The following is a 206,994-nucleotide window of genomic DNA, read 5'->3' on the forward strand; positions in this document are numbered from 1 at the left end:
GTTTAAGGATAATGTTATTTTTGGTGTAAAACACAATGTAAAGTATGGTTCGATGGGGGTGTAATCTCTTGCTGCATAGTTCTCAGCTAATAAGGGCCCCCATCATCTGATGTGGACTTTGCCTTTAGAGGCCCAAGAGGGTTTGCCTCAAAAACCCCTACCTTGGAAGTCAACTCTTCATAATTTTAGTTCTTTATGTTTTTATCTTGTAAGTTCATCTTTTGTTCTGGGTTTATTGTTCATGTTGAGGAGCAGGGAACACTTGTGCATTATTGTTTGTAACTATAAGACATGTGTTGCAGAAATATAAAGCTTATTACAGTAAATATTAATGGCTTGCACAATCCAGTAAAGAGGTGGAAAGCTCTGTCTAATCTTAAGAAAGATAAAGCAGATATAGCTTTTATGCAAGAGACCCACCTCACGGACGATGAACACTTAAAGTTGAAAAGAATGGGTTTCAAACATGTGTTTTGCTCTTCACATAGCTCGGGACGGCGGCGAGGCGTGGCGACCCTAATATCTGGGGTACTGAACTATGAGCACTTATTTGACTACAAAGACAAGGAGGGCAGATATGTTATGATAACTGGAAAAATTGAAGGTAATCTTACTACTTTACTTAATGTCTATATCCCTCCCGGGAGCGATTGGTCTCTTTACAGACATATTTTAGAGCTGATATCAACAAAAAGTCAAGGAACATTATTATGCGGTGGAGATTTTAACATTGTTTTAAATAATACACTTGACTCAACAAATAGTAAAGGGGATCGTAAGGGGATCCGAAAAAAGATGCTACATCTTATGGAAGAGTTAGGTATTATAGATGTGTGGAGAGAAAATAACCCCACAAAAAGAGAATATACCCACTATTCCCATCCACACAATGTTTACTCCAGATTAGACTATATTTTTATGTTCAAAAATGATCTAACGTTGGTAAAGAGTTGTGATATTCGACCCTGTGCTATTTCGGACCATAATCCGGTCATTGTCAATGTTAACCTTACTAGTAATAAAAGATCTACACTTTGGAGGATGAATAATACCATTTTAAATCACCCAAAAATTAAAGAGCAACTAAAAGATAACATTAAAGAATTTCTTATATTTAACGATAATAATGAAGTTTCTCCGGGGACCTTATGGGACACACTTAAAGCAGTTATGAGAGGTAAGATTATCAGCATATCCGCCTATCAGAAAAAAGAAAATCAACACAAGCTTGAAAGTTTAGAAGAAAAATTGCTAGAACTTCAAAAAGAGCACTCTAAGACCCTAAAAAAGGAATTAAAGTCCGACATACAAAAATTAAAAAAGGAAATAGACGATATTAATACATTGGCAATACAGAAAAAACTTATATTAACAAAACAGCGATACTACGAAGCTGATGGGAGATCTTTGAAGCTACTTTCATATAAACTGAGGAAACAGCAAGCAGAACGAACAATATATAAAATAAAAAATCCCTTAAATAATAAAATTGAAATCGAACATGAGAAAATAAAACAATGTTTTGAAAACTACTATACAAGCTTGTACTCTCAAACTCAGATGAATAATCACGAACAAATAGATTATTTTTTGGCACAGTTAGATTTACCAAAATTAAAGAATGAACAAAATGATAAGCTTTGTGCTACAATAACTGAAGAGGAAATTCTAGCAGCCATTAAGAGGTTAAAAACTGGCAAGATGGCGGGGGCTGATGGTTTTGGCCCTGAGTGGTACAGGGCTATGGGGACCACCCTGATTCCAACATTGCTCAAAACATTTAACTGGGTGAAGGAAAAGAAAATAACACCAAATTCATGGAATGAAGCAATAATATCCATAATTCCAAAAGAAGGGAAAGATAGATTAGAATGCAGTAATTACCGTCCAATAAGTGTTTTGAATATTGATTACAAATTATTTACATCTATTTTATCAAAACGATTAGAAACAATACTACCATCACTAATACACAATGATCAAACGGGTTTTATAAAACACAGACAAACGCAGGATAATATTAGGAGAGTCTTGAGAATAATACAACATGCCGTTCAACAGAAACAAGAAACCCTAATTATTAGTGTTGATGCGGAAAAGGCTTTTGACTCCGTGAGGTGGACCTTTTTGTACAAGGTACTTGACAAATTCAATTTTCATAAATCAGTAATTGAGATAATTTCTGGATTATACAACAAGCCATCTGCCAGAATAAAAATTAATGGAGACCTCACGGAGTCAATAACTTTACAGAGGGGAAACAGACAGGGATGCAATCTTTCCGCTCTTCTTTTTACTTTGTATATTGAACCGTTAGGCCAGTGGATAAGGCAAAGAAAAGATATCAAAGGTGTAACAGTTACTAATGAAGAGCAAAAACTTGCCTTGTTTGCCGATGATTTACTCTTGACCATAACCCAACCTACACAGACCCTACCCATAATAATAAAAACACTTGAAGAATACGGTACCTTTTCAGGCTATAAAATAAATGTAAATAAGACACAGGTACTAACTTTCAACTACAACCCACCCCAAAATATTAAAGATGAATACAAATGGAGCTGGGATGCAGAGGCGGTAAAGTATTTAGGTATCATACTACATAGAGACCTAACAAAAATGTATGAGGTTAATTATATACCTTTAAACAACAAGTTACAATTAGACTTGAAAAGATGGAACAATGTGCCGTTTCTGGATCTTAACTCTAGAATTGACTCAATAAGGATGACTCTTCTCCCTCAACTGCTGTATTTATTTCAAAGTCTGCCATTTTCAATACCGCAAAAACAATTTGTAGAGTGGGATAGAATGATATCAAGATACATTTGGAGAGGCAAAAAACCCAGAATACAATATAAAACATTACAACTAAAAAAAGACAGCGGGGGTAGAAACCTTCCATGTTTACGTGAATATTTCTATGCTGCCCAGCTGAGGCCACTTGTTTGCGCGTGCTCACCGACTTACACGGCAGGATGGAAAAGCTTAGAAGGGCAAACAATTAAGAATATTCCATTGAAAGCTTTATTATTCGACATTAAATTGCAGCAGAAAACTAACTTTCAAGATGACACAATATCCAACACGATGCTCATGTCATGGAACGAAGTTATTAAATTATGTAAGTTGGAGGGAGATACAAAAATATACAGATGGTGTGCTTATGACTCCGAGTTTACCCCCAATAAATATGACAATAGATTTAAATTTTGGATTTCAAAAGGATTAACAGACTACAACTCCTTTGTTCATAAAGGGGCACTACAATCATTTGAATGTTTAAAACAAAAACATGGACTGGACTCTGAAGATTTCTTCAGATATTTACAGATCAGACACTATTTTAACCAAAACATAAAAAATCAACAGGTTGAAGGATTTTTACAAACATTTATGTCAATAACAAAACCAATTTCCCCTACCAAAATCATATCTAAATTATATGACAGCATCCTGGTGGGTAAAGGAGGGAACACATATTACGTAAAGAAGAAATGGGAAACAGAAGGAAGAATTAATATTACGGAAGAGGAATGGACTTACATATGTCAGACTCAGTGGACCACGACTGGGTCGAATATTTGGCGTGAATTCGAATGGAAAAACACAATGAGATTTTTTGTTACACCAGCCCAGAAAAGGTACCAGGGAATAGGAGATACCTGCTGGAGATGCAACAAGAATACAGCCAACCACTTTCATATATTTTGGGAATGTGCGGTTATACAAGAATACTGGTTGGACATTCATCAGCACTTGCAAAATATATTTAATATTGTTTTTCTCCCATCTTTTACTACAATGTACCTGGGTAAAGTAGACCTTCAAACAATTGGCAAAAAGGACAGAAAACTCATCAATATTCTGTTGACGGCGAGCAAAAAAAATATTACAAGAAAGTGGCTCAAACCTGAAAGACCAACAATAGAGAGTTGGATTGATGTCGTGAAAGACATTTTTATTATGGAGAAGATTTCATCTACCCTCAAATTACAACTGGACAAATTTTACTCAATGTGGTCCAAATGGACAGAATATGTAAAGCCTGTAAGATCTGATTTTGCTTAACGTAAACACATATACCACTGTTTGTCATGATATGTCAATGAATGGGTTCCCTTGCTCCTCTATTTGGTAGTTATATATTATGTTCTTCTGTATAAAATGGAAAAGCAAAACTGCTGGAAACATATCCATTGTATCTTGAATGTAAACTATAAATGTGCTTTTCAATAAACTATAAATTTGAAAAAAAAAACTATGTAAATAAAGAAGGCACACATGAGAATTCAAAAACCAACATGAGTTATGCATTCGTACTTTAACTGATTTCATCAGATAAGACAGTTGACAGATCAGACCAGACTCAGCCAGATCACAGAATCTGACGGTTGGCTCATTTTATCTTGAAATGAGGCAACCATCTTGATCTACCATTGTCAAATAACTGATTCATGACACATTCACATCTTTAACTGCCTGTTTTGCAACTCTCTATTTCCAACTATAGTCAGAATATTCATTCTTCTTGGTGTTTTTTCTTGTTTTGCTGCATTGCAAGCTGGAATTAAAATTGATTTTTATTTGCTTTCAATGTAACAGACCTAACAAATTTGTTTAAATGCAATGAGAAAAAATATGTGGTTTCAAAAAACTGAAAAGTTGTGAGTGCATATGCATCAACTCCCTTTACTATGGAACCCCTAGACAACTTCTCAGAAGTATTATGTGACTTCAGAAGTCACATAATTCTTTGATTTAAATTCACCTGTGTGCAAAGTGTCACATGCTTTGCCACATGGCGTCAGTAAATATACCTGTTTGGCCCCTGTGCCTCAAGGAACCAAAAACAAAGCAATGTAAAGGACAAGAAGCTCAAGAGTCAAAGACAAAGCTGTGGTGAGTTGCAGATCAAGGCTGGCTTATAATAAATTATCCTAGACTTACAAAACTGACAAGACCACCCACCAGAACTCACAGTTCAGGTAATTAAGACACTCAACGGAGATTCAACTAACCAACACCAAAGACAACAATAAGGGGGCTACAAAGATCCACAGCAAACATGGTACTATCTGTCCCTAGAACCACTTTAAGCTGTACACTACGCAGAGTGACGCTTTATGGAAAAAAGCAAAAATGGAAGCATGTTTGCATTCGAATAGCATTACTTTGCAACTGACAACGAAGTAAAGAAAATATGTTGTTGTTGTTGTTTTTTACCTTCTGTCATGTTTCAGTCGCGTCTGCTGTCTTCCTCAGAGCGTCATCTGACCTGTGATGACGTACCGTTTTAATCAGGTGACCAGTCTCACAGCTTTGTCAGAATCTGTCTGGTCGGCCACGCCCCCCGCCGTCCGACGGTCTCTGGAGGATGGAGTCACAGGTGTGCGAGAGGTGTGTAGACCCCCTCGTCCTGGTTCATGGAATTGCTCGCCCGCTTCCTCCATGGCCTCCTTCACTCTCCTTAGGAGGCCATAGAGATTCAGGCCGGCCACGTGATAAAAACGATACGTCTTCATACTTCAGAAGACGCTCTGAGGAAGACTACAGACGCGGTTGAAACATGTCAGCAGGTAGAAACCATCTTTTCCTTCCTCAGTTGTCGGTTAAAAAGTAACAATAATCTAAATCAATTAACAATAAAAATGAACATAATTCATCTAAACATGTTTGGAGTTCACAAACACATCGAAGAAGGTTCTCCGGTCAGTTGAGACTAAAAATTTACTTTTTAACATCACGAGAAAAGCTAAGTGTGGCAAAAATAAATAAAATATAAAACAAAACACCTTGAGAACACCATTTCCACAGTAATGCACAATGGTGGCAGCATCATGCTTTTGAGAAGCTTTGATCAGGGATTGCAAAACTGTTCATGATTCCAGGAAAGATGGATGGAATGAAAAAATGCAATTCATAAGGGTAAACAAAATTGTTCCAGCCTGGCAGAGATGTTCAAACTCAGAAAGGGGACATTTTAAATGTCTTGGAATGGCCTAGTCAAAGCCCAGGCTTAATTCAGTTGAGAATATTTGTAGACATGTTGTGCAAATTATTGGTTCATCTCTCCCCAAAACATTCATTTTAATTCCAGGTTGCAATGCAACAAAACAGGAAGACACCAATACGTGTAACATTAAAATGAAATACTGGCAGCTCTGGTCACTAGTATTTTACTGTAGATGAGGGGCTGCACAGCGGCGTAGTGGTAAACACTTTCGCCTTGTAGTGACAAGATCCCAGTTTGAATCCTGTACATGCGTGGGTTTTCTCCGGCTTCCTCCCACAATCCAAAAATATGCTGAGGTTAATTGGTTACTCTAAATTGCCCCTAGGTGTGAATGTGAGTGTGCTTGTTTGTCTGTATATGTAGCCCTGCAACAGACTGGCGACCTGTCCAGGGTGTCCCCTGCTTGGATAGGCTCCAGCACCCCCCGAGTGAGGATAAAGCGGTGTATAGAGAATGGATGGATGGATGACTGTAGGACACGAGGATTACTGTTTATTACTGAACTTGATCCTCCAATAATATACTCCATTTATACTGTGTTATAATAATTGCAACTGTAATATCATGTTCGCGGTTTCTTCTTTAGAAATGCAAAAACACTGCTCTGAATAGCAGACATATACCAGAAATAACAATGTGTCTTTACTATTTACAATCCAGAATTAATATCCACAAGTTCAGTTTAACTTTAAAAATACATGTACCACTGAAGTACAAAACAACAGTGAATAAGAGAAGTTACATTTTCATGGGCTGGGAACATTAATTTGAAGGCAGCAATGCATAACTAATTGTAGTATATTAATTTTATTTTAAAGACCAGAAGAAAATATATGTTTTTTTAATTAAACCAAAAGTTGTAAAACAAACAAACAAACAAACAAACAAACAAAAAAGCCAATCACACAGCATCAGTGTAAAGTTAGAAATAATATTCGTAGCTTCCTAAATCAAGCCACTACTGTAAATTTTGCTTTGTGGCTGAAGTTTTTTTGTTCAATTCACAAGATCAATTTCTACAACAACCTTCTGTTAATGGTCAATGTTGTGTTTGGCTCCAAAAACAAAGAACAGTACATTTTGACATATTTACCGCATTTTATTACAGTGAAGCCCAACAGCTCAGCACCTGTGTCAACACCTGGGGATGGGTGGAGTTTTCCTGGGAAATATCCTCAGGTGTAATGGAAATAATGTGTTTTAGATTGTTCAGCAACCTCAGCAGCTGAACATGAAGTAAACACAAAAGTGTCAAAACTGGACTTCCTTGAATGTCCACTTAAGGTTAGCTCCAAAAATCAGTCCCTAAAATCCCCCAAACTAAAATATCCAAGTTTGCATCAGAGAACTGCACTCATTGCATTGGAATGTATTCATTTGATCAATCTATTATTTTGACATCAAATTTGGTGTTGAGAATTGGGAAGCTCAGTAGCATAGATAGCGACTACCAAATTTCTGGTGCAGTGACATCCTAAAGTGTGAAAGGGAAAAATGCAACAAAAGAAGAAGACATGTATGTCCAAGGCATGCAACATATTATGTGACCAACAGAAAAGAAGTTCCTACTTCTGACTTTGAATAACAATGAATGGATTCTATTGCGCTATGCAAAAGTAAATGAAGAGATTTGAAAAGGTTTGAAAAGATTAGCTATGAAGATGGGTCAAGAAATAGCTTCTGTCTAAAGTTGTAAGTATCACTGTTTGCTCTGTTCAGAATATGCAGGTTGGACTACATAAAAAAGGGAATCCTGCACTTCTCAGATGTTCTGCTCTTATGATTAAATTAATTTATTGCACAGAAAGAAGAAGCATATAATAATCTCTCCACACACTGAACATTCAACAATGAAACATTTTTAGTGAGCAAAGAAATCAAAGAAATAATGACATATAGTGACAGTGTGCATATATTGTTACATTGCATTTGTTATTGGCCTGTTCACACCATGAAGAAACCCTGCGAGTGCCTAGTATGATCACAGTGTAAAGGACAACCGAAGAGTCGAACATATCACACAGTTTTGCATGGATGCACTCCTACTTGTGCTATCAGTAGTATGCAAAAGAAGGAAATTTCAAATTACATCTCAGCATTTGCATGCAAATGGCCCACTTAGCTGTTTTTGTCATTGGGTGAAGTAGATGAACCACATGATCATGAGGCTGTGGGTTGGGATTGATGCAGATACGGAGTGTGCTCTGTTGAGGACAGCAAAGCACATCCAGATGACTGCGACACAACACTGTTACACAATATAACCCTGTGAGACGCAAGCAGCACAGTTTACACAGGGCTGTAATCTAAAATAAGATGACTCTGTGCAGAGCTACAAATTAAATAAAGCCAAAATCTGGATTCCATTATCATGTCTCCCAATGCCTGCATTTCTGTAACGTTTAAATGGCAAAATAAATATGAACGTTGCCGTATCAAACAAGGCTCTAACCAGTATTTGTTTTTGTGGGAATGCTCTGAGAAATGAAAAGCTAACATGGTAAACACAGTCTTCTCTGCCTAAAATTTGTGAGTGGCACCAAATGTTTCTGGGTGTAGTAATTGCTGGCAGATTTGTAGATGTGTGTTTTAATTAGCCTCGACAGGCTGCTGATGGCATTACAGAAGTTGTTCCCGTCAAACAGGCCCCAGAAATGGAAAACCTACAGAAATCAACCATGTGGACACGCTGTAGGAACTCGGAATAAGCCACAAGGTAATGCTAATACCCAGAGACTATAGACGAATGACCGCACACCGGAGCAGCTGTTATTAATGAGCTCATTCTTAAATGTTATGCTTGAAACTACGTGTAGTTCTTACGGATAAAAACAATAAAAGTTTATTTGAAAGAAAAAGTTCTCAAATGTTTTTCTTAAGTTACAAGATAAAATGCTCAACCTTTCTTTATGAGAAGTGACTTGGAACTTTCTTCTGCTCCTGAAACGAGCACACATCATCCCCACGTTGCCTTTGAAATTATAGATCATAATAGACCTCTGCTATCTGAACACAAATCTCCAGAGCTGCTTGCCTTGCGCACACACACACATTCAACATTAGAGTTATCACTCCCTATAATCCACAAGCACTTTTTAGACCTTGTATCCTCCCACTGACTCCCCTTGCACCTCATCTACCCAGTGCTAACACAAACCTCCTCTTATGTGGCTTCCCCTTTCCCCCGGCACAAGATCCACATCACTGAGCCTGCAGCCGACATGGAGGGCCTTATTCCCCCTATGCAGCCACGTTCGGCCAAGATTTATTAGACTCTTCAACCAAAATGTAATTTTCACCATGTTGGTTTTTTCGAGTGAGGAGAGTGGGGAAGGGTTTTTTGGGGCTTTGAGAGTCATGTCTACTCAGCTGGGTTGGTAGGACAGCGCGCTCCAACACCAATACCCCAAACCCGCAGAGACAGCTAAGTGATTTATTGGCCTCTTTTTATTGAGAGGGTGAGAGAGAGAATGAGAGAGAGCATATAAGTAAGAATAACAGTGTAATTGAGCCCGTATGCAATGTTGCACAGAGCAAAGGTAACACAGGTGGGGGCATTTAAACGGGTTTAGGTTTTATGGAGAATTTTGGGAAAGAACGTTTTGTTGTCTAACAGGATTTCCTGCTGCTTATCAAAACACGTCCTTTCATTTCTTTCGTAGAGTTATTTGCTTGGTTGTTATGCCTTCATTAAAGCACCTTTAAAACATGCAGAATTCATTGCAGGAGAGTATCAGTTCATGCTGGATCTCTGTGCAACTTTATACAACCAACATGCCGGACGCACTGCAGTTTGTCTCCTGGAAAAAGTAAACATGATAGTTTTGCATGATCTCGATATTATAATTCAACAAAACTCTGGGAAGATTTATTTCACTTTTGCATTAATCCAAGTTTCAAAACGTTAACCAGAGACAAACTTTGTAGCTCAATCTTGGCACATCCCCACACCAGATAATGGTTTCCATGAACAAGGCCGTGGTGTAAGAGACAGATACTCTGAACTCTGTAGAAAAGAACAGTCTTCACCATTGTAGGGTGAGTAAATGTACCTTATAAAACCCAGGAAATTACATGGAATAGAAGTGATGTACCATTCTGTGGTTGCACTCAGGAGACACACAGACTTCAAGGAGACAGCTCACAGAGATCACAGCCAGTGAATCATAACATTTCAAAGAAAGCCAGGATAGACAGATGGAGAAAGAAAGAAAGAAAGAAAGAAAGAAAGAAAGAAAGAAAGAAAGAAAGAAAGAAAGGTGGAAAGAGACACAACAGGACAGAGTGAAAGACAGACAGATAACGGAAAATTAGATCGACTGGAGAAAGGGGGTAAAGACAGAAGCAAAGGGAAGGTGAGAGGGCCAAGATAAAAATCACACACTGAATCCTGTTCCCTTTGCCAAGACAGATGTCTATAGTGAATAAATAATGATGGGTAACAGTTTCACAACATCATGTTAGATTGCCAGTTCTAAACCGGTGCTCTGACTGCTCCTGTCTGTTCTCTGGCTATGACTCAGGTTGCCCTCTGCCCCAGGGGAACCTTTTAGACCCGTAACTTCACGTCTCCGTGAAAATCAAGCCCAAAGGATTGGCCTGGCAAACACATGGAGATGTGTGACTCTTGGTGGCTGAGTTACGTGTGTCACACCTCTCTGAGAAGTTGTGTCCCTCCCTCATGACTGACCAGGCTAAATATACACATTTCAGCAAAGCACTTACACACTGTTTCCTCTCTTGGCGGGGATCAATGTTATGTTACTGGACTTGAAGTAATATTGAGGACTGTGTAGCTTAGCTTAGCATAGTTTAGGTCAGATTTGATTTCGTATGACCGTGTGTAGGAGGTGTAAGTGCTCCAGCTATTCAAAATGAGACCTGCAAAATATTTTGGCTGCTTTTCATTTAGGTATTTTAGTCATTGCTCATTGTGTCAAAGATCATGCCTTGCTTCATACTTGCATGTGTCAGTCATTTAACCCTTTACAGTATACCTTGCTGTATAAATGCTAAGTAGACCGTGGTGAAGGAAGTATTCACATATACAAGTCAAAGTCCTGCACTGAAAATAGTACTTATGTAAAGGAAAGTCAGTATAACCAAAAAAGGGTACTGAAAAGATTAACAGAAAGCATACACAATGCTGAGATTTCCCCTTAACTGTTACACTTTTATTTATCTTTATATCATTATATCATGGGATTTTGCTGTTATAGTTGGCTGAGGTTGAATTTAATTTCAACTAGTCTGTTGTACAGGGCAGCAACTAAAGATTATTTTCATTATGGATTAATCTGCGGATTATTTTCTGCTTTGATCAACTGATTATTTAGTTTGTACAAGCTTGTAATCTCTGTTGGTGCTGTTCAAAAGCTGTTCGCTACTTATATAAACTTATATAAAAACTTATATAAAAAACAACATTCATTAGAAATTCTTCAACGTGTTTTTGTGTTTACACATACTTCTTTATAATGTAACTGGGAATTTCAGTTGTCAGATAAGTGTAGTAGAATGGAGTTGTGTAGAAGTAAAGAGTGGCCTAAAAAGTAAAGCGCCTCATAACTGTATCTAACTGCAGTACTTGAGTAAATGTACTCAGTTACATTCCACTGCTGTCAGTAAATATTAAGCTGTGGCCAATAATCCAACAAGCGGTAATGTTCCATCATAGCAAATCAAGGTGGATGCAAAAGAATTTCTCATATTTTTTACCACGTATGAAATCGCAGCCAAGTCCTGATCCAGAGAGGAATGGAGTAGAAAAGTTTTGGCCTAACATTCAACTTCTGCTGTCAACGCCACTTCACAAAAATTCAGCAAGTGTTGTTGTAAATGGGAGCATTTAAGAAAGTGGAAGTGCACTATACGTCCCGTTAAAATCAGCGGAATGACTCAGAAACTTGCTCCTGTTCAGCAGACCCCTAAGAAATGGTAAAGTGACTTGAAAGCTTACACGCATGCATACACACACACGCTCATAAATACAGTAACATTTAAAACACACAACCCCTTAAACATACATATACAATCCTGCAGACTGTTCTCTGTCTTCCTAGTTGTGCAAACTCAATCAAATGATTTTCTGAATAGCAATAAAGCAGTCTTTATTTTGCTTGGCTGGGCGTCCAATCCCACACCCCCGTATGCCCCCCCCCTCCCCCTCCACGCTCGCAGCCCTCCAACCGCACCACAGCAGGATCAGTTTTCCCCCAGAATCCCACTGAAGCGCTGCCATGTCGGCTGGAGACAATCAGCTGAAATGCTCCTTAGATATTCCTGCTCCTTTTCAAAAGCCCCAAATTCAATTTATGGACACATTTATTACCATGTCTGTCAGTGACTAAAAGGGAGTTTCATAATCAGGAGCACACATCTGATCTGGTCACAGCAGGCTGCCTCGCTTGGCCAATATGCACTCTATTACACGGTCAGAGCCAGTCGATCCACAGAGGAAAAGGAAAACATGAGCAAACAAAAGACTAGGTAGTTAGACATGGGATAGAGGCCCTTAGATGTAGCATTTAAAAAAAAGGCTGATCTGATTTAGGAGCGGGGCCGTGGGGAGAAAATCCGTTAACTCAGTACTGGAGCAGGGGCCTTGACCATGTGATGAGGGATCACATAGCACCCTCCCAAAACTGCACAGTATTCCCATAGCACACTTCCTCTCTCTGATGTTATTGAAAACATAAATGGGATGTTTTTGTTGTCTAATGATGTTTCTGTCAGTCTCTAAGTAGCAGAGGGCTTGAAAAACTAAAGGGCGTCTTTGAAACATTGAACAAGTTTTCATCGTGTTGTGGTCTTGTCTCTTACAGCAATAGTTTCCATTGTTTGTCATATTTTTTCAAAGTTGCCAAAAGCTACATGAAATCCACTTTTTAACTCCAATAAAGTAGACAGAGAGTGGCTTGTTAGGGCCAGCTATAACAACATTGAGGCCTGAACGATTTACTATCCCGGCTCTGCTTGTGAAACGTAGATTCTAATGAGAGCTCTGCAGGCAGCGCGTCACTCAACTTTGGAACACGGGGGCATGGACTGGACCGAGACCCAGTGATTGAGGGCTTTCGTCTGCTGTGGTGTGTGTGTGAGACTCACACACCACAGACCGCAGACTCCAATCAGTGGTTCTTGGTCCAGTGGTTGGACAGAGTGTCAGTGATGTCTGAGAGCCACTGTTCACACAAGCTTCTGTCCGGGCAGGCTGATTACCCCTGGAGAGATGCACACCTCAAGCCTGGGCCATAAATCAATACTTACTTACAAAGGTTCACCTAAACTCTTGCCAGTGCCCACTGCAGTAAAAACAAGAAAAAAAGTGGGCTAAGCTCCCCCTAGAGGCCGAAGCTAGAGGGTGATTCAGTTAAGGAAACGAAGCGTGTCCTTCATTAGCCGAAAGATCACATTTTACCACAGGAGCAACACATTTACTGGTGCAGAGGGTTCTGTGAAATCCCGACGAAAAAGATTCTCTGTTTGCCTTCCAGGGTAATTAGGGAGGCTATCACCTGACACTCACACAGGTAATGTCCTGGACGGGAGCCAGAACCAAGTTTCATCATGGTCAGCCCGACTGCAGCACCCTTGGAAAATATGTGCAGAAACTGAAAACCGCATTTCCAAAATTGCCTGCTTGTCCCCTGTGTTGGTTTTGGATGAGGACTCTGGACTGGAGCTTAGGGGTTCCTGAAGCCTGTGCCAGGATCCTTAAAAACTAGAAACTGATATCTCCTTTTTTCCCCCCGCACGGCCTGAAATGTTCTGTTATTAAAATTGGAGCAAATCCCACCGGAATGTTTTACACGTTTACTAGGTGTACGTCAAGGTGAGAGACAACACTAGTGAATTATGGGTTAGATTTGGACCTGGGGAATTGGGGTGAGGGGTAGACTGAGAGAAAGAGAAACGGGGAGGTATTACTGCGGGTGACAGTTCTGACTGCCAGCATATAAATCCCCCCCACCCCACCCCCAGCATGTTGCACAGAAACCACAGTGCCCCCTACAGTTAAAACCCACACATGTCAAACTTTATTGGCCTTAATAGTAAATGCCAGAATGATAAATAAAACAGTATCAAGAGTCCTGCTGTGGGGAGTTTAGTATGAAAGATCAATGAGTGGCTGTCTACAGGGAGTAGGCTAAAAGCATCCGTGCCATCTGCGGAAGCAGTGGGTTGACATGGCACACTAATCTCTTCTGGTTTGTGTGTTTGGGGTCCAGGATGTCCAACAGGCACAGTGACAGCTGCACATAGAAGCAAATCTGAACCATGCTTGCAAACAGAGCAACTGCAAACTGATGACAAACGCTTTGTTTGGGGGAAAGATTTTTTTCTTCTCTTGCCTGTTTTAGTGGGATCACAAGTCTGGATGTACTAATGGGAGAAAAAGAGCACCAATTAGGGATGTAGACCACGCTGGCCTCAGTTATTTCCAAACCACTTAAAATGTGTAATAAATGATCAAATGAGACAACTCCTTTTTAAGCTCACAGTCGGATTTTGTTTTCCTCAAAAGCGCATTGGCTCTAATAACAGAGCAGGCCTTTGATTTAGCTTTCAGTAACAGGCAAGTGGGCTGCAGACACAAAACTTTATTCTGCTTGCGGTGGTTAATCAGAGAGTCGGAGGCGTGTGGGAGGATCCCCGTCTTTGCCTTGAGGCTGCTGGTTGGTGTGAGGTGGGTAGAAACTGGGAGACACATCACCTTGATCCCTGAAACTGCTCACTTTTATGGTTTGTGTCCTAAACTGGTCAGAACAGTTTGTTCCACTTGTGATTGTTAGACATAAAGTAGAGATCACTGAACTGATGATATGACAAAGTTACTCATTCATCACTGCAGTGGGTATATACACATGTGGTTGAAACAGATTTCCAGAATCCACTACAGCAACTGCAGAAAGGTCCAGAGAGTTATGTCAAGGCTGAAGAAAAATCTCAGTGTCTTGTGTATTTCTTTGCAAAAAATTGGTACTTTGATTCCAGTCAAACATAGAAGTCGGACCACTTTGATTATCCATTGGCAGTATGATGAAAAACAAGATCCTTCCTGGTTAAGCCTGCAGCATCTAGCATCAAGAAATCCCCATCAGTTCCACTCCTGGCTTTCAAATGCTATGACCGAGCCCTACTATTACTACAGCATCAGATGCATTTTGAATGGCTGAGAAATGATCCCTCATAGAAGGAAAGCTAAGCTCTGTAAAACCTCAACTGAATGTAGATTTTACACAAAGGTTTTCTGCTGAAGTCCAACATGAAGCTCAAGAGCCAGGTTATACCTACAAGCCTCTGCATTCATGCAATTGCGAATGTGTTTGAATGATATTTGTTGTATTATGTTGTAAGCATTGATACATGTTCCAAAGTGTCTGCGCTGCTCTGCAATTATACTGTGAAATGTTAGTTAGCATTGGTGTTTCTATACCACCGCTCTTTCTTCATGCTTCAAACAATGGCTGCTGAAGCAAAGCAGATCATGTTGGAGTTGGAACTAATAAATGCCGAACAACAGTTATTTTTACCAAAATTGCTGGAAACAGAAAAGAGAGAAGCCACTGGAAACCAAAGAGTGGTGGAGCTTTGAAAACAAGAAAAGAGCATATGGTGATATTGGCACAAGACTGGCACTTGTGTTTACATTATGAGCAGCCAATAACAGCCTTTTACATGTTGCATTTTGTGTCACAGAAACAATATTTTTGCACAAATTAATATGTCGATTTTACCAAGTAGAACAATTGCGGTTCAATTCAGTTCAATTCAATTTTATTTATGTAGTGTCAATTACAGTCAAACTGTCTCAAGACGTTTTACAGAACCCATATGCCTGACCCCCAGAGCAAGCCCAAAGGCGACAGTGGCAAGGAAAACACCCTTTTAACAGGGAAAAAACCTCGAGCAGAACCCGGCTCTATATAGGGGGGACCCATTTGCCTGCTGGCCGGGCGGGTTGAGAAGGACAGAGGAGGGCAAGGGGGATGGATGGGAGTAGAGAGAGGGGTGGGAAAGCAAGGAAAGTACAACACACATTTGGATACATGTATGACAAGATATGTGACACAAAGTATAAGTTGACATTGAAAACTGACTCATAATTTACTCTTATGATGTATGGCTCTGACATTAAACATACTCCATATATAGCTAGCAGTAAAATTCAAACAGTATGTAAGTTAGCATAACAAATATAGTGAGGGCGATGCAGAGTTGACTGGTGGAAAAGGGGAGCTGGAAGCGGAGGGCTGGAAGAAGGTCAGCAGCAGCATCCCACAGTGGACATGGTGGAGACTGGACCAGCTGGTGGAACATCGACCGCAGATCTGAAGCATCCAGCTCTGGGACCAGGGACACTCGGAGAAATAACATAGAGGGAAACAGAGTGAATGTACTGCAATAATGGTATACATATTAAATGTAAAGGTAGATAGAGAAGGGCTCAGTGCATCAAGAGAAGTCCCCCAGCAGCCTATAGGCCTATAGCAGCATAACTAGAGGCAGAACGAAGGGACGTCCAAGAGGGAATCAGCTGTGGAAATGAAGACACAGACCGAACCCCTCTGGGTCACCCAGTCAGCCCTAACTATAAGATTTGTCAAAAAGGAACGTTTTTGACAACGGTTGTTGTGATGTGCGTCACCGCGATATGCAGCTACATTTCTGGAGAGGTACACATTACCCTGCAGCATAGGGTGTGCTGGTATGCTTACTTATGGCATAAATTCAAAGCAGAAGAATAAATCAAGCTTTAGTGTGCAGAAAAGTGACATTTGAAATAGCGGAGAGTCTGGTTGTTCCAAAAGCACACAGATTCTGCCTACAGGGATCAATGCAATTTTCCATTTCTGATTGATTCTGATGATTGGCTTGTGCTTTGTGTGACTAGGTGTTGTAATTATTGAAATCATGTAATTAAATCTGGCAGATGTACAGAAGAGTGTTCCTTTGAGCGGGGTAAAACGTTCTGCCTTGTTTAAATTACACCAGATGAAAGGTGTCATATAAAGGAATTTATGTTTTTAATCAGTTTTAGGTAGCTTCCTGGTTTGCTTGCTGTAAATTAGCTCAATGTGAAAATGTCAAAGGGCAATGCTAACTCGCACATATGAAAGCAAGAATATGCATTCAGCGGTTGCAAACAGTGCACACATGTTCGCAGAGGAGGTGCTGTGTGGGTTAGCTCAAAGACCATGCTGAGTCCTGACGATGTCCTGCAGTCAAGCCTGGTACTAATATAGGAGGGTAGGGACCTCCATTCCAACCAGGGGAAGAAAAAAAATAACTCGCTAATGATGCTTTGAGGTTTTTTTTTTTAATGATAGCATTCATGAAAAGATGTGGGGGGGTTTTTTCAGAATAACTTCATGACTTTCCACTGAAATTCCACATCTCACAGCCCTGTCAGCCCCCCAGCTCCTCGGTCGAGACGGGATCCATCCTGAGGACAAGCACATGGTTCTGCTTTCTCCCATCCAGATCAGCTAATTCATGTGTTTCCAAACAGGAGACGTCACCACGGCAGATCACTTTACAATGATCACAGGGACATCTGTTAGGAAAATGGAATAACAAAACTGAACCAGGTTTTTACATGTTCGCTGGAATTCAATTAAAATGTGATTAGTGGGAGTATTAGGGGGACAGCTTGGTCCACCACTGCACGTTTGGTTGCCACTATCCCCTGGCCTGGTCAGGTTACTGCGGAGATTACCCCGAACAGGACGACCTCTGACCTCTAGACAGGTGTCTGTGGGAAGGATGGGGGAGTGTTCGTGTCACCATACCAAGTGGGATTCAGAGGCCTAATGGCTGAGAGGGGTTCCCCATGCCATTCCAGAGGACGTTCCCACTTTGTAATCACACATCCAAGCATGTGCATACTCCAAATACTCAACAATTATGGATTGCATGCACTGGGATCATAATAACCAGCTCAGAAGTATCAGCTATTCAAATTCAATATAAAATTGGATCAAATCCATCACAGTTTTCGGATATACAAAAATAAAAAAATTTACCTCCAAAACATGTATTTCAGAATAAGAATTTATTGAACTAAAGCATGCTAACGAAAAGTGTTTATGACTGCTACACATGCCATCACTAATGTGGACCAGGTTACGATTTGTAAACATCTTTTCCAACCAGACTTCTAGGGCACATGTGCAAACAACACACCAGTGTCTTAATGCCGTGAAAAAGAAATTTTACTGATCCATAACATGTTGGAGTCATAATGTTTGCATACTATCTGTAGCCATTTACATAATAGCATTCATGCATTCAACAGAGTTTACACGTGGTAAAGATCACACTAAAACTCAGACGTTGTAAACCGTGGTGGACACAAACCAGTGTGCATGGAGAGAAAAAGATGCTTTGATTTTAATATTCTCCATCACCAGAAAAAGAAGAGTCTGATCTGTGCATACCTTGTTCATCACTAAAATCCATTATATAACCAAAGTGATGGTGTAGAAACAGGAGCATTTAAGTGAAAAAAAGAAGAAGAAAGAAAAACCATGAAAACAAAAATCCCCAGCTGCTTCCATTCTGTGCTGTTTACCATGGTTTCCCCCACCAGACTAAATAGGCCTGTGTTTGTCTTCACCATGCGCTACATCGCCGCTCCAACCCCAAGACCTCTACTTAGGCAGCGTGTGGAATAAACAGCTTTCCTCTGAGGGCCTGAGAGTTGAACCGGTGGTGGTTTCCTGAGGAGATGGGAGAGGTGAGTGGAGGTCTTATTGGATGAGCTGTTATCACAGTCCAACACAGCACAGATGCTGGAACACTTTGTGTTTTTATTTATTTATATGTTTTTATGTTTTCTGTTGCTATGTTATTGGATAATCAGAGTGGTCTACTTTCCATGCCTGGCTGGGCTCACATTACAAAATTATGTAAAGACATAGGGAAAGAAGTAGACACTGTTTTGATCCTAATACACAAGATTTGGTTCAAGCCTTGAGGTAGGACATACGAGGAAGCGTTTCCAAACAGCATCAGCACCACCGGCTCTTAGCTGAGGCCATTCGCTGTGGAGCGTGCACGGAATCTCTGGAAACACACGGCGGGAGCTGATGAAATGTAGAAAAACAAAGTCAATCTGTACTTTCCAGCAGTGTGGAAATGCTTCCGAAGGACGGCAAATGCAGCGCGGCAAACACACTGGAGTGAAATTCCCTCATTTAGGGATCATGACCTGTTCTCACAAGTGCATTATCTCTGGAAGAAAGCCCCTGTGCTGCAGAATCAATTAAAAAACGAGACAGAATGGAAGGATTAAAAAACAACTGCAAGTGCACAGCTGATAAGAGTGTTTGAAATCCTCATTTATCAGATAAAATGATTATCCTCCAAAGTAGTTGATGTGGCCATTAAAAACAATGCAGACAGATTATGAGTGTCTTTTAAAGTTTACAGTTAAATGCCAAACCTCATCGATTGCCACAGCTGAAGTCTTCTTATTCTTTATGCGAATGAAAACTAACTGAAAAGTGCATTTATGCTGGATGGAATGCACTTTTTGTTGCCTAACGAACTTAACATTTGTGTGTATATGTGCCTGTTGTTGTTCCTTTTGTCCCATGCATTTGTGGCTCAAAGCTGTGCATCATCAAGGACAATTGTAGAAGATTATTTGAATGAGTGAAAAAAAACTGTAAAGCAATCATCCATTGCTCCCTTCAAGGAAGTGAAATATCCATATAATAAGAGGCAGATTATGTTTTAGTCTTTATCAACACAAACAGACACACTCGGGCTCAGCAGAAAATCTATATTCTCTGTACAGTACACAGTTTGATATCCCAGCCATCATGTCCTTTTGAATCCATTAATCACTTACTGACAAGGCAGCGAATGTAACTCCACTCTGAAAGAGGCATCACAGATAAAGTCTCATCAGTCAGACTTTTGCTGTGCGACAGCAGATCACAGCTGAAAAGCATCACACTTACAAAGTCTCGACGCACGAGCAGCCTCTGTAATGTGTTGTGGAGATCAACGTGGCACATTATGCTTTCATTTTGGCAAAGAATTGTATCATCGCTCTTCAGGGAGAGAATAAAGTCGCACTGGATCATTCTCCTCAGCCATGCAGCTTCACAGTGACCCTCAGCTCGCACTAGAGGATAACAGGCTGACTAATGAGAGTGTGTTTTCCAGAAAACATGAGGGTTAGCGGGTAGTTAGTAAATGTGTTTTAGATCTTGTGCTTTCAGTCCATCCTGGTGAAGCTCTGACCAAAGGGAGATATATAATTGTACTTTGTGCTGAGCAGAAGAATCACATTAAACTAAGGATATTATCCTTGAGTGTTATTGCTCAAATGCCACCACAACTAAAGGCGAATAATAACATTTAAGGCCTGAAAAACACTTCTCTCCTTCCTCCCCACAATGAAGACTGATGGGGCCTTGTTCTGGTACAGACATTATCATCTGACTTCATAGTGTAAATGTATAACTTTAAATTCCCTTGGTAAATTACTGAGTATCCCCCTCACAGTAGCCACAGATAGAAAAGCAGCGATGGCACAGAAACACAAGTGGAAAGTTCAAAGTTTTCTAAAATGTTGTGGTATCACTTTGTACAAACTTCAATCCTATGTGCTATTTTTTTTAGAAATCTATGATTAAAACATCTGCTACCATCCCAGCAAACTGAAAAACTGACAGTGACAATGTCCTTGTCATTTAAAGGGGAACTTCGTTTTTTTTCAACCTGGGGTCTGTTTTCATATGTCATTTCATACATGTGAGTGATGGAGAAATGAATTTTCGACATAGCTCCAGTATTTAGCCAGGCAGGCAGCTTAGCAGCTCAGCTAGCAGCTCAGCTAGCAAAAAGTATGGGGCAACTTGCCCCCCCGCGTCAAAGTCCGCCCTAACATGCTTTTATCCCCACACTGACCAGCTCGGATAGTCTCAACGAGTGTCCCACAGCATACTAGAGATGAGAAGTGAACGAAAACCTCCACATTACCTGGCGATCGCTCTTTGTTGTGGTCTGTATCCAAATCTCAGGACGCTAGAAAGCAAATCTCATTCCGAAATCGCGCGATAGCTCGCGCCAAAACACCGGTTTTGGCACGAGATTTTCTGTAAACTGGTATTGTGATTTTAGTGCATGTCTGACCTAGCCCAGACAACCAGTGGCAACGAATTTAATTCTCTGCCAGGGTGGGTCTAGTTACCCTCCATAAGGCTCGAGGCTGGATTCTCCTAAAACTGGCCGGACCAATCACCATGAAGTGTAGAGTCAGAAGGCGGGCGTAACGAAGTGACGACAGAGGCGTGACAATTCTGACAGAAACAACCAACGCACAATAAACAGTTATCTTTCGACTCAGCTTTGGCCACAGCCCTTAAAGATTTGAAGCTAAAATTCAACTTGAAAGATAAACAAAGGACGGCACTTAAGTGTTTCATTGAGAAGAAAGACGTATTTGGACTTATGCCGACGGGATATGGCAAATCCTTAATATACCAGTTGGCTCCGCGGCTCCGCTGGTTGGGAAGCTAATGGGACTTAGCCACAATCCGCCGATGCTCTCGGAACTGCGTCAGCCTATTCATTGCGCTGATTGGTTGTATACCTACCCAATTGCTGCAGAGGGATTTGATAGACAACCTTTTAGCCCGCCTCCCTCCCTGTCGAGCAGCCCTAGACCCTTGTGCCGTCAGAAACATGGGTGTAGCATGGCTAGGCTATGTCTGACCAGGATCACTGCTTCTCTACACTCTACACAACATATTCCAGTGGCCTAAAAGAACTTCACACTTCAGCTATATCCATCTTGTGTTTTACCCTCAGGAAAAGATGCCTACAAAGTGTCTCTTTAACATCTATCAGCAATATATGCAATTTAAACGTTGTTGGCACATACAAGCAGCATCAACACCTGTCTTCTAAAGTTGATACCGTTGGACAGCTCCCAAAAACTTGCGTGGGCTTGCAGCATCAAGCTGTCGTTCAAACATGCACACGAAGAAAGAAATAGATTTAGTGATAGAAACATCAAGGGAGCAGATCTTAGTTTTTGTTACAATACAGCTGATTGGTGCCAGTGCCAAGTCAGAAATTGCTGTAAACACGCTTCTCCATTTGATTTAATTTGATGCCACCCACTGTTTGTTATTGTTCCACAAAAATAAGGTTAAATACAGCCATAAACACACCTTTTTTATATAGATAAAAGATCTTTTTTTTTTTTGCTTATTTTTTATATTTTTGTACTTCTGAGAATACAACAGTATGTTTTCTGATTTATTTACTGGTCAGTAATTGGCAGCAACATTTTTCTGAAATGTATATACAACCCCTTGGAACCAAACCCCTTGCTCAACTACATTAAATTTTTAATGGTGGATGTTGGCATTGTGATCATTTCTCAACGTTCATCTTAGTTTGTCCACCTTTTGATTTACCATTGCATCACTGGCCGTCAGGAAGCTGCTGTGGGCCAGAGAGGTGAGGAGCTGCTTTGTTCTGAGGCAAGGCTGACAGTCTCTTTATCTTTTCCTGTCAGACAGAATACTGTTTGATCTGCAGCTTCTCCACTTCTTCTGTCTCTGGTCAAATGACCTCAGCCCACTCGAAGTATCTGCCTTAACAGTCCCACCACTACCAGGGAGTGTGATGGTAGTCAGGAGAAAACGTCTTGGCTTAGAGTATGTTCCAACACACACACAGGCACATACACAGATGGGATTTTTTTGCCTTTACATTGTATTCACACACACATACACACACACAGGAACACATCACACCTAAGCGTTATAAGGTGTGAGGCATGTGCTGCACATGTGCATGCTACACATATGATGCTATAAACACACATAATGCAAACTCACACTGCGCTTGAAGTCTGGCCTTTGCCTTTGCTATACAACCAGCCAGCCCTGAAGTGAATATGTTTCATTTCCTCTCTCTGTCTCCATCTCCTGCTCTTTTACAGGACGGGTGTCTTTTAGCAGCTCACATCACAGAACCCTACAAACGGCAATTAAAACGGATGTGCAACACTGGCTCTGTATAGGGAGAGAGAGCGGGGAGAGAGAAAGAAAAGAGAAATGAGAGGGGACATGAGCGAGGGAGACCGAAAGAAAGGAAGAAAGAAAGAAAGAGAGAAAGTATGCGAGGGAAAATGTACAGCACCACCTCTCCTTCAAAACCAGGACTGATACTGTGTCTATTGATCTTTATAACAATAGCAGCAAGCTGTAAAATGTTTGATGGTTTTGTACAGATCTTAGTCCCCCTCATTCATAATTACTGCTACACATGTAGAACCAAGGGCAACTTCAGAAGGGGCGCTGTTTGAAAAGCTGCTGCCAGACTGTAGGGATGATGGGAAATCTCAGCGGGGCCTCACGGTAGCTCCAAGCCCTAAGGCTATCATTCCTCCTGCCGAACACCTGCAGCAACTTAAGTTTTACAAAGATCAAATTATGGAGCTGATTTTAAATAAGAAATGAGACCAACCTCGTCCCTTTACTCACAAAGTTACTGTGCCTTATTTTGATTTCTGACTTTGATGCTGTGAGTTTCTGAGAAAAGTCAGCAGCGCTCATTTCACAGAAATCCAACATCTTGTATTTTGCGCAAAGTGACCTAAACTCTTTCAAGTTCAAGTTAGGCATGAGCATTAAATGTTGACAAAAGCAGGTCTCAGTTTGTTTGCATGTAGTTTAAATGCAAATGCAGATGTGTTCTCTCATTTTCACTTTTTTGCTTTGTCAATGTGTTGCATGCTTTCACACCCACCTTGAGAATTAGCATTGTTATAGCAATAACTACAGAATGTTCTCTGCCTGGAGAAGCAGTGACACTCTAGCCTAAACAAACAAGCAGTCCAGAGTCTTCGCAACTGATCCGTCCATGCTCTGTTTTCTGGGGACAAAAGTGTGCAGCAGTACACCGGGACCCTGAGGCAGGCCCTGGTACTTTGTGTTCCTGCTCTGCTCAGTCAGTGGGAACTGAGACAACAGACAGTGACAGTTCACATCAACAAGATACAAAAGAGACAGGGCTAAATTATAGGAAAATAGTCAGAGTTTAAGGAGATGAAGAAAAGAAAAACGAAAGTTGTGCGTAGGTGGAGTGAGAGAGAGACGTCAACGAACAGCAGGGAATGAGAAGGTGGCTCAGGTCGGCATCAGTGCAAACACAAGTGCACTGTGACAACTTCAGCAAAGATTTTTTAAAAACATTTTAATCAGCTGTGTGATCGAGTATCAAGCAAAAAGCACCAAAGACAGAGATATAATCTTGTATGCCCTGTATGAGACGGAGAGATGAAAAGAAGTGATTCCACAAGGCATCTGGATGATAAACTTGAGAGATGAAAAATGACCATGATGAAACAGTTGCTCAAAGAAGCAGAGGCAGACAGAAAGGGGAAGAGGACAGAGAGCTACAGACAGAGAACAGTGTCCTAGTGCGATGATTGTTGCTTCCAGCAGTCAGGAACAGGAAGAACAGTCTTTAGCCCGGCACGCCCTGAATAATGCATCACCCTCTCTGTAGCTGGGCAGATATATGGGTGAGGGGAGCACTGATTTTTGCCCCCTGGCATTGTTGGAGATATGAATAATGGATAGGTTAAATGCTTGTGTTAAGAATGAATTAGTATAGGGTCTTCTCCCTGGCTGCATTTATGTAATTATTTGGTTTGGACTCTACAAAGGGAGCAAAGACAATGTTATATTCAGATGCATTTAAACTCTGCTCTCACTGTGGTCCACGTACATCGACGGCAGCCCGGTATTACCCCGGGCGAGATGTGGCTGAACTGCAGTACCTTCCCCATACCAGAAAAAAAGAAGCTGGAACCTCTTGTGTCACTGCTGACTGCCATTGATTAACATTTAACAACCAGGGAATACTTTGTCCCTGAAAAGAAAAAGCAAACTTTGAGCTCTTGAAAGAAACACTAGAGAGAAAGAGAGTGTGAAAGAAGGAAGCAGGGGGTTAAAGAAGAAAAAAAGAAATGATAAAAAAAAAAAGGCGAGAAGCATGATACACACAGTACACAGGAAGCATTTTCACATAGCTCGTCATGTATAACTCATGAAGCCCTGACAGAGCAGCACACACATTCCCATTGGCTGTCTCCGACTGGCAGACTGCACAAGGCAGGATGAACAAGTTGTTCCGGCCTTTCTTTCTGTCCTTCTTTCTCTTTCCTGCTTTCTCCCTCTCCAGGCTCTGGCACTGTTCCCCTGAGCTGGAGGCTACGAGGATGGAGAGGAGGCTACGAGAAAGAGAGGCGTCTTGGGCTACGGTCACAGCCGGAGCTGGAGCGGAGCTGGGTCGCCCTGCTGGTTGTGCTGGTGAAGCTGGCTGTCTGCTCTGTGCCCACTGCTCCAGAGCAGCGCAATACAGTCGGCCCTGTGTTTAGACAGTCTGACAGATCTCAACCTGCACACCCCGAGAACCCGGGGAATCAGCACTCCACGCATACATCACCCCCAGCCAACATCTACATCCTCTCTCTCTACTTGTCTGTTTTGTGAAGCTATCTTGGTTTGTGTCTCTTCATCTTTCCCCGCTTGGAATCTCTTTCCTCGACTTTCCCCTCTGTTTTACTCCCTCTCTCGCCTCCCTTTTTCTCCCCCGGTCCCCCTTCAACTCTGCTCTCTCTTATTCTCTCATGTTTCTCTCTCTGTCTCTCCCTCCCTCTCCTTTTGAGATTCAATAAGAGCCCTGGAGGCAGGAGAGAGAAAACAGGGGGGTGTAAAAACATCTATGGCTTTATTTACAAAGGGCCCAGGTATTGCCCGGCGTTAAATCCGGGGGAAATGATTTATTTTCCGCCCATGTGTGGCACTGATCCCCGAGGCGTAACTCAACGGTGGACCGGCTTCGTGCTCGCAATTTACGGTGGCTGCAGAGGCTCATAAAGGAAGAATGGATTAATCTGGAACACGACATAAACAATATGACTCTGACAGCCCTATTAAAACCTGTGCTACTCAGCATCAATTCTCTTTCGTGCTCTCTCTCTATCTGTCTCTCTCTGGGACTCTGCAGCCTGTTGGTGGGAGGCCGAATGGTAGCTCCGGAAAACTGACCAGAGCTCACAGCCTTGTTATTGTGATTCCCAGAGTATCGGATTCAGAGCAGGGGGGGTGTTGCGCATCTACATATAGCAACCGGACCTTTTAACTGTTTAGCCTTTGGACATCATCGGGGATATCGGATGTACTGGGTCCAGAGTGGAGGCTCCCACAGTGCTCATTAGGGCCGGGCCGAGAAGGCTTCCTGTCCCAGCACCGGTGGCCTCTCATTTTCCACGAGCGGGGCTTCTTTTGGGAATGTGCTGCGTTCACTTCTGTTGGCATGGAACTCCGTCTCTGGATGCGTGCACAAATTTGTAGGGAAAACATGTTGTGCATGTGATACATGATATGGATTAGTAGTTGACGCACATGTACTCACAGACACACACAGGCATACACAAACAGTTGTCAGCTGCTCCCTGACCCCCTTGGGAAGAGGTCACTCAGCATCTTCAGTGACCCCCAATAACCGATGGCACACACACACACAGACACACGCATATATGCACAAACACATTTGCAGTCACACACACACACACACACACACAGCTTGTCATTTTCCTCGCTCCATCTCTGTCAGGGACAGGTGTGTGTTAAGCCACACAGAAAACACCCACACAGAGACAGCATCCATCTAACCACAGAAGCTTTTAACACATTTAAAAACAGCATTTCCAAGATAGCAACCTGTCTCAGGGAGACAGACCGAGCAAGCGAAAGAGATGAGCAAAAAAGTCCCAGAACAAGAGACTGAGTTACTAATTTATGTCCAGCAATGGATGAAAGCTTCAGAAACATCAGGCAGGGAGAGAACAGCCCTGAAATTGAAATCAATAAGTTCATTAGACTGCAGAGCCTGTTCGTGCTGCACCCTCCACTTCCCCTGCAGACAAACACAACAACACATGAAAAAAACAGGGGCGAAACAAGGCTTGACCTATGTCCACTAGCCAAGCATTCCATTTATTTAGCCCTTATCGCAGGCCTGATCTGAAGAGGCAGCTACACACTGATAACGCCCCAGGATAATAGCAAGACCAGACAGGGTCTGACCAAAGAATGACAGCCAAAAGAAAAGAGAAAGTGAAATAAAGAAAAATGCATTTGGGATCTTCTTGACATTCATTCTCTTTTTTCTTTGTGTACACACACACAATGCTGAAATATGAGGGGCTCTTAGGAAACTTTTACAAGGGTTGTTTTTTGCTGCCGCCTCTCTTGTTTGAGCCTGTAATTTAGTGGATCCCCATCAATAAGTGAGAGAATAGCTTTGTGGATGCTTGGCCTGACAGCTAACAAGACCCAGGCCCTATCTGCAACAAACAGACAGAATAACAAATGCTGTTGTCTGCGTGCGCACATTGAACAAACCGTGAATACAGCTCATCATTCATGCAGCGGTACAGTACTGTCGAGGCTTCTGCCGAACATACTGTACAGAAGAGAGAGTGTGTGTGGCATAGGCGTGCGGAGGAAAAACTTTTTACCATCTGAGTGACCTGAATAGTGTTTCTTCTTGTACAGTAGTAATCTCCAGAGCCCTGCAGGGTAGTAAAGATCAGTGCAGCTGATGTCTTCCTCCACCTTAAACAGGACCCATTATAACTCCAGTCCATATCAGCAAGGCCCTGCAGCCTGTGTCACACCACTTCCTATTGCTGATTTATGGCTACAAGGCTCATGGGTGTTAGCATACTGCATATTCTCACAGGGACATATGCACACACACACACACACATACACAGACTTAGGCACACACAAAATCAATGAGGCACAAATTGTTCATGACCTGAGCTCAACTTGCTGCACTAGAGGCCAAACCTGTCTTCAAGGGCGTCTTTATCACACTCAAAGACCCCTTTTCACCTGCAGATTAAGGCGCAATCCTAAATGGCCTGGCTAGACCTAGACCATATCTCCATTCACACAAATGAAATACAAATGGAATTATATATATCTACAAAAGAAAATCTTTATTTCAATCCCTCTTATCCTAATACCTATGCAACTTTGTAAAACATTTCTTTCACATATATATATTTTTTTCCATCAAAGAGAGAAACTGTTCGCCCTTTTCATCCGGAAGCTCGGGGAGTCACCATCCCAGGGGGTTTCTGGGAACGCAAAAACACTGCGGCAGTTGGCAAGCTGCTGTTCGCTAAAGAGTTCAACAGAAGCCAAAACATTTGCTACGGACTCATTTCATTTCCTGGTAGAAACGTCCAACACTGCAAGGCAAATGTGAGAACACGCGTTTACATAGGAAAGCTCAAAGGAAACCAAGCGTCAAGCTTTTCCCTGAACAGAAACAGGAGCAGTTTGGGAGCTTTTGCAGAGAAGTGAGGGTAGGTTTAAAAAACATGAAGAGAATGGTAAATATTCAGCGAAAAACATTGGAAGGCAAAGGAAAGCAACAGTGGCCAGACCGTGTCTCCTGTGACAAAATTTGATTCACTTAATGCGTCAGTGTGTCCATCAGCGACAGTTTTCGTTGTGGAAATGACAGAAGTTAAACTCAAAATCTCTGTCTGCTGGCTCCGGATGCAAGCATATAATGTGAATGTAAAGCATATTTAAACTAATATTCCTCGTTGTACACTCACCTTTCAACTAACAGCCTTGCTTTTCCCTGGACGGCGTAAAGATTTTACATTTTCTATTCCAAGTCTCTTGCCGTGTGTACAGCTGAGCTTTATTCAGCATTATACTGACTACATAGGAGTGTGTCCAGAGGCGTTTCACAGCTTATCCATATTTAAGGCCTGGAACTCACTGGCAGGGCTTTGCCCCGGGCGCACGAACAACTCAGCCATATATATACAGGAGACAGGGCAGTCGAAGAGGCCACTGCTGACCATTTATTTATGAAGTCAAAGCTCTGTGGCAACAAGCTATCCACTCTGAAACAACTTAAAGCGCTTATATCCAAGCTGAATATTTCATCTCTGGATCGCTACTCCTTTTGAGTCTTTTTTAAGGCAAGAAGTGAGGAGAATGACACAGGGCAGGCGAGAGAAGAGAAGGAGAGGACACTGCAGGTGATGCAAGACCCCGCTCTAACCCAGTCAAAGTAAACAGGTGGGGCTGGAAAAGCAAGAGGAGGAGAAAGCGAAGGGAGGGAGAGTGGCTTCTGCTTACAGGCCTCCTCAAGGTCAGAAGAAGGAGAAGCTTAGTATTCTCTCTCTCTGTCTTGTCTTGACTGTGCACCAGCTCAGGCTTTTGTCTCTTGCTCTTTCTCTACCCCCCCTTCCTTTCCCAGCACAACCATCTCAGAAACTAAACCAGAACCTTTTATGTGTAGAGTAAAAAAAAAAAAGTGCTTAGGGCGAGAAATAGGACCTCAGAAAACAAAACGGTGTTGGGCATAGATTTGACAACATCCAGGGAATCTTTCCATCTTTTGAAAGGACTCAGTCTGTTATGAAGCCGGGATACAGAGCAGAGAGCCTCAGCTCACTGAAAATGTAAATGCACACAAGGCAGGAGAAAGCGAGCAGGCTCCTTTCTCCCTTTCCCCTCATTCCACCTCCTCCACCGCCATCACTTTACTTTCTTTCATTTTGATCTGTCTATCCATGGTCTGTGTGTGAGACGAGAGGCAGCTGGCAGGTGGCTGTGTGCGAAGGTATTGAGGCCTATGAAATATTTACCAAAGCAATAATGACTCCCTGGACAGAGCGAGTGGTGGAAGAAGGCAAGGAGAGGAGAGGAGGAAAATAGCAGGAAGAGAGAAATAAGGGAGTGAAGAGTGCCTGTCTTCTTTTTTTTTTGTCAAAAGCAAGGATGAACAAAGATGAAGGAAGCCAACATGAGACTTTCAAACTTTAGTTGCTTTGCTAAATGAAGGACAAAGATTAGTGTGTCACATTATTGTGCTTAAAATATTAAAGTGAGGAAAGAAGTTTTTGGTTTTTTTTAAATGGTCACATTTGTTCAATTTTAATGACATTGGACAACAAGTTAAATAAATAAATAACACAAAATCCTGCAGTAATATTCTTTCAAAATGATGTATAGCTTTTGGTAGATTCTCACAAAATGAAGAAGTCCAAGTGACCACTAGTTTTCAGTATAAGTTTGATAAACAGTCATTTCTGTGATGCTTTTGCTCCATTCTTACCAAAGAATATTTGCAAATGAAACCATTTGTGATGTCCATTGTTGTCAGGTCAAGGTATCAGAGGATTTATTCTAGAAAACATCTACCCAGCATGCATTGTAGTGAGGTGAAGTGTTTCTGCGGCTTGACTGACGAGCACAGATGATGAGGAGCAAATTGGTCCATTACGTTAAATATATTTTCAAAAAATCTCTTTTGTTAAAGGAAATTGAAAGATATCTGCAAAGACACTCAGGCAAAACACACACACTAACTCTCCCTGTAACATTACCCTCTCCAAGGCTGTTGAAAAGTAAAACTTCTAGGATGGGTGCCCCCGTGGTGAGTCTTTAATGCACGGGCCTCCTCTTGTTTGTAGAGAGGACTCGGCACCACACTGTGGGCCAGTTTGATCCGGACAGCCAGCAGAGCCTGCTTCAGATGAGACAGGGGAAGGAAACTCTACTGCGGCGCTGCTGTTTTCCCTTCATAGCACTACCAGGATGCTGGGGTGGCTCAGAACAACAGTGAGCTCTCTAACCCAAGACTCTGGGTTAAGGATGGAAGGAAGGACTGCCTCAGTGCTGCAGAGGTAGGGGGCCCGTTTGGATGTGTCTACAATGGGATTGAGCTGCAGATAGAGAGCAAGGGTTGGGACAAACAAACATGAACCTTTGCACTGTTTGACTCTGTATGGTACCGCCACAGGTGGGAGGAAAAGTATCGGAATACTTTAAGTGGAAAAGCTTTAAAGTTTAAGTAAAGGAAAAACAAAATAGATTAAATAAAATTGAATTGAGCAAAAAAAAAAAAAAGTAAAATGTGAACTTCTATTTTTATGTTGCAATAATTGGCTACAAATATGCTTAAGTCCACAAAACTTACCAGATAAACCGTGCTCAGTTAACGTGGATATTTGATTTAGTGCAGGTTTTAGCAAGTTTTTGTTACTGTGAAAAGTACATGTCCACCCTAAAATGTATATTTGATTAGTTTAATTAAAAGCATAGACAAGACATATTTTCAATTGTCTTAGTGGCAATGAAAACACTTATGATTACAGTAGTGATGATTGTGATCTACCTCTGACACCAATCAGCAGAACTAGTCCAGTAATCAGCTCTTATACATTTACTTTGAGCAGTATGCATACTAAGATACAAACATTTCCTCTCGCTTTCCTGCAGCTCACTGACTTAGGAGGGAGCTCCACTTCATGTAAGCATGGAAGATTTATGTCAGAGTGTGAGTATGTGTCCAAAACATGACACTCCCTGTGTACTCCCTGAAGCGAGAGGCTACACTTCCTGATCAGCAAGCCTGACACACTGGACAGCTGACCTTTGACCCCTCATTTCACCTGAGTCGCTGAGTGACCCCGCAGCCCATTCTCCGGCTCCTGCAGGGTCGCTGGGGTCACAGTTGACACAGCAGTACTGTGTTATGCTGAGCTATGAGAGCCTCGACACATCAGCACCACCCCTTCACTCAGGAAATCAGTGTCAAACCAAATGGACTCTAAGGCTGCATGTGTAAATGTCTATGTGTGGACTTCTTTTCTTCTTCTTCTTCTTCTTACAACAATAACTACAATTATTATTACAGCAAAGTTCCATGTTTCAGTGTGTGAAGCTGTATCGCACTGACATGAGGAATTTCCTTCCTTCCAAATATTGATTTTTTTCCCCCCCTCCTTCACATAACACATTTATTGATACAAACATAAATTTTTCCCTATGTAGATATTACAAAAATGAGAAGAATGAGAGAGAGGCGGTGGGTAGAAAAGATTGAGCACCTTTTAGAACAAATACGTCATGAGGGCCACTCCAAATGAGCCCATCAGCATGATCTGCAATTGATCAGTGTGACAGAGTGCGGTGCAGCAGCGCTCACAGGCCACATCTGACAAACGACTAGACACGACCTTAAGAGCCGACCTACACACTGCTAGGAGAGTGAAACAAAAAAAACGAGAATGAACATACAAGCAAGCCTAGGAGAAAAATCTATGCAGCTGAAGTGAAACCGCATTCTGTCTGATGAGCGATGTTAAACAACAACTGGACCGGCGGGCAATTACCATGATTGGAGTGCTGTGCCTTGTGAGAGCCATCGAGACGGAGTTGGTGGAGAGGTGGAGTATCCCCACCTTCTCCCTCCTCCGTTGGCCGCAGAGGCCCAGCGCTCATTAGCATGCATGCTTTTACAGGCCTGGCCAAACCAGTCAATGCTCTCCACTTTATTTATTAGTAAATACAGACAGATGGCGATGAGGAGGTGGTATTGACTACCCATAGCCTTTTAAACAGGAATCAATTGCAGGGGTGGAGTGCCGAGATGAGGGGCATTAACTCGCTAATATAGCCTTATGAAATGAGCCAAGGCTGGCAGTCTGCAAAGCCCACATGCGGTACAGTAAGGAGAGTCTATTGTTTGTCATGGCAGCGCAGAAAGATGACTTTACTGGAGACGTACAGGACCTGACAGCTGTCAACATATTTATAAGCGGATGAAATGCACCATTGATCCCATTGATTAGCTGAGCAGGCATGTAGCAGGTTTTATTTTCGTGACAGAAAAGCATTAGAACATAGGAAGGCTTGGTTGAGCGGGTATCCTGGATCTCGGAACAACGTGGACATGTGTTGGGGTTGTAGTGACAAGATGGGAGGGTCACGAAGCCTTCAGACTGAGTGCTGCACGTAGTGTACACACACACGAGTAGAGTTTATCCAGATATGGGGGAATAAGAAGAGCAGACGGGCACTTTGGATGTTCACATTTACATTGATAGTGGGTATTGATTGTTGAGGTGGGGATGGGGTCAGTGCATGTTCAGCAAATGTATCCATGTTTTAGATAGATAGATAGATAGATAGATAGATAGATAGATAGATAGATAGATAGATAGATAGATAGATAGATAGATAGATAGATAGATAGATAGATAGATAGATAGATAGATAGATAGATAGATAGATAGATAGATAGATAGATAGATAGATCATCTCCAACATGCAGCAGAGGCTTGTTGTACAGCTGCAGTCAGAGGTCATCTCCATCATCTATATTAATAAGTCTTTATCATCACCCAGCACTGTCTGCCGCCACGTGCCAGCCACAATTGAACATAGAACAACTCACCCCTCCCCAATAACCCTGCAGAACCCTGCACAGGGACCGTCTGCACTGTAGTGAGCCAGCGCCTTAAACCACCCACTGCCGAGGCAATTAAGAGTTTAACCTGGATGCAGCCCGGGGAATCCAGCGAGAGACTCCCTTCAAATAGAGCAAGGCTCTGCAGAAAGAAAGACAGGCAGGCAGGAGGGAGGGAGGGAGGGGTGTGTGAGAAGAGAAGAGAAGAGAAGAGAAGAGAAGAGAAGAGAAGAGAAGAGAAGAGAAGAGAAGAGAAGAGAAGAGAAGAGAAGAGAAGAGAAGAGAAGAGAAGAGAAGAGAAGAGAAGAGAAGAGAAGAGAAAAAATAAAAGTGATGGAGAGCAGGAAGAAAGAGGGAAGGAAACATGTCTGAGTACACAGATAGACTGAACAATCGCGGAGGCTGGTGGAGGCAGAGAGAGTGAATCTCAGCACAGTGTACACAGCCCTCTCCTCCATGAGAAGAAGGTCACTGGCTCTCTCTGAGGACTCCTTTAAATAAAGTCCCCTATCCTGCACTTTTCTGGGCAAACAACCTCCTCTGCTCTTTATTAACTAAATATGAGGGGACTTTGACCGGGGGACAAAAATTCAATATTTTTCCCCCACCAAATATTTAAACCAAGCAAATAAACAGACAAATAAATAGATCTCCTCTGCCAGGGGAGAGGGGGCCAGCCGGTCCCCTGGATGTAATTTGACGGCCCACTTACTTGGAGGGCCAGAGCCCAGTGCTACTCAGACACTCATTTGAAGAGCTGTCAATCAAGGGGCAGCAGCGTTGGGGATGTGTGAGTGTGTTCATGTGTGTGTTTGCGTGTGTGCTAAGCGGGGCTGGCCGGCAATTCATCTTCAAGGTTGGAGCAGATAAGGTGAGCATCTCGCCTGATGAATACATCACACTCTCCTGCTCCCCACACTACCTTTTAAAACCATCCCGACTCCCTACTTATATCCATCCTTTACCACTTGGATGCTGCCTATCAAATCATCTTGAGAATGACCTAATATTCACAATTTTGTCACTTCTGTCTCCTGGAGATATGTTCAGCTTGATGGCAGGGCGGAAATTGAGAGATGAAGTTGATTGTCTCCGCAATCCTATGCAGCTAATAACCAAGACTTAGACTGCAGCTCTGTTCATACCACTGCTATTGCCTTCTAGCTCTAATTGTTACACCCCAACTACTCACTTTACCTTTGTTTTCTTGACATTTTCTTTTTTCCTTGTTCAACAAGATCATTCTTTGATCTCCAGCTTTGTCTCCATTTTTTGAAATCAATGAAATCTAAGGATTAGTCTCTGTCTTTCTGTTTGTTACATCCAATATCTCAGAGGCAATTTGACAAAAACTGGAAAAAAAATGCATCTCAGCAGCACACTCTGGTATTTGAAATAAAACTGATTGGCGTCAAAGTTAAAAGCAGACAATTTGACATATTTGTCCTCAGTTGCCTCAAGGTAGAATGCATCACTTGTGAGGTGTTTACTGTCATGTTGATCTCCTTTTTTGTCATTTTTGCACTGTCAAGTTGAAAAAAAAAACCCAAAACAAAACAAAGAAAGGTCCTCTTCAGAAATACGGCAGCAAACTGGTCGTTTGAACAAACACCTTAAAAAAAACAGTGTTAATGGTAGGGGGTAAAATCAGGAAATATTGTGTTGTTCTTTGCAGTGCAAAAAGTGCTGGCATCTTTGGGGCTGAGAAATGAAGTCAGTGCAAAAGTGTACTTCCTCAAATGGCCACTTGAGACTGGCTCCAAAAGCAAGTAATTCCCCATAAACCCCCATGTTTAAATGAGCACCTTCACAGCAGAATTAAACATGTTTACAGCCTGGTACAAAAAAAAGTTTGGTCTTTGGAGCTAATTTATCAATTTATTATAACTGTATGATGTATAATTCAGGCATGGATGCTTTGAGTGACAAATTGGTCCCATCATAAGACAGTCCAAGGCCTGACTCAGCTTCATTCATAGTCCACCTCGTTGCTTGTTTTGGATTAGCCAGAAGTTAGGAGGAGTCTGGCACAGCCAAGAAAGTGACAGCTGGAGCCACCACACTGATCTTCAAAATTGCTCTCAGGAAATCCATCACATTGTGGAGGGTTCATCCATCCATCCATCCATCCATTCTCTATACACCGCTTTATCCTCACTAGGGTCGCGAGGGGTGCTGGACCCTCTCTCAGCTGACTCGGGCGAAGGCAGGGGATACCCTGGACAGGTCGCCAGTCTGTCGCAGGGCTACATATACAGACAAACAATCACACTCACATTCACACCTACGGGCAATTTAGAATAACCAATTAACCTCAGCATATTTTTGGACTGTGGGAGGAAACCAGAGTAAACGGAAAACCCACGCATGCACAGGGAGAACATGCAAACTCCATGCAGAAAGATCCCAGGCCATATTTATATACACTTTGTGGCCACACCCTGAAACAAGTACCTTTACTTGCCTAAGCTAAAGTACATACGCTGATTTTATTTTACTTTTTGGTCCATCAAATCCTCTTTGGCATGAGGTGTTGTCATTCTTGAAGTAATGATTAAGAGCTGATGGCCTCCTTGCTCTCCATTTGTTCGACCTAAGTCTTTTCTGTCTGCTGTTGGGTATTTGGTGTGTGTGTGTGTGTGTGTTGAGGGTGTGGGGGGTGGAGTACTGGCGATATCAAAAAGTCCTTTCATCCATTTTAGATGAGATGCAGATGACTCAATTATGCTTGGCCTGACATCAAGACCACTTGGCGGAGAAGCTGCTAACGCTGGAAAACGATCCATTTAATCCCACTGATATGAATGGCAGGGCGCTAACAGGGCTCGCAATGCTAAGAGACCGAGACAGGTATGAGTAGAGATGCTTCGCACTGCTCTGGAGTGTATGTGAGAGGTGGGGAAGTGATGAGGAGGAGGAGGATGTGGGAGAGATTAGAGAAAAGAAGGACAGAGGAGGAATTAAGTGCAGCATTTTGCAGTGTGTCGGATTCACTAGTCACAGTTTTTGTCACCTTTTGTTTCGACTAAATTTAGCTAAAGTGAAGCTGAAATGATGCTGGAATAAAGGAGACAGAGTTCGCTAACAAGCAAAACTGGCGTTGTGTTTGGTGCCCTAAAGCAATTCAGGTGATTTCTGTTATCAGATCAAATGATACAATGGAACAGACAGTTTCGCCTATAAAAGCTTCCAGTCTTTGACCTGTTTTGTTTACAGTAGCCATGGTATTTAAATTGATGTGGAAATGATACAAAGATGACCTTTCAGGAGAGATCCTGTAGTTTGGAATGTAACTGAAGATGGGGTGGAAAATTGCAGCCGAAGTGTACAGGAAGGCTCAGATTAAGACGAGGAGTGAATGGGAGAAATGGGTCAGCCACTTCAGACTGGAAACGAGAGAGGCAGAGATAAAGAGACGGAGGTCCTGCAGGACACACGATTTTGGGGCTGCTGGTCACCAGAGTCGGGGCCACAGCAACGACCCACAAACATGCTCTACATTTGATCAGACTGCTGTTTGATCTGCAAGGCCTCGCTCCCCCAAGACCCCCCTCTGCACTCTTCAGCCACACACACACACACACACTCATCATGCCACAGCCTCTCTTCATCAGAGCTGCTCAGCTGCCAGGATCATGACAGCATCAACACCGGCATCAAGACTTCACCATCAGTTCACTCTCACTCTAATACAAAGTGAACCGGGGGCTGGGAAACATGTCGGTTGTGATAAACCTACTAAAAGAGAGGACAGTTGGTCTACAGGATGAGATGGTTTAGATTTTAGCAGCTCCAGTGAAAATCGGTTTGGTCTGGTCCTGGATAAGATAGCAAATTAAGACAGTCAGAGTTTTTGCACTTTTTCTATATAAACATTTGTTTGATTATCTGGCACAACAGCAGAAGTGCAGATCCAGGTAAAAATTACTGGCAACTCTTATTTCATCTTGATCCTGTCAAATGACTTTTATTTAACATTTAACATAAACATTTCGTCATTGATAAATGTAAATGAGACATGGATAAAATCTCCATCAGCAAAGTAAAACAGGGTGATATAGTTAGTTCAGATCCGTAACTTTTTGTGTAATTCTCACTGACAGACTGCTGCTCTTGCTTTATGTGCAGCCTTGTATTTATGCTGACGAGAAACTTCTTCTGTCTGCCTTTTTTATGACCTTTAGTGCAATTAACAGTTGCAAAACATTAGGGCTTGTGTTGCTTCACATGTAGTCAATCAAGTCAATGTTTTGTCGGTGCTGAGTGGTGTTTGTCTGTGTTGGTGACAAATGAGTGCGGCCCGTCCCACTGCTGACAGCCGCCCCAGAGCTGCGATGCTATCTTCAGCTCCTCTGCCTGCTTCTACAATTACTACTGCCTCTGTGGCCCCGGGGCCTCCAACGCCAGCCTGCACACAGGAATCTTGGATACACACAATCACACACAGATACATTACACACCTCTATTCATTTGTACAAACTCATGTTGAAGACGTTTCACACGTTTTCGTTCTTCTACATAGCGAACATGCGTTTTTACAGTGTACTGTACATGCACTGATAACCAAGCTGAATTGTACAGTCGCCACTCTAAATATGTCATGGTTAAGGTCAGATTCCTCTGTTCAATACACAAAATACAGCTGTCCTTCACTGGCATTGACAGAATTATGAATCAACCAAAATAATACCATAAATCTTCAGAATTACTTCACAAAGTGGATATAAAAACACTTTAAAATCCGTTTTGAGGATTCATTTACCTACACTGCAATCAGCGCCAGCCTTCTTGCCACACACTGAAACATTTGACTGGGATATGACCCCAAACCGATACCTTTCCCCACCACACACCTGGTTATTTTATCTCCCCCTGCACCTATTGTTGGCCTAATTGAGGGTGGCTCGGCTGGTTGGCTGGCGGCTGACCCCGGTCAGAACAATGCATACCTGTGGCTCTCACCAGCGCTGTGTAATTGTCTCTTCAAGTGGGGGCCCTTTTTTCAGTCGGCCCCCGAGGGGAGAGCGCTCCGCACTCATCCATCACTCAGTCACTCAGCCACTACAGGAAGTAGTTAACATTAGCGACCTCTGGGATGGCGGCTGGCGAAGGGTGTGGAGCTGAGGTTTTGGAGAGATACGCAGAATATTAGCCAGCACTTCATTACAGGGAGTGACATCACTCACTCAATCAACCTGTCAATCAAGCTGTCGTAGGAGATGTTTGCTCTGCTAATCCAGCCGGCTCCTTTGAAGTTTAGAGCAAGAAGCAGCTGGGCATAAAACAAAGTAAAAAACTAAGACAGATAATTAGATCTACGTACTTAAGTATTACACAAAGACTTAAGTCGGCAGGGTTCTTTGGAAATTATATTTACATGCATGAGGAAATGCTTTACTGTGCATGTTCCTGCCAGTGAGCTACACCAACAAATAAGGGATGTTTGCCTGTCTTTGTTTATAGAGGAAACCTCAGAGGCTATTTCAGAGCACAATACTCACCTTCAACACAGTGGGATGGTAAAGAGACGCATGACTGCTTTGGTTGGCGGGGTCAAAGGTCAAGTCAAAAATATTAGGAGAAATACAGTCAATCAATATGTAAACTGACACAAACACATGTGTATGAATAAACTTCTGTACCTGTTATATGTGTGTTATACATAAGGATTTTATAAAAAATGAGAAGGATGCAGGTCATTGGATAAAACACTGTTTTTTTTTTAATTTACTGCCATTCCTATTGCTTCAGACAGACAAGCTGTGGCGCAGGGAGCACAGAGTGATTCAAACAAGTCAACGCTACTGCCGATCTACAAACAAATCTCTCTGACAACAACAAACAACAAAGGCGCAGCAAAAGAAGAAGCAAGAAGAACAGCGTTTGGCAACCATTAACATCTTGGAAAAAACTTCAGAAGTAAAAAAAGGAGTGCATTCTGCATTTTTAATAGTAAACAGCATCTCTACTTCATCATGAACTAGATAGAAAGAAATCAAACGAGGAGGGCTGCTACACTGCTTTGACGTCGGCCCCCTTTTCCACCCTTTTTAGCTTTTTTGAAAGTGGATTTTGTCAGAAGCGCCGGATCTTTCTCTCGCTCTCTCGGATGGCCTGCAGCATTACAGGGGAATGTGGTGCTCTACACACTTTAAGAGTAATTAAAAGCGATTGAACAGCTGTAATTATGAGAAACGGCGGTTGTGTTCCGGGTCATTCTATCAGCGCTGCCTTTCATCAGAGCAGAAGCAGAGGGGCCCCGCTGCTAGTCTCTGTTTTCTCCATATGCACATCTTCGAGAACAAACAACTGGCAGGCAGCCTACAGGCTCACACACACTATCACATTCACACACGCGCGCCTTCGCATTGACATGTGGGAGGGCGAACGTGCACAAACACACAGGCCGGCAATTGATCGCATGTATATTCAAATGGCTAAATGCACACACATACACACTGTCAGGCATATATGGCACAAGCACACCACTGCACCATAAACACTTAACAACACATTCTTCATGTTCTCCACTGGGTGACATTCATAACTTTCTTATCCTAATCTTTCTTTGGTCTCTTCAGGCTTTTTTCCACTTCTGAACACAATAAAGGGGTTACACTATACACAAGTGAAGAATGCAATACCATGTGAGCAGTGAGTTTTCTTACCATTCTATACTGTATTATAACACTGTGTGACAAGTAAAAAGCATATATGTATGTACTGTACTGTGACTACTGAGAATGAGTCAATCCATTGATAAAAGCATGTCTGGGTTACATGAGATTAAGTAACAGAGTACACTGAAATAATAAATAGTTACACAATGTATGCTAACACTGAAATGCAGGTTCCACATATGTTTCGTTAGACTGTTGTGACACTAGTAGCTTGTTGCTAAGCTTTGCGTTGTTAGCATGTTACTGAAGCACTATTCTGAATCTACTGTGGTGGTCTGGTTTCCTTCCAGCCAAATCCAAGTTGGGGTGTGGCTGCGATGCCGGGGTCAGCTGGGGTAGTGGAGGGTGGAGTAGGGGGGTAGATGTAGATGCCCCAATCAAAAGGAAATCAATCTTGGTGGGATCACGACAGAGGTATCACCAGTGGTCTGTCCCCTCAGCTAATGTGGGGACCATTCAGAAAAGCTGGTGGGTTTTTTTTTTTCATATATTTCCCTCTCATATCCTCTCTCCATCCCTCACATCCTGTTGGAGAAGAAAAAAGAAATGCATAATGGTCAAAATGTGCCTTTTTTGTTTTATTTTCATCACATGCTATGACTGAGCGGGAGACCTTTTGTGAAGGGAACTTGAGGTTTAGATATAATTTTAAGCCTAATTTGGAAGTAAAAGATGGTTTGAGTTTGTATACTGATCAGTCACAGCCTTTTTGTGTCACAACAAAAGGCTGAAATGCCTTCAAAGAAGCCCAGAGGGGCCCATGATTCACACTGCGATTATGTTTGACTAATAGGAACACAATGTCCAACTTCATGTATTGGCCACTACAAAGACCAAGTCCACTGAATGATTATACACCAATCAGCCACAACATTAAAACCACCTGCCTAATATTGTGCAGATCCCCCTCATGCTGCCAAAACAGCTCTGACCAATTGCCAGGACCTCTGAGGATGTCCTATGGTGTCCTGCATTGGGACGCGAGGAGCAGATCCTTTGGGTCCTCTGGGCTGCAGGGTGGGACCTCCATGGACTGGGCACATTGTAGGGCATCTTTTGGATGCTCAATCTGATTGGAATCTAGGGATTTGCAGGCCAAGTCAATGCCTTCGGAACTTTTTCACGTTCCCCCGAGTCATTCCTGTGCAGGTTTTGCATTGGGGTGGGGCTCATTCTGCTACTCCAGTGCCATGGGGTAGTCTGCTTGGACTGTACCAATATTTAAGCATGTCGTACATGAAAAGTCCACATGAATGCCAGGACTCGAGGATTCTCAGCAGACCCTTGCATTGTAACAAGGTGATCAGTGTTACAAATGTCACCGGTCAGTGGTTTCTGTGTTGTGGCTGATCACTGTATATGACTCACTAGAGTTTATGATAAGACTGGGTGAGCAGTTTCAGTGTTTAAATAACGCACCATATGTGTAAAGACAGATGTGAGCGTGTGGTTTGTGCATCTGTGAATGAAGTGGCAAGGCCAGGCCAAACATTTTTTTGGAGCCATGAGCAGATTTTGAGCAGCCTCCAAAGCTGAAAAACTGATACTGGATTGAATAAGCAGTTGTCAAAGTAATTTCAAGTTATTTATTTATTTTTCATGTTTCCTTTATGGGCCCCAAGTAGCCATTTAGTTTGCTTATGCCTTCGGCCAGCTTTTCCGCATTTGTCACTTGGTGTGCGAAGCATGCAAGATTGTGTTTACATTTCTTATTTGACTGTTCACGCATTGGTCTGTAAATAATTACTTCAGTATTTATGTGCCTGTGTGTATTTATGTAAGACATTATTAAGAAATGATCATTTGTCCAATAAACCATAGGGAAATAATGATAAGACAAGTTAGTCACCTGTGAATGGATGCATGCTGCATGGGCTATACACATATATAGAGATATATGTACGCAATGTGTACTTAAGCACATGTCCACACTTCAGCATCTCGGGCCCACCTCCAGAGCAGTGACTCCACTCTGTTGATGATGTCAGCCAGATCAAAGGGCAGAGGCATGCTGGGGTCATCCACACCCCAGAAGGGCCGGTCCACTGGGGCCTCCTCAGGGGGTAATGTCTGGGCCAGACTCGAGTGGCACCTGAGGCGACAGGACACAGGAAACAAACAAACCCATTAACTCCTCCCTCTCAACAAAACCAACTGGTGGACCCTCACCAACATTAGGGCACACTTCTCAGCTCACTCACAAAACTTTCCACTAGTGTTTCTTACCTTGCTACAGCTGTGGCAGAGACATTTTCACAACACGTGTGATTTGAAATTGACCAACATTCATTTCCTGGAGAACTACCTTGTATGTATCCATACCCACTACTTGCAAAATCTCACCTAAACCAAAAGATTCCCATCTTCACATCATTAGTACTAATAGTACATACAGTATAACTAGTGCTAGTGAATACAGTGTGACTATAGTTTGTGAACATAAACACTCATCTTTTAATCTGGTCTTTCCGTAGTGACTAATAAAGAATCTAAAGGGGTCAATCCTAGAAATATCAAGTTGTTTAGTCAATAATATGTGTGAAGGTGTGCTAACCCTGCTCTAAACGCACAGTCTGTATTGTGTGTTTGACTAGAAGTTAAGAAAAGTAGAAGGCTTGTGTGTTCTTTTGATGACTCCCAATAACAGTGTATCAGACTATGACCTCCTTGATAGAAAAAAGTAAGTTTGTCAGCATAATCTCTAAAAGACGAAATCATTTGAAATTCTTGGTAAAAATGCTCCATGTAGTTTTTCACCCCCAAGACATATCATTAAGGACATTTAAATAATTTATCTTCATACAACTTCTCCATAATTAGGCAATGCAGAAATACTTTTAAGCCAGTAAAGCTCATTGACCTGAATGGAGCTGAGAGAAAAGGGGAAAGTCCCGTGTCAGGGAAGTGTTTCTAAAGCCATAAATGACAGCAACAGTAACATGGTGATGAGAAAACATGATATCATGTATCATGATTAATGCCCCATTCATCTTACGCACACACAGGCACACACAGCAGGATGCTTTCACGAGAACATCACTCTCTGTTGTTGCAATCATGACAGAGCAGTGAGAAATCCAGCCTCTTCATGTCACTGCATGATTTTTATATGATTAATAATCCGGGGTAAGTTGTAATTTTTACAGTGTTTGAAGCCCCCACAGACCTCGGCCACATCTTTTGTCAGACCTGTGTAAATATTTACTGCTGTGACTCTGTGTTGCTCTCTGCTGTCAGTGTAAATCTGCCCTCCCTCTGCCTCTTGACAGATGAGAGTGACCCCTGACCTGGAGGTGCAAAAGGGAGATGTGGAGGATGGCATTTTGTATGTTGTGTGTGTAGTGCGCGCATGTGTGCTTGTGAGTAGTGACCCAAGAATCTCCGTCTACAGCCACAAGGCCAGTTATATTCCCCACTCAGTCATTATGCCAGGGTCTGTCCTGTCATATCTCTTTACCTTATCCACACCCCAAAAAACCTCAAACAAGCCCCTCACATACACCCACACACGACCACCACCACCTTGTGGCCAGCGACTGACGGAAGGGATGGAGAGGGCACAGAGAGCCGAAGAGAAGAATATGGGGGTCAGTTATGGATGAGATGAGGGGATGTTAAAGTTGTCAGGGGACAGCCGGGGGCTGCCACAATTTGTGGTTATATATTTTCACTGGAGCCACTTAATGTTCGACTGGCTCTCGGCCTAAGTGCTGCATTTTGGTGCGGTTAGCCCTTTAAAGAGCTGCTGCATTATGGTGGTGAGGAGCAGCATTAACATCCACTGTCCAATATATCTTCAGCGCTCTGGATCAGGGCCTGATAATAGCATCTGTTAACATGCACTAAGTACCATTATGTAGCACATCACTTCATAAATAATACGATTAGGCGACCTTGGGGCTTTGCGACGAGCCGTGTGTTTAAATGTTCTCATCATTTATTTAGGGTGCGAATTAAAGGAAGCACCACTTCAGAGGAGGAGGAGGAGGAGGACATGGCTGGCATACATATCTACAGGGTGTGTGAGTGCAAACTGACCCAGACAGCACACACACACACACACACACACACACACTGTGTGGTTCTGCTGACATCAGCTTCAGGACACCATAGGCCAAGGGAACCCGGGCTTTTGATTTGGTCCGATTAAGTATTCATGCAGTAGAGCTATGAGAGAAAACACTTGCCTCTTTTCTGCTGCCCTGACTTATAATGAAAGGCTACATACCGTAAAAGCCCAACTAGCTGCCTTCAACAGAGCTGCTGCATTTATTTGACAAGGGATCTTGCAACATTAGCTTGCAAATAGAAGGCTCCTGGTTTACCAGAGATATAAAAGATATCAAGACTGGAAGACTATCAAAGATAATATAGTGAAGGTAATTCAGCACACACTTTTACACAGTCTACCACTGTTCGCAGAGTTCCGTCCCTTGACTGCTAAAATGGAACCAAACAAAAAGTCAATATGAAGCGAGGTGCCTTAAGCTCTCCAGGGCTCTTGCTAGAAATTCTGTGTAAGCCAAGGTGGCGTACAAACAAGGCTCACCAAAAGACTTTCCCATGGCAGAGCAGTCCACCTTAAAGTTAAGGTCAAAGACAAAGAGGTGTGCATGTGTGTGTGTGTGGGTGGGGCAGGGGGCGTCAAAGAGGGAGAGAATGTGTTTGTGAGTCCAGGCTGTTCCAATGGATTAACCCCAGACAGATATGGGCCTAACTATCCCATCTGGCGCTCGGTCAAGAGAGATTGGCAATACAATCACTCATTTCAATTTGCCCTGAAACCTTATAGCCTGGCAGGCCCCCGCTCAAATGGTATGCTAATGTGAAAGGTATCTAGGCTTCTATCGCCTCTATTCCACAGAGGCCTTTCCCTCCATGCAGCACAGTGCACTTGAACTGCGGCTGGGGCGGGAGCTCCACGGCCCTTGCTGCAATAAGGGCCGGAGCCCCCTTTGCGCTCAAACTAACCACTTTAGCTAAAGTGAGTGTTAATTATGGACAGGCAAAGCAGTCAATAAAAGGTTAATGTAAAAGTCAAAGGATAAATTCCTTTAAGCATTGCATCATTCCACCATCTCCGCGACCAACACACTGCTCGCAGGTCTCCTAATCAATACGTTTTACTGTAATGCGCTCCCCATCGATTTCCTCCCCCCTGCTCCATGGTCCGGGCTCCATCACTTGGTTAAAGAAAGGAAAGGGAGAGAGAGGTAGGGTGAAGAGAGGGAGAGAAAAACGAGTAAATAAAATGATTAACCTCGGTTTCACTTTGTTGTTTCACTCGTAGACTCTCTCTGAAAGGCTTGTTAGAAGGGTGCAGGGTGGTCCAATATCATCACTGCCATCACCTCCATCCCAACCATTCCAATCATCAGCATCATCAGTCCACTCAATCTCTGGCCAGTGTGTAATTGTGTAGCAGTACTCTCAAGCAGGGCCATACATTAAAAGGCCCTCTGCTCTTAACAGGATGGAAATCCGCCTAATAGACAACATCAGTGCTTCCGACTCATGCAATTACACTGATAAATGCACAATTGTGTCAGGCCAAGTGAAAAAGAACCCAGAGAACGTAGAGAGGAGACAACGCTTATTGCATTATTGCTATACGAGGTCATTTGTAACCACATGGGACTGGACAGCTTGGGCTGCTTGACTCAGGACATCATCTTAGGACATACCAGCTATCTTTTCTGAACTTGTCAGCTGTTCTATGTGAAAGTCATGCAAATGACCAATATGTTTCTCTGAATGCATGAAACAACCAATGACACCTTTAAAAAAAGATATTATTTATCAATCCCACTCCATTTACACAAGTCCCCTAAATTCACCTTGCAAATTTTCCTTATACACTGTTTATAGTTTAGAAGCTCAAAAAAGTGATGAGTTTCATGACATTCAAAAATAGGCTAGTATTGATGACTTTTCAAATCTGTGATTACAACTACCTGAACAATATGAGCGTTGGTAGTGCTCCGAGAATCATCTCCAAAGTATGTGCCATGCCCTACACAGTATCTAAACTGGACTAAAAAATGAAGCTTGCATAAAGGTACAATGAACATCAATCAATCATCGGTGTCAGTTTTGATCTGTATTATACGTTTGTGCTGATCAAGGGAAGCAAAATACCTCAGATCACCTGCTTCCTCGTGCTCTGACTGTGCTTCATCTGAGTCTCTAGAAATTTTGTGCAGGTGTGAATTTTTATGGTTTTGGCAGCCTGAGTGCCCGATAGCTGAGAATGCAATCAAACAAGTCATGAAAAAACAGGCATGTGTCTCATAAATCAGCCTGCCCCTGAAGGTAAGGCATGCAATCACGTCCCAAGGAGAGAGAAGAAAGAAAGAAGTACATTATCCATGTACATTCTGTATATGCAATACTGTGTACTAAATGAGTGATTGAGCACATCTGTCTTTGTATGCTATGCAGTTATATAAAAGGTGAAAAAGATAGACAGATAGCATTTATCTACATACTAATCTTTCCGCTGTGCTGTGCAAGATATTAGAGATGTTGTGGAAAGGGCAGTATAACAGGCAGTCATTCAGAACAAGGCCCAACCTGTGAAGTTTGGATCTCAACTTACACCACACGGGACTCCAAGGGTCCTGTGAACTCTGAGGGCTGTCCTCGTTAGAGCCTGAACGGTGCCTCAGATCCCCAACCACCATCTCCAGCTCCTATTATCCCAATCACTGCCACATTCAGCGTTAAATGTAAAGTGGTGCAGAATGTGAGCCAGCCAGCCAGAAAGAAGAAAGCGTGGGCAGGGCCGCGTCTTGAGCGTTTCCTCAGGATCAATCAAATGCTATTGTGTCTGCAGACAGCTGCTGACTGTACACTTTGTGAGTGTGTGAGGTGGGCAATTGTGGAGAAAGAAACAGAGAGGGAGGGGGCATCATCAAATGCATGACATATGTTCCTTTCATTTTGATTCCCTCTAAGGAGCCTGGGCTAATAAAACTAACATCTGATGCACTCTTTTCCCCTTTAATTAATGGTTGTGGAAACCACGCAAAAATGCATTAGCAAGAGAGGGGGTTAGGAGACGAGGCGGTTGCCGCGTGGTGCTTTCAACACCCCCAACCCACCCACCCACGTGCCACCATGGCTCTGCTGCTGCTGCTACTGGGAACAATGATTCTGCCAGGGAGCATGGGTACCTTTGGGTGGGGCTGCCCCTTCCTTAGACTCTGTGAGGTCTCCCTCTTGCCAGCTGCAGTCTGGACTGCTCATTAAACCACATGAAACAAATAAGGCTCATTATTGGCATCTCTAGCCAGCTGGAAACACAGGACCGTGAGCTTGCATTAGGTCCATGTGTTGTAAATAGAGTTAGCTGGAATCTTACAACAGGAACAGAGAAGTTTCGTTGTACCTGCACAGTCTCTGCCTGCTTCACACCCTGCGCTTGATGTGGTCTGGCTGGCTGCCCCGTCTAGAGCAGGGTGAACCAGATGTAACAGAAAAACACACACAAAGCAAGGTAGCCTCTAAACAGCCTTCATAATTGCAAGCAATAAAACACTATTGCAGTCTGGAAGTGCAAAGGAGGCAAGCCCCTCATCTACAGCTACTGCTCTCAAAAACCAGGTGGACGTCCATTAGGTGCTTAACAGTGTAACAAATTACCGAACACCCTGGCCCGCTCCTTCTCCTCCTCAGGCTACGGGATGGAATGTGGCCTAATGTCAACACAGGCGCAAAATTTACGAGCAGACAACTATTGTTCAAATGCAATCAGGTTCTAATAAAAAAAAAGGCAGGAAAAGGACAAACAGATAGGGCCCTCCTGGCCGTTTACTCTTCCGACAAGGGGTGGAGAGACAGATCACCCCCCGAGGCTCTGGGTCTGTGTGTGTTCATGAGTCTACGCCTGAGAGAGAGAGAGAAAGAGTCAAAGTGAGATTATGTGTCTGTGCATTTCAGACAGAAAAAGAGTTTGTGCGTGTGTGCTCCAGGCTGACTTTGGAGGCATGAAAGGGGCTGTGGCTTTTCGCCTACTAGCCACCTGTGCCAGGCTACAGGATTGTTCAACAGGAGCAGCTGACTTAAAGGAACAATGAAAAACAAACAACAGAAAGTTTACTCGGAGCCTTGTCAGTAACACCGCAAAGATAACGCCAAACAGGGACGGCCGCCTAGCTCAATTCAGCATCCCAAACGAGACACATGTGGCCAAATACCAGAGTGAGACATTTTTATCTATACAGGCAAAACTAATTAGAGCGGGTTCTGAAGAGACACAGAAGTTTTTCCTGATGACGCTATTTATTTATAAAGCCCAGGAGAGAAAATGGAGCAATAAGAGGACTTGATGGCGGGGGTAAAGAGGTTACGAGCCTGCGAGTGATTGCACTTTTTCACAGCTCGGCATTGCGAGGCTGTAAATCTGCTGTTAGGAAATCAGGAAGATGGTTAATGTGGCGTTGGGAGCACTAACTCTTAGTTTTTCAGGGCAATGGCATACCGTTGCTGTGAAAACTTGTTGTGCTGAGAGTGATCTTGTAAAACGATCATTTTTAACCCTTATTCCTCCCCCTCATCGCAGGCTCCCTCCCTTCTGGCCAAGCGTTAGTGCCCTGTGGGCATCATCTGAATGGTGCAATAAAGCTGATGATGGATGAGGCTTGCCTCAACAGCAGTGCAGCCGAACCACTGGGCGACACCTGACCCCAGTCACATGATAAGGTCGATCCAATGCAGGCACAATTCCCACCTGTCTTCAGGTGACAATGGCGGGGTCAAGCTGGCCCAGCTAATTATAGTCTATTGTAACTTAAATTGCCCAGTTACAAGTCATCCTTCCAGCTCCAGGGGATGTGGTGTTAAGTTCTGAAGCCTTTGTGTAAAGCAAAACTGTGAGATAGAAGCTTTAAACTGTTGCACAACAGTTATAGGGTTTCAGAATTGTGTATATTAAACTGCTTTACAAGAAGAAGAAAAAAGAGACAGTGAATTAGCTGTTCCTTTTAAACAAAGCATGGGAACAAACAAGCAAGTCTTTGAGAGCAGGAAACGTCTTTGAATAAATATGACATTTTGCTCAAACTGCATACAAAAAGTCACCTCATTGTTGACTCTGCTTGTCACGATGAGATCACATAATAGGCTCAGCAAACCAGTGATAGTAAACACACTCTGCTGAGGCAGTCATAAATCTTAAACCCAATAAATTGGACAGGGTCAGGTGTAGGCTACATGGCAATCAACAGGACATTCTTGTTAAACAAACAGCAAAAGATGAGCGCTTGATTTACACGGTTATAATGAACACTTTAAGCATTTAGCATGACAAACAAAGGAGTGACACACAGTAGGAGATGATGTTCCCACATGGTCAACAGCGCAGCAAAAAAGTCAACAAAAACTCACTGTTTACAGGACAGGATGTACTAATTCTGAAAATGTCAGGCAGGGTATACAGTAAGTTATGAGCTGCATTTTCCCAGTTGCCTTTCCCCCCCCCAGGAAACCATCTTTACAGAAAGTCCAAACTCAGTCAACTTCTTATCCAAGCATGAACAAAGCCTGTAGTATTTGTAACACAGTGTGTGAGTGTGTGTGCATTCATGCGTACACATGTGTATGCTGTGCATCCGTGCCAGAGGAGCGCTTTCTGCCAGGTGTTTGAACTTCTGCATCACCTGGTACTCCTGCTGCGTGAACACGAGTTTTGTTTCACCCTATTAAGTAAATAGTGTAATTAAAGGGCCTCAGCATTTAAAACGTTGTGAACAGCCAGCAATTTGTTTGGAAGAGCAGCCAGGCTAGGCCCTGAGGCACTGCACTAAACAGGATGCAAAGGGTTCACACAGCGAGCCAGGGAATGCAGTAAAATGGTGTGTGTGGGTGTGAGTATGCAAGTACCTGCCTATGCAGATGAGTTGGGGCAAAAGTTTTAGGTGGAGATGTTCATCACTCAATGAAACATGATCTCGGTGGTAAAAGGGGCTCTTTGTGGTCTAACAGTTACTTAATAGTGTAATATTTGTAGTGACAATGTCAGGACTTGATGCAGTAATTGCAAGACCTAAATAACTGAGAGCTGCGTTTGCTAGAGCCCAACCCTTTTGTCACAACAATACTAAGTAAAGAGTTGTGTTCACTGTTAAGTTAAATAAAAAGTCCAACTTGAAGGTGACACAGGCTTAGCTTGTTTGCCACAAAGACAACAATGAGACAAAGGCCAAAAGCAGAGCTCAGCATAATAAAAACGGAGGGATTACATCTGAAGCGGTAACAAAGATCAGCTCTCATATTAGTTTCCTCTCTTAATGATTTTTTCACTTCACAGACATCCACACTATGCACTACCTATCCCAGCGAGGATGCCTCTTACTAAATTCTCTGCCGTTACAGATGATCCAGGGTCAGCTGTGGGGAGTAAGAGAGGGATAACCTCTTTCTGAGCTCCACAGAAGCCCAGATGGCGGTGCGGAAGCTCTGATCCAAAAACTAGCTTACAACTCAATCACTGTGGCCGCATCTCCAAGTCCACAGTTTAACCCCCTCTGATGTCAGCCAAGGTCACAGATGCACACTTGAGAGGCAAAAAGAGCCAGGAGTGAAGTGCTGCCAGAGTCGAAGGAATTAGATCCGGGCTGAGTGGCCCTCATCTGGCTAAGCCTGGTAAGTAGCAAGACTAACAGGCTGAGGCACGGTGGTTTGGGTTCGCAGACGCGCATACACACACACACACCCATGCTTCTAAGCCTGCGCGCAAATGGACACAAACATAAATAAGGAGGTAAACACACACTAACATAGTCACACAACCAGACACACACCCCTCCCACACACACACGGAAGGACTCAGAGGGCTACAGATGGTGTGCCCTGGGCCTGGTGACTGGGGCTCTGATTGAGCTAGTTTTAGATCCAGTGTTGAAGCTGCCACCGTGCACAGGGCTCAGGGGTTGGGGAGGAAGACAAAGAAAAGCGGAAGGAGTGCATGAGGGGAAGAGAAGACAGGGTGGGGTTTAATTCCTTTCCCTGCATGGGGTCTCGTAACATTTTCAGTATGGCATTGACATCTCTCTGTCCATTTGTCCCTTTGCCCTATTGCCCAAGTGCAACCCCCTGTGTCTCCACCTAATACTTACCAGTGCAAGCATACACACAACAAACACACAGAGCATTAATACACACACACTCACACACAGTGGGAGCCAGCGGCCACTTCAGCCGTAATTCCGCCTGACTTCCGCTGTCTGACTGGCAGGAGACAGGGAGGGTGAGGACAACAAGCTGTGAATACGGGAAGAGACAGAAAATCATTGAGAACCTTGCCTTTATGAATCTTTGATGAGAGAGAGTGGGGGTTGGCGGGGGCTTTGCCTCTGGTTAAATCAGAGCATAGCGTGTGTGGTGTGTGTATGACTGCCAACAGAGGTTGAGATAAACAGGGTCTGGACCAGGCCCAGACAACTGCAAACCCCGCAGTCGGGAACATTTGTCCCTGCAATTAGTTGCTGTCCTCCCCATTCATGTTGCAGGTAAGTGGTACTGGTTGCTAGCAAAAGAGCTACAGCTATGAGAGCCCAGGCACGGGGTGGGAGGTTGAAATGTTGCAGGAGCACTTTGTTGCCAAGTCAAAGGCATCTTCCATATTTAATTATGCAGCTGGCAGCACCTCCACAGGTTTACCACCGATTAATCTATCAATCAATCTCTGTACAGGTGGCAGATACAATGACAAACAGTTTTGAAAACAATGTCACGCAAGGTTGCATGTGATGTAAACGTACTGGTTGGTATTCCTTTGCTATATAAATGTCGTTATTGACATGTTTATGTTGTGTTTGATGTTGTGCTTTGACACACTACTTGTTTTGCTGTTGTTAAGATATGCACCTGAGCTCACATGAAAAATGCTGCAAATTAGGATTTAACCTGGTACGAACCCTCGCTTTAAGATTTGAGGTGTTTTTTCATGAAACATTTCAATTTGACACTGATGAGTTAAAATGAATGGAAATGAGAGGTCTGTGAAAATGTCAATTTTTTCAGGATTTTAATGGTCCTTTGATGTGTATTCATTTGGTTAAAAGTATTCTCTCCTGTGATGACATTTGACTGCTTTGGGGTAACCCTTGAAAACAATGCTGTTAAATATATATGCAGTACAACTGTAAGATACATTAGAAACTCTGTTCTAAAGTTAAAAACTATAATGCTCATTTCACTAAACCTGGAGCTTAAAACACAACCATTCAAAATTATTCATTGAAGATGCCTGTTCCATTCATTTACAGTTTGCAGGCAGCCCTCAGCTTGGTAAGCGTTTTGCTTCTTATAGCTGACATCGCTGGTAATAGCCTCCATTTCTCATCCAAGAGAGAACCAGTTTAACACACACTAAAAGGTCTGGCTCTCTGCCATGACAAATGACATGCAACTTGGTGCAAGAAGAACAACAAACAATATGACGAGCTGGTATTATGCTGTCGTACACTGCCTTTTTCTGATTAACAATGATAAAGCATGTCGCAATGTCTTGTAAATACACACTAGCTTGCAATTAAAGCGTGGGAAGTTACATTACATCCACACCCATGCGGTGTTCCTTTTCTTCACTGTTCATTGTCTTACGCGCACACCTGTTCTGACTTCGGACACATGAAAAGCTGATGATGACTCAGAGGAGGTTGTTTTAATTAAAAATACAAGACGTGTTACAACAACCCTCTCTCACATCTCAGAAACTGCTTTTTAATTGATGTCAAGCAGGTGCCAATTTTCTTCTCAACATGAGTTAGGTTATGTTACGAAACAAGCAGAGCAGCATAGTAGCTTTATCTCATCTGCCACCTGTGACAGCTCAGAATTCAGAGTCCTCCAGGAAGCTCGGCTCATGTTGTGTCACCGATGAAGCCTTTTGAAGACTCGATTCATCCATCTGTCAGTGAGCACTGAGGTACTGCTGACTGACTTCCGATCACATAAGAGCTTGGCAATGAGATGAACTGTCTTAAGCTGATCAAGAGTTGCCTTGGCTTCCATCTACATCTGTCAGGTTCAAACTTTACACTTCGCTGCACATGTTGATTACATATAGCAAAGTACAGGCACAATTTCAAGCTGCTGTTTGGACTAATCTACTTTAGGCTTGAATTAACACAGAAATTCTACTTTCTAGGATCCTCAGATGAAGGTGGAGGATTGATTGACAACTAAAGTGCCTTTTCTCACAGCTTCTAGACCTGCCACAGCTGCGAACTTATATCCTACAGCCTCAGAAGAAGACAATGGAGAAGTATGCCAGGTTTGGGTTGGGTCACAAGAGCGAGTCTCACAGTGCCCCCTGATGGTTTGTACATGCTTTATGCCAGGAAGGGAAGAAGGAAGCGAAATGTGTGGTGTGACTGGAAAAAGTAATGCCAAGAAAACAACGTCACCTGACATCAAATGAAACCAGTGTCCAGTCTTTGTTGGCAGGCAAAAGGAGGTGAAAAGAGCAGTACTTAGCAGAGCAGCTAACCTGTGGTCTTATCTGCTGGACAAATCAATAGTCATGTCTGAGAGCAGAGCAGAGTATGCTGGGAGGGAGCTAGAGGGGCATCCCCTGGCCTGCTGCCCCCCAGGCCCCTCCTGGGGGGTACCTGCCTGTCTCGTCGCCCTCCATCTCTTCTGCTTCGGTGCTCCCATCCAACGACTACTTGCTCACACACACAGAGATCTATGGAACAAGGCCACATACACTCTGAAACAAGCATCCTGTGACATCTTGTTGCACCATCTATACTACGAAGTGCAACCGGGAATCCACATTGTTTAAATGTTACAATGCAAGTGCAGACTTGTGTAAGGTATTTAAGGGAGGACACAAGCCAATTCAAATGTGTGCAAGGGCATGCACACTGAGACACAAATGCACACATTGTTTTCCCCCGATACTTCACAGTACATGGACCCAATATGGACAACCTACAAATGGCCTCCCATTGCACTGGTTTTTCACACAACAGGGGAGAGGAAGTATTTCCTAATGCACAACTGAACATCGTCCTCACCTCACCAAAGAGCCTTGGAGAGCAGCTCAACTTGAAGCAAAATTAAAGCAGCACTGCTCCAAACTGCAAGTATACAGTTGTAAAATGTAGAGACCTTTCTCTTCGTCCCTCCTCCACTTGCTGCTGCCTACTTACTTTCAATCACAGTTAACATCACAGAGCAAGAAGTGGAGGGATGGGAGGAGGCGAAACACAAGCCTGCTGCACAATGCACTTGTCTGGCAGCTGCTTGGTCTGACATTTGAGGCCATAGGGACCTTGTTGAAAGAGCAGATGCTCACTGATGTACAGGCACAGGAACATGGCAAGTACACAAGTGGCTGAAGTCAGAAAAAAAATCTGCACAAACATATGACAGAAAAGAACAAGGGGAAAAGCTGGAGATGGCAGGCTCATGCAGAGATGTGTCTGAATGTAGAAACATGACCGTAAATACACAGCGGAGTGGACGCGACACATTGACATACACATAGATGGAAGACGACACCATGCAAACAGTGAAAAGATGTGAAATAGTAACTACCCTCATAAAAAACGTCAAATAAATATTTTCACACCCATATAGAAAATACATCTGTTGTAAATTTGAACAAAGGGACGCACAAATACACACACCGTCCTACTGTCCCAATGGACAGGTAGAGTAGACTGTTCAAGCATCTACAAGGGCTCAACTAATGGTTATTTTCATTGTTGATTAATAGTTTCAATATTTTCTTGATCAACTCATTTGCTGTTTAATCTATAAGATAAAAGAAAATTGTTAAAAAAAACCCAAAAACAATCAGTTTTTCCCAAAGGCCAATATGACATCCTCAGATGACACAAAGATATTCAGTTTGTCAAAGAGGAGGAAAGAAATCAAAAAATATTTGCATTAAAGAAGCTGGATTTAGAGGATTTAGACTGTTAATTCTGTTAGCTTTTACTTAAGATAATTAATCAATTATCGAAATAGTTGTCAATTCATTTAATATTTGGCAACTAATGGATTAACTGATGAATTGTTGCAGGTGTATCCACTTCGCATTAAAACATAAAAACTCATACTGCAACTCAAACTATATTCAACTTCTATATTGACCTATACTGGTCATATAATCACTCCTTTGAGTCAGCTGGAAAGGACAGTTTAGTGGTTAAGGCTGCAACAAGAAAAGATGAGTTTAGTGGGAGCTGGAGAAAAAGAGACGACAAATAAGGAATGATGGAAAGATAAGATGGGAAGAAAACAGATGGAAACAAAAGTGAGAAACACAAGACACAGAATGCAAAGTGAGAGAGGCACAGAGCAGGCAGCATCATGGCGCATCTCCGGCACAGAGAAATTAGTTTCCGCAGAGGACCGCAGGCAGCGTTATGGAAATGGGTGGCTGGCAGCTTCTTTGGCTGACTGTAAACAGGATCTTGGTAAGGCATATAGCCTCTGGTGAGGCCCACGGAGCCTGGCATCATCATGCTGCTGTGCTGAGCTGCAATACTCCCACGGTCCCTCCTTCTATCTATCTGGTTCCTCTGCTCCAACCTGCCCAAACTCCACTCGTGAGTAATTTATGAAGTGCGGTGGGGGTGGTTGCGGAAGCGATACACGCACATCCTGACACCAAATACATGACATGTTCCACATGTCTTCCCACAAAACTACAAAGAGCCCTTTTGTCTCTACAAAGAAAAAGAAACATTAAGAAGTAGTTCGGGATGCTTACATCACTTTCTGAAGTGCTGTGAACCAGATAGTTAGCGGCAACCCAGGTTAAGAGGCTAAACCAGAATTAAAGTAACTCTCTGTGCTAATGGTTAGCTTAAGCCCCAATTAAGCTGTTCATTCAAGGAATATGACATTATCTGGCAGCATTGTCTTGGTTATCTGGCAGCACTGTCTTCTGGTTATGCCAGGGTACAAATGTGATACACTGCCAAGTGACTAGAAGAAATGCCTTCCAAAAGACTAGCCAGGAGTTAAGGGACCTTGGTCATAAAGGAGCAAAATCAGTACAATCAGAAATATTTTTCCAATTAATGTGGCACATATCTGCAAATTACTTCCATAGTTTTCAAACAGGACATTCAAGAAAATCCAGTTGCACATTTTCCCACCACAGTTTTTGTCTGGATGTGTGTCAGTCCAGAGAAAGTGTGTCTACTTGTCTGGCTGTTCACAGTAGCTGGCGCAGGCCTCTCTCCTTCCTCTTCCTAACAGCTGTAGTTGGCACAATTAGGCCTGCATTATCTTTGCAATGCTGCAAAACAAAGTGCAGTGGCGTAATGCGAGGTCTTACACAAAAGTAAACAACTTCATCTTGTGTCTGAAATATGTGTCACTGTGATTGTGCAAAGCTGCCCATCGACACAGCCGTGTCGGGTTGAAGGAGCGTCTCCTAATTAATGAGGGAGAGACTGAGAGAGAGAGTCAAAGAGAGAGAAACTCTCTCTTCCACAGTTCTCCTTCAAACAAACACTTCCTACGGGACCCCATTGTTTGGACTGAGGCATCATGGGTAGCCTTATTTACAGATTTTAATTGCTCTGGTGATCTGTGGGTAAAACACCCTGTTGTAATCACCCCACAATAGAATTGTTACTCTTTCTGACAATTGTAAAAAAATGCTCTACAGCGTCCGGGGGAAAACAAGGAGGAAGGAAACAGAGAAGGGCAGAGAAAAAGAGACACAAGAAGGCACACGACGTAAAGAAAAGAAAACTGGAAATACAGTGAAAAAATAAATTAGGGGAAAATATTTTGGATGCAAATTTTCTCAGCGAGAGGAACTAATCCGAGCAGGCGGGAAGCAGGGATGAGGATGGGACTGTTGTCCAAGGAAATGATTGCTCTCCCACCTCAAAGTGACAACCATGAGAAGCTCACCGTTCCTGGACCTCCGAAGCGGAACCGCAGAGGAGACAACCGCTGCAACCATCTCACAACACACACACACACCTACACACAGAGACAGATTGGGAATGAGGAGGTAGGTCACCTACAGGAAAAGATTAGTGTCACCAGGCAGAGGCATGAACATGGGACTGTCAACTGCAGCTGTCCCTGATCTGGGAGAAGCTGGCACAACTAGCTCTCATGTGCTATCATACTGCTTTCAAAAAACAGGTAAAATACAGTGTTTGCTGGAGCTGAGAGTTCAGGATTCATTCGCAAATTAGAAATTAAACAAAATGTGAACAGACGAAATAATTTCACTATTGACACCACCGGTCACCAGGAAAATTGTATACATGTATTATCTAATGCAACAGAATGCAGCAGCCCAATAAATGAACAGTACCTGAGCTGACATGTTCTAATTTTGAGTTTGTGTTTTCACAGCAGCATAATACTACACTATAGTGCTACAGTTTGAGACATTATTTTATGCATGACATGCACTGAAAGTGTCTAAAATTGTATCTCATTCAAATATAGACTTAAAAAATACACATTTAAAATGTAATAAATTCCAATCTAATAACACAAACTGCATCATTGAAACCTATATACACACGACATACTATCAGAAATTGAAAATTGTAAGTATGTATTTTCTCAGGTTTCCAAAAGTTTGCTTAATTACAAGATTTTTTGTTATCACTTAAATTGAAAAATATGGTAAAATAATTTGCATTCATTACAATGTGTCATATGTCCAGTCTGTCTGTGGCACTTACATTCAGAAATGTTGATCATTAATTATAATTTGGTTTTTGCACAGACTAATGTTTCCACCCAGTGTGCAGTGCTTTGTACAGTACTGAAAAGATACTGACACCCCATTGTGTTCACTTTTGCTGAGAGGAAGAGCAGCAGCTCTGCTACTCTGTGAAAAAGCCTGTTTTACTTAAGTGAGTCAAACTCTATCCTATTATTATGCCTGCTGATAAAGGTAATACAAACACCCTGTGCATCAAAGGTCCATGAAAAATTAAACAGCCAATCAGCTGGCAATTATTCTCTTTAATCTCCTGGAGGCAGCCAATAGCGATGTGCCTCCGGTGGTGGCGGCCTGGAAGGGATTCGTGCCTTCAGTTCTGCACATTTCTCAATCCTAACACTTACTTTGCATTATGCTCAGCTCAGGCTAAAATAAAGTACAGGCAAACTTTCTGAAGTGTTTTACTTTTTCTTGTTTGTGAAAATACACTATTTTGAGTATTGATAGTATTAAAGCCAGATAAATCAATTCCCCTTTCGTTCCTCCTGGACTATAGATCGCTCAAAGACATCTCAACTGGACATGAAGACACTGTTTATGTTCCAAAGGAACTGATCAATTGCTCATTTAAAGCAACAAGATGAGGCACCATGGTGTTTAGAGAAGGTAATGCTTATTGTATTATCATCACATCTTATGACTGTTAAATATGTGCCATTGATCTTCACTTGTCAATGCTCCATAGCAGCTACAAAAATCACTTATTACATGCAGCTGCAACCTGGAAAAGGGAAACTGATGATCTTAACACCCTGGTGCTGCCAGAAGTGATGCTGTAATTAGAAGGTCACAGGTTCTGTATTTAAAAACTAAATGCTACTCTCTCTGCTTCTTTGGCAATTCACCTGTTCCACAAAAAAGCTGTGTGCCAAACTGCACCTGAGGTGACCTAAAAAAACGCGACACTGGAACCATCTAACTTGGTCTGGTGTCTCTGTGGCTGCAGCTATAAGCACCACTTTAATTCCTGTCACTTGCATCCACGCTGTCCTCACAGACACCGACTCCTTCCCCCTCCCAATCGATGGGCGTGCGGAGCCGTTCAATGCCAATGATTCTCCCCTGTTCTTAATTAGAGAAACACATCAGATACAAACGACATCTCAAGTCAATCGACAAGTACAGGGTGAGGGGACTGGGGTCATACGCAGAGACAACTTTTGGTCTCTTCTTCCACGACAAGAACTTGAAAATCTAAGTACTAAAGTTGAACTAAACAGCTCTGAGGCCCCATATGAAATGAAAGCCGCCCCATGCCAAGGTTCTCTCTGGATTGAAACTTGCACAACATAATTACCAAACTGAGTTCCCTAAATGTGCTGATGAAATATAGATGGGGAAAGATTCTGTTCAGTCCCTCTCCGACTCCTCCACCCTATGTTCTTAGCTTGATTCTTCATCTCCATTTTCCACTCCATCTCTTTCCAACCCTGTGATAGCAGATGGATGGATGGTGGCGTGAAGGCAGAAACAGGCTGACAGGCTCCTTAGCTGCATGGCTGAGTGTATAACTAGCAACATTAGTGAACACCTACACCCAGAGAGCCCATCAAAGACAAAGGTATTTAGTGCGGTGTCTCGGGAAACACACATGTACGCACATAGAAAAAGACACACCTGTGTGCCAAACGCAAGTACAAGCATGTTGATTTTATTGGGACAAAAGTGCACATTGACACTGATGTGCACAAATATGTAAACATATATGTGATGTGTTGCAAAGGCACATACACACGCACACGCACACGCACACGCACACACACACACACACACACACACACACACACACACACACACACACACACACACACACACACACACACACACACACTCTCTACAGGAGTCAATAGTGCTGATTTTCCTTGTCAGCTCCTCAGCAGGCACTGGTTTAAAGAGACATCAATCTGTGATGTCAGCACTTACCTAATGAACCCTCTCAGATCGATGGAAGCACTGGTCTGTTACACAGTCTGCCTTCACTGCCTGGCTTGTTTTTATGTATACTCTGACTCTTTTGGGATCCAGTGCTGGACTAGGCCTCAACATATCCAGGTGTGTGTGTGTTCATGTGTACATGCAGCTGTACAGACCTAGAAAAGAGTCTGCTGATAGACCCATTTATTCTATAAGTGCATGTGCATTTACAAATGTGTCAGCTCGATCAATGAGGCTTGTATATGTGTTTTAATGCAACTGCAGACATACGCAATAGCTTGATCACTCGTATGTTTACTGTGTACTTCCTGTTCGCAATTCTGTCATACTTGTCTTGTTGTTTGCTGAGGCATGTTCAAGTGTGTTTCTGCAATGTGAATATCTAGAGAGCCTAAATATTGTGAGTCAAAGTGCTTTTTTGCTCATGCAGCATACCTATGGTAAGCAAAATAATGTTGTACTGCTTCTATGTTTATATGTGCTGAAGAGACATACAGATCTGAATGGACCTTTGAACACCTAAGAAAGTGTTTAAGTCCAAAAATCAATAAAGTGGGTTGATTTGTTCTTATACATACATGTCGGCCTAACAGAGAAGCACCTGGCCCTCTCTGTACCTATAAACCTGTACTGTCATCCCCTCTTTTCTCCTAAAATGTATCACTTCATATGCTGACTGGCGATGGCAATGACCGTGGAGGTGGCAGCAGCATGAGATGCTGTACAATTAGATTAGTTCCATTTCCTTTGATCGCCCTCGCCCCGTCCCATCTTGCATGTGACACTTCAAATGCAGGAGCCTTCCTGCGCCACTTAATTGACCAGAATAAACATATTATATTGTGATAAGTGTCGCGATTGTAACAAATTGTGCGGCGTGACTGACACAAATCACGGCATTAGCCTTGCCTCTCTTATCGGCGGCCTCCTCGTGCCTTTTCAATAAACAATCTAGTCAGGGGAAAAAAAGAGCAAAAGGCAGAGCGAGGCAGAGAGGAAAGGAGAGAGGGAGGGATTGATGGTGGGTGAGGCGAATGGGAGCGCTGCGGCCATGATCTAACGTTTACCCACTTAACCATTCAAAAAGTCATCTTCCTCCATCAGCGCCTCACTCGGCGCTGCATGAGAAACATTATCTTTCCACAGGAGCTATCATTCACAGATGGCTTCCCCCTTCTCAGCAGCCTGCCACCATGCATTTCCAACACTGAATATTGTCAATGTGTGCGTTGGTGTGTCTTTTCGTGCATATCTGTCTGTTGGCATGGGCATGTGAATGGTGTTGCAAATTCAGAGGAGAAGAAGAGGAAGCAAGAGGAAGACGATATGTGTGTAAAAGATATTTTGAATGTATTTATGTGGGTTTGAAGGTAGAGAAGGAAGAGACGAAGAGAACTGTTGGAGGCATGGGGGAGAGGATGGGAGGAAGGCTGACGTGTTAATCAGTGAATCAGCGTCCATCCACTAATGTCTGCCAGTGTAAATAAGGCCCTCATCTCCTGCCGTCACATACGCTGGCTTTCCAGACCATTAGGCCCGAGCTGGCTGGCTGAGGCGGCCCACCGCTCGCTGGAGACTCATTTACGTGTCTATAGGCATCTGTGGCTGGTGATAGGGAGCCCACGTGAAATTAATGGGACTATGGGTGCTGCCAGCCAGCTCTCCTGCGCCCACACACACACACACACACACACACACACACACACACACACACACACACACACACACACACACACACACACACACACACACACACACACACTCTTTACACACACACACTCTTTACACACACCAATCACCAGCATATACGCTTGAATGCATGAGCTTGCACACCTACATGTGCACGTACACACACACACACAGACACACACACACACAAAGGCACAGACCCACACACATGCAGTGGTTTTTATGCATGCTGGGTAAACTAACCTTTGCAGTAAAGATTTAGCAGCTTTATTAGTTTAGGAAATGGCTGTAATTAAGGATAATTCATAATGGCTGCTTCTCCCCTCTCTGCGGTATTAAAAGGGGGCCGGCCTAATTTAGCCGGCTTGCATTTGTGCACCAAGGCAGTAAAATGGGTGGAGTGAGGCAATACATAGGCACAGGAAGCGAAGAGGAGGCCTCTGCATGGCTCTGATGTAGTATACGGTCAACAGGCCAGATGAGGGTTATTGCCTCATGGTCTTTACACATCCTGTATAAAATTGTACATTTTGCACAGCGCCATTTCCAAAATCCTCATCATTCATAGGGAAATTGCCATGAAACTGATAGAATAGCAGGACAAGGCAGGGCAAGACATTTCACCATCGTCAAACTGTAAACCTCTCAAAGGTTAAAAGCTGTGTCATTTCTGAGGGACAGTTATCCGTAGGGTTGTGGACTTTAACCCACAGAACACTGTGTAATACACTACAAAAAAGAAAAACATTGAATCCCTTGGAATTTCTCAATTAACAGCAGCAAGAGAGGGCAGATGTTTGGTGATCACAGATGGCAGACAGGACAGACAGTTCAGTCAATCTCTAAGCCATAACAAGACAAACTGTCCACTCCAAAACAATGAGACACTTATACTTGTGTGGCACTTACTTACAGTGCCAGAAAGGAGGAACACGGGGCTGGCTCCAGAGAGGAGGTGTGAATGTGGCCTTAGCACACCTCCTTTTCTCCTCCCCCATGGGAGGTGAGGCACGAAACCAGAGGATAAGATCAATAAGTCCACAGATCCTGCCAGCTCTTCTCCATCACTACCACGGATAAATAATGGAGGACAGTCTAAACTTCCTGAAGATTATTGCCATCTCAGAACGTGACAATAGAAAGAAACTTCCATAAAATGAAACATTGAAAGAGGCTAGGCTAATGCAGAAATGCGATAGAAGTCTGATTCAGTTCAGTCTCAGCTGTCAAGTGCATTTAATCAAGGACTTCCTACAGGTCAAGGGACAACAACTGGTAAATAGAAGAAGCTGTATATAACAGGGGAGACATAAGATGTTGGAGCATTTTGTTCAACATGACCTGACCCAAACAGGCCACGACAAAGCAAATCAGTCTCACTGCTCTCTCAAAATAAAGAAAAATCAGAGAAAGTGAAAACAATGGTCAAGTTCTATAAGGCAGAAAATTACACTCTGACGGCTCCTCACTTTGGACTTAACATCATATTCTACAGCACACCTTTCACCTTTTGCCATTGTAGTGCTCAAGGTATGAGCAGTACTGAGGCACTGACCATCATCCTTTAGGTTTAAAAAAAAAAAAGGAGAGTAGCCGCTTAAAGCTACACCCGATCAATTATGGAGTAGCAACCTGTCCAAAATGTGATTTCCACACTGTCCGCCGCATCTTTCACACATTATCGATTACCTTCGCTTGTAACATTTTCTGTTAATTCTGTTCACCCACACAAAATCTATATGTGTGCATTTCAAAGCAGGCATCTGAGCCGAGCAGAGGCTGCCTCAGCTCTGCAGGCCAGACAATCACTGTCAATCTACCTAATGACCAAGTGTCTGCTGATGCATGCTAGTGAAGTGGGGAGAGTCCCCGGGTGCAACATGAAGCAGAATGGAGAGCATCCCCTGCTTCTCAAAGTGTTGAAAGGGCATGTAAACCCCCCTGCTGGAGCTTTCCCAATGCTTCTCACTTTCCTCTGTAACTTTAGTTAGATCAAAGAGAATGGGGCCTTTAAATAGAAGTAGTACAGATCAACTAGGGTTGGGGTAAGTCACATAAGGATGCAGAGGGAAAGTTGAATGCTAGAGTATTCTGTCAGAGTGCGATTCCTTGGCTAACGAAAGTGTGTTTTAACAATGAATGGTGCAAGAAAATCTTCCCCGAAGGTTCAGGTTATTGAGGAAAGAGCAAAGGATGAGCAGGGAGCAGAAAGTTGCAAGACACGAGGGCCTGATGTTCAGGCTGTAAAACCCTGCCCCCGCTTCATTCCTGCGAGCACTATCGCAGACAGTGGAGGCTCTGTCCGGTACATCAGCCTGAGGATGTAGGAGATTGAATCAGACCTGCCGGTTCGCTGGCCGTTTCAGCAGCAAAATAAATGACAAGGCAAGTGCTGGTGAAGAGAGAGCGAGGGCAGCCCAAAGGTGTGACCCCACTGATGAGATGAGAGGCAGTCCAGACCTGCCAGACACACTATTAGAATCTGAGACAGAGATGGGAGATGGAGAGAGAGGAAGAGATAGCGGGAGCCCGGTGTCACTTTATCAAATTCCTCCTTGGCACATGGTAACAGAGGTCAGGGGAAGAAAAGCATGGGGGCAGAGTGTAAAGCTGAGTGAAAACACAGCGCTGCTCTAATACCTTTCATAAAGAGAAAAGCCTCCTCATCCGCCAGCCATGATTAAATATAACCCGAGTGCTGAAAAACTAACCCCGACTACCCTGCCCAGGCCTAAGTTTGTGTGTGTATGTGTGTGTTCATTGTGTACACTCATGGGGGTGAGGAGGGTAAAAGCAATTTGTGGAGAACTTGTTGGGTGAGTGGAGTGTATGTTTTTGTGGCATCCAGGGGGATAGTGGAGGGAGGAGTGGATGCTTGATATGCACATCCTGGCCTGCAGCTCTCTGACACCAGCCGGGCAACGGTTAATGTGTTAGACTTCCTGGTTGTCTGAAATTAATGCTGGCATCAGCAGCTACAGTTAAAGTGAGACGATGTAACTTTAGCTGAGTAGTGGCCACATGTGGCTATTACAGAGTAATGGCATTCACAATTCTATTGATTGTGTTGCTTTAAAGACATCACTGGTAGACATGAGGCATCTCTGACCACTTTTAGAACATGCAAGTAACATGAGGTTATATCCTGTACTAGTAATTCTGGTGAATTTTGTGAATCAAAACAAAGTCTTTATACCACTCATGAATGAGCATGTAAGAGCCTGGCACAAATGTATATGCAATTTGTGAGCCACAAACTCTTGTAAAATGAAACACTGGCACATTGGCAGTGCTCGCAAATCATTTTCGTAAAAAGGCCTGGAGCTGGAATACTGATTAAATTATTGAGTTGTTCAACTATCACAAGCGAAAACATGTCAGACTGACTCTGGCTTAGGTTTCCTAGCACTGGCTAGTATTAGTCACCATGAGCTCAGACCAAGTAAGACTGTAGCAGCAAAACCCCTGAGTGTATAAATATAGCAGTGGTGCACATATTTGCTCATGAATTTAATTACAGTGAATTCATTAGAATGGGATGATTGTATTATTTCTTCTTTTAAAAGTTGCAATACCCTGGTTATAAAGACTCGGCATAAGATGAACTCAATGTGGAGCCAGATGGCTTAGAGGATTGCCAAAAAAATTCAAATATCACACAGTCATCATTGGCAAAGTCAATGTGTACCTCTATTCAAACCTTACATCCCCCTAAATGCCCCCTAACATCTAACCCACCACTAAAATACATGTTTGTCTCAAACAATACTTTGTGTTCTCTTCTATGTGCCAAAAGAAGGGCTTGGAAATTCAAATCCAGAAAGACAACAATGTTGCCACTCAGATGTGATGAGCCAATATATTCTATAACCTTATTTTATATATGCCTATGTGGTCCTCAGAGATACAGAAAAATTGGGCCATCAGTGTCAGTCAGAGCCGCAGTGTGGAGCCTTGTTTTCTTGATCTAATAGAAGGTAATGATCCAGAGAGCAGGGCTAGGCTTCCTCTACCACGGAGCAGGCCTCCGGGGGCTACTCCACCCCTGACAGTGGCAGTGGTCGTGGCAGTGCAATAAGAATAAGCACATGCAGGCAGGGAGTCTATTTGGCTGAGAGTGATGGCTAGCTTGTTGCTTATCCCAGCCCAATAAATCTCCATACAGGGCCGCAAGATGAGCGCCGCTTATCTCATCAGCCTCGCGACTGATGCCTCCGACCGAGTGCCGCCGCTCACACCCCTGATTTATCATGAACAGGGGAGGGGAGAAGTTCCTCACCGCAGTAAAGCTAAAATAGAGGGAAAGAGAGCGGGAGAGGGATACAGCGAGAGGGTGGGAGAAAATGAAATAAAAAGGGGGAGAAAAAAAAGACATATTGAAAAGCAGAGGGCACAGGCAAATAATGCAGAAATATAGAGAGCAAACAGAAAGGTTTTCAAGGGAAAACATGGAGGCTTTGGCGTGAGGCAACGCAATAAACTAAAAATAAAAACTCCCAAACCTGAGGAGGAGGAGAGGGAAGCGTGGGGGTAAATGTCACCATCTCCATGTCAGAGAGTGGCGGTGGGGGGAATTGCACTTGACGGCTAGATTCTTTGGGATTCAGCAGATTTTTCAAAGCAGAGAAAAAGTACAGAGAGGGACACCGGGATGTTATATTTGAAGGGAACCAAATGTGCTGTCTTATAGCAAAACATGCCCTTTTCTTGACTGACACTGGTAGAACACATACAGTGTTGTGCTCTCAAGGGCCGCTCATTGTGAAAAAGACTTGTGAAAAGTGAAGCTGGTGGTTAAAAGTACGTGTTTAACTTACACAAATATATACATGAAATCTACTGCAAGAAGCAAAGTTTAGTTTTGGTGTGTGGGAGATGAGATGATTGATGCCATGTTAGAATATCTCTCCCACAGATGGGAGTATTAGAATTGCAGCCTTTCCAGTATCTTCCCTCAGCCTCCACAAACATGAGTTTCAGTATGACAAAACTTCAGCACTAGGAATGACTCTGTGCCCCCATCTGCCCACCAGCTGCCCAATGTGATGAATTGTTTGGCCCAGTAACACCAGCAGACTAACCCAATATGAAGTTTTTAGCAGCGTGAGAGCCCGGGGACAGAGGTTGAAGAGAGGGCTTGTGTCGATAGCAGGAGTTGGCAGTGGTGGCAGGGGTGTTGGTTTAGGGTGGGAGGGACAATAAAGTGCAGCAAGATGACCAGGAGAATTATGTCAGCGTGACTGTCAATCATGGACGGCGGACAGACAGCGAAAGTCAAAGACGGCAAACCAAAGGGGCAGCCAGCATCGTGCTCTATCTCTCATTTTACCCCGCTCAATCCCTCTCTCTCCATCTTGTGGCCATACGAATTAGTGTGGTGAGAGGAGAGAATGAAGAAGGTGGGAGGGGAGGATGGGGAGTGACGGGAAACAGACGGGTATAATATTCTCATCACTCTTCACTCTGCAGTCGTTGGTGAGGAGCGTGGCCCAGGGCACTCAGCGGCCCAGCCAGCCGCCTCGCAGACCCTGCAAATATTCCTAAACCTCAATTTTTCATATTTCCCTGTATGCATAAGGAGATGAAAAATCATCCGATCATTTGTATTGTCTGACTGAGGTTATACACAAATATTAGTTTATCTACCGCACCTAAGATTGCCTCCCTAAGCAAGACGGATTGGTCTTTTGGAGAGGGCAATATTCCCCGGGAACATATTCAGTCCATCTTTTATGCGCTGCAATTCACAGAGCAGCAGGTATGAGTTCCATCTCCAGACAGGCTCGATAAAGCTAAACACCCGATAGAGACACTGCTTATTACACACAATACGCTTTAATTGCCAGACAATTTTCGGCTGGGTAAAATTTATAGTTTTCAAAACTGATCTCATGCAAAGAGGTTTGATGCCTAATATTCATATTCTCCGCACATTTACTCAACACTTGGCTAAAATGAATATTAAAGCAAAACAAGCAAAGGAATCAATTTGATGTGAGAGGAGGGGGGAAAGAGAGAGAGAAAAAACTCTTTAAATCACAATCTCAATTGATTTCCGTTACCTCTTCTGTGAACTACCAAGTGTCTGGTCCTCTTCTCCAAGTGAGTGAGAAAGAGAGAAAGTGAGAAAAATGAGGGGAGGAGGGGGTGTGAAGAGGAGTTCTGGGTCAGAAATCACTGGGTGATTATTCACCACTCAGCCATGTGTAAAACTCATTAGACAATGCGTAATGCCTTTAATCAAATCAATGGCACAAGCAACTTCAAACTGATAGCTCCCATCTAAACTTACATAAAGCATGGCAAATTTCTCATTTACTGATAAAAATAAGTGAAGACTGAGGAATTATCCCCAAAATGGACCTAATTGTTCTCCGTCTTCAGATCAATACTGTGGCGGGAAATAAATAAATAAAAAGACAAATAAGAAAAGTAAAGTGTAAGAACAATGTGCAAACAGGACTAAGAGAGCGAGAACGAGCGAGTGAACGAGTGTCTCCTTCGATGTGAAACGACAGTAACATTTTAGCTAAAAATAACTGAACTGCTGCGGAAAAAACCAGTACAAAAAAATGTTCACATAGAAAAGTGTAACACTGCCAAACACTGTGAACAACTGTCTCTGAAGCAGCAAAAATTAAACTGGGGGTGGGAGAGAAAAACAAAACACTGTACTGTGCAAATACACCGAGAGGACCAGCGCTTCTCATCTTCTCCTTTTCCTTCGTCTCTCCAGCGGGCTTTGAGTCGGTGACAGACTAGGAAGCGGTTGGGCAGGGGTGCTGTGGGTAATTAGGCGGGTGGAGGTACAGATGTTGAGCTGTGGAGGACCCTTACTGGGACACTGAGAAGCACTGGAGCACAAATAACCCTGCATCTGCCTCTCTCTGCCAGCTCTAAGTACCTTTCTTTGTTAGGGTATGGGTCTTCATTTTTTACTGTTGACAGGCAATGTTATTTCAGTTATTTGGTGGCATCTGGTTAGGCTGGGTGTGAGAGAAAGGGAGTGAGGAAAAAAAAACCTGCTAACACACACACACATAGGACGCACTTTAATTAATTGCGGGGAGATTACATGGTCTTCCAACCGTGTAGTTTGTCATCAGAGCCCATTACACACTTCTATTAGATGTTTCTTCACAGTGTCAAGTGTAATTTGAAGGAGAGTCTTGGTGGAGGATCTCTAAGTACAGTGAGAGGCCTAATCGGGACGACTTAGGTTCATTTCAAGTGAGGCAAAAATAAACTCCGCAAAACCTCAATTAGCAGAAAGCAATGTGTAAACAAATACGTCTTATTGGAGCGGGGCCTATTTCATGGTGTGCCACTCACTCATGCTGGTGACATGGGGCTGTGGTTGTCTCTAGGCCTGGCGCTGGTCTGCCTCAGTTGCCCTAGTGCCATTGCTCTTCATTTCAGCGGGAGAAGCTTTATTTTCATTGCCAAGCAATGAAGTGTCTTTGTATGACTGCCGAGCACACCACAATCAATCTTACACCAGCGGAGTTAACAGGACAGAAACCAATGCAGCCGTTACTCGGCACAGAACATTACCAGTGTATGGACTCATTATTCATCAGAGGCTCCATTAGACACCGCTCACTGTGCTGCCACACTGGATATGAGACAGACAGACAGCAAGTCAATGCTGCGTCACACACAACGCTGCCCATAGAGGAACAACACAGCAGAGAAATCACGCATATCATATCATATCATACGCTGCAGCTACAAAACTCCCAAAAACTCCCAATGCATGCATTTGTTTCTCTTGTTAAACTGCAGGTATATGCAATCCTGAGCTAATTTCATAGCTCCACAGCTACTACAAACCATCCAATAATGTGCCTTTTTAAAATGCAAGAGCTAAACAGTAAAACTGATGTTCTTGCTATTTTCTTTTAATTAGATGGCAGTCATATAATGTGGTTTCCTGGCTTTTCTAACATTCCCCAGAATATTGTCACCATTTTGCAGGCACATTCCAGTATCTGCATGCCATGCACCCACAGAGAAATGACAGACTGTGTGCCTTCCTGGGCCGCCACCACAGTTGGTAAAGTAACTAATGACACAGCAGTTAATGGTCAACATTAGGGAAGAAGGAATAATAGACTATAATCCATACATCAGCCTCATAACCCCAGCTCTAATTGGCCACACATACTGTGTAAACTGGGAGAAATGCACATGAATTCAGTCGCAGCGTCACATTGGAGATTTTACAACATCAGACAGCAGTTAAAAGTGGTGAGGAGACAGACAGGGAGCGCTGGCTGCTGAGTAGTACCAAGGTGGCAGCACAGAACACATGAGGAGTCCCCCATAAGCCTGTCTGCTTTTTCCTCCTCGTTGCTGTCACCGCTGTAGCCGTAACCATCCCCTGCCATCACTGCCAATGGGGCCTGGGACAGCTGCTCACCAGAACAACCCCAACACACACACACACACACACACACACACACACACACACACACACACACACACACACACACACACACACACACACACACACACACACACACACAGCCCAACTACAACTGCAACCAGGCACTGGGACCCCTGGTAATTGGGCTTTCTCACTCCAGCAGCCAACAACAAGCAATGGCACATTCCTGTCTTGCCACAATGGCAGTTAAAAAATGGCATAATAAAAGACAGCACAAACAAACATCCCAGAGGACCTCAGCTGCAACATTCAGATGGTTGCAAACCAGGCGATAAACACCAGCGCGGGAACAGACGACCAGAACATGGTCAGGAAAACAGGAAGCACTCCCGCAAACAGGAAGTGACACGGGCCTTCATCTGGATCCTCTTGCTCAGTAACGTGTGGGGGAGAAATAAAAAGAAAAGCTAATGAGAACAGCAAAGACATAGGTATGGATGTTTACAAGTGTCTGACTTCAATTTGAGAGGGAACTGAAATGGAAATTGAGGACAAACAATCAATGCCTCATTATAATCTCACAACATGTACACAAGCTTGTTTTTATACCCCTGTCAGTTTATTGTGGGAGACTAATTTTGGCTTGTGTTTGTTATGCTACCGCTATTACAGGCTGAAGTGTCCTCATTCTTAATTTCTGTCCTAGTTACCTTTTTTTTTTCGCTTTCTTGTTTATCTTCTGCTCAAATGTCTCCCGTCGCACTTTGAATCTGCACAGCATCTTCATCATGATCCACGTGAATCCCCCAACAGTGAAACAGTTAAGTGGATGACAGACCCCTCTCACACTTTATCTGCAACATTATCTTTTTATTCTCGTTCTCTTCCCAAGGCAGGGGGAGTGTTGATGTCTGCTAACTCAACTCCTACTCTCAGTCAAACCTGCAATTACTGCCATGTCTATCTCTACCTTAAACATTGCTTAACAAGAAAAGTATGCCAATAAGCCACAAACGCTTTCATTTGGGCTCCGAAATTAAACAAGCAGCTTGCAGCCATGTTGTAAATTACCCTGAGGAATGTGCAACTGGGTGCAGACACAAAGAGCACATCACTTAGACTCCCTCAATCACAGAACACTTATAATTTGTAACATTTTAGAGATATTCATTATTTTTCAGCCTGTTCTTTTGTCCCATTGGCCTCCTCTGGCCTCAGGGTTGAGCTCTTATCTGATTAGCGTGTCATGTCAGAGATTTGTCACAAAACCATAACATGCACTTTGTCTTTCCATAGAATAGCAACTTCCTTGGCATGTGAAGACATGGTCACATATAGAAACTAATATGCAGAGGAATTCAACTGGTGGGACTGTATAATAACCTATCATTAATAATAGCCTGCATGTGAATGTGTGTTTTCGTTTAGTTTTTTTTCTAGGTTTAGAATTTGTATAGGATAGGCAAAATAAGCTTTGGCTTCTGCCTATTCCTCTTTCGGTTACAGAACGTGTAAAAATTCTTATTGTATATACATGTATGTGTGTATGTGTGTATGTATATATGTATATGTATATATATATATATATATATATATGTATATATTTTTTTTTTTTCTGAAGGTTTGGGATTTTTTGCTTGTTTCTTTTCTTTTTTCGTCTTTTTTAGAGAGGAGTAGAGGATGAGGAAAGAGTAAGAGAAGAAAAGGCGGGAAGGGGAAGGAAGAAAAAAATTGTTTGCTGTAATCTTTGTAACCGAAAATAAATAAATAAATAAAATAAAATAAAATTTATTGGCTAAGCTTTATTAACTGTAACACAAGGTTTCATAACAAATATAAAACACAAAATGTGTAAATACAACATATCTATTAACAATTGTTAACGAATGTAAAAGGCTAACCTGAAAAACCCTCAGTATTTTCTTGTGTCACAGAGTGCGTAACTGATATGAGTAATAGATGGAGAAGATCTTTGGCTGACAAAACAAAATACTGTCTGATTATGCTGAAACAACACAGTGAGCGAATATCCAATATGTGCAAAGCCATAAATTTTTCTTTGAAAGGCACATCCCCTGGCAGCATTTGTGTACCTTGTTTCCAACATCTCTAATGCACTTAGTGAACATGCATCAGTGTAAAACAACAAGTGTGGTCACACACGGCTTAAGCACATGACCTGGCACTTTGCGCGGGACATTGCAGGATATTGTAATTGGATTCAGTTTGGCTGGTAACTCAACAACACCACACTACTAACTCAGCAGTTCATTTTCAGTCCTGTGCACTCATGACCAGTAGCACCTGAGGGCAGGACAGGGTCCTAAACAGACCTTAATATCTGGCTCAGTGTCCTGCCCGAGGCCACTGTCAGGGTATGACGGATCAGACACACCTGATGGCTCTATCTCTAACAAGGATCTCTGAATCCTCATCAGAACACTTACTGAATTGTGATTAATTCCCTCCAACACTGCTGACAGACAAGGTGCTTCATCTGTCGCTGTTCACTTGCCTGGCTGGGCCTCGAGCAATAACAGACAGGCGGAGATGGAGCATTACAGACAGAGAGAGAAAAAGAAGGTGTAACGCAGTTTAGCTGCTGGTAAAACAAACAATATTGAGAGCGGTGTACTGTAAAGGAGGAAGAACAAAGAGTGTGAGTGATCTATTGGCATACCTTTCATTTAACAAAGGGAGTACTGTGAGACCAGCAGACGAGTGAGAGATGTAGCGCAAGAAAGAAGGAATGATGGAGCAGTAAAGAAGAATGACAAAACAGAGTATAAGAGGCCAAATAAGGAAAATGGCTGGAAAACAACAAAGGGATTACTGGAGAGACATGACGAGACGGGGAGATGTATGTTTTACAGTAAACAAGGCAGACAAAGACAATCGTCTTTTGACATTTTTACACTTTAATTGACGAAATAAGAAATTAGTGCTGGCTCTTTGTGTTCTGTCTTGACGAAGATGGGGCAGACAATGAACAGCCACGGGCAAAATCACAGACACATGATTTGACGTCAAAGCAGAAAACTGTATCTCAAGCCTTACGTGCCATATTATCATCAGAGTATAACCTTCACCTTGTCAAATCCATGATTCTCCTAAAGTTTATTATCATGTGAACAAGAAGACAATGCCAAAAAAAACATATTTTTTACGGCCCCTAATATAGCACTAAAGACTGCTGTAAATATCAGTCAGCCCTTACGGTTAGTTTGCATATTAGTGGTCATACGGGGTCAGTGCTTACTAATCATTTCCAGGTAGTGACGTGCCTGCTGTGCTCGATTAGAAGTAGGGAGGTTGGGAGTATCCGGTGCTTTGGTGGTTGGTCTCCAAGGCTGAAATGGAGTAAAGCCAAATCAATGCTAGCTGCTCTACCCCTGTCATCACTGATATCATAAGAAAGTGCTAATTAACTTACTGCAACCTCTGGAACAGCTCTGACCAGAGGGCTAATGTAGCCTAATCGCGTGTGGGGCCCTGCGCTTACTTCCCCAGGACTTTCTCCCTTCCCAGTCAGAGTTAATCGATTGTAAACTGCAGCTGAGGTCACGGCAGCCCGCAACTTCCCCTGCTGACCCCTCCACACCCCCGGGCAGGACCTTAATGGAGCCATGCTCCACAGAAATCAATACTCAAACTGGGCATGGATCACAATATGAGACCCCTCCTGATAGGATCTGACAAGAAGGCTGAGCTTTGAATGTCTAAATACAAGAAGCAGCTACTACGATTTATAAGCTGCAACATTAAATTTTTCCCCCTCCTTAAATGATTCTGGAAAGCCATTTGAGAAAAATGGATAAATGGATATGCAGCAAACATGAACGGCTAAAAAATGAAATGGTAAATTTTCTCCTCTGATTTGATTTGCTTTGTTTCTGAATCTAGGAGCTTCCTTCAACTCACGTCTTGATATGGCGCATGCAGAAGAACACATGTCTGCTACAGGGCAATCTGGTCTATCGAGACTTCTAAGCCAACGTGGTGAGTGGGGAACGACCTAAAAGACAACAGAAGCAATAACCAATAAGGCAACCACATTAATTCCTCCTCACCTTGGGAGGACCTGTTTGAGTGGCTGTGTCCCGTTAAGATTAATTCCCGCCTAATACTAATTGGTCCTTCGGCTGGGAGGGCCCTGGGGGAACGGTTCCCTTTGGTCCACTCTCGCTGGGGCTTGCCACCATTGGAGGGGTGCTGATGAGCTGGCGTTTTTATCAGCCACAGCATTCCGCCAGAGCTCCCCCAGGGCTCTGCACAAGCTATAATTAAGTCTCACACAATCCATAATTGCTGTGTTTACAATTACTGTAGAAGAAGAACACAGAGACATACGAAGACGAAGCGAAGGAAGCATGCACAAGGAAGCGGAATAAAGGAGGGAAAAAAGGATGAAACGGAGAGAAGAACTAGCTTGGCCCGACATTAAAAGGTGAAAAATTCATATTAAAATCTCTTTTTCTACTGCCCCATCTCCATTCACTTTGCCTTAATAAGCTCTCAGGGCTGTTTGGCAGGGGTAAAGCCCATCACTTATTTATTTTTCCCAGATAGTCCTATTAATTTTCCCCAGGCCTGGAGTGCTCCGGCAGACAGTGATGTGGACTGGATCTGCCGTCCCTTGGGTGCTCCTCGAGGAAGAGCCGTAAATGACCCAAATAAAGGGTACTTTTGAAGGCTGCGGAGAGGCGCCGGCACCATTAAAACTAAATGAAGTGTTTATTAGCCATGCCGACAGCACTCTAAACACTGCCAGATCAAGGGCAGTTACAGTTAATGTGTCTCTCCAAAGCATTCGCTGTTTGTTTAGCCTCGCCAATGGGCCTGAAAGAACCAAAGGACAGACTTTTTCATGCTATTTTTCATGCATTTCTCTCTCGCCAGTCTCCCCCATTCTCACACCTGGTCTTCCCTCTTCTGGTTTTTCTACCGCTTATTTTTGTCCCATCACCCACCACGCAGACTCCTCACCACCAAGCTCCCTTTCTTGTCTCTGCAGCAGGAGAAAGTCTGTATATTGTGGTTTCCTCTTGGATCTGGAAGCCACACAGTGAGGTTAATATAAGGGAGGTGTGACAGCAGCAAAGCGCACTCACAGAAGGTAGAATAAAAACAGTAAGACGCTGTGTGTTTCTGTGGAAATGGGGCCCATTATACTCTGTGTACTGACACTGTCTGTGGCTGGGCAGGAGGCTCTGATGGGGGGGACCAAAAGCAGCTTTTAAGGCTCTGATTGCTCGGCATTTTGAAATTCCCCCTTAAAAGTTTTCCTTCCCTCTAATTACGTTCTTCGTTTCATTTCGGCTTTTAGACAAACTGCCAGAGAAGCTTTTGGACAAGACAAAAAAAAAAAAAAAGGAGAGAAGCTGGGCTCAATTTCATTTAGTTTTTTTTATAAGGTTTGAGTTTGTAATGAAGAAAAAAAAGCGCTAAAATTGGATAAAATGGGGAATAAACTGTCCATTTATCTTCTTTATATTTTCCCTCTAATAGGCTGAGTTATTACACAGATGACATAAAACAGACATTTGCGTTTACAAAAACACATTTCAAAGTAAATTCTGCACCTGAAACGGCTCTGTGGCAGTTTTGATGGTGCCTTAAAATCTGCTCCTGACTGTTATTTTCTTATTAACTCATATTTAACATTTTAATGTGTTATTTTTCCCTCCAAGTTCTCGTTTATTTTCCTCCACAATAATGCCGTGTGTGAGTGAGAATAATGACACTCATTTAGAGCGGAATTAAAAGTTCAAACAATGAAAGCTGTGAAAACTTTCATATACCTCAAAATACATTTTTTCTTCCACACAGATCTCTAATTATTTTTCATAACCTCAAGCAGTGTACAGTAATATCATGGCTCCTTGTTCTGACTTGCCCGTCTATGGCTGACACCATTTAAAGCAATCTCCACCCTTTCTGCCCCCACTTCTCCTTAACACTTCACTTCTCTTCTTGAAAATGAGTTGGAGGCTCAACAACAGTCGCAAATGAAGTTCTTCACCAAATTGCGGGGTTTCGTATGAAGATTGATGTTGGACACAGTACACTTCTGAAGTCAGAGGCTGCAATTACAATCCAGAGCGATTATCCTTGCCCATTAATAGCAGCAGATAGCATGTCACAATCAGGGATGTGCATAATTAATCAGTGGTTACTCTTTGCACCCCCTCCTCTCTCTCCTCTTACCCCTTTTCCTCTGGGCTATTTTCAATGTAAAACAGGGTTACGGACAATTCCCAGCAGTGCAACTAAATGCACCGCCCAAAGCTTACAAGACGATGTGAGTCCTGCCATTGACAAAACATCACTGGCTAGTAATGAACACAGTGAGGGCTCTAACTAATTCTTGATTCCTTCATTTATCATCCCCACACATTATCACAAACACACACCTTCACTAAGGTCAGTTAACATTAGAAAAAGCACACTCACTTCTTCCCGAGTGCAGTTTCCAAGAAGGCATTATTTATGCTCTTTCCTTCCATTGATGTTAGTGTACTCTTTTTAATGAGAACAGCCTGATTTTGTAATCCAGCATTATTTTTCTCGCTTTCTTTTTGATGTCAAAATAAAGCCCTTCAGGCAAGGCAAAGACAGGGAAGAAATTCACACAAATTCAGCTCCTTTTTATATTTTTTCACCTGTCCTGGTCTAACACACTGTTTGTAGATCACTATCAAAGCTTTCCTCTCTCTTTATTTGACCTTCCTCCCCAGAAGAAAACCTCAGGTTGATTCCCTTCACAACAAAACAACACTGTCAAACCTAAAGCCCGCTGACTTTCAAACTTTCCCTCGCCGTACGCAAGACTTTCTGCTCACCAGTCCTCGGGAGAACCAGGCCTTCCATCAATGCCAAGTCCAAACCGAGGAGCTCCGGCTCAGTCACTGTGATTTATATAAGTTATTATAGCCCATTACAGAACAAAAACAGGACAAAAACCCACTTCACAACAGAAGCCGGGCCAAACAATGGGACCACAGTGGTGAGCGCTGGCATACGGGTGGGTGAAGTCCAGCACATGCCTGAGCCGCCACTCACCACACATTGTCTTTAATCTAATTCTACACATGGTTTCGTTTCAATCCGAATCAAAAGCTCTCATGTTAACAAACCATAACAGATCTCCCTTAATCCGCCCGGCAACAAAAGATGGATGCAAGAGACACTCCGCCTCTCCGTCCCTGAAATCGCACCTAATTTGCATACAAAACACTTGCTGGAGGTAAGGGCATATATTAAAGCCATTATTTTGCGTTGTTCTCACGGAAAAAAAAAAAAGTTTGCATAATTGTGTTTAGCATTATGTGTGATGGAGACTCGGCTATCCAAGAGCAACTTAGCAAATCCTTCCTGTTGCTGCTGGCCATCCATACTTCTGCATTCTCTTGATAATGCAGCAGCTGACAAATAGGGACATGTCTCTCTCGCAGTAACCAATTTGGAGACACCACTGCTTCAAAGGCTTGCACACTGCCATGTTGCTATTCATGACCTTCTTAAGAGTGTGTCCTCCATAAAATCAGAATAACAGCTGCATAGAAAGCCTGCATGAAAGCCATGATTGATGAAGCAAAACAACATGATTTATTGCGACATGAACATCAACCGAAAGTGAAGCTTCTCAATAAATATACAAATAACCATCAAATATGAGTCTACACAGTCCGAATTACAACTGAAACATGTCTATTAACTTTTAACAAAATAATCTGTCTGTTTCCTGCTATGCATAAATGACACCATTCAGAGATATTTTCCCAAAGTACAAACAAATAAGAACAGCAGAATAAACATAGGGCCCACTTCTTCCCCGATGCCAACCGTGAATGCCACTCTGGTGATTGATGGATTGGTGAGTGCGTGTGCCCAAAGATGCCTCTCAAGAAAACGACGTGGGGAGGAAGGGGAGGATTCAAAGACTCAGCTCTCACAATCACAGTGTGACAGCAGGCCTCTGGAACGTGTGCTGTTTCCAAACCCACAGTTAAGGGAATTAGTCAGTGCTAATGTGGCCACTTTGCTAGATCAAACGATAGAGAGGTTATTCACTGGCAACAAGACTGTGTAATAAGCATTCAGCGGCATGTCGGTGCAGGAGGTCTGATTTGCACAATCTTCAGACTTAAATGTGAACAATAATGATGAGAACCTGACTTGTACATCTGTTCATGACAGCCACCTCAGGCAAAATATGCAAGGGCTGAATCAAAACATAATTCATTACGTTGATGTGATGCTTCTTTTTATTTTTACAACCCCTCCACCTTCTACACACCCACACACACACAAACGGTTCTTCTTTCAGGTGATATGAGGTTTGTGTTGATCTTCCCTGTATCTAGGATGTGCAGTAACTCACCCAGCCTGACTTGCTGAGCCCTGTTCTGTCCCGGGTGCCTCCAGGGTTTTTACCGCACACCTGTGTGTTGAACAGAACTTGAGCTGTCCTGAGCGGCAGTTTTCGGCGTTGTCCCTGCCTCCTGGTGACTTGGAGCAGCAGCACTGAACATGAAAAAACATAAGCCCTAGCTCTCTTCAAACGCATACATAAAGGCCTCGGTGGATGCTTTTATCATGCTGCACATTAGCCCTGCCCCATGCATACATGTGAGTGCATTCCCTCAAAGGTGTGCTCATATCATATGTGCGCAGCCCTGTCATCTGCATAGAAACGTGCACACACACACAGACACACAGACACACACTCACACAAAAAAACACATACACATTAGCATGTTGTCATGGGTGTGTGAGCGGCAGCTGGGTGTAAATTGCACACGGGTCTGGCGTAATGAGGACTGATGGCTTATGCCTGCTGTATATTCCAGGAGGGTGTCTTCTGACAGCTTTGGGAGCCGATAAAGTAATAACTAATAATGTGCAGATAGCGGCACCACTGTGTGACAACTGTGCGGAGAGAGTGCGAGGTAGTGTGTGAGTGAGAGAGAGGGAGAGAAAGAAAGAGAGAGTGAGCGAGGATGGGGGGATGAGAGAGAGGGAGGGGGCCTGTGCTATGGGGGCTTCCTTTCAAGTTTCAAACACAACCTCCGGTGATGGTTTCAAACCTAATTCACTACCTCCAATAAACACACAGGCAGAAAGAGAATACATAAACTGTTTAACAATCACTCACTTTGAAAAAAAGGGAAAAGAACAGAAGGGGAAAAAAGAGAAGGTATCCATCCGGCATTGCTTTTTTATAATCCGTCAAAACTATAAACAGAAATTGAAATAAGAAGAACTAAGATAGGTGTGTAAGAGAAGCACCAGGGACAGAGGAGAGTGCTCTCTCCCCCTCTCTCTTCCTGCAGAAGCGAGTGATCCTGCTCAGGTTCTTACAACATGGAGACTCCTCCATAAATCATAGTCCCCACTGCAAGAAGACTGAAGAGTGTCAGAGTGACAGAAGACTCTCTGTGCATACTGCTCTCTGTCTCTTTCTCTTCCTCTTCTCCATCCTCTCTTCCACTACAGCTTTACAGGACTCAAAGCCACTGCCTCACTGACAGGGTCTTGTGACTCAGTAGTGCAGAACAGACAACCAGTGCTCCTCAGAGCAAATACGGTAGAGTTCTGTGTACACTAGAGGAAGAGTTGTGGAGAGCCATAGGGTCAGCAGAAGCGACCACAGTCGCTATATTGCAGCAAGTAGCTTCCATACACTTGCACAAAATGCATTCACAACCCAAATCATTTTGGTTAGTTGTACACGTTTCTCATTACATGCAGTGAGTTGACACCCACATTGCAGACAGTTACCCTAAAGATGCACTCACACTGACAGCCAAGTGAATGGTACAACAGCAAACTAAGCAGGTTATGTTAATTGATGTATACCTCCATTCAAATTAAGAAACTTTGCTTATTTGTAAAATTGAAATTTACAGCGAGAGAGATTTGGAGTCTGGTGGAAAATGAGAAGAAAAAAAGGGCTCCCGATAACTTCTGAAATCCGAGTCAAGACTGCATCACATCCTCTTCACACAGCCTCACTGAACAATAGCACAAATGAGTCAGTGCATACGGCAACCACAGCTGAAGTTCATTTTGTCATTATTCATATTAAAATGTTTACACCATGGGACAGATGAAGACAGAATAAGTAAATCACTTCAAACTATGTTGTTGTCAGGCCTGATGACAAGAGTAGGAAATGACATTTATACAAAGAGGGTAACATTGGAATAACTCTCCACTGACCTTCAAGGTAATTAGGAGTGGTCAGCGATGTGCTCTACATACAGTATACTTATTTACATGGCATTTCAGACCGTCACTGCTCTGACTCACAGTAGCTCTCTATGGCTGAAGAGAAAATCTTTCTGCCCATATGAGACGAAGCTTTCTAGCACCATGCATGTGATCCACGCAAGCTGTCAGCCAAGTTTTGCTCCTGGTGTTAATCTATTTATTTACAGATCTGTGCAGAACAGTGCAGCTGCACAATCAACTCTGATCAAGCTCGGTTGTAAAAGAGAAGAGTCATGACAGGAGGTGGAGGGAACGACAGAATGGAAGAAAAAAAAGGGGGGAAAAAGACAGAGCGAAGGAGTGTGGTTGTGTTTCAAGAGGTAAACCACAGGTTGGGTCTGGTGTAGCAGGGCTGATCCGTGTTTTCCCTCTGTGTGATTGGGTCTCTCATTAGGAGCCAGGCCCTGAAACCGGAGCCCAGACTAATGCCTTGCTGTGTTTAGAGAAGCACAGAAACCATTTGGCTATAATAGCAACCTTTTCAAAAACAAACCTCTGAAATGAAAGGCGGCCAGACTTGCAAAAACCGACAGCCGATTATTTTGAAAAGCAGGCAGAGGGGACATGACCATGAAAAATTGTAAACTGCAATTGAAAATAAAACCAGGCACGCTGAAGGCACCACCCACTCCCCTCCTGCCATCTTTTCCATTTCCCTCTACGCTTCTCCCCTTTCCACGGTTCTTCATCTGTGACTCTGTGTTTCACTCACCTTCAGCCTCACCATGAGATGTGTCAAAGGGTTAACTTACACACACCAGGCCTCCATTCCACACTGATGCTGTCACAAGATAAGCTGCTCTCTCTGTCACTTATCAGTTATTTACTGCTACTTATTTCTCCCCTTCTTTCTCTCTCTGTTTCACACAAAAATAAGCCTGTTTCGCCTGAAGCCATTCAAATGCTGTGAAAGACAAGCACGTATCCCCAACTCTCTGACACAACGCTTACTGACATCAACAAGCGTTACCGAGGAATTTTTCCATATGTATGAACAAAAAAAAAGACAAGTTGTCGAAACCCTCGACGTCTTCGTGCCCCTACTTGCCCCAATCACTGTAATGAGCATGAAGCCAAAAAGTCTGTGTTTTCACGTTAATCACCAAGGCTTGCTTATGCTGGACATGTCTGTTCCCATGACTAGGGTGAGAGCAAAAGTCAAGGGGTAAAGTGGGTTTGGGGGCAGGAGTGCTGGGTGCAGACCCATCCTAAGTTCAGAGCTCTTTGCTCCAGGGGACAGGCCATCAAAGAGAGAGGGCCACCCTGTTCAGAGCAGCAGCCTGGGCCTCAGGGGTCCCAGCAGTGACAGCTCCCATGTCACAGCCAGCCCTGTGGAACACAGGTAATGTACCCTGGGGGCCTGCTGAGAGATAAAAACGCACCAGGACACCTGCGTCTGAAGCTGTAATTTGTCTTCTCTCGTGTTCAAGGTGTTTTATGAGAGCAAAAGGACAAGGTGAAACAGCGAACAAAACAAGCAAGCCCACGTACGCCTTACGGAAGTCCTCCCTCCCTGTTTTGCAAGCTGCTCAGGGCTTATTACCAAGTGAGCTTCAGCACAAATAGAAAGTTGTCTGGCATGCTGTTCATCAAACTGAGTGAGGACTTAAATAATACGAAGAACTTCACTCTTCAGTACTTTGGGAGGGTAAAATAAGTCATTGCATCGTCTAGTCTGAATGACTTACAGATCCATCAACCAGCAGGCAACATAAGCAAAAGTCAAAAAGTTTGCTGAAAGTACTTTTCTGTTGTTGTCTAAGTAAGTGGGTGTGTGCATGTCTATGTGCATGTATGTGTGCTTGCATGGCTGGGGGTGACTGGTGATCCCTGCCTCTTCCTGTATATCTTATGCTGGGGTATTAGTGAGGGTCCCTCCCAGAGGCAGTGACTACACAGGCTCTTCTGAGAAGGCGCTCATCAACGCCCCTGCTTTCAAAGGCAGCTTTAGCCAGTGCCATTCAAAGCAATCAGCCCAGTCAGGGTCTGCCCATCCAGCCCAAATCCCTTCATGGCTATCAGAAGAACTCTGAGCTGGGCCTGCTGGGGGCAAGGCAGGGATGGGGGTGGGATTTGCTCATAAGGGATTGTGAAAAGGCCGTGACACACGCTTATTCATGCCCCAATAACCCCCAACAAAATATATATACTGTTCATGAAATAAATAATTAAAAAGATAGGAGTTAAGAGATACCCTGCCGGAGAAGTAATGGAGCCCATCTTCAGTACTGCACATATTTTAGTACACAGGCGTGTAGCTATCTACCGTGGTGGATGACTCAACCCTCTACATTATTCCGATGCCATAGGACATTGCTTTGGTGTTGGTGGGGCATGGCATGGCACAGGATAAGTGCCAAACAAGACACTACTGACAGGTCAGCAAAGCATATGTCTGAATCAAAGATGGGAATTAATCTGGCTGTTGATAAGCTTGTAGACATAACTGAAAGGTCAGGAGGAGCTTGTCTTAAAGGCTCTCCAAGGTGGGCTCATCACTCTCCAAATGAAGCTATTGATTAACCAAGCCTGATAACTTACATGTCTATCCTCTTAACCGACTGTATGTGGAACTGACCTGGATCAGTATTTACATTCTCAGACTACTTATGACTCTCAGTGGTTGGCAATTCACATTCGTAGGTAGGTCTAAACTGCAGTTGAGGCCATTTAACATGGCCATTGTGCAAACTGACTTATTTGCCACAACTGACATGTCATTGGCTGGATCATTTGCCTACTTTGATAAGAATGCACTTTTGACTACAGAGTCATAACCCAAGACAACAGACATCCATTAGCCAACTTGAAGTGCAAATACCATGTACACTCAGCAAATAATGTATGTTTATGTATAGTATCCCTGCAGAGTTATTCCATCATGAACAAATGTTATTGGCACATGTTGCAGTAGCTCTGCAGTCTCTACAGTAAAGCATTCTCTCTTTTCTGCAGCTCTTATCCACAGCATCAAAATGCTTTTGTCTTTTTTCCAAAATGAGAAGTAATGAAAACCAACAAAACCGTTGCTTCGTTCAATAGTTTAAAAAAACAGCACTCACTATGGCCTGTTGTTTCAAGCTCTTGTCTTAAATTGCAATTGAAAGCACAGATCTAAATATGGCCCCAGCTGTGATCTTTTAACAGTATTTATTATACAGCATTTGATGTGTGTGAAAGAAATTGCAATGCTCTATATTTTGCAGCAGACTGGTTTTTGTTATGTGTGTGTATGTGGAGGGAGTTCACATGGAATAACACTGGGCAGAATTTACCCATGAGAAACAACAAAAGATGTCTCAGAAGTATGTCAGAGTGCCCTCATATCTCTGCGGTGAGGGCAGCGAGGGTACGGAGTGCTGGGAAGGGTCAGCCAGTTTTAGAGGGTGTCTTGTTTTCTATCTCCATCAAAATCCACTGGTTGTCTTAGGGCAGCTGCAGTGAAATACATAACAAAAGCTCTTCTTAGGAAACACTGAGCCAATCAAAGCAGGCATCAGCAGTAAATATGAGCCAGATATTTGAAGTTTGAGGTTTTCGCCCACCAAACAAACTCATTTACTTTTCAAGCTTCAAGGTTTATGACAATTTCCCGTAAAAGAGCAGAAAAATTGTTGCACAAAACAATTGTTTGGGTTTTGGATTTAGATCGTGATACGTTTCAAATATAAAACACAAACAGATGAACAAAGACTTAAACAGATACAGCACAGTTAAGCTTGAGCTATGTAAAAACAAAACCTGAGGGGATGACTGTCTGAGATGAGTTAATTGCTGTGAATACCAATACGGATGCATGAAATTAGGCATCAACATGCAATATTTTTGCCAATAGTCTATTGTGGATTTCTTTTCCATTGCCATTGCAAATTCCAAGTCTTGAATTCAGTGTTTGTCCTCAAGTGTATGCGGGTTTGAGCAGAAAAATGCTTGACAGAATGAGTCTTCATGTGGTGCTTCCATTGCAACTCTGAGACAAATCATCAGCTTTAAATGAGGGATCCAGTAGGAAAATGTATACTAAGTAGAGAAATAATTTGATAACAGACTGCTAGATTCAATATGCAGTATGCACATTATCCGCTTTTCATATCCAACTGTCTTCACAAGGATAAATAAATGTGATCAGTAATTTATTGTAAATTGTAATATAATTTACTTTTCATGCTTCTAAACAGTCAACACCACATAGGTAGCGATGATAACAGGGATTCTGATGGGGGCAGGCCGTGAACTTTGTCCTCAAGTAGCTGCAGCTTTGTAGGGCTGATGCACTAATGTAAAACTGAGGAACAAAATCATCCTGTGTCTGGCTACCCACTGTCCTCAGCATAATTAGCCTAGCAACTGTGTTCTTCCTGTGAGCCATGCTAGTCTGAGGCCATCAGCCCCACATGGTCACTGAAAGGGAGTAAAGGAGGAGAAGGAGGAGCAGTACTGTACCACGTACACTCTTGCTGCTATGAATCATAATGCACAAAGAGAGCAGAAGAACAGAGGACATCTTGACCTAAAACAGGATGAGGGACAAGGGAAAGTGCACAGACAGGAAGGAGGTTATTAGCCGAAACTTTGAAAACAACTATCAGCAGAGGAGTCTTTGGATTGAGGAGGCCTCAGAATTCACCTACTAAGAGTTTGAGAGCACTGGTGCTTTCAAGTCCAGGACAGTGAGTATATTAGGAAGGTACAAGGCCTATTGAGTGCCAAGTTATCTTGCCCTGGCACTTAATCAAAGGGATTAAAGCTTGGGAAGCCAAACCCACGGGTTATCCTCCAGGAAGCATACCAAGTAGTTATCAAAAACACCAAAGTTCAAAGCTGCTCAATTTTCCTATATTAGAAGTGTTTTGGTCAGAGCCCTCAGGCTTGTTTCTAGGTAAAAAACATTTTTAAAAAAGTGTGTTAGAAATGTTTTTGCATGCAGGCTTGAAAGGCAGTACGACTGGGCAGGTACTTCAGTCTTCCTGAAAGTCCATCAGGCTTTTTGCAAGTTGATTAGTCACACCAAACCCTGCTTCAGTCCACAAAAAATCTGATCCAACAATGTCTCACATTCACACAAGGGTCTCCCACAGACAGAACAAGGTGGTACAGTGTATTTGTTACAGCTAACCCAGAGACGTTGTAGGACAGCAGAGCACAGTTATTATCAGTTATATTACTCTATTTATTTTTGTGAAGCTTTATTAGCAGGCAGGATTTAGCAAGTACCAAAAACTTCTTTTTGTTCCTAGTGAAAGTAAGGAGACTGCTCTATAACAGCATACAAGGCTGTGGCTAAACTGTTTCTACACATGAACAATGCGTAAGGGATCAGTGTGATATGTTTTGTAAGATTTTCTTTGGCATTTATAATTGGACGAGCACAAGGTCAGTGGTTTGAAGCTTAATGTGAGGAGTTTGGAAGTGAAAGCATGTGACAAATCTCATGACGACTCAAAAGTTGCAGTGGTCTCTCTAAAGAACTGTGGCCTTTCCAGTGGCCCCATGCAGCTCAACCAGAATCAGGATTGAATGTCCCACAAACTAACTAACGCTGTCAGGTTTAGCGGTTTGGGGCTCGATTAGGAACGGGGCTTCTCATGTTGAAAACACGTGCCCTGCTAGCAGTCTGAGGTGTTACACTAAAAACATGCAAAACATATGAGCAAGGAAATAAATTGCTTTGATGAGGTAAAGCACCATGCCATTGCATATGCATGCATATCCAGCCTTCATCTCTTTGTGTCATCATCACAAACTGTCACTGTGCATTACCAGAAAATTTTCCTCCAGTCACATACAGATCTTGTTTAAGAAAAAAAAAACTGCTCCCATCTCATGAGACTTAAACATGGTATGAAAAAGACAAGTCCCAATTACTAGTGAAACCTACACCACTAGGGCGAAAATCTATAAACATAAATTCTGCAAGTCTTTTAGACTAATGCCAAGGCTAAAGTGCAACAGCTTAACTTAATGTAAAAGAATATTTACACATTCTAGCCCATGCAGGCCTTGCTTTGATGAAATCAGCCTGGACGCATATTTAGCATGTTCATTACTGAAGCCTCTGACCTGCCAGGATCCTGGTATAGCTTCAATAGACAGCCCCATCTGTCTGACGTTAGGACCATTGGAAACAGATGGACCTTTAATTGTATTTTTGTCCAAATTGCAAAATAGCTACTTGGGAACGAAGCTAAAATAACATACAAACAACAGCAACTATGATAACAACTGCGTCTGGAGTGAAATGAGTACAGTAAGAGATCAAAAACATAAGGCGTACAAATTCAACTCTGCCCTTTGAAAGGGGAGCCCCCCAACATTACTGGCCCAGTATTGATTTACTCTGCAATTTTGAGTTTCTCTCCCCACGCCAGCTCCACAATCTCTGTTGAGCAGGAGGTTCGGGCAAATAGCACTCATCAGGTTTTTCCAAAACATGAAAGATTGATACCTTGCTTCTTTTCAGACAAAGGAATAATTGGGAAAGGGTTGAAATTGGTATTTGGACAAAGAAGCACTGAAACCAAAAGTGGATACCGAGGCCCCAGAGTTAGTTTAATAAACCATAATGGGAAAATGTTGCAGAAAGGGCACTTGTGTGATGGAAAATGTAGACCTTGTAAAAAGGCTCAGTCTTATCTATTAGATCCTTCAAATATAAAGCTGCAGTCACGTGGATCACGTGGGTGACCCATCTGGTTTAAATGGTGAACAGCGATGACAAGAAAAATAGGTAAATAGCTACCAATATCATGAAAACTTTTTACAATAATACTTGTTGAATAATTTTCCACCAGCTTTAGACACTAAAACAAAAGATGAGATCTCTTTTCTTCTAACTACTGCCAGCAGTGCAGTGTATCTGAATAGCCTCCCTTTCCTAAACCCTGCAATTTTCAGCCATGGACGAAAGGGAAAGAACAGATAAACAGGCTTTTTTTTTATATATTTCAGTCCAAATCACATCAAGGTATAAACAGTGAGCCCAGAGCACATCTCCTATTCTTTTTCAAAGTAAGTCCTGCTGTTCCATTTCAAATACCTTGGGGTTATGGGTCATAATGCTGCTTTCCAGCTTCTGAACACGTTTATTCAGGCATCCTACTGTAAATAGGGGGAGATTCAACATCAAATATCTCTATTCCCCATGCTGGCCCTTTCGTCTGTTCTGACTGGATGTGTGCTTTTGGCTAACAAAGTAATGATTTCTCCTCTTCTCTTACCAGACTCTGAATACCAAGTGGCAATATAATTGAGGAAAGTGTTGAATATAGTTTTCTTTGGTGTCACAATGTATCTAGCAAGACCCAAAATAGGACTAGGAATAAAATCAATCAAGTTGGCAAAATAACCAAAACCTGAAGATAACATAGTCAATATATGTCAGGAAATTAAATTAGTGTTAGGTTATGTTATGGCTCAAAGCTCCTAGGCCATTAAAGCAGTAATAAATGTGTTATAAAGCCCTTACAAGCCCCTAAGGCCATTAAGGGCTGAGCTGCAGAGCTGTTTATGAGATTGTTTATTACAGGCTAGGCTTATCATCATTTACCACGCAGAGGTGGCTAAAATGAACTCTATAAATAGCTGATTCACTGGTACTAAGCCAAGCTAAACAAGTCTTCTATAACAGGAATATGGCTGCTATAATATGAAAGGCGTATGAATTGTCACAAATGCATCCAAGGTAAGGCAAGGTGAGGCAAAGAAGAAGGAGTAGAAGGGAGGAGGAGGGCTAAGCTGAGCGGAAAGGAGAGAAGAGGGCAGGGTGACTAGCAGGTGGTTTCATATTGTCTTTATCCACCACATATGTCCCGTCCACTGCTGAGCTGACAGGTAGGGACACAATGTGTTGACCTGAGGGCCTGTTAGAGACCTGCAAGTGGATAAATATAGAGCAGTGGGAGAGCATAGGTGTCTTAAATGACACATCTAATGATGCTCATCCTCTGCAGGCTATTCCCCCAGTCGTGAAAAGGCTCATGAGAACACAACTGCTGTGTGCTGCCAAAGCCATAGCTCTACCTGCTGATTCTTTAAAGGAAACATTGATAGCAGCAGAACTGTGGCCTTTATTGTACCTTTCAAGTGTTTCGACCAACACCCTCCATCCTCTTCCAGTAGTCGCACGCACAACATAAACATAAACAGTCCTATGCCGATTTGGATTTACAGTGAATGGGAGAGATTCATATTAAGCCTTTGCAGCTGTGTGTGTTCCATTTGCATATGAGAAAACAGTTTCAAAAGGCTTGTCTATAATGCATAAGACCCTTTTAGGCTGTGTTTACTGCAACACTCTATTCCTCCCACTGACAATCCATGCAAGGGTTTGCATCATTTTGTGAGACATGCCAGTTTTGAATTATTCAGTCACTCATCTCTGCCACAGCACCGCATTTAACAAACACGTATGCACATTCATATAAAAAAGACAGAATGGTCTACAAGGATACTACAACAGCACCTCAGTCAGTCCCTTTGGAGTGGTGGGAATCCTATTACCGAGCCGTCAGAACCTGTCGGACGCCTTTCCTTACGCCAGGGCCCCCTTTGTCAGACGGGGAATACGATGTACACCAGCAGCCCATTTACAGGCTGCCTGCTCTGAGTACTTTAATGGGCCCTGGGCCTTGAGTGTCATGAGCACAAGAAAACACAGTTCAATTTCCCTTCACAAGTGCATAAAACAAGCACCTCCACTGTACCAGCCCCATGCATAATTCACTGCCGGTGATGTGTGTCTTAAACGCTACTGAAATATACATGGCGGCATATGCAAATTTGGCAGTGCTCTCACATGCTGTACTAGCTAAACAGACAACAAGAGAATAACATGCCACGCAGACAACCCCTTCTGGACACAAACAGTACGTAGTACAGTATGTAGCTGCATGTGCACCTGCTGAGCGAGTGTTAGCAGCACATATTACTGTAGGTTTTGAACGTGCAGAGAAATGTGACAATGCTCACTGTACCCTTAACTGTCCTCTCACGCTGCAGAACTATTTAAATGATGTACACACACTGACATGGAACATACCTGCAGGAGTAACTGCGAAGCTACACCTCAGTTTCTCAAGGATATTAAGGAGAAGGGCTCCAGTGTAGCTTTATCACTTTACCGGCACAAGGTCACAGTGTGGTCAAAGAAGGCCTTGGCTGAGAACAGATGAAACTAACATGCATTACAATATATTCTTGCTTGAAAGTGCTTTGTCTCTTTATTGAAATAATGAATTCTGAAATCACTTCCACATTGGAGATTAATACCATAAATTCTTGAAAGATTTGTGCATGTATCGACTGCATTTTGAGGGAGAAATTGAGACACTTCTGTGAGGTCATATTCTGAGAAAGCATCTTGTGGTCTTTGAAGGAACTGCAGCTACACTGCAGCACAGAGTTCCTCTGTATTTACAAGAGCATATGTGTGTCTGTGGTCTTTGTGAACAATGTTGATGAGGTAGGAGGAATGGGCAGACTGGTGGTGTCAAATTTTATAAATGAGGGAGGAAACATCTTCATCCCAGGTTTGGACACCCCCACCACTTTTCTTACCAATCTCCCCCCTGCCCGGTGTGTGTGTTGATGTGTGTGTGCGTGGTTTGGACCAGGCACTGGCTCAGTCCGATTCCCAGCAGTGTACCTTTAACAGGGCCTTCCCGCCGGGCTGCCAGCCTGTTCCCCCCTGACGGGACAACAGCCCAGCTGACGCCCCCACAGCTCTGCCAACACAACCCACGCCTTCGACCCACAATCTGCTCCCCTGATCCTGATGGAGGCAGGGTGGGGAGTGATTAAAAAAGGGGGAGCGCAAAGACAATAAAGAAGAAAAAGAAAGAAAGGAAAGGTTACCGACACTCAGGTGTGCTACATAAAGCAAGTAAAGTGCATTCAAAGTGTGAGGGTGTGATGCTTAGCACATAAATTTTGGTAGCATTTCCTTAAGGGATGAATGCACAAATGATGGGTATATATAATATGATATAAATTAATAGAATATGATAAAAAGGGCTTTACTACACATTCCAGCAGACTATGTATGTACAAAGAGGATTGCAGCTTGACATTCACTGAGCCGTGCTAATGTCCTGTGGATCTACTTTCATTTGACATTTATATTACGGCTTAAGTTTATATAAGCAATATTTCTCTTGTTTTAATGTGAAGATATCTTTTTCTTTTTTATGAGTTCAATTGGTGACTTCTACTTCAGTTTTTCAATAAATGAAAACAGTTATAAAGACAGCACATTTCATATATTTACTGAAATCCCAAATTTCTCTAAAATGCAGTAGGAGGCGTCACACATACAGTGCTCTGGCGCACTGAAATCAAATGTCATGCTTGTAATAGGCACAAATAAAGTGAAAGGTGTGGCGCATATTTTTGTTTGTGCCATCACATATGTACAGTAAACCTGGCCCTCGGCACAAATGTGCAGCTGCCAAAGCTGTGGTGTCACTGGTGTTCACTGGTGTTAAACAGTGTGTTAACAGGATGTGTAATGCAGTGTGCTGGTCCTGTGCTGCAGCCAGGGCTGGGTGGCAGCAGCACTGTAGGCTACAGTAGGGTGGTTATCATGAAGCAGTTATGTAGCTGCTCTGCTGGGCCAGTCTAATTACAGGAGAACAGCGTGCACCAGTCTGGGCCTCCAAATGTTTTCCCAGACTAACCGGCTGAATAAATGCCATTTAACCATTCAGGATGCACTGCGCTCTGTGTCTGGGAATCAGTCACTCACACTCATATAAAACCATTCACACCCCCCAAACAACCTACCACCCACCTCCACCATATAAAACTCAGCTGTCGGTGATTTACCCTGCTCACACCGCCATGTATGCTCGCACAGCTTCCTGTCCAGTTTAACCATTTACGAATCCTATTGAAAAGTTTGTCTGTGTCTCTTGAACGCACACAGACTTGCATAATGATGCTGTTAATTGTGCTGTGACCAGTTCAGTCAACTAAAGAAGTTTGTTAATCAGAAACAGTGTTTCTAAAAAAAAAACAGCAACAGTTTCAGGGTGTTGTCAGGTCCATCCGTCTTTTCTTTAGTGCCATGTAGTGAACAATCCATGCAGTGAACAGTAACTGGACGGGGTCATCGCTGGGAAGAAATGAGAGAGTAGAAATATGTTTCATCTCTCTTTTGTCCTGTTTTTTTAATTGTAAGACTTTTTAAGCAGATATTTAAAGGGATACATGGATAGTTGTTTCATCTACTGACCGGGCACTGCTGGTAGGTGCTCAAATGCTACTGACATGATTTGTGGTCAGCCAGAGCAAATACTGTACATTAGAAAAAAAATATTCAGCCAGTGGTTCTCATTTTTATACCCTTCTAACATGAAGCAATAGAAATTTATAGGGAACAGTATAAAAAAGGAGTGTTTTATTTCCGTAACTCTGAATAGCCCAAGAGGAAACCTATTATTTTTTTCAGGGGAAAAAAAGAAAAAAAATCACAATTCATGTCATATTTTTTTCTTCTTTTGTATCTTTTTAATCACTTAACATCTCTATGACAAGTCAAGAAACTGACTTATCATTGGGCAATAATACCATTTTTAATAAGGCTGCTAGAAAGCTTTTGGTGCAGCTTTTTGTTCATTTGGCTTTGATTTTAACACGGAGCATCTCCCCACCAACACTCACTGGCAAAACTGCAGTCACAGTGTCACTGATAACAAGAACATAATTCTTTGTGGGTGCGAAAAGCTGACAACATTTGTATCGTGACCTCTTTTTTTGGGAAAGCTCCCTGTATCATCACAAGATAGACCTATCACACATCATCAGTTTGTTAATGAGAACAGCCTAGACAGAGGCGCTCACAGATGCCTATCGAGGGCAGAAAACAAAAAAGAGAATGTAAGTAAATATGGACTGTAATTAGTATGACAAGGTTGAAAAAACAGATAACACACCGCAGCAGCCCAAAGGCCTACACTTTCACACATGCACATACACATGTACGCTCACACATGCACAGGACACACACAGGCGCTTCACTGTACACTCACACACACACTGAGAACAAATCAAATGTTTTAATCAGCTTGCTACAGCACATAATGAGGATCCACTAAGCCCCCGCTATCAGCTGCCATCGGCCACTTAGTTGTGCCTTCAAAGAGCTGATTTTTCACTTCTTCTACAACAAGCTTAACGCAGTAGCTATCGAGAGTGAACACAGTCTGAGCAAGTGCAATAAAACCTGAATAGCGTAAGCGATGTTTCAGCAAGTGATATATACGCAGCAGAGCAAAGAAGCAATTATGTGCAAGTGGACAAGACAGTGCAGCCTCTGGGGGAAATGTGTGGGAGCTGAATGCACCCTGTTTGTCACCACTGTGATTTACAGCATGGAAATATTAGAGCATAGTTCTGTGGTCTGGGTTGGAGATTACATCAAAGTGTATGATATGCCACGCCACAGCCCATAAATCTGACAATACATGCAATGACCCCAAATACCATGCATAACACACCTCACTATGCTACACTAAAAGGCACTGTATCAGGTTTACCTCTCACCTTGAGAGCACATACACACCTTATGACGCAGCGCAATGCGCACCTGGCCGAGCCACACCTGCTGCATAGCACAAGGCTATGACATGAATCAGTCAAGTCGGTTGCAGGCAGAATAGTTTCCACAGAACTGCAGGTATGTCTGAATTCTTCCTCAACTATCCAGGTGTGTGTCTGTGTGAGGGTGGTGTACGTGGGGAGATGCACAGAATGTGTGCAGGTGGGCCTCCTGTTGCAGTTTCTGGCCTCTTGGCATCGTTCTGACCTCTGCGAGGAGAACTCACAGCTCCAGCCCTCCAGCTGGAGTAGCGATGACCTGAGAACTGAGCAAACTGAGAGACTCGTCCTCCTGTCCTTGTCTCCTTCCTGCCTGCCTGCTGTAATGTGTCCTGATAGGGGGACATGCAAAGCTGGGTCAACCTACCTGAAGATATCAGGTTGGTTGAAAATACCACTGATGCGTTTTTATCTATATGTGTAAGCATTGCATCTTTCCACGAATATTATTATCTTCACTATCAATAATATTGACATACAGTGGGGTGGTTTGACAGCCAAGCTTATTTCCTTTGTCATTTTACAATATAAAAACATAATGTGTCCTTTTGAAATTATTCTCAATAAATGTTACAACTTTACGAAGCAGTAGTTTTGCACTGCACAACTGTGTAATATATGACAACGATATACCCCCAAGCAAAACATGGTCATGCAGAGCGTGGCTCAAACAAACAGAGAGAAGCTGTCCCATCTGCACCTGAGGTTGCCATACATGTCAAACCTAAAGCAAGCTAACTCAAGCCTCTGTTATAACATCCGGTGCAGCCTGCTGTAAAATAAATGATGCTGTTAGCTGCAGTCTCGCAGGTGAAATGTGCTGCTGCTACAATTATTCTAATGCCAGCATGCCAGAATGCCACTGCTACCAAATGCTGCTGTCAACCCAGGGGTTTAATTAGTTTGGCACGTGTGCCACTTATAATCACCTGCCATTACCAGTTCTGGCTGCATCTGCTTACACGTCTGTCAGTGCTGGGCAGGCTGTGCATGTGTGCATAGGTTGGTAGAGGTGTCGAATGGTGGGTTCATGAGTGTACATTTTGGCAACAGAATGCAGGCCTCAACCAACCTGCAGCCGAGACACAGGGTTCACTGGCACCAGTTTTCTATAATACCAACACATTTAAATACATGCATTTTTGGAGGGAGACAGAAAAGAATCAAATGGAGGTTTCCCTTACTTTTATATGTATGTTAAACAGACATGTAAAAAAAATCTGTCGACAATAGGGACAATTGTATTAGTGGTACAGACTTGTCAGCGGTCCATCCATACGGATGCGTTGTGAAAACAGAAGGGAGCAGGGCTTCGTAGTGTCAAACTGCATTGTGAATAGAGCTACACCTCAGGCTGAATACATCACATTGTGATTTCATGAGAGCTGCAAGAGGAGGAAGGAGAAAAAAACTCCAGGGCGGCTAGTGAATCTCGACCCAAAACAGGAGAAATGGAAGTTAAAAGTGAATCGTTCACTCCCCCTGGCGTAGCAGTGGCTACCTCTAGGGTTGGAGGAGGAGGAGGAGGAACAGGAGGAGAAGAAGAGCCCCTTGGCTCTCACAGTCATGTGGCCACAGAGCACAATATCTGAAGGATGGACCTCAGGCTGTGTATTTAGCAGTTCATGACTGAGTGTGTATGTGTCCATGTGGCTCCATATGTCTATGTGGAGTGTATGTGTTTGTGCAGCACTTTCCCACTGACTGGGTTTTTCACATTCACCTATGTCTGCCGCAATACAATAGCTCTAACTATCCCTATTATTTCTCGAAAGTTCCCATTTAGCACTAAACCACGGCTTCAATATTGTGCCGTCTCAAAAACATCTGTTGGGGACTTGTGTGGCTACACTAATTACAAATATCTGCAGTAATCCAGCGCCGATAAGAGAGTCATTACTCCACCAGACATTTATCACTATGGGATTGATGACCCATTTCAGAAGCAGCCTTTGTACGGGGAAGTGAAATCGCTGATATCCCTTTTATCCTACATCATTGCTGAAGCCATCCATTCGTCAGGAGGCAAGCTAGTTAGAATTGTAATTAACAGCTATGGACTTTGGCCCTAATAGAATTTTTGCAGGAAACTGCAGATTGACATAGGAGGAGATGAGGAGGGGGTTTCACTGTGTTTTTCTATTCTTTTACTAAGTGCCACTTTGAGTGGACGTCGGTGGAGAGGAGGTGCTCTACGCTGTGTCAAGAAAGTGCCACAACAGCACTCCACCTTCTTCCAAATGCAGAATTTCTGTACATTTGTAAATTTGTAAGCAAAGGCATTTAGAGATGTGCATGCATAGGCACAATGCTTCAATGACATAATCTGTCACAAGCACAAATTCATAGGTCAGTCATAAAATATGCACTTCTCTGCTCGAATACATAAGTTATGGGTTCCCTCTGACTTTTTTTTTCATTCCCGAGCACACTTGCACACCCACTCACCTACACACGCAAAGAGTGGAGCAGCAGATGATCACAGTAGGTAAGGACTAAAGGTCTGGCCACCTGCCGGCCACGTCCCGTCTCTGTAGCAGTAATGAACAGAGACAGCTTGGGGACCGCCCTGCGAGCTTGTCCCCCCTCCTAGTCTCCCAGCTTCAGGGCAGAGCTGGGGGCCCTGGGGTGACAGGGACGCCAGAGATGTTCCACACACTGACAGGCGGGTCTTACCTGGCCAACCTGCTGTACACATTGGCCTAGCAAATACACACACACAAGAACACAGGGATACACAAAGACATGCATGCGTTAGTGCTGTAAATCCGTGCGCACTGTAACTGCTCACGTGTTCACGTATCTATGCATATGCACAAACTGGAGAACACACACACACACACACACACACACACACACACACACACACACGCGCACGCTGACCCTGTGTAATTTCCCCAGCACACGGCTAGTGACAGGAGCAGCTGCGGCCGCTACGGCAGACAGATGAAATTTTCATAACTATCTCCTCCAACTTCCATCCTCACCTTCAGGATAATTTATGACCTGCCTGCCAGCCTTGAAGAGACAATATGCTTGCTATGAAATGAAGTGTTCCAGCAGTGTAGGTTATAATTAACAGAGAAGGAGAGAAAGATGTGTGTATATGGAGTAGGAGGGGTGGAGGTGTGCGGAGTGGGCTGCCCAGGTGGGGCAGTTATGGTAGATGGGGTGGGGAAAAGGGAGAGGGTGCAGAATGTGTGCATGCATGTATAACGTAGGTTGGTGTGTATTTATAAGTGATATATATTGCTGCAGTTAGTTATGTGATATCAACATTAAATATATTTTTAAAAACTAAACTAAAAAGCATTACTGCCTGTCATGGTTACACTTGTCCTCATTGGTTCTCGCACCACCACAGCAACTTATATATAGTAGAATTTCTAAAATGGTACAATCATCTATTAAACCACGAACAAACAGGATTTAAATGAGACAAACTCTCAGGACATTGTTTTTATCCCATGATGCTATATCCGCACTGTTCGTTTCACATGCCTGCCACACATCCTTCCCCAATCATGCTCTATCAGCTCCCTGGGATGTTTGGTTTGACCAGAAAGAATGTCCTGGTTTTCCTGATTACCAGTAAAAAAAAAAAAAAAAAAAAAAAAAGGTCCAAACCACTCTCCCCCAACACCACCACCCCTTACCACATTGTCTTTTCCAAACACAAATCTTGTTTCCATATTAAAAAAGGCAGCATTTAATGAGTAACTGTCTCTGCAACAAGTGTGTTTAAATGTCTGTGGGAGTTTAATGACATTTACAACTCTCTCTTTCTCCCTTTCTGTGCCACATATCATTGGCAAGCTCTTACTGTGAAATGCATAATTGCGAAATGGCTGTTTCCATTAAAAACCCGTAAATAATTGAATGCACTTTTGACTCAAGCCATTAAAAGCAGAGAAATTTAACAAAGACAGAGTGTGACTGTGATACTGATTCCTGCCAGTTGCAAGCCTTCCATTCCCACACCTAACCACAGAACGAGAGAAAGCATGTACCTCAACGGTTAATTACGGACTTGTTTGAGAACCAGGCATGATAGAGGTAAGTGCATATTTACATGGGTAGAACTTGTTTGTACAGTAAGTAGAAGGTAAAGAAATAGAATCATCAGTCATCTTGTTCAAAGCACATTCCTGGAAGAATAAGACATACTCTTATGTACTTTCCAGCCTGGGAGCGAACCAGGATGGGAGGACGATTGCTACGGCAACAGCAGCTGTGAGCTTCTGCTGAGGTCAGGACATGTCATGCATAACTGACTGATTGCTTAACAGGGGTGGGTGCATGAGAGAAGAATTCATAATTTACAATCACGCACACACAAACACACACCTCACAAACACCCGGGCCACAGACAATCTCTCTCCACGAATGTAGCTGGTCTAAGGGACCACACAGACATGTTTTAGATAAAGACAGACAAATTAGACGACAGCGTCTTAGGCTAACCACTGCGCTTGCGCTAATTACAGGCTGGCCGGGGATGAAAGAGGTAGATGACATGTCCTTATTTGTTTTCTCCTTCAGTGCCCTGAACCAAGTAAACACAGCGATGTAGACGACGGCAAAAGTAGGTGGTACAAAGAAAAAGACACCGAGACAACAGCGATAGAGAACATGGTTGTGGGCTGAGAGTTCCACCCACCACACACAGGTGTTTGACCCACCACTGCAGCAAACAAACCCTTGAGGTAAAGAGAAATAAGGGCGCAGCCAGCAAAACTTTTGGCTCCTAACTCGTGCCAAGGATAACAGACTGAGCTAGCCCTGTCTGTTCCGCTTGCAAAACAGGACTGCTGTTGTGGGGGGTGATGAAGAGACAAATGTAACGCTGCTGTCTGGGAGATCTGATTAACCTGTCACCTCAAGTTGCAACTGACATCACACAGGTGTGGTTGACAGCATGCCCGGACCGCTTTCCCCCCAACCAGACTGTTGGTTTAGATGCCAGTCCAAACACCACCATTGCTGACTAAACATACTTATGAACACTTTGATGCAGCTTTTCTTCACTGTAACCCACAAACCCTGTTTCCCAAACCTATATACTTGATAGCCAGTCAGATTCCTCATAATGAAAGAAAGTTATGGCTTCACATACAGACCACATTTTCTTTTGAGATGTATGAACTTGTGTCCAATAGGTAAAGTGATTGAGTTGTCTACAGCATCTTAGCAATCCCATTCAGTATGGTGACTCCATTTCTAAAGCTTAAAGTAGGCCATTGTCTACATTAGACATGGCTGTGATCTGTCCACCTTTATTATGGACAATGCTGACGATCACTCCAACTCCCATCTGGGCCCACTCCTCTCTCTCTGTTCCAGTGCAGGAATGAGGGTGGGGTCTGTCAGGGACAACACAAAAGAAATGTCACCACTCCTGGAATGAAGTGCCAGCCGACGAAGGTCTCTCTCTCTCTCCCTATTTTACTGTGTCTCTATGCATCTCCGCAGGGGTGCAACTGGTAGCTGACAGCACTGGTCGGGTCATCCCCGGCTGGTCACAGCTTCAACCTCAGCTCTCTAGCCCCTGCTGGCCCCCGGTGACCCTTGGTTTTGATGACAGACTGGACCTTTTGTGTAGCAGCAGCCTGTCCAGGTGAGGACAAGGGAGGATGACAATGGCAGGAAACATAAAGCCGATGGAGGCTGGGAGACAGCCCCACGGGGTCACGGGTCACGCTGGACAGCTGAGTGATGAGTGCAGCTGTGGACACGTGGACCTCCTTCTCTGTCCTTTGGCTCTGCTTGCCATGTCAGCTGATGTTTCCTTTATCTTGGATAAAGACCTCACTAACTCCCGACTAGTTGGATAAAAGTAATAAACACAGGCAACAGATGTAGTACGCCACAGATTCTGAGTGTACATGGTGTTAAAGTGACACCCTAACCTTATCAGTGTAGTAAGCTGCCAATAATTTAAAAAATACCTGAAATGGTTGCCATGATAAATTAAACATTTATGTTAAAAATAATAAAAGCTGGTAAACGTAAATGAAACATTTTCAGTTCAAAAATAAATCTAAAGAAATGTTAATGCTATAGACACACATATAAGCAACTAGATGTTCACTGATTGAAATAAATGAATAGAAAAAATTCTAATATTTAATTTTTTAAAAGCCGTGATCATTGTAAAGAGACAGAAAAACACATTTATTTGTGCAGTACAACATCATATACACTGCCTAAGTGGGATATGGTGTGTATCCATCCTTGTCTGCCACTGCTGCAGAATTTTCTGGTTTTCCCCGTCACAAACCAAAAATGCTGCTAATTTGCCAAAGTTTTAACATTTTCATTAACAAACTTGTTGTACTTGCTAGCTTTGCTTTTTCCCTGAACTAATCTGCGGGGGGACAAGGTCTGTGGCACAAATAAAAAGGACAGTTTCAAATCTTGTAATGTATTACCACCCCAGCGCCTCAAAACTACAGCGATTCACACATCCTGAGCTGTCCAACTGTTTCCGATGCCAAAGGTCAACGGCTGCCTACTCTCCTACCGGCCCACACTGAGAGATGGGAGGACAGGGTTTGCCAAGTCAGGCACAAACCCTGCTTTGGGTCATAAACACCTCCGCCTGTCCCCCCTCCTCTTTTCTCCTCCACAGAGGTGAGTTGGGTTTGCACTCTGTTAATCTTTCACTACAGGCCCGCTCGCTTTTTACACTGGCCCACTGGAGAACAGAAGAGGAGAATGAAAGAGGGGTAGTAAAGGACAAGAGTGGATAAAAGAGCAGGAAGAAAAAGCCATAGAGAGGGCCAGATGGGCACCTTCACAGTCCATTTATCAAACCCAATGTGGCCCTCCCCTCCCCTCCCTGCTGCTCTCATGTCCTAAACCCCCATGTAATTCTGTAATGATTTTCATTATCATATAATGACCTTACAAAGCCTACAGCAGTTTGCATGGTCAGTACAAAACTCGCAGCTGTTCGCTTCCATGTTTGCTCGCCGGCTGTGACAAAGCTTTTTTTGTTTTTTGTTTTTTTTTCTTTTGGCCAGAGCAGTGACCTCTAGGCTTTAGAAGGTCAGCATAAGGTTACGTCATCCAAGAGGTTCAAAGCATACATGCTGTCAACATACAGACTGAAGACACCATCTAACCCTTGTTCCATTTCTCTCACACAGAACTGGAGAAGACTGGTGGATTTTCTGTGTACATACTTCCACTGTGACTCCTTCCTCACCTGTAATTGCACAGATGTGAAACATGATCGATGAATTTTTAGAAGTTAAATCTCCATGGTGCCACTGGGATGTGTCATTTCCTACTCTAATAGGCCTGTTCCCTGGAGGTTGTGTCTTGCTCTTCAATCGGCACTTCCTGTGTGGCATACAGAACCGCTCTGCTGCGGTACAGTCACCCACCCACATAATAATCCATCTATTTCCAGGGTACTCATGGGGCATTTACCGAAGGGACGTGGAGGGCAGCATCTATCAAAGAATTCACCATGTGCATCGGGAAAACCCAGTTACCAGAAAAGCTCATAAGAATAAAAAAGCTCTCATAACTTCGTTGGCTCAGAGTGAATGAATGGACTGCTTCCGCTAGCACGGTGAGCTGAGGCATCACTCACTCTGAGTGCCTATAAGTCACCTGAGAAGAACCACTGGTCACCGGGTCCAATTCCTCTTTCTTTTTCTTCTTGCTTGTGCTAAAAATGCCCCGGAGGCAGAAAATGGCATCGAGCAGGCCCAAGTTCCAGCACAGACCACAGAACACTGCTTTAACTGGTGTTTAAGAAACAAAAGTCAGCGAGGAACTTAATCAATCAGTGCTGGTTGTTTATGTTTATAGGCCCCTAGCAAGAGTCATCAATCATGCTTTTTTGTCCTTTTTCCTTTTGCACATATTACGAGCTGAATGGAAACCATGGAAACAAAAGGCAGTATTATGATAAAAGCTTGCCTGTTGAATATTGTGTGGAAACCTAATTATGCCGCTAAATATAAAAAAGCAGCAAAATGAATCAGCAAATTAATTTTAGAAGTCCTATTTTGGTGAGTGCTTTTATGAAAATAAATGACGATTTGAACGCATCTGACTGAAGGGAACTAAATCCTCTCACTGTGTGTCTTATTCTGTAATTTACTGCATCTTTAATTTGAAATAATGACTTTGCCTCTTAGTAGAAAATAATTTTTTCTTGCTCTATAAAGATCCAGCAAGGCAATCATTGACCCTCATGAGCTGCAAATCTTCTAATCAGTACCAGTACGTCCCACTTAACATTGCACATAGCCATGTGTTTAGCTTTGCGCAAATGCTATCTGTTGACAGCCACTTGACAGAATGACCCCTGGCTTTTTTGTAAGTGGGGCCGGTCGAGGTTAGGGACAGACATTAAATGTGTGTAAAAGGAAGAGGAGGTATCAGGAGCAGCTGGAGTTCAAACATATTGTGTGGGATGCTTGCCCTCCACAAAAACCACCCTAATCAGTCTTTCACTGCTGATAGAGTAAACGTCCGTCTGCCTGCCGACAAGGACTGAGCATTCCCTGTCCTGGTCTGTGATGCTGCTTGTCAGCTTTAAGGTGGGCTGAGCATACAGAGCATATAGTAGCTGGTACCATTGCATTGTGGGTGGTGGGGGAACTGTGATGGTGGGGGACAGTGCTGATGTTCGGCTTGGGGTGGGGGTGATGAAATGGTTTCGAGCTTTCAGCACATGCAGCTGGAATGCACTATCAGGGGCAGGCCCGACATCAGAGTTGTGAGGAACTGGGCGTCGACACGGTAAAGCAAGGTGTGTGGAAACAGCCTGTTTACAAGGCTCATCTGGATGGGACACGGCTAAGGGTCAACTAGAGGGGACAACTCAAAACAGAGGGGCGCCTTGGAAAGATGAGGGCACCGTCGCAGCAGGAAGTTAACATACATTTTGTCAAAGGAAAAGGTGTTGCTTTCAGGAATTTGCAGTCTGTATATTCTGCCCCTGGCACTTCTTCCTTCTCTAGGCTCTGGATAATGTCTGGTCCAAAGTGTGTGTGTTTGTCTGTGTGTGACACCGAGGTCAGATCTGTTGATAGAGACAATAAGCAGTGAAACATATGTGAATTCAGCGCTAGTGTATACATGCATGCCAGTGTTTGTGTGTGTCCCTGCTCACGCTGAGGGGGAGAGCGACGGAGAAAATGAACAGCTAAAATAACACAGTGTAGCATGTGTGAGGCCTGTCTTTATCTGAATGAATGGCCAGTGTTCTAATCCCTGAGCTCTCTGCCCTTATCTGGAAGGAAGGAAGTGAATGGGCTTATCCAAGACACACGTGTTGCTGTGATAGCTGTGATAGCTGCCAGGCCCAAGAACCACAAACAAACGCCAACCGCACCACCGCATGTCTGTGGAATTCACATTATCCCTTCGGAGGAAATCATCAATGCACACCGAATCAGCGTGGGACTAATGCGATGGTTTACGATTATTCTGCTTGATGATGTGAGGATTGCGTATGAACAAATTGGTGTTACCTTATCGTTCGACATACCAATATCTCTGGTTTTTACCAGGCGTGAACTAACCGTGACGTCACCCGTTGGTTTCAGCGGCGAGAAAATGAAGCCCGGATTTTGCTACTTCCTAGTCGCCGTTTTGGATTTTTTGGAGCCAGTGACGTAAAAAGCGTCATCAAACAGACTGGACCGGAGAGCAACTAGGGGCAGGATTGGCTGAGAACTCTCTTATCCCGCCCACGTTTTGCCGCAGAGGCTTCTGTTGCTGTCTATCAAGTGAAACCACGCCCCCTGGCTCCGCCAACTTTAACGATTTATTTAAAATTCAGTATTGATTTATTTTAAGATCGGCCACCTGATCTCTCATTTTGACCATGAAAACTAACGGGGAAAAAATCCTGAGCTGTAGAAAATCAGTCTATCAAATTTTATTTTTTCCAAAAATGAATTGGGGTCTATGGAGAAAAAGCTTTTTGGAGCCAACCCTAGCGGACGGCGGGATATTGCAAGTTTTTGACACTTCCGGGTTTGCTTCAATTCTGGAGCCAGATGCTACGTCCATTATATATACAGTCTATGGTTTTTACAAGTGAAATGATGCTTGGTTGTAAGCTCTTCTGTGCTTTAAAGTTTGGCTGTCTTCATCAGAGTCAAAAGGTTCACAACATATTTGCTTATGAAAACTATTCACAGTCTAGGCATTGACTAGATGAGAAAAAAACAAGGCTTGTGCAAAACATTTATGAGATAAACTTTTTGTAGCTAAAACAAAGACACAGGCTCCCATAATTTTTAGAGCAACCCTCAACAGCTGTGTTTCCAATGTAAATCTATGTGCATTATGAAGTATTGCACGACAGGGCATGAAACATGCCACGATGCTGGCTGACAAAGCATCATTATCACTGTCCATACTGAAAATATATTCCAAAGACTTCTGTGTATTTTTCTCTCATAGAGGGCCCAATTTTAGTTTCTCTGTTCTTCCATAGCTTAAACATGATGCAGTCCAGTTTATTCGCTTTAATTCAGTTAATGGAAACAAGTCTAATTCTCCTTTTCTTTTGTTACTTTCTCAGATGTAGTTTGCCTCAGATTTGCTTGACGATTACGTGGAAACACAACTACACACTACATTTTGTGTTGGTGCAATACATAGGACAATCTAATTCAAGATTTTAATATTACACTGCTTCCAAAATATGTCTTGAGTGAAACTTTTTATTATTTGTGTGTGAAGCGGTTCCCATTTTGACTTTGAGCAGGAGCTCATAGATCACAGAGTTTCTTTACCTGCCTCACACATCAGTCAGAGATTTATTTTTTCCAAGACCAATGGAAGGAACAAAGTTGGTGGTACATTGTGTTACCTGTCTCTCCATGTCTGTCTTTGCTGGTGTCTGTCTGTCAAGGCAGACAGCAGGGTTTCTGCCATCTCCCTCCTTCCCTCCCCTGCTTGGCCCTCCTCCTCCACTGTAGCCAGGAAGAGCATTGTCTGAAAAATAGAAGTAGAAGTGGGAAATAGGTGCATCAAGTAGAAGTTAATGGAAAAATGTGCAATCTTCAGTAGGATGTGGACCACTGGAAAACATCCTATTTGTTTCTATCTTCACTTCCTATAACTAGCATCTGCAATACAAAAGAAAATGGTCTTCTGAAAACAGTGGCTAAAATCTGACTCTAAATATTTAACAGCACAGAATTGAGTGGAAAAACTACCTGAAGCTATTCCTGCCATCCTTGAGCTTCTATCCTCAGTTTAGAAATTACACAGCTCTGAGCAAAGACTCAATTATAACATCCCTGGGACGGCAGCATACAGTAAGTCTAGTATAAAGTCAGTTTCACATCAGAGGATGGGCAAATTACACCCAATATTAGAGTGTGAGTCAATTAATCACGTCCTGCACAGCACAGTGTAATGTGTGAGTATCCCCCTGTTGAACATGAATTACAGGCCGGCTTAAAGTGTGACGTGGCACATCAGTGCTAATCGGAGACATCCTGGCAAACCTTCGCCTCCAAGTCCTCCGCAGCCTCTAAGCTGGTTGAGAGGGAGTCAAATGAAAAAGGATCTGGCAGCCCAAATTAAATGCAGTGCTGTCAGCCACACTCAAATCCCTCTTTCCCCTCACCGTCTCCCTCTTCTTCTCTACCCTTCACAGACTCTCTCCCTCTCTGAATATCCTTAAATGTCTCCCCCCTCCTCCTCCCAGCCTCTGAGAAGTGATGGATCTGTAACTCTGACTGACTCTGACGCCTTGTTAAGAACAGTCTCTTCCTGTCACATCCACCAGTCAAGCGCGTTCATTTCTTCCCATTAACAGTCACTCGTCTCCCCAGTCATCCAACCTCCTCTTCAAAATACCCACAATGTAAGGGAACCTTCATTTCTTCCCCTCTCCCTCTTTTTTAATCCCTTTCTGACAATCCACCTGTCTGTCTTAATTCATGTGAAGATAGGTTTGATTGTCTGTGTGTGTGTTTCCAAAGGAGAAGAGTAATATGCTTACTTCCTCTACAGCACACAGGACAGGTGTCAAAACATGTGGCGGTGTGTGACTGATTACACCTGACTCGGAGGAGACACCAAAGATTACGGTGACCAGGAGGAGGCAGGGCCGGCTGTACTCCCTATGGAAGCTGTGCCTTTCAGTTTGGATCAAACCCTGTCCCCCCTGGGATGAGTGACAGGCTAAGAAAGTGCCAGAAAGTGCATTCAGACTGTATCACCATCTCAGCTGGTAGACATCACATTGCCATGCTGGCCGTGTAACACAGTTTCAATGTTTCGAGCACAACGTCGAGGAGCAGGGGATTCGAGGTTGATCTGAAACCTGCTCCAGTCTGCTTCTGAGCTTGCTTCAACTCTTTCCAGAGCTGGACTGGGAAGTGAACGAATAACAAGACAGGTAAGGCAGCCCAGTCCAATGAGCTAACTCTGATAAAAAAATAAAAAAAAAACGTGACGGTAAAAGCCACATAAACTTGTAAATGATGTGGTATAGGGTGTAAACAAATGCATCAATTGTTTTTTTGTCCCAAATCTATGCGGATGACGCATTAAGAATATTGAATTCTGTTTACCTATTTGATTAAACACACCGGGGACAGCTTCTGCTTTGGGGGAGTGCACGCAGTTTGGTTGGTGTGAATGCGAAAGCTTCTTTTTGTTTGTTCTCTTCAAATTTTTGTGAGCATAGGTGTGCCTCTGATAATGTGAATGTGAGTTAGCAAGCCTTCTTCCCCATGAAAACGTGTGCATGTGTGTTTGTGTGCCAGAGTGTGTGCACGTATGATCTTGTGTTTAGAAGACCCAGTGCTGAGAGAGGCCTTCAGGTTTAGCCCCAGGCTGATCCCCAGGCCATTTTAGACACCCCACTGGTTGTTTACTGGTCAAGCCCAGCCTCAGTCAGCCTCAGCCAGACCACAGCCCTTTATCTCTGGGCCTGTGTTAGCACCAATCAGCCCCCTCTTTCCTTCTATTTACCCCTTGATGACAGTAGCTGTCCTCAGCCTCCACCTCTCTCAGCCTGATGCTGACCACAGATGTCCCCCTGACCCAGGCCACATCCCGAGGTGAATGAGAGGACAAGAAAGTCCTTGGTACCCCCCATCTCTGGTCCCCAGACCCCAAATTCAACCTTGTCTATTTTCTACAGATAGGCATAAACATTTCCGGCCCTGTGCAGAGGCAGAGTAGGTAAACAAACCTGCAGCCAGGCTGAGGTGATATTTTGGTTGGTGGAGAGCTGGAGTGATGATAGTGTTCCAAGCGAAGCCTGGCTGGAGGGCAGCCTGGGGCAGCTCACTAACACCTCGAGCCAGGACTGTATCTTAACACCAACAAGCATCTGTCTATTCTATCACATAACAGCATGTCACTCATTCAACACAGAATAATATAATGGGAAGATTGTTGCTGCACACGGCGAAGAATGATGTACAACCCTTAAAACTTCACAGGATAGCTGTCACTGCTCACATAATACCTAAGAAGCTCAAAGGCAGAAAGGTTAAAAAAAGATGCATGCAGAACTGAAAGTTTACACTCCATAAAACAGAGCTACAAGCTGACCACCAGAGTGTCAGAGAAACTGTTAACACCCAATGAAATGCCTTAGCAGACTTTAGACCAGGACTTTCAGGGGACCCAAAGTACTCTTAAGCTCACTGGCACTCTCTTATATAGGAAACCTTTTACGTCTGCAGGCCACAAACGCTTACAAATCCCAAAACTGACCTCCCTTATTAACTAGTTTAATAGTCAAGGGTGATTTCAGGACCAGAATAGACCTTCCCAATGATGAATGGTTACCTAAAAAGGAAGGAGGTAAACAAAATCACCAGTAACTCCAAACATTCCACAGTTTTGGCTGGGGCCTGGTGTTAATTTGCCTAAGTGCACCTCTGCCTGACAGACTGGCAACCTCCACGCCTGTTTGCCTGCCACTTGCATGTGTAACAGTCCAACACCAGGCCAGCAGACTCCCCTGTCTTTCCATGTGCCAACGTGTCTCTGTGCCAATATGGAGGCAGGCATTTCTAAACTAGTAATCCATCCTCTCTATGACTGTTGAGCCATCACTGGGGATTTTAAGTCATAGAGATGAAATGTAGCAAGAAAGGGTGTACAGGCTCAGGTAATAATTAATTCCTATCACGCCAATTGTGTCCTTTATTAAGTAATCTGGATGAGAATACCTCTTGTGACTTAAAAGACAGAATGTTTCTGTTTTATTAATGCTGTTAATTACCAGATAGTGGTTGAAATCTTCTGGGGCTTAAACTCTTGCGGTCATCAGGATAATGAATCAGAGTCAGGCTGGCTCTAAATGTTCAAATTTGTGGCTGAGAATAATAGCAGGTACATTAGTTGGACAACAGACTAATACTGCATCAAAGGAAAGGAACCACTTTTTAAGACCTCACCAGTGATATGAGATTTTGTAAATGAGCACCCATGCCAATTCTGCCATGTACTGACATTCCCTAACTTGACTCACTCTTGTCCACCTAAATAGCCAGCAATTCAGCAACATATCTCAAGTTTAACCCTTTTCTCCACATCTCTAGACACTCTATGGACTTTTGCCACAGTTTAAGCTCAGCTGCTCTGACACCAGATTTCATAGGGCTTCAGAGTGGGAGTTTGGCAGACTTAGATGTCTGCATCTCCCTCTCCCCTCTAATACAAGAAACCAATATCACTTTGACTGCTGGTGGAAAAAGGCATCAGGCACCTTGCTCTGGGTAATGGATAGCTTCTGCTCACTGATATAAACAACTTGGGAGCTGTGATCCTGCCAGGGCCAGTTCCAGTCGGGACAAGGGATCTGTGTGTGTTTGCTGCATGCCACCGCCGAGTTACTTTGCTCTTGGGGGGGGACTCTCCACCGGTGGAAAAATTATATTAGTCCAGGAAGAAATAAGCTCAGACCACATTCACTTTTCTGTGACATCACACTTAAAGTCATAAAAAGTGTGCGTGTGTGTGCTTTTTGTTCCCCTGCCGTCTGCCTGCTGTCACATGATTATAGATGGCTCAAAATTGAAGCATATCTGAAATTAAATTTACTCAGTTTCCATTACGTAAGATTGGCTGATAATGTGCGTGTCTGTGCATGCGTGTGTGTGTGTGTCTGCGTGTGTGTATGTGTTAAAAATGAAGAGTGTCACTGTTACTGGACAGTTTTCCAGACTTTGAAGCCCCAAAAACCTTTGATTTATCAAAGTGAATTAAATGAGTGAACCAAGTTCTCTCCAAGATGACTTTTCGTTCCATGTTTGTTTGTCTAATGAATTATTTGTGAAACTATGAGTACAGAGGCCTTTTAAAAATGTGAGTCCCAACTCTTCACTGTGATCCTTACAATGCTAAAATAGTAACCAAAAATATGCAAAAACTATTTCGCAAAATTTTGCGAAATTTGATGAAGAGGTAGAACAAGGGAAAAAGAAGAATCCATAAAACTTTGGTGCAGATCTTGATCACTTTCTTAGAAACTGCAAGATAGGACATTGGCCTTGTTTAAGATCTTAACTGTCCAAGAGCACTTCTGGTATATTCACATAAACATGACACTTCACTGTTGAGAGCTGGAATTCTATAAGATCTCTGGGAACATTTTATTGAAAGCCAAACTTTTGCCTGTTTGTTTGATGGAAACAACAATCTTCTAATTTCTTAGGACACCAAGAAGTCCCGATTTTTATTCTGTGAGTGTGTGTGGGTGTGTTGATGTGTTCTCGCAATCTCCGTGGTGACAGAAACCAAGGCCTTTCTGCCAGATTGACCTTTGCAAGGTCGTGGGCACCATCAATTATGTCAGCCAGTAAAATGGGCTTTGCTACACACAGCAGATTATATGGAGTGTAAAACATTAGAAAAATGTGTCTGAAACATCAGAGTAACATGTTTGAAGTGACAAAGGGTTGGGGGGAATAGAGACAGTCCCAAAAAGGGAAGACCCCTGACAAGTGATTTTGTTTGAAGGCATTGTAACACACTCAAGTGGGCAGGGAAGCTTTCTATGAGCCCTAAGGCAGTCCATCTTCTGGACAGAATACAAGCAGGATGGAAGGACATATGCTTTGCACAGGGTCAAATGAAGCAGAACTCACAGGCTTTTGTGTTTGCTCCCTTTTGGTGGAGAGAAGAAAAGGCAAATCTGTTGTCAAGTCGCACTTGAATGGCCCCACAAATATCGCATAAAAATTCACCGGCCTGTTTTTTACAGGGGTTTTGTCTCTGTCTCATGATAAGGAGTGTGGACCCGGTTGGCCTTAATGGCTAAACCACATAGTTCTTATTCTGAATGAGCTCTCCAGCACACTGGGACAGGGGCTACACACGCACTTGTGCAAACTCCGCAGCGGCCAAGCTAGAATGCGTGATCCATCCATCACAAGAACGCTTTGAGAGGCGCTTTGACTAATTCAGGACAATAAAGACAGAGCTGGACAGAGATGTTTGCGATGAGCGTGACACTCAAGCACCTTCTGCTCTGTTAAAACCCCCTTTCTCTCTCTCAGTATATGAAAGCTGAGTCTAGATTCTAGCTAGATAGCAGATTGTGATCAGCACCTCACTCTCCTGCCAGTAAAAAGCTTTTTGCTGACTGGGGCCAAAGCCAGCATTTCTAAGCCCTAGAGTTACAGTATTACACACACTGCACCATACTTCAGGTCTTCAAAAATGCTAAACCAATAAAAAGGGTTTCCATCCATCTAGACATGCTCACATAGAGGAATTTTGTTTTAGAGGGGGGGTTATGCCTGCAGGGGCTGAAATGCGCTACTAACGAAGTTTTGATTGACTACAAGAAGTCGGAGGAGTAGTGATTCTTCAATTTTTGCATCTGGCTGAAAACCATGGAGCTGCTGTAGTGAAACTAAACAGAGCTTCTTATATGTCAAGTCTGACATCAGATGTGAATAGAGGGAGAGAGAAAGAGAGTGATTGTATCTAAAGTACAACAGATTAAGATCTCCAAAATTACAGGTTTGCTGCCATAAGATACTCACTTATGAAAAACAAGCAGGTCTGTATAGGATCAGCCACAGACTAATGTCCGTTTTAAAGACAAACTATGTGTTGTATCGGAATGAAATGTATTTATGATAGTCTGCCATTCATTTTCTGCGATTTCCTTCTAGATTTTAATTATGGCAGCCACTTTTCTGAGTTATTTTAAAACTTCGCATGTTTAGGGATGATCAATACATTCTGTGTTGAATCATTTTATGTCAATTCCTAGCATTGCTAATTCAAAGCACCATGCAGTACACGTAGAAGAAAAAAAACAGGAGTGTGTTTGATCTGCTGCTTCCTTATACATAAGACTGGCAGCTCTGTTGCCTTAAACAATTCTCTCCACACCACACGGCTATGAAGTAATAGACAATGGCACACACCATGAAGCAGTTACATATAACTGGATTATGGACTCACATACTCTATAAGATGTTGTCTACTTCAATCTGACAAAGAAGTCACAGACACTAGTAGCTTTTACATTTAACAATGTTCAACAAGGCAGTATACACTCTTAAAAATTGCGCCATACACTGATATAATCTAATTAAGGAAAAGGGAATCAAACATGGATGCAGTACACTTTGGATTGAGTTACATCACGCATCTAATTATTGCAATGAATCAAAAGTCTATATTACATTGCATTTTGACATCAAAAACCAGTCAAGTTCTTTGTGTCTGCTTCGTGATTGTATTTTTTGGTTTCAGTGGCCAACTCTTACTGCAAGTGTTGAACCTTTTGATCAGAATTTGAAAACAGCCACTGAAGATTTTTCAAACAATCTGTTCTTTCCAATGGATTATCAAACAAAAAAAAGAGAGATCGAGAATTTCATCAATTGACTGCACTGAAAAGAACAAAAAAAAATAATACAGAATTGTTGTTTAATAGGTGCGTTTAAATCTAGGGAATTTACTTCAAAAATGCCACACTTCTAACATAGTGAGGTAGCGTTATTAGTGGCTGTAGAAAAAAGGGGTATGTTAAAGTCACTCAGGCGTTTCTAAACACACCTGGTTTTTCCACACATTTACACAGTCTACTTTGCCTCCCATTGTGTAATGTGTGTATGTGTATGTGTGATTGCTGCTCGCCCAGGGAGGCTGATGAGAGCGGCTAAAGGGTGTTTATGAGACTGTTAGCCAGGAGAGGATGCCGCCCTGCAGCTCTCGCCCAAATAAAAGAGCCATTTATTACATCCAACATGACCCTCTCATTACACACAAATAGGAATTAATGAGTGCTATATCGGGCGCTCCCAGCAGAGCGAGGCGGGGCCCACTAAAGGACTAGCGTTAATTACACTGTCCTACATCTCACCCATTTAACACCACCCATCAGATCGCTCTATCTGCAGGGGAAGGATAGCAGGGTGGAGGCACTGTGCTACCTGCAAGCATGGCAGCTCTGAGGAAAGATAGTTAAAGTGACAAAAAGAAACACAGGTTGTAAAAAAAGGGGGGGGGATTTTCTCTTCAGGTTTTTTACCAGAAAACACACATCTCAGGTTTGATCTCTGCTGGGTTATCCTCTTCACACTGTACATGCCCTTTTTTGAAAGGTGCACAGACAAAAACTTCCCACAATGCTCCCAGGACTTGTACTTCCTCCTGACTGTACTGACATCCCCTTGTTTACACCATCAGCTTTTCATTTCTTTCTGATTTACTTTAGCTCGCAAGCTCTGATTCCAACTTAAACCCGCACGGTTTTTATCTCTCTCTCTCTCTTCCCCAGACCTCTGAAAATGCCACAACCCCCTCCTCGCATTTTGTTTCGCAGTTCCACCTCCACAAACCTCCCCCACCTCACCTACCCCCCCAAAAATGATACAATTATCATCAACAATCTTTGCCCATATTTCCTCCCTTTCTTTGCGATTCTTCAAGCGAATCAGACAATTTTACACTGTCTTCCCATCAGAATCGCGCCATTCTCCCCAGTCATTGTTTTCAAAGCAGGCTTTACGTACTTAAAAGCGCTGATAGTTGCTCCAAACACGATCACTGCTCCAGTGATTCTGAAGAATTAGCGAGGTACCGAGATATTAAGTGGTTGCTATTTTGCTGTACTACTTGAAACATTCAGACAAAGCGACTGATCATGGATCAAAATTTCCCCACACTGGATACCTTCTGCGTAAGCCTGCCTCCGAGATGAAAGGATGAAAAGGATAATTTGCCCAATTTTTTATTTTACTATATCATATGTCGGTTTTATGATGTGTTTTTTTGACCTTGTGTGTGTGAAGGAATGCCAGAAAACTGATTTTGTCAGATCCCCAAAAAGGTATGTTCTATTTGTGCCCCTAATTAGGTTTTTAGTGGGATTTTTTTAATTGTTCACTTTGAGGATCCATAGCTGGGGTGGGCTGTTTTCATTTTCATTAATTGGTTTCATTTATTGTTTCACTATGTGTGGGCGATGCAAAGCCCTCGGAGACCGTGGCTGCGATTAGGGGCTGTACAAATAAATGTGAAATGAATTTGAGTTGACGTGCAGATAAACAATAATAAGGACATCAACGACAGGACCTGATGAGGATCTAGATTCAGATTTAAATGATTTTATTAAAAGTGCGTGCACAGCGTTCTGAGCACGGGGGGGCTCTACTTTTGCTCGGTCTTGCTTATAGAGCTCAGCACCAAATGGCATTATTGCTATTTCTGAACATGAGAAGTATTGAACAAGCTCTAGCCATATATTCAGCAGTCGATAAGAATTACACTACAGCTGGATTTTAGGTTATTTTCTTTGCTGTTAGTGACAAATCAATGTTTTCTTGTGTCTGTGGCAATATCTTTTACTAAACCAGTCTGACACGATTGCCTGCAAGAGTAAACAATTACACCTGTGATCAAAGTACTGGAATAATTATATGTCAAGCGCTGGTTAGCAGTAATGTCTCTAGTCAGCTATAAGAAGGGCGGGCTTTGCTATGAGATGCTCTGAAATCTCTCTTTCATCTTTTTATACTTTCTCCCCCATCAAGGCACTTTTCAACAAACACACTCTCCTTCCTTGCATCTCTCTCTCTCTCTCTCTCGCTCTCTCTGTTGGTATGACACAGGAAGAAGCTGGGCCCTGCAGCCAACCCCGCCGTCCGCACTGAATGCGATTAAGCTGAGCAGTGATTAATCTGGGCTGCCCCATAATTCCTCTTTACCACTTTAATGGATGTTATCTCCCCTCCTCTGAAGGTTTATCTTGCTGATCGGGGCCAAGGATGAAGGGAGGAAATGGGAGGGGCGCGGCTGTGGGTAGAGGGGGAGAAATCAACCCAAATCCATACAGAGGTAAGTAAATGAATAAGTGAGTAAAGAAGTAAATAAATAAATGCAGGGATTGAAGGAGCTGCTAAGCGGATAAGGCAGATCAGTCTCTGTAAAGTGCTCATTTGTTTTCTAAGAAGACGAGACAAGCCGCCTTCAAAGCCCACTGATACAGTAAAAACACTGTCAACATCACAATTCACAGACAAACAAAATAAATTATCCAAACGGCTGTCAATAAAACTCCCCACCCCCTCATTGTAAAGATGAGGTGTACACTACACTGCAGCTGACAGTCATGGGCACAAAGACAAAAAAAAAAAAGGCATCGTTTCATTTTTGGTTTCCGCATTGTGACATACAGTCAATGATGGCCAAGTTTATCTAATACATTCCAATTTGACTCACCCACAGCCCCGAGACAAGTTTGCTCAGGTCCGAGTCCATTGAATGAATGAAGAGGAAACAGCTCTTTCCACAGTTTCGGGATGCTGAGTGATATCATGTTATTGGGCAATAATTACACATCCTGTATACATAATGAATCATTTTAATCATTTTAAATGGAAGAGTATCTCAAGTATCTGTTCTCAAGAAGACAAGATGAGCCACTTTCAGGTTTGGTTCACTAACACACGGTGATGCACAGCGAAACATGTGAACAACAAGAGCAACTGAGATTGGCAGCCCTGAGTGAGCATCTATGTGTGTGTGTTTGCCCTATTATTCTACTATGTAATATTTAAAAATAATATACTACTGGATTAGTTCTATGCAATGAATGAATAATAAATAAATTACACTTTCCACAGCAGCAACAGTCTCGATCTCACTGTTCTTATGACACAAAAGTTGCTCCTAAACTTTCCTAAATGTACACCACATGCAGGTATGTGTGTCTATTAGTGTATCTGTCCCAGTGTCTTTGTCCCTCCATGCCTGTGTTCATGTATATAAATGCACGAGTGAGAGCCTAGCAAAAGACTGACAGGGTTAAACCTGTTCGAAGCTCTTTTTTTCCCCCCGCTTCGGCTTACAGCAATGTTGCAGTGAGATTCTGTCATAGACAAACCTCTGTGGGATTCCATTCAATACTAGTGTACATCTTTAGGTACAAAGCTGCGGGCTGCATTGGCTCCAGGTAACATAAACGCTCCCTTCAAGCCACCGCCGCGTATCTGCCCATGAAAATTCTCTAAAGGGGTTTAAGTATTTACGCAGAAACACTATCAGGCACTGCCGAAAATTCAGCTTACCCTGTTGAATAGGGACTTCAAAGAGAATTGCAAATACCTTTGCACCGCTACATTTTCTCCCCTCTCTCTCTCTCTCTCTCTCTCTCTCTCTCTCGCTCTGTTTCTCTTCCTGCTTCTTTTCATTTTATATTTCCAAACACAAGCTGCTGCATGATGTAAAATGTATTATCAGCCATATATTTCCTCTTTAAATGAATAATAACAATAATCTCTGAGTAATTTCTTTTTTATATAGCTCCGTCTAAATAGGGCAAAGCAAGCAAGCTAATATACAGCTGCGGGTAAACAAGGCCATGCAATAATGAACGTGTGGATTAGGCCTCTAGTCTATGTTGTGCGATAAGGAAAAACAGCTGCTACTATCCAGGTAACAGCACATATTGACTGTCAATGAAGGATAAACTACTGTGCAGCTGCACATTTACTTCCTCCATTCCCACTGTGGACACACTGTGCATGCACACACACACACACACACACACACACACTCAAAACACACGGACACAAACACAAACAAATCTACATCTATACACATAGACGCACACCTTTACACACATTATATATGTATGTAGGGCCGCAAACATTTGCAGTATAATATACGTTTAAGCCTATTTACGCAGTATAGAGCTTTAAATGCAAAACAATATGATGTATAAACACAGTGTGATTTAATGTAAGAGATAATAAATGGCTTCATAATGAGCAATAAAAACGGTCTTTAAACACTTTACTGCTTAGTTCACACTTATAATTAATCTGGGTTCCATGTGTGCATATAAAGTGGGTATAAAACTCTGTCCAACTGTGCAAATAAAACGGCAAGCGAAAGAAAGAAAAAGCCTCCTGGTAAACATCTGCAACATGATTCAGCTGTAGCCTCTAGCTTTCAGAACACGCTGCCTTTTTCTCTCACCTGGACCAGCACGGCGAGCCCTCCAAATAGTACGTTACAGAAAAACTGCTCCCTAAAATTATTTACAGCGAAACGCACAACAGAAACCATAACATTTATAATGTTTTACAAAGCCATCAAATAAGTGGAGAGGGGATTAATTGCCCCGGCCTGACCTTAAAATAATTATTTTGAGCGGTGCAACTCTAAACTCCAATGAAATTGATACACTTTGATAATTAGATTCTTGGCACTGACCCGCTGAAGTCAATAAAGGTTATTAAGGCCAATTGCTGTCTAAACGCATTACGGGCAGAGTAAACTGTCCGTCGGAGGCCCCTGCTACTCCAGCGCCAATATGATAATCCATTCTCCGTCCTGGGGGTTTCTTCCCTAGCGCCTGTGTCTCCACTCTGCCATACAAAACCAGATTGGATTCGCTTAACCTTTCCAGGACTTTGATCAAATGAGCTCACACTGCAATAACATTTACATTGACCCTCCACCCCCCCCAACGCACAACCTATCTCTCTCTCTCTCTCTCTCTTTTTCTGTCTCCCCTCCTCCGTTCTCTGTTTCTGACTCTACAGACTCTCCCTACAGCTCACTACCCCCCCCCCCCCCCCCCCCCCCCATCCCTACTCTTTGCTCAATAACCTAATCAGCTACTGATGGCGACCGGGCCAGGCTGTGTGTGATTGCGGCGCTACCCTCCTCAGCAGCCCCAGATTGTTTCCGAAGACTGTTATTACAGCGAGGGGAGAAGATGAAATGGTCACCGAGCGCATCTCTGCACACACACACACACACACGTGCACACAAAAGCCAAGCCTCCATTATAAATCAGAGGAAGCAAATTTTTGTCACACAGGGAGGAAAAAGAAAAAAGAGAGAGAGAGAGAGAGAGCGTGTATAAGTATATACGTACATGTGTGTGACCAAACCGTCGGAAAACAGGGACTGACAGGCTGGGTGAATGGAGTAGAGGAAGACGTGGCCCCGATACCACTTCCTGTTTTGTACATCTTGAAGTATACAAATGTATTCAACTGAGTGGATCCCATTTATTATGAAAGTAGATTAATTTCCTTGATATGTGTTGAAAAGATTGCCATCTACAAGGCTCGTTCTCCTGTCAAATGAGGGAGAAAGTGTGAGAAAGAGATGTGGCGAGATAGCGGGAGCGAGAGAGGGAGAGAACAAGAGAAAGAAAGAGCATAAAGAGAGAGAGAGAGGGAGAGAGAGTAGAAGATGGCGTGCATTGAAATCTCTTTGCATCCGGTGGCTTTTGAAGTTGTGAGATGAGCAGCCACAGAAGTCAGGAAAGTGACAAATTAGGGAAAAAGCTGTACTGTGCAAGCAGAGCTGCTAAATCAATTAAAGTCATGCCGAGTGCATACATTAACATCAATGGCTCACACATACACACAAAAACACACACACACACACACACAGGACAGGGGAGAGAAAAAAAAATAGAGGGAGATGTGCACATGGGCTCGCTGTCGCTGCTCCCCCACAGTGAAAAGAGGAAAGATAAAAAAATACCACACCGGTATTTAAAATATTCTGCATAAAGCCAAGACTCTCTGTCTATTGTCACTCAGGCGGAAGCTATTCATTGTTGCTAGTTTAAGGAAATGTCACTATTGTATGATAGCCATGATAGCAGAGTCCTGTGGGAACACAAGGCCGCGAGCCAAGCAGGTCTAAACGGACTTCAGCACCGTGGATCACAGGGGAATGTAAAACCTTTAAGTTAATGCTCTTCTTTCACCCCCCAGAAACAACCTTTACCTTACATACCCCCCTTCTGCGCACACACACACACACACACACACATTATAGTTTTGCTGTACATTCAGATACATATTGCCACACTTGAAGATTATTCAGGAGCCTGGCTGTTTGTTTTCTATCAAGGAATCACATGAATTCAGGGCCAAGAGGAGGCGAAGCACGCAAGTGGACTTGTTTTGTTTCGGCTCTTTATTTATTTATTTATTTATTTATGTATTTTATCAGAATGTCATTCAAATGGAAGGATGAGCATTTGCATGACAACAGGCTGAGGAGCAGAGAGGGAGCCCCAGGGAGAGACAGTATCCATAAACAGGAGCTAGTCCCCCCCCCATATTGCAATATTCTTCATACAGACTAACAAACGCATACATAGCGCAGCGCATCCCCACAACCCTGTGTGCTAAATATGACAATAAAGGGAGGAAGGCTGGCTGTTTGTATTGCTATTTTAGCTGGATAAAACAATAGTCTGCTTTATTGCTAGAGCACAGTGCATAAAACAACACAGAGTCATTTTATAAAACCTATTTAAAGAGACATATATTTGTTATTTTAAAATACCCGTGGTGATATCAAATTTGACAAAAAAATAATGCTGTATTAAAATATACTCTGCAGGCGAACCGAAAAATCTAAGTAAATAAATAGCAAACAGCGTCTGCACACAGTAGGTCACTTGTATTTCACTAAATTACAGCGCGCTGTCAATTGCCGGCTTCAAAATGTAAAATATATGCAATAAAGGAATGTGGGGAGGAAGCCACATAATTTAAATAACTCAAAGTAATTTAGAGAAATGTGTTTTAATCTAACTGCAGAAAAGCCACAGCTATGAAAACCTCCAAAAGGAAAATCTATAAGTCACATCTATAAAGTGCTTTTCATCAGCATATCAGAGGTCGATGCATGTATGTAAATATTGCTGGCAAGAGCAATAATGTTGTCTTTCATCACAATAGTGAATCATTGCCTTTGTGCGCTCACCACTGTATTATTTTTGCATAAGTTCGATATGCATTTCTGCAGAAGACATACGTGCTTTTGTGCGATTTGACATTATGATTAATTAAATTTTCTGCCAAAGAATTTAATCTGTGAAATTAATGTTCTAAAAAAACAACACATCAGTGTAATTTGTGAGGCAAAATTACAAAAATACTGCAAACAATTTTATTGTCGCATATATATTATATACAGATTATATATTGTTTCTTTTCTTTCTTTTTTTTTTTTTTTTGAAAAAAGCTCATATTTTATTTGCTGCTTGGATAAAGTCTGATGCTCCTAATGTTCTCACTGCATGACATACACACACAAAAAAAAAAAATTCCACATTTGGACACACACATAAGGATGTGCTGTGGACATGGTTTGCCTGCCCATTAGAGAGAGACGGAGACACAGCAACGCAGAGCGAGAAAGACCTCACATTTCACTGATGCCCTTTTCTAAATACAGGTCCAAATCACACACTTCATCTGGGCCCGGAGGTGGAGCTCGAGATGAGTTTAGCCCCTGTCTACTCACCTCCCTCACCCACCCACCCACCCTCTGCCAGGCTGTTCAACTGTGGGAGAGAGAGGTGTGGGGGGGGGGAGACTATGAGTGGAGCTGAGCAGCATCGGTAGCAGCGGCACTGTTCTCCTCCAGCCCCTGTCTTTATCCCCGCCTGAGCATTAGATGTGATTACTGCTCAGCGCTCGACACTGACAGAGACAGAGAGCTCCCAGAGACAGCAGAAGTGGGTGAGAGACATGCAGGAGACAGAGAGAGAGGGAGCGGAGAGGAAAAGAGGAGCACGGCTCTTTCGTTCCCTCTGCTGCTGCTACAGTGATACAAGAGTGCCCCCTGCTGCTTCTGGTGTCTGGTGTCAGACACACACAAACACACCGACACACACACACGGACACACACTCTTTGAAATCCAGCTATGCGAGAGGGACAGTGTAGAACCTGAGGGGGGAGAGAGAACGCGACACCACGCGTGTATCTGTGTGTGTTTGCATGCCGCACATCTACAATGAGTGTGTCTGCGGCACATGTGCACCAAACAGAGCTGTGACTAAGGTGACTTAATTATGAGTCTGACGTTACTAAGTGATTCCTTTACAGTGGTGTCTAACTAATAGCTGCGTGCCCACGTTTCTCTCCAATAAAACTTCAGTGAGGCTACGATTAAACACATGACACATGCTTAATAACGTAGCGTGGAGAGAACTTAGACAATCCATCATGTAATTTTAAACACGCCCTCCCTCGTGGAGAGCGTTATTGGACAGCAGATCACTGGTGTAGTTTGTGTAAGAAGCACAAGCGGAGGCATGTTGAGCACTTTGAAAGGTGAAAATCCTTATAATTACAAGACAGAGTCACCACAGCAGCCATGGAAGTCCTTTTATTTTTGGGAAATGGTGTGGTATTTATTATTGCTATTATTTTTTATTATTGCTATTATCAACTAGGTATTAGTGTTGTAATAATGATGCTGTGATATACATATTTTTCTACATTTTTTAATATTAATAAATATAAGTAAAAAATATTTATTTTTCTACATATATTCCCATATTTAAATGGGTTTTACGTGCTAATTAAAACTACGTCCAAATGTTTCTTATTTTCTAGAAAAGGAATTTCCACAGGCTTTAGACTGTGAAACTGAACCTCAGGAGAAAAAGGAAGGGCCTGAAAAATGAAAAGGAAATACATTTTATTTACCCGCTAAAGAATTAGTAAAGTCACGAGTGAGTCGCTACCATATCCAGTAAACTACACAGCCTGAGGAAGCAGACAGTGAGACTGTGTCTGAGCTGTCTTACCATGGTCTCCATGAGCCTCCAGTCCTTCTCCAGCTGCTCCATCGGTCTGGTCCACCAGCTGCAGAAGCGGGCGTAGCGCTGGCCCTGAAACCAGTACTGTCGCAGCCACTCGAACTCCACCTGCACACACACACACACAGAAGAAAGATCCAAGTTTATAGGGAGAATTCACCCAAAGTTTCATCCAATGTAAGAAAAGGAAAAAAGTAGAAAAAAAAACTCTTAGCAAAATGTTTTTATATATTGTGTAAATTATGGAATTATCATTCAAAACATGTACACAAGGAAAATTGTAGTCGTACATAATAATTAGAATAGCTTTTTGGCTTTAGTTTTATTCCAAAGTTGCCTCTCAGCTAAAAGTAAATAACTAGTAATACCAGTGTGTGTGTGTGTGTGTGTGTGTGTGTGTGTGTGTGTGTATACAATCGATATCTTCCTGTAAAAAATATCCTTTTTGTTGTTTTACTTGTCGTTTCAAAAGGTACATTTTTATGAAAGTGCATTTAAAGTACTTAAATATACAGTGTTTTCCTTTTTCTGTCCAAATACATTTCTATTTGTAGTAAAAATGGAAAATAAACGCCTGCAAAAAATACCTCAAAATGTCTCTGTTTCCTGTGAGAAATTAAATTGAGTATGATTTTGGGACAAAAAATAATACATTTTCCCCCACAAACATACATTTGCTTTGAATTGTTGCATACTTTGCATCTTATAAAATAATTTCAAAGTACACTGAGACATTTTTACGAGCATTCGGGAAAAAAAATCAAAGCAGTAAAGACACATTTTCATTACATGAATGAAAAATAGTCCCACCACAAATGGAAAACATCGGTCATCTCTGAAAGTACAAGCACACCCTTTAGAAACCACACTCACGCAAACAATACATTCACACACACACGAAAATGCATATGTCTGCTCACACACACACACACACACACACCTTCCAGTCAGCACACCTGAAAACTCCGCCTTCTTCCTTCTCTCCTCTTTCTCTTCCCTCCTTCCCCTCCTCTCCGGCTCCGTCTGGAGATGACAGTCTCGGCTGCCGAGCCGCTCCCCTCTCCTCCGCTGGGAGTGTTTTTGTTTCCTGCTCTTTTGAAGTGCTGATTTAATCCTCGCAAGGATGCTTCACGTAGCCAGGTGTAGCCTATCTATTTCTAAGTGTGTCTTTCTCCCTGCATGTTTGTGCGTTTGTACCTGTGCTGTATATGTGTCAGTGTGTTTGCGCCCCGGTGTGTATCTGTCTGCATAAGTGTGTGAGCAGCTTTGTTAATGTCGCCGCGCACAATTGCCAACGTGAGTGTGTGTGTGTGTGTGTCAAAGATTGCCCCAGTTGCCGCCAACGTAAACGTGGTACGCTGCGAGTTGCCCTCCCCCAAAACGTCCTACAAAGCATCATCCACCCAAAACAATGCACACTCCGTTTCATTTTGACGCAGACAACTGTACAACACAAAATGTAGCTGCATACAAAAGAGTCGCATATCAAATGGGACGGAGAGAGCTATTGTTCCTTTTCTCAAAACTATTTTGTTTATTGTTCTTCTAACAGAGCATTAGTCGACGTATACAGCAGAGCCCTTTCAGAGCCGTAAACTCACAAACAGTCGCAACAAGACTTGAGCACATTAATACTGTCTAAGAGGTCTTATGAAATGAAAAAGGTAATTTCTCTTTTATGTGAGTATTTCCTTTTTGTTTCACTGATGCATTTTGGACATATTAGTGCATTCAGAACAAGGGATTTGCGTGAGCCAGTCGTCCCCTTCAGTCACAACACTAAAACCATCTACCTGGTGCGTCAAAGGTCCTCCTTAGGCCTGGACACTGGGCCTTTGAAGGTGTCCCTTGTTTTTATTGAATGAATTGGCCTTGTTCTTGCATATAAATCAGCTCAGGATGTGAGGAGTTTGGAAGCAGAATCGATGCTTTGAGCTCGTTGTCGTGTTCCTCGAGCTCAAGGAAGCTGCGACTGAGAGATGCCTCTGCTATGAGTGGAGTCCTAGGTCTGTGATAATGTTCACTCACAAACAAATCACTTCTTGGATTGAGGTTTGTTAGCATGGCATCCGCCTTAACCTCCTCCAGAGAACTATGTTTTACAGTGAAAGAACATTAACAACCCTGTATGGGAACAAAAAATGGCCTCCAAATATGATCTTGTCATTAAGTTTGGCCTCAAAATATATTAGCCAGTGAAATTAAGTTGTTTATGTATGAAGGTAATTTGTAGAAGAAAGGTAGGCTCTTTGTTACTAAACCAGCAAGTCTACCTTCAAGCTTAAGAGGTCATTTTTCAGGTGGTCAGATAATTTGAGGACAGTCTTCTCCCCACACTTTTCTGATATTGGATTCATTAGGGTTGTGCCTGATCATGTCTATACCTTTCTGAAAACTAAAGTCTGACATTTACCCTCACTTCAAACTGTGACTGGCTAACTGTACAGAGGGCAGAAAGGATTTAGGGTTTGAACTTTCCTCTCAAGCTTCTTCTTTTGTTTAGCACAACTTTTTCTTAGATTTTTTTTTGTTGCCCTGCATCGGAGTGCAGCAAGAACACCAATAAACATTTTAGATATCCAACATGGTCGGACGATGCATTTTATGGGATACATCTGAAAGACACTAACTCAACTCTGAGGGAACCCATATTATTGCTAGTGGATGCAGCATTAACATACTGGTAGGCTGGAGGTGTGGAGGTTAGCGGGTGTAACATTGCAAAGATATTTTCCGAGTGGTTGCATTGGGGGTTTTTTAATACTGAAAACTAAAAATTTATGTAATTATAAACTTTAATCAAGTCCTGCTACAATGATGCTTTCTTTATAAATCAAACAAAATAAATCAAAACACTACGACTACAATGTTATGCTACAATTGTTGACATTTTCTTGAGGTCATTGCACTGTAATATGATTCAAATCACCCACCATCCAGCACCCCAAAAACAACAGAGAACAAGAATCATTTACACAAACAACTTGAGTGAGGTCTGTCTGGGGTAGAAGCTGTGCACAGAATCATCCTGCCATTTACTTCCAAAAGGCTCTGATCACAGCAGGGATGACATGCAAGGACTGGGGCATGTCAGGGAGAATACACAGCCAGTGGCACTGCTCAGCAGCCTCTCAGTCACTCCATACAACCCACCTTTCAAAGAAATGTCATCCTTTATGGTCCCTTCAACACACTCCAAATCCACTCCCCTTCGATCACTACAGCTCAAACACACAACAAAGCCACGACAGCCGATATCGGACATCCTTTTCTCTCAGTCTGTCCCTCCTTCTATCTCTCTGATTGTCTGCCTGTCCTTTAGTGAGAAGAAACCAACCTGTGTCTCCACTTTGAGCTGACATGGCTGCCTGCCCCCGCTGTGCAGGCCAGAGGCAGCCACAAAGCAGGCCATCTAAAGCGACTGAGGAGTGCCGGCTATGTGGCATTTGGAGTCTGGCCACCCAGCTGAGAGTTACCAAGCGGGGAACTCTGACTAAATGCCACCTATCCAGGCAGACAGATCGAAAGTATGTGCGAAAGAGAGACCGGTTGTTAGGCCTAGTTTTTCACTGAGATGACGTGGGGGAGCGAGAGGGGAGCTGGTGACTCCCCTGCGGCAGTCGCTGTCATCTCTCCAGGTGATGGACACACTAACTACACATTAGCCTCACATTAGTCGACTGGCCGCCCACCACGGCAACTCTGGAGTTAAAGCCAAGTAGCCCCCTTTTTTCCCATTTAATGAGGTGCATTTTTTTCTCCACACCTTCACGGTATTCCCTGAGCGGGTCCAATCAATTTCCGGGCCGGGGCCCCGAGGTGAGAGCTGATGAGAATGTGATCGATCCCCCTCTGCCGTCCTCTGTTTGCCTTTCCTGGCCTCCTCACACATCAGCCAGGATAACTGGGGCCCCAAGCTTTCTGTGAGTGACCAGGCATGGAATTCACACTCATCACACACTTGCCTGAGTGGTCATACACAAGCTAGGTTATAATGTACATGCACAGATTATTGTATACATTTCAATTTCTACCTACATCCACAAACCAGTAGCGTTTAAACCCTTCCCTTTTTTCTTCAGACCATAGATGTTGATAAAAGTGTTTATTCTGTCTCCGCTGCCCCTGGAGAAAAGCTTCTTAATGTTTTTGTAAATAACATCATTAAATAACAGTTGAATTAATTAATTAAATCTTCAAAAACACCTGCAGTAAATGCTAAAGGGTAAATCATAATTGTGCAGAATTCAGAACAGGTGAAACACACTCGCTTATGGAACATTATTGCTTTTTTTTAAAATTTGTATAGCATTTTCAAAACAAACGTACAAGGTGCCGAGAAATTAAAGAACTCCAAAAATAAACCTGCTGGATGAACAATAAAACTGCCTTGCATGAATTAAAAGCAGTGTTAAAGGGTAATAAAAGTGGTAAATACAGCAGGAATAAAAAAGAACAAACTACACGCTGCATCGCTCTACTAACAAAACTGTGTTTTGAGAAGTTATTTATAAGATTACAATGATGCTGCCACTGTAAGCCCCTCAGGAAAGGTGTTTCAAAGCCAGGCAAAGACCTGCGAGCCTGGGGAGACATTCTGGCCTGGAAAACAGGACATTGGAAGGTCACACACACCTGCTTCCACACAGTTTACTTTGTGCCAGAACATGTGGGAAAACCTCATCCCTCCCTTCAATATTTACTGTGGGGGGACTAGCATCATTAGAGGGGGTCCCTCAGGGCACTCTGTCACACACCCACCTGGGAAGTGACACAGTGGCTTTAAATGAGACAAGACATTTGCGTCTGGGATTAGCATTTCAAAGCCAAACATGCACACGGGGGCCGTGTGGCGATGCTATGTTAGACTACCCCCACCAACCCAAGACAGGAGGGAAGATTAAAAGGAGACAGAGAGTGGGACCCATGCTTAACAAACAGGTGGGAACTTCAGTTTTTCTGTCTCTGTGTCCCATCAATGCCTACTTCAACGCAACATCCCGCCCCATTCGCAAAACACTGACGCTCAGATGGCAGACGCTCTGCTTCATCCCCGTCAGACCCCGCCTACATTCTCTGATAAACGTCAGCCTCCATTCCCCCCCACCCACTGCACCACATTGTACAATATCCATGGAATGTCAGCCGGTGCTGGCTCACTGTTTAGCACTTTTTAAGGAAAGGCCCATAAGGCACTGCTCAGGTCAGGCTGCCTGCTTGTCTCAGGCTTGTTCACTCCTCGGTCGTCCATGTCAAACACGACCTGCGCAATATGCACCCACCAAGCGCCAAAGTGGGCCGCCATCATAAATAACTCCACCAACAATACATCATTTAAGTGGGTGTTCTGCTCTCGTGGGCAACTCCAAACAAATGGCCACATCGATCATTGCGAGTGCCAGGTAGGGTAGGCTTGAGCCCCCGAGAGCTACTCCCCTTCACTTAAACACTCACAAGTACATACACGCACACCTGCTCTTTTATAAATAGGCCCCTGTTTTCCTAAATAAACCTGCCTTGCCCTCCTGGTGGGGGCGTATGCTTGGTAATCCTGTGGCGCTATGCGGCAAACTAGCAGGTGTTGCTAGCTCAACTAGCGCAGCAGTTCTCCTGACACAGACAGCCCCATTGTTTGGCACTGCTGAATAATTAATATTGTCTACAACCTTTAAACAACCTTACGTCAGACTCATCTGTCATGGCGTCCTGCTGAGGGGCCTGGGTGCTAGCGTAGGCTAGGATGTGCACTTTGGGCCCAGGGGTGTAAAGGGGGAGAGGTGAAGAGCGATATTAACTGTTGGCCTGCGGCAAGCTAACACAAGAGGCTGGTGGCTCTGCAGACAGCCCCTCACTGTTCCTCTTTTTTGACCTCACTCCATCCCTCAATACCCCGAGCCAGCATCATTCATTGTTCAGTATGAAAAGGGGTTAGGAAGGGGAGAGGGGCATGACTCCATCTTTAGAAAACATATGGAGAGGCTATTGCCTTACGATCCATCACAGGGCAGGACAAATGAGAACAACCTGGATTTCATATTGTAGGCATTTCCCCAAGTAGAAACAACAAGGTAAGTAGAAGGTGGGAAGTTGGCAAGCTCCCATTCTGCCATTTACAGAGCTTTAACCTGCTATCAGAATATTCCCAGTCTGGTCTCGAATTCTCATGATGCAGAGGAAATGGAATCAAGCCAGGATTGACTCCATATAGCACATGCTTTTGCTCATCAGTTACCACAATTAGTCTATAAAGCAGACTTTCAATCACCAAAATTTTATCAATGTAATTGTGGGAATGCTGTATTGTTTGTAAATTTGATTATTTAAATCCTAAGTCATACTTCGGTTGTCGGTAGCATTACTTGGAAGGAGTATTATATCTTTGTTACACGACAGACCCACCAAAGAACACAAGGTCATCCAAGGGGCTAAATGCATGTGCACTGGACTTTGCAAGTATGTAAATCCATACAATGCAATAAGGACAAATGCATGCTTGCTGAGACATTCAATTCCTTAATTCGATATTTATCCATGGTATTCATACAGAATGTTCTCTTTGTATTCCACAACAGTTGCTGTGATGCTGTCCACATGAAATTGCATCATATTTGCAGATGGTTCTTAGTTCTTTTTAACCTCTTTGCAGTACCAGATGGGTGAGGATTACAGCATCAGGGCCATTCAGATAGTGTCAGGGAGGTTCATGACCACAGACTTAAAACTTTCTAAGACTGGCACGCTATTGCCAAAACTCTTTTGGTGCATATTCTGTGTGGCCATCCTCACTTATCTGATTCTCTGGGAAGGCTAAAAACAAACCTTTGCACATGCTGTTCGGACCAGTTTGATTCAGGTCTGGTGCATAACTGCATAAAATTTAAACATTAACATCTGAACCAGCTTCACTGAGCCATTGAAGCAAGTGTTATGCAAATGCACAAATAAAATCAGACAAAAGTAAAATATGCATGCCCACGTATGCATACATGAGCATTCACATGCATGTGTACACAAATCACCACGTCCCCACCTCATTGTGAATCTCCTCACAGTTCTGTAGCGTTGTCGGCAGCAGGGCCAGCAGGCTGTAGGAGCCCGTCTCGGGGTCAGTGTGCAGGTTGGACAGAGCCTCTTGGCACCGTGACTGGATGTAGGTCAGAGTACCACTGGAACACTGATAGAAATGAGACAGACCAACTGTTACATACACAGCCCAAAACACAAGTTTAATGTTTTTTATATGAAGCTACAAACATGTAAAAACTGTAACCAGACAGAAGAGGTCTTGATGACCAGCCCTCCTGATCCTGAAGGTAGCATCTCATTTGTTTTTTTCAAAATAAAACTGTACTCTGCATATTAACAATTTTAAGTATATTTATATAAGTACATTTTTATGCTAGTTTTTTATATATTTAAACTGCATGTTGTTTTAATGTAAATGATAAAAGCTTATATGCAAAGGCCATTCATTTTTCATGGTTATTTCTCAATAAATGATATCAATGGTTTGTAAGATGACAATACTGTCTTCTTGAACCTTTTTTACAGTCTGTCGATAAAACAGTATGGCAGCAATCCTGACTGGGCCCAAAGGAGACTGTTGGCACGCTATAAAGCATTCTCATAACAAATTCCAAACACAATATTTTCCCTTTTAGTCCCGCTGACTTCTCACCTCAGCCACTCTGTGTGTGGAGCTGAAGCGTGCAGCGTCTCCAGCTAGGACACAGTGCTGGTGGGTGCTGTTCAGGTCATCTGGTAAATACAGCGAAGAGCAAACTGTCAGAACATGCTAACGATGTCACCAAGAGTCATCAAAAGAGCAGCATATAAGAGTAAACAAGAGCTGAAATCAGCAAAGAAGAGATCTCATGTTTATTCTGTGGGTTTTATTAACTATAATAATGAATAGAAGAGACTATAAAATGAAAGGAAGAGATGACGACAGAAAAACAGATGAAAAGTACGGAGTGAAGGAACATGACAACTAAATCATCTTGTACTCTCAGACAGATTGGGCTTGGTCCAGCACCGAATCAAATAGAATGAGCAGCATTGTACCATAATTTTAATTACCAAACAAAACCAGATCGCGCTCAATCTGTCAAGATGGAAGAGCCATACCAACAAACATTTGTCCAATATCACACAAGCTTTACAAAGAGGCCTTACTGCTGTTTCCTGTGTATCCCTCCATGTGTTTCTTTGTGTGTATAGATGTTTCTCAGCCCTGCCATTATTTGCCTCATACCAATAATTAATTTAGCCATGACAGAGCTGTCATTCACAGCACATGTGCATATTTACACCCGCCTTGAGCAAGAGTACACCGGCTAATGCCTGTGATTTGAAAGTCAAACAGCCAAATGCTTTGGGAGGAAGATATTATTGTTTGGTGGGAGGAAAAAAAAGATGGTGACAAACAAAACAACTTGCCGGTGTTTTCTTCACCCTGATGAGATTGTGAAGGATTAGGTCTCTGGGCAGAATTACTCTGCGTCTTTAAAACTGTTTATATCCAATAACAAATTATCTCCATCAATCTGCTCTTTTCTTGGCGCGTCTGATGCGTCAGTGGGATCAGGAGGGAGTAGAGGCAAACTCGATAACTGTAATAAATATTTATCTTTCTTTCAACCCCTGTGCCTGCTGCCACTTGTCCTCCTTTTCCAGGAAGCAGGCTTTTAAATATATTGGGTCAACTCCTTTCTCCAGTCCCCCTGTGCATTGGGAGCTGGAAATCTGATTATTGAACAGGCCCGGTGTCAAGACTTGCATTGTTCTTTTTAACCACTGAAATTCCATTTGGGTGGAAATGATGGTGATTCAATTTGCCTCCAGCAGCTCAAGACATTAGCAGTTCAAAAGGGCTAGCCGCCGACAAATGGTGCTGAAAATACATTATGGTGTCTGTGGTTATACACCATTGTAGTTTCCTTTTAATACCACAAAACTACTTATCATACGGTGTATGTCACTAAAACACTGGTACAATATATTTTAACACTTGGTTTAGTGGTGGCTGCTGTCTCTGTGTACATGTGTGTACTTACGATGGAAAAGGGGGGCCATAGCTGCCCCTCAATAAACTGCATTCTTTGCTTGTGTGAGAATGTGTATTTTTGCGCATGCGAGTTCTGCAAATTTATAGGTGAGTGCATATGTTTGTGCTTTGTGCCAAGTATTTAATTCAGGTAGACCAACAAAGCGACAGACGGCCGAGGACTGTGTGAGCTGCTATCGTTGTGGAGCAGTTGGCCTCTCAAGGGCGTACTCACCAAGTGGAGCATAAATCCCCACTGATCCGCGACAGTCAAGTCCCATTAGAATGGTCTGCACAACAGCCCATCACTCTATTATCATGGCTGGCCTGAAACTGACTGTTCTATTGTAAATCTCATCCAGCTAAAGGAGGTCGGCTTCAAGCCCTGTCAAGCTGAATATTAGGTACAGACATTGCTGCTCTCAGATGAAAACATAGCATCTTCAAAGAGTCAACGTCAGGAATTCATTAAAACCTTCCTTTTCCTTATTGGTAGTGGTCTATTTGAAAGCTACTATAGCCACTCCAACATTATATATGCACAGTAGAGAGGTAATCTTATCAAAGTGTACAATGTCCGGTTATCTGTTAGATGATGAGTGGATGTTTTCAGCTTTTTGAAGCTGTTTAAATAAATTTAAATATTTAACTTCACATGATATACTTCTAAGTATATCAGCATGTCCACTGTCAGTGTGCAACCTAGTTTAAGATTTCTTTAACATGGAAACATCTGTACACATGCGATGATATTATACTTTTACCAACACTAAAATAAAAATATCTCTACATCTGTCACGGAGCTCAGGACTCAACCTGAGGATGGCTGCTTTGTAACAAATGATTTAACTGCAGCTGATAAGCTGTGACTATCAGTGACACCTTATGTGTCTGAAGTGAAAGAAAGTGCACAGTGTGATTTACTGTTAGAGCCTGCTCGATCCTGTCTCCATGTTGGGGTTAATTTACAGTATAATAGAAAGTAATCAATGCTATGTGAGTCATTCCATCTCATTTCAACAAATCTGAGGAAATTTTGTTGCATGACCTCCTCTGATCATCTCCAAACTTTTTTTTTAACTATCCCAACATAAGAATAGATTACTTGCAAAGTTTTAACATCATATGATTGCTATTTGCTAAGTTATAAAATATTTAAATCCCTATTTTTCCACTCGGAAATTGATATTTTAGGTAGAAAGGCTTGATTTAGGAAGATAATACTGGGAACTGACTGATGATATAGACTTACAAGTGATCTGAAGGGTTCAAACACCTTAACAATAGAGCAGGAAAAAAAATTTGGAATGAATATACCCATTTCTCTGTGGTACAGGGCAATTTAAAAATTTGGCGAAAATGGCATTTTTCAAGAATTTAGGCATTTTTTTCACAAATTTTAATAAGTAACAAGGTTCATATGTTATAAAAATCTCAAAGTACCTTAAAAGTTCTCTCTAACCTAAAAATATCCAAGAGCTAGCTAGTCTCCTTAGACCTCAAAACGATGCCTATTTATGAAACAGACTGAAAAACACCATACATATATTGGCACAGAAACCAATGTGGGACATGGAGTAGAAACATGAAACTTTGTCTGTATAACAATAAACATCCGAATAATTGATATCTGAAGTATCAACATTGTTTCTTGAATCCTTCATGGCCAATTTAACCAAGAAATGCACTATGTTTTATAGGCGTTTTTTTAGGAATTCTAACTAATATATTGCAGTTAAAATGAGTTATATTGCCTTAGGTCCCATGTAAAACATGTAATTTGTCCCCAACTTATCACACCACTATTTCTGTCCTTTGAACTGCTTGAATTTCTCTGAAATCAGGCCATCATCTGCACCAGATATGTGGTACTGTCCACCACGGCGTGTTGAAGGAGCAGTGATTGGACAGAGGATGTGGGCTGTAGGCACCCACACTACGTCATCCTTTCTAGGCCATGTGAACTTCTTGCTGGGACCTTTTGGGTGCATGAATTTCACTTGCAAATCTTCAAATTCAGCTGATAAGTCAAATACGATACCGAGGCTGTCCTGAGAATGCAGTCTGGGAGTGATGCCATTTCTTCTTATTCAGTTACTGTATGAAAGAAAAAACAATGTCTATATAATAATTAACTTCAGATATGCCCTTTGTAACTTATACTACGATGCTGATGCTTCAGATTCATCTTTCATCTTTAGTTGGTCATGTAAATGGTTCCTAAAAACAAAAACGAGGATCAAAATATATAGTAAATTGATTCAGCAGTTGCTCATCTTTGGCACAAGAAACAAATATGAAAGTAAGTTCACACATACTAGTTCCTCCAAAAAAAATTTGAACCGCGTACCATGTATCCCACATGCACTTTTTAATGCCTAAAGTTAGGCTATTTTGGGTCTACACCTGAGTTCAACAGCCTATAAATCAATAAATAAGCTTTATTTTAATGTTTTAAAACTTTTACCTTATGCAACTTTCATTAGTAAAGAAGAAAATTCATTCTTTCAATGTCTTTTCACAAGAATAAGTCCTAAAATAGAGGCATGAAAAACCCAAAATAAAGTCGCCCATGAAATAATAAGGATATTTTGGGAAATTCCACAGTCCAGTATTTTTTTATTTTCATTCATTTCTATACTTTTCTCACCAGAAGGGTAAAAGTTTTGGAAGGGGAAAAAATTCTGACCATGTAAAAGGAGTATAAATTGCTTTTTTTAGTAGTTTAAAACCCTAAAATCATAGGCGAGGATTAAGTTTGGACTGACTATGGGTATTAGATTAGATCATTACTGCTTATACTGTATGTTTATAACCATAATACTTTGCATTTGTTCATAAAATTACCCAAATAAAGCCCAAAAAATTTTTTGGGAGGATCTGAGAAAGTGGTGCAACAAGCATTTGTTGAATTGACATGGAATGACTCATGTTACTGCTTTGTAAATGTGCAAAATTCACTAATTTTGGAGTCACTTACATGGTTCTTTCTGCTGTTTGATGCTGCAGGTTTTCAATAAACTCAGAGGAAACACTCCCACAAACAGCTGAAAGTAACAAACGCAACACAAACAACTGATAAAATTCTGTCGGGGACATCTCAGTTTGTAATCGATGTGAAATTGTAGGGCGAAGTGAAGGAGGAAAGTGTTTTGTGATTGTTTTTGCATAGTGTCTTTTGCCCCCTGTGATGTTGTTGGACCAGTATTGGTGCAGAAATGTGGAGCCTTCCCCAGATCACTTTACACAATTCAAACTACACTGATTTTGTTGATTCATTAATGTGACTGTATGCTGACTAGATTTGTGGCATGTTGCAAGCGATAAAGAAGTATTAGTACGTCCGACCTATGACGACTGCCTTAACTTTTACAGAAAAAGACACCAGGGAATTTATTCAGACATTAAGTAGGCATATTTAGATGTCATCAGATTAACAGAAGGGAGTACAAGTCTGAAAGGGGCTGAAGATGATTAAAGCTTACAGAAGTAGATACACTGATCAACCTAAACATTCAAACCACCTGCCTAATACTGTGCAGGTTTTGCTGTCAAAACATGAACTCTGGGGATGTCTTGTATTGTTTGAGAGTTGCACATTGATAGTGGACCACTTGGATCCTGTGGGTGGTGGGGTGGGGCATCCGTGGATCAAGTTTGTTTCAGTGCATCCCGTCAATGTATGATGGGATTTTGTAGTCTTTGTCTGCGCCTTGGGCCCTTTCTTGTGTTCCTCAAGCTATTCTTAAGCAGTTTTTGAGGTGTGGTGAGATGAATTGTCCTGCTGTAGGAGGCCCCTCCAGTTAGCACAGAAGTGCCTATGAATTTCAAACACGTGTCTGGTCTGCAACGAAGTTTAGGTGGGCAGTACATGCCGAAAAATATCATGCATGTAATTGACGGGACCCAAGGTTTACCAGCAGAACACTGCATTGTAATGTGATGATCAATGCTATGCACTTCATCTGTCAGTGGTTTTTATTGTTGTGGCTGACTTTGTATGAATGAATGCATATAGTTTAAACTACTACTACTACCGTCCACAGAGTTGCGGAGAGGCTCAAGAATGGTGAAGATCTTTCAGGTCTTCACCAGAGTCTTTCAGGTCTTCACCATGGTGAAGACCTGAAAGACTCAGTGGACGGTCATCTGGCTGATGTTCAGCTGTTTGGCTATGTCAGACTTCTTGTGGCCAGCACGAAGGAGAGCAGATATCTCAACTCTTTTGACTTCCATCTTGATACAACTTCACCGGAGAACAAATTTGTATTAATGACACCTGCCTATGAGGTAGAACTTTCAGTTTGTTTAATGGAATTTTTCACTCCGACATGTAAACGTCTCTAAAGATCATGAAACCGAGTGTAACAGAACTTCTGCAAAGCCCGGTATTTGAAATTTACACATTTTTAGATAGCAAAAAATCTGAAATTCCTCATCTACTTCAGTCATGCCAAATAATCCAGAAAGCAGTCACTTTTGATTCAGGTTTTGCTTAACTCTAACAAACCACAAGCATATATTTACCAATTTAACCCAGAGAGAATCTGAATGAAGTTGCAAATGCCAACGCATGTCAGAATATACAGCTACAATGTTAAATACAAGGGTAATGCTGAATAGTGTACATTGGGAGTACCTATCAGCTAACCTTTCCTTCTGAGAAATTCACTTTGTTACTTTTTACAATGACTTAACTTATGATAGAGTAGAATGTGAAACACTGATTGAAGAAATACTGACAACAACAGAAAATATCACTGGTCCTCTGAAACCTATTTCATAGAGGCCTGTAGATCACATCAGTTATATTCCCACTGTCTCAAAAATTCCAAAAGCCAAAAGCTGCTGTAAATCTTTGCACTGTATGTAATACATCAGAATTGTATCTCTGATTTTGACATTTACTCAGTGCACAAGTACGGGGTTCAGCGTCTTCATAAAAAAAATAGTAAAGCCATATGTTACTGTATACCAGATGGATATTTGCCCTTGAGGGAATCAAAATGCTGTTTTTTTTAAATCACAAGAAAGCATGTCTTATCATTGAAATAAATACAGATACATTTTTATCACATACAAGTATGCCGGTAGCTAACAGATAGAATGGGACAATACAGAAAATGAGAAATGTGGAAATGTATTTGATATACTGATTTCTACACGAACACAGGAAACGTTTAGGCTGTTTGAAATGTAAGGCTGCCTTTTTGACACAAATGTAGAGGCAGCTTAAGTCAAAAAGGTAGCGAAAATCAGAAGAGGTGTGTCTCTCTCTGCATGTGCCATGGGTCTGGAGTTAGTAGTAACATTAGACAAACCATATTGTAGAAAAATGTAGAAAAGAAAGAAATACGCCTGTGCTGGTATGTAAACAGGGGCTAAATAAACAGTGATAAATGTATAAAGCTATGACATGTCTTTTATTTCTCAATAAGTATTTGTTTCTTCAAAGTCTATTTAGATCTACATCAGTAACATTATTTATTATGGCTAGCTTAAGTGACAAATTACATTTACACCGTGTAAGATTTTTAAAAAAAGCAGAGTAATTCATCAAACTGATGAAGACAGGACCAACACAAGATTGCACTTTATGTCTATCCTTATATACTTATGAAAGCAGAGTGCCTTTTAAAAATAATAAATCCCCCATCCATCCAACCAGGGGTCCTAACTTCTTGTACATCTGAACACAAGCTTCTGCTGTGATGTGGATAAATGTCCTTGCACTCAGAAAATATGAGAAAGCTTGGAAGGACCCATGGGACCGAAAAGAGGAGGGTGGAGGTGTCTGCTGCAGCCAAAAGCATTAAGCTATGATTTACACCCCTGTGGCTTGCTGTCTGTTCTCCCCATAGAGACATAGTCAGCAACGGGTCACAGGACTTCAAAAAATAACATTTGGTTTGCCTAACCTCTCTAATGCACACAATTTCATGGAACCTTAAAGCGCCGTGTTCAGGCCAAGTAACCTCTCTCTCGCACACACACATGACTCAGCTCTGTTTCTCCTGCAGAGAGAATTAGAGGAGGAGGACAGAGCATGAAAGTGAGAGTGAAGTGCATCCTGCTGGCATGGGTCATTTGGGACGAAGTACAAGACACACTAAAACACACGGCAATGAAAGTGTTCCTCCCTCCTCAGCCAGACACGGTGGTGAATGTGGCGAAGTTGTGTGAGCAACATGTTTACATGTGCATGTGTGTATTTCTGTGCGTGTGTTTATAGAGAAACTTTAGTACCTCTCATGTAATAGCAGTCTCCAGACTCCAGCGGCAGTGTCAGGCCAGGTGTGTGGATGTCCCAGGCTACTTTGAGCCCAATTCTCCAGCATGCCTTCTCAGCACTGCCTCCCTCACTGCTCTCACCTGTCAGTCATACACAGCCCAGCTCACTCAAACATTTGCATTTTACATATATACATTCATATTTACATTTTGGGCTTTGGGTAGACAGTGTGATTCAAACTGAGTGTGAAACTGCAACCTTGCTTAACCAGAAATGTCTCACATTGTTAAGGAAATTAATGTGTATTATGTTATAACAACGGCTTTGTAAAACAATGACAGTTTAGTTTTCTTTACATCTGTAAGCGTTTCCAGGTGATGCAGTAAAAACATTATAGCAATGACCATATACCACCAAAGATGGAGCCAGAAAAAAGATTCAAATGAAATTAAATATAGGATTAGCGAGTTAAAAGTAAGGAGTGCAATGATTAAATCAATATCAAGCAAACAGTGGATGTAAGATGTAAGCCTTTGTCTCCAGAAAGCAAGAATCACTTAGCAGTCGAGCAAAGATGATACGTGTTGCTGTGGTCATATTGGCTGTTAGCACAGGATCTTTAAGCTATAATTATGCTGTGCAAGAGGAAATAGTTGGATAAAAGCCCCTGATGTTGTTTAGTGAGTGTGTGAGAGTGTGTTATTGGACAGTATGTATCCTCTGATATTCCTGTTTCTGGACCCATTCACTGTAACCACCTCCCCTGTACTTCTCTCCCTTTCCATTCTTACATGGCATACTAAGAAAACAAGATTTGGCTTGGCTGGCCAACACCCTTCAGCAAAATCAATACTAAAGTCTTTCTGGGCCTCTCTGCCCCGCAGCTGCCTTTTCCTTTGCTCAGCACGGATAAATAGTAACTTAATTTTGAGCCATTGTGCTCTGAGAGCCAGCTAATGACAGCACTCCCCAAGGCCTCAGGAATGGTGGAAGATCATCCTCTGTGCCGGAAAACACTCGGTCGTGGCAGATTCCTTTGGATCAGTGCAGCTGGGAAAAACACAATTCTACACCTCTTTTGTTGAGCCAAAAAAAAAACAAGGTGAGGCTGCTGAAATAAAAAAAAAAACATCTCAAAGGAAGCAGGTGTCATGAAAAACATCTAGCCTCTGTACATCTAAACTATCTAACATGCTGTGTTTCTGTCTGCAGGCCTCAGCAACAGTCGTCAAAGTAAGAATTTTGTTAGCCTGGTTCTGGGAGTCCTCAGAGCTAACCACTGGAACATAGCTCTGTGGAGCGCTGATCAGACTTTCCTCTCTAAAGTCTGGAGCTGTGGGGTCACTCAGAACTAGAAAAGACATAGCTGCTAAGCACAGCAAGGTGTTATGCTGTAGTGTTTGAAGCCTGTGTTCACAGGGTCAGAGTTGAAATGACCTAGAACAAATCATTAAAGCAGACCTCTGCAGCAGGTGTTTCCAATGCAGAAAGCACAGCTGTAAAGTGTGTTGGGACGTCAGAGCAGTTGGCACTGCACCTGTGTGGTACAGTATCTTTGCTGAACCGCAGCTGCACCTTTAGCCCCGTCCACAATAGGAAATCATGCTTTGTTCTCATCTAAACCTTGGATTGTGCAGGGAATGGTGTATTGAGTGGCTGTACAAGGGAAACTAGATTTTACTTTGAAATTTACAATTTTAATTTGACAGAAAAGGGGTATATTATTAGTATTGCATTATTTATACAATAAAAAACTATTTTGCTTTGTATTGTGTGATATGCAATGTTTGAAATGGAAAACGAGAAGACATAAAAATTATATGGAACTTTGTAAGGCACGTACTAATATTTTAAATGTTAAAAATTGATGTCAGTACTATCCTTTATAGCTTGTTTTGCATATCTTCCAGAAACCTCACAGAGATTCTCCATCAACCCAATCAGCAAATACTATCAGCACTCGAAAGAGTGAGCATTCTGTAATTAGGGGACATCCTATTATCCATACAGTACAGTCTAGGAACACTTATCAAAGCAGGGCTCATTATTCCATATCAGATAATTGCACATCGATCATTTCTTGGGGAAATGATTTAGATGAGATGCGGTGTGTGTGATAAGGCCTGTTTGTTAAACTACGCCACTGAGCATGTTAAGAGCTCCGATCCAAATGTCTGTGATCTCCCAACGCACAGCCGGTGATAAGGCTGTCAGCAGCGAACTGGTGATGACATTTGATAATACTCTGACACTATCACATAGATGGATCTGATGGCTGCCTCACCAGAGGCCATGTCTACAGCTGCTACAGTGCTGCTGTAGGGCCACAATACACAAGGTTAGCTGCATCTGATCCACCATAAAGGGACTGAGATAAGTTGATGGGATGGATACTGAAGTGAAAGAGAAAAGGGAATCCTAATTTCAGAACCAAAATGGCAAAGATTAGCATGATATATTGGGATTAAAGTGATATGTGTTAAATAAAAAGCCTCTGAAGTGTTAAATCTGTCTTCAATAGTTCACTCCATTTAGCATAGTTTTGACCAGTATGCCATTTTAGCTTTGACCCTTACCTTTGTCATCATGACAGGTATAGCTGTAAACAGCCACTGGCGAATGAGTGATCAGATTCTCATCGTGATGCCAGCCTACTGCCATTTTCCCCATGCCATAGTATGGCTCTTCTTTGAGTTGGCTCATCGCTGCTGGGTCCATGTAGTTGAGTAAAGTGACATTGAACTTGACTGGACCAGTGCATGCCGGTGGAGGACTGGGCTGAGAACAGCCCTGCCCACCTGCGTATTCCTCCTTGTCCTGAATGTGGTGATCTGACAGGCTGTGCTTTAGTTGGGCCACAGGCTTCTCCTGGGCTCCTAGTCGCACAGGTTCAGTCTCTGAGCCACTGAGGGCTTTGGCTGCCCAGCTGGGACATTTTCCTTCACTGTGTTCTGAACCTGCTGCAACACTGGTTTCACTTGGTTTGACCTGGGAGGACTCTCCCTCCTCACTGCTGTGTCTGAACTCAGTCTCCCATTCCCCTTCTTGCTTGGACCCAGAGCAGCCTTCTTCGCTGTGTTTCGACTCAATGTCCCACTCCTCGCTGTGCTTAGACTCTGTGTCTCCCTCCTCACTTTGTCGGGACTCTGAGTCCCCTCCTTCACTATTCTTGGAGTCTTCACTGTGTTTAGACTCTGTGTCTCCCTCTTCACCTTGTTTGGCCTCTGCCTCTCCCTTCACACATTGTGTTAGCCTGTCTCCTTCCTTCAGCTGAGACACGTCAGAGCAGAAGAAGGTGTTAAGCTCCCATAACGCTTTGCAAGCCGCTCTCAAATCAGGGTCACAACAGTTTTGTCCTTTGACTTCAACATCCTCGCTGTGCCAGGGGATGGCAAAGAGCCGTGTGTCCAGATAGCGATAGGTGTGGCCCGGCTCACCCAGCAGGGCTCGTGACACGGCGGTGAACACATCTCGGTCACGGACGCGAACCAGATCCTTCAGGAGGCAGCCTTTCCTCCTGAGGGTGAGCAGAGCCGCTTGTACCCGTCCATGGAGCTCAGTAGGCAGTGAGCATGACCTCCTCAACACCAGGCCAGAGTAACTAGAGTCCCACTAGGAAACACAATTCATTCTTATCATGACATAATAACATAATATTGTCATAAAACATTCCTAAATTCAAATTCAAATTCATCTGATTTTTCAAACACATTTCCTTCTGAGCTAATTAAGGTGAAGAAGAGCAGATAACATCAGGCAAAACATGTTTGTAGGTGCTCTAAAGAAAACATCTAGAGATCACTGGCATTTCCTTTAAGTCGAGGTGACTGACCAGTTGCTGAAAGCCCCGATCTGAGGGTCCCAGAAAGGGGATCTTCTGGTCTCCCAACTCCTGCAGTAGCCTCCGCCTCTGTGAAACACAACACAAGAAAACAGACTGATAAGTAGATGCAGGAACACACAGCAAGCTGTGACCGTGTGCTTTTCATTTACTTTGATGTCTAACTTCAGAATAACCTGATCTGTTCTTCTCTAATCACTCAGCATAGAGCTTTTTGAGAAGGTTAGGAAGCGGTGGGGTTTTTGTTTGTTTGTTTGTTTTTAAATCTACATGACTCCAGTGAGGGAAAGTATTTAAGACCTCAAATTTTTAACAGTTCGAATTCATGATTGAAATTAGCCCCGGACCAATAAATTGGCCTGGGAGACTTATAACCTGATAAGAAACAACAAACAAGAATAAAACCCATCAAACTGAATCACCAGGTATTTGCAGGATATTCTAAAGAACAGGTTTTAACAAATGATGCTTTCAGAGCTGACTGAGGCATCACAGGAAACTGGCAAGCAAGTGATATTCATTGACGTCTCACGTTTTAATGATTTTGTGAAGGCCGCCGGTGGGTTCCTCACAACCTTATAAAAGATGCCCTGTGCCATACAGAGCTCCTCCAATAAAACCGTCAACCTGGTGGACGGATCAGAGTACCTTTCATTGGGCCACATTCCATTCTGACCTGTAAATCCAATGGCAACCGGCATAAAAACTATATGCACAAATAAATTTGCTTCTCCACCCGGCTTCTTCTTCGTCTCCTCCCTTATGTGCCTGTGTGAAGGTACGTGTGCATTGTATCTGTGTGCGTTTGTGCTCTTGATGCCTCATCATTCATTCTCCACAGGTGTGCGCACACACACAAACACACACACAGTCTCTGCACGGTGTCTCCAGAGCAGGAAGGTGAAATGTCACCGACATGCCACTGCCTTTTTACATCTTGAAAAGTTTTGGATGGATGGCATCAACAACCAAACAGTTGTAATAGTTTAAGACGAACCAGCCGTGTGTATATTTCCGAGACATTTACAGCAGGAGTCTCACATTTCTCCTGCACTAATAGCGCCAAAGACCTCATGTGGTCCACCACAGGGAATATGGGAACCGGTTGTCAAAATATGCCCTGACTTTTAGGGTGAAATAAAACGTCCTGTTCATAACATTAGCGTACAGGTATGAAAAGATGTGTGTCCTGACTTGAAAAGGCGGGGTGGATCAAAAAAAAAGACAAGCGGTGAAAGTGTGTGCATTAAAGACAGAAGGGAGGAAAACAGATCCCAATAACGGAGGTGGAAGAAATGGGAGGGCATCTGATCTGAGGCAGTTTGGCGAATTTACCTTCAGGGCTGAATCTTTACCTTAGGCTAAACAACACAACACCTGCTGAAAGTTTTCTTAAAGGATGCGTATGAGTGTACAGGCCTTCCAAGTTATTCTGGAACAAACAAAAACAGACTTGCAGACAGTTGGAATCTAAAAAACAAAACAACATGCACTATTCATGGCCAGACTGCATTCAAAGGCTGTTGGGAGAAATTGACAACCTGACACACATTCACTGGTGTCAAAATCTAACTCATGACAGAAGCTGAAGATATCAAGGTGAGGCTCTGGGCTAGTGTTGTATGTGTACGCATCTGTGTGTATCTCTGTGTGCTGCTGTGAGCCTGTACGGATCCATATTTTGGCATCCATCTATTTTATATGTGTGCACATAAGTAATAGCATTACAGTCTGCTTTATTCAAAGCGCACAAAGCTGTACAGTGTACACAAAAGTGGCTCCCATACACACACACAACCATGCCCTTGCTGGAAAAACGCGCAGCTGGGGTAGCGAGCATGATGCCTCAACCCCAATCGCACACAACCAGGGCTGTCACACACGTGTCAAATACATCAAGCTACTCAGAAATTCCACAGAAAAAACGAAAGACAAGAAGTTACCAGAGCCCTCTGAAGCAGATGGACTCTCGCAGTATCAGAGAACCGCTGTGTCTGTCTTCCTGTCTCTGTGTCTGCACCTGATTCCAGAAGGAAAATCACGAGGCGCAAAAAAAAAAAAAAAAAAAAAGGTCTGCGTTTTCACTCAGACCCAAGAAACGAGATTACCAATTCCATAATAACGCGGATGCTTCATGGTAGCCGTACCAGCCGTCTGTGCTGAGTGATATATCTGATGCTTTTTTTTTCTTTTTTAATCTCTCTCTTCCTTGATGGGATTATTCCTTCAGCCGGACTGTTTATCACAGAAAAACATATTAGGTAGAATAGAACTCAATTGGTTTGCTTTGATCTTGGCCTATACGAGATATCAAACTGTGTACCATATATTTATTAATTTAATTTATTTCCCATCTGTGACACTTCAACGGACACTTACTTCAAAGCAATCTTCACAGAGTAGATTAATGTCCAGCGCTTAGCATCAATAGCTCAAAATAGCCAGATAACTCTACTGCTGCGGGGATAAAAACACCTCCAGTCTGACTTGTGTCTGCCCCAGAGGGTCCACTGGAATGTACTGGATGTGCTACGACTGCTGATGGAGGACGCACGAGTTCCAGTGAACTTGTCTAGATTTGGCTGATGCATCATAAACTGCAGACAGAAGCGTCAGTGTTTACTAAGCTGTGTCAGAAAGTGTCACGTACGTAGAAGAAGTTCTTGTGTTTTCTGGTGCACACTTTCTGATTAGTCATCCTTGGCAAGACAGAAATTATTTTTGGCTTCTTTTGGGCCGTTTTTTGCCTCATGTACTCTTTATTACTGTGTGAGGCAAGAGGCATACCATATGTTCTCTGAGACCTCCAACCAAATGAGGGCAGCACCTTCATCGATGCAAGGGTTTTGGCCTGCAAACACATGGAAGACCTTGGATCTCCATCCTGCTTCAGCTCCATGGATGACGTGATGAGATATAGCTGTGTAATAGAGCGCTGTGTTTAAACAGCAAGTCCTTGGTACTTGTCAGACACCCATTTCAGAATTGGCCCCTTTCTGCAAAAGTATTGGTGAATCAACAGTTTTGACAAGTCGGCTGTAAAACGTCAGATTCAAACAGACAGGCTACCCGTGTACATCAAAGGTGCTTCCGCCCCGGTCCATTTGGCACCGGATTGAAGAATGTAGGGAGCTTGTGTGAAGCGACACAGGGTGTAGAGAAGGGCAGGGTGTGCCCACTGCACCAGAACATTAGCGTTTGCATGTGTGATGCATAGAAAGTCTGCAAAGTCAGCTTTGAAGTGACAAAAATGAAGGGAAAAACACACATAACAACCTCGGATAACACTTCAATGAAAAATCCAGGGGCCTTCAGCTAATAGTAGTGACATTTGTTCCACAACGGTCTAAATAGGTCGAGGTCTACCTCATCTTCAGGATATGATACTGACTAGAGCTTTGATAAAATAACACATCACCAAAGTGCCATCACACACAAGCAGGTCATTGACAAATAACACATTTCGAGGTGATTTACATACATCTACATGGCCACACAGGCACAAAGAGCATCCACAGCGCTTCTTGTTGCAGTTTCTTCTTTCAATTTACCACTTTTAAGATCTGTTTTTTGCAACACTGCATCTAAAAATATGTCCCTTGTTGCTTAATGGACAAACTGAAAAACAACAGCTCCAGAAGTAGTGACTGTTCAACGTCAGAAACAATGTGTTTTCACAGATTACGCTGCTTCATTTCATGCATGCCACACTAAAAAAAACATTCGGGGCAAAAGATTAACCATTTCTCACTTCTGACATTTTGTTTACAGCAACTTGTGGCAGTCATTTATTTTAAGAATAGCAGCTAGACATTTGGTGGCACAATGTGATGGCTAACTGGGCAGACTGGTAAATAGTTAACTGGAATGTGTGGGAGCTGACCTCAGACCACGGCAGTTCTGTAATGTGTAACCCCTTGTCTTCATATTGCTGCTCAAGACCCGACCTATGAATATGAATTGAGCTGTGAGGGGCAGAAGTCAGTCAGGGGGGTGCTGCCAAAAATACAGAAAAATCCGGCCTTCAGCTACCTTCTTGTTAATATGTAAATTTGGGATAATCTGTACTATCCCAAGATAGATTTACAGATTGTATTCAGCTTACGAATGGAGTCCACATTGTCAGATCGTGTTTTAAGCAAGGACATCTATTCAGTTTTGCAAACACAAATAACCAGATGTTTATGTCAGTGGTTACAAACACAGTGCAGATGCTGTAAAAGCTTTGGCTCATTTTGAATCCTCGAAATCTATTTTTGTTTAAAGAAAAAGAAAAAAAATGTGACCAGAAATAACTGAGGACAAACGGTACGCCATTAACCACTGCATATTTTTTCAAATCAGTGAACGCTGTGTATATATCGACAGTCATGTTGAGCATGTGTTCGGTGGGGGTGCACAGGTGGGGTAAGTGATGAAAAATGGCAGACAGGCCGGCTCTCACCCGTTAATTGTTGTTGGAGGCTGAAGGCCGCGTTGTTCATTTCACCTCGCGACAGGTCGGCGGGGGACGTGATCATTAATATTAGAACATTTCCATCCATCTACCTGAACAAGAGGCCAGTCATTTAAAAAGGCTGGCGCTGGGCAGACCTTTCACGCCCTGTTTATAACACTGATCTAAGCACATTACCGGAGCTGTGGGGGACCGCTGCCAGTCATTAATTAGATGCACGCACACACACACGCACAATGTGACCGCCTATATCGGTGCTCAGTCACATTTGACAAATGCCACACGTGCGAGATGAGGTACGCTAACACACATCCGGTGTAGCAATTCCACATCAAAAGCTCCTTCCTTTTCTCTCTTTGTGAGCCATGTGTCCACTTTCTCACACGCACACTTACTTAAAACTCCTCTTCCAGTTATCCCACGGTACATGTAATTCTGTCAGGTGGAGAGTGTGTGTGCATGTGTGTCAGAGAGAAAAGGGGGGGGGGAGTATCAGACCTCATCTGTTTTTTGAACTCTCCCACTCTCCATCTCTTTCACTGCACCTGACAGGCTTACAGAAAGACCCAGGTTTCCAGATCAATCATTCAAAAGTATTTACAAATGCACAAAGCCAGACTCAGACAGGTTGGCACATGGCCACTCTGTTTAAGTGCTTTTCAATGTGTCTGTGGTGTCAACATCTATTTCACACTTATCTACACCTCAAAGGGGGGAAAAAGATGTTTCTGTGACCTTTAGCAAGTGTCAAATCTGGAAAGGAGAAGAGAGGAAAAGAAAAGAAAGAGAGGAGGGGGATTTAAAAGATCTGTCGATGCATGCCTTACATAACCTTTTTATTTATCCAGGAGACTGACTGAGCATGCTCTTTATCAGAAACATACTAGCTGCTTCACACTTGCACAATTCCACAGCTGCTCTGTACATCTGCAGATTTCTGGTCGACAATAAAAGTTTCTCTGTTTCTTCCACTGGAGTAACTCAAGGTGAAAAGTCTTGTTCAAGGGTATCTTGGGTTTTACACCCTCTCCAGGATTCAAACTTGTAGCCTTTCTGTCACGAGAGGCACCGTCCCATGTCTATGAACTCTTGGCTTGCATCACTGATACGGAAGGGCCGTTTGCCATTTTGCCTTAATTGTTAGTTTGCAGCCGGGCCATAATGTTTCCATTAAGATTATGTCGATCGAGAAAAGCTTTTTAGTTTTCACCTTCAAATTACAACATGCTTTCATGAGGTCAGCTGTTTTCCATGTGGAACGGCCGGTTTTAATGCAGACACAGTCCCTTGGTATTCAGGCTGGGTCCAGTTCAGTCAGGGGAAAGTCAGGGGAAAGAGCGAGAAAATGAGGACGGGAGAGGGATGGAGGGAGGAGAGAGAGAGAGGAGAGGAAGGAGAGGGTTGATTGAAAGACTGTGATTAGCAGTTTTCAGTGGGGCACCAGGGCCACTGAGTTGTTCTAACAGGGCTGTCGCGTCTCGAGGTGCAGTCAAGGAGAAGTCAGTGCTTTAGAAAGCTCTCTCGATTTCCCCATTTCCCCCTCCCTCCCTCTTTTGCTCTCGCCATCCAGCCACACTTTTCCTGCCCCTCCAAAAAAATCAATATGGCTGTGCAAAGTGCAGCTTGGCCCGTGGGGAGGGCCAGCTAGCTTTAGGGGCTGGATGCAGGACTTGCAGCAAGGAGAAGAGGCATCCTCCAGGCCTGTCCCACAGGCAGTGTCAAGGACAGACCTGAGGACCAGAGGACCGAAGCCACCGGATTGCCCTTCCCCTCTGCATCTCGCCTCCTTTCTCTCTGTCTGTTTCTCTGCAGCTTGATCTCGGCTGGCTCAGCGAGGCAGAAGAGATCGATAATCAGGTGGAGCGTTTAAAATCCCCTGCTCTGGAGGCTGGCGCTACGCTCCTCAGAGCCCGGCGGACCAATGCATCGCTCAGGGCGGAGCAGCTGGATGGACGGATGAGTGGGTGCACAGTGGTCGCACCTGGTCATTGAAAGGTTTGTGATTTGTGACAGTAAACAATTCAATAGCACTTAGCGATACACAGTGTCTGAGGGGTGTAGAGCCAGACTCTTCACACACATTGCCATTGTCTCAACATGTCACAGATCAGTACGATGCGGGAGCTCTATAGACCAACATGCCTTGGTACTATATCTCACTCACCCGTTTTCCTGCAGCTATACACTGTTAGTTATAGAATAAGGCCACAAAATTGGCTTCAAAAAAAGAATCCCTAGCATTTACTATGATTGTCAACAGCAGTGTTCCTCATTTCCATACAGTAGGCTTGACGATGAAGCCTGTACATGATGTGGATGATGTGTGCAAGGAGGATTTCAGTCCTGCCGCGTGTCTCCGTGTGTGAGTGACTGATCACAGTAGAAGTGGCTTGTGTGTCTAATCCAGTACCACTGTTAGACAGTGCAAAGACCCAGCTCTGTGTACCGCAGCACGGGCTGATCAAGCCCATCCTGTGACAAGCAACCTCTTCAAATGACGATGATTTCCAAGCTCTGCGTCCTTTAGGCTCCATATTAGATCATCTTCTGACACTACCGAGTCTGGTACTTCATCTGGGATAAAGATGATGTGCAATGCGACCCGCGAGGCTGGGAGTCAAGGGTAAACGAGGGGCTAAGACAGGGGTACGGCGTCTGATTGGCTGACAGCTATGACAATTATCGTGTGGTATATTATAACCTTATGCTAAACATAAGATTTGATACAGCATGCTGCTTGACAAAACACTTCAAGAATATTTCACCATCAGCTCAGATGTATGTCACAATCACACCAGACATAAAATGAGCCAGTTTAGAGGAGAAATAAATCACACAACACATCACACAGATCATACAACGCATCAAAAATAGAAAGCATCCAGTCTGTTTCAAATTTTCCAAGGATGGGCCAAAGGTTGCCTATCCAGCAGCTTTTCAGCAATAACTGTATCGTGTTTTAATTACGGGGAACCTCTTGATCTATCTGTTGACCTATTTGTTCAAATGGATTTTAGCATAGGGTGTTATTAACAAGCTTGAGCAGTGGCATGAGTTTAAATCCTGACAATCACCTCAGCCACTAGAAAAATATACAGCTCAAAACAGATGTGCACTAAACATCCAGGACAGGTTTAACTCTATCTCATGTAGTCTTTGACCCAGATAAACTGGCATTATGATGTGACCTAAGATTAATATTGAATTATGGACTGAATATAATTTGCGGCTGTTTACACGACACTCAATCTGTCGTCCTGGAATCCTGAGGCAGATAAGTTTGCTATAATGGCATTATCCAAATCCTGAAGTATAGCAGACGGCACTTGTCTTGCTTGAGAAGCCACCTCATTTCTTTATTTATTTTCTTTCACTCATTCTGAACAAAGGAAAATATTCTACCAGGAATTGAATAGCTTAATCCTCTTTTCACTCTTCCCAGTAGCCTGAATGGTGACAGATTAACATCCTGAAGGTTTACAAACCCAGCCATTTGAAAATGTAATTGCTGATGCCACACCGCATGCATGTGTTTAAGTAAAGGGTTAATATTAAAGCTGAAAACACACACATGCACCTGAGTGAGGAGGGATGTGGGCAGGTTGGGCCAGACCCAAGTCACTGAAGCCCTGTCACGTTTGTATCAAGAAGTCGCAAGCTGTCCCAAACCCTCGCTAGGCGCCATAGTTACTGTTCACTTCTGCTAATTATTACAGCCAATCAGAGGGTTAACGGGGCGGAGCCTGGCCAGACCATGTTCCGGGCATTTAACAGCTGGCTGGAACGGAGGTGAATGCATTACACACTGCCCTCATCCAATAAAAATAAAACACCCTGACATCTGAGGTGTACTTAGCACAGAGGGGAGGGAGGATGTGAGGGAGGCAAGAAAGAGGGAGGAAGAAGAGGGTGGTGGAGGGAAGGGAGACACAGCATCTGATAGCATGATGTCCAAGTGCCACCTAGTGACAACTCTCCACCTCCTCTGATCTTTCAGGCTCCAGATCATAAAGGGTTGCGGGGTGCACAAATGAAGTAACAAAGCGCAGACGGATTCAATCTAAATGAGAAATTATTTGTTTTTTCCAGGACATCTCTGCAGCACCAGACCCTTTCAACCTCTCAAGTAAAATCTCAAGATGAAGTTAACTGTATACATATCGTGTAAGTATATTTCAACTACATCTTTTCACTTGCAAAACACTGTACCGGCCTTCCTCAGGTGACCCTACTGTCTGTACAGTTGGGGGAGCGGGCCTGTAACACTGCACTGGTAGGCCGGTGGCCCTGAGCTCCTAGGTCCCCTCCCCTCATTACCCCAGGTATAAATCACACTCTGCTGGTGCCCAGAGGTGAGAGGGATGAGAGTGGAGGTGAGCTTGAAATAATGCTTATGTCACGGCAGGTCAGCCCTCCATTATGGCCGTTTCAAAAACTATTAATCTTGCTTGTAGTCAGTGGCCTAGAAATAATTACTTCATCTAACCCATGTAATACAGCATGACCAGCAGTCGAGCCTGGTCAATTTGAGGCTGGGGAGGCAGGGTGGGGTGGTGGGGGAGTGTTTGGGAAGAGAGAGATCAAGACAGCAAGAGGAAGGGAGTGAAGAGAGAGAGAGAGTGGGGGCAGAGCCACAAATTACCAGGCCCTGTCTCCTGCTGCTGGGTGACTGATGTCCTGCTCACTTCAGCTGTGGCCTTTTACACTCTCAACACTGATTTAGATAGATACACACACACACACACACACACACACACACACACACACACACACACACACACACACACACACACACACACACACACACACACACACGCAGATCATGCACAAGGACACGTACAGTATGTATGCACATTAATGCATGATTAAACCACACATGTTGAGCAGGGATCACACGAGTCACGTTATTTTAACAAGAGGTGCAAACCCTTTCGCAAAATAAGCTCTCAAGAGATAACAGACAACGGAATTTGTTTTAATTAGCACACAGGACTGACTTTAATAAAACTCGACTTTCTGCTGCCAACTGCTAAACACTCCTTGAAGTGTTTCCATATTTCATCTAAATAGCATAAATCTGTTGTGACACCTGCTACCCTACCTTTGTGAAGCTTGCATTTAACTAAATCATTTTAGAAGAGAGCAACACTCAAGGAAAAGCTGAAAGAAACATCTGACATCGGGGTCAATCAACTGTCAGTCTTTCCAATTATCTGAACATTTTTCAAGTTTTCTGATGAAATAAATATATTTAAAATTGCGCTGCTTTGGTTCTAGCCTATTAACATTAAACAATAAATGTTGGTTTAAATTCTCTTTTAATTTAACATACATATACGGCATTTCAACAAGGTTTTGTGTTGGAGTTGGTGTTATTTGATATTTTGATACCAGGATCTTCATTTTCACTGTGAATGCATGTAGCACAAATACTGGTTATGAGTCTAGTTGATTTCTAATAACCAAAATCAGGATCAACTCTGGAAAAATAAAATAGATCCGTCGACTTTTAATCTGAAAATTATGTGAAGTATTAAAATTATGTTGACAAAATGCACAAGCAACAATTTGTTGTAATAAGTCAAAATTAATTTTAAAAGTCATAATATTACACACAGGAATTCACACCTTCGGACGCATTGGGATTTTGTGTGCTCATACATCGCAGCCCCCAATGCTATTCAGCAGTGGCTCCACCACAACCGCAGGTACGATCACCCGTCTTCGTGGTGGAGAACTAATCCACCTCCCAACATCACAGCAGATAGAAACACAATAAAGATTGCTATTGGAGAAACCCACACCGAGAGTAAACAGATGAGCTAGTGCAAACTCAGCCTCCATAAACGTCACAGGAAGTATGTATGGAGTGACATAAATAAATGCAGCCCTCCAGTGGCTGTCACAGCTGGCATTGCAGGTGCAAATTTAATTAGTCAAGGTGAAGTCTCCCTTGTTGTCTGAGAAGGGGGGGTCCTCACCATGCACGACTGTAAACATGCGCTATATCCTAATCAGGTGTCACCGCGGCGTTTGATCAGCCCGCGAAAACTTGTCACGAATCCCCAGCAGAGAGTGGGCCGACGGGGAGAACAAAGGAAAAGAGCTGTCATAAAAGAACAGGGAGGTGGTGATGATGGCAGTGGCGGTGGATGAAGAGAGTTTGCCCATTAGCAGTCTCTGTCGCCTATCTCTCTCCCACTTCCCTTAACGTCTCCCCTCCTCTCGCTTTCTTTCTTTCTCCATGTGGCTACCTCCAGCATACACCTTACTGCATCCCGCCGCAGCTCTGTGCCTGAAAATCTCAACCACAGCTGTCACGCTCATGCTTCACAACCGCCAACAAAGCTTCCGAAGAGAAAACCCCAAAGTAGTATGCTACTTTTGTTTACCTCCCAAAGAACCACACATGTACAGAGATACAAGCTGCGCTCGTTTTGTTTTTATCAAGCACCATTCTAAATAGTTGGGTCTTGGTGAAAAGCCTGAAGAACTCGAGGCAGACGTGCTGTTCTCCTCCCGCCCAGCGCCTCCAGGCTGCACTGAGGCAGTGCAGGAACACATGTGCCATTAGATACTGTTTACCTTTCAGTTTGGATGATATTGAATACATTAGCCGATTGAACCTCATAAGAAACACAGGCGAGTGACAAGGCCCAATCGTCTTTGCGACTACCATGGTAACTGAGATTACAGGCTAACAAAGAGCAGACAGGGGGAAAAAATATTTAAAACCCGAATAGTGATACATAAATTAATTAAAGGACAAAAAAACAAGTGGAGAATTAAAGTTGGAACATCTGTCAGCGACTTAGCTTCCCAACGTAATACCAGTGTTAGAACATTTATACCCTTGAAGTTAATGATCCCCTCTTTAATTGACAGTCAAGGAAAACTGGCTGCGGCAGCATCCTGCCGAGACACCGATAAGAGTCCCCCTTTCCCCCCGCCCAAAAATAAAAAAAAAAAAAAAAACAGTTTAAAGAACCTTGGCACTAATCCCTATTGTCATCCCAGCGCAGCAGAAGGACTTACAAACACAGATAACTCTGCTGAAGCTGTCTATTTCTCAGGAGTTATGGGGACAGCCGAGCCGCCGCGCGCCTCAAATCAGTCACTCAGATTAGCCCAATCCCTCTGTGCTGTCAGTCAGCCGAGACACTAGCTTGTCACCGCATTTACATGAGTCCATCTCATATTTGACAATGCCCCCTATATATGACAATGGCTGCGAGGAAGGGGTCCACTCGCTCACAGATAGCGGGGTGTGCGGTATGGCAGACGGGCTGTTGTTGGATTAAGCTCACGGCGTGCGCAGCGCTCATGTCTTCGCTGACACTCCAACAACAAGTTTAAGGAGTCTTAACCATTTACTTTTTTTTTCCATAGTGGAGAGAATGTGGGAGATGCATGTCAGATGAAACACGCACATACACCTACAACGACAAATACAGATACACGAGCACACACATACACACGCTAGGATAAACTTCAAAAAACTTGGAAGTACATGACTGCATGAGAACTAAAAGATTACCTAGTGTATGTCTTCCCCAAAGTTTACTTCCAGAATGACTAATCCACCTACTTCACTTAACACAATAAAGCTCAAAGAACAGAGCAGAAAACAACATAATACTAACTACGTGCTATAGAAAACATCGAAATCAGGCTCCATCTTGAATAAACACAGCAATGATGGAAGTACAAAGGCCAGCCCTGAAACAAATCTCTCCAAACCAAACCAGGTAAGACACAAACTCTGGGGCGTCAAACTAATAAGGGATTAATTCCTGCAGTGTATGAATTTGTACCTTTAAATGACTGTGCTGTGCGTGAAGGCACCTGAGAGCTCACAATGTGCTGACTACTTTTTATGCTTCTGTGGCTCACTCCACTTCAGACAGTCCTGAAACAAATGACAGTGGATGCCCTCTACATAACAGGGCCAGGGCAAGCATGACACAGGGGTTGACAACTGAACCCTCAAACTCCCTAACCCCTACCCCTGCCATGGCACACGCACACACACACACACACACACACACAAACAGCCCCGAAAACAGCCCTGACATGACCGCTCGGCAGCCCTTCCTTACCCCTCCTCGTGTTTTTTTCCCTCTCGATCTCACTGGAGACAACCCTCAATTCAGGACCGTTTTAGCCAGGCAAGTGGATGTGACCCGCTGCCCCCCAGTCAGGCTCATCTGAATAAACAGAGCTGAAGAAACAGGCAGAGGAGGGAAAATCTGCCTACATTATGATAGGAAGAGAGAGGATGGGACTCAGCCAAGGGGCTCCTTTCTTTATGCACGTTTGATCAAGTGCTTGACAGCACCGGTGGATGGAATTACGGACTGCTGAACAAAAAGTTGCAGCGTGTGTGGAAATGAGTGTGTGTTTGCGTAGTTCGGTCTGGACAGCTGGATTTCCGAGGCCTGACAGTGTTAGGCTTGTGACAAGCCTGCCGCACCACACCACCACCTCATACGAAGCGCGAGCCGCCTACTAGCCTTCGCAGTCCATCACTCAGGACGGCCGAGGGAAGCGCCGTGAGAAGAGGTCAGACGTGGAGGAAGAGAGGGAGGGAGGAGAGAGGAGGAGAGGATGAGGAAGCTGGAGGAGGGAGGGGGCGCTGGTCAGGGGTTAAGTGTAGAGAAGACAGCGATGAAAGGCAACTGTCATGCACCAGTGCTCGCCCAGGAGCACCTGTCTCGAGGAGAACATGCAAAGTGTGCCGGTCACGTCCTGACAATACCCCCACTTCTTCTTTCTTTTTTTTTCCCTGCACACACACTCACACATACAAGCTCTAAGGAAAGGGCTGATGCTCCACCGTTGGAAAGGCATCGCCTGTCTGACAGCATGCCAGTCAAGCTGTCGTTGGCTTCTTCGCATATGCAAGGAAAAGTTAGACTGATGAAGAAAAAACACACGGGGGTTCAGAGAAGGAATCACTGAGACATGAACAGACCACCTGAAGTGAGCAGACACTTCTCAAAGACTTGATGCAGAGTAAATGCTGGAACGAGCAATACAAAAAGCTCCATGAAAGCGAATCCGGGATAACCACGACGCCTGCTCCAGACTTGAAGTTGATGTGGTAAACGTCCTCAGGTGGAAGCGGTTACCCAAAGCACGCCACACGAACCCAAAATCACTTTTCAAAACTGTTTCAGTGTTTCTGCATTCCATTTGATAGGTTAAGAAAGACAGGGATGAGTTGCTTTTTTATGGGGTTTTTTTGCTTTTCCCAAGTTTTAAACAGAAGCCTTCCACCTGATATTAGTACTATCATACTCTTCCCATGAAGTAACACAGTAATAAACAACAGCACATTATGTTTGTTTTACAAGTATAAAACACCTGAGGTATTTTGTTAATGGTGGTTCATAGTGGAGTCCAAGTGCATTCCCAGCTGGCTAAGCTAATAGCAATGCTAAAATCTGGCTTGGGCTAAAGGAACCCCTTTCTATATTGAGCCTCTACAAAACAAAGAGCCAAATGCCAGGTATTTTAACACACTTTCATTGCTCACGTTTATGGAAAAGAACTTATGATGTACAAATTAACAGTTACTATTTACAGCGCCTCGTGAACCTGGTCTCCTGCAGCTTTTGTGAATGAAGGGTTTTGGACTTTCCATTGAAACCAGATGTGGTGCAACACCGTAGCAGTAGGCACTTATACTTTATTGGAAAGGTGAGTCATTACAAAGGGAAAATAAATTCACAAATAAACAGCACAAAAACTGCTCTGTCCTTTGCAGGTGGCTTTACATGGTGAAATCGGTTTTATTGGCGCATGCTAAAATTAGCAGCAACCACAGCGGCTAGGATGTGTTCTGGGTAGCATTGATTATTACTGACATCGTTTGTTTGGAGGCCAAGACTGAATAAGTCTGCTTGTTTAAGGTTTTTATCACTTTTTTATCTTAGCATTTATAACAACAGCAGCATCAGCACACATAAATGTCCTGTTTACTGAAAGGGAATGCGCATACAGACATACCACCTACACAAAACCCAACCTACAGTGCACTTTACCACAGACGCACACACATCACCACCAGAATGACAAACAAACAGAAATGGAAAATAACAGCTCGCTTGGATCATAGCCTTGAGTGGCTAATGAACCCCCAGGAGGCTCTAGCCTCTGTGTATGAGGTGAGAGGGTCATTCCCATGTTTATTCAGCACCAGTCCAATGAGCCACCACCATCTATTGATTGAACTGATTATTCTATGTCTCTCTTGTGACGGGACACATGCATGACAGATGAACCCTGCTTGGGCAGGTCACACTCGATGTAATCTCATTGAATCTGACGGCTGATCTGGTCGCCCGGTTTGCATGATCCACGTTGCGGCCTTGTTTGCGAATACGTTGACATCTGTGGCTAATGCCTCAACACTAATATGAGGTGCTTGGTAGGGGCTGTCAGACACATGAGCTGTCAAGGGCTCTTTGGACAATCGTAGTGACTGCTTCCATAAGAGAAACCCCTCTAGGTGATAAGCCAAACATAGCATAGCAAGCAAAGTGTTGTTACCTAAAGTGGTAACATTAAGGCTACCTGCATTATCCAAAAGAAATCTAAATCAGCATGACTGTATGGGGGTAAAACATGATTTATACTGCTCTGTATCTCATCTTGTCTTGTTTGATGCAATATACGGTAACAGCAACTATGACATCCAATCCTTAAGTTACACTAAACTGAATTTGTTACATCACAGTTACATTTAAATGTTTAGTAAGATCACAGCTACACACAGCAAGCCATCATAACTGTGTTCCTTGAGAAAATGTAGGCAGAGATGTAAAGGCCGACATCCTTCTCGGTGCAAACCAAATGTAGGCATCATGCACCTTTAAAATGTCATCTATTTAGCACAGATCGTTATTTAAAATGTGATAAAGGAACAATGTGCAAAATTTCTCACGCATGTCGAGACAGTACATAATCTACAGACAGCCACATCATGCACAATAAATAGCAGCTTGGTAGATAATTTTTAGGAAACTCTCACTTACACTTAACCATTCACGGGATGTATGAATATACACAATGGAATTAATAACTGCACTACATATGGGCTGCACTGTGGACTGGTGGTTAGCACTGCTGCCTTGCAGCTAGAAGCTCTCCGGTTCACATTCTGGCCCGGGCCTGGGATCTTTCTGCATGGAGTTTGCATTTTCTCCCTGTGCACGCGTGGTTTTTCTCAGGATACTCCGGCTGTCTCCCACAGTCCAAAACATTGTGAGGTTAATTAGGAATTCTAAATTGTCCATAAGTGTGAATGTGAGAGTGCTCGTTTGCCTCTATGTGACGACTATATGACGACCTGTCCAGAGTGTCTCTTTCCTTCACTCTGAGACGGGACTGAATGCACCTCCACCATTCCAACCCCACGACCAATGAGGATTAAGTGGCATATAGATAATGGATGGATGGAAACATACATGTATAGTATGTGGTAATCCAGTCACGACTACAACACTGGAGCCTATCATCCACCCCACTAAAACTATAATCTAATTCAAATCAAAGACTCTCCTAAACTATAAACTATTAAATAAGAAAAAATAAATAATAGAGGTTCCAGGACATGAACTGTATCTAATATCTGATGAGTTGAATTTACACATCCAAAGTTGCTGCATCGTTGCAACAGTTTTAGTGTGTTGGCTGAATTCTTTTCAAGAAGGTTTGACTCACCAAACTGATGTGTAAACATCTCAGTCCAAGCATATGAGCAAAGATCAAATAGGCAAGACGAGGTAAAGACATGTAGAAGAAAAGCTCAGCAGCAGACTAATCAGCCCCCTCCAACACTCACGCAGCAGATCAATGAAAGACCTGGGGCCTTGGGCCTGCGCTATATTACACACCAAAACTTCATATTCATTCATTGATTTACTTTTCAGAATAGTATATCACTGAGCTCCAATGGGAGCAAAAAATGGAGGCTGGGGCTGAGGTCAACTCTCACATGGACGTCTGGACAGATGTTTGCACAATATTGATGGTGCACGCAGAAAGAAATGACTAAATATCTGGATCAATAGCTCGTTTCCCTAGCTACGACAGGTTGTTCCTGATGGAAATATATAAATACATCTATATGGTTACTGAAGTAGTGCTAACGAACAGTGCTAAATGCCCCCCTTAAGGTAAACTCTTTGATTAGCCAAGGCCAAGGGTTACAGGCACGGTCGGCCGATGCTAGGATGCCACACTTACATTGGCCTGAGGATGCTAATGCACACTGGGGCCCAGTAAAACGAACAAGGATATGACAGGTCACAAGCCCTCGGCAAGTAGCCCTGACCCTCCTATCCATTTGTAATGATGATGGGCCCAGGCCAAACCATTCTCTGTCATGCTCAAATAATGCATCTGTGAATAATTTAGAAAATCTTTTTCAGTTTTCTGTAGTGATCAGAACCGGAACTGTGAAATTCCTGGGCTTAAAGAAATAAATCTGCATAAGGAGTTGTCAAAAAAAGTTTAAATGCATTCAACATTTTGTACTCAAACCAGGCCAATGCATCCTACTGCTGCAGTTGATGGCAGACGAGCTGCCTGTTCTTATTTACAACGCAACACAATTACTGAGAACAACACCCGACCTCACAGCTTCCCCAGCTCCACAGTGGCCAGTGGGGCCATAAAGACGGAGGAACCACATCATTGCCTGCTCCTTAATTAAATGAAAGCTGTTAGGTTCATTTGCCTCCTTTTTTTTACACATTCAACTAACCAGCCCACCGTTGAAGACCTCCCAGACGCCATCCCTGCTTGGCCCTAAATCATGATTGGGTGAACGGCCCAGTGAGTCCCTGCTGGACACGCAGCAGCCGCCCAGCGGCAAGGCCAGCGCAGGGCGTGCGGTGGATCGACACCTAGCCAGCGATAAGTAATTCTGTAGAGGATTAGCAGCATGATAGCCTGATCAATACTGTGTGCTCAGGCCATTAGGAATGCAGCGAGGAAATGACCCCCTCTGGTAATAAAGCAGGGCATCTGGGTTCTCCTTCATTTGCCAGCTCCATTAGTGTAATGGTATCATTATCTGCCACAGCCGTATTTTTCTGAGCCCTGGCTTTTCCACAGGCTGACCGGCGGGGGTCTGATGAAGCTGTGAGAGCCCCCATGCCGAGCGTTCCCCTTTCTACCATTCTACACTGAGTCTAGGTGTAAATCTAGCTCTGTTGGAGCCTATGTGCTACCCTGCCTTAGGTATCCATACCCATGTTTTATGTCAGCACCAAACACTATTTCTCCATTATTGGCTCATTAATAGAGCAAGCAGCATGTAGCTTGGGTTTAGAGGGAGAAAAAGATGGCCGGCAGGGCGCAAAGCTGCTGAATGTGCTGAATCTGACACCCCCCTCTTGCTAAAACACCAGGCTTGACATGACAGGACGTCGGCATTAGTTGCCATAAATCGTTTCCTTTACACTAATTCGCCAGCTAACATTTTGTGGGGGAGAATTGATTAACCATGTCTGGATGTGTGGCCACATAATCAGCTTTTACCTCGCTAGTTGTTAATTTAACAGAATCGCCAAGGGAAACACAAACCATTTTAATGAGTGTTTAGAAATTAAATACCCTAAACAGCTTGCACTAGGTGCCACTACCAGAGCAAACCAATGAGGCTGATCCAAGCAATGGGCTGGGCTGAGCTCAGGCCCTCACAACATCTGGTGACCCTGTGTGATCATTACTTAGCCTGCCGCTCACACACACACTTCCTGTTTCGACACAGCACTTTATACTTGTCATCACTCCCCAAATGGCGTGCTTGCATCAAAGACAGCATTAGAACATCGGGTTAGGGGACAGGGTCAGTGCTGCTTTCACACTTGCCAAGGCATGAGTGGAAATTCATCCTGTGATGACAAAACTGATAAAACATAATGAAATGTTTTAGATTCCTTAGGCGACAAGTGGAGTTGAGTGTTACTATGACAAGAACAATCTCAAAATGTTGCTACTTGAGAACCTCGGGAAATGAATAAATTCACAGAAAGTCCTTATTTTTTCTATTACAAACAACAAAGAAAAGTGAGTCGAATAATGTCTGATGGATCTCTCGTCTGGTCCAACTTAGTCTCATCTAAATAATTACGTTCCTCTTTGCTTAGATCATCCGAGCAATTAAAATTGTATAATTATTTAAATTCCAAACTGAAATAAATGTGAACTCATGTGACTAGGGTGTGGTTAATTTCCCAAATGCCCTCTTCCGTTCTACTTAAGCATAAATACAGTGAGACAGACTATGGCATCCCACCTGTCTATGACACTCTGACTTGCTATGGTGGGGTTTACCGAAAAGACTGTGTGTGTTCACTGTGCACTAATCTGTTGGGGCTTGCATTCCATAACTCAGAATGACAGTGCAGCCATCATAGTGCATCGCTCACTTTGTGCAGCATTGCAAACACACTCACTCACAGGGTAAGAGAACTATCATATCCAAGGTATTAGTTAACATAATAACTGTATCATTATACAACCACTGATATTATGAAAACTGGCCAAACTGCATGCAGCTCCTTCTTTGGCTGCTCTACAATCACACAGTCATTTTGCAATTACAGTTCCTCTTGCTCATCCTTTTATTTATCTAAAGAGAAGGGAAGCTAAGCCATTAGGTCTGTGCAGTGCTGCCTGACTGCCTGAGGGCCAGCTGGAATGAGTTCTCTCTCTGAGCCGCTCATCTGGCCGCCATGGCTGCTTTCATAAACAGGAGGAACCACGTCCTACATAGTTTCACTGCTGTCTAACATGATCCAAACACATGTGCCATGGCAGACGGCGTCCAAGACGGGAGATAAGAAGAGAAACAGACAGAGAGGCAGGCAGACAGACAGACAGACAGACACTAAGAGAGATGACTACAGCTCAGGATGCCTTGGGCTAAGCAGTACAGTCTCCTTTTCTTTCTTCAGTGTCTCCATGAATGATTAAGCCCAGGTAAGGAGAAAGCACAGCTCTACAGGTTATAAACACGCCGATCTCTGCTCACATCAGGTGAAAACCATGTCAGTCTTACACTTTATCAGCTGCAATATTAGCAGAGGGGAATATCTAAGAACAGCAACGACAACATTCACATAATAAGCTATCATTTGCACTGTATGTCAGAGCACAAGTTATTATCCAGTGTATCTGGAGTACAGCCTGAAGCAGCTGTTGACTGCTGGCCTGGCAGCTTGCCAAATCCCAGATACACTACACACTAACTTTACCATTTGTTTCCACTGTTGCACTGAGCTGCTTCGTTGGTGCTACACAAACAACAACTGATTCATTGTTTATTCTTCTACACCAGAGTACCACCCCATTTGAAGCTTCGACGCTGTCGTTTGTGTATTTTTTTTAAAATGAAATGTTAACAGCTAACCTATAAAATAGTTATTTTCTCACAAATATGTTGCCTGCTGTAATTCACATCGCATTTCCACTTGACATGGGATGTTGCCAAGACGTTATTCTGCGAGCTACAGCTTCATATCAGCAGGGTATCTACGTGATAAAACACCATTTTTAATGTAACTGTAATTCTTCATTGTGGTAGACTGGGGGGAAAAATGGAAAACACAATAAAGGAAACAGGCAAGGTGAGGTATGCACTGACATTCGCGGCTCTCTAGCCTTCAAAATGCAGCCAGCAGCATCACATACGGAGCATTAGATATTCAACGAGCGACAGGGCTTAGAAATTTGCCAGACCTAACGGAGAAAAACGCTATCAATACCTTTCTTCTCTTCTCCCCCTCACTGTCACCCGATCTTTTCATGTTCCTGGAGTTGTGTTTACACTGCCTCGCTTTCATTAGGGGCGACGTTGGATGTTGTAGTACACAAATAAACGGCATCTCGGGCTATTTTCGTGTAAGGAAGAGCACAGGTAAGTGCAGCCGCTTGTTTCGTTTCACAGAGAGCCCAACCGTCAAGGTTTTGTGTGTGAAATGTGTTTTTGTAGTGAGCCTCTTGAAGGAGACGGGAAAAGCGGAACGATACGAACTACAAATCCCAAAGCGAGAGTATGCTGGCGGCGGAAGTAGCTTCGGCACGTCCTAGATGTTGCACTGCGCAGGTGCGACGCAGGTACAGAGCTACACATTGCAGATAGGCTGGTCGGAATGGGTTTAAATCAGTGATTTAAGTTTTTCAGCCCTTAAAATGGCTGTGGCATAAAAAGGAAAGTTGTAAATGAGAAATTTAAAAGTAAGAGCAACTGTTACGCACTATTCTTCTCTTTCTTCACCCACTTCTTCTTCTTCTTCTTCTTCTTCTTCTCATTATAGTGATAGTATTAATTATAATGATTGTTATTTTTATCATTATTGCCAGTTCTTGTCACAGTACTAGCAATGGTAGTTTTAAGGAAGTTTCAAGGTTTTGTTTTTTCTTTTCTTTCAAATATAATATCCTCTTCCAAATATGCCAGTCCTCATCGTGAATATTCCACATGCTTCCCGTTTTTATAAATCAAAAGCAGCACCACTTTCATCTTAGACTATGTGTAAAAATAGCAATCATGCTTTGAACGTGCTCCAGTTCAAGTCCCGCCAACCTCCTTTCAACTCTCACATGCATCTCAAATCCAGGTGCCTGCTTCTCCGCCAGTGTGGGCTTCCACCACGTCAGCCCTTTTAAATTCACCACCGATCATGAAAGTGCACCGTAAAGCGTCTGTACGGCTGCCTTTGTGTATCACCCGCAGTTGCCCTCCAAGAGTCGAACCAGATTGCTCATAACATAGTTTGAATAGTGCTGAAATATGTTCTGTCCATTGTTCCTATCAAAGCACATGTGAAATACATGAGAGAGTTTCACGGATGGAGTGGCGTTGGCGGTGGGAGGGCGGGGCGGGACTGGATTGCAGGGGTCTGAGACACCTGCTACATATTACCATTACAGACTTTGATCAGTGTCTTCATTAGTTCCCTTTGTAATCTCTTTTCTTTTATGGTAGAGCTGACCCAAGCGAGCGGGGTACAGTGATTTAACACACATGTTTCTTTCACCTGTCTTGTAAAATGCTCAAAAGCTCTCCCACTTTCAAAGATGTCAGTGTCTCTGGCATCCCTTACTAATAAACTGTGGGGGTTCTTTTGATTCCTATTTATAACCTACATTTCCTCTCCTCTGTCCTGGTCTTCCAAGGGGTGAATATGTTTGAAAAATATCGTTGGAGTCATTTTGTGAAAACCAGATCCATGTGCATGCATGTATACAATTTTTCTCATGAGCATATGTCAGGCTATAGTGTCTTTTCAGAGCTACTATCATGGAAAAAATCTTATGATGCTGTAAGTAATTTCTTTTTTATATCTTACAGTGTCAAAATTTGCCTCCATCCACCCTGCATAACCCCTATCCATCATTACACTGTTCCTTTTATGCGCTGAACTATCATTCATATATTCCACTGTCAGTCATCTTTATTGTTAGCATTTTTAAAAACTCAGGGTTCCCCAACTGACATTTTCTGCTTAGTTTGTCAGACGTGGGGTTCTTTGAGTGAACATAATGTACAGGGCCTTTAATGGCAGACAGGCCCCTTAACTTGCCCAATAACTCCTGCAGAAGCTTGGGTTTTAATTCCATCGCTGGTGACGGAAGGGTGTCAAAGTCCTCACAACCCCCACAGCTGACAAATCATATGATCATATGTACACAGTGGGCCCTATTAAATTATTCACTATATATATATATAAAATATGGCATGCCATATATATATATATATATATATATATATATATATATACCATTAAATTCATGCAGTCAGGGCCTCAGTAGCAGAGGTTTGTGAAATATAATTTCAGGGTTAGCATAGAGGAAACTGCTTTGATTAAGCAGCCAGCAGCAGCAGGTTAGTTTGGTTTAGCATTATGGCTGAAAAAAAGTAACAGTTAGCCTGGGTATGTCTAAAAGTAACAAAATGTACATATTGAAGACTCTAAGAACACTCAGATTAATGTGTTACATCTCATTTGTACATCAAATGAAGTGTAAAAACAACAGGCTGCAGTTTTATGGGGGTTCTATGCCAGATTGCAGAATGATTACAGGAAGTCACTGCTTAAGTCTCTTTCAGACTTGCACTTTATTCTCATTTTATGGCATCTGGATGTGTTGGCTTCATGGCTGAATGAACACCTTCAGGAATTTTCTGTTTAAGTTGCAATACGAATTTTACTAGGTTTGAACTAACATTTAAATATAATTTTGAACAAGCACAAATCTGAACTTCATGGAGTCGTAGTAACACACAGGCACAGTTAAGCAATGTGCTTTCAGCTGTTTGAAGGAGTCTTTCCACAAAGTTAAAATACCTGTAAAACATAATATCAGCAGGAACTTCAATAATTACTTTAATTTATGCTATTCCTAACACTAGACAAGATCAGGATCAGTCAACATTTAACAACATTTTGCGCAATTTATCACTTCAGACAGGTGAGGCAAGTTTATAAGTTGCAGTCAAATCATTTGTTGCAGATTGTTTTGTTCATTAGTGCATTTTTGTGCATTTGTGTCATGTGACACAATTTGCCGTTAATATTGTCCATGTAATGTGACTTTTTCCATCACTGTCATTGGACTGTCTGAATGAAGCTATGAGGAACATTAACTTAAAAATGTCTGACAGAATGCGTTCACCTTAAAAGATGGATGAAAGCAGTAATATTTTGTATCCCATGTATGAAATTGGTTTAATCTACACTTTTGTTTTTTCAAAAATTAAACAAAAAGCAAATTGTAACGTGTTAATTAGTAAGGGTTAGAAATAGCAATAAGATGAGCCAGACTAGTAATTTCTTTTTTTTAGTCTTTGTATTCAGCTAAGCTAAACAGTTACAGTACTTATGGTACTTTCATATTTGCCAGACAGATATTATAGTGGCTTAAAGTTTATCTCTTTTTCACTCTCAGTAAGAAAGCACATAAACACATTTTCTAAAAAGCCTGCCTTTTAATTATTTTCAGATTACTGTCATAATTTGTCATAGCAGTTTAGACCACTGTCTTCAGAGTTATAAATGCTTTGTTTTTGTTCCGATTGTCAAAATCTTTTTTCTTCATCCACACTACTTCTCTCTGTGCATATCACTCCATCATTACAGTATGTTACTTCAGAAAAAAAAGTCCAACTATCATTCACATATTCTCACTGTCAGTCATCCTGATGGGGAACATGTCAAAGAGAGGAAAATTCTCTGGATCTTTTTTGTTTGATGGTCAGATTCGAGGATCTGTGAACAATCATATTGCACAGACTCTTTATATAGAGACAAGCCAATTACCTTCTTGAACAATGCCTGTCATTTGTCCTACAGTGAATCAGGCTTTAAAGCAGGCACCTCTCCTCTTATGTCTGACCTGTGGGGTTCGGCAGAAGGCAAGGTCAGCCCTGTACACGCTCTGATGTGGTATCATATGGGACGAAGGGAAAAAAAACATCACTTTGAACTTCTTCTATCATCATATAACCCTCTCTGCTGATCTGGCCAATGTGTTTGCGCTCACGATGGGGGTATGTTTTCTGTTATTGAGCACTGCATCAGCGCTGGATGACCCTTTGACAAGGCTCCCTTTTGGTGATATAATGAGCATCTAAAAAAGCCGAGGAAGAATAAAAGATGAGGAAAACACCGTGCCAGAATGTACTAAAGCGTTGTAAAAGAAGACAGAGACCATTGTGTTGTGTCTATATTAAAACCAGAGCCCACAGCCCTGCAATCATCTCTCCCCCATGCTTCAAACTATTGTGTCGCCTGAAAAATATGAAATACAATGGGCAGGCCTCTTTGTGAATAGTAATATCTTTCCGATGCACTTTTCTATTGGACCACCTAGATTTTATTATTGCGTTATCAAGTTGTGGTTTCTGTTTGAAAGAGAGGAAGCAAACTACTGGGGGAACTGGAAACAATACAGCCAAGCATTGTCCTGCACCACACAGGACCTCTGGTGAAGGTACTGTTAAGAATTGTAAACAGCATTTTTCACTCACCACAGCTTCGGCCAGGGACTATCTTCAGCATTGTTCTGCCCCCGTGAAGACAAGCTCGTTTTTTGATTTTTATTTATATTGAATGAGCATATGGAGCAAGTATGTGCCTTCTCAGCTCGCTAACCTTCAATTCTTAGCCTTAGGAAACTGTTATTTGTCAGTGCTATAAAGCAGATTGCTGGCCAGTGGTTTCAATTAACATCAAAGAGCTCTTCGCAGGCAGTAATAGTTATATCAAAATCTGAGATGTATTATTTAGGTTGTGTGCTGGGTCCTCCAAACGATTATGTCCTTGTTCAGAGGAGGGATTTCTTTTCTTGCTGACTTTTTCCATTCCACATACTCCACCGCCTTCATTTTGTTTCTTTGAAGCACCCCCACATCACTCCTGTGCAGACCCTTTGTAGCAACAGGGTACCTGTGTGGCTCACACCCGGTGGCCTATTAACTGCAGGACATAAAAAGTGTCTCCACAATAGTGACGAAGAAGATTAAAAGTCCTGTGTAGCAAAGTGGGGATACAGGTTGTCTAGAGTCTCTGATGTGTAGCTGTTCAAGTCCCAGTGGAGTCACCAGTTGGTTATGTGCTTATGGTGCTGGTACTTGCATTATATGAAAAAAAGACGTAAAATTTGAACTTTGTATGGTTGATAATGGACAGTTTCAAGTGTAAGATGATAGTTGCTTTTTACATCATGCACTGCCTGGCCAAATAAAAGTCACCACCTGGATTTAAGTCAGCAAATAGGTAAAAGCCTTCCATTGGGTAATTACTGCAGCGATGAAAACATTTCGGCTGCAACAACTTATTCAACCCTAGCTGATGCAGTGAGGAGCTTCTCATTTCTTAAACAACCACATCGGATGACATATTCTGTGGTCATGGAAAGGATGTTAATCTGTCTCAGAAGGGTCAAATTATTGGCCTGCATCAAGCAAAGAAACAACTAAGGAAACTACTAAAATTAGATTAAGAATCATCCTAACGCAGTATTAAAACCTGGAAGGATGTTGGTGAACCATATCCTTTGAGGAACAAATGTGGTCGGTCATGTGGTCTGATGAGTCCAGATTAACCCTGTTCCAAACTAATAGGCACATCAGGGTAAGAAGAGAGGCAGATGAAGTGGTGCACTCATCATGCCTACTGCCTACAAGCCTGTAGGGGTTAGGGTTATGATCTGGGGTTGATCAGGTTCAGCAAAATTGTGTTCCCAAAGAATGAGAACAGCTGACTACCTGAATATACCGAATGACCAGGTCTTTCCATCAGTGGAGTTTGTCTTCCTTGATGTTATGGACATGTTCCAAGATGATGATGCCATGATTCATGGGGTTCACATTGTGAATGAGTGGTTCAGGGAGCATGAGACATCACTTTCACACCTGGATTGGCCTCCACAGAGTCCAGATCTTAGCCCCATGAAGAATCTTTGGAATGTGCTGGAGAAGACTTTGCGCCGCGGTCCAACTCTCCCATCATCGGTATAAGACCTTGGTGAAAAATTAATGCACCTCTGGACAGAAATAAATGCTGTGGCATTGCAGAAGCTTATCAAAACGATGTCACAGCAGATGAGTGCCGTACTCAAAGCTAAAGGCAGCCCAACAAAATATGAGAGTGTGCGACTTTTTTTTTTTTTGCCGGGCAGTGCATAATGGATCTATCTTTCAGTGTCAGCAAAACTGGGCCCAAAGGGAAGATTAGTGAAAGAAATTCCTCATTAAATCTATTGAATTGGTACAATGAGCAGTATGTGTAGTTATTAAATGTAGTTGTCACAACTTTTATTTGTCTGTGTACTGATCAGGGGCAGACCTACAATACAATAAGTACATTAACTGTGTTGTTTCTTTTCTTTTTGTGTGTACATTTAATGTTTTTCTTTTTCTTTTGTGCATATTTGTGACAAGTGTGTTGCATGTTCTGGACAGAATAAACACCAGGATGACACGAGTATTGCTGTGCACCCTCCATACAATCCGTCATAGCAAATGACCTCAGACATCCATTTTACTGCTCAAGCCTTTGGATATAGACTCACATGGACTAAGTAGCACCTGCTGTCTGCCTAATATAACCACCTTTCTTCAATTCCCCCAAAAAATAGGTCAAAAAAAGGCTCTTTTAGCCACCATGCAAGCAGTAAAGGGACAGGAGCTTTTTTTTTTTTTTTGCCCGACTGGAATCGTTAAAACTCTTGCAACCCCGTGGCCGAGGCTTAAAGCGCACACAGGGGCTTTTAAAATGGTTCAAAAAGTACATAGACCATTCAATACATGTTGATTAAGCCTCAATAAATGATCGTATAGCACCACAGGAAAGAGCCCTTTGGTTAGCGAACAGAAAGAGCGTGCAGCCTTAGCCTAAGATGTGGTACACCTCCTTGGCTGGGATCACTTCCAGACACCGAAATGAGGAAGCGCTTTGCTATTGCTGTGATTTGAATACCATGATCACTGAGCAGTTTTATAAGAAACCCATTAAAAGTGAGGTTTTGACATACAAAAGAGCCCCTGTTTAAATCTCACGCACATTGTCAGGCTGAAAGACATCATAAAACTCTATACGGAAGCATACATCCTCTGTGTGTGTCCTTGCCTCGCGCGCCATCAGGAGGGAATATCTTTTGTAGGGGGAGCCATGACCTGTTCTCTGGAGAGGCCTGTGCCCTACAGCTCAGCACCGCGCTACAGATTAATCGCACATTTGTTCAGCGTGATACAATCGCCCACACCAGACTTCACTTCTAACAAAGACGTCTGCCTGAAATATGCTGATTTGTCAAAATGCGCGGCGATCTAAGAAAATAAGTCGCTCTGAATGGGACCAGCTGAGGTGGACACAATGGCCCAGTGTGACCCGTCGCTCCACCTGCTCTTGACAGTGTTTATAAAGTGCCAACTCCTCTCATTAGCACTCCTATTACCCCAGAGTCATAGCAGCCCCGCAGATCAAACACAGGCCGAGTGAACAATGGCTGAAATGGCATTAATATGATATGTAAGAGTTCAGCAAATATTGAGAGCGATCTCTTTGATGGGGACTGTTTTACATTAGAGGCTTTTTATTGGGTCTTTTCTGGTCTTTAATGTGCATGTTTTCCCCTTGAGTCAGTGTTACCAGGTTTAGGTCTCGTTGTGTGACCGGTCGCTGAATTCAGTAGAAGGCACATACGGCGCACATACGACGCCAATTGTAAGTACACACTCAGGACATATGTTAGTAGTACTTTGGGAAAACAACAGATCGAGGTCCTTTCATGTGCAAATCAAAATACTCCCTGGGTTAATAAAAAAAATCTATTGTATTGCACTTAAGTTTTCTGCCCATTTGTTACTAATAAATGCGGGACTGATGGATGTGAGACTGATTCAGGTTTGGCAAGGGATCAAGAATTCATCTGACAGCTCACACTGTACCAGTCTGACCACCGACATGAACACTGAAATGTGTTTATTTATCCGCGCACATTTCTTCTCATTTCCAAATTAGCTGACATCCTGGAGCGTGCTGATGGTGACAGGTACATTTAACACTGGCTGAAAGGTTTAAATCACACCCAGCGTCCTGTATACAGAGCTTCTTACATTCTATTTGAGGCCACCTTCATGTCTGATTACTGCACATCCAGCTGAATGGCAGGATGGTTTATAGTAGAACATTTTACACTCCACACTCCTCAACCCACCCGAAAAGGTTAAATAGAGAATTTGGTAGAAAGAGTTCATCGTCTTTTCTTTTGTCTTGCCTCGAGGGATGGAGGTGCAGTTCCAGACAGAGTGAGGTTCAAAAGAGTGCAAAAGACAGAACCATCACGGCTACAAAATAGATGAACTGTTTTTATTCAGCAGTAAAAACGGTCTAACTGTGGAACTCCTGGTTACATTTGGTCAAGCCATTTTTCAACGACTGTTTTCCATTCGGTCGACTGTCCTGACGGGGATGTTCATTGGTAGGTTTGTAGGTTTGGAAAGGGGGGAGGAAGACACAGATTAAATGTAATGTGGCTATAATTCTCGGAGCAGTACTGAAAATCTTCTGGACGCAGTGCCACATGTGTTTGCCTGTCTGTTTGGTTTGGCCAGAAACTGACAGCAGCTTCTGGTTATCCAGAACCCATTAGATGCTTTGATCCCAAATGGGCCTCGTTTTCATTTGCTGAAAGTAATGTTCTGTGTTTGCACTGCGGTACATGGATTGGATGTCTGTGATTTGTTTCTACGTGTTGCATATGATGTCTTTCAAGATCGGTTTAAGATGCACAGGATCGCCTTCATATTCATCATCTTTGTATATGTTCTCATTTTCGTCATTGCCACCACTGATGATTGATTCTGCTGCTGAAATCTGATAAATAATGATTTGCTGTTTTAGGCACATTAGTCTCTTTGAGAGTTTCTGACAGTTTTAGGATAATTTTGAGTGCCTGTCAACTGATCTCTCATTGTTTGTGTTCTCTCTGATGCTGATGTCTGAAAATCTGTGCAAGACACATTACAGGAGTAGAGGTAAAACTTTCCATGCACCTCTAACACAAAACCGGCCTCAAGTGTTCCCTTTTTTCAGTAAGATGTTTTTTTGTTGTACATGGTTAAGGCACATTAATAAAGAATGTAGATTGCCTTGCTCTAGGCTGAGGACAAGCAGCTGACAATGTCTAAAAAGTAAAAGAAAAAAGAACACAGCAGCTTTTTTACACATGCAGATCATACATGTCACAGAGCCAAATCCCCATTTCAACACCGTGTCAAAGGCGGCTCTGGACCGCATCCCAAGCTCTTTGCTTGTTTGTCTTTTGTAAAAAAGGACAACTACCCCGGCAGTGCCAAAGTACCCCAGGCTCTTTGATATGTGAAAGCCTAACAGTGGGACTGCTCCCTGCTCAGCTGGTACACAGATGTGTGTGTGTGTGCGAGTGTGTAGGGGGAGCCCGCTGTCTGAACCGAACACAGATTAGTGACTCCTTTTTTTTTTTATTCCTAATAAATAAACCCCAGTGCATGCTGGGTTATGTGTGAGGGGAAAATAACATGCCACTAGCCAATCAGAAGCAGGTGGTATAAGGCTTGGTGGCTACAGACCCTGCAGCTCTTATCATAAAACAACTGCACTTTTAACTTTAATTGTGGTTGTGGATAGATTTTGGGGTTTGGGTTTAGAAGTGTTTTATTACTTCGGACTGGAATCAAAGCAGCAGAAATATAATTATGTTAAAAGCAGGCAACAATTTTGTTGTAATGGATGGTGGCCAAGATTCAGGCTGAACTCGCTGATAAGGGTACTGTCACACAGGAAAAAATGGGTGAAACAGTGCATGGCTTACTGTATGGCTGACTGTGAGCAGCTAAAGTACAACTCTCAGGTTCTACATTTGACTTTATCTTTATGCTGCTTTCACTAATACTATCCTGCAGTGACAATTATTGTATTGTTACTCATTTTTTTTACCTTTTCTGACATCCATAGTTGCTTGTTACATTTAAGGTTTCGATTTCAAAGCAAAAAACAGGAACAGATTATTGATTAAATATTTTTAAAAAACAGTATATATCGCATCTCAAATTAACACTATACAATGACCAAGATTAATTCTGCTGCATATTTTAAAAAACAGTATGTATGACTATTGCACTTTTACTGTTTTTTTATTCAGTGAAATGCAGTATCTTACTTAGCAAAAGATCCAAGTGTTTATTCTCCTACTTTTGCATGTTGTGTTGCAGTATTCTGAAATGAAACACTATGAATGTGTCTTGTGATTGGTAACATGGCCCTTTTTATTTTTATAATCCTTTTGTTTCTTAAGCACTTGTTTTTGTTATATTGTTTTAAATGAAAGGGAGTCTAGGAAAGTGCTTAAATTCTCGTTTCAGTCAGACCTCACAATAAATTAGTTCTTAATTTTTGGTTTATTTTGACTGCAAGCGGTTTCAAACTCAGCTTGACTCTTAGCTAATGGGTTTTATGAATATATATTTCCAAAAAGAAAAATAGGAAAAAAATAGAGTTGGTTTTCTGGTTCCAGACACCGTTCTAACCACTTCTTGTATGTGTGTTTTTGGCATTCAAGTGCGTGTGCAGCCTGTCAGTCGTCAGTTAGTGCAGAAAATAACAGCTGCCTGGCAGAGGTGACACTTGTGTTCAAGCGGTCAGAAACTCACACGTGCACATTAGCGCACCCACTTCTGCCATGACTTCCTTTACGCCCGTCCAACTTGAAGATGGTGGCTGTTAATCTGTGAGCCGTCTGTACAGTGAATAGTTAAAATAGGCCATAGGTAGATCTGTGTGTGATGTTCGGGGCTGATGGCCTCCAGTGAGCTTTTCTCTGAACGTAGTGGGGGAGATTATGATGAAAGGAGCAGAGAATGAGATGACACACCCTGTCTCCATAATTCGCTGCTTCATCGTGAACAGAGGCATTAAGCGCCCCCCTTTTTTTCTCTCCGGAGAATCGTACATGTCACACCGCACAGTGTCTCTATATGAGTCAGTCACCTCAGGTGTTTCGCACGCACATCAACGGCAGCATGGCATGTTGTCAGATTACTTCATCCACAGCATCTGAGATCACAGAGGGGGAAAAGTGTGATTTATAATGCCAATCAATGATGCTTCACTCCGTCTCGGAATTTCCCTATTTCATTTTCAAGTGTGAGAGTTCTCTTTGTTTCTGTGCTGAAACGGAAGCTTCTCCACCCGACCAGGAAGAAAACTCTGGGGGAAAACCACTCCTCTCTACAGGCGTGTGCTACAGTTTATGTCATTGCAGCACTAAAAGTACAATCTGGCCCAAATTCATGCCCAAATCACATGTTTTAGACAAAATGTGAACTTATTTGTAAAGTTTTTGCTAGTTAACCTGCCATCATTTCATCCATTTGGTTAATTTCTTGTAGTTGGGAATGATCATGACAATGCTAACATGCTCTTTGACACAGTGGTAGCATACTACCTATGGCATATGATACAAAAACAACCTATTCTAAATATGCACAGCTGAGACTGGTGCATTTTTGCCAGTGGACATTTTCACTTTCTGTACATTTCAGTATCCTTCTGGCAAAAAGAGAAAAAAGTTGACCCAATCTTGAACTATCTCTCATTTGACCCCAGTTTCACACACTGTAAATCTACCGACAATTTAAAAAAAAAAGAAAGAAAGAAGAAGAGCAATCCAAAATGCTGAACCGCAAAAACATCAGACTGCCATTTTTGGGGCCTTTCCCATAACCATCAGCTCTTGGTAATTAGTCAGCAATTGGAGATAAAGCGTGTGATTGGGAGTGAAAACAACGTGGGGATCGCAGACTGTGGTTTGGAATGGCAAATTCCTCCGGGAGACACAAGTCTGTCACAGAGGGGAACTCTTGATTTAAAGGCGTTGATTCAGTAAATTGTGTGCTCTGTGAGACAGCACAGGAGTTTTTAATTGCAAACATTAAATTACAGACTGAGAAATTGTGGCGTGTACTGTACAGTGTGTATTTAGACAGACTCGCAGCTGTAGCTTTGGTTCTGGTAAGTGTCAGCATCATCAAGACATCTATTTGTTGTTCTTTGTGTTTGTGTCTTTATGTTTAGGGGTGTGCATAGGCGACCTTCAGAAATTACTTCACCCATTTGCTTTACTGCAAATATAAGCCTCATATTAACAGTATTCCTGTCTTTTTTTCTTTGTTTTACCTACTTTTATGCATTTTATGTGAGTTATATAATGCTGGTACTTCTTCGTTAAGGTTTAAAGCAAAGTTTTTTTCCTTACCAATAGCAAAAAAAAAAAAGCACTATATGTTTGGCAAATCTGTTATTATTAAATTATCACACTAAACCCTTTAGTTTACTTTGTATCTGGCACCCATTAGTTAGCGGTAACTCATTTGTAATGTACAGTTAGTATGTGGCATACAACTGACTCACCCGGCCTTTCACCACACTGAGTTTCTCTCACATATGTACAAGTTGTGATATCCGGTCCACCAAAATGTCTACATAGTGTTTTTTGGTTTTCAGTGTGGTTTCTGCTAATCTCCCAGTGGCACCAAACAGATTTGTGACTCTATATTGGGCTCGGCAATGGTTACCGCTCAGCTATGTTGATCACTTTGTGGACGGATGTGTGTTTCCTTGTGTGTTTCTGTGTGTGTATGTGTGTGTGTGTGTGTAAATCCTGCCTGTAGCATATATGTGTTAGTTTTAGGGTTCCTAAATGCGGCATGTGCGCTCCTGTGTGAGTGCACGTGCAGCGGTGTTGCACACGGGTGTAAATGACTCGGTCTGGATTGTATGTGTCTGAATGCGTGCGTGTGACAAGTGTGTTGTGGGGGAGGACTATGTAATGTCAACAAACAGGAACAACAACAACAGTTACGCTGGCTGCCACTGAGCCTCAGCTATGTTGTAATTAGAAGTGGATAAAAATGTGGGACAACAGTGCCTTTAACCATAACCAAACATTTCTCCCAGGCGGAGGATTACAGGCAGAAAGTCAATGCGGTCTGCTCTCCCCTCTGCATGCCACATGTCGCCGCTCCTCTGGCCACCGATCCCGGTCCTCTCCTCTGCCACCGGCCATTTGGGGCTGCATCCCAGATGTGTGATATGGTCACCTTCAACCACTGGAGTGACTCACCCTCTGTGTATACATGCAAGCAAGTGTGTGTGTGTGCTCAGCAGTCCTATTATCCTCCAGTCTGTGCTGCCTCCCACTGGCTGGGCATGATACTAACAGTGACACCTCCATCCTTTCTGGAGAGACACACAAAGCATTAATGAAAAGCATTTATTTTGCCTTTGTGCTAACCTGCTTGGAGTGAACTGCACCAGCACGACTCAGATTCACTCAGCGGCAATAAATCACTTTAACGTACTTGACATAGTAAAAGCCTCAACCAGCTGGAACTCCGAGAAGTTGAATAAATGCTAACAAGGAGGTGCAAATCCAATGTTGCCTCACATCTGTATTTTCCACTGTCAGAAAGTGAATGATTTTTCACTGCAGCTCGGTCTAAAACAAGACCACCACATGCGAGAATGAGTTTCAGGCTCTACCACCATGTCCTGGCACAGAGAGCACATCTGAGAAAACTTGTAAACAGTCAACCATAATCATATGTACCCTGAACGGAGACATGATTAATCTAATCCCTGCCTGTCTGAAAATGCCAGAAAACGTCTCCCTATTGGAAAGCAATCAAGACGGGCTTGCCCTGTGGATATACATTGCCACGGCTGTGAAAAGATAGAAGCAGAAGAATTTTATCCAATTTGCTAAGTTGATCAGGTTACAATAGAAGCATGCCGCGTTAAACCCAGCGAAATCTGCAGCCTGGGGATTACTTGGACCTGTTAACTGTTGCCCCTTCTCTGTTTTCCTTGCACATCTCAGGTTGACCTCTGTGTATCCTCTAAGAGATAGATATCAAGTTTAGGAGTTTAATTGGCTGCAATAAAACAACACAAAGCCTGCTTTGTTTTCCAAACACTCCATCCAAATAAGGGAGTCTGCTGCCAGCATCCTGAGCCCTGCATGGGACTGGATCTCAGTAGGATAGCAGAGCTTCAAGTTCAGCGTCGGGCCTGACCTTTTACATTCCTGTTCCCCATGAGCCCCCCCAGCCTCCTCTGGGGTTCAGTCAGGTGGGAGTGAGTCCCTCGTCTCTCCAGCAGCAGCGAGAGAGGGGGTTCTTTTGCGGACAGAATGGTTTGCTCAGCAGCCTGTTGCTTCGGTTTGTTTGGAGCTGCGGTCCTTGCTGGAATATGTAACCAAATTCCTTTCCCTGTCCCACAATCGGAGTTTGCTGCCAGCTTCCCTGGCAATGAGGCCCTGAATTAGGGCCAGTCCTCCTGCTCATCCCACAAAGCCTTTCATGTTCCCAAACCGCAGCCTGAGCGAGGCGCCTCGGTTTCAACAGCAGCAGACCAGCATATGTTTGCCTAATTCCTGAGACATGATGACAGTGGTCTCCCAGCCACGAAAAGACAGCTTCAGTTTTTTTTTCCTCATCCTGCGCTTTAATTATTATTTTCTGTTGTTGATGACTTCCAATAGTTACACACCACATGTTTTCTCATTACACATGTTTTTATTCTTTTTTTATGAGCAAGCCCCCACACCCTAAGCTTTTCCTCCGCCTCGGTCACCCCTCTTCTCCCACAATGCTTTGCTTAGCGCATGACCCTGCAACTGGAAAAAACCAAAAAGCAGCGGGGGATGTTTTCTTTTTCATTGCCCAGCAGGAGATGGAATTATGGTTGGTTATTGCCCACAACTGCTAGGTGTAAAGAAGGATCACAGCGATGAGAGGTGGACACAGTCTTCCTGCCACAGGTCACAGCAGATTACGCAAAACCAGGCCTGATCTCGTAAAGACAGGGCGTCGGAGAGCAACACCCAGTGCTGCACCCAGTGATGCCCCCTTGAACTTGTGTTCACACTGACTCGGCGCCGCGTATTCTATCAGCGCCTTTGTTTCTGGCTGTCTGGGGAGTCTCAGTGATTTAATATTTTTATAAAATAAACAACACTTTAATCACAGAATATAATTTGGAATATGAATTTGGTGTTTTCCACCACAGTGGCTGCAAGTGGCAGCCAGCTGGAGCAGGTAGGTGTTCACTGGGTCTCTTCTGTGATGAATGAACTGGCTGCTGCCGAAATCAAACTTGCAATCTCGCAGCTTTAAAACTTTGCGCCAGTCTCAAGGCGTTAGTCATAAAAACAAGAACAACACCCTGCAACATGCCACGATCCCTTCTTGACCTTCTCTTCACATTTGCTGGCGCCTGCAGAAGCTGTGCACTTTCTGTGTCAGAGATTTAGTCTCGGGTGTCTGAGGAGATTTTATTGATGGCATGATGATCATAAAACCCACAGAGGCATTGCTCCTAATACCCACACAATCTACAGTGTAATCTCTAACCTCTACCTTATTAAGCACAGAGTCTATTTGCTGGTGAGGTGAAACGTAGAGCCACAAATCTGCTACAGAGCCAAAGGAGAGCTCTGTGAGGCCAAAAGAAATAAGCACCAGAATCGAACTGAAAATAATCAAAATTTAGTGGTGCATAATGGCTTGCTTTGAAGGAGAAGGTATTCATATTTTTGCTCTTTATCCCACTTATCAGTAGCCCTGCTCTCTCTCCCCTCAGGCTAGTCTTTTGGGAGTTAAGACGCCTTGGCACACATCAACTGCCTGTGGCCGTCATTGCATGTGTTTAGTTTCACCGCTAGTTTCCTACGGCTTACTGCGGCCCTGCTATCCTCTCAGATGGCGTGTGACACACACTTATCCCAGGCAAATCTGTGCGTCCCCTCCTGCCAAGTCAAACAACTCTATATTGCTGACGTCTAACCCAATATCTTTGGACTTTTAAAGACGTGTGCTTTTTTTCCTGCCTTTTTCATGTACAAATCTGACCATAGCTTCAAATACTCAATCATTAAATTCTCAGCACTGCTTGCTGAAACATTCAGAGTTTATTTTATTCCTGCATGTACAGACAGCCGCAATACATTTTTAGCAGCCGCGGCAGGAGCCGTGTGTATTTTAACGCGCTGGCCATATGTGGCACCCTGACCTCTTTCATAAACAGAACAGTCTGCAGAGCACCACGGGTCTGTTTCACCAGTTTGGGAAAAGAAGAGAAGGGGGCGGCAAAGGGGTGCTTTGGGAGGGGTTCTGTTGGGTTACTTTGAATGGAAGTCATGTTGGAGCCGTTCCCCTTTGAGGAAAGATGGGCAACACTTGAAACTGCATTTAACTGAGGTCCAGCTCATTCTTGTATTAGTTAAGCCAAATACTTCATCCGTCTGTTCACCAGAAGGTTGACAGAATTAACTTGAAAAGGATTCCCTGTTCTTAAACTGTCAGGCAACATCCAATCCTTCAGGCAAGTCCAAATATATTGGACTTTTTCAAATCCAATCCTGCTTCCTTTGTGCTTTGTAGTACAGTCTTGGATGCACAACAGTGGCTAGGCACAACAATTAGCTCTCCATGAATAAACAGCTCTTTCTCTCCAAAACAGATGATCACTCTCTGTGTTATGGGGTCTTTGACTGATGTGGGTGGCCAGACTAGAATGGTAGTCACTCTGAGCGGGCCCTTGAGCCTTGGAGCCCTATCATTGCAAAGGCCCCCCTGTGGCGCTCTACCTGCGGGTATCAGGTGTTGTGAGAGCTTGGGGTGGGGGTGGGGTGGGGGTGGGGTGGGGCAGGGTGGGGTGTAATTACACATGCATGTGAAGGGAAAGGCCTCTGAGGGTAATGAGGTTTGGAGGATGCTGCCATCGCAGCGGGTGGTCCCTCCCTCCACTCCGACACCGATCCCACAGCCTCTCTGTCTGCGGCTGCTGACGCGAGTCGCCCCGGTCCCCCCTGGTCCCCTCCTCTCTCCTTGCCTGGACAATCGGATGTGCTTCAGTGGGGACCTGGAAGTGGCGCCCACCCCAGTCGCTCCAGCCAAGCGGGCTCCCAGAGCTGCTTCCAGGCATTTCATCACATTACATCAGATCAAAAGCAATAAGCTAATTACAAACGACTGTGGGCATGCAAGCAGTAAATACAGAATCAACATAATTGATTTAATCCTCTCAATGCTAAGTGAAAAACTTATCAATGCCAGGACCAAAATTACAGCCCTGTTTTCCAGGGCAACAGTGACAATTGGATGAATTAATAGATCACATGAAGTTCATTCAACCAAAGTAAACTCGAGTGACGCCAGCGCAATTCATACAGCAAAGTTTGGCTAAATGGAACGGCAGAGACATGTAATTTCAGGCCTCGGCGTTACGCCTAGGACACTTTTAGACTTACTTGTTGTGTTTGTTCATCTGTTTTCTTTTTGCCGTGAAGAGGTTTTTGTGTGCACAAGTTACTTCCATCATTCATTGTGGCGGCAGAGAGGAGGGGAAAGAGAATGTTTTATGCATGCCTCAATATGGATCTTAAAAGCAACAGCATTAGGAACGATAGTGAAAATGCGAAAGGTTTTCGTCAACGTTTACTTATTCATGATGCTCTGAGAAAAGCAGCGTATTTTAGAGCAAATCCATGTTATCATTGGAGAAGCTCCCCCACAGAAGTCATTTTCCACCTGAGGACATGCACTTTAATGACAGTTCGAGGTGGTGCCACTGGAACAGAGATACAGACTCCATGTTCACAACACATGCAATATCAAAGCAGTGGGGAGGAGGGGAGTCTTCCATATAAAACTTGTGCTTTATGATGAGGTTATGATTCCTTGCTATCTTATCACCTTCATAATCATCATACTGGAATAAACACACAAAATATATATATATTTTTTAAATATTTGCCCCTTTTCACACTCCTTCTTCACCCTTCTACGTTCCTGTATTCATCCAGCAGGCCTGCTCCGGCATCGCCTTGTACTTAGACAGTCATTCCTCACATTTCATTAATGCACTTTGCTGTTTCTGTTCTCATTTGCTACTTTTTTTTTCATTCTGGTCAACTAAAAAATGTAAATACACTACTGTCATGCCTTTTATCGGTTGAGTTTTGCCGTTCTTTGCACGCGTTGACGAGAAATAGAGCGGTTTATCATTTCTGCTTTCTGATCATCATAGTGGGTGTGTTAGCATACAGTTGCTGAACACATATGGATGAGTGTGTGTGAGTGAGCGAGCGATAATGTGTGTCAAATTGGCTTGCCCCCTTCCTTGTCTTTTGGCTCCTTGCTCTGCGGTGGCAGCCCTCTCTCTGACCTCTCATATGTCACACAGTGCTCTTATCCAGCATTGTTTTCCTGGAAGATGTCGACCGTGGCCTGATCGTGAACTATGAGCCCCCAGCCTCCCCAATATGCTGGGAGTTTGTGGTACAAGTAAGCCATCTAATGGACAACAATGGAAAAAATATGGAATGCAAGTTATTCTGTTATCTATCTATCTATCTATCTATCTAGATTTATGCTCTGAAGTGGAGTAGACTAATTGCAGCAAATGCATGTCCAAACAGCAAACAGTGTCCTCTGCACTTCTGTCAGGGTCTCGTTATTTTCTTATTTATCCTGCATAAATAACCTCAAATTATCCATAAAAACTTAATGTCTTAGAATTCTTCCCACTTCATCTGGCTCTGATTAATGTTTTTACAGCATGGAATTAAATGTGCTGGAGAGACGACCCGTGCATGTATGGGCCCCAGAGGAGGAGAGCCGTGACTCCTTCAGCAAAAGGAGGAAAGAAAAAAAAATCTCTTTGTTTTCTGTAAAGGGACACGTCGTTCTAAAGTGCTTCCATGTGGCCTCAGTCAGTGCGGATCTGAGGAGCGAGGTGGCAACAGATAATAATGCAAATAAAACGCATGGCAGTTAAAGCGAATATACCAGCTGTGCTGTTTGAAATCACTCGTCGTCACTCAGCCGGCTGTGGGGGCGTGTGATCGCTGGAATGGGACAGAGTGGAGCATGATAAACTTACAGTCTCACTTATGGAAATGTTTGCATGAGCTCTTGACGGATGAGCGCCACTTGTGTTTGCGGCAGTCTGAAAGAGTTCCCTATCTGTGTCTACCAAGACCACAGTAGCAGGTGTCTAATGTGACCATTTTGGTTATTCAACACATGAGTCCATTATGACCGCTGAGCCGTGAGAAGAATGGGGGGAAGGAGGGCTGCTCCTTTAAATGGAATCTTTAATTTCACAGGCCTCTTGATATCCCGCCGCAGTTGCGATTGTGTAACAGAAAAGAGGAATCAAGGCTTTTGAAAGCACATTAAGCAGAAAGCAATTAACCAACACACAGTAGTTAATTTTTGTATTAATGCTTCAACAGCTGGTGCAGATTGCTTCCTCATTTTTATCTCCGCTCCAGCTGTTCTTCCACCGACAAGAACATTAAAGAGGATTTGTCCGTAATAAAGTGGCTCCATATATAGATACCTCGCTGGGAAACTGTACCCGTAGGGAACGCGGATTTACATATAGAAAAAGTTGGGGAAACGGACATCTTTTCAATACCCCGCTGGTCTTCCCTTCATTGAGCACCTCCAATGGGAGCTGTTTCAAAGCCCCCTTTTCTTGTCTACCAAGTGCTGGCGTTGGTGTACATTTCAAAGTCCTTTATTGACATCCTCTACAGATGTGCTGCTTGAAGGAACATTTGTTATATTGTGAATTGGGTACTAAAGGCGAGGCCCAGGAACATTTGATTAATGCTCATACATATGGTGTGCGCCGCTCAACCGCCAGTGTGTGAGTATTTCAGTTCTTTTCTAAAAAGCCAGAAGGCACGGGGATAAAAAAAACAAATTAAATGACTTTTTTTTATACGTTTCTCTGGGCAACAACTTACCATATTTGAAGGATAATGTGGCTTCCATTTCTGTCTCCGAAAACCAAACGTATTATGTTTTTGGATCAGCTGAGGAAAAAAAAAAAGAGGGCCTGCCCATGGGGTCTTAGCTGACTGTCAAAACAAACATACCAGGAACAAGTTGAGACAGCCTGCCACTAGTGCCACATCCGTCCTGTCTTAAACCAGCGTAAACCACAAGACATGTACTTATGCACCCAGGCAGTTGCCACACCATGCCACATGCCTGCTTGATTAAGTGAGTGCTGGGTACGGTTGAGTGACAAGCCTCTGGCTGGGGAAGAGCTCCTCTCCTTTGCTCTTCTTGCCCCGTTATTCTGCTCCCTCAGATGTCAGGGTCTTGGAATAAAGAGGTAAATTGTTTTTTAGTGTGAGGAGACCCAATGGAGGTTGTAGGTCAAGACTCATTATGAAAACTCTTCCTTGACTTGGGCATATTCTCCTTTCTAACGCGATCAGAGCTGGTATAATAGAGATTTGGAGGATTTATGTGGTGCTCTGTAATTGAACATAATTGAAAAAGTGCTTGACACTCGATATGGATTTATAGTGCCACTTACCCAGAGAAATGTTTTTTTCTGTTGGCTGGTTTTCTAACTGTTGGTCTTAAGTGAGATGACTGATTTTGGTTATTTGTGTATGAAGATTCACGACACTAATTATAACAATATTGCATGGGTAAGTTTGACTTTAAAGCTGTTGGATCATTTAATCCCCTCGCAGAAATTGATTTACAAAGGGGAAGCTAATGTTTTTTTTGTTTCAGTCTCGGTACACGCTATATTTGCTGTGTTGCTTGGATACTTAGCATTAATGAGAGTGATGCACGGGGAAAATAGCACTGTTGCCACTTTTTGCAGCACAGAATTAGTGGCAAACATTATGAGAGTGCAAGCCATTAAAATAAGAAATAGGTCTTAATTTATCGCTCTGGTCTGTTTGTCATTTGGCTTGGCTACTGCTTTGTTGCATAAGCATGTGTGGAATAATTACGGACACAGTGAGATGGGATTTATAATGGGGCTGGGGATGATGAGGACTGTGCAGGACGTGGGGGGGAGTGTGGCCTTCTGCAGCAGCGCCTCCAGATGTGCAGACGGGGGCCGCAGCTCGGTGTGGTTCCACTTTTAAAAGCAGCGGGAGAGGAACACGGCCTGTGAAGTTGATGCGCCAAGTCCAGCGCGTGCGTGCATATGTGCAATGGTACCACCTTCACGATTGAATATTTCAACTAGCATGTCATATGCTCGCCTTTCGGAGAACGTGTTGGCTGGACCCTTTCTGCTTTGTGGCTGACATTTTTACAACTACTGCCAAAGAAAGACGGGCTGTCTGTAAAGCATATGTTAGGGACACAAGATTTATTAGTGACAGGTTACCTGATTTCACCCTGCTAGTCCTGACACACAATCAAAACACATTCCTTGGCTCACACACGCGCACAGACTCTGTTGTTGTCGCACCTCTCACCTAGATGTTTAAATGTCACTGCTAAGTGCCTTTTGCCTCAGATCAACTGCTCAGCTGGCTGCACTGCTAACACATTTCAGCATCCTTCATGGTGCAGCCGATCGCTGCACGGGCCACTCTGAGTGGCAGTGCTCCGGCTCTCCCCTTCCAGAGGGCCTCAACGGGGCTCCAGGGAACCAGGTGTTACTTCCTCCAGCTCTCTCTCTTCTTTCACAGGATGGCGGAGGCTGCATTGAAAAGCAGAGAGATGGAAGGCATTAAGGTCCAGCTTCAACCTTAAAGTCAACTCGTTTGCCCAGCTGCTACACATGAGAGCATGGCAAGACTCAGGAAAGCAGACGTTGCATCGAAAACATACCAGCACGTTTTTTTAGACCGCTTCCTTTGTTGGAAACGCGCCACGTGGCATGAACTGAGATAGCCTTGTCGAGAGCGTAAAATGTTGTTTGTGACACGGTAGTTGTTTTATGTCAGAGAGGTCAATAAAAATAGATTATGGCTGAAGATGACACTTTACCATTTTTGTCAGTTCTTTTTTTGTTCTATTTTTTTATACATTTTTATTGCTCAAAAATCATGATATTGGCTCCTTTCTAGCCGCTGGTGTTCTCACACGTTAACTCTACTGTTGGTAATAATAGAAATTCACATAGCGTGTTGTCTGTCTCTGGGAAATGTCTTTGACGCTGGCTACAAGGTCTACCGCCACACACACACACACCCAAGCATGTTGGCTATGGACAACACCATAGCTGTATATTTCTGTGTTCTGGCTCTGACAGCAGGTCGAATAAATCCAACATCAGTGTGGGTGCCGTTGCCACTGTTCAAGCCACCCACACAGCTGTGGACAGCTGTTAGGACATGGTGGCCCTCTGCCTCTAACTATAGGCCATGTACAACTTTTTCCATAACTCCCAAGTGTTGTATTAAGGCTTTATAGCCCTATATTCACTTATATGTGAGCGTAGGTTTTACATGCCAAAGCAATCTGCCCTCCTTGTAATCTGTCAGCAGCTCAGACTGTACTTTTTCCTAGGCCGCTTTTATTCTGCAAGCATGTCTCCTGACTTTCCTGTGATCACCTGTGATACAGTAATGGAGCACACAGCCTTTGATGGCCTGAACCAGCTGAAATGATTACTATATACCATGTCTGGTCATGAAGAGACAGCAAGAAAGTTCACATTTTGTTCTATAAAGCTTTGCTTTGATTTTTCCATTTCAAAGTCTGGTATCATACAAATATGCCGGGCAGAGATTATGCCACCCTCCCTTCAGCCCCCCCATTTCATACATGCTGCTCTCATCACTGAGAATGGAGTGTATCCATAATAACTTGCACATGTCCCACTTTTGTCTTTGCGGTTTTCATGCGGCTGTAAATTGAAGGTAGACACTTTTTTCTGTGCCTCTTTGGGTGATGTGTAAGACAGGTTTAAATGGATGTAATTTCACTTTGAAGCAATTGTGTGACTCATTAAATGGTGCCAATTTGCGTGTACATTGCTGGTGGTTGTTGGAACAGCACAAGGGCCTTCCAAGCCACTGTACTTCAGGTCTTCAGCTCAAAAAAACAAAACAAAAAAAAACAGACATCTGGCACCCATTCGGGTGAGAAGGCGAGTGCCAACACGAACACATTAGGCGACGGACCAAATGCTCTCAACCCCAGTCTAACACGGAACGCATGACAACCAAAATCGAAACCTTTCGGTGAGCTTCAGCATTTCACTTCATTCTGTGTTGTGTTGCTCTAAAGATTTCCCTTCCCTGACGCCAGCGCTCTCTGTAGTGAAACTGATCCTTATTGAATTATGAAGGAAGCATTGCACAACCGTGTAGCCCAGCCACTCTCAAATCCGCTGTGGTTGGCATAAAGAGACTGGTTAATTTTTACATTAGAGGGACTAGAGCTGATTTGGTGAGTGGCATGTTGTCACCACTCCCCCAAATGACCCCGAAACCTTCTGGTTCCTATTGGTGCATCCCATCCCACATCTACAAACACAAGCAACATGTCATTTGACAGCAGATACAATCGCTGTCTGCTAATAATTGCAGCAGCTCCGCTCTTGTCTGTTTGTTCGTAATTCCTCGTACCTTAAAAAAGTTATTGTTCATTCTCAACATCTGCATGAGTTTTTGCTGGCAAACAATACAATAAGTGTTGTGTGGTGACATGCATTCAGGCCTTCCAAGAACTGCTTGTGGTTTGAGACATTGCATTCTATGTGATTTTTTTTATATATAAAATACTACAATCTGTCATAAAAAAAAATGACTCCAAATAATCCTGCTGACTGGTTCTTTTCCCCTTTCATTGGATGTAAAGTTTGCTGTTAAAAACTACCATATTACATTACTTTAAATTTACTGAGTGAGAGACTCATAATAGTTTTTTCTTCAAGGTTTGGTCAAGAATGTTTAATTAAAACTCAACAGAAACATACTCTGTGCTCATTTTCCATCTCCATGGTTTACAAGCAGCATTTACTTTGTAAATCCTCTCTGTCAGCCACGTTTGTGGTGTTTGAATTGATATTCGCTCTGGAATCCCTGAACCCAACAGATTTATAGTACATCATTTGAATCAGCGGGGCTGGTACGGCCTGCCAGTAATGGCCTAGGAAAGTGACCGTGCTGCTTTTCAGTTGCTTTTCAAAACTGTTGAAGAAAAACCCTTTGAAGTCCTGAAGTGATAAGTTGTAAATCTGTGAGGAACATATATTCTTAACTGGGATCTATTACAAGCAAGACCAAGGTCATGGAATGGTTTTGGAAAAGGTCAACTCCAAGAATGCCACCTATTTCATTTCAGTCTTCTTCTAGGTTATAATCAGAAATAAGAGTCATGTCTGGATCCAAATGAGCTCAATCGTGCCATTTTGTCTCGATATTTTCTTTGTAATCACTCCTTTTCCAAGACAGTCCATCCATACATGCTGCTGTCAGAGCCGTGGGCGAGCAAATCAAGCTTAACCATCATTTCATTCAAATACTAGATATCTCATTTCAGGACGAAGCTGCAACATCTTGAAAGTGACTCTTCACGGCAAACTGTGGAGCGGTGGTTTACATCTGACCTTAGGGATATGCTAGCGCTGTGGCTTCGCTGAGATTTAACAGTTGTCATGAAAACATTAAATTGAGACCACTGCATCTGGCAGTCAGACAATAATGGCGGTACATCACAGTGCAGCGTTTTAGTGCCAAGGAGCTGTGACTCATTTCTGATAAACATCTGCATCATAAAATAAAAGCGTGGCCTTGCTTGCGTCTTGGTTATGGTACAGTGGATATCAGTTATGCGAGCAAATGCTTTCTTTTTTTCTTTACTGAATTATTATAGTTTATTCAAAGCATACAGCTGCATCTGATACAAAATATTGGGCACAGACTGACTCAGCTCTGTCACGGTTTCCACGTTTTACACAGGATGATTAGTAAATTATCAGTATAATTACAGTATTTCTCTGCAATAGTTCCATAAACTGCCAAATTGCCATTGCCTAAATTATGAATATGTTTGGATTTTATGAGGTACTGAATTTCTTCCAAATATTTGAGCAACGTTTCTTCCAACAAAACTAAGTAAGGTGTTGATCACGAGGCTGATCAGCATCTGTCCTTAGTCAGTGGATAATATGCTTCATATGTTCTTCTACAGTTACAGAATTGCTTTATTTAATCAGAGAAGCAATTAACGAATTAATCGAAGTATTCTGTAGTTTACAGTATATTCACAACACAAACACATAAGACTATGTATAATATTCCTAAATCAGCAATACTCCATTCATTATACCCACTTGATAATATTTGTTGGGTTAATTTCATTAAGGGGATAGCAAAGTACAAATAAATCCCCATTTCACTTGATGTAAAAGGACAAAGATGGATTTCCCAGTGGAAATTAATGTGGCTTACAGCATTAAAGGGACCTCTGGTGATTTTTTTCCAAATCAATCCTGGCAACAAAAAAGTAAAGTTAGATTGAATGCATCTGCAGAAGTCAATACGATCACTTAAACGCTGTTTGCTGGATGAGGTCTGAGCTGCAGAAGACACGAGCTTTATTCCAAGTTGTCCCTCCATAAGCCAATGTCTGTTGCATTAAGTGGTAGGCACAATTTAAAAAAAAAGCCTGCAAGCCAAGTGATAATCAATATGTTTCCCTCTCCTGTTTAATCAGACGGCGATATTTTTCATTTGTTTGTTTGTTTGTTGCTCAGATGCGTGGCTGTATCCAGAATATTTATTTGCCCCAGAGGTTTCTCTTGCTTTGGTTTGAGTCAGCGTTTTGCATCGTTAGCAGTCCCTGTGGAATTCTATAATGACAGTCCCAATTTAGAGCTTTAATTCAGCGCTGAACAGAAAACACTCTTCTCTTCAGCTGGCTGTTATGAAAAGCTGCCTCCATCGCAGGCCAAAGCCATTGTTTTACAAGTGGAAACCCCAACGACAATTATGCCTCGCTGGTTATGGTTTGGCCGAGTGCGATCGCAGAAGCTCTCTCTTCACGCTCTTGCTCTCAGAATGCGGCTTTCCACAGCTAAGGCGAAACAAACAAACAAAAGCAAACAAACAAACAGACAAAGAGAGCAAAAGTTGAACCAAAGAGAAGGGATAACATCATCGAAGACACAATGACACTAGTGAGAGTTTCCAGAGCTGTCACTCCAGCGAATTCTAGAGAGCCGATAATGCACATAAATGGAGGATTAGTGGTCAACCTTGGAAACACATGTGCTGAAAGCAAAGGAAGTGGAGCAGAGAAGGAAGTTTGGCACGTGCAGCAGCTGTGTGGTTGCAGGCACTGCAGGCCTCTTTGATCTTCTGTACTCAGGTGTGACAGGGCTTTGGCAGACAGTGAGCCTCTTGCAGGCTGAAGCTGAAGCTGGACGGGCCCATATGGCCTCAGTGAGAGCGTGAGAAAGGGCACCTGCCATGGAGCAAAGAACAACTCAACAAAGTGAAACATTTCCCCAAAAACGTCTGAGGCAGTATTAGTGCACACACCCGGTCACCGAGGATCTGAAAATCATTTTTAGACTTTGACTCTCCAGATGGATGGAATTGATTAAAACTAGACAGCACATGTTTTGTTTTTAAGTCAGTTAAGGGTGTTGCATGGGATTGACGACTCGTCTGACACTACCTAAATTATCCTGATGCAGTGAGCTCCACCCGTGTCTTGTCAAAGTTGATTGCATTCACAATAATCCTCTTGCACAGTCTGCTGTGTACATCTTTTATAAAGTGGTACCACTATAAAGGATGATTACCCCAGCATTAATGGCCTTGGAGGCTGATTGCATCTCATATAGCAACTGTCATTGTGTTGACCCTTTCATCAGCAGTGATCAGCTAAGCTCCAAAGGAGCCTAATAGGCTGTGGTATAAAAAACATGGTGCCATCATCAACTCAGCAAATTCACAGTTCGTCTGGTAACCCGTCTTAAGGTCTTTCAATAAATCAGTCCAAGCCAGGATTTATGAAAATGACTGAGTGAACCCAGAGGTCACAGGCAGTTTAATTTGATACTTGGCAGTAAATCCCCTAATTGTTTTTCAATGCGCCTTTACAGTTGTACAATAATACCACAAGAATACTAGCTTGCATATATGGATACATTGAAGGAAACAAAATATCATTTTTATGTGCCGTCTGCTGGACACACCTATGTTTAATAAAATGTTGCATTTGATTTTGCTCTATAAACCTTGTCTGCAAAATAGCAAATTAGCCTGTTACCCTGAAGCTTAATGAGTTGCATGTTTTTTAGGAATCCAAGTGAACCGTTACTGCCATTTTGTCATGATTTGGCGGGTTGTGTTTCAGTCCTGGGCTCTATTATTTCTTATGGGCTAATTAAGACATTAGCCATTATAGAAATTCCTGCACACTCTTTGTGGAGTCAAACCGTAGTCTTTCGACTTGTTCCAGCTCCCCTGGTGCCTGGGCAGAGCTCAGGCCTGAGGTTTTCTCCCTCTGCAGCTGTGATTCCTGGAGAAGACGCACAAGTTTGCAACCTCTGTGACCTTTCTGACCCCGTCAGCATCCATCTAACAAGACAAACTGAGGATACAGACGGATAAAATGTTGAGTTCTCTCTGTGTATCCTGAGCAGCAGGGCTCTTTCCCTCTGTTTCTAGTTTTCACTGCTCCCTGACTGGAGTTTGTTAACTCTGTCATTTGCAGGGAGACTTTACAAAGGTCACTGTCTGTGTATTTTTCATTAACAGCCCAGCGCCGCTCACTCCTCAGCTGGATAATGAGAACCATCACCTCGGCAGATCTGGAGAAACATTTTTGGTGTCAGCAAATGTCGCAGCTTGATGGCATATAAATGTAATTTATCAGCGTGTTTATGTTGCCGGTTTAGTAGGACATTTTTATGCCCCACTAGAGCAGGGATGCTGTGTCAGTGCATAATGACAATGTCACTTGCAATAACAGACAGATTTGGTATTTGTGGCGTCATCTCATAAAGCAGCTCTGCAGTTTGTGAACTGTGACAACTTTATGATTGTGTTTTTACTCTCTTTGGGATAACTTTTCGATGTGACTACACTATGCTGTTGCATAAGTAGGGACTGAGAGTTAACTGAACATCGAACAAGACAAGAATACCCTTTTGTTCTATTCTTGTATATGTACAGCTAATTAAACCTAAGCTGTACCAGCATGGAATGGCTTCCACTAAAAGGATGTGGGTTTAAATACTATTGGTTGTTTTATTTTAATGGCTGCAGCTCTGTCACTCCATGTGCACATTTGGTACATGCGCATAAAGTTACTGTAATCTTCAAACAATACAAGGGATTGAGCTTCTCCAGCTCTCACATCATGTCTGTGAGGGAAGGGACACTTTTATGGCAGCACTAAAAGAAGCTGGCTGAACTTCTATGTTTGATCCTCCCAGGGAGTCGAAAAAAAGGGTAACACTTTAATCAGTTCAGTACCTTTTGTTTTTGCATGGGCTTAACAGCACTGAAACACAGAGTAATTGTCAGACTAATTTTTGCCTTTTAACCCAATTCCCTTGCAGACTCAGAATTTTCCAAAGCCTTGTCTTCATCGTGTTTTGCAGGCATGTCCCCAGTGTCGTGGGCCAAACTGTGTTGTCAATGATAATTACACACACTGACAGCTACAAAGAGGGAGGAGGCTCCTTAATAACTTGTAAACAAGTTGCAAAATGGAAAAGAATGGTACGAAGCTCAGTTAGACACACAGCACTGCCACAGTACTGGTTATTACTGATCAAAGGGTTTGTGCTATTGGATAATGGCCATGCTAGCAGTCCAGCTATTGGCAAGTCACCACGGAGGAGCTTGATAACAGAGCTCATTTGAATTTTGCATGCCAGCTTATTCATGAGGTGTGCATTCCCCATCGCTGGTGTCATTTTTGGTGAGGTGGATTTCTTAAGGATGACTGCCACTATATCAGAACCAGACTAAACTGACAATTATCACTCTTTCAAGCCCAGGGATCTTGTTTCTTTTAACTGAAAGACAAAAATAGTAAAATAGAACAAAATGTAGGGGGAAAAAAATCATGAAAGAAAAACCATGAACTCTTGAAACAGAGAGCATGCAATGGCAGGCAGAAGAATCATAAATCCTTTCTTGGGTTTGAGACTAATCAACAAGCCTTTTTCATTTACTTGCCGTTGCCAGATTTGATTGATAGGTCAGCCATTTCTTCGTGGATCATTTCACTTCCAGTAAATATGTGCACAATCACACTCCCTGCCTCAGTGAAATGAGAAAAAGAAACACAATTTCTTTTTGTTTTCAATCTTGTAAACCACAACATTTGTATGTTGTCCAGTAATGACAGTGTCAGACAGAACGAGCCCCAGAGGGCCTTCTGGGCTTCAGTTCTGAAGGCCACAAGCTGACAGATACATGTAGGAGAACAAGGCTGAGAGGAAGCCTCATCATGACTTTGTGCAACCACCACCCCTGCCCCTCATAGCCAAGACTTCTGCAGTGACCGGGATAGTATAACCTCAAGTGGATGACATATTCTGATGGCAGACGCTCACAGAAAAACAATGTTTTTGTACAAGGGTGTAACTGCTATATTTTATCACCAGCAACTCCACAGAGACTGCAGTCTATCAATCTCCAGTTCTTTTCAGAGAGTTCAAACCGATGAAGTACAGTGAAATGCACAACCATGTGTTAGTTGTTTGAATTGGATTTAAGAATTAATGTTCTTCCTGTAATGGCCGTTTTGGTCATGCTACCATTACTTCAGAACAGATACATACGGATCATCAAAGTCTAACTTAACTTTGATACTATAAAGGTGTTTGATTTACAGTAATTCACATACTGATCCCAGCAGATGGGTTAGTCATTGTTGACTAAATGGTCTGACATGTCAAGGTGGAGATGAAATCCTCCAAACCATCTAAAGACTTCAATGAGTGAAAGCTAAAAATGAATTTCCCAGGTCACAATAAAAAACAGGCAAGAAAACAAAAGAGGCTGATCCAAAATATAGGCAAAGTTTAAAAAACAAAAACATGCAGGAACTAATTAAAGGAAAACTGAACTATGGATCATCACAAAGACAATCTGGCAAACGATTAGTGGTTGGGATGACTAGAACATTCCATTTGAACTGGGAAGTCGGAATTTCTGAGTTCCCATACGGAAATTCCAACTGGTGCAGACCCTGGAGGTAGATTTCTAACTCAGAAAGTCAGAAGAAACTCTCCGACCCCACCCTCAACATCAACATTGGTGAAACCTGTAGCAATATATTGTTTATTACCACTTGTATCCTATTTCTGTCTCATTAAATCCATCTTATACACAGTACTGTCCAACTTCTATCAGTAGGTGACAGCTAACCTGCAAATTAAGGTTTCATGGAGGTGCGCATCTTTTCCTGCTTCTTGTGCTGGAACGTGGTCACTCATTGTCATTCCCAGTTTCAATTTTCATGGTAAATGGCATGAATCTGTATTTCACTGGGATGTTTAGCTGAGTAGGATCAGATGAGTGCAGAACATAAGCAGGTACTGGCAAGAAAATCATGAATAGTAAAGTCTGAAATTACAACAGAGTGTGTGCACGAAAACAGGAAACAATCTGACCAAAAGAATGACTGAATAAATGAATGAAAAAGTCTTGACAGTACCGTACAAAGGATTCAGGCACTTTAGATGTACAAATTCTACTCCGTCATTCAACACCATCAGGGAACAACTCCAGGCATTCAACTATCTGGAGCAACAAGAACAAGAAATGCTGCAGCAGACGGCATGGCTCCCAAGGAGCCCTCATCTCAACATCAGGGAATCAGTCTGGGATTACATGAATCGACAGAAGACAATGAAGCATCCTACAACCAAAGAGGAACAGTAGCAAGAAGTCCAAGATGTTTAAAACAACTTCCCTGCCAAGTACCAGTGTGAAAGGGTACCAAGGAAGAGGTTGGTTATAAAAATACTAATAATTTAACTATTACAGTAATGGTTTTATGCATTCCCAGCTTTATGTTTAATGCAAAAACATTTGCACAGTATTATAAAAGTAGTAATCATTAAAGGCTAACCAATTTAGCAGTATTGCTCCAGGGAGGAAAATGTCTGTTGGACAGTCAGATGGTCTTTGATCGACCACTTCCGACATTTTGTACAGGACTTCATTGTCCCCAGAGGATTAATCCTGCTTTGACTTTGCAGATTGCAGATTTTTTCTTTTTTTGAAATATTTCAATATCTACCACATGGACTGCCATAAGATGTGATCTGACCCCCTTCATGATACCATCTGATTACTTACTATTACATCTAGCACAGCCAACAGGGATGAATTGTACCTTGTTCAAAAATTTGGAAAAAGTATTTCTAGCTAATTAGCAAGATTTAGCATGGTTAGCATGGGTGATAAAATTACAGCCGCTCAAGAAATAGGATGAGAGTATTGTCACTGGGACATTAGCTAGGCTCTGGGTTAGCATGACTTTATACTCATAAAACAAAAGATGTAGGTTAGACCGACTTGGCTGTAACATAGTGCATGGATTATATCCATTTTAATATAACCTTCAAACACTGACCACTTTTTTGGAAATATTTTGCTTCATTTAACAAAAAATATAAACACAACACTTTTGTTTTTGCTCCCATTTTTTTATGAGATTAACTCAGAGATCTAAAACTTTTTCCACAAACACAATTTCTCTCAAATATTGTTCACAAATCTGTCTAAATCTGTGATAGTGAGCACTTCTCCTTTGCTGAGATAATCCATCCCACCTCACAGGTGTGCCATATCAAGATGCTGATTAGACACCATGATTAGTGCACAGGTGTACCTTAGACTGCCCAAAATAAAAGGCCACTCTGAAAGGTGCAGTTTTAACACAGCACTATGCCACAGATGTGGCAAGATTTGAGGGAGCGTGCAATTGGTATGCTGACAGCAGGAATGTCAACCAGAGCTGTTGCTTGTGTATTGAATGTTCATTTCTCTACCATAAGCCGTCTCCAAAGGCGCTTCAGAGAATTTGGCAGTACATCCAACCAGCCTCACAACCACAGACCACGTGTAACCACACCAGCCCAGGACCTCCACATCCAGCATGTTCACCTCCAAGATGGTCTGAGACCAGCCACTCAGACAGCTGCTGAAACAATCGGTTTGCATAGCCAAAGAATTTCTGCACAAACTGTCAGAAACCGTCTCAGGGAAGCTCATCTGCATGATCGTCGTCCTCATCGGGGTCTTGACCTGACTCCAGTTTGTCGTCGTAACCGACTTGAATGGGCAAATGCTCACATTCGATGGCGTCTGGCACGTTGGAGAGGTGTTCTCTTCACGGATGAATCCCGGTTTACAGTGTTCAGGGCAGATGGCAGACAGTGTGTGTGGTGTCGTGTGGGTGAGCGGTTTTCTGATGTCAATGTTGTGGATGGAGTGGCCCATGGTGGCGGTGGGGTTATGGTATGGGCAGGCGTCTGCTATGGACGAAGAACACAGGTGCATTATATTGATGGCATTTTGAATGACCTCAAAGCTGTGACCGTTCTTGACTGGCCCAGCCAGAGCCCTGACCTAAACCCAAATGAGCATCTCTGGAGAGACCTCAAAAAGGCTGTCCACCAACGTTCACCATCCAACCTGACAGAACTGGAGAGGATCTGCAAGGAAGAATGGCAGAGGATCCCCAAATCCAGGTGTGAAAAACTTTTGCGTCATTCCCAAGAAGACTCATGGCTGTACTAGCTGAAAAGGGTGCTTCTACTCAATACTGAGCACAGGGTCTGAATACTTATGACCATGTGATATTTCAGTTTTTCTTTTTTAATAAATTTGCAAAAATTTCTACATTTCTGTTTTTTTCTGTCAAGATGGGGTGCTGAGTGTACATTAATGAGAAATAAAATGAACTTTTTTGATTTTGGCAAATGGCTGCAATGACACAGAGAGTAAAAAAATTCAAGGGGTCTGAATATTTTCTGTACCCACTGTATGTTAAATCAAGCTTGAAATGAACAGTCAGCACATTGGCTGAGCATTTCTGCTTTAAACTGCAGTGTTCTGATAACGGTCTACAAAACATCACTGGGATTTAAGATCTAATACATTTGAGGAACCGATCTCATCAACTTGCAGGTTTACATTCTCTGTAATGCTGTTCTTCAGAATCAGTTTTTAGTTGTCTTTGTTGGCCTGCTGTTGTCCAGCATAGAGCAATTTTATAGTGTATGAGTGGAGTCATAGGTGAGCTGGTGTGCTCAAGCTGCAGTGAGTGGGTCATATTCTAAAGGAGCCAGCGGTGTACAGTTATATCTAAGCAGCTTTGCATGGAGGGGCACTTTAAATGCACTAATACCATGAAGCACAGATGCACACGAACTGACAGAAACAAGTAAAATTTGAATGAGTGAAATGAAAATGATCCTTCTGACAGAACTGTTGCTTCAATATTGAGTAAAGCTCAATAATTGAATCTGACTATTTTAACAACTGCCAATTCACACATCTCTTCTTAAAATGGATGAATACATTTAGTATCTGTATCTTTCGAGCAAGAGCTGTCAAAGTTTCCTCTGAGACTCAGAGAAAACACAGCAATCCACTCCGGCCCAGTGCGGATTATACCTGTGTCAAAATGCCTGACACATCTTCACAAGTCTTTCTCTGCAAGTTCTGCATAACAGTGAGATTTCAAAGAGTTACACCACAAGCTGTGATAGTACACACAACTGACTGTGTAAGTGATGAATCCTTACAAAGAGGCCTTCAGCATCCCAGGAGATGTCCTCATCTTCACTGAGAGAGAGGTAACGCAGAGGACAAACCAAACCAGATACTGCAACCATCTCTCTAATGTATATTTATAGTCTTTCACTTGCATTCAAAAAGTTTAAAAACCTTTCTAAGAATGCTAAATATCTTTGATCTCCTTCTGAGCCTAATGCAAACAGATAATTATGTTTACTTTTTTCTGTCTATTGATATGTACACGCTTTTCCTTAGGAATAAAACAGACAGTATCAAAGATAAGCCTGTTCCTACAAGGAGGCTTTGTGACTGCTCTCTAGTCTGCAATTTGTCAGTGTGATATTTATATTCGCTTTCATATCTCCACTGGCGCTAATAGTTTGTGGTCTGATAAACAAAACAAAACAAAAAAACACACTGCAGAAACTTCAGTGAGGTTCTATTGGTGCTGGTATATTCTTCATTTTCCCATTTAGTTAATTTATTTTTATCTAATAAAAGTTTAACAGTTGGAAGTGGTCCACAGGTGGGTTCAAATCAAGGTTAGCTGACCTGTCTTCCTCTACTGAACTGACTTCATCAGCCGTCATTGAAGCAGCCACTCGTCTGTCTCTTCTTGTTTGAAGATAATGTCAACTTAGACTTATTTCAAGTACATTCTAACTCATATGACATCAATAATTGATAACGAAAAGAAGGCAAAGAGGTTAAAGTCATAACAGACATTCAAAGGTAATGGAAGACAGTATGAAGTCAGTTTACCTCTGACTGCTGATCAGTTGTGCGCCTTCCCTCCAGTTTGATGCGCTCTCCGCTTCATGCTAGTCAATCATCAGGAACAATAAACTAAGTTGCTGCAGGCGTGACGGCGTAGAGAACGGAGAGGAGCACGGTGGCTACTCGTCAGACTAATTAACCAAACAGACAGGGCCTGGCGCCATAACCCAAGACAATTCCAATCTGAGGGGCTGTAATTGAAGTGACAAGTTAATTACAGGATGATATTATCGTGCGTTCCTTGTAACACCCCTCTCTAACCCCCTCCTCACTTCTCCCTTTCCTCCTGTCTCGGTCTCCTTCCCGTTTTCTCAGACCTTCTCTACCTCCCTTCCTCGGATGTGTTAATTAACAACAGTAGCCCAACAGGTTTTGAGCTTGCACACATGCCCTCCTCTACCCCTGACCTTTTCGCCTGTGCTGGATCTATAATTAAACAGAAATAAGTCCACTTTGTCTCATTTTCATTTACAACATTTATGAGCTGCACTTTGTAGACTGGAAACTCCCACCAGCCACGGCAGCAGCACCGCCGCCACAAGCCCCTTCGGCTCAGCCCTCTCCACCCGATCCCACCCAGCACCTCCGTGCACCTCTGTAATTAGCGTTAGCATCTTCTTTAAACAAGCTACATAAAGTTTAGTGGCAGGATTAAATCAGATCATTACCATAATATGGCTGTGCAATTTGCCCCTATCTCTCTGCTTTTCCGCCACATCAAAGCCCGGCGGAGCACTGGTGTAATTGGGCCATGCCGCCTTGTCAAGATGATTCAGCCTGATGGCTGCTCCTCTCCCTGAAAAACCTCCTGGGCATGATAATTAATGGAGAAGAAAGTCAAGTCAACATGAAGAGAAGAAGAAGGAGGAGAGAAAAGGAACTTGAAAAAAACTTTGGACAGCTCCACATGAATATTTCACACCTTTGACTTATTCAAAATTAACATTATCAATTTGATGTATAATGGATATTAACTTTGTCAACGCTGTTTCCTTTTAATCCAGCTATGTTTTGTCATGATGTTCCTCAGTCTGATTCCTTATGCTGTGACCTTATGAGTGGCTCTAATGATGTAAGTGAAGTGAAATCAAAGTTTGTTTGCCTCATTGTATCCCTTTTAGATCAATGCTGTCATTCCTGATGAGGTGTCAGCATCAGGACAGCTGCCATTCAGTGAGTTCACATTGATTCTAAGGCTGATTTCCCTTTAGAGTTAAGGTAACAAACAGAGCCTTGTGTATCTATTATAATTTCCTTTTCAAACAGTCTCGTGAGACCAACGCCAATGGCATTACAACAACCCCGGCGTCTTACACAAAATCAGTTTTCTTTGATAATTTACATCATTATGTCACCTTGTAGGAAGAATGCAAATTATAGGCCTGCTGTGCCTTTGTTGACACTCTTTGCCAACACACTTTGGTAATGAATAAGGCAAAGCTTCAAACACAGACAGGTGCTGGGCGTCTAGTAACTCTAAATATGAATATCCCAAGTAGAAAGTCAGCCTGGGTCACTGTTGATTTGTTGCAAATTAGCACCATATGTTTTATCTCCGAGTTTACATATGAATGACTCAAAACACAGAAAGGGAGGCTGAGGGTGGGCGAGGGGATGAATATCGATGATTCCTCTGTATTCTGGCTGTGGGGAGGATGCGAGGGAGGGAGGGCAGAATGGTGCCTGCCATTCAAATGTCCGTCATCTGTTCAGCCAGTGAGGGAGGATAGACAATGCTGGTGACAGTTGGTGACAGAGACAGCTGGTTGTCCCACTAGCCCCTGCCTGTGATCCACTGTGAGGTGACACCTCGTCCAAAAAAAAAAAAAAGAAAGAAAGAAAGAAAAAGAAAATCCAAAAGAAAAAACTAATCAAACAGCAGGCCAGACACCCTGCCTGCGCCAACAGGAGACCAATGCCACAAGGACGCCCGGCTGGCACATCAGACAATACCTTCTCTGTCACAGCGCCCCACTATTCCTTCTTCCTGCTTCCATCTGCCCTTCTTCGAGCCTTCACCCACCAGCGTCGGGGCACTGGGGGATGTCAGCTAAACCAAGTAACCTTTCTGCTCTTTCATTTCTTCCACCCCAAATCTGAATATGAAAAGGGACTCTCTCTTACCCAGTCAAAGACCATCACTTTAATGACATTTGGCAGTCATTTGATTTATTAGGTTTTAGAGGAGGGGAGAAGAAATCCACTAAATATTTCATATGCCATGCTAATCCTTGTAATATGCCAGCTGAAGCCATGTACCTGCACTGCTAAGACGGTGAGGCACACGGATTTCTCGCAGTCAGATGGTTGGAAATGCCTGTAGTCTACTGAATAATAAAATAGCTGTATTGAAATATTTAGTCTTTGATTCCCATTAAAGGAATCTTTAAAACATGAGATTTACGTTTCAGGAAGAAAAGAATAGTGATAGTAGAGACAGCAATCACAACACACTCCACAGTAAAAAACCTTCAGCCAGTCCTGAATAACAGCGTCTGCCTCTGTACTCCCTCGCAAAAGTAAATTTGGAGAGAAACAGACGGTTTAGGTTCAAACAAAGAGCACACTACCACGGCAGAACAAATGGCTCACAAGGAGCCGTTTGCGTGATAGCATGTGTTGTGTTTCTATGGTTGATGTCGGGTGAAAAGCACAAGTGACGAGAGATAGGGCCTACACATATATAAACATTCTGTGACAAAAGTAGCTTCAGAACTGGGAATGAAAGGAAATGAGGTGTCAGCAGTTTCATCCCACTCGCAACACTTCTCTCATCTCAGCCCTGTTTGACATTTCCACAGCTGCTCCGAGCAGTAAGCGCCGTACTGAGGATACCAGGGCTCCCTTTGTTCGCTGAGCGCTTTGTTCCATTTGACTGCGTTCGCAGATAGACTGAGAGAAGAGACAAAGAGTGACAGAGACATAAACGGAAGCATGTGGTTGACTATCTGCATCCCCAGACCTCGAGGCCTACAGTCGGCTGACAGTACGCAGGCCTGATGCGGAGGCGTGTAGGCAAATGTGCCACATGGTGCCTTCTTGCCTCCAATCTCGGGACACTTCTGGTTAAATTTGTCTCTCCCCGCAAGTCCTTGGCAGCAGCGACTCCCTCTTTCATATTTGACATTGACCTTACTGTGACATCACCCCCTCTGGGCACTGTGGCATCACTGAGAGATATGATGAAAGCATCCGACGGCAGGCCACCATGACTACACACAAAACAGAACCACTTTGAACTCGGTGCCTCCTTTTGTTTTCGCTGCAGTTTAAGTGCAGGGGCGTCAGAGGCCAGCGCAGCTAGTCGTAATGTGCGGCTCACATGTGGCCAGAGCCTGAGTAATGCTGCTTCTTTGGTCGAGCCATGTCGAGGGACGTGCCACAAATATCCACAGACTGAAATAACAACAACTGTACGACAATAAACGCTACAGATCTAACGTTTCATTTTTAACCAACCAAAACCAGCGTGCTTTTCTATTCTGTTCCACATAACTGCACCGCTGTAGGCTGTTTGCAATATGCAATACCCAAAGGCTTTGGAGATGGTAAGATGAGAATTTGCTCTGTTGACTAGAGAAGAAACTGTGATCTTTCTGTTCCCAGCAGATTCCTTTACTTTGGAATATATGTCATTGTGGCATGTGTCACATAATAGTATTGTTTGTAAGTACGATATCCGTGCTCACCTGCATTGCCTTCGGGAAGGGGTGATGAACCTTAGATGTAGTGTGAAATATATGTAGTATATATAGCTTTTCACTTATTAGCTGATGGCTTATTGCAGCGTGGAATGAAGGCCCGTGGAGGCTTAAAGAAGATGAAAACCCAGAGGAGACATTGCTCCACGTTCGCAATGAGGGGAATCGTGCGTAATGAAGCGGATGCGAATGAGATTTGTATCCGTTGTGAGTTGGTTTGTTCCTGTGTGCACATGTGCGGCTCTACGTGTGCATGTGCATGGGTGCTCATGCTGGAGCCGCTAGTATACGTGCTAATCACAGCTACTGGATGTGTAATTGGACATAACAGGCATCACTCGGGCAGGGTGGGCGGGAAGAGGCAGTGTGGCTCCTTGAAGGCCTGGCTAGCTAATTTGCACACAGTGATTTTCCCGCCTTGACAACTGGAGGCAAATAAATGAGCTAGGGAAAGGCAGCCAGACAATATGCCACCACGCACCCGCTGCTTGATTTGCCACCAGGGCTTCAGCACCCAGGTAGCACAATTACTGCCCATTCTCTCTCCCTAAATTGTGAAGCGGAAGAGAAGTGACACCCATAAGGCGTGCATCACTGTAATCGAATCTAAATGAAGACTGTGCATAACCAGAGCTCCCACCTGAGACAGCAGGAGAGATGTGACCGCGCCAGCCTGTCAACACCGTGTCAACACACCCGTTCACAGCCCCGTCCCGCATGCATAATCACACCAATCATTACAGTGTCAATGATGATAATGGAAATATAAAGAGTGGAGGCAGGAAGTGTATCAGGGAACGACAGGCACAGCCTCAACTTCCAGCATAGAAATAGGGATTGTGAGCATGAACAACGTAAAATAGGGAGGGAAAATGTTCAGTTTAATTTTGATCAGTTACACTGAGGTTACCTCACATTAGCTGGTGGGAGGAGCACACACATCACACCTGTGTGACAGTTCGGGTCTCATGTATTGTTTTACGTTGGGTGAAACTTTTATACCTCAGTATTAGATCAGATGAAGGCTACAGCGGGCAGAAGACAATATTGTCTTCACATGGGTGTGCCATCAGTCATGATTTGGTAATGCCATCAGGGCCATGCCACTGAGAGTTCAAACTGTCATCCTTAATGAATGAAAGTATTACCTTAAGCTAATATTAGCTCAACAGTACTATGCAATGTTCAGTAATTGACAGAAAAAGTAGCTAAATAAGTCAAATTACAGCATATTGATGTGCAGTGTGACAACCTAAAGTTGACTTGTAATTGGACTTTTTTTAAAACACCACTGAATTGCATGTTACAATTTAAAAATAATGAGCTATGCGCATAAAGTATGTCTGGCTGCTGGTTTGACATGCTGAGACTGTGACATGTGTAGCACAAGTCATTGCACATGGTGGTATCTGATCGCTGGTTAGCAAGGTAGCTTGTTAGCTCAAAAGGGTTGCACTAAAATTGAAGACTGCTGTCACAAAGCCAATTAATCGTATTGGCATCTATTCAAAAGAGCCATCACATTGGAACCTTCAGTTTTCTTGCCATTTGCACACTCTAGTGCATCGGTTTGTATAGTGTTGCTGCACCGCACAGTAGACCTACGTATGATGCACTTAGCTGGTAAAACCTTTTCACAGTTAGTCTGGTTTAAGGACATAGTGTGTAACCTAATATAATAGTTAATGTAGTTTACATTTGGATGGCTATTTCAGTGGGATTTGGCCAATCTGGTTTGTCGATTATCGCGACATTTCCAAGAAATAAAAATGACGGTAAATTCGGTGAAGCTTCGTTTGAGAATTTGCTCGCACCCGCCTGCTTCTCTGTGTGTGAGTATATATGAACTTGCACACCATTGCAGGAGTTTAAATCATTGCTGATGTCAGAAGGGACACGCTCCATGCCACCCAGCATCATTATCAGCACTTCCTGGTGCCAAAGGGGAAGCATTAAATCTTCTCCACCAGCCCGGCGATTGAGACTGTCACTGTCATTAACCCGAGGTGACGTCGGTGCAGGCCGCTCAGCCTGTTAGCCGCGATCCCCATTGACATCTACACACTGCTAACCTGCCAGCAACAGAGACGTATGTCTGTATAATGCTGGAGCCTGAAACCAGCCTGTTTCTGTCAGCGCTGCCTCTCGAGCAAAACTTGGAACCTATATAAGCCAGAACTTTTAGGAGTCACTGATCCTGATCTCAGTGAGGAAGGGGCATGATGAGGAGTCAGCTCTTTAACTTTGAGTTCTGCTAAATGGCCTTACCACTGTTGGCCCTTGTGCTTGTAGCTTATTGTACAAACACAGCATTTTTACAATTAAAATGTAAAATATAATTGTAAACAACTTAAAAGATGCCCTAACCGTGATCCATTTCCAAGTATGACCACTCAGTGAAGTAAAAATCTAAATCAAGTCTCGATGGGCATAATAGACAGATTTTTAAGTGTTTTTCGAAAAAAGCACACTATTACATAAGTACATCTATAAATGTCACCCTTAGTAAAATCTTACTTGTCTTCTAAGAGTGTTTTCCTTTACGTCACGTCTGTAGTTCAGTAGCAAAGTGCTAAGTTTGGTTTTCCATGTTTTCATTCCATAATCCCATCATTCCCACGTTTCAGTCATCCTACTGGACTAAACAGTCTCCTCAGTGAGCAATTTTTTTCCCTGTCATGAACAGTAGTGTGGAAAAAAACAGAAAAGCAATCGACAGCAAGGCTCTGGTCAAAGTGAGGATGGCGACACCCTGTTTAACGACGACAGTGTACTTTGTGCTGCAAGTGTAACACGTGATTTACAGTACAGTGGATTTTATTTTAAGAGATCCAACTGCCTTCTTGGGAGATGATGAAGTGGCAGCACAGGCATATAGGAAGTCGGCCAGTCTCTAGAGGCTTTGACCAGACATGTTTTCCTCTTTCTTTAGCCCACAATTAGAAGCGATAGTCTCCCACTCATACGATGGCTCCCTCTCCTCGGCAGAGATATATTTATCTGAGGATAATTGGCCATTAAATCCTCACTTGACAACTGTGAAAATGCCACCCCAAGAGTAATCTGGCTGCCAGAAAATGACAACGGTTGGCAGAGCTGTCGACTGCTGGGAGCCACATCAGGAATGGATTGGATCTTATTCCACACACTCACATCCATACACGTGCACACATCCACATCGAACAGAGCTGGCTGTCCTAAATCAATTCTGTTCCGTTCGCGAGGCGTGTGATTTCTTTCTTGTCTATTTTTTTCTTAAAAGGAAACCCTCATTATGATCTTATTAAAAAACAGGTCTCAGCATTAAGGATAAAACAACATCCTTTAAAACCTTCTGTCAGTAAAAAGAAATACACGTTTAGCTTTATTTATTTTCATTAACTTTGCAAGCTTTCTGCTTTGATCACTTTATCTGGGTACTCTATATTCAATTACAGATGTCGCACTTCTTTGAAAGCCCTTATGTAGAAATTGGATTCTTCTTAGCCTAACGTCTGTCTGACTTGAGCTGATCCTTATCACTTAGTTCAAAGTATCTGAGCCTAACCAGCTTTTTCAGGCTGTCACAAGCCTGGCCAAGGCAAATGAAAAAGACAAGCGTTGTGCTATAAATTTCTGTCCTTTTCGTCCAAGTGCTTTGGCTGTCTCTCAAGCTGTTAACACAAATCAGGCAGAGCAGCAGATACAGTAAGTGTAATTATTCTCAAAGGACAGACAGAGGAGCAGATCTTTGATGGTGTTTCAAACACCGGCCATAGTTCACCCTGGGTGACACTCCTCTTCTATACGTGTATGTTTTCTTTCTCTCAGCGATTAAATCCATCTCTTACATTTGAAACTGTTCCAGGTTGAGGCTTCAACCATAAAGGGTGCCCTTGATTCATGCAAAAGGTGGTAACAAAAGTGACTCGTGATGAGCAAAGTTAGATTTGTACTTTGGGAGAGGGCGGTCGGGGTTTTTGTTGTTATTGACATTTTGGATCAGCGTATAGCATTTGTGAGTTTTATTGTCTGGCAAGAAACCACTGACCATGACAGAGCGGTTGCCACAGGAATGTGACCATTATCTCTCACAGAGGACGTCGAGGGGGTCTCTTTCTCTTATCTGGTAAACATGTGTTGGAAATGGAAGCTGGTTGAGTACTGTATTTGTGGGAAATGTGAGGTTATGGCAGAAGGACAAGAGCTTTATAAAACTGCCACAAATTTACGGCATCTGTCTGTGTCCACTGCAGTGAACGATCTCTCAGTGAATGAGAATGCCATGTATCCACTCTGCTCCCGATCTAGGCCACAGCGCAACTCTGACACTTACAGCGCGGCACCTGTGTACGGAGATGTCGCAGGCTTTTAGACGAACACAGCTGAGGGAATGGGGAAAACCGTGCCTTGAGTGTAGCCTGTCTTTTCGGATATCATTTGTGTTGCCGATTCAGGGGTTATTCAAATCACTGCATCCTGCCAGAGCATGTTTCAGGAAACACCCATCCCGATTCCCACCAGGAAGCTGAGAGCTTTCTCTAATAGTACTCAGATGGTACCGGACAACAGGCACAGAATGAAAAGTAATATTACTAATAATACACTGAGAGGCAGGAAAAGGATGGATTCCTCTCTAAAAGCTCCAGACTGTGTGTTTATTTAATTCAGAACAGTGTTCAGTTTCACAATCCGTGTTATCAAAAATTCCAACATGTCTTGAGTGCAATCTCATGTCGGAGCGATAATGGGACGGAAAGTACAGGAGAGGTGAGTGGAAGGTTGCGTAGCAAAACTATTCACCAGAGAGCACGAGACAGGTAGAGAGGGAATGAGAGAGAGCAGTGTTTCTGCATTTCCATACCTCTATCCACTGGTGACAACACCCAAAACAGGACCGCGCTCTAATCGTTTTAACAGTTTGTCGAAGAAGCTTTTGTTTGTTCCATTGTGTTTTTTTGCTTGTGTTGTTTTTTTGTTTGTTTTTTTACACCCCTCCTTTCACATCAGTCCTTTACTCTGGAGGGCTGCCTCACTGCTCACAAACAACAGCACTTTCCCCAGTCGACTCTGTTTGATGACCTACATTACATCTCTTTGCATGGAGGTACCAGCGGGCTTAACATGTTTGTTGTGCATAAACTGTGTGTAAATGACTTGATACAAAAGGGAGGAGCAGCCGTACGGGGATGGAAATGAAAGTGCACACCATGTAGGGGACACACTGCATCAAGAGAGCTCGTGTAGTCTAAACACAACACTGAGGGTTTGTGTCACTGATGATGGCTCGCGCCGGTACGACGTGCGAACATGTTTTATGTCTGTGAATTTCATACATGCAGGACGTGTGCACTCGTCGTTGCTCATGAGTTCGTCCCTTACACATGAACACAGCTCAACCTCCTCTGGGACCAACTGGCAGCCGCTTCCTTCCCTGTGCAGGTTTGACAAGTTGTATGTCCAAAACAATCCACAGCAGCGCAGAGCATCTTCTACCTTTGAGGCTGGGCGTGGGAGCCTCCAAAACCAAAGCGCATCTGTGGACGTGATTCACAGCAAATCAGCCAAATGAGTTTCATCTGGCTGGATGAATGAGCATATTGGATGGGCTTTGATCGCGTTTGCGAGACAGCAAATCATATACTTCTTTGTGCCGCTGTTGCACTCGACAACGCAGTGTGCCCTCTCTGAGCAAACCCACATATGTCAGCATGAACGAAAAGTCACTCCGTGATATTCATCCAGCAACAGCTCCTTTGATTACAGCTTTTTAGGTACAGACAGTTTTCGCCATCTGAACCCGACGTCTCTCGGGTGTATCCGTTCCACACAAAACACACCCGTGGCACTGCTTGCAACTTGGTAATGTGTCATGTGGACGTCTGTTCGCTTGGAAGTAAAAGCTCACTTCTGAAAGAGTCGTCACACACAAATTAAAGCCCCTTCGCTTCCCCCTCTCCAAAAACTAAAAGTTTTGTGTTAATCCCTGAGAGCAGCACTAAAGCGGAAAGCCAGTTAAGCCCCATTAGGAGCCTGCGCGCTGTGACGATCTCATTGGAAGTGCTGGATGAAAATTGCCCGGATAATGTGTTAATCACCTCTTTAAAATGCTAATGTCCATTTTATGCCCATTAAATCTCAGTGTGCGTTTTCTTTGATGCGTGCAATTTCTATCAATTAAACACAGAGGAGTGAAACAGGCAGGGAGGGAGATTAGTTCCCTTGCTTCAAGCATGAATTTCTCCTTTTGGTTTCATATTTATCTTGAATGGGGATGGAGGGGGGTGGTTGTTTTGGAATGGGCTTGTGAAATACAGAAGGAGCAATGTGATGATATGAAGCATTCTGAAGCCCTGCGTGCCTTTCACAGAGCTTATAACAAAACCCCCAAACATCCACTAGCAAGAGGGAATGTGTAAACATATTACTAATGTGATTTTTCATCAGAAAACTGCAGAAAAAAACACAAAGTTGGACTTTGATTATATATATATGTGCAGTTAAGGGGGGGGGGGGAGCTGAATTCTATACTAACTAATCACTATAATAATTTATTTTGCAAGGCATCTTCTTATGTATGTTTAAATGATTTGTTGTTTGTTGTTTTTGAAGCTACTAATTGCAGAAGCTTCACCTAAATGCCACCCCCATGATAATGTGCATGATTTCACAAAAACAGCAAGTGATTAATAAATGTTTGCATTTTTGAATATATGTATAATTCATCAGTAGGCTTACTGTTTTGCAACACTTTGACGTGTTTTGGTCTTTTGCATATGTCTGTGCCACGTACACATTCCCACATTACAGTATATACAGTCAGATTTACTCTGATATAAGTAACAACCATACATGAAGCTGTTCTCATCAATAGTTTTATACAACAGGTCATCTGTATGCATTTTGCTCAGTGTTTTGATTTCTGGCCTGCAGATTTACTCTCACCATCTTTGTCAGCTTTGTTTTTGGGCACAACAGGAAGCTATTTTTGGCAAAAAAATCTCTCATGAACACACCAGCTGCCCAGCTTCAGACTGTGCTCAGATAAAGTTAGCAAACAAGCTGGTAAAAGCAGAGGAGCGTTGTAGCAGCTGAGGAACCACATATTTCCCCTCTCGCGGGTGGAGACCAAAAACAACGCTAAAAAGAGCATAAATATTGAGCTTGCAGCACTCAGTGACAACATTTAATTGCTGACAGGTGAAGAGATATACCACCAATCATTTGTTATGATGTTTAATTCTGTTGGAAAAACTTAGGTCCTGGCCTTCGTAAATATTGTTCCAGACCAAGTGCATCAGAAATACAATCAAGCGTATAACAATTGAGGCCATTTGAACCATGTGTTTACATATATTAATAGCCATATATTTAATAATAGGCACATATAAACATATAATCACATATGCTACATGTAATGATGGTAAATAACCAGCAGGTTTTAAATATATGTAGGAAGTCCATATGTCTCAGCTGAGAACTGTCCAAGTCATTTCACCTGCTGACATGTCATTGTGTGAGATCTCAGGACTGTACAGAGACTGTATTGTGTTTGGATGTTAAAACAAGCCTGCAAGGCTTGTCATACATAATGTGGCGATGCAGTTCCTGACATGAAAGGAGAATATGGCGATAATGATACATTGGTGGACCTGTGATGCACAGGGTAACAAGTTTTATTTGAGGTAAACTAGCTGGCCTTAGTCGGTTGCTCTTGAGATCATCTTGGTTTTTTGGGGGGGTATTCTCTGCATCATCCATCCACCCATCCATTCTCTATACACCGCTTTATCCTCAATAGGGTTGCGGTGGGTGCTGGAGCCTATCCCAGCTGACTCGGGCGAAGCCAGGGGACACCCTGGACAGGTCACCAGTCTGTCACAGGGCTACATATACAGACAAACAATCACACCTACGGGCAATTTAGAGTAACCAATTAACCTCAGCATATATTTGGATTGTGGGAGGAAGCCAGAGTGCCCGGAGAAAACCCACGCATGCACAGGGAGAACATGCAAACTCCATGCAGAAAGATCCCAGGCCCAGGCAGGGATTTGAACCGGGGATCTTCTTGCTGCAAGGCGAAAGTGCTAACCACTACTCCACTGTCTCTGCAGCATGTACACAATATTTTTTTATAAAGAGTGTGGTAGCCAGAAAATACTCAACACCTCTATGGCAAGAATATTTCTCAACCACTATGGTCATCTGTAGCAGGACAGTGCACATCGCCATGTCACAAAAACTCATCAGGAATGACTCAAGGACCATGACAAAGACCCAGAGCTGCTGACCTGATCTCCAAAACTTTATCCAAGATCCATGGTATGCACCAGAAATAGCCTGACCCATGAAGGCCTAACTCTGCAACCCATAACCTGCTCCATGCCAGAAACAATAGGACACCCTCACACGTGAAGTAAAGAGGGCGACGTACACAAAGGTGGTTTTAATGTTGAAGTTTTTATCTGTATGTTCATTATGGAGCAAGAAATAGGACTCCAAGTGGATGCCAGTGTTGCCCATGAAGTAACTGCTGATATCAACTTTATAATTTGATGGTTAATATATCGAGGCTGTGAAGTGCTGCCTCCAAGTGAAAAACAGTAGTTGAACAGGTAAGATTAGACACTGTAGAACTGATTCTAGATCAGTGAAAATGTTTTTTTTTCTTAAAGAGCTGAACTTTTAGCACGTAGTCAAAGATCACACGGAAAACTATTGTGGAGGAACATTTATTCCAACATTAGTAGAAGAGAGAGAGGAAAGAGGAAACCACTGACCTGAAAACTATCCAGCAGAGGTAAATGGCCAGTAGAGTTCACATCTGACTCTTTCCTGAGGATAATAAATAATGAGACTGTGGATGTAGCTATCACTGAGCTAAAACTAGCGAATGTGCCAGATACACCACAAGAAAGTACTGTATCCTGTCCAAGTCATTCAGACAGGAAAAATGATGAAGTTCACAGTTGAGAAGCTGTAGTTTCCTGAGTGCTTGACTCACAATCACATACACACATTAGAGAGTTAGTGATGTGATTCAGTGCTATCTTCCAATAACAATGACAAATCCATTTTCAGATTAGTCACTGTGGAGCTCCTGAAAATCCATGGCTATTGATTACGGACCACAAACACAAATTACCAAGCCGAATCATGTGTCCTGAAGCGCCTGCAGATAGAATAAGCAGTTTGGATAGAAATGAACTGTGTGGTGAATCCTGTGGAATTTCTCATCCCACAAATGTCGGGATGACTCGCGGATGCCCTCGCTGTTGTGCAAAGCCTTTTAAGACCAGGAGTGACATAGCTTGTCCAATCACACAGGCCTCTGCGGCTGACCATAAAATGCTTCCAGATTTGTCACACACAGACGCACACACACACAGAGTCATTGTTCAGAGTTAAAATGCTTCCAGTAAACTCGCATTTATCATGTGAGCACTATTTTTGAGGTAGAACGCAAGGAATGATTTATGGAGGCATCTCGGCTTCTCTCGCGCTCGCCCTCCATCATGAGCAAAATATGCTGCCATAAAAGTAAAATACACCCTGTGCTACATGGTGAAAATGTACTAACTCATATTTTATTTACTCAGGCATTGTGTGACAAGTTTCTGTGTGCCAATGGAAGGGCCGGTGGCTTTTTGGGAGGTCCAGGAAGCTATAAATATAGATCATTTAGATGTGGAGGTCCATGTAGTCCATTGGAAGGACTAAAGATAAAGCCAGAGCCTTAATTGCTCCTGTTTACAAGGACTCCGAAGTCACCAAGCAACTAGGAATGGCTGACATCCCTTACTTGAGTGGAGGGCACCCTCACAGCCGGCCCACCCACCTCCTCCTCTCCTGCCAGCGGTCCCCATGTTTAACACACACGTGTTAAAATAACTTGCCTTCCCATCAGCAAAACACTCCCCCCTCAACCGTAAGCATATGTGCACTATTCAGTGGGATGGGTAATTTATTAAAATCGACCTAATTTTCCGTGATATATTAAATCTCTGCCTCAGTAGTCGCGAGCCTCATTTCGTTGAGCGAATTAGGTGTCCAGTGCTTGGTGCGATCAGAGGCCTGGAAAATGAGGCCTGGACTGGTAT

The 206,994-nt window shown here is 43.0% G+C and overlaps 1 protein-coding gene across 1 annotated transcript; it reads right to left on the reverse strand.

Moving 5' to 3' along the window:
- Window positions 1-39,057: 39,057 nt before the first annotated feature.
- On the reverse strand, window positions 39,058-159,226 carry fto (FTO alpha-ketoglutarate dependent dioxygenase). The gene is made up of 10 exons (XM_022194983.2): window positions 159,083-159,226; window positions 138,836-138,913; window positions 137,580-138,615; window positions 135,018-135,143; window positions 127,404-127,483; window positions 126,756-126,899; window positions 119,714-119,833; window positions 103,501-103,625; window positions 41,990-42,130; window positions 39,058-40,563 (listed from the first exon to the last, which is right to left on the reverse strand). Exons 1-10 carry the CDS (start codon window positions 159,200-159,202, stop codon window positions 40,557-40,559), a joined length of 1,977 nt encoding a protein of 658 aa, XP_022050675.2. The 5' UTR covers window positions 159,203-159,226; the 3' UTR covers window positions 39,058-40,556.
- Between the last annotated feature and the right edge of the window lie 47,768 nt (window positions 159,227-206,994).

The sequence above is a fragment of the Acanthochromis polyacanthus genome, chromosome 2 (assembly GCF_021347895.1).
Source record: "Acanthochromis polyacanthus isolate Apoly-LR-REF ecotype Palm Island chromosome 2, KAUST_Apoly_ChrSc, whole genome shotgun sequence".
Lineage (NCBI taxonomy): Eukaryota > Metazoa > Chordata > Actinopteri > Pomacentridae > Acanthochromis > Acanthochromis polyacanthus.

Excerpts from the sequence above, each read along its gene's own strand:
- fto (XM_022194983.2), bottom strand. The coding sequence starts at position 159,202 with ATGCCGTTTATTTGTGTACTACAACATCCAACGTCGCCCCTAATGAAA. Across the intron at positions 138,616-138,835 it reads ATCGGGGCTTTCAGCAACTG|TGGGACTCTAGTTACTCTGG; the intron begins GTCAGTCACCTC and ends TGTGTTTCCTAG. Across the intron at positions 135,144-137,579 it reads TACCTGTCATGATGACAAAG|GTGAGAGCAGTGAGGGAGGC; the intron begins GTAAGGGTCAAA and ends TATGACTGACAG.